This window comes from Chionomys nivalis, chromosome 1 (genome assembly GCF_950005125.1).
Source record: "Chionomys nivalis chromosome 1, mChiNiv1.1, whole genome shotgun sequence".
Taxonomy (NCBI): Eukaryota; Metazoa; Chordata; class Mammalia; order Rodentia; family Cricetidae; genus Chionomys; species Chionomys nivalis.
The window spans coordinates 190329185-190617542 of NC_080086.1; the positions used below are offsets into that span (position 1 = coordinate 190329185).

Consider the following 288358-nt stretch of genomic DNA (forward strand, 5'->3'; position numbering starts at 1 on the left):
GGCTTCTAATTTTAAGTTCATTGGTGTGAAGGTGTCAGATCCCATGGAACTAGAGTTACAGACAGTTGTGAGCTGTCATGTGGATTTTTGGAATTGAACCCAGGTTCTCTGGAAGAGCAGTCAGTGCTCTTAACTGCTGAGCCATCTCTCCCGCCCATGGTCAATATTTTACATCTCCACCAACAATATATGAAAGTTTTAATCTTATTTTTATATATGGCAAAGACTCATTTATAGACTTACAGTTACAGCTCAAGACCACTGTTCAGTAGTCCAGTACAATTCAGTCTGAAATTCAAATTTTCTAGGGATCACGGATTAAAAAGTGAAAATTTAAAATTTAAATGAATCTACTTAAGAAGTACTTCAACACATAATCAGAATGCCAGTTATTGAGATATTGCTATTATTTTTACTACAGTTCCAAAATTTGGTACATCTTAAATTGAAGTAGCTCTAGTTCAACTGTTCAATAGGTAGGAGTGACCAATTAGTGGCTACAGTGTTGAATAACACAGTCTCTCTCTCTCTCTCTCTCTCTCTCTCTCTCTCTCTCTCTCTCACACACACACACACACACACACTTCATGAATTTATAATTTTGACTTTTTAAATTAGCCTTTTCCTGATTATTAATGTTTCTTTTATGTGCTTTTGGCCATTTATGTTTCTATAATTTTATGTTTGTTCAAATATCTCTCAACAGACAGATGATCCAATTGTGGTATCTTTACATGAAGCCGTATTTATCAATTAATAGGAATAAATTAGATTGTTTAAAAAACGCTATGCTAAGTGAAGGAAGTTAAGCACAAAAGTTATGTATGTTGTGACTTTATTGTGTGAAACTTTAGACTGGGCAAAACTTCAAGAAAGAAGGTAAATCAGGGACAAGGCTGTGTGACTTCAAAACTACAAGAAAGGATATTCTGAGTGGTGGAAATGCTCTTTAGATTGGAGCTGAGGTTACATGGTGTAATGGCTAATTCCAGTGACATGACAGGTCTGGAATCGATCAGAAGACACATGTCTGGGTTCTTCTATGACGGCATTTCCAGAAGGGACTAACTAAATGGGTTAAAGTCTCCCACAGAGGTGGAACCTTCCAGTGGTAGGCTCATATGGGAAGACACATGGGGGCCGGGAAGCAGTGTTGCCTGTCTGCTTCTTTCTGAGTGATTCTACTGCTTCCATTGCTGTCCACTGCTGACCTCCAGTCTCTTTGGCTTTCCAAAGACTGAATAGCAGTGACTCCCTAGGGATCTTCCAGCTCCCACTATTGCTTTGGAACTGCTGACATTCAGCTTCGAGGTGAAGCAGCTTCTGGATCATCTTTTTCATTGTGCAGCCAGCCATTGCCCAGTGACCTAGTCCCTGTTGCATAGGTCAATCCATTACCATGAGTCCCCACATCTCCTGCTCCTGTGAGCACTCCCGTGTAATACACATGGACGTACATTTTGTCTAGAGTTACTGAGTTACACATCTGAAATGGGGGCATTTAATAAAAATGCATGGCACATAGGGGGGTTCACTAAAGTTTTCTTTAATGAATTTAAGAACATGTAGCTAGAAGTTTCCATTTAGCAGCCAGCTGTGTAACATCCATGTCTGCCTCTGCTCTTTGTATTCTAGACCTAAGCAAGGCATGTAAACTAAATAGTTGGGGGTCGGGGAGGGGCCGTTCCTGAGTGTGATAGAGACACACTAATAAAAGGGTGTTTTATTTTTAAATTCTTGGAAGTTGTGAAGAAATACAGCTCAAAATCTAGCATGAACACAATTCATTTCAATGGCTAGGTTTACACGCATAAGGTAAAAGGAAGCTGTGTTCTCCAGGCATTTCGCACTGTTCGTTTCAGGCTGTCTCAGTACAGTGCTGTTCATGTTTGGTACTGACCAGGAAATGAACTAAGGAACAGGGCTAAATGGATAATGAAAATAGGCAGGTTTCATTGCACAATGGACAATCTTTAGAAATCAACTTCTAGGTCATATGCCAATCATTAACCTTTATGAAGACTTTCTGTAAATAGAATCTGTATCGCCATAGAAACCTCATTGAGATACTGCTACAGTGTTCCTTAACACAACTAAGGGGAAGCCAGGGAGAGTGCTTCACTGGAAAGAAAACCTTACTGAACTTTGATCAGAAATTCTAGACATACCAAGCTAAAATAATTAATGTCTTGTGTTTTAACATATGCAACCTTCAGTATTTTGTTATGGCAGACTGATCTAATATGTATACAGTGTGAAAATAAATAACATGCAAATAAAGTTAATGACAGTCACATAATTGCCTGTGGCACTATGAGATTTACATTTGGGGCTGGAACAGGAGCTCAGAAGCCAAGAACTCATATTGCTCTTACAGAGAATCCAAGTTTGGTCCCCAGCACTCACGCTGGGCAGCTCATACCTGCCTTTGGGTCCAGACACCCTTTGGTCTCTGCATTCAATGCATACAATAGCACACACCTTCACACAGCACACACACACACACACACACACACAGAGAGAGAGAGAGAGAGAGAGAGAGAGAGAGAGAGAGAGAGAGACCATTTTAAAAATAGGTAAATCTTAAAAACAATACCATATATTTTAACACGGAGGATGCAAGTTTGGGCTTTAAGTTTTTGCCTCATCCACACACAACTTTTTCCTAAGAGAAATTTAAGGACTTTTACTTTACTATTCACTATCCTAAAGCAATTGACACATACTGTTTTAAAAAAACATTTTAAAACTTTATATTAGTGATATTAGTGTATGTGTATGTGTGGAAGTTGGAGGACAACTTGCCTGAGTTGGTTCTCCTCTCCCCATTACATGGATCCTAGGGATCAAACTCAGCTGCAGACTTGACAGCAAACACTCCTTTTCTTTTTTCTTTTATATTGATTTTTATTGAGCTCTACCTTTTTCTCTGCTCACCTCCCTGACTCTCCCCTCTCCCCTTTAATCCTCCCCCAAGGTTCCCATGATCCCAATTTATTCAGGAGATCTTGTCTTTTTCTACTTTCTACTTCCCATGTAGATTAGATCTCTATATGGGAAGTCTCTCTTAGTGTCCGCATTGTTGTCTAAATTCTTTGGGATTGTGGTTTGTAGGCTGGCTTTCTTTGCTTTATGTTTAAAAACCACTTATGAGTGAGTACATGTGATAACTGTCTTTCTGTGTCTGGGTTACCTCAGACACAGAAAGACAATTTCTAGCTAATGTTTTCTAGCTCCATCCATTTTCCTGCAAAATTCAAGATGTCGTCATTTTTATTTATTTATTTATTTATTTATTTATTTATTTATTTATTTTGCTCTGTAGTACTCCATTGCGTAAATGTACCACATTTTCCTTATCCATTCTTAGGTTGTTTCCAGGTTCTGGCTAAGACAAACAAAGCTGCTATGAACATAGTTGAGCACATGTTCTTGTGGCACGATTGAGCATCCTTGGGAGATATATATATGTGGTGTTGCTCGGTCTTGAGGAAGGTTGTTTCTAAATTTTCTGAGAAATCGCCACACTGACATCCAAAGGGGTTGTACCAGCTTGCATTTCTACCAGCAATGCAAAAGTCAAAAATCCCTTTTCATTGCAGTATCTTGCTGGCCCATGGAAAAACTTTTCTTAAAGAAACAGCATAAAGAATTTTGAATAAAGATATCACTTAAGTAGAAACACTTAATGTACTCACTGAATGGCTCTCCTTGTGTCTTTGACACTAACAGGCCACTTTATAAGCTCAAGCATCAGTAGAGCAGATGACAACATGCAAAAATTGAATCAACTTTCTTGATTTCTTGGAATGTCACAGAGAAACAACAGGTGTTTTCATAGCTGGTCCATTACACACAGGATTCTAATCTGGAGCATAAAGAATGGGGTTCTTGTCATTTCCTCTAATTCACTTAAATAAAAGTCATAAAATAAATAAAAGTTGCCCAAGAGAGATGGCTCTGAGGTTAAGAGCATGTAACGTTTTTTGTAAAAATAATTTGATTCCTAGCACCCAGTTGATCATTTCACAATTGTATGCAACTCTAGCTCCATGGGATCTGGCCTCTCTGGCACCAAAGGTTCTTGTTCTCACATGTACATATCCACACATAGACACAGTTAAAATAATAAAAACAGATCTAAAAATAATTAATAAAAATCCTAAGAAGTTGGTGCCAAGAGTTATAGGTGAACTAGAAGTAAGAGAAACACATGTGGATCTAAAGAAGTGCAGTATTTGTGGTGATTGTGCAAAGACTGTGAAATTTGGGGGTAAGCCTGCTTGAGTTTAAACTCTCGCTATTAAATGCAGAGTACATAGCTTTGGCTCCTTTATTTCCCTTAAGCCTCACCTTGAGCATTATTAAAATGGGAAAGCAGCAGCATCAATCTCACATTCCAGAGGACAGCTGCCTGCATAATCCCAAATCTTGCGAGAGTAAGAGGCACCTATCATTACTCCACTCAGAATGACAGCCAAACATGGTGGCATGACCTTTAATCCCCACACTCTAGAGAGACAGGAAGCTCTCTGTAAATTCAAGACTAGTCTGGGATACACTGTAAACTACAGGACAGGCAGGATTACAGAGAGACACTGTTTCAAAGCAAAAACAAACAATAAACCAGTGACAATATTGATAAAACATCAATGTGTCAATATGGGTATTCTGAAATAGATCCATGTAGAGAAAAAAAAATGTCTCAGTGATTTTGACATTGCTTACTTCAAACGCCCTGTGCAGACTCTTGGCACAGTCTAGAGTTCACCCAGGGAGTCTGCTTTCGAAGTTTTAGTTGCTTTCCTGATCTCCCGTCAGAGTAGAGGAACTTCTTGCCTTAACTCCTTGCAGTTTTTCTGCATTTCCGCTAACTCTATCACAGCTGCCAGCACATTCTACTGTCACACATTCACTGAGCTCGTCAGATGCAGGTGATAAAATGACTCTGGGGAAAAACACCCATTCCACTCTCACAGAGAAGACACTGTATGCTGCCATTCTCTTAGAAACCTCCCAAAGTTCTGCCCCTTAATTTAAGCAACTCTGCCTTCAATAAACAAGCAAAGACACCGGCCAGAAACAGTTGGTTCGGCAAACTGCTCCCTGATGGAAATGACAAATAACAGCTGGAATCAAGGAGGATAATACAGAAAACACTAATGGAAATACAGATCAGAGATAGTTTGGAAGACTGTTAAGCTAAAGGAACACAGAGATGGTTTTTGAAATACTTCAGAAGTTTGAATGGACAGATAAATAGGTCCTTATTAACTATTTTTTTAAAGATTATGTGTGTTTGAGTGTGTATAAGTACATGGACTGAGGTGCCTGTGGATGCGGAAGTGTTGGAGCCCCCTGGGGCTGACATTATATGCAGCTGTAAGCCTCTTGACTCAGGTGCTGGGGACCAAACTCCAGCATTCTTAACCATTGCCATCTCTCCAGTCCCCTTCTTATATATTTTATGAATTAGAAATCACGGCACTCTCTCTTCTACCAAGAACTGTTATACTACTTTTATCCTCTCTACAAATTAAGAATATCATGTGGGCTGGGCAGTGGTGGTACATGCCTTTAATCTCAGCACTCAGGAGGCAGAGACAGGCAGATCTCTGTGAGTTCGAGGCCAGCCTGGGCTACAGAACATGTTACAGGACAAGCTCCAAAGCTACAGAGAAACCCTGTCTAGAAAAACCAGAAAAAAACAAGAGTATCATGTGACAAGTTTACACATCAGTATTTCCTGTGACAGTGGCTGGTTCTCCATGTTCCCTAACAATTCCTATTCTCTTTTTAATTATGTTGTTTTCCTAGATAGTTTTGTTGTCTTTAACATACAGACTCAACCTGGGAAGAGGGAACCTCAACTAAGTAAGTACACAAATCATCCTGGCATTGGCCATATCTGTGAGAGCTGCCTTGAGTGATAGTGGAGGATTCAGCCCACTTTTGGGTGGCACCAGCCTAGGCAGTTGGGCCCAGGACGTGTAAGAAAGCAAGCTCAGAATAAGGTAGACAAGCAAGCTAGTAAGCCATGTTCTTCCATGGCTTCTCTTCAGTCAGTCCTGTCCTGGCTTCCCTCAATGATGGAGTAAGACCCGGAAGTGTAAGCTGAAGTGAACCCTTTCACCCAACCTCAAAGTTGGTATTAGTTATGGTGATTATCATAGGAACAGAAAAGCAAACCGGAACACTGGGTTTTCTTTATTGACAGCTGGAATTCTGGTAAGGCCCTTTCTAAAGATGACAACAAATGTAGTAAGAAGAGTAAACACTCAGACATTTCATTTTTGCTATCCAGATGTGTTATATTAGGTCAAAGGCAAAAGAAAATCCTGTTCTTGTATTTTGGACAATTTCTTCCTTTTAAAAGCATTTCAAAGGCTGTTATGGTGGCCCAACTATTTAGTCCCAACAATGGGGGGCAGATCTGGGCAGATGTCTGTGAATTTGAGAGCAGCCTGGTCTATATAGGGAGCTCCAGGCCCACAAGGGCACACAATAAGACCATGTCTTAAAAGAAAGAACAAAAACTGAAAAACAAAACCTACCATCACCAAGAAAACGACAAAAAAGTTCACACAAAAGGTATTTTGAAGGTTTGGCTTTTAAAACAAAGCTGAATTGTTTTAAAAAGAAGTATAAATTCTAAATACAAGCGCCTATTTCAAGGACTTTATTGAGAACAGTTGTGCAAATTAGATTTTACAATTAACATTTTATAAACTAGAAATGTTATTTGTCACAGCATGAGTTGTAAACTCTCCAGAACAACAGAAAGCCCTTATTTCTTTGCATTTTTCTGCTCCACGCTGAACTCTTGAGATGCATTTTTTCTTTCAGCTTCATTTTCATCTTCCTGCAAAAATAAATTTTAGCAAACATGAAATTCTAAATTTCATAGAACGTGTCAACCCAACAATACATTTAAAAACAATGTACTGTTCTGATTCCAAAAACCTTAAGGAAAAGATTATATATCTATAAAGTTACTAACATTTAATAATAGCACATGGTATTTTCTTCGAAATGTTGATTAAAACTTCCTATCTGCCTTTCAAAGCAACCAATTTTATCAAGGCTTTCAAAATTACTTTCTGAACACCTGCTATTGAACAGTGTTCTCTGTGGTAAGAGAACCAGATAGCTTTCCTTTGCTCTTTGATAAAAAACAATAAATTTAACTTCTAAGACACTTTATGTGCTCCAGCATGGCATTTTGGTCTCATCTAGCATACTTTCTTGACAGGTCTGTCAATTTTCCAATTACTTGTACCTCCATATGTTATCTGAAGATCAGTCAGTTCTAAAATAGGAAACACGGCATGTCATGCTGTAGACTGCTTACAATCTTCTACAGCTTCGACTCTAAGTGGTGGTCCCATAATTCACATCAGTTCCCATGGCACATGGAGGATAATGAAGTGACATCATAATGTCTGCTACCACAGGAATGAAATGTACCCTGTGGTTAATATTAAATGGCGACCTTCAAAGTATAAATAATGAGTCTGGAAAAATATTTCATCCTATAATTGGCTACCTCTCTTACACATATTCCTTCAACAATGTCCAAGTACCAAACAGTCTTGCTTTCCTGTTACTTAGGATTTATCACATATGATCTTTCATTTTTATTAACTGAAATAAAAGTACGGCCTAAGACATTACTGAGTTAATTAAAACAGAGGCAGAAATTCTCAAGTATCTTTAAATAAAGTTAATACCAAAAATACAATCCTGTATCTCCGTGTTTTAGAAAACTAAACTTAAGAAATCAAGTAACTTTTGAGTTCTTCTTAGTGTCAGTGCAAACCAAAGTATATGCAATTGTTTTCTATGGGCAAAACAAACAAACAAAACACTTTAAATCAGTAAAGTGAAGCAAGCATCCTCTATATTTTGTCTCTTGCCTCCACAGCATTAACGGTTTAGACTGTCAACAGGAGAAAAGTAGAGAAATAAATATTACCAACCATCCTGAAGCATTATAGATACACGAGACACCAGAGAAAAGATTTTAATATCATCTTTGTAACACAACTTTGTATATTTTTCATAACTACTACTATGTGTTATTTAACTTTCTCCCTAACTTATCTCTAATGAGTAGATACTTTCCATCAGGCAACACCTGAAGAGGTATTAGTAAATAGGAAGCTGCTTTCTTTAGATAAAAGTTCCCAGAAATTATATAATAGTTATATCCTATTCAAAATTAAATATTAGTTCTCTGCCTTCCATTGTCTTCTTGTAGTGAAACACTGACAGTGGATAAAATCACTTGGTAAAGAGTTTGTGGCGGTTTGGATGAGAATGCCCCCCACAGACTCTGTATGTTTGAATACTGTGTCCCAGTTGATGGAGTTCCTTGGGAAAGATTGGGAAGTATGGTACTGCAGGAAGTGTGTCACTGGGGTAGCTTTGTGGTTTCAAAAGAATAGCCCCATCTCCTATGTATCCTCTTTGCCTCCTGCTTGCGGACCAAGACGTGAACTCTCAGATGTTCCTGCCACCACACCATTGCTCTGCTATCACACACACTCTAACATGCTAAAACTGTAAGTCCAATTAAACGCTTCCTCTTCTAAGTGGACCTGATCATGCTGTTTTATCACAGGAATTGAAATGTAACTAAAGCAGTGGCAAAGCACTTTGTCAGGCAGCACCAAATCTGTCAAGACGCTCTCAAAGCAGGGCTTCTTCATTATATTATATTCTTACCATCTGAATAGGTACAGTTAACAAACAACTGGAATCTAATCAATGTTTTCTGAATTTTATGAAATATCTGAGTTTAAAAATAAGGTTGTATAAACTAATACATACTTTTAAAAGGCATGTTATTATTCCTTACTCTGGAGTAACACTTCCAGCAATCTTGATTTACAGTAACAGCACTGATTAAAAAAAATGAAAGCAAAAATGCATGAAGCAGTTTGTGTCAAAAATAGCCATATATTTTAGATTTATTTTATTTTTACATGTATGAGTGTCCTGCATATATGTATGTGTACCATACTCATTCCTGTGTGCACAGAAGACAGAAGAGAGTGCTAAGACTCCTAAGACTGTAATTTCAGATGGTTGTCAACCATAAGGTAAGTGCTAACAACAGAAGCCAGTTCCTTTGCAAGAGCAGTAAATGCTCTCAATCTCTGAGGCACCTCCCCAATCCCCAAAACAGGCATTTTAAACTCTAACCTTTAAGTTGAGAAACAAATGAAGACTTTATCATCTGAACAGTTGTACTAAGTTTGCAGACCAATATGTTGGCTAATAAACTGTATCTAACTTTAGCAACTTTGACACTACTCTTTAACTCAAAATACAAATTAAAGGGACTGTAGAGGTGGCTCAGCAGTTAAGAACATTGTAGTGTGTTACACTTGTAGTATGCCATGGGACAGTTAGCAAGTCGGGCAAAAGACTAGAGACTGAAACACACACACATGGGGGGGGCGGTCATCCTTGAAAGAAGAATGCCCCCTTTATTGTGTTCCAGGGTCACTTATATAGGACTCTCCCTGACTAATGGCCACACCCTAGCTCTCGGGATTTTTCAGCTGCAAGCCCACCAGAAACCACTCCCCTGCCATCAGGAACTCACGAGGGTCTTGTGCCCAGAGCAACTGCAAGAATAGGAAAACAAGTTGTTTACTCTGGCAGGCAAAAGGTCATAGAAAATTCAGTGTCTGAGGGTCTGCAGTTCTCAACAGCACACAGCATTTTCTTCCAGAATACCCAAGATCAGTTTTTCTACTCCCTTATGGAGGCTTACAACCATCTGTAAGTTCTTTCAGAGGTTCCATCTGTTGCCCTCTTCTGCTCTCTGTGACATATACATGGTCAGTCAGAAAAAGAAAAACCCATGCACATTAAAAAAATTAAATATACAGATGTGGAGATGTGGTAATAAGCCTGGGGAACCAGAAGTCTAGGAACTATCTATATATTTAATGATTAGAAACTATAGGAAAATGATGTTAAATAAATGTTTGCAATTTCCATTAAGTTACAAAGAGTTTAATATATATAACACATAACAGAAGTAAATTTTTAACTTAACATGTTAATACAACAGCAGTCTTCTTCGGTTGTCTTTTGTAATCAGGAAGCATGGTTACAGAGTCATGGCTCTTCTAGCAATGCTTCCTCTTAGGACAGATGCACAACTGTCTCCTCCCTTTCTCTAGTCTCAAATTTTGACTTTAAAATTTTGCTTTTATATTTTTTAAATACTTATATAACCATTACAAGCCTACCACTTTGTGATTTTATATCAATACAGCGTGACTTAGATATAGCAAAGTATCATGGAGGGGAGAAAAAGATAAATCTAACTGCTGGGATGTACCAATGAAACTGCTATATTATAATAGTATAAAAATAATAGTAATAGGTTTTATCTTAAATAAAACCATTCCAGCTTGATCCTGTAAAGCTCTAAAGGGACTGTTCTTTGGAAGTGTGTATGTTTAACATTGTAGGTCAATTTTATAAGAACTTTATATATAATTCAAGATTAACAAAATCATCCAGGCAACAGATCAAGTATCTTTAATGAGTAAGTGCAGAGCAAGAGAAACTGCGAAGGAAGGAAGGCTTCCCGCACAGCACTTCCTCACTACTTGATAGCAAATGCAAGCAGACATTGCCTGCCTCTCGTGCCAGGGCTTTCACTTTGCTGAGCTAAGACATCTGCTTGTTTCCCAATAAAAGACCCCTGCTACACGGATCGCTTTCTTAGTGACAGTCCTGACAAGTCTGACATTTGTTTTGTGAAGGATCTCTGAAGCAGCTGTCAAGAAAACATACCCTTTGGGGGTACTGGAAAGCAAAAGGCATGCTCTTAATGTTTAAGCTTGTTATTCAAACTCCAGAAAACATATTGATTCCAATGACCTTGTAGTTCGTTTAATCAGATGTGGAATTTTACAAGTGTACAGTCATTTGACAGTAACATCCATAATACCAAACAACTAAATATGTTTCAGTGGCCTCCTTATTTTTTGTTACTGTTTGTTTGTTTGTTGTTGTTTGTTTTTACTGACAGGATGAAAAGGAGGGAGCCATCACTTCCAGGTACACGAGGGACATGTAATAATGGTCTAATGTTCTAGGTGGCAGAGAATGAAGAGTTGTTGTGAAGGAGAAATATGTAAAAACATTTCTCATGTTTGTCAAAGGAAAATGCTTACTATTTACTGTATAGCACTTGCAAGATTTCCTTCAAATGCTATTTAACTTGTGTCAATGATTTGGAATGGAGACTCCTAGTTCCCCTTACCGACAAATGCATTGTTTTTTTGATAATAGTTCAAAGACATTATGTTAATTAATAAAACCTACCCACCTTCTTTTCTTTTCTCTTAACTCCAAGAAAAGGCCAATTATTTACTATCTGAAGATTTTTACTGCTCAAGAAGTTTGTGAAATCAAGTTATAGTTTACAAATAAAGACATTAGGTTTACCTTGTTAATGGCCATGTTTTAAAGGTTTTCTTTTAAAAGTAAAATTATAAAAAGACACAATTTCCTTGTTCTTTCTTTACATAAGTTTATAGCCAAAACCCCAGTAAATACCAACTTAGCCACACAATCAAGATCAATATCACCTACTTAGTACTACTACACCAATGTGATGCACTACCCTTGAGCTAAGCATGTTAAAACAACTCAACAGCAGTCTGCAAAAACGTCAAGGTCGGGGATGACAACACTTTGAAGCGTCACAATTGTAGAAGTTTAAGGTGGCAAGATTGCTTAATGCAGAGTGGAATACTGGACCATAAAAGTACCAGTGGGAAAATGAAAACACACCATAGGGTTGTCACTAAAATCATCGGTTGTGAACTTTCTAGTTCTGGTAATTGTACAATGGGTATACAAGATAGAAACAGTGCACTTAACTGGAAAAAGTGAGCTCAGAATTGTCTGTCCTGTTATCTGTAAACTAAAAATGTTGTGAAGTAAAAACACTAAATATTAAATAAATGGCTATTTGTTCTAAACTATAATATTAACTTAGTGTTTTAGATAAAAGTAGAGTATATAAAACATGGGAAAGATATTTGTAATGAGGAAAACAAAAAAACACAAACACCAAGACATCCACACCTCTATACTTAAAAAGCTAAAAATAACCTTTTCTTCCTATGGCTCTATAAAAAATTTCTTCACTAAGGACCCAAACTGCTACGTGATATTATTGTTTTATTTTATTATCTGTGGGATTCTGTGCTTTCTTATATCCACTGTGAGCAGAGGTTACTTTCCTAATTATAAAACATGTCTTTAATCAAGACATGTATCTTATATCTTTTACAGTTTGGCCATACACTTATTTCTACAGAAAGAGTAAAATCAGTTGCTTTTCCTTTCCCAACCGTGCTATTCACAGAAAGGACGCTTGATGCTTGAAAACATACACACAAACAAAAATAGACTCAGCAGGTTATATTAATACATATTTATACATACATATATATAGTGTGTTTGTGTGTGTTTGTGTGTGTGTAACAACGTAACAAAAACAAGGCTATCATCTTGAGAGTAGTGGGGTCTGGGAGGAATTAGAAAGAAGGTAGCTGGGAGGGGCTAGGAGAAGGACAGAAGGGGAGGAAATGATGCAATTCTATTTCAATTAAAAACATATTTTTAAAAAGTTTGTAGTCATAGGTGAAGAAAAGCAATACATCCACATTACTTCAAATTGCACTTAAACACCACTTTCTTTTATTAATTTCATGTAACTTATTATTATTGTGTTTATGTATGATGTAGTGGGGGCATCCATTAGTTTTAACTCTCAACAGTATAGAAGACCACAGTTTACCATAGCCAACATTCTAGTGCTGCACAATGAGGAAAAATTTATCTTAATAACTGGAAAAATACTGATGATAATGAAAATGTTTCAGGCAAAATGAACACACTGCATACTTCAGGCTAACATTAATTGGAGCTTTTAATGCTTTACAATTCCACCATAATTCTTTACATGGTGCATTTACCTCATAGTAATAAACACTTGGGTCATTAAGTAAAGTGTAAAACGTGTGTGTTGTGCTACATTAAACAACCTTTGGCCCCTTTTCTGTACATCTGCATTCAGTTTTCCAATGCACTGAATAAGTAATTGAGGACTCTAATTACATTTCCTGACTTTGCATATTTGAGATTCTTATTTCATTCCATACAAAAGGCAATTAATCTACCATTTTACAACTGAATTCCAACTTTAGTGGGCCATGGTAGACACTGAAATGAACTTACAAGAAATGCTTAATTAAATTTACTGTAAGAAGTATATGGATTTTTCTTACGACAGAACTGCATACTTAATTAAAAATTCTATGAACATACTATAAAATTAAAGCAACATTGGATGGTCTTAGTAAAAATCAGTTCAACTAAAACTATCATTAAGAGAATGAAGGACTAGGGTAAAGCACTTGCCTAGCACATTGAGCATCTCATAAACAGATGGAATATTTTACTTCTGTGTTGGGAGCTATAGGTCCCTGGCCCCTTGACTTTGCCAGTGGCTGCTCTGAGCACGAGACCCAGATGCCCGCTGATGAGTCTACAGCTGACAGATCCCGAGAGCTGGGCATGACTAAGGATTTCTATATAAGCTGCCCTGAGCATAACAAAGTTTAACATGGGGCATTTGGCATTCTTGTATCAAGAATGACCCCTGTCCCTGTGTCTCTCTCCATGTCCGTGTCTCCGACTCTCCGTGTTTCTCCGTGTTTTTAAGTCTCCAGCTTAGTTCCCGGATCGCATATGGTCTTGTAGTGAGTGACACGGGAGCTACAGGACCATCAAGATTTTACAGGACTGGTCAGGTTTTTACACTTCTGTTCTTTATTTTTTCAAGCAAAAGACAGTAGAAGCATCATTTTACTCAACCTCACAAAAGTATATCCTTTATTTTAGCTACAAGTTAAACAGAAAAAGAGATGTAGGGCATTTCTAATTTCTGACAACACACTGATTCCCTCTTTAAAGTACTTTCTGTCCTCCTCTCTAATTTGTGACTCTGGAGCAGACCTTGCAGAATAAGGTCCTCCTGTTATTTTTTTCTTAATGGTAATTTTTGATAGCATAAGCATGGGACAGTTAAAAAAAGACTTTGAACTTTTCCTATGTGATATGGTACCAACAAGGAATCTGATTTGCCAGGGGAGAAAAGCTCTGAGAATTGGAGCACCCATCTAAGGAGGTTCAATTTAAACGGAAGGAAATGAATTCAGTCAGCGGAAGCTACAGATCCAACATAAGTAGGAGAAAGAATGAAAATGGTATGAAACGATAACAATTAAGCTACAGAAGACTCTTCATGAGTATAAGCCTAATTTCTTAAAAATTAGACATAAAACCATCACAACTTTAAATGTAAGTATTTTAATATCTGATTTTTTGAGAATTTCATACATGAGTACCATATCTGTATCATATTTACCCCATCCTCTACCCTCTCTAAATCCTCCTATGTTCTCCCCTATTCCCTCTCAAATTCATACCATCTTCTATAATTATTTCTCTCTCTCTCTCTCTCTCTCTCTCTCTCTCTCTTTCTCTCTCTCTCTCTCTCACACACACACACAGACATACACTCTGAGTCCTTTAGCAGAATTACTCAGGTGTATGTGTGTTTAGAGCTAATCTACCTCAATATTTTAAATTCCTTAAATATTGTTATCTATGGAAGTCAGATAACTGTAAAATTTTATAAGATAATTCTGATGTTAAAGAACAACTTCATATCTAAGTAATTAAATAGTCAACTAAGAGGTTTTTTCTGTTTGAAAACTCATAAACAATCTCAATTCAGAATTTCTTCAGTATACAATGCCTTTATTAAAAATATTTAATTTATTCATTGCAAAAGCTACACATCACACTCAAACAAAGATAGTTTTCGGCTAATCTGATTGTAACTGTGATATGTATGGGAAATCTCTTTCACTTTTTACATTTCTCCTTAGTCACCAAGTCATTACAGCTAAAATGTTTCCAAGGCTGCTTCAGTGCATGATGATTACAGTGTCAAGAGTGTGAAATCAATTTCTTCACTAGACTTAAACTGTCCGGGGACTTAAAGGAAAACAACTCCTTCGATTGTCTCCCAAATATAAGGAATTTGAAACTCCTTTCTGAAAAGGAAATATGGTAACTTCCTAATGGAAAAACCTCACAAATACCAAGCCATCTGAGTGAGGATAGTCAGGTTAGCATCACGAGGAATGCACAGGCTATATCCCAATGACTCACCCTGAGAGTGACGGTAACACAGGCCACAGACTTCTCATTAACATACAACTTGCCTAATCAAGAGAACATACTTGAAAACTACAAATGGAAGCCACATAGTGGTGAGGCAGGCCTTTAGTCCTAGCACTCAGGAGGCAGAAGCAGGTGGATCTCTGTGAGTTTGAGGCCAGCCCGGTCATACAGTGTGAGTTCTAGGACAGCTAGAACTACACAGAAAAACCCTGCCTAGAAAAACAAACAAAAAAGATGTGCATGAAAAGACAATGTACAAAATAATTGAGTGTCAAAGCCACGAGGAAGGGTGGAATGCGGAACCATCACCAAATGGAAGAGATTAACAAGATCCAACTGATGATACACAGTGAGCCTTGACTGAATCTTATCTAGAGAAAAAAAAAAGACAAGCAGCAACACTGGAAAAATCTAATAAACACCAACATTTACTTCTGAGGACTGTGCTAAGGTGTCTGTATTATGGCTGGTAACTCTTCTCTAAGTTGTTCACGAGGAGCTGGGCAAAAACGTAAGAACTTTCCATACTACTTTTACAACTACAGGCAAATGAACAGCAAACACTGTGAAGTAAAGATAGTTTGACCTTAAGTTACTATCAAAATAACACCCAGGGCAAATCCTCCTAGAGATGCCCATGCCCACAGGGGTATGCCTTATTCTTTCTCTAACCCCTCTCTTTCTAATAACATCTGTATTTAAAATGTCCTCACAAAACTTAACTCTGCCTCAAAGACAACTTGGGAGTGGTCAGTTATGAACAATGAAGCTTAGCATCTTCACAGTATCAACAGCACAGCACTACAAATCAGTAGTTACTGCCTGCCAGAAATTAAAGTTACTGAGTAATTTTTCACCAGTGAAACACACTGTCATGTGTTTTATTTCTTAAAGTTTAGAACGTGATTCAACTATATTGTAAAAATTGTAACATGATCATGTTTTATTACCAACTATATTTTCTGTGGCTAGCAGATATTCACACTAATAATGATATTTTACTTTAATACCTTGAATGGGGTATTTCAAAATGCCTATTATACAGAGGAAAAGAGACACTTACTTAAACACAATAACGACCTTTACATTATTTGAAAATACTGGCAGCTAACTGCTAAAAACCCATCTTTCCTTTTTGTTGCTGCTAACTTACAGACAAGATTCATACTGATTAAATATGGTTCTCATTTTAGAAGAATTTGGAATATATTTTAACCCTATTGCATCATTTAGGGTGAGTTTGGTTTTTAATGATTGATATGGTACAAAGTTTGGCTACGATATAAAAAATATACAATTTCCTCTCTCCAAGGATCAGTTTCATGAATCTTCAAGCCATTTCTCAATCTAACATAAACTACTCCTTTATTAAGACAAACTCAACTTCAAAGGCTAAACCTTTAGAAATAAACATATTAGGAAGCAAATTATAAAAACTTTACTCTCAAATGATCTGACTAAATTGTCTCAAATATACTTATTTCACTTGAGTGATATTTTCCCCAGAGTGAGTCCATTAATCTTCATTGTTTTATTAGAAATTAATAGCTCATTAGATTTCCAAGTAACATATCTCCTATGGCACATTAACTTTTTATGGAATAAAAAGAGGATATTGTACTTCAAGAAAAAATCTGCTATAGTGGCACTTTATTATCGGGACAAATTTATCAATTGTATTTTTATCTCCTGGATTTACAGATTATCTCTTTGCTATTGAGTTGCTTTAAAATTACACTTTAAAATCATTTAAGTTGCTACTATAATGAACTCCTCTATGGTATGTATTTAATTGGCTCACAAATGTAGGCCAGTTGGCAAGATTCAAAGTACTTATAAAGCTTATATGACAACGCATCATTTAATCAATGGTTTCTATAAGTAGCTAATGATTCTATTGGTATAAAGTACTTCTCAATGTTTTATAATCTAGAATATAAGACAAAGAAAATATTATTTCATGCAATAAAACTTTCAAATATCTCATTTGAAAAGAAAGATATGTAAGCCATCTGTACAACCCCTGATCAAATAACTATGTGATGACACTGTATCAACAACAACAAGTCCCCATCTACACAGTCCTGTACAACAACCCCTGATCAAATAACTATGTGATGACACTGTATCAACAACAACAAGTCCCCATCTACACAGTCCCCATTCTTTGCTTTCTTAGTTTCAGCAACATGAGTATCATAACTGTAGCAATAGCTGCCGACTCTGAACCATAGGAGAAAACCACAAGAATCATATTAAAGTCACTTCTGATATACCTGGGTGGCTGATAAGTTATGATTTATATCTCTTATATTTACTCAAATGTTCTTTTAGCATAAAAATATGACTCCAGTCCTAAGCAACATATAAGAGACCTTTTATATTGGGTTTACAGCTTTCAGCTTGAGGAAAAAAAGAAATAGAGTCATGGCATTGATTTGAACAGAGTAAGCTGACTGCAATTACTGTAAGAACATATTTTAGCATCTCATTTTGGCTTTATAAAAACTCTTGTGATGTGAGCAATGACCACATGTGATGTGGGATTCCCCTCTGTATGCTGTATGTAGCCCGAATATTAATCAGTGTGAATAACACTGATTAATAAAGAAACTGTCTTAGGCCCGCACAAGGCAGAACTTAGGTAGGCAAGGAAAACTAAACTGAATGCTGGGAGAAAGAAGGCAGAGTCAGAGAGAAGCTATGTAGCCCCACTGGAGACAGACGCCAGAACTTTACAGCCACAGCCTCGTGGCAATACAGAAATTAATAGATATGGGTTAATTTAAGATATGAGTTAGACAGAAGTAAGCTAATAAGTAGTTAAGGTCTACTGTAGGGGTTCTCAAATATTCACTATAAAATGCTGTAAGCTGGCATAAACAAACTGTACTGTCATAAACACCTGCAGATACAATATTTTAATAACATAATGTACTAGGGAAAAATTAGGTTCAGGACTGAAGAGAAGGTTCTACAATTAACAGTACCATCTGTTCTCTCAGTGGACCCTGTGTTCAATTCCCAGCACCCACGTAAGCAGCTCACAACCTAACACTACAGTTTCAGGGGTTCTGATGCTCTCCTCTAGCCTCTCCCCTGATGCACTCATGTAGACACACAGGCAGAAAAAATGCCCACACATATGAGATCATAACTTTTAAAAAAGCAAAACAATTTCAACTCATTCAAGAGTGTTTCTGCTACTTTAAAAATTAATCTTGGTATACAATATGTACTCATGTCTAATGTACTCAACAGAAATAAAAAAGAGTAAAATGAAAAAATGCTTAATGTTATATGATGCAAATTTACTGAAAATAATTATTATAATATCCAGAATACCTATAAAGGAAGTTTCTTTTCATGTTCTTTTGTGTATTTCATTAAGGTACAAACAAATAAATGATTAGAAAAGTAATTGCTTAACTAGTTTGGTGAAATCAGGTGTATTTATGTACAGTGTTGTAAAATTGATATTAAAGCCGGGCAGTGGGGGCATATGCCTTTAATCCCAGCACTGGGAGGTAGAGGCAGGCGGAGCTCTGGTCTACAAGAGCTAGTTCCAGGACAGCCCCAAAGTAACACAGAGAAACCCTGTCTTAAAAAACCCAAAACAGGGGGCTGGAGAGATGGCTCAGAGGGTAAGAGCACTGGCTGCTCTTCCAGAGGTCCCGAGTTCAATTCCCAGCAACCACATGGTGGCTCACAACCATCTGTAATGAGACCTGGTGCCTTCCTTGCCAGCAGTACATTGGATGCTTAATAAATAAATAAATAAATCTTTAAAAAAAAAAAACCCAAAACAAAAAAATAATAAAATAAAATTTGCTAATAAAATGCATCAACTGCTTTAAGCAAGAGTAGGGCTAAAATGAGAGCTGCTATCTTTAAAAAGTTACATAGGAATGCATTTTAATTTACATACCACAGTTCAATAAAATTGTGTTTTATGCCCAGAGGAGCCAATATAAAGTCATAGTCAAGGAATGCAAACCTAAAACCTCAATACAAGGTGAATATTTCCAAAACAACTCAGACGTTATTCGTAACTCTTTAAGAAGCATGGGTTAAGTAATAATATAGTTATGCTCATATTCTGTACAGACATCTAGCTATCCAACAGAAACCTACCAGTAGTTAGGTGATCTGGAGTGAGGTAAAAGCATTGTAGATTTTCAAACTCACACACTTGATCAGCTTGGCATTAGGTCAGTAGGTAATATTATCACCATGGTAAACAAGGTAACAGTCTGTTCTGAGAACATATGAAGAAAACCATGAACCATTAACTATTTCAGTGCTTTCTTCCTTTAAAGATATTTTCTCAAGGAAGAACTGGTGATGCTACCTTGGTTATAAACCTGCAGGTGAGATGTTTATATGGTTTTCTTCTCCACACAGGATCAGTATTAGCGCTTTTTTTTCAAGCAATGAATTATAGCTGATACCTCAAACCTATCCTATCTGAATCTTCTAGCCCTGAAAACTGAGAAAACATAAATATTTATTCCATATAAGCAGAGCAGATGCCAGATGCAGATAAAAACGATCCATCATCGCGTACTGAATAGAGGGTAGTATACCACTCTAAGAACAGAGAAGGTCATTGAGTACTGCTACTGGCTGGAAAATCCAAGGCAGCTAAAGATGTCAAGAAAACTAAAAATTTGCAGTTTTATGTATTTGGGGCATTATGTATTTGTTTGCCAAGTTTTGTTAATAAACAATGTCTAAAGCGTTTATTGGAAAAATTCAGTAATAATGTAGTATGACGCCAGCACCTCTAAATGGAAAATTAATAGCCAGCAAACTATTTGCTTAATTATCTACTTTATCCTTGCCATTTCTGCTCTTTAAATATTACAACTATAACCCTTTAAAATTTAGTAAGTAAGTAATTCTCACAGTTGGTCACCTTAAGGAAAATACACTGGGACTTAGGATTTTTGCTTTTCCTTTCATGAAGCAGCATTTTTCAATTCTGGCAGGCCACAGAGAAAAAGAAAGTAGTGGTATTAAAAAAAAAGAAAACCGTATCAAATAAAGAGGTTAGAGATAAATATTTAAAACTTTAAGGGCTAAAAGCAAACAAGTACAAACTAGGTTTAAAAATCAAAACATGAAAATACTAATAATTAGGTAGATATTAGTATTGCTGCACTGATGCAACATGAAACTAATTTCAAATGATAAAATCTGTTCTTCCTGTGGCAACCATATAGCCAATCATGTTTTGGTGAACTACACAAGCAATATAACACAGTGCAAAGAAAATTTAATATCTTATTTCGTATCAAACCAATAAAAATGATTTACTATACTGACATATCCCAAACAATAAAATGAAAAATTACCTACACAAAATGTGCAACAAAAGAAGTTTTTCCCAGATCATGACTACTTCATTCTGTGTCTCTAATAACATGCACAGAAAACCATGAAAAACATGTAGACTATGATCAGCCAGTTTAGATTTACATGCACAGAAACCCATAAAAACATGTAGACCTATGATCAGTCAGTCTAAATTAAATACATGGAAACCCATGAAAAATATGTAAACTGTACTCAAATAGCCAGCATGTCCTAGTCTTGACAACTATGTGGATGTAGTAAGTCGTCAGTATTTGCTTAAAGGTGATACAGAACAGCTGAAGCTGAACACAGGAAGGCTGAGAAGGGTAAATTCCAGTGTGCCTATACCATGTATCGATGTATAAACAAGTAGGGTTTTGTGACTTCCTGTTCACGATGATACATTAATACCTTTCTAGGAACAATGAGCTAATCCATATTCTATGGAAAACTTATCAAGTCTCCCACATTCTGCAATCGTGTGCCTTAAGTTAGGCTCTTACATGATATCAAGTTATCTATTATACTTCTTATGCTTTGTCATTTAGTTTTCATTTATTTAAAGGCAATAACAAAATTCCTGGCATACTATATATCATATAACATTTTAAATTACCAATCCTTCAGGATTAGTGTGAAAATGATTCACTGTTCTTTTAAATACAACTCAACTCATCAAAAATCCTTTCAATCTAATTATAAACCAAATACTAATGATTTATATTTTTCTTTATTTCTCTTTCAATATGAAATCCACCAGGGTGTGACAATTAATTCACTTATTTATGGTAACTTGATCTTGTTCTTTCATATGTCCACATGGAGAGTTACTCAAGTCAAGAACAGAGCTGAAGAACTAACCCCTTAGAACAGGACACCAAGTCATGTGTCAACTCTCCTCTAAACAACACAAGAAAGAAATGAGTACATATTGAAATACAGTAACTCTGGAGGGCAAAACTGAAATGAAGATATAATTTTTAAAAACAATACCAAAATTATTTTAATATTTCTCTGTAGTTACTTAATCTGCTACTTATAAAAATAACTCATTTCAATGTTTGAGGGAATTTTAGAGTTACTCAAGCCAGTCAGTTTCTGTGGAAGTGAAAGAACGTATCTGAAAAGTTTTCTACAGTCTTTTCTCATGTATTATATATATGTTGCGTGTGTATTAGCATATACATAAAATCAGCAATGTTACCTTTTATATTCTTTTCCCTGAAAAAACCCAAAGAATATCTCTAGAAACTTCACTTTTATGAAACTTTTATGAAACTTTAAAAAATTCAGAGTGAAGGAAAAATACATCTTTGTTTTAGAAACATATTTCTTAAGAGGTTAAAATTACAAAGGGAAAATAACAATCATTTATTTGTGCATGGATGGGTGCTTTGATTCCAAGTTCACTCAAATCATGGGCTTTGAAATTTAGTTAAAAAGAAGTATAACTGAAAAAAAGAATCTCAAAAGCAGTATTAGTTTAAATTTTAGTGGCAATGAACCCAATGAAAATGAGGCTGAATGTAAAATTCAGGATTGAAGCCTGTAGATTGTCAAAGAAGATAAAAGCAATAAAAAATACGGCCAGGGTAGGCTGGAGCTGGTCACATCTGCCATCCCAGTACTGAAGCTGGCTTAGAAGGATCACAGAAAAGACCAGCCTGCACGTGGCAAGCTCAGGGTCAGTTTAGGCTTCAGGGTGAACTTAAAGTCAGCCTTGGATGTACAGGCCTTCATCAAACAAACAAAAGGAAAGCTATTTCTACTAAAACTCGATAGTACATATCTTTTTCTTGGCTACTATGCTGAAACTACAATGGAAATGCTTTAGCAATTAAATATTTAGCATAGAAACGAGCATGCAACGTATGTTATGAAATATTGCTGTTATATTTCATTCTGTTAAACATTTATTTGCTTTGATCACTATATAATTGGTTTACCTCTATATCTCTACAATATCATATAACTTGACGGAAAAGAAATAGTGTTAAGTCCTGCGTGTTTTGAACTGATTTTGTTTCTAATAAGATAAAGTTGCTCAAAAGGAAGGAATCTGCCTGACTCAGTTTTTGAAGCTTTACAAATCAATGCTGGATAAAATAAAGATGGTGAGGTATGTCTGTCATAGATTATACTCTGGAAATATGTGAAAGAGAAACATAACCTGGAAGGCTAGTGCCAAGTTCCTATTATTTCAAAGATCCCCAAAGTACACTGTAAAGAATGTTATAACGAGAATCCTGCCAAGGGTTGGTCTCCTTGTATGGATGACACAATGCTGAGTTTTCAATAATTACAAAGTAATCTGAAACCTTATTTGGCATTTGTGGATTGTTGTATAGTATAGTTTTTCCTCTAAGAACTTAATAAATTCACTGTAAAAAATGTACCAATACACCAAATCTACTTACTGAACACTGAAGTTCAGGAGCATGGCACACTGAAGACTATCTGTGGTTCATGTTAATGTGGCTGAGTGGAAGCTGCCAGCTGCTTGCCACCTCTGCCTAGCATCAGGACAGTGTTGTATAGACTGTCACTCCAGGAAGAGGTCAAATTTCACAGTTCTAAGTAAGGTTTATATTAAATGTATAACTATTTCACACTGCCATAATGTCAAAAAAATTGTAAACTGAAATCATCACCAGTGGGAATTACCTCTCCAAGCATGTATAGGTTATTATCCCAATAAAGAGCAGCAGACAACAGTAACAAATGAATCTATTATTCATTTCTCAATTATTCCTATGCCCACTCTGTACAGAACACAAAACTGGCTTAGGAGAAAAGAACCAGCTTAACACCTAAATATTAAGAAAATATTAATAAGGTATTATGAAGGAAAATATCAAGATCAAGGTTATTTATGCCTGTGTTTCTTACCTGTTTTTTCTTCTGTTATCACCTCAAATGTTTCTTAAAGAAACATTCTCCTCTGAAATTTTACAGCTATAGATTCTAATGATCCATTTGTGCATTTTTGTAAAACTGAACTTCATATATAAAAATATATAAACCTTAACTATTTCATTACAATGCTGTGTACAAGGTTAAACATGACTAAATACAATTTAAGGCAGGTTGAGACAACTTTTAATGCAGAAACCCAAGAATTTCTCCAACCCCATAATTAATACCTATACACACCGGTTTATCTACTATTTTCTTTAGTGTCAACACCCAACACACCTGTGACCTATAACACAAGCAGCTAAAAATGACAACTGTACCACGCCAGAGTTCTGGTGTTGCTTTGTTCATTTTCTTGAGCCAGGATCTCACTCTGTAGCCCCTGCTGAAGTGCAACTCATAGTAATCCTCTTGCTTTGGCCTCTGAGTTTTAGGATGACAGGTATGAGTCACTACATCCAGTTTACACTTTTTAGGATGTTACAAGGATAGGATACGGCAAAATGGTAAAAACAAAACAAGCAAACAAACAGGACCCTAACCGTGCCAATACCACGGTCTTTTTAAGAAGGTAAAACAGAGTTATCATGTAAATTATTTACACCATCTATTCTCCAGTCCTGAATGCTGACAACAATTCTGAAAACCTGGCCCCATTCATAATACAGAACACTTTACAAGGAGGATTTATTATTTGTCAGTAACCATGATTAAAAATAGTAGAATAAAGAGATGAAACAGTCCACACAGTTACAAAGCTGATATAAATAGGAAGAGCTCGAAATTCTTTCAGCCTGATCTGAGAAAGACACTCGTCGTGAAGACACTGGCCGACTGAACTACCTAGCAGCCTCGCCATTACCTACCATACTGTCTCGGCACTGTGCAAGTTAACAGCTGTTGGCTGTGTTCATCCTTATCAAACTGACCGTAATGTTATGAAAAATGAAGAATTTAAAAAACAAAAACCACAAAATAGAACAGACTGTACAAAGAAAAGACAGGAAGCTAGTTATGACAAAACATGTTGACAAATTCATGTTAGTGGTGCTACCCACATAAGAAAAAAAACCCTGCTCACTATTTCTGTCTCCCCCTCTCTGCCTGTTTTTAACACCATCTGACTTTAACAAGACACATCTGAATGTATCATAAGTTAATTCCTTATCAATTTTCATACATCATCCTTTACCTTGGTCAGCCAGCTGAAAATTATGTAAGCCATAAATTAGCTTTAAACAAGCTTGGAATCAGGTTGGAACTGGTTTTCAAATTAAAGAGGCTTCAGTATATTACAAGGTGCTGTCATTTTATTACCCCAATCAATTTTGTCTGGCCTGAGGTAGAAGGAAAATGAATGCTGTCTTCATTTGCAATGGGTTTATCTCCTACAGCAGGCTCTGGACATATAACTGCAGCAATGAATTGAAAGCTAAGGTTACATTTAACATTGCCAACACAGAAAATTGTTGTTCCTTAACAAAGTTTGAATTACAACGGAAAAAAAAGACAAAGAGCATTTCTAATAATAACAGTTAACGTAATATTTAAATAAATTTAAATTACCTTCAAATAAAAAAAAAACTGTAAAAACACAGGAAGTGCCACTCTCAGGGCTTCAGGAGTATTAAACAGCTTATCAGTATATATTTCAATCTTAATCTAAATGAAAAAAAAAATTTCATTTGTTTTCTTATGGACAAGGCAGTCAGACAGAACCTAGAGACTTATCAGCATAGCCCTCATTCTCTTTAGACTCTAAACATCCTCCATGTTAATGTGAGGAGACCGAGGCAGAGAGATGACCTCAGTTGCTCTCTTACACATATTTCTCAACAGTTTGGTTCTGATACTGTTACCACTGAACATACACACTGACTAGTGTAGGGGCACGAAGCATATCCAAGAGACAGACTGTTTAGAAATAATACATCACACAAAGATGGCATAGTGTTTACACACCTGTAATCTCAACACTTGGGAGGCACAGTCAGGGCAGATCAGCAATTCAAAACCTCTCTGGTTTCAGTTGGAGGTCGGCTTGGGCAGTATGAGACCCTATTTCAAAAATCCAAACTACAATAACAAAACCAAACTAAGTAATACAGAATAAAACCAAGGTGAGAGACCAGAGGGGTCACCAAGTGAATTTAGGGTGAGTTCCCTGTCAGTGCCAAACGCAGTTTTGTGCGGCTACTCACAGAACATGGAAAAGGTTTCTGTCTCTGTCAGGATCTACTTAGCTTTGGGCCACTCGACCAGACATTGGCATGTTTCCTTCTGTAGTGTGAGTTTAACAAAATGGTTCCACAGTCTATACTTTAGCACTGAACTTGCTGCTAATCATTAGATTTATCAAGTAACAATATCATTACTTCTGAAAATCTTGATAGACTCAACTAATAAATGTTGGCCAGAGTACTCACTGGCCACCGCTGACCTGGACATCATTCTGCCCTTAACGATTGTGTAAGTCGGTGGTTACCAGGAATTTGTAAGCTAATTGTTCTTACCAATAAAAAATTTAAAGCATTTGGACTAGATTATATTCTAATTCTTTAAGCATATAAGTGCCAATAAAATACATTCAGTAGTTTCTTTCCCTCTTTTTTATTCTAAAAAGAAAAAGCAAGTTTTATTATTCCAAACAATCAAGTCATAGCTAAGAAGATATATTAAACAAATATCATTTTAAAAGCCTGCAGGGCATGCAATCCCTGTCTGGGAGTGGAAACATGTAAGTGAACTAGCTGGGGCGGAGGGCAGTCTAGTTTGTTAGGCAAGCTCCAGGACAAATGAGAGATTGCCTCAAAAAAGAAGGTTCAAGACTCCCGAGGAATGGATACACGAGGCTGTCCTCTGGCGTTTACACATGTGCATATACATTTACACACATATACGTAGACACACACACACAAGCACCTGCATGAAAAGAATTATCATGAAAGTTCCTCAACAAATTAGACATTAGCTAGTTCACTGGTGGACTGCTCATCTTAAGTTTAGAAAAATTTTCCAAGAAATCTTTTTCATATGATTTAGCCCAACTATAGCGAAGATTTTAAATTCATGACTGGAATTTCCTAGGCACTGATAAAAATCACATGTGTGTATAACTATGATAGTAGATTTTAAAAGTTACATGGAATTAGAAGGTACAAATAAAGTACAGCAGGAAGTGAGGGACCAGAAGCATTGTGATCGGCTCCAAGAATTAAAAACAAATTATGGATAATAAACATTTGAAGGAAACTATGGCAGCTAGATAGTATTTCACAGAAACGCTATAAAATAAATTTACAGGGTCAAGATTTATGTATATAATAGTCTTATTATATTCCAACATAAAAGAAAAGGTTCTGCACAGTTAAGAATAATGTGTAGATTTTTAACCAACAAATTATGTGGCACATGTAAACATACAGCATGTCTATAAAGACAAGGAAATGGCGGAACACATAAATGGACTACAGCTTCCTGTACAATTTTCTGCAGAAAACATTTTCCTCCCAGGTTAATTATGTGCTTTAGACAAATTTGGTATTCTTCACCTCAGGAGTAAAAAACTTAAATTTCCATCTTAAAAGTATTTGCTATAATCAAGTACTATATTAACAGAAATGCTGAGAAAACTAGGTAGAAACAGAAATGATCCTAAAGACATGATTTTTAAATTTGCTGAATATTTTCTTCTCTTTTATCTTTTCTGCATATCTGGGTCATGGCTGGCACAGATTTATGCCCCAGACATCTTCTGTGCACCAATAAATAGCCGCAGGCCCCTAAAGCACAATCCAGTACCCGTATTACTTACATACTCCCTTTTGGCAAAAGTAAGCATTAAAAGTAATTTAAAGAATAGCTAAGCTGGAAGCAGGGCTGTGGAGAAGCAGACAGTTAAAATATTATAAAAGGTATATTTAACACCTGGCTCTTTGTCTTTGAGGGAGTAGAGAAAAACCCTGCCGTAGGAGTTTCCAGTCTAGCTTGTAAAGACAACCTGGGCACAAATGATGGCAGGGTCAAGAAACCCCTGGTAAATGCCAAAAACGAACAGTCTTACAGAAAAAGCATACAAGAAATTCAGTCTAGTCCTGAGGATTATAAACTAGGATTTAAGGTGGCTACTATGGTTTAGACATGATTTTTTTTTTCATCTAAGGGTCCCTATGCTGCATGCTTGGCAATGTTAAAGAGTATTCCAACAATTAAGGTTTAAGGTCTTTAGGCCATTAAGTGCACAGCTCCCAGAGGTAGGTTATGCTGTTCTCTCATCCTTGCTAGTTCTCATGAGAAAATTGCTACAAAAGAGCAAGTCTCACTCTAGAGTCTCCAGCTTCTGATCTTTTCACAGATCTCTCTCTAGTAAGTTCCTGCTTCTGTGATGCCATCTACCACAAGATTCCTCCACCACAGCAAAACAATGCCACTGTTATGACCCTGAACCTCTTTTATTTTTTAACAAATAAACTTATTTATTTATTATTTTACACCACCTCCCTCTTTTCCTCCCAGTCCCTCCCACCCTGTTCCCACCCCCCAATCCACTCCTCTTACATTTCTGTTTAGAAAAGGGCAGGTCTCCCAGAGTATCAACAAAACAAGGCATATCAAGTTGTAATAAGACTAAGCACTTCCCCACATATTAACTGACTTATCAAGGAGCATTTTGTTGTAGTGGGCTTTTGCAGCTGCCTAATTACATTAACAAAATAAAATAAAACCTAATACGTTATACTCACAACTTGCTACATGCTACCCAAACATACTGAGAACAGATTTATAAACACAACTAATAACCTGAATTTATAATTCTAACTTAAAAATATAACGAAAATATTATTTGATTTTAAAAGTTGAAAGAATAGTAAACTTTTTAAGGACTCAGAACTGGCTCAGAAATGGTTGCACATGACAGGTAAGTGTCTATAAACTCAGCTTTCTGAAGGCAGAGAAGGAAGGAGCAGATGGTAAAAGGTCAGCTTCAACTACATGCAAGTTTAAGATCACCAAGAGCTATATAAGGCCATCTCTCAAAGGAAACAACAAACAATACTCTCCCACAAAGAAAATGAAAAAAAGAAAGGAAGTGAGAAAAGAACATACTGCTGACAAAAATGCCTTGATGCAGCTTGACGTTTTCAAAATGTTTCTAAGAAAAAAGAAAGAAAATCACCTCTATAAGCATACTGTAAGAGTTCTCAAACCAACGAAGCAGATAATCATGTGTAGCTATTATATAAGGTACATTTAATAAAGCCATAATTCCAATGAAGGTGCAACTCTAACATAAACCTTTAAAAGAATCATTAGAGAAAACACTGAGGTTGCATCTTCAGTGATCAGAGATTAGGTTGAGCATACAAAAAAGTCCTAAGGAAATAAAGGAACAACACATCTAACCTTTAATTTACGGATATCTGATATCAGAAAAATGTCATTGAGCTAGGACACAGATGTGAACAGGATAGAAACATTATAAATATGGTTTTAGCTGACAAAAGATGGGGCCTATTATCTGACTTTTTATAGGTGGGATGAAAATTTCACGCTATGGCTCAGGAACAAATGATTTAAAACAATACCACAAGCTAACCCAATTGAGCCAGAATGGCATTATAGAAGTATTTAGTTCACTTACAAACAAGGTCTTATTTGAAAATAAGAAAAATTATGACTAACAAACTAAACAGTGAAGAAAATCCTACCAAAGACCTACAGACAATGGAACAGAGTGGCAAGCGAGAGAGATAATCCTCCCCAGGCAAAAATCACACCAACTGGTTGTCCAGTGCCAGATGGTCAGCCCTGAAAACATACACGGAAGATAAATATATCCAGAAATGTATACATGAAAACAATAACAACTGATGAAAAAAGGGGCCATGAATTTGAAAGAGATGACGTGAAGGTTAATAGGAAGGCTTGGAGGGGAAAAAAGAGAAGGGAGAAACGTAATTAAAATAAAATTTCAAAAATAAACAAAAAATAGAAATGTTATTGCAAAGATAAATTAATAGTAAAAATAAGAAAGAAACTATAAAATTATTTCAGTATGCACAAAAAGCAGTCAATCCTGCAAAATCAGAATGTCTTTGCAGAGACTGAATATAATATAACCAGCCTTGGTTTGATTCCAACCTCAAAACTAGGAAAAACTATAAACTTGACTCAGCTAAAATACAGGATTATTTTTCCCACTGGAAATTATTTTAGATCTGTTACTTTCCTCCAAGTTTGACAGTTAATAATCCTACCATATTGTCAGTCAGCAACTGCCTCAGTGCAGGTGCTATGTCGCTAAAGAAGGGGCCTTCCAGGCCATCTTTGATTTATCTGTGATGATAGGTTTATTGCCCTATGTTACAAAGACCAAAGCAAATCATACTTAGTGAAAAGGTATGTTTTATTTTATTACTAAACATGTTTATTTGCAATGAAACAATATTTGAGTTTTTACATTATTAGATCCTAAAAAGACTTTAGGATATTTTATCTGAAACATGCAATAAAAAGCTAAGGCCAAATTAATCTATGTAGAAAGCCTGAGAACAGCCATCCTGACTTTGCCCAACAAGTGTTGAGACTGAAGTTACGGGCCACGATGCTGCTTGGTGTACAGTTTTTATTAAAAAGCTTCCCAAACCTAGCAGCGAAACTTAGACAATGAGCCTATATCAACAGCATATCCTTGCATTGCATGTGTTTCACGTATTTCTAAGTACAGGAATGGGGGAAATTCTGTTCTAGTTGATTAGTCTAGAAATAGGATAGTTTAACTACAAACTAGGAAGTAATGGCCCCCCCTGTCACACGCTCCTGTCAGGGTTTGAGGGTAGAAATCAGAGGGTAACTTTCAGGAGTAGACTCTCTCCTTCTACCTTGCTGAGGGAGTTGTCTTGCTATTCTTGACTCACTGCATACCACTAACTAACTGGCCTCTGAGCTTCCAGGCAATGTTCCTTTTCCTACCTCCCATCTCACTGTAGGAATATTGGAATTACAGATCCATTATCAAGTGTCTGTTTTTTCCCCATGGATTCTAAGACAGAACCTAAGGATATGTTGTCTGGCTTGCACACCCAGTACCTTTACCCCCCCCAGGGGGCAATCTCACTGCCCCTGATAAACCCATCTTTGGTTGGTACTATTTTTTAATTTAATGAATTTTATCTTTTCATTTCAGTTTCTCACTAAAGATTAAAGAAATGTAAAAGAACTAATATACTTTCATGGTCTTGAAATGTTCATCACCTGTTACAGCAGCATGTTTTCAGTTAAATAATAAATAGATTCTGAGTTTCCTCTTACATTCACATCACTTAGATTTTTTTCCTACGATTCCTATTAAGATCTGACAAAACCACTGCTTAAATCATGACCTGTTAAGTAATTTGGAGGATCACCATTCTATGTTTAATATAAAATATAAATTACTGACGTAAAAAAGTCAACCTTTCAGAAAAATATACATTTTGAAAAATACATGATAGGATAGTATGTAATTTTAGTAGTTAAGAGAAACATCAATGTCCTAGTTTTAAAATGTGTTAGTTATAAGGATAGCTACCACTACCTCTGAACTCTAGAAAGAAATTGATGTTTTTCTGTGTTGTAAGGAGGCTGCTTGTTTGTTCTTGGCTGCAAAGAACCGAAATAATCACACAGAAACTATATTAATTACAACATCGCTTGGCCTATTAGCTTATGCATAGTTCTAGATCACTCTTATTTATTAAATTAACCCATTACTATTATTTTATATTTTACCATGAGGATCGTGGCTTACCAGCAAGGTTCCAGCTGGCAGCTGGTGTCTTTCTCCTCTGATGGCTCCATGGCGTCTCTCTGATTCTGCCTTCTTTCTCCCAGTATTCAGTTTAGTTTTCCTACCTAGCTCTACTCTGCTAAGCCACTTGCCAAAACAGATTTATTCATTAAGCAATAAAAGCAGCACATATACAGAAGGACTTCCCACACTATTTCTGTATGTAAAGTTACACATACCTTCATACTACTTAATGTGAAATTCTGAAAGAAACTAGAATACTCTACTTGGCATGTAAAAAGGCAAAGTAGGAAGCAGGAAATAGTATTTCACATTGCTTTATTAGAAAATAATCTTTTTTTCTCTTCTTTCTCTCTAACAGATTTTTACATATCTTGAATGGTGAGGAGGTAAATCAAAACTCAGTAAATATTAGTGAAGAGCAATGAGTAAGGTCTAATCACTGTGTCCAAATGCCAGAACCACATCAGGATGGTGAAATAGTGTTTTATTTCTCTTTCAGCCATGTTAAAGTTAGAAAGTTAAAATCCAACCTGCATCCATTTGCAATTCTAGAGGTCAAATGAATAGTTAAAAGTATTAGAAAATCCTTTTTATGGGTCTGTTACACGCTTCAAATTTAAAAGATCTTTTAAGGATATATCATTTTAATTTTATATTTTTCATAAATCTTCACAATACATAAAATTCAGACATTAAATTTCCAATATACTAAGTTCAATTAAATGTGCTTGTTTAATGTATTGTGGCAAGATACTCCTTGGGGAGACTGTTCTATTAAGTTCCCAAAGAGGCACAAATGTCAAAACTATTTCACTTGAAAATGAATACATTGATATTTTATTTTTATATATCAGTTATAGAATTTTAATTGCTCATTGCAAAAAAATGTATAAAATAAAACATCTGAACAACTGTACTTCTCCTACTTTGACATTTCTTCTCCAAATGACCATCAAGAAATGCCAACTGTATCAGGTATGTAATGATATTGGTTCTAGAAGCTCTAACATAAGAAATTTAGAAGAAATTTCTATGCATGAAAATTCAGAATTTAGTACTGTTATACACATTTAAACTGTGTGTAAGTGTAGCACACCAGGAAGACAAACTAAGAGTGAATGAAGGAGAAGTTGTCATGCTTAGACAGCTCATCTTATGGTAAACAGATAGTGACCTGTCAAGTAAATTCTACAGCTGCTTCTAAAAAAAGAATTGGAACAAGGATGAAAAGGTGAACCCAAAGAAAAACATATAGTTATCCTCCTGGATACTGGAAGTAGACAAGATTGCCGGGCAAAAATTGGGAACTTGGGGGTGGGGTGGGATGGGGGTAAGGGGAAATGGGGAGAGAAAAGTGAGAAGGGGAGGATGGGGGGAGCTTGGGGGAATGGGATGGTTGGGATAAAGGAAGGGTGGATATGGGAGCAGGGAAGTATATATCCTAATTAAGGGAGCCATCCTAGGGTTGGCAAGAGACTTGACTCTAGAGGGGCTCCCAGGTGTCCAGGGAGATGTCCCCAGTTAGTTCCTTGGGCAACTGAGGAGATGGAACCTGAAATGGCCCTATCCTATAGCCATACTGATGAATATCTTGCATATCACCATAGAACCTTCATCTGGCGATGGATGGAAATAGAGACCGAGACCCACATTGGAGCACCAGACTGAGCTCCCAAGGTCCAAATGAGGAGCAGAAGGAGGGAGAACATGAGCAAGGAAGGCAGGACCGCGAGGGGTGCACCCACCCACTGAGACAGTGGGGTTGATCTACTGGGAGCTCACCAAGGCCAGCTGGACTGGGACTGAATAAGCATGGGATAAAACTGGACTCTCTGAACATGGTGGACAATGAGGGCTGATGAGAAGCCAAGGACAATGGCACTGGGTTTTGATCCTACTGCATGTACTGGCTTTGTAGGAGCCTAGCCTGTTTGGATGCTCACCTTCCTAGACCCGTGGGAAGACCTTGGACTTCCCACAGGGCAGGGAACCCTGACTGCTCTTTGGACTGGAGAGGGAGGGGGAAAGGAGTGGGGGAAGGGAGAGAGGAGTAGGGGAAGGGGAGGGGAAGGGAAATGAGAGGCAGGGAGGAGGCGGAAATTTTTTCAATAATAATAATAATAATTATAATAGGAAAGTAACAGACACAGTCACTGTACTTGTACCTCAATCTGCAGTGGGACCAGTGAACAATAAGACCCGGAAAAATTACTATATAATAAATATTTCTAAGAGAGACATACATGGATCTAATCTATATGGGAACTAGAAAAAGACAAGTTCTGAGTAAATTGGGAGCATGGGCACCATGGGAGAGGGCTGGAGGAAAGTGGAGAGGATGGGAGGGGAGCAGAGAAAAATGGAGAGCTCAACAAAATCAATAAAAGTTAAAAAACCATGTCAGATCCATTCACTTCATTTTGGGTAGGTAATAGACAAAGTTGTTGAGATCTCTATCAAGGATGGCCTGGGAAGGACTAAGCAATACTGTTAAGAACACAATACTAAGCCTAGTAAAAACCATACATGTAAGTGCATGTACTTACCTATGTGTGTACTTGTCGAGCCCAGAGTTTGATGTCATCAATCTTTCCCTACCACTCAGACTTTCTCATGAACTCCAGAACTCACTATTTTGGTTAGAATGTCGGCCAGTCTCTCGTTCTGCCAGTGCTAGGCTTTCTACAGATTCCGGTTGTCTGAGGTTGTGTCCCTGTGCTTACCTGCACAGCAATGCACTCTCCCCACCCTGGGGTCTGAGCCTGTGTCCCTGTGCTTTCCTGCACAGCAATGCACTCTCCCTACCCTGGGGTCTGAGCTTGTGTCCCTGTGCTTACCTGCACAGCAATGCACTCTCCCTACCCTGGGGTCTGAGCTTGTGTCCCTGTGCTTAACTGCACAACAATGCACTCTACCTATTGAGCCACCTCCCCAGCCCTGTATCTGTGATATTCTTAGTGAAGAGGCATAATACAAAGAAAACATTAGAGCCCAGCGGTGGTGGCACATGCCTTTAATCCCAGCACTCGGAGGCAGAGGCAGGCGGATCTCTGTGAGTTCGAAACCAGCCTGGTCTACAAGAGCTAGTTCCAGGACAGGCTCCAAAACCACAGAGAAACCCTGTCTCGAAAAACCAAAAAAAAAAAAAAAAAAAAAAAAAAAAAATATTAGTAAGCTTCATGATATAAAATAAATGCTCCATGTTTAATAAAAATGGGTAAGTATGAGAGTTAAGGAAAATTTAGGAAGAATCCATAACGAGTGACAAGATAATATGAAAACAAAATTCAATATATGTACAATATATTGAATTTATTACAAATTCAAGACAATTTGTAATAAAGAGCATTACTGAGATGGAAAGTTTGTAAAACTAAGGATTAGATGAGAATGCATCAATATAAGCGTTCTTATTTTTGATGGTTATATTTCTAAATACAGGACAATATTTAAACACTACAAGATTTAAGACAGGGATGTGATTGTATCTTTAAAAAGACTACTTTGCTACAGGACGTTTACTATTTAAGCATATTCATGAAATAATTTATTCACCAATTTTAAAAACATTAAGTATATTTGTCAATTAATTTTATGCACCTATTCTTTAGTACTAAATCCCACATACATAAACTCTCACTACTGTACAATAAGGCAAGTAAACCTACCAAAACTAAGTCAGTTGTGATAATATTGGTATAAAAGTTAATTGTATTTTTATAAACGTAATTTTAGAGTCTAGAAATATTTCAAGCTTTTTATGCACATTATAAAACATATTCAGACATGGACATTAAAATAGAATGCCATACAGAATTAAGTTAAATGTCACTTTGTTTCACACCTCATTTGGAGGCCCCTAGTGAAAGGAACAATAAAAGAGCAGTACGTCTGGGCAGCTCTCCAGATGCTGTCTACAGCACAAGGGACTGGAACAGAACGAGATACGAACGGCACTAGATCCAGGCACCAGCAGGGAAGGCAGCACTTATAAGACTCGGAGGTGATTCACTACGTCAAATAAGGATGAGGAGGCTTCTGAATGATGCTGGGCATTTGGTTTGGGTAAGTAGATGGAAGTAGAAATGCAGGGGAAACACAAATCATAGGTCAGAAGAAAATACATAGCTTTTCTAGGTACACAGCATTAACTAATGATAATACTATCCATAAGTTACCAAAAATGTGAACCTTACGTCAAAAGTTTCAGAAAGCCTCTGTGTCAAGCTAGAAGAAATCTTGACTACCCAAGAATATCTGGTTTGATAACATGAGAATTTAACCTGTATTGATTCAATTTTTTAAAAAGTATCGCTGTCATACTACAATAAACATTTACTTTCATTATCTTTGCATGAAATAATAATATTGGTAACACACAGCTGATCAGAATGTCCTCATTCAAATACAGTCAGGACTTTTGTAAAATTTGTACAAGGACCAAGAATCTGGTTATTCTTTCTCTCACAGTAAAGAAGCAAATAAAAAATAAAACTATAAACTGCCATAATTTAAGGTAATATTGATATTTTGAAGAAGAAATTCAGAGTTTATTTTAGAAGATACACTACTGAACTTGTTTGAATTTTATCTTTTATATTTAGCTAAAATAAATCTATGTTAAATTGGATTTTTTTATAGGAGTCTACAAAATAACCCTAATAAATTTATTTTATCTGAAGGTCAATCATCTCCAAATTAAATAGGAATCTACTCTTAAGTCCTTTGCCTAATAATAATTTTTCCTGCTATACCCTTAAAATAATCAATTAGCAGAGACATTAATCTACTATAAATTATTTAATACACTACAGTAATACAAAGAACATACAGCTAAATACTCTATAGAGGAAATTTGTATCATTGAATATAGTTTTCTTTTTCATTTTTAAAATTAGAAAGTTGATGTTGTGATACAGAAAAGTTGTCAAGAGAAAGTACCCAGCCTTTTTTCTTCAAGACTTTCGGCCTTACCTTCGAAGATGAAGAATCACATTCCTGACATATCCATCCATAGCCTGTTTGTTTAGGAGATTTTTTCAAAGGAGGATCTAAACAGCCAAAATGGTAGCACAGTCTGCATTCATCACATCTGTGGGGCAAGCAGATTCACAGTGTATATAAATATTGAAAACATCTCTTTCAAAGACAAATGGCAAAGTGTTATACATTACTACTTTAACACTTAACTCAGGAGATTCTAAAATTAATGTTTATAATAAAGGTGATCTAAATCTGAAGTAAATATCGTAGAGGAACATGAAACAATCATAAACTTTTCAAGGCAACTGTCACTCAGAACATTCTGATAGCAAAATGTTGAAAGTATATGAGAGGTAAAATATGAATAAATATATATGTGTAATCAAATGTGCAAAATAGTAGCAATCAAAGATTCAAATTTGAACTAATAGAATTAACCATTTATCCAGCAAACTGTTTACAGAAGTCTAAGCTATAATTATTGTCATATAAATTATAATTCATTTCTGTATTTTTCCAAGTTAAAGTATACTGTAAATGAACTTTCTGACATTTATAGCATGCTAACACAACGTACATCAAATACAATCTTTGTAAGTTAAGTAACAGAATATTTAAATGTACAGGAAGAAACCACTTCAAGAACTGAATATTACTAGTTTTTGCCAACTTCTCAGTGTACTTTGTGTCTCGAGTACTTCCAAGGATATTTTAAACCTGGTATGTGTTTTTATAGTGTCTCGCCTTATATGATGTACATAATCTAAGAAAACTACCATACCTATTCTTCGTTTCAGACACTCTCTTCCTGCTGACAATGAAGAAAAATCTGTATTATTTCAGTGTTTTTAAAAAGAATTTTTCATCAACTGGAATAACAAGACTAAAATTTAACAACCAATACCAAGTTGTATATATCTTACAGAAGGGGTATATTCCTGACTTTCTTTGTGCTTTAGATTAAAAAGAAATACTATTGTTAACCAATTGAAATTCCCTTTATCACTCATTTTTCACTAGTGTGTCAAAAGTCAATTAATTTACAAGCAAAACACCAAGAAAGAATTTAATAAGCACACTTCTTGAATACAATATAAAATTCCTATTTAATAATCATTGGGAAAATACAGAAAGGAATTAATCTTATGCATATGCCACAGAAAGAAAAAAACTAACTTTAAGAAATGATCACAATAAAGTAAATGATAATCTGTATTTTTAGTAAAAATGTCTTACCATGTTACAAAAACCTAGCCTCTCACGGACCCATTTCAGGATTCAAGAGCAAAGCTTTCGAGGCACAAGCAGTGTGAGACAGTTACTTGCCACTGCTTACGCATTATCTCTCCATAACTCATTACTTAGCAATGAAGCAAATGAAGGAACTTTTCTCAAACCTTTGAGACTCAAGGAATTAACTAACATTTACTGTTATTTCACTTACAGGAGCGAATAAAATGAAATAGAACTAATAAATGCTATATATTATACCATTGTCTGAAATTAAAAAAAAAAAGTAAATCACAAATTTTAAATGTTCAAATACCGTTGCTCTGGCATTTAAAAAATAAGATTATATACCTAATTTCAAATGTAAAATAAGAATACCATATAGTAAGCATGGAGAATTTAGGGTCTTCCTTTCTCAATAGAACTAATTTACATTCCAGTAGCTAAAATGTCCATTGCACTAAATACTGGGGTACAGAAACCTTTAAAGTATGCTTTTTCTAAGCTGAAGAGAAGGTCCAGAGCTGTAGTTAGGGAGGGAACACTGTTCAAGTACAGGGACTGATATGCCACTAACCCTTGATTGATGGGAAGTTTATAAAGAATACCATTATTAGGTTCATATCATTATTTGGAATACATAAAATATTTTCTCCTCGTTTGATACACTGGGATCACCAGTCGGAATTACAGTTGGTACTGCATTTCTCTGTCAAATTTCTGTAGTTAAAGTATCATTCAGCTGCTGTTTTGCCTGATCCCTTACATTCAAATTTTCAGAATTCTTACTTGCTTAAAAACTACCAGCCATTGTCTCCTAATATTATCAGCATATTTTTTACAACAATTTTCTTAAAGAAACATCTTGTGTAGAATTCAGACCACCGAAAGTATTAAGACTGTAAAACTGACAATGTTTGAGATGAGGCATCTAAAAATACATTTAAAAATTTAAATGATCCAATACCTGTTCTGGTATTGGTAGCTCTTTCAGAAGATGCTGTGAAGCATTTGCTCTTTTGAGATGACCTAATTCTTCCTGATACCTTCATCAGGGTCCATTTCAGGACGTCTTTCTCATGATGGTGGACAACTGGGAGTGTTAGGATAGTTCTCTAAGGTCCTTGCTTACTCACCAGGAAGTAAAAGCTGCAACTCCAAGTTTAAATAGCATAAAGCAGTGGTCTCTACCCTTAGCAACCACCAAAATCCAAGAGACAGAAAGAAAAAGACAGAGAGAAACACCCCATTTGAAATTAACAGGTTTGCCAAGTAAATAATAAATATAAAAAGGAATTTTACAAGTTATTCACATATAGAAAAATACATTAATTCTGTTAAACTGAAAATAAAATCATAATTTTAGGTTACTAGTAACAACTATAACCTAAACATCAGAGGCTACATCTAGCAGAATTTGCATTAACTAAAAGGCCATTGATAAATTTCAGAGATATCATTAAAATTCTCAAAACACAGAATATAGAAGACTAAAATAATAAGCTATACATCACATGCACACACGTCACTATGAAATCTTTATCAAAATTTAGAAACTAGCAAATTTTGGCTACATAGAAAATTCAAATATATTTAAGTCTATAATGGTTATACCCTGAAAACTATAATAGGGTAAAAACAGTTACTTGTCAATTTTACTTGGTTTCTACGTCTATTAAGTACTTGAAAACATTTCAATTGTAGCAATACACATACTTAATTTGTCAAGATAAATGAATAAAAATAAGTTTTCAAAGGAAGTTAATGACCCACAAAAGTATTGAGATATAACACAGCATACTTTATTAAACAAAACAAATGTGTATGTAATAAAACATTATTATACCAATAGCACATTCTAATAAAAAAGGCAGTACCTTAAACATGAAAAGAGAATATAAAACTAGCATATGAAGAATGTATCTTTAAATAAAATATAAACCCAACATTTAAAGTATGTTTAAAGCATCTAATAAATATTGTGAACATTAGACTACAGAGTATCCTAAAATTTACAGCTTAATGAAATGAAACAAAGCCAATTTATAATGTAAAACAAAAACTAATTACTTACGTACCTATGAAATACAATTTCCTACATACTACATTCATATTTGATATACAGATACTGGTGACAGAGAAACTCTATATGGTCTTTTACAAACTGATTTAGCAAAACATAGAGATTAAAGAAACACAGCTCTATTTGTATTAAAATACTTACTTAGCATTATGATTAACTATAGCACCCTAGACAAAGCAGAGAAAATGATTGATCTTTATAAGTGCTAAGATCCACATAAGCATTAGGTTGGGTGTTGAGTGACTATTGACAATGCAGAAACAAACAAAAATATGTAACTGATTTATTTTCTCTTGTACCTAAAGGCAAGTCAGTCAAAGCGCTAAAGCAGTGGTTCTCAACCTGTGGGTCATGACCCCTTTAGTAATCAAATGACCCTCTCACAGGGGTCTTCTAAGACCACTGGAAAACACAGATATTTACATTATGACTCCTAACAGTAGGAAAATACAGTTATGAAGTAGCAACAAAAATAATTTTATGACTGGAGGTCACCGCAACATGAAGAACTATATTAAATGGTCACAGCATTAGGAAGGTTGAGGACTACTGTCCTAAAGGATTTATTTACCTTTCTTAATTTCCAATTAATAAGTTCATTTGGGGCACACACTAAGTAACTACTTAAAAATAACTAGAGGAAATAAGTGAGTACATCTCCTAAGCAAACAGTCTAAGACTACATGATAAACTGGCCTTGGAAAGAACAAAATCTGTGGCTCGGACTTTAAAAGAAATGTACTGTTGTAGGATGACACTGGTGTTGATCATTGTAGATATTTTTTACCTTAATAACCACAGTACTCAGTGGTGCGGGAAGTTCTTCTGTATGAATGTTGCTTTTGTTGGTTAATGAATAAAAAAGCAGCTTTTGGCCAATGGCTTGGAAGAGTGGAGCTAGGCGGGGAAAACTAAACTGAATGCTGGGAGAAAGACCTCGAAGTCAGGAGACACCATGCAGCCTCCAGAGGGGAAAGATGTGAGCTGCCAGTTGGAACCTTGCCAGTAGGCCACGACCCTCGTGGTAAAAGACAAAATAATAGAAAGGGGTTAACCAAAGATATAAGAGCTAGCTAGCAATATGCTTAAGTGATTGGCCAAGCAGTGATTCAAATAATAAAGTTTCTGTGATTATTTTGGGAGTCTGGGTGGCTGGGAAATGAACAAGCAGCCTCCCCCAACAAGTCAGCATTCCTTCCTAGTCTATACAATGCTGGATAAAGAACTGTCTGTAAAACTACATAACATTACATTTTTCACTTAGAAATAAGAGTATAAAGAGAACAGATGGGTGAGGAGTTCTGACTTTCCTATCATTAGTTTTGATTATTAACACTGCTTAAATAAAACCTTACTAGCAATTCAAACTCAAATTTAGCAACTACAATGATAGGTTATTTCAGTGAACAGTAACTAATCCTTTCAATTAAATGTCTTAATAGCTTGAATATATACTGAGGCCCCTTAAAAATTTTAAATAACATGAACTGTCACAAAACTCTTACATTCCATCAATGGTATAAGACTTATAACTACAATATTTTATCCTTTATAACATTTAACAATTTTAGTGTAAGTCATTACACAAGCATTTTCTATACAAATTGACTAGAAAATGTATTTTAAATAATATTTCACAAATTTCAAACCAATGTGGAACACGTGAATCTATTTCATTAATGCTACTGGGGATTTCTCTCACAGACAACAGTCAAAGAGGGGGTGGGAGGATAGACTAAAATTTTTCATTACAGGTGACTATAGACAAATTGAAACTATTTAGGAAAAGCCTAATTCAAGACCACTTAAAGAGTGGATTCAGTTCATTATCTGTATCTGCTAGCAGCCAGCTTGTAATTTTAAAAGTGAAATAAAAAACCAACAATAAAACCTAAAAACAGAACATGAAACAAGGCAATTCCTATGAAAATACACAATAAGGCCAAGTATCTCTTCACAGCATGAGAGAATGATTCAACATTTCCATACCTGAAACATGTCTGCTTTGTTCTTTAATAAACTGATCTACATCTGCTAATGCCCTTGAAAATATTTTAGCATTATAACCTGCTGTGTTCAAGCGCCATATAACTGTGTATTTCCCTGTTCATAATTAACTAATTATATTCCAATCAATAGTGTAGATCCTGAGTCTACAATGTAAATCAGGTAAATGAGATCATGGCTAGGGGTTGGCCTCATTTTGGTTACCCAGCCCAGCATGAATATTCAATTTCATTACATTTTATGTACCTGAACAGCAGTCAATCTCACTGGCAGGTCTACATAACACCTTAGGATGATCACTACAGGAAAGCAACCTAGATTTTTTTAATTAAAAAAAAAATCACTTGTAAAACCAGTCTGATTTTTTTTTTATAATCCTTACTGTTATCTAAATTTACAAAGCAATGGTTCAGCCGATATAGATAAATTCTGCCTTCATATATCTTGTCAATATCAGTCCATATGTTTTCACTAGTCAAAAATAATTTCAGAAGCTAAAAATATTTTGAAAACTGTTAACGTTCTAATATATTACAGAGTCCTGAATTCTTAAACAGATTTTGGTGAAATATTTCCATACTGTGAGTTAAGTAAAACATATCAATGATGTGTGTGTTTATTTAACTTTGAGACCTTAAAAAGTGTTTCACTAAGAAATAGGATGTACAAACAGGGAAGTAGGGCAACAAAATAAATATTATCTGTCAGACATCTATTTTTATGTCACATATTATATTGGGTAAACATTCAGGAAACACAACTACAATGATACATAAGTGATGCATAAATATCTAAATTTATAACTCATATTATTTTCATATCCTACATAATCCTAACTCTTAAGAAAAAACAAAAAGCAAAAAGTCGATGATATTTGGGGCATGCAGTATTGCTCTATTTGTGAAATAAATATTCAAATGAATTTTTAAAAATGAAGGAAGTTGCATCTTATGTGTTTGGGAAGAAATTACTTTTCTACAAACCTTCTGTCTAGAAACAAATATTTTGAGAAATCTGAGCCCCTTAAAGACATCCACACTCATTATTAATCAATACTGAATATATGATTTTAAACAAATAACTACATTAATTGTTCTCAAAGTAATGTCCCTGACTAGTTGAATCAACATTATTTTGAACCTGTTACAAATTTATATTTTTGCATCTTATCAGAAAACTACAGGATTAAAAACTTCAGAGAGGCAGAGAGAACAGAAGTTCTGGTGGAACAGGAGGGCAAGGAGAAGATGATAGCCAACAAAGTCTCAACAAATGATTTCTGTGATTCTGATTCATCACTACCATATCATCCATTGTGTATTTAGAGGCATTTAATTTCTTTCCCAATACTGTATAGGTAGCATGGTATGTCCGTGTGTGTGTGTGTGTGTGTGTGTGTGTGTGTGTGTGTGTGTACCCACAGTGTGTGCTGGTCCGCATTCCTGCTTCAGAATTGTCAATTATGTGTTTTGAGCTAAGGTCTCTCATTTGCCTGGTACTTGCCCAGTCTGCACAGTGGCTGACCAGTAAGCCACAGAGAATCTCCTGCCTCAGCACTCTCTAAGATTAGGAGAGTGAGCCAGTATACCTGGCTGTTCACTGAGTACTGGTCCTCATGCTTATACACATTTTACCAAGTAAGTATTCTCCCAGAGCCTTCCTGCTATTACAATGCTTCTTCCAGTTCCCATCCTGTGGCAAATAACTGTCGAATACCTGAGCTGTCATCCTTTTATTCATATTTATAAGATATAAATCATTTTGAAATATTTTCTTAGATAAATAATAATTTTAACTTTAATAGCAATGGGCAAAAGTTAACTTTCTACTGTTTACTAAGGGAAACATTTCATTCTATTCTCTTCAGAAGATGGAGACTCTTAAGAATCTATCATGTTGGAACTGTGCAACTTCTGTCTGTAACATGTGAAAAACATGTAACATGGGTTGTTTACCAAACTTGGAAGAGCAAAATCTACCACTGAAAACTAAAATATGAAGACGGTAATTAGACATTTTACAGTTTAACCAATGTGAAAGGGCTTGTGGTTAACACTGTCTTTGCAACTACACTACCTATGATTTCTCAGGAAAATAAAAAAAACAGAAACCTGTAAGAGGGGGGAAAAATGCTAAGTTAAAAATATCCATTAATGTTTTCCTGCCTTATACTAAAAGACAGTTGGGCTAAAGCACAGTTCATTTGAAAAATGCTAATCTGCCACTGTCATTTTTTTTTTATAAAATTTGCTGGAGTTATCAACTTTTCCATAAATTAAGTAATGACAGTTGGTTCTTCCTTATACTTAAAGAAAGCATAATGCTTTTCCTAAGGATTATGGATATTTTCTCCAGTGCCATAAGATCTACCAATAAATTAATGGCATATTTATATATTATTTCCTACATGTGCAATAAACATTTTATCCAATGCTATGGTTCCTATTACTACAGATTAGTAGAGACACCGACTTTCCATTACACACACATTGGCTAGCTACAGCATTGTCTATTCTATTCCTACAGTTTAAACTATTCCAAATGCCCCGAAACCTGGAAAGAGCCAAACCCACAATGATAAACAATGGAATTCCGAGAGACAATTTGACAATTTACATGTGTATGTACATTTCAATTTCAGCAGTCTCTTCTAAATCAGTTCAAGATTTAGTGGTACAATATTCAAAGTATTTCTGCCGTTGACTGAGAACTGGGCCAGTGAAGTGTGAAGATCAAAGGTAAGCTCAGTACACCTCTGAGGAGACACAGGTGCTGTGAAGATCTCTCAGCAGGCGGGTTGTATAGTCAACAAGCTCTGTATCTCCCTCATTTCACAGCTTCACATTTGAGTTCAAAAAAGTAAAATTATATGGAGCACACAGAGTTCGTATCAAATAAAACAATAAGGAATGAATGTGGTAACTTCTGAGAAGAGCACCTATAGACTAACACAGATAGTACGTTTACTTGCGCTTAAGTTCTAGTTGTAAAACGTCCATGCTAATAGCAAGTGCTTTCGTACTACTCAACAGCAGAAAGTCGTACTCTTCACCAGTCTTTCACTTTTGCTGAATATCACAAATAGGAATAATATTAAATTTGAATCTAGAGTTGTTCTCATTGCAGAATTTCTTTCATGTGTGCATACATGAAGAAAATAAGTTGATACAGACTTGCAGATGAGTGGCAAGCATTGTCCTTTTACAAACAAATAACGGAGATAATTGTTCAAGCACAGGGAAGCACAGAGCATGTAAGTCCCACTGGCTTCCTTCAGTCTTCATTGAGTCCAAATACTGTATCGTCATGTGCCAAAGAAGCAAGAGGGAAAGACATTTACCCACTAAAACAATTTTGACAAGACATTACCCACTGTAGTTTTTAATAATGCGTACACCAACTGTTTCTGAGTATTGTTACTAAAAAAAAGAAAACAGGAAAGAAAAGAAAAGGAGAAGGGGAGAAAGAAAAAGAAAATAGAAAAAAAGGAAAAGAAAAAAAAATCCGCAGGCAAATTAACTGCCTTGTCTACCCATATAACAGACCAATCAATTACATTCTATCCAAACCTGACAAGCAAAAGCACTTTTTTGCAGTGATAAGCTTATGGGAAGGACAAGATAGCTGTTCTCCTTTAGTTATATGCTCTATTGAGAGTTTTATCCACATTTTTTAAATCACACTTATAAAAGAGGTTTCCGGGATTGCCTCCGAGGATGAGCTGTGGCAGAGTTGGGTCTCATGAAGGGTATCTACACAGTAAAGTGATAAGAAAACAGCATTAACATTTAAAGATCACAGCAGCTCTGCACTATGTCCTATGAAACATGCTAATAACACCACAGTAGATTCAAATAACAAAGAGACAGAAATCCTCACTCTAAATACCATGATCTTGGGCAGGTTCTCACTGATTGCAAGTGAATATTTTATCTTTTGAACACTGAGTTGCCTCTTCTTGTGCTATTGGTAATAGTTATGATTATCAAAATAAATCTACTGTATAAAAGAATGGCTTAAACATAAAGGAAAATGTATTTAATCAATTACTATCTTTAAAAACAGCAGTGTGCTGCTTACATCCCTGAGAATGGCAATTTTATAATGCCATAGGAAACATGCAACTACATCTCATCCCTCCACTGGCTTCCTTGGAAAAAGACTATTAAAAATGCATGGCTAACATTATTTGCAAACTTTCTGTCTTGATTTTGAGGGGAGAAATCTTAAGGGCTTAGAGGTTAGAGGTGATGTTATTTTTTAACAATGGTGGAAACAGAAGTTTACCATTTCTTCACATATTTAGAGCTGTATAGATGACACAAAATTGCTAAATAGTTACACATCATAAAAGGTTCGTTTTCACTTAACCACTAGAAGGATGTGTTTAATGCTTCTAAGTTCCACTGAGAAACAAGAAAGGGAAAAGAGGCACATGGAGAAATAAAGCAGTGCTGAGGAGAGCTACCAAGCCAAACTCACCAGAGACAAAGAAAGTGAAAACAAAACTCCTTCTACTAGGAAAGGAATACAATGGGAAACAATGCTAAGAGAAATTCCGTACTTATCAACATATGGGAAGCGACAGCAAGAGCTGGAATCTGGCCAAAGAGAAAACCCTGTCCTAAATTTTTCAGTACTTTGGTCTCCATGTGAAGGGCACACTGGGAATCTGGTGGCTACTTTGTTGGAGCATTAAGCAGTACTGGGAAAATACATTCTAGTGGAAGTAACCATTCATAATGTTAATATGTATAACTCTCAACTATGCGCAAAATAATGGCGACTAACAGTTAACTGAAAAGAAATCGATAACTACTTGTGATAGTGCTTTGAATATGGATAATCCAGTTAAAACTCTAATTCAATCCGAGTTTAATATTAGTTGTGGGAAAACCAAATGTTAATCCAAATATTCCCTTTAATACTAAATTTCATCTAATATTTTAAGTCTAAATGTCAGAATAAGTAGTGTAACTTGTCTTCAGCGCTAATATGTCAAGATAAAAGACTGTAATGTTTTATATCAAAGATCATGTTTTACCCAGAAGCTACTTTACTTGTAATTAGTAAGTTTCCTTTGAAATTAACATAGCAATTTTGTTGTTGTTGTTCTTGTTTTTCGAGACAGGTTTTCTCTGTAGCTTTGGAGACTGCCCTGGAACTAGCTCTTGTAGACCAAGCTGGCCTCAAACTCAAAGAGTTTGAGTGCTGGGATTAAAGGCACGCACCACACTCAGCAGAAAAAATACTTTTAAAGAATTTCACTGGTGGATGAACCGCAAACTATAAACGTGTTCTGCAGTTTGTATTAGCTCTGGCAGCATGAGAAGTATCTACCATGCTTGGCTAAATCACATATGATAATTAAGATGGCTTATATTCAATATGCACTTCAGTCATACTCCAAGTATGTGATTGTAGGTAAATTCTTCATTTCCTCACTCACAGAATAGGAATGAAATTAGTTTCTATCTCCTATCTGTATCATATATATGGTTGCTGTGGAGATTCAAAGACATATGGAAAGTACTAGCAACATGACAGGAACATAATGAGTTCGGGAACTGGCATAAAAACCAGCAGACCTGTCAAACACTACAAACCTGCTTCTGGAAAAGAAGTTTTAATATATAACAATTCATACATTGTACTTTTACTATATACTTGGATTAATCCAATTTCATACTGTTTGTTCCTTCTATGACACAAATCACTTATATCTAAAAGAAGGTATGCCCATCCCAAAAGTCTTACAAGATCTGATGGGCACAGTCCATGCAGAGAACAGAGTCATGGACAGAGAATCTATATGGAATTATTATAATTTCCAGGTCAAAGATATTTGGAAGGAACATTCCTTTGTACCTGTTACATCATTTTCTCGAAAGCACAGTTCTCCCTCAACCCCACCGAGCGCCTTCTCCTTAGTTCACATTGCTTTCGCCTCTTGCATGATTAATATGATGTACTTTATGCAGCAAAACACAAAACCAATAGAAATTAAAACTCATGCTATATGAATAACATAAAATAGATTATTAAATTTTTATAAATGAAATAAATAAAACCAAGAAAACTATGTAGTTGGGTTCTAATACTACAGGGTAGACAATACTTATTTCGGGGTTCTGATGACTGATAGTTTTAAGACCTGTTGGCTCACTCGGAAAGAAACTGTCCACTTCTGACTAAGCTGTTTCACACAGAGGTTTGAATACCCTTCTCTAACAGTTTGTTTTCTCATGCTTAGTCAATGCTGGGAGACAATGCAAGTCCTAAATGAATGGTGAGACCATACACTTCCAGATTCTTTGCTGACCTGGATATTATTTCGTTTTTGAATCTCTAAATTATAAATGTTTCAAAGTTTGAAAATAAGAAGGTTGAAACTTTCATTTTACAGATGAGAAAATGACTAGAAGTAACTGAATTCAAGGTCATGAACCTTGTCAGTAACAGAACTGATTAGAGATTCCATTCTGCATGTTTGAATATGTCTTGAGACGGAGTTTCTCATTAAACCTGTTGTCCACTTATTCATACAAGCCGGCTGGCCAGGAAGCACCTGGCCGGCCCTGTTTCTTCTGGCTTCTGGGGCTCAGATTACAGGCACATCCCACCACACTAGTTTGTGTACGGGTGCTGAGGACTGGAACTCAGGTTCTGATCCTAACATAAGAAGCATTTTACTGAGATCTCTTCAGCCCTAAGGAGAACCACATTTGCTATATGATTCATATAGTCATTGATATATGTAATATATAATAGTCTTGTGTAAGTTAACAATATAAATATACCACAAATAAAAATAAATTTAGAATTCAAAATCAATCTCATTGAATAGATGAATAAATGAATAAAACAAATATTTCACTGTTAAATGTGCCTGAAAACAATATTTTTTCCTATTTACAATTTAATATCCCAGGAATAACATAATTCACTAGTAAAGCGATTATATGTATGTAAGCCATATACAAGCTTCTGTGATTTTCATATGTGCCTGCTTTACCATCACTTCATACAATCATGAAAAATTAAATATAAATATTGATAAATTAAAAATATGGGCCACACAAATTTACCTAAAGGTTTAGATTTCGTGTATAATTTAAATTTATACTGGTATCGTTAAAATGATAAAAGAGTATATAACAAAATTAAGTAATACTGCAAATATTACATACATAACGAAGTAGGTTAACCCTGTATGTGTCTAACAATATTCAAATTCAAACCAAATTCAAGTCAATTAGGAGCATTAGAAGGGAAAGACATGGTAAGTGAACATTTTGCTTTTAGCCCAAATTTTTTTAGAAGCCTTAAAAGAACAATGCAGTGGCAGCTTTCATATCCAACTGTGAATGTCTGGAACTGGAATAGCCCTTTCCCAATCTTACTAACAGAAACATATCCTTTAAAAATTATTTTTAAGTGTAAGGATTCCTTTAGGAAATTCCGCTGACTTCCTAACTCCTTCTTCAGAATCTAGTCTTTTCATGATGCACCACTAAACATAACTTTAATTCTAAAGATGTTGACTTTAAATCACAAAGCATTACTTTCTACAAAGCAAGGCAAATTAAAAGCAACAAAGAAAAATTCCTAGTGGAAGGGATGTTGAAAAACTGAGCAATGAAAAGAATCCACTACTAAACTTTGCACTCTTCTGTGCTATAAGCTTTCTTTTGCTCTAAATTGTCCAATAAACATTCAAGGAGCTTAGGAATAAAGACATTTAGAGAGTACAGTGAAGAACTGCTGGTCTGGTGAGGGATGGCAAAGGAGACCACATGACCTGCACAGCAGCTAAGACACTTGGGAAATTTCCTCAATAATTCCAATACACAGAACTCAAATCCTGAATATTTTATTGGGCAAAAGGAAGGCCCAGAGGTTATAGGAAATGGTATCACAGATTCACTGAACTCGGGCAAAGACTAGCAGTCAGAATGGAAGTGTTCTCCATACTGACAGCCAAAACTGACCAACAGTGAATGACAGTCCCCTCCCCAACATCTCAGTCAGCATTGCTGTCAGCTGTTTGCTACTCTTGGCTATTTTCACTGGAATAAAAGGAAATATCAAAGTATTTTTAATTTGCTTTTTCCCTAATTACTAAGTATGTCCAACATTTTCTGAAATGTTTTAGCCATATTTATTTATTTTTAGAGAACTGTCCGTTCAAATCCAGAAACCACTTTTTAGTTGGGTCACTGGATTCCTTGACTCCTTGTTTTTGTTTCTCTTTTTTTCCTCCCTTCCTTCCTTCCCTCCCTTCTTTCTTCCATCCCTCCCTCCCTTCCTCCCATTTGTTTCTCTTATTTTTTTAGTACTTTGTGTATTCTGAATATAGGTCCTCTATCAGATGTGCAGCTGGCAAAAACTCTTGCCCACTCTGTGGACTTCGTCTTCACTTGCTGTACAGAAACTCTTCAGTTTTCTGAGGTGCCATTTGTGAACTATCTTAATTCTGGGGTGAATGGAATTCTATTCAAAAGTCCTTTCTCCACATCTATATTTTGTAGGGTACTGCTTATGTTTTCTTCTACCGATTTCAGCACTTCGGGTTTCACCTAACGTCTTTGATCTATTTGGAGTTTATTATTATACATGATACTAGATACAGGTCTAACTTTGTTCGTCTATACATGGACATCCAGCACCATTTGGTCAAGATGTTCTTTTCTCCAGTGTTCAGTCACTATGAAAATCAGTGTGCAGAATTCTCAGATAAAGTAGATATGATCTTTCATGTGAGTCCCATACATCACTCCTTGACATATGTCCAAATAACTTGCCATCCTACTTCACAGATAACTGCTGTAGCCATATGTTCATTCCTATTTTATTTAAAATATTAAAGAAATGAAAAAAAATAAATATCTTTCAATAAATGAATAATGAAAATATGGTACGTATATACAACAGAATTGCACTTACCTGTAAAGAAAATGAAATCATGAAAATAGCAGATAAGCAAATGGAGCTAGAAAAAGTTATACTACATAACACAGACCTTGAAAGACAAATGCCATATATTCTCTCTTATTTGTGGATCCTTGATGTAAATCTTTAGATAAACATATATAACCTGTAACAACTGCAGAATCCAGGAAAATATGAAGGACCTTTGAGGTGGATAGAATAACACTACAAAGGCACACATTGGCCACAGTGCTATGAGAGGAATGGCAAAAACTCGAGGAGCAGACTTTAATTAAGGGAGGACAGCATGAATAGACAGAGGAGGAGGAGACATAACACCAAGGAAGGTTTAAAAAGGAAATATATAATTTTATATTATTATATTACTATATTTATATTATTTTGTATTTATTTAAAATACATAATATATATTAATACAGACAAGATTGAGTGTAAACACATATATAGCTTAAAAGAATTTATAATACATGCAGTAAATATTAAAAACAAATTCTTCAAATACTAGTAACACACAGATGTATGTACATATATTATATATATTGTGTAAATTTATGTATACATATATGTGTATGTACACACACACACACAAATATTCATTGCATTTTTGATAGTTTGAACAAAACTTTAAAACATGTTTCTACTCATAGCTTTTAAATAATTTATCAGTTTTAGGAATTTCTAGGTAGAAGTTTTAAGATCAGCTTAACAGAATAAAGACAATTTATACCAAGGCTGTAGGCAACAAGTTAAATGGAGAGAAGCTCAAAGCATTCACCAAAATTGGGAACAACACAAGGTTGTGCACTCTCGCCATATCTACTCAACATAGTACTTGAAGTATTAGCTACAGCAACAAGATAACTAAAAGAGATCAAGGGCTACCAACTGAAAGAAGGAAGTCAAAGATTGATATTTGCAGATGACATGCAGCATATATCAGTAACCCTAAACCTTCCATCTGGAAACTCCTACGGCTGAAAAACACTTTTAGCAAAGTTTCTGAATATAAAATTTACTCACAAAACTCAGTAGCCCTCCTGTATACACATGACAAATGGACTGAAAAAAATTGGGGAAATAACACTTTTCACAATAGCGTCAGATAATATAAAATAACATCTGGTAACTCTAATCAAACAAGTCAAATACTTAGAACGTAAAAAGAGTAAGAGAGTAAAGAAAGAATATGAAGAAGAGATCAAAAGATAGAAAGATCTCCCATGGACATGCATCAGTAAGATTGGTATAGTAAAACTGGCCAGCCTAACAAAAACAATCTACAGGTTTAATACAATCCCCATCAAAATTCCAACACAATTTTTATATATCTTGAAGAGAAAATCTTCAGTTTTATATGGAGACACACACCACACATATATACACACACAAAACAGATAGCTAAAACAATTTCAAATAATAAAAGAACTGCTGGCGGTCTCACCATCCCAAATGGAGTAATAGTAATAAAAACATAATAGTATTGGTACAAAACAAACACATTGTTCAATAAAGTTGAAATAAAGACCTAGACATAAACCCACATACCTGTAGACAGCCGATTTTTGCCAGAAATAACACAAGAAAAAGGATAGCATCTTTAAAATTGGTGCTTGTCAAACTAGATGGCTTGCATGTAGGAGAATTCAAATAGATCCATATTTATCAACCTGCACAAAACTAAACTCCAAATGGATCAAGGACCTCTACATAAAACAGATACATTGAACCAGATAGAAAAGAAAGTGGGGAACAACCCTTAACTCACTGGCACAGGAAAAGATTTTTTGAACAGTACACTGCTACCACAGGTACTAAGAACAATTAATAAACAGACTTCCAAAAGCTGGAAAGCTTAAGCACGCCAAAGGACACCTTCATTTGTACAAAGAAGCAGCCTATAGAATAAGAAAAGATTTTTACGAACTATACATGCAATAGAGAGCTAATATCCAAAATATATAAAGAACTAAGAAAAACCAACAGAAACTAACAAATTCAAGAAGCGTCCATACCTTCTTCATTGATATTGACCACCATGGCCTTTATCATCAGTGACTACTACCAAATGTATTTTCGCCTACCTTCCAAAGTCCTTTTAAAGGTAATGGGTGTCTGATGTTTCTACTTTGAGGAAAAATGGAACTGATTTTTGTTGTTGTTTTTTTCTGGTGTGCAAAGGCATTTAATGAGGTACACTGCTCCAAGCTTTGGACAGAGAGTACAGCAAATCTGCCGTGTTCTAGGAGCACTAGTGGGTTGCTGCAGTACTTCTATTAACATATGGTAGACCTGATAAGTAAACCTTTATCTATTAATATTTTAGATACATGGAGTTTTATACAGCCACTTAAAAATGATTTAATATAAGTTTTTATAGAAAATATGCTGACCAATTGGCAACCCTGTCTGTAATGGTTTCAGAAAATTAAACCATGATTTTTAGAATTTATTATCTCTTCTTCAGACAGTACCTTGTTTTAGTTATACAAATTCATTATTATATTTAAATTTATCCTTGACAACTGTATCCTAATATTTAACCAAAGTTTGTTATATTTTACCCATACTTTAGTTCTTTGATAAAAGAAAGAAAAAAGGTTTATGAAAATATTTAAAGTTTAATGACCTAGTTTTTTCCATCTTTTTTAAATACTATATTTTTATATTTCCATATTTCTAAAATACTTGAGACATTTCATCTTAAAAACTATGGTAAATTGAAGAGAGGTAAGTTAAAGATGCTGGTGTGGGAATTCCTTCTGTCTATGTGTTGATTTTATTGGTTAATGAATAAAGAAAACTGGCTTGGCCTATAGCATGGGAGGAAAAAGGTGGAGTAGGAAGAAGCCATGGGGCCGCTGGAGACAGACACTGAGAATTTTACCTGGTAAGCCACAGCCACGTAGCGATATACAGATTAATAGAAATGGGTTAAATTAATATAAAGTTAGCCAATAAGAAGCTAAAGCGAATGGGCCAAGCAGTGATATAATTAATATAGTTTCTGTGTGATTATTTTGGATCTAAGCTAACCGGGCGGCTGGGAACCAACAAGTGGTCTCTCTTCCCCAACAAGAGGCTCACAACTACACTACTGAAATTATAACCTTAAGATTTTAGTGTGCAGTCGTTCAGTTACTCATTGTGTGTGTTAATCATTTTAAGTGCTAAGTTAATGCACAATGTCAAGGATAATAAGTGTGACATAGTCTGTAAGTCACAACCAGTTGAGCTCTATGATAACTGACTGTTAAACTACATGGAAGCAATTCTTTAAATATATTCTCTACAAAGAACACAGGGAAGAGGTTTGCTTCAAATGAAATTGTCAGGGTATCCCTATAATGGCTCAGTGAAACAGATCAACACATCTGAAGACAAAAGACAGGCCTAGGCAGGATGGAATCAATAGGATTCAGTCACTTTCTACCAATTACATAAATCAATCCCTCTCCTTCACTTACTGAAATCTTTATTTCACTGCTCTCTTTTCTTGCTATTTTGTCTTGCTGATTACTAAAGAGTCACAAAGTTGCCTGGCTTTATCAAGGGCCTTGTTGTATCATGGTCTGCATGTATTCATCTTTAAAAGGTGAGTAAAATTTGATGTATAGCACTGAGTACACAGAGTAAAGATTTTTAATCATTCTTTTCAAGATCTTATTTGTTAAAAAAAAAGGTATTTTCACTAGCCTTCGAACATTTTATGTCTTCACTAGATTTAAATTTAATTTATATTCTAATTTGTGTCCTACTCTTTAAAGACACTGAAAAATGTTCAGGTATTCAATCATCAAAATAAGTATAGTGTATATAAAAGTTTTGAGAATTCACTAGATCATGGAGTCATTCTGAGAGAAAAAGTTTTCATATCACCAAAGAAAGCAGCACTTGAACTGAATCTTGAAGAAGCTACATATGTTTCAGAGGTATGAGAAGGAATACAAGCTACTTCAAGAAGAAAATGTGAGTAAAGACACAGGAGAGAACCTGCTGGCTTCATGCGTCTGTAGGTTTGAGGGGGTATATTCACATAAAGAACATAATATAAAGTCAAGTCAAGATGGCATACAAACACCTAGGCGGATTTAGGAAGATCCAAACACAGGTCACCCAAGGCTATGCAAACAAAAGACAGATTGCTGCCAGGTCTGGAGGGTCCTGAAGGCTAAATTGTAAAGTTTCAATTACCTTACAAGAAGTGGGTAGTCCACTGACAAGTTTAAGTACAATAAAAACAACATCATGTTTTAGGAAGACAGCTGTCTTAAAAAAACAGGAGTCTGCCTATAGGCTATTGCAACAGTCCAGGAAAGCTATGGAATGTACCATATATTTCCTCACTATCATCTTAGAGGTGAAACCTACAATCTTCCATTTACAAATAAAAACCAAAGAGCATAGATTATGTAGGCAGCTCAAAGTCACACCCAGTAAGTGTGGGACAAAGACCTGAAGGTAAACACTTTGGAATTTAAGCATTTAGCCACTACTGTTTATATTTTATTCTTTTCCAGCTGCCTCCATCCCCATGTTTGGCTACTAATACACTGAGTTAAAACAAACAAAAACTACATTGTGAAGATTTTAAGAAAAGATGAGGTATTAAGGAGGAAGACTGTTCACTGTTAATAAATGATGAAATAAAGACAATTAGATAAGTACTTAAAAAATAAAAGGCAAAAATACACTTTGCAATTTGGATTTCTACGATGGAGACAATCTTGCCACTTAGAATCAAGCACAGAACACATATTCAACACTCTCAAAAGCCAAAATGCTATACAAAAGGTGACATTTCAGCAAATGGTTTGGCCATATTTTGAAATTAGTACCCATACACTCAAGTTAACAAACGGCTAAAGAAAAACAGTAAGCTGTTTTAAATCAACAGAACATGATTTATATTCTCGTAAGGGAAAAAAGTGGCACAATAATGTGATAAAAATTATTTTAAATGACAGTGCCTTAGCAGATCTTTAAAAACATGCCACACAAAATTAGGCATAGCCATTTCACAGGAAGAGATAAAAATGCTCATTACCTAAGTAATATATATTAGCTAGCTACTTTATAATAACACATTACTTTTCCCCTTTTCAAACATAAAGATTTAAATTTCAATTTGTAAAAAGTAACATAAGAAAACAAACAGAAAAAAATTTGCCAACCTAAAAAAGTGTTTGCAATGTCTACAAAGCTATACAGTAAAAGTCATTTAAAAGAATTCCCTTGGAGAAAGGATTGTAGGAGTCGGAGAGGTCAAGGACACAAGAAAACCCACAGAATCAACTAACCGAGGCTCAGGGGGGCTCAAAGAGCCTGAACAGATAACCAGGGAGCCTGCATGAGACTGACCTAAGCCCTCTGCATATATGTTATAGTTGTACAGCTTTATCTTCTTGTGGGACTTCTAACACTGGAGCAGGCAACATCTCTGACTCTTTTGACAACTTCTGGGATCCAACTCCTCAAACGGGGTTGCCCTGTCCAGCCTTAATTAGAGGGGTGGTGCCTACCTCGTCCTCCTGCAATTTGTTTAGCTGATATCCATAGGATGCCTGACCTTTTCTAAAGAGAAACTGAAGGGGGGTTGGGAGGAAGGAACTGGGAGGAGATGAGGGAGGGGAAATTGTGATAAGTATGTAAATTAGTAATAATTAGAATAATATCATTAAATTTCCCCTTAAAAAGAAACATTGATACAGAAATAAAATCCAAATGGCATCAGTAAGGAACTGTCAATTTCATAATTACAAATCACAATCAAAATGCCAATTTATATTCATTAGCTTGGCAAAAAATCTTTGCCATGCCATTAACACATATTCATGTCTAAAAGAAAATGAAATATTTTTCATTGAAGTAGACTATTTAATACATTTTCATCTGATTTCTTCAATTTGAGATAAAAGTAGACAGAAAAAATGAATTTTCACTAGCAGGGAACTATCACAATCAGTTATGCTTATATTGACGTTAGGGTACATTTTATTTTATTTTATTTTATTTTCACTTAAACAATATCAGACAAGTAACTACGGGCAACTGCGGCTAAGGGAGACTAAAAATTAACGCGAAGAAGACTTAGTGCAATCAACAACTAATTGTTTAAATTCAATCCTAGAAGTTAATGTATGTTTTAACACACTGTGCCAACCCTTAACCTTTAAAATAAACTTACCCAAACAAACAAACAAAACAGAACAAAAAACCCAGCAATATCAAAACCTAACAATGGTTTAGGAAACAGCTTGGTAGGCAAAATACTTGATGAGTAAACACGAAAACCTGAGTTTAGATCCCCAGCACCCATGTAAAAGTCAGATAAAGTATGTGTCTACAACCCAGTGCTAGATGGAGATAGGAAGATCTCCAAAGCTCACTGCAACAGTTAATTCCAGGTTCAGTGTGAGATACTGTCTCCGAAATGAGGTGGGCTTTAAATTCCAGCCAAAAATGGTGGATTACTGCTCCAATTCTTGGCAGTTGCATCATCAGTAGACAAATCTTTCCAGACCATTTAGGACTGTAGCTCACTTTCTACCTTGTAGCAGGGATAGGGCCCTATGCTCCCCATGCTCCAACACAGTGTTCTATACATATACATGCATACAGGCAGCACCAAGTGGACTCTGCAGATTTACCACATGAAGTTGGGAAGTAAAAGGTTACACAGAAAGGAGAGGGGAGAAGCTGGAGGGATGGACGGGGTGGACTTTATCAAAACAAGTATGCATGAATGAAATTATCAACAATTAAAAAATTTGGTTTACTCAAGGCAAAATAAATTATAAAAGCAAACAAACATGGAGAATGACATATTACACTGGCAAGTGCATGTGAATATACACATACATACATGCATAAACCATGAACACAAAACAAATTGCATCAATCAAACACCTAATTAGCTTCTTTTATTCAGAACACTCTTGACTTATGATAACTTTCCATCTTCCTGGAAATGCTTACTGAGTTCTACTCTTCTGAAACACCTTGCTCCATTTTTTCCTCATAACTTACAATTATCTATTCCTTTTACAACCCCTCTCATTTGCATTGGTCATCAATTACTTTTGTAATTAATTTACTAGGTAACTCTATATCATTCACACACACATACACACATACTCATATATTTGAGGAAACAGAATTTATTTCTCTAAATTCATTTAGCTTTCTGACTTTCATACAGTGGACTGAGAGAATTCAAGAAACTCTGGCAGCTTGGAAGGAGGACAGAGGAGAGAGTACACATGAGGGAGCTTGAAGGGAAAGCGGAACATGACAGAGTAACAATGAAAACTGGAGCTTTCTCTTTGTAAACTAGCAGGTAAGGCTATTAAATCAGGATTGGAGTTTCTTTTTGTTTGTTTGCTTGTTTTTGATTTAGAGTCTGCTGTAGCCCAGGCCAGCCCCAATTTTGCAATATAATCAGCATTACTATAAGGTCCCAATTCTCCTTCTTTCACCACTTAAATGCTGAGATTATGGGCATGCAGCACCATGCCTGGATTATGTAGTGCTAGTGACAAAACCTATGGCCTAGGGCATACTACACAAACAGCTACTGCTACCGGTCTCTAGCAAGGTACTTTTGAACAAAGTATATTCTAAGAGGTTCTCTTGTCACTTCTGTGAGGCTCTTTTATTACTGTTTCATGACACACGTGTCCTTTTGCTACCACTGTCCTTCCTCATAACTTCCTTATTACCTTCTCTTGGCCTTCTTTTAGTTACTTAGGCTTTACCCACATTTACACATGCATGTGCACACGCATACACACACACACTTTAGAGACTAGAATCCACATGTAAGAGAAATGAAAAACTGTCTTGAGTTTAGGTTGTCTCACTTAATTTTTGAAATGCCGAATACTCCAGAGATGAAGGGGTGAAATGGCTAAGTCCAAAGAGGGGATCCTAACAGTTTGGCGAAACTGAGAGAGATCTAGAAAGAAACCCAAGACTACATATTCAGGTAGGGATGGCTGAGTATACTGCTGTCCGAAACTGTCTTTTTGAACTCCAGTTACTCCTGGTATTTGTGGCAAAGAAGAATGACTTAAACATCAAAAAGGTTCAGGAATGCTCTGATGAATGAAAAAAGGAAAATACATCTTAGAATGCATATTACGTATAAAAAATTCAAGGTGAACAGAGAAAATATGAAAAGGAAATCCAGGAATTCACTGTGCTAAATTAGGGCACACAAAATAGAATGGAATTCATTCTACTTCGTGCCTTTCCTTTTTGTTTAATTAAATTTATTTCGTCAGTGTGCTGGCTAGTTTTAAGACCACTTGACATAAGCTAGTCTTCAGAGATGAGAGCCTCAACTGAGAAATACCTCCATGAGACTGGGCCGCAGGCATGCCTATAGGGCATTTTCTTAGTGAGTGATTGTGGGACCAGCGTTGGTGGTCCTGAGCTATTTAAGAAAGGACCTGGAACAAGCCAGGGGGAGCAAACCAGAGAGTCCCCCAAGATTCCTGCCCTGCTTGAGTTCCTGCCCTCACTGCTTTTAATGAACTAAGTGAAACAAACCCTTTCCTCCCCACGTTGCTTTTGTTCACGGTGTTTCATCACAACAGTAACAATTCTAAGATAAACTGGTACCAGGATTATGGGACACTATTTTGACAGACCTGACCATGTTGTTTTGGGGAGGATTGTGGAAGGACTTTGGAACTCTGGACTAGAAAAGCCATAGAGTGTTCTGAGCTCAGTGGGCTGTTCTGTAGGAGTTTAGAAGATAAGACTGTTGAGAGCACCTTAAAGATCCTACCAGGGATGTTTGCTCTTCTGAGCTGAGAATCTGTGGTTTGCTTAGTTGGGAAGAATCTTATGACTCTATGGGACACCAGAACTACTGAAGTGAAACTTTGCCTTTGCTGGGAAAACTGATCTTGCTCAGCTGGAGCGAAGAAATCAGCACTGATGAAGAAAAAAGTACTAGGGATTTCCTTGGGAAGGAGAAATAGAAAAGATCTCCTGGGTTAAATGGGGGCAGGGTGGGCATGGAGGTGGGTTGGGAGCTGGATGGCAGCGCAAGAGTAAGGAAAGAGGCATCTTGATGCTGAGACTATATTGGGATTAGGGAGGAACCTGGTGCCAGGGAAACTCCCAGGAACTAACAAGAATGACCCCAGTTAAGAGTCTTAGCAATAGTGGAAAGGGTGCCTGAAATAGCCATCTCCTGTAATCAGATTGGTGACCACCCTAATTGTTACCAGAGAGCCTTTATCCAGTAATTGAAAGAAGCAGATGCAGAGATCCACAGCCAAGCACAGGGCCAATCCTCATGGAGACCTCCTGTAGAAGGGGAGGCAGGATTGTGTAAGTGGGCCGTGGGGGGATGGGGAGCACAGGGACTCTGGACCAACAGATTTATTTTTCTACAACTATGACACTTGGTACCATTAATTTCCATGTGCTTGTCTGGGTTTTCACACCAGAGTGATAAACCTTAGCCCAGATGACCATCAGTTCTCTACAGTTTCCAAGGCAATGATTTCTGTCACAGCATCACTCCTACGAGAAACAGTTAAAAATAACTAGTCTTTTAATGAAGAGACTGAATAAATGTAGATTGTAAGGCTGCTTAGGAATTTTCTCTGCTTTTTTCTTCACAGCACTCCAGTGTGCCTGCTCAGCACTGAGGGCACAATGAATTCACAGCACTAACAGGTGCTTATGTAATCTGTAGTTGAAGCTGTAGAGTTTCATAGAGCTACACTACATAATATCTTAGTTTTATATAGACAACAGTTTGAATGAAATTAAAGAAGATGATGAGTTTCTAAACAAAACCTAAGTCCTTCCGTTAAGACATTTGGGAGAAAAAGCAATAGTTAATGTTCATCAGCAAACAGAATCTAATTCCACCAGAGTTCTTAGGGAATAAAAATGAAGTTTCCTGCTGAAATCTTTGTTAGAGGAAAAGAAAGAATGGGTAGCATTGTAGCTAAGACACTCCAACTTTCACAAAGTACTATTTTTATAACATTCTTTGGGCAAAAAGATAAAAGAATGTTCAGTTAATCTGATGCACTGTTTTCATAAAAGGAGACACTAAAATTATGCACATACGACAAACTCTCTCTTTTTTTAAGTAGCTATGTGACGGGGCACACAATGAGGTTTTCCATATCAACAACAAAACAAAAATGTGAGTGTAAGTGCCTTACAGACTGCAGTCTTTCGAGTTAATTCATCCAGTTATATCTGCTCTGCTTCCATAGGTATAAGTTAGCTCTGTCCTGCATTACATATAACAGGATAGGATAATGGCATTTATTCCCAACACAAATGTGAATCTCAATGTTATCAGGTATTCATCATTAGACAAAGGAGTCCACGCAAACAATCTCACTGTTTAAGTCACAGGTAGCAAAATAAGAAACAAAGGCACGTGAAGCAGGTTAAGTCTGTGCAATAATTTTAATAATTTAAATAAAGCTATAAAGCTTTTCTGATTTGTTGAAATGCCATTTATGATCACAGTTACTTGACAAAAATGTGAGTCTATTTCTACCTTGTCTGAAGGTCAGAGAGTTTCAGCTAGCTCAAAGTTGTCATTCTACCCTTACCAAAGGTCAGAGAGTTAGAATTTACTTCTGTTCCTTCAAGGTTATTGTCTGTTTCTATCTCAAACGAAGGTCACACCTAGATTTAGATTAGAGAGTTCTGCTCTCTCTGTCAACAGGTATGGCTAATATCCAGACCTTGTATTTCAGGTATAGAGAAGAACAGCTGTTTCTACCTCAAACAAAAGTCTAAGGACTCAACTAAATTCCTATTCCCTTAGGGAGATAACAATGGATTCCACCCAGGAAGCGGTTTGCCTACAGAAAGTTTTGGTCTAGAGTGTGAGCATTACTTGTCTTGTTACAGCAATAAAATGTCTAAGAATGTAGCCCGCAGCCTTCAACTGGTGTGTCCATTTCGTTGTATCATGCTAATGCAGTTTTTTTCTCACTCCTACCTTTTGGAGTTGGAGTATTTTAAGCAAATGGAAACTAAACACAGGCGACTTGAATATTCACTGGAACTCCCTCCCACTACTATCACATGTTTCTGTTTGTTTTTTACACTGGCATCTTCCTTCTCTTTACTTATTTTTCTAATCCCCATGCCCCTACCCTAGTAAGTGATATTTTTGTAGAAGCTGGTCTCTGACAAAAAAAAAAAAAAAAAAAAAAAAAAAAAGAAAGAAAGAAGGAAGGAAGGAAGGAAGGAAGGAAGGAAGGAAGGAAGGAAGAAAGAAAGAAAGAAAGAAAGAAAGAAAGAAAGAAAGAAAGAAAGAAGAGAAAAACAACGGTAGAAAAGGCAACCTGGACAATACAACTGAGGTAATGATTCTGAGGTAATATAAAAGGGGGAAAAATAACCCCCAATTTGTGAGTCTAACAATGCCAACTGCAGAATGACAATGTGTGAATAAACAGCTTTAAATCCTTTGAAACCTAGATAATAGAGCTCGTGATAGAGAACACTGCAATTTTAATAAAAAACTCTGAAATGCAAAAAAAAAAGGGGGGGGGAATGCACATTTCTAAATATTTTTATTAACTGACGTTGAAAACAGATTCTTATAGAATTCAGTGCTTGGTTACTCTTCCCCTACATTTCTAACCTAACTTTGGTTTCTTTTTAATGAAAAAAAGGAAAGTCAGCAAAACAAAATGCCACCATTAAATCATTTTGCAACATTTTGTGTCAAAAATGTAATGGGAAACGCACACATCCAGGAAAGGTTACTGCTCTTCCAGAACATCTCACTCAGTTCATGCTCATCCTTTTACATAACTGTGCAGGCACTGATGGTTCTCTCTCTCAATTTAATGTGGCATTTGAAGGATTATGGCATTTTCAGGAAAGCACAGAGCAGTGACTTTGGGTGGTTATCTGGCTGAAAGTAAGGCTGTGATTGAGAATAACTGCTGTTTACAAGCAGTGGTGAACGCCAGCTACTGAGCTGCCTTACAACACCCGCCCAGATCTGTGAAGAATTTTGATGGGATTTTGATGGGGATTGCGTTGAATCTATAGATTGCTTTTGGTAGAATTGCCATTTTTACTATGTTGATCCTCCCAATCCAAGAGCAAGGGAGGTCCTTCCATTTTCTGGTATCCTCTTCAATTTCTTTCTTCAAAGACTTAAAGTTCTTGCCAAATAGATCTTTCACTTCCTTGGTCAGAGTTACCCCAAGGTATTTTATGCTATTTGTGGCTATCGTGAAAGGTGATGCTTCTCTGATTTCCCTCTCTGCTTCCTTATCCTTAGTGTATAGGAAGGCAACTGATTTTTTGGAGTTGATTTTGTATCCTGCCACATTACCAAAGGTGTTTATCAGCTGTAGGAGTTCTTTGGTAGAGTTTTTGGGGTCGCTTATGTATACTATCATATCATCTGCAAATAATGAAAGCTTAACTTCTTCCTTTCCAATATGGATCCCCTTGATCCCCTTATGTTGTCTTATTGCTATTGCTAGAACTTCAAGCACTATATTGAAGAGGTATGGAGAGAGTGGACATCCTTGTCGTGTTCCTGATTTTAGTGGGATGGCTTTGAGTTTTTCTCCATTTAATTTAATGTTAGCTGTCGGCTTGCTGTAAATAGCTTTTATTATATTTAGGTATGCCCCTTGTATCCCTAATCTCTCCAAGACCTTTATCATAAAGGAGTGTTGAATTTTGTCGAATGCTTTTTCAGCATCTAATGAAATGATCATATGGTTTTTTTCTTTCAGTTTATTTATATGGTTGATTACATTGATAGATTTGCGTATGTTGAACCAGCCCTGCATCTCTGGAATGAAGCCTACCTGATCATAATGGATAACTTTTCTAATGTGTTCTTGGATTCGGTTTGCCAGTATTTTATTGAGAATTTTTGCGTCGATGTTCATGAGTGAGATAGGCCTGAAGTCTCACGATCCAAAGGAGGAGCAGAAGGAGAGTGAGCACGAGCAAGGAAATCAGGACGGCGAGGGGTGCACCCACACACTGAGGCAATGGGGATGATCTATCGGGAACTCACCAAGGCCAGCTGGCCGGGGACTGAAAAAGCATGGGACAAAACCGGTCTCGCTGAACATAATGGACAATGAGGACTACTGAGAACTGAAGAACAATGGCAATGGGTTCTTGATCCTATTGCATGTAATGGCTTTGTGGGAGCCCAGGTAGTTTGGATGCTCACCTTAATAGACCTGGATGGAGGTGGGTGGTCCTTGGACCTCCCACAGGGCAGAGAAACCTGCTTACTCTTTGGGCTGAGGAGGAAGGAAGACTTGATTGGGGGAGGGGGAGGGAATGGGAGGTGGTGGCGGGGAAGAGGCAGAAATCTTTAATAATTAAATTAATTAATTAATAAAAAAAAAATAAAATAAAAAAAAAAAAAAAAAAAACAACACCCGCCCAATACTGGATTATGCATTTTCTTAATAAAACGTGAGGTCACTCTAGAAAACGAGAACAAAATACGAGGGAGCTCTTTTCACAAAGGTAACTGCTGTATACAGGGGCCGCCTATATTTATCTTTAAATTACATTAGATGCACTATAGTATGAAAAGCTAATTCTGTAATTGCTTCTGGAAACTGTTTCATCGTTAAGAACTAAAATGAAGAGCAATCTCATATCACCCAGTAAAGTCGTAGCAATACAGGCAATAAAAGATATGCGACACCTAACCAGATAACATAAGTCATGTTTATCTATAAACATTTCATTGTGTTTTTTAAAATCAGCTTATTTTGTTTTCAACAAAGATGATAGCTTGTCAAATTAACTACAAACCTTTTTATAAACAATAAATGAGAAGTAAATGTCTTATAATTAACTCAGACTTTTGACAAAATATAGTCTGTAAAATATATAAGATCAAAATGAGAAAAAATATGAGTTGATAATATTAAAAATAGTAATTACCAAAATTTTTTGTATTCAGAATTTCTTACAGCTGAGTAACATTTCATATCTCCAAATTTCTCTTCCTTACACACAATATTACAAAATTATGGAATGTGAGACTTAAAGGATATTTTCAAATCAATTTTTGGGGTAGGGCAGATAACTCACTCGGTAAAGTACTTGCTGTTCAAAAATGAAGAGCTTAATTTGACTCCAGAGCCCACTCAAAATATCTCTTTCCTTGCTCTCAACTCTGTCCTTCCTCCAACTCACTATCCTGTTCCCTCAATTTCTCCTCCACCTTCCCTTCTCCCCTCGCAAGACCAACTTTTGTGAGGTACATCTGATCTGCAAAGTTCACTTATAAAATGAAAGTAGTGACATTAAACTCTTGTTTTTAAAGTAGCAACTAATTATTTCCCTCTCTAAAGCTCAGTATTATATTCAAGTTTCTTTAACCTACTGCAATGATGCATTATTCCTAAGACAAAAGAACCACAGAATATTTTTAAATGTGAACATAATTCACATTTATAAAAATTTAAAAAGTGAAAAATTTCCCAAACAGCAATTTTAATAAATTAGATGCCATTAAATGTGTATGTTATATATGCGAGCTAAGGATGTACGCATGTGACATTTAATTGTATATAATACAAGTACAATGTAATTATATTAGTTGACTTTGGAAATGACGATGTACCTTAAAGTTTTCTAATATGTAACTAGCTTCTCAAATATCAAGTTCCCAGAGAAGCATGGAAAAAGCCCGATTCCCATCATTAGTGCTGTGTTCCCTATTCAATATAAAACACAGGTAAAGAATAACACAATGACATATAAAGTTAAAAGAATAGTTAGATTGTTTTAATAAATCTGCTTAACAACAATGCTTAAAAGCATAAGGTTCTAGCACTCACTTAACTGAAAAAACATGAAGATAGTCTACTAAGCAAGCAAATAAAAAAATCAAAATCAGCATGAAATGAGTACCATCACCTAGCCTGTAACAAATATATTTATCAAAGCCAAGTTTTTTTGTTTGTTTGGAGACAGAGAATCACTGTGTGGCTATGTAACTTAGACTATTGATCCTCTCGCCTCTGACTCTCACATGCTAGGATTAAGAGTTCTGCTACATGCTTGGACAAGTTTTAAGCAACAATGAACTGAAATGTAAAGTACCCAGCATTTTGGAATTTGGAGCCAGATGGTGCAAATTCGAATTCATTACTTTTTAGTTATACAACTTCTGGGAAGTAACCTGACTTTGGGCCTTAGTTTCTCACCAAGACCAAGTCAGTGGCAATAACTGCCTACCTTACTGGGTAGCTAAGATGAACATGTAGAATGTGAACTCATGCAAAAAGTACATGTTTTATTATAGTAATTCTTTGTATATGTGGAACATTTGCCATTTCCTAATCATGTGTTATATCATCACATTTATTGTTCCAGACAACCTACATACAGGCATTATTATCTATTAGTTTTAACAGAAAATTAAATCAAGAGGAGATGAAGGCAAAGTTTACAAGTTACAAACAAACATAGGGTTGAAGCCAACAGAGTGACTGATTATAAATCATTCAATTCACAATACTGCCTCCCAAAATGTAGAAAGAACCTTCAATTTTTAATAAAAGTCAGGCACAGCTACATAGCAAAAGATCTTGTTTTAAAAAGAAAAATAAATTAATATGGATATTTGAAGGGGTGAAAACTTAAGGGGTAAAAATCAGAACCCAAAAGAGGTGTTTAAACAAAACAGCTGCTTACTCATCAAAAGTCTAACTGACTTTTATGATTTGTTTCTATTGTCATAGAAGAATGAGACACAGAGAGGCTAGAAAACTGCCTTCCATTTGAAGAGGCTTAATCCATCAATTATAAAGCAACATAAAGGGAAGCTACTCAAAATATAGTCTAAAGTTGTTTTAAAGATAATGACAACATAAAAATCAAGTATTGTTGGGCACAGTTGCACACACCTATCAATTTCACCAAATAGGAACTAGAGGCAAAACAAGAAGCACTGCCTATTAAGGCCCATCTGGTCGATATTCCCAGGCCGGCCGAGGCCACCCTGTCTCAAACTCACCCTACCACGTTCCACAGTCAAACCTTAAAAATACAAGAAAATAAAATTACAATGTGGCCATAATTATAAACCTTTGCTTAAATGCAAACAATTCCTTATGATTCAGCCTAGATTTGGACTATGGGATTTTTCTTCCCCTCTGATATGAACTCTGTTAAAAGAGTTAAACAAATGACGGTTTTAGGCTATGAGTTATAAGAGGGATCTTGCTATGAAACTTGTGCCTTTTATGTTCAATCTACCATGAGAATTAGGAATATTTAATATGTTGTCAAATTTGTTAACATAATTTGTTAAAATATGCAAGAAGGCAGTTTAGTGAGACTTTCAAAATAAACAACAACAACAAAGAAAGATGGGAGTCTGGGGCTGAGTTCTGAGTTCACAGGGCGTCTGCCAGCACAAGCAAGCCCATGCTTCCTCACCAGCACATTATACATACAATACACAGTCATTCAGATAAATAATAATTTCTGTATTAGAAGTTTCCAATAAGTCAGTAATGGAGCACGTCTACAATCAAAACAAAGTAAAATTCGAGACCAGCCTGGTCTACAAGAGCTAGTTCCAGGACAGGCTCCAAAACCACAGAGAAACCCTGTCTCGAAAAACCAAAACCAAAACCAAAAAAAAAAAAAAAAAAAAAAACACAAAGTAAAATTAAGAATTCTACGAAATGTAATTCTACCTTTCCTTAAAGGAAAAAAAAGCAAATTATATTTTTAAAGTAACTTGAGTAATCCAGCTTTAATGGTATTAAGTGACATGAAAATACCAAGCATGGTATGGGGCTGAGGCTGTAACTCAGATGTAGGCAGAGGCCTAGTATGTACTAGGAGGGAACAGGGAAAAATACCTTTGAAAATAATAACTAAATGACAGCCAAAGTTAGCTTCACTATCAGTCAAAACAAATCTCTGAGAGAAAAACTCAATTATGATACAGGGAATTTACAGTCCTCCACACTGGTTAGGACAAAAAACTTAATTAAAAATTTAAAAACTTAAGACTCATTAGAGATTAATATTTGAAATAAAAACGTATTATACATAAATTCTGGTGTCCCTAATAGTATATGATACAATCAAATTTAGTTTAGGAAAAAGCATCTAGAAGCAACACATTTAAAATCTGAAAGAAATAAAAGTGCTCATAGCATTATTTAGGCATCAGGCTAACATTCTAAGTTTGTAGCCAAAATGGTCAATATCAATATAAGCTGTCACTTACTCAAATGAAATTCCAGCATACATTTAAGAGTAGAGAATTAGCTGTAAAACTGAAATAGTGTCAGGTTGTTTTCTATCCTTATGCTTCTGATTAACAACTATATGAAAAATAAAATAAAAAGTACCAGCTTAAGAGAACTCACAGATAAGAAACTTTTTTTTTTGTAGAAACTTTTGTGGTCTCTCTCTCTCACTAGGTGTCATATTGTGTTTACCTAATTAATGCTAATTATGAGGTGTATAGTTCATCTTGCTCTCAATTTAATAGAAGAGTAAAAAGTTCATGGAGAAGACAGACTTTCTTGACTCTAAAATTTATCTTTTGAAGAATCAAATACTTTGAAATACAAAGATTATAACATGTCTATTCTTGTATGGCTGCATCAGGTTCCTTTCCTAATCTCATACACATACAAGTGTTCACTGTACTTCATGTGCTGAAGAGCATTTCTCCACTAGCAAGCCTTAGGACCGTATCACTAGATATGTATGTTTATATCGTGACCCAATCTGTGTTCAGATTTATTTATGATCATAGAGATTTTATTTAAAAGAGCCAATACTTATATGAAGCTTATTAAGTATCTATGATTCATTTATCAAGTATTTCTGAGCATAATAGATGGAAATAGCAAATTAATTACTGGGAAGTGGGCAAGGTAAATAAAGAACATCAAGGCAGATATATGCTTAGAGAGATACCACAATTTTAACAAGCCTCATGTAGGCCTTTAGCATTTAAACTGCGCATTTTTGAGAACATAAAGGAATATAGTTTTAATGAGCAAGTTCTCAGGTAATTTTTAAGTTTAAAGGCCAGCCTGGTCTACAAGAGCTAGTTCCAGGACAGGCTCCAAAGCCACAGAGAAATCATGCCACAAAAAAAAAAAAAAAAAAAAAAAAAAGCAGATGGTAAAATGGAAGCATTGTTTAAAAAATTCCAATTCCATAAGATTGCTTTATAGATAAGTTAAATATTTTAAAGAACTTGATAATTCTCATATTTCTCTCATCTGGTGAAATTATTTTAATCTAATCATTTTATAAAAATACATAATGACAAATTCTAAACTTCTTTTTGTCCCCCATATTCTATAAATGTTTTTGAACAAAACTAGAGTACGTATAATTTCTGATATTTATGCATATTTTCAGAAATACTTACCACTGAAAACACATCTGCCAATCAACAACACTCACTTACATAAACATCCGTTGCAATGCTATACAAGATTACTGTCTTAATAGCTACATAGAATTTTACAACCATTTTGCACTTATTCACAAGATACCTAAAGCAAAGTACAATTCTGTTCAACTACAATAGAGGGGAAAAACTAAAGCACAAAAATGCTAAGTAATTTGTCCAACACCTGAAAAAAATTTAGAGACAAAGCAGGAAATAACAGGTGGGATCAACTAATTATAGCTGACTGATAAACTGCAAATATGAAATAACCTGAAAAATTATACATAAAAACTCAACATTAAAACATTTACACTGAGAACAGAAAATAAACGTCAAGGACTTTAGTGCACAGCCTGAATTACAAAGAGGTATCATTTCAAATTCAAAGCAACCGACCCTACAGAGTTATGGATGTCAGTTCAAAGTACTTGAGAAAATAACAAACTACCTTCAGTAAAATAATATTAAGATCCCAAGGAACTTAAGCTTTACAGGAAAATCTAAAACAAACACAATGAAAAATATCATGTCTAATGAGGCACTGAGAGATGTTTTGTATATGTATGTTGGAGTGATGCACAATATGTTTGCGTGTGGATGTTTGGATGTGTATATGCAGGTAAGCCAAGTGTGAGTGCTGTTCGTCAGGAGATCTGTTGTCTACTTTGGTTTACACTTGTTTGTCTGTTTATTTATTTGAGACAATGTTTTACACTGAGATCTGAAGTCCCGTGGTAAAGTTATAGCAACAGCAGGTCAGTGAGTCCCCAGACCTGCCTGTTTCTTCTTCCCTGTCAAAGGATTATATGCAAAATCCTGCACAATCCCACACCCAGCTTTTTTGAATATCACAAATCCAACTGAATTTTGCTGTGTTAGTATGGCATGTACTCTACTGATTTAGCTCCCTGCTCTTGAGTATATTTTTATAAAAAATAAAGACATATTTAAAAGATCATTAATGAAGCCATGGGTTCAATACCAATGATTAATATGTATTCAAATAATAAATTGAATATGCTAAAATTAGAGTTGAAAATAGAAAGTATGCATGATAAAGGTACAGTATGATCACAAAAATGATTTTGCAGGCCTTTTCAAACAATAATGGTGACAATTATAAAATAAATGAGACGCCAGGCAAACTAACAAATATTAGTATAAAATTAATTTATGAAGCAGATGGAATTCTACATAAAAATTTCAATCCAAGAACAGTAGTGCCTAATCTGAACATATTTTGTACAATAAAGATAACATTACAACTAAAAGCATTTGTGATATTACATCATACCCACCTTAATCTCAAAATATTAATGAAAACATCTTAACTGCTTCTTTATCAATTTCTGTTCCATAATTACAGGTAATTTATGCTCTCTTCTCTTAATAAGGTAAACCCAAAAAGCTACTTTTTCATCAATTCTACAATAACATAAATATTTTTGCCTTCCAAGAGACTGACAAAATTCAGATACTACATATTATAATAATGTGATTAGGAATAAAAAGTTTATAATAGAAAGTCATGGAATAAACAAGGCATATAGCTCAAAAATCTTATCAACTCTAGAAAAATATGAAATCTATTTTTTAAAAGACAACGTTTGAAACTGCACTAGAATAAAGTCGTTTTTGAAATAAAAATTGTTTTCATTTCTAATGGTAAATATATCCAAAAATAACACATCCCTGTAAAAATCTAGTGACCCTAAAGTAAATGCATCGGACTCAATGGAGTATCTCCAAGAGAAGAACAGTCTTGTGTACGGAGCAAACAGCTGCGGGACAGTCACGAGCACTAAATCTCACACAATCTCAAGCTCATCCATCTCTTCAACCTTACCTCCAGCCCCCAGGAAGTTACCTTTGCTTAAATTCTGTTAATTATATGAGGCTGTCATTTGAAAAAATGTTCATAGTAATATGGACACACTATGTTGTATTTATGCTTAGGAGATCACTTTTGATAGTCTTCAAAAATTATAATGGGAAGACAAATATTCCTGTGTATTTCTTAAACTTGGGAGAACTTAGCCATAAACGGAGTTAATCTTTACAAGTTCCTACAAGGAAATTGTTCCTACAAGGTAATGAATTGCTTCAAAGAAATATTAGCTAGTAACAGTTTCCTAATGTTTTACTTTTTCAGTGGCATTTTTACTTTCTTCTATTCTTCACCAGTAAAAAGCAAAAAACAAAAAGCCTGATATCTTTCTATTTTATATTCAATTACTTATAATTTTGAATTAACACGAACAGAAATTATATTCTTAGTGACTGAAACACATGACAGCATTTTAAAAGTAAATACTAACTCATACAATACAAATATGTGTTTTATCAAATTTAAGTTCATTCTGAAATTTTACTTTCTTTTTCCCCAGTTAACTGAATATAGACTTGCTAAACACAATTTCTGAAGGAACTCAAAAAACTCTCCTGTCCATACTGTGTGACCCTTTGCATCGCTGTCCTCTGAAGAACTAATAACTCTGAGCACCTTTTGCTTTCTACCCCCCCACCACCACCACACTCAGCACTTTGGTAGTTCATTCTTTTAGCCAAGGATGCAAATGGCTAACACGGGAAGTCTCTGAACCCTGAGTGGCCACTGAGCAGCACCAGCCGGGTTTCCTGGGAGGCATCATGTTCTACTTAAAAATTTTCAAAAGTATAAAACAAAATAAACAAAGAAGAAAATCAAACAAAAAAATCAAGTCTATCTGGGCCATCTTTTCACCTTTCTTTATTTCATAACAGAGAAGCATTTAACACATTTATTTTGGAAAGCAATAAGGAACTGCTAATTAAGTTGTTGCCAATCAAAGTCTGTAATAACCAATGTGAGAAAACTTCAACTTTTATGACACACTAAGAGACTTTAGAAACTCTCCGATCTGATGCGATAAAAATAATCATCTTAGTCAGAACAAACATTTTTGCAGCTTCTTTATATAAAGCATTACCAACTTATTCTCAAGAGAAAAAGAATTCTCTTGCTCAAAATTCATATTGTCAATCTGATTTATATCTAAGTCTGGAGCATAAGCATGTATAGCAGATAAATAACGTGTATACAATCTATTTCTGAAGCACCACTGTCACTAGGCAATATTTTATAAAGGACTTGTTTGGTAATTATTTTGTACTGTATCTGGTATTTTTAAAAAATGATGGACATTTGACGTTAGCCCCATAAAGACAAAATCTCAGTGTTGGATTTACCTGACGAGATTCTCATTATCTCCAGTCCCTTTGCAGGTTGCACATTCAGTTCTTAGGTCTTCAGCCTTAGGCTTCTTTTGCAACACAGACTGCCTCTGCCTTCTTTCTCTAGGAACTCTTTCCTGCCATTGAGAAAACCAAAAAAACTCTTGAGTAGGATGAAAACGGAAAACACCCAAAGCAAGACAGTCTCCCTATGTTCAGAAAAGTAAAGAGAACTAACTCATTCGAACCTCATGTTTTTCTTCCTCTGGAACAAAGCTTCGCTTTCGTCCTCTGGTTCTCTGGAAAGAAAACCCATAAAGATACTTAAGGTTTAAATCATGATAAACATAAATATTCTCTGTTAAGTTTTATGGCTTAAGTTATAGTTGGAAAACTGGTGTTTCTAATTGTTAGGTTACTCAACTGCTTGTTGGTAAAATTGTGTCATTAATTATAACTTTTTAAAAAAATACTCAAATATTTCATAGGAAAAGAAACTAATTTTCCAAAACTATTCTAAAGGGTTTTCTTCAACATTTCATACTTATATCTATGATTTACTTGGAGCATTTAATTTTTCATAACTTGTCACAAATCACTTCTACAACTAAAACACTGAAACTGGAATAATATCATATCTATTATTTTCCCACATACGTGTCTACACATATATGTCTACGCATACATGTTTGTACAATAAAAAAATTCCCCAAGTAGTCATAAAAAAGGTGGAAAGCAAAAACTTTATAGTTCCCAACTCTCAGTTAAAATAAGACTAAAATGATTTAGCAAAACACTTATATTCATTATTTTGGACTGTATTCATCATTTGAAAGAAAGCATCCCCATGTTTAAAAGTAATAGAAGCCTATCTGCAGCCAGTATGGTTAGATTCTCCATCCTACACAGCACTGCCTCTGAAGACTGAAAATGCCCACCTGCAGACTACTAGAGGAGACAGGGGTGCCACCTAGATTTTACTATACAGTTGAGATTTAAAAAACATTTATTTCAATGTTAGATAGGTACCAAATAATTCTGAATATAACTCTCTTCTAATATGCATCAGTGCATATTCCAATATGCATCAATTTTCTAAATGCATCAGTGCTGTCTTAACCTTCAGTTTTCAGAATATCTAGTCCCTTGCTAATTAGCACCAATGTACAATCTCATATTGTCTAACTTCCCACCAGTAACCAAAAGCCAATTGAAGTCATTCATGACAAGTTATGGAGCCATTTGTGTTGCCTGTTGGTCTCTTTCAAATACATTATTGGATAATTTAGGAAAAGATAATATTCTATCCAGTAAAGAGCTTCAAATGCAGGCCCTATTAAATAAGTTTTTCCTTCTTAAATAGGCAGCGTCTGGCTCCTCAAACGATCACCCACTGACCATACATACTAATGTCCCACGGGCACCTGATTAAAATGCAGAATTTGTAGGCTCATTTCAGCACATTGAATTAGAGTCTTCCTTTTACCAGCTATATGAAGTTATACATGTTAACTTTAAGGCCATTGTTACAAAAAACTCTAAGTGTTGACAGTGACGTCGCCAGCCTTTAGTTTATGATTACATCTTTGCATTCTTTCCCAGTGTTGACAGTGACGTCGCTGGCCTTTACAGTTTATGATTACCTCTTTGCATGCTTTCCCTTTCTTTCTACAACAGTTACTACTCAACTTCAAACTTGAAAGGACAATGTTCTGTTCACCTCTCTATACCCAACTAAACACAATACAATGTTTATTCCATCCAAAGACTCAGAAATTTTGTTTGAATAAAATAAATAATAAATGGGTCATTTAAAACTAATAAATGATTGCACTATAATATATGTAATACAAACACAACATTTTGCAAAAAGTTTCAACTATTTTTCACTTTTATGGTACTCATTTAATTATCACAACTTTCATATATAGGCCATTTCAGTAAGGTTTCAGAATGGTAAAGTCTATTAAAGAGAAAATATTTAAATTACTCATCTAAATTCCACAAACTTCTGTACACAATGCTCAAAAGTTTTCATAACACTTATTGTGGTGGGAGGGGTAGCCAAGTAACTAAAATTCATCTAGATTTGAATGATTTTCTCAGCCAGTTAGATCACCTGGCTCTTGGTCCTGTCCACAGTATATTTACTTAGTAAAATGAGAAAAACAGACTATTTGAATGGTCCTGAATACCATAATCTAGTTTTCATTTTTAATCATTTTAGTAGACTGTTTTCCTAAACTAATGTTTAAAGATATTCACCAAAAACATTACTCAAATTCTCAACACTGCAGTCTTAACATTATTAAGAGGCTAATTTGTACTTGTGTAAAACTAGCAAAGACATCAGTAGACTCTGGGATATGTCATTCTTTCTCAACTAAAGACTACCACTGGCAGGGCAAATATAACAATCATACATATAAAATGCAATAAATCCATTACTTTTTATGTTAGTTTAAATTTTTTTAACTAATAAAACAAATGAATACTATGTACCACCCCTTTGTTTAATAAATCACATGTGAAGAAGAATAAACACATTAAATTTGCTAATTCTCCTCACCAAAATAATGACGTAATGAAGCAGTGTTCTCTGGAAAACACTAGGATCAGTCAAGACTGTGAAAGTGTACTGTGACTGCTGTATTCACTGTGTTTAAAAATACATTATTTAAATGCAAACTTTTACGAGTCATGGGAAATGAAAATCACAGGACTTCAAAGGAAGTAAAGCTGAAGCATGTGTGAAGTAAGACTAGGAAAGGACAGGTCTCAACGCCCTAGGGCACCAGATGCACAGAGCATAAAGAAATGAAAAACAAAATCAGAAAGCTTTCAAGCTACATTAAAGTTATTAGAAAACATGCCCAAAAGTACAAATATCATTTTTAAAGTAACTTCAAAAGGCATGCGAACACTCTCATTTATTTGTTTCAAAAGCAATTTCTTTGCCTAAAAGGAAGAAGATACTTTCCATACAAAAACAATGCAAAGAAAACATCTGTGTAATATAGGTCTTGGAAGGAAGTGCTACTAGGCTGCCTTTACAGTAAATCCACAGCATCATCCACGAAATAGAAACAGTAGGAAGGAGAATAGGACCATTCCCAGCATTTGAGTCCATGAGTCTATAAGTATCAAACTAGAAACTACAACAATAATTATGGGAAAAAATTAAGGGCAAATATGAAAATAGATTCACACATAATATACAGATCTTCTAAAGTTTCAACTAAAGTTTAATTAACAAGACTCTTCTCTCAAATATGTCATATTTTAATACCTTTTCTATGATCAAACTAGCATTTAAAAACTGGTATAAGAAAAACGTTAAAACAATTTTCAAAAACAGATTTTTGTGACATTTCAACAAGCATGAAACCCACAAGTCCAACTCTGGTAAGGAAGGGATGTAATGAAGCATGTGAGCAAAGCTGAGTTAAGGTTAGTTAGTTAGTTAGTTAGTTAGTTAGTTAGTTGAATAGCTTAACTTGGTTGAGTTACTGTGCTGACTGACTAGTTTTATATCAACTGGACACAAACCAGTCATTTGGGAAAAAGGACTTTCCATTGAAAAATAATCTCAACAGATATGGGCAAGAACGTGGTGCATTTTCTTTGTTGATGTTTGAGGTGAAGACTTGAACATGCTAGGCAAGTACTTGACCAATAATCAAGATATGTAAGAAAAACTCTTATTTTCAATGAAAGGGAAAAAGGAATATGAATAGAAATGTCATTTTAGAACTATGTCACACAGTAAAAACAACAGAGATAAAATATTTTCTCTTAAAATATCAATAAGCAATAGGAACACAAATCAACACTGGTAAGGAAGGGGTAAGATATTACGATATACTTAATGGCTATATTAAAAGACAGATAATAACAAAGGCTAGACTATGAAATGAGACCTCATCCCTGTGAGTTCGAGGCCAGCCTGGTCTACAGAAGGAGTTCCAGAACAGGCACAAAGCTACAGAGAAATCCTGTCTCAAAAAACGAAAACAAACAAACAAAGAAACCAAAAAAAAAAAAAAAAAAAAAAACCACCTTGTAGATAATATCTAAAAATGGGTCCTTGGTCCATCCAAAATCTATGAATATTCATGGTAACCTGACTTATAGCAGCCAAAAAGCAAACGTACCAAAATTTCCATCAACAGTTAAGTGAAACCTATAAATGATTACAGAGGGAGAATTGTGTAATAATAGAAGGTAAAGTATAGATATATGCCAAAATATGAATAAATCTTGAAGGTGAAGACACACTAATTTGAAGAAAGTAATCTGTGGTTTACATACAATTCCCAAATAGACAAGTCTATCTCAATTAGACCAGTAGCTGCACAGTTTGGGAGATTGCAAGAGAGAAAAGGCAGTCACTATTAAAACATACAGAATTCTGAAGAGTAAGATGATAAACATGAGCCTGAAATTGTGGTAACAGATACATAACTCCACAAACGTACTAGAAAACACTGAATTACATATATTTTAAATACTTGAATTAATGGCATTTGAATATTTCATTTGGTCCATTATTTTTTAAATCAGTCAAAACTAAACAGTAAACTGTTGTAAACATTAAAATATAATAAATTAATCTCCCATTAACTGCTTAATGGCTAAATTTTATACTTGAGTCATATATATAAAAGCTAAAAGACCAGTTGCAAATCTGGTTCTATTTTCCATCAATTATAAAATAAACTAATTAAGGACTATAAAATCCATCTAATATCTCCTATCTCTTAACAGGAGGAAAGCATTTCATAAGTATGAACTAACTACAACCCTATTAGAATTGCCTCCAATATATGTATATGGCTTCAAGTAAAAATCATCAAGTGGTATCATAATTTCCCATTTGTTTCAAATGTTAAAACAAATATAAAGATATTCAGATATACTAGTTCCTATCACTGCTTAAAGTAAAACAAATCCAGTATCTCAGATTTCTACATAATTTTCTTGGGCTAAAATCTAAGCTTTGGAGAGTTTACAATCTATTATAGAGATGCTGGAGGAACAATGTAGGTTCTTTTTTTCAACTCTTAGAGGTCATCCATATTCCTTAGTTCATAATCCTCTTCCTCTACCATCAGGGGCAACACTGCTTCCCTTCTGAATCCTTGCCTGTCACCACATTTCTTAGATTGATGGCAAAAGTCCTATCTTTTTAGGTACTTGTTTAGATTAGAGCAACATAATATTCCAAGTTAATCCCCACACCCCAAGGTCTACTAACAAAACCATATCTGTAAAATCCCATTTCCCAAGGGAATGTTTTCACAAGTTCTAACAACTATGTCTTGAGTATCTTGAGGCAGGTGTGTCATTTCTCTACCTAATAGACTACAGGACTCAAATGCAAAACTAAACACATGGTTAAAGGTATCATACCATATACAGAATGGGCATTTAGAATATAATTGAGTAGGCAGAGTGCTTGCCTAATATAATAGAAAGTTCTTGGTTTAGTTCTCCACACCATATAAAACTAGGTATAGTGGTATGTCTGAACATGGTCCAAGAATAGAATCATGTGAGGAAATTCTGAGTGCTTGTGAGAAGACGCCAAGAAAACAAGACAAGAATTTTGTGACCCCAGTTTCTTCAATAACACCAAATGTTCTTAGAATGTATTTTCATGCTTTTTCCAGGTGTAGCAGATAGGAGTGAGTTGACTTTAGATTACTCATTACAACGGGCTACTGTTATTTTATATGCCTCTATGGGAAACATGTTTTTGCCACGTTCAGTTTGTCCTTGAGATTTTGTACAGCTTGAACTTGTGAGAACTTTATTAACAAGATTATTCTTAACCCTTGAAGTATAAATTGTTTATTGCTCTGAATAAAGTTGACTGCTGCGTGAGCCTTTTTTCTACCTCATTGTTAGGCTCCATTTTCTAGTAGTAAGCAGTGGTGCACACGTGAGAGTTAAAAGCAGGAGGTTCAAAAGTTCAAGGTCAGCCTTTTGAGATAGGAAACCCTGTTCTCAAAAATATTTGTAAATGGTGCAGTTAAAAGTGACTATCTATTAACAAAATATTGTTTATATTTAAAAATAATATTTATATTATTCACATGAAGATTCTATTTTTTTAATATTTTGTTGTTGTTGTTTCTCAAGACAGAGTTCCTCTTAATTCCTTAATCCCAGCACTAGGGAGGCAGAGGCAGGTGGATCTCTGTGAGTTCGAGGCCAGCCTGGTCTACAAGAGCTAGTTCCAGGACAGGCTCCAAAGACACAGAGAAACCCTGTCTCAAAAAAAAAAAAAAAAAAAAAAAAAAGACAGGGTTTCTCTGTGTAACTACTCTGGCTGTCCTGGAACTCACAGAGATCTGCCTGCCTCTGCTTTCCAAGTGTTGGAACTAAAGATGTGGGCTACCAACACCCAGGAGAACAAGATTCTTAAATATGGAAAAACATTACACAAATTAATATAGGCAAGAATCCTACAGAAGTCATAGTGAAGTGCTACTTCTGGTTTAAATTTAGTAATAAAAAGTTATAATAAATTTCATTACACATTACAAATTAGAAATATCTTTTGTCAATACTCATTTAAAGCTAACTAGAATTACCATCTAGAGAAACATATGTCTGGCTTTCACATTAACACTACTCAGAAGGACACCAAAGAAAATACCATCTTGGTATCAGAATATAGCATAAAAGGAAAAAGATCTCAGATCTCACACCTCCAATGCAAGTATTTGGGAAGCAGAGGCAGGCAGAGTTCCAGGACATAGTCAGCTCCAGGACAGCCAACGCTACTTAGAGAGAGCCTGTATCAAAGAAAAGGAAAAAGAACAAAACAAAAACAAAAAAAACTGCAAAATGAAAAAGAGAGAGCAGTATCTCACTTATTAAGTAAGTGACACAATAACCAAATGTATAAGAACAGTATCATTTGTATTTCCAGTGAATGTACATGCAGAACACAAAGGAGGACATGAGAAATTAATTCAGACTGCCTAAACTCAATTCCTCCTGTGCTTCTCACGTTTGTATTTGTGCTAGAATGGATAGTGTTCCCATGCTTTCATAGTTGTGCCCACTGTTTTACTACTCTCCAAACAGATGCATGAAAAAATATGCACAATCATGTGAATCAGTGCTAATGACTTTGGGCATCTGTTTATATGGCTTTAGTCTATAATATTTAATTTCAAGGAATGAATATATAACTCTTTGCCAATTCTTCCAGCTCACTGAAAATACTCTGAGGTCAAAATTTAAAGAATTTATTTATAAAGCATTTCTGTTTATTATTACTAGGTACATGAGGATCTCTTTCAACATGCAACTGTTTTAAGTAAGAATTCTGTGTGTGTTTTATATTTACATCAGTGGTATACATTTTCTCTACAGACCCATAAGGGCTGACCTGCACTTATGACTTCTAGGGGAGATATCTTTTACTTTTTTCTCTTGTGCCAAGACATACCTTTTTTCAAAAAATAAAAAACTTTATCCTTGAGGGAGATATATACTTTCAGATTTAGTGTTCTGATTTGTATTGTTATATTTTAAGGATTGTTTTATTTTTGTTTCAATTAAAATTTGTTTCAAAGAGCCTTTACTATTTTAAAGTTAAGTTGCCTCAAAAATTCCACTAAAAAAAGCCACATAACAAGACTTATTTTATTATTATTTGAAAAGTTATTTATTTGTTTGTTTGTTTATTGGTTGGCTGGCTGGTTTTTTGAAAGAGTTTCTGTGTAGCCTTGGATATCCTGGAACTCATTCTGTAGACCAGGTTGGCCTCCAACCTCCTGGAAGACCTACATTTTTGCTTTGTCTTTATATTTTGTGTGTTTGTGGTTGTGTGTGTGTGTTGTGGTTCAGTCCTTTCCTTTCTTTCTATCTCATGAGTGCCAGGAAAGAAATTTAGCGAATTTCAAACAGTCTGCAACTCAGCAAATCTATACCTTCTTTAAATGCTCAATACCATACTGCAAGGGACATTTACAGAATTAGCTAAAACAAACATAATGCTATAGAAGGAAAAAGTTTGATTTCTCCATTCACACAAAACCCCCAACTTGACAGACTAAATTAAGTACTGTTCATGACTACACAGGTTTGAAATATAATGGCAAAGATTAGGGATGAGAGCTCCAAAGCTGAGAAGAAAGGTTATCTGTTATACCTATGAGCTTGCTGAGGAAGGCATAGGAGTCTAAGGCTTCAGTAACGTCCTACTTTTAAGTGGAGTGTTAGATACACTGGTACTCACTAGTAAGCTTTTACCTGAACCCACAAACTAGATTCTCAGCTAAATACAATATGCTACTGAATACTGAATTCTTAGAAACAAACAAGCACAATATGGACACCTGTTTGACTTCTGAGAGTATGTTTATGCTATAAATCCTTTATCTTTGTAAATTTTGCATCAGAATGTCACTACGACCAATAAAGGAAGAATAAATACCGTGTTTCTTATAGGAATCTTCTTGGGTTCTGGTGGCACGTCCTGTGGAACAAATTTCACTGGCTCCTTAATCTGTCTCCTTGATCGTTTGGTTCCGTCTGGCAAGGTTTCCATGGCCATGTCTGCTTCCATGTCACTGCTTCCTGCCTGGTCACACTCTGAGCACTGCCTGAACAAATTTTTGTTAAAATGAGGTCATATATTTATTATATTGATTTTAGCAACAAATTCTATAAATACAAAAAGAATTCGTACACAAATACACACAGGTAGTATGATAATGACAACACACAGAAACACACCTCTACCCCTGCGAAAATGACTACCAGGACTATATTATAGAAAACAATTCAATGTATCCATATATTACAAAAACAAATGGAACAATGCTATTGTGTACCAAATAACTCATAGATCACTGACTAAGAAGGCATCTTCTCTTTGGAAATGATGACCCTTTTTTAATGTGGCATATACTAAAAAATCTTTTATAGACTTTTATTCTTATATTCCTTTACCATTCCTTTTCATTCTATTTACTGACACAGTATGCTGAATATATCATTTTGGAAAAAAAAAAGAGATTTGTTGAGTTTGGGGAAGTAGGCATTTTACTTGGTAGATCAAGTAAAAACTGCATTGTCACTGAAGACCTTGAAGTATTTTTTTCTGCCACATATATGTGCCCATTAAAACATTACAACCAAGCTGAGCATAGTGGTGCACGCCTTTGATCCCAGCACTTGAGAAACAGAGGCAGGAGGATCTCTGAATGTTCGAAGCCACCCTGATCTACAGAGCTCTGGGACAGTCAGGGCTATAACAGACAAACCCTGCCTTGAAAAAACAAACAAAACAAACAAACAAAATACAATACCACCATCTATTAAAAGTAAAAGAATAAAAAAGTATATTTCCAAAAGTTTGATTTGTGATATATGATATATTTATGTGTTGGTGTTTGTACCTTTGAATGTAACTTAAAATTTCAAACATCTCTAAACATTTCTTATCACTTAATTCGCTCTCCATCAAAATTTGTATTTTTGATATACCAATACTACAGATTTACTATAAAGCTTGTATTTACTTTCAAAACAGATATTTAAATTCTCGGCTCTACAACATAAATACAAAGTACCATTTGTTTTGCTGACACGATCATATTAACTGCTACAATGCAAAATAACCAGTGAGAAAAACAAAGCGTTATTCTGTAATGCATTACTTAGAAAATTCTTATGTGTATGTTGCTAGGCAACTAAAGATGTTTTATAGACTAACAAATCAATAATAAACTAAAGTGCTTTTATACTTCTCTAAATAAAAACATCAGTAACTGATAATGGTACTATATAAATACTTTACATGACTCCAGAATTTAAATAGTGGATATATTCTAAGAGGAAAATAAAATTATGAAAAACTCTGAAATGCTAAGGTTTTGTTTTTGTTTTTAATAATAATATACCACAGCCATTTAAGTAAATAAGTCTACAAACAACATCAAATAATGTCTCAAATGGATCATTTTTTCTACTTTATATCTCTAAATTATACAAACTAATAACAAATTGATCATTTTCATCGGATCACTGAAATGTCAAAGTTTCTCAAGCATTCCAACCCTGTGTGTGTGTGTGTGTGCGTGTGCACACACATGTGCTAGCACTCACGAGTACACACACAGGCAGTGACCTGTACTCGTGGAGAGCAAAGGACAACCTGAGGGTTGATCCTTAGGTCTCCTATTGGCTTTCAGCTTACTGATTAGGATACACAGTGTGACTAGCAAGCCCTGAAGATTTACAGTCTCTGCCTGAGCAGTATTGAGATTTCAATCATGCACCAACATCAAATCTGGCTCATATGGCTTAGGAATATCAAACTCAGGTCATCAGACTTGCACAGTAAGCACTGTAGAAATTGAGCCTTTCCCCTGTCACCCATATTAACTGTAAAATACATACGTCCCTATAATATGAAAACAGGTACAAAAGTGTGTAATCAGGTTTGTAAATGAAAACATGTCATTTTATTTCTGTTTCTGTAATGACTACTCATCACAACATTCTGTTATGCTCATTCTCAAACCCACTAAAAACTGTGACAAATTAATTTGTTCTAGAAGATTCAGACAAAAAAATGTCATGCTATGAAACCCCAAAACATCAAAAATCTCAAAATGTCATGAAAATTTTGTAGCTGACAATACAGAACATATATTCCAATTCTAAGGCAGTTGCCATGAGTCATGCCATATACACCTAACACAGATGGACAGCTTTTCCTTGCGACAATAGATTAAACACTGCATTCTACACCCTCAAACACCCTTTACGATATCTACGTAACAGTCTAGTATAAAAGTCACAGCACATCCAATTCAATGAGATCACAGAACATTTGGAATGTCATGGTTATCCTGGAATGTCAAAGGCATGTACCCGAATTCATTTAGTAATCTATGGCACTACTATGATATACAAGCATATTAATCAAACTCATCTTATCATCTATATATTTGCTTAATACATACATTCTATCAGAGATAGGTCCTACAGTTTGTAATTTCTGTGCGAAAAAAAAAAATCTTAAAATAATTGAAGTAATCAAAACTATTAGCTGACACTGCCCCCTCAAAGATCCAAAACCACTTAGGAAAAACCCCAACACCAGGAATGGGAAGCCCTCTTTTGATTTGTAGTCCAAGGTTGTCCAAACATATGGGTTATTGTTATTGCCCTCAGTTGCCCTGGAGGTGGAAGGTAAATCCCTATTGCTGAAGACACTAAGCACTGCAGACATAAGGGCTCAGAGGCTCCCAAGCTGGAGCTGACCTGAAAGCCGCCTCACCCGAGAAGCAAAAGTCTTGTTTGGAAGAAGAAAAAAGGAAGAGATGATGTAATTATATTATACTTTCAAAAATAAAAGAAAAATATTTTTTAAAACTATTAAATAACATGGAGTTTGAACACTAAACAACAAAACATCATGTGAGGAATTATGCAAAAGAACAACATTCACTTTCATGTTTAAATACCAATATAGCCTATTCAATTTGCTACACCTTCTGTCCAGCACCACTATCAAATCATCTTTTTAAAAAAATATTCTTCAAGTTTGGCATGGTAGCACACATCTTTAATCCCAGCACTCAGGAGGCAGAGACAGGCCTGAGTTCAAAGCCAGCCTGGTCTACAGAGTGAGTTCCAAGACAGCCAGGTCTATACAGAGAAACCCTGCTTGGAAAAAAAAAAATCCTCAGATAATCACCAAAGGTTATTTCTGGGTAAGATACAAGACAAAAAGATGCATGCCTATGCCAGTTAAGAGGAAGGGTCATATACCCTGAAAAGAAGAGAGAAGTTCATCAAAGTTGTGACCAGATCTCTGAAAAATGCAGAATAAAAGACTAGAATGCACAGAAGAGAAGTAAAATATACAACTCACAAAAGCTACATGTTTTCCCATATATGCGTATGTCTAAACTGTATATGCTTATGTGCATATTGTTTGTGTGTAGGTGAAGGCCAGAGGAAGGCAGATACCTTGTGTTGTCCTCCATCATTTTCCATTTTATTTTTTTGTTGCTGTTGTAAAAGATTTTTTCATACAATATATTCTGCTCATGTGCTCCCCTCCCCCAGCTCCTCCCAGATCCACTTTATTTGTTGAGACAGGTTCTCATCCGACCTGGAACTCCTAAGTCCAGATAGACGGGATGTCTTCCAGGAGTCTCATGTTTTTGCCTCCAAGGGCTAACATTACGCACACTGAAACCACACAGTGCTTCTTATTCTGACCGTAGGGATCCAAACACAGGTTCCCAAACGAGTACAACAAGCACTGTAGGCCACTGAGTCATCTCTCTGGCTCCTAAAGCCAGAGTCTTTTAATAGACTGCAATGCCAGGATTCAGGTCCTTTTCTTTTCTAAAACTAGAAATGATGTGGGATTCCCCTCTGTATATGCTGTGAATTTGTTTTATTGCCATTGGTTAATAAACTGCTTTTAGCCAATAACTTAACAGGATAAAGCCAGGCAGAAAATCCAAACCGAGATGTACAGAGAGAATAGGCAGAGTCAAGGAGATGCTATGTAACTGCCTGAAGAAATAGATGCCCCAGAACCTTACCGGTAAACCATGAGCCTCATAGTAAGGAATGGGTTAACTTAAGATGTAAGAGTTAGTTAAAAGAAGCCTGAGCTAATAGGCCAACCAATGTTTTAATTAATATAGCTTCTGTGTGATTATTTGGGGTCTGGGTGGCCGGGAACAAAAAAGCAGCCTGCCTACACAGAACAATTACTTTTGCGTAAAAATAATGTTCATATTCACTTTATAGTTTTTTCTTGCCTGCATTCCCCTTCCTGAAATACTGCAACAATCAGTCTATTAAAATCTGAACATCTGTCTCCTCCTTACAATAAACCCAGGATAAAATTCATTATCTACATCTGGGATGGTTACTGTTACCAGTCACCTTGACGAAGTCTATAATCACCTGGGAAATTCTAAAGATACGCCTGTGGGGCACCATCTTATGTTAAGTGACATAGAAAACCCCATCTTACTGCATGACCACTACCTAGGCATGAGACAAAGCTCTTTCTGCCTTGATATCACAGCCATGAGGGCCTGTACCTCGAACTGTGAGCAAATATGACCTCTCTCAATCTTAAGTTGTTTTCATCAGGGTGTTACATCACAGAAACAAAAAAAGAAAAGTCAATAAAATATCTGTAGTGATTCAACATGACTAAGTCAGTGAAAAGATAATTAAGAAATGGTTGTCATGGTGGGATGTAGTTGAGTTGGCAGAGTGCTAAGCACACAAGAGCCCTGGGTTCAATCTCTTATACCACACAAACAGCATGTTGACCCAGGTCTACAATCCCAGCACTCAGGAGGGAAAAGCAGGAGGCTAGGAAATCAATGGCTATCTTTAGCTATATATGACTTCAATATTGGACTGGAAAATGAGATTCTGTCTTTAAAAAAAAAGTTTTCAAAGTTTCTGGAATTTCAAAGAATGGCTGATGAAACTTAAAACTTGTTTAACTTCAAAATAAAATTAATGAATTTGAGAAATACCAAATCATAAAAAGAAAGAAATATCCCTGGTGTCTTATGGGAAGTAGACAAGATTGCTGGGCAAAAATTGGGAACTTGGGGGTGGGGTGGGATGGGGGTAAGGGGAAATGGGGAGAGAAAAGTGAGTAGGGGAGGATGGGGGGAGCTTGGGGGAACGGGATGGTTGGGATAAAGGAAGGGTGGATATGGGAGCAGGGAAGTATATATCCTAATTAAGGGAGCCATCTTAGGGTTGGCAAGAGACTTGACTCTAGAGGGGCTCCCAGGTGTCCAGGGAGATGTCCCCAGTTAGTTCCTTGGGCAACTGAGGAGAGGGAACCTGAAATGGCCCTATCCTATAGCCATACTGATGAATATCTTGCATATCACCATAGAACCTTCATCTGGCGATGGATGGAGATAGAGACAGAGACCCACATTGGAGCACCAGACTGAGCTCCCAAGGTCCAAATGAGGAGCAGAAGGAGGGAGAACATGAGCAAGGAAGTCAGGACCATGAGGGGTGCACCCACCCACTGAGACAGTGGGGCTGATCTATTGGGAGCTCACCAAGGCCAGCTGGACTGGGACTGAATAAGCATGGGATAAAACTGGATGGACTCTCTGAACATGGTGGACAATGAGGGCTGACGAGAAGCCAAGGACAATGGCACTGGGTTTTGATCCTACTGCATGTACTGGCTTTGGGGGAGCCTAGCCAGTTTGGATGCTCACCTTCCTGGACCTAGATAGAAGTGGGAGGACCTTGGACTTCCCGCAGGGCAGAGAATTTGGACTGCTCTTCAGTCTAGAGAGGGAGGCTGAATGGAGTGGGGGGAGGGGGAAAGGAGTGGGGGAGGGGGAGAGGAGTGGGAGAGGAGGGGGAGGGAAATGGGAGGCGGGGAGGAGGTGGAAATTTTTTCAATAAAAAAAAATAAAGAAAAAGAGAAAAAAGAAAGAACACATCGCTAAGATTAAAAATTTAATTGCTATAAAAATTATTCATGTAATAGAAAGACTTATTAATATTCAATTCAAAAGTATGAAAAATACTTTACTATGAATCAGTGATATAGAAAACCAATTCCAACCACATGCAGTCTGTTTCACTCACCAGTAACTGTTTTTGGTCTTTCTTGGCATCCGTGTAAGGGGAGGATCAAGGCACCCAAGATGGTAATGCAGCTTACAGGTGTCACACAGTAAAAGAAGGTGCTGATCATGGTTCTTCTTACAAATTCCACAACTTCAATAAAAGCAGCAAATAAGAATTACACTGATATCCATAGGGAAACAGTTTCATTATAGCAGCTCTGAGTTCAACCGTCTTCTGTTAATGTCATTTCTGATCCTTAGAGACTGAATTTTGCTATATGGACTAGGCTGGCCCTGACCTCATGTAGGAACAATAGGTATATGCTGCAAGGACCCAGCAATCAACTTATGTTTTTCATAGCACCCACTGTTTTAACAACACTAGTAACTGTTAGAGCTAAATACAGTATGTTAAAAATAGCTTAGTTCTAATATACACTTAAAGTTTTCTAGTGCTAAACTCATTAAAGAATGGGAATACTTAAAGATTCTCAACATAGCTTTTTAATTATTATTTAAAATTTATGTTATTAGTTCAATTTTTCTTTAGAAACATAAACTACGAGAGAAACAAAAATTTGAAAAACAATATTCTAATTTTGAAAACTACCCTGAAGGTCAAAATAATTATTTCACAAACAATTTTTTATTATTAACTGCAAACCATTCATACAGCATTAAACATATAAATAAGCTACATTTCTATGTCTCTTTCCACAAACGCCAGACCTTGAATTAAAAGAAAAATACTAGTTGATATTAGTGATAATATCAAAAGTGATATGAATTTTAGTTAACATTTCTTGTGGGAAAACAAAATTTTACTTCTAAGAAAATGAACACCATGGCTTGAAAATTGACCATATATTTAAATTGGGGACACACAGAATGTTGGAAAAGTTGTCTGAGAACATAAAAAAAACAGGAATGCACAGCAAATTGAAGAATAATAATGTCAGATGTTTTCAATATTCCAAGAAAACACATATGTAAAGCTGTAATAATAAAACAAATGAACAGCAGTAATCAAAAAATAAAACACCTGATCTTAAGCAAAAATCAGTTTAAACATATTCTGAAGCAAAAAGTAACTGTAGTCATAAAACCCAGAAGTCTAGTGCTATGCCTAATATTTTCAAAAGAACCTACCACACTTGGGAAAACAGTTCTGGGGATACACTAACGTTCACACTAAAAATTAGGACAATAATGTGCTTTTACATATTTCACATATATACACACATATATATGTGCATATATAGGCGTATTATTAATATATGTATTTAGAGCACATAAATAGATATATATACAACATTTTCTAAACTCTCACTTATTGTGATTAATACATTATAGGAAAAAGTGATCTATTATTTAAATATAGAAAAAAATGAGGACTTTATTTAGATATAGAAAATGGAATTGTCATGAAAAAGCACAATGATCAATACTGTTAAAATACTGAGTAAAAAAAATAAAGGAGAAAAGTTTGTCTGGAAAAGAAACTATTATAACTGATAAGGGAGAGAAAAAGTACAAACAGATTAAAATATAAAAGTCATCAGTTTTATCCACTATCATTCATCCCTACCTAAATCAAAAGCAAAATTTTACAACATATTCAAGTAAAATATAAATGTTCACTTTTTTATTATGTTCATTAACATAATAATTACATAATTATTGATTATAAGTAAATTTAAAAGATTAAATTTAATCAGGTACAACACCTCACCTGAACTATTTCATCTGGGTATTTTCTAATTTCTTAAAAAGAATTCTGTTTCCATGGGACATACAAAAATTTATTCTCAGTTCCTAAGTACATCATTTATCTTTCTGAAGAACAACAAATATCTCTTGTATTACCCACTTTACAAAGCATTTTTGATCAAATGAACCCGAAACACACTTAGCTGAGATTCTGAAATGGACCATAATTTGCTCTCAGATATGTAAAGCACCTTCTGACTAGTACATATTAACTGAAAAATAAGCAATATTATCTTTTATGATTTTATTACTTGCCTATAAAGTACTGTGGGAAGAGCAGATGTCTTGTGTGTGCCTCCTTCTTTCTTACTTGGTTTTCTCTCCTTGGGTGCTCGTAAGATTGCTGGTACATTCAACTTCTATTGACATGAACAAAGGCAGTAGATGCTGCTTTAAAGATGAAGTAAAAGAAGCACTGTCTCCTATTTGCTACTAAATGTAACAAAATAAGCTCGGGTTCAGAGAGGCAAATTTGCTTTACCAGCTACATTAGCAAAGAGAAAAAAATCTCAACTGCTTCTATTAGAAAACTCCCGCGAGGGGTGCACCCACCCACTGAGACAGTGGGGCTGAGCTCACCAAGGCCAGCTGGACTGGGACTGAAAAAAGCACGGGATAAAACCAGACTCTCTGAACATGGGCAGACAATGAGGGCTGATGAGAAGCCAAGAACAATGGGACTGGGTTTTGATCCTACTGCATGAACTGGCTCTGTGGGAACCTAGCCTGTTTGGATGCTCACCTTCCTAGACCTGGATAGAGGGGGGAGGACCTTGGACTTCCCACAGGGCAGGGAACCCTGACTGCTCTTTGGACTGGAGAGGGGGAGGGAGGGGAGTGGGGGTGGGGAAGGGGGGGGAAAGGGAGGCGGAGAGCAGGCAGAAATTTTTAATAAAAATAAAGAATAAATATTAACATACTAAAAAAAAAAGAAAACTCTAACTGCACAATCTCATCAGTTCTTAGAAACAAACTTGATAGTATGAGAAGTATACTACTTCAGCTCGAAAACCCTAAAAGAGGGGCACAGCAGAGAAGGATTAACAGTCTAACACAGTATACTTGGGCAAAAACATCAGTGTTGTATCTTTGTAACTTCCCAGCTATATTGCTGTTCTATAGGTTAATTAGAAAAATTATCTTATTAGACCAAACCCTGTAAAAAAGCAGATGAGATTCTCTTTGGCTCCCTACTAATCTGTAGTATGCTGGCTTCAGAGACAGCAACCATCTATCAAAGTCATTTCTTAGTGGCCCGGTGAGCCCACATCTGTTCGGCCAACTGGAAAAGCATCACAAAATGATAAACGTGAATTTTATGTCTGTGCATGCCACCGTCACACAATGCAGTTTGCAATCTTCTATGAAGTTATTTAATAAATAAAAATGTCTTTTATAGTAGATAATATTTTAAGCTGTAGAGGAGGTTTTTATGGAAAAAATATAAACCAAGCCAAAACAAATGCTAGATTGGCAAGTAACCTCTTACACTCGCCAAATACCATAACCTTCCTAAAATCTATTAACTACCTATTAACATAAACAAGAGTTAATATGTCCAAAGGCAAATCTTCCTTTTTGCCTTTTAAAATGAATTATTCTTTTTAGTTTAACTGACATGCAATCTGTTCACAAAAGAAGTTTCTTCAAAGTCAACAGGGTACTATACAATTCAACATGCATTACTTTAGATCTACATAGACTATCTCCGGAAGTTGATTTTTACAGGTGTCTGTGATGTATACAATTAAAAGTCTTACAAACTACTTTTACAGAAAAAGAACCACAAACAGGGAGTCTCTATCACCTATCTTTATAACTAAAATTATCTGAAACAAAAATCTTATTTATTGCACAATATATAAAAAAATTCAAAAACCTCCATTTTATTATGTTTTTCATTTTAATATGAAGCACATTAACAAGCTACAATTGCTCAAGGAGAAAGGGCCTTCCTTTTGCTTGTCCTATAACTACAACTAATAGTTACCAACGGATAAAAAAAAAAAAGCAAACTTTAACATCTAAGTTTCAAAAACTGTATCTCTTGTTCAGATGAAAATCAAATTAACATGAAAATCATGGCTGTGGTTTGAGTTTTTAATTTTAAATACAAATAAACTGAAGAAATAAGTAGGGTATAAGAATGGAAAAGAAAAAATTATGGCCAAGAATCTAAAACCACTGAATAAAGAATATACTAGAGAAAACTCTTGCTTCATATCTTAGCTCATCAGAAATGACAGGTCAATCAATTTGAGCAAGTGGGAAAAAAAATGTCATCAAGATAGTTGATGAAAGAACCAAATTAAGCTACAGGTTCTCAGCAGGTAGTGGTTGCCAGTAGTCTGGAAGTATTTCAGAAGGAAATCATTACCCCAGGGAATTAGGCTCTCTGATCGAACAGAATCATTTAGTCAGGAAAGTGGCTGTTGTGTAAGAAATACGTACTCTGGACAATTACATAGAAGGCATGAATTGAAGTAAGCTACTAAAAAGAAACTAACCTGCCCTGTAATTCGGCCAAGTAAGGCCCATATTCCTTGCCCTTCACTTCGAAGTTTCCCATTCAGATTTTGCAGTTCTTCTAAGGATTCACAGAGCTACAAAAAGAGTAAGTAAAATTAGTAAGTTTTTATATGTACAAATAAGTAAACAAGAATATTCACATTTATTTTCCATACAGAATGTATTCTGGTCAGATAACTACTGAAAGACAGATATATTATTATTATTATTTAGCATGATGATATGCTCAAGAGAGGGCAAACATTTTCTGTTATTCTAGTATTTTTATGAAGATAATTACATATCAATATATTTCTTTATAGTTTGGCACATAATAATTTGACAGATACTTTGCTTTATCATTCATATTTCCATCACTTTTCTCATGAGAAAACTAAGACTCAGAGGTTCATTTGGCTAAGATCAAAATAACTACCAAAAATCTCCAGATCTTCTAGCTTTACTCCCCACAATCTTTCGCGATTACTAGATGTTACTTCCTACTAGTTTTAACTCTTTAAGTGTTTTTTTGAACAATAACTAGATACCAGTTTAAATATTCATGCAACTTAGAACCTAATAATTCAGTAATATCTTGCTTTATATATTACTAAACAAAGAGATACAATAAAAATTTAATCCCAGCACTCGGGAGGCAGAGGCAGGCGGATCTCTGTGAGTTCCAGGCCAGCCTGGTCTATAAGAGCTAGTTCCAGGACAGGAACCAAAAAGCTACGGAGAAACCCTGTCTCGAAAAATTTAAAAAAAAAAAAAATTTAAATTAGAAAATATTTATAGCAAAAATACCATCTAATTTAGAAAAGACTTCTAGCCAGGTGGTGGTGATACATGCCTTTAATCCCAGCACTCTGGAGGCAGAGGCAGGCAAATCTTTGTGAGTTAAAGGGTTGGTCTACAGAGTGAGTTTCAGGATAGCCACGGCTACACAGAGAAATCCTATCTCGCAAAAAGGTAAAAAGAAAACAAAATTTAAAAAAGAAAGACTACTAATTTAAGAGTGGGTTTTACAACTTTAGTCCTATTTTTAAAAAGGTCTATAATGCTTTGTACACTTAAGAATTAAAGAAACAAACACGACCTCTGAGACCAGATGACTATAAGGCCATGTGCAACTCATGTCACCTCCTCAGACCTCAGTTCCGACCCCTAAAAGCAGGAACAGTAATGATGATGACTCACACTAAGGACAAGGAGAGAACTAAATGGCTTACTATGTGTAAAGAGATCAGAACTGTGCCTGGCATAAGAAAGTGCTCAGTAAGAGAATGACAATAATGAAAATGATGATGAAGGTCGGAAAAGAGCCTAAGAGCTATAGAATTTTACACTGAAACACAGAATAGCAATAAAATAACAAAAGAACTATAAAGACAATCTACTAAATACTGTGTATTTGTAGCCAACGTACCTTATTATATTCTACATGAAGCTTTTCTTGCTCATTTTCTAATTTATCCTTTATATTCTTTTGTTCAGCCATATTTTCCTGAATTTGAATCATGCGCATATTTCTCTCTATTTAAATTAAATATCCAGTTTTACTTCAGTATATAGTAAAGGCTAATATAAAACATACACAAAGAATCAAACTAGCCACAGAGATGGTCAATTGGATAAACCAACATTTTTCAAACAATTTTATGTATATTTAAGAAAACAAAACATGAGCCTGGAATTTACAAAATGCTACAACTTAAGAAAATAAACATGGCTCTGACATATACAACATAAGAATGATTTTCTAAAACATTATTAGTATATCAAATTCTGTCATTAATAAATTATTCTCAGGGAGACTGTGCATGCATCAGTGTCTATACTGACCAAAATAGTAATTCACAAAATCAGCAGTGAGAGCTGGCTGCTTGTGTTTCCTCCTTCCGTCCACACTAGAACTAGTATCTGAATTGTCCACTGGGAAGATATCTGTACTGATCCCCATTAGCTCTGCTTTGCGCATCAGTTTACGAATGGCCGAAGCACTACTTGTGAGTGGCCTGGGTAACTTTTCCCTTGGAACCCAGGCTTGTGGTCTGGTAGATCGAGCCAACTCTGCCTTGGCACGATACTGCTGTAGTCGGGCATTGATCCTTGCCTATAAATAAATGTAGAAAGTTTGACAGAAAAAATGGAATATATTCCTTATAACTTTAACATTTATGCTTAGAGAAGATAACAATACTAAAATCTTACTAAATCTTAAAATTAAGGCAAATGAGATTCATCAGTGGTCTTGAAGCTATATCATGTAAGTCCAGAGTTGTACTAAATGGATCCACACCTCGTAACAGCTGCCTTCAGATGGGGTCCTAGGGCTGAAGGAGAAGTGGACAGGAGCCTGCATCCCTAACCCAGAAGCAATCTCTAATTGATAACCTAGTTTCCTCCAAGACAATCTCACTGAGGAAACAAACCACTTATAAGGATAGGCTGTACGCCCAATAGCATATGGACAAGGTCAAACAAATTCAAAGGATTCTTGTTTTATAGTACCATGTCAGATCTTTCCCTTTATTGAAAGGAAGTTTTGTGTTATGCTTTAATTTCAATTATATATATATATATTTATATATATGCATATATAAAAAACCAATTATATGACCATACACATACACACACACACACACACGTGTGCACACAAGGGTTTTTCTTTTTCATCTCCCTTTTTACCCTACAGGTCCTTTACATATACAGTGTGGCTTGTGGCTTCCAATTTAGCTTTTTTGAGATTCCTGTGTGTGATAACAAATGGATCTGTTTTTTAAGCCTTCTTTTGGGTTTTTTTTCCTTCTGTTTGTTTTGTCCTATTCCATTGTGCTAGTTTTTATTTTATCTTGTTATATTATAATCTCCTAGAAGCTTGTATTCTTTTGAAAAAAAAAGACTGTTTTCTTTTATAAAAACAGATTCTTTTCCTATAAAATATACCCTGATAATAGTTTCCCCTCTCTCCACTCCTCTCAGTTCCATCCCACCTACCTTCCCTTCCAGATCAACTCACTTTTTGCCTCTCATTAGAAAAGAACAGGCTTTCAGGAGATAATAACCAAACATAGCAAAATGAAATATAGTAAGATGAAGCAAAAACTTTCATATCACAGTTGGACATGACATCCCAACAAGGGGAAAGGAGTCCCAAGAGCAAGTAAAAAAGTGGAAATGCACTCATTCTCAGAGTCAGGAGTCCCATAAAAATACTAAGCTAATAGCTATACTATATATGCAGGCCCTTTGCTTGCTGCTTCAGGATTGTGAGCTCATATGCACCTAGTTTTGTTGATTCAAAGGGCCTTGTTCTCCTGGTGTCCTCCATCCCCTCTGACTCTTACAATCTTCTTGCCTCCTCTTTTGCAGGATTTCCTGGACTCTGAAGGGAGGGATTTGATGGAGATCTCTACTTTAGACCCTCTGCATAATGCCTTCAACCAAATTTTTCAACATAGAAATAATACTTTACAAATGACTACACCATAGATATGATGAAACATAACTTCAGAAAGAAACTCTACTGACGTTTATTCACAAACCACTGCTTAAGTAAAACTTTAAAACTACGTTTAAATGATAGATTTCAGTGTCAATCACATGTCAATAGAAAACACACATGAGATCTGAAAAGAAAACAGTAAGATTCGGTGTGATTTCCATACCTGTGCTTCAGGGGACAGTTGTTTTTCTCTCTCTTGCAAAGACATTTTACAATAGGATTGTAGAGCCAAGTAGTTTTTTCTTTTCCACTTTCTGTCTAACCTATCTGCATGTTGCTTACAATAAGCAAAAAATGGATCTGCTATATCCTAAAAAAAAAAAAGAGTTAAAAATTTTTACTCCAATGGGTCATTTCAAAATCAAACTATCACCAAATAATATTTTTTTACAAATCTGCTAGTGATAGTTATATCAATAAAATATTGAGGAAGTAATTTTCATACATCATGATAAAATTACTTACTGCATTTGAAATGCTCTCTATCAGCCTCAAATTACCAATATTTGTTTTTCTCTAAAGGCCTTTGTTGTGCTTGGAAGTATAGGTTATCCATACAACATTTGCCTACCATGAGCAAGACCTGGATTTGATTCCAGCAATGCAAAATAATAAAGGGCCATATATATTACAAAATACTGATTAAAAAAACCTTTTGTTATTTGGGTATGTTTGTGTACTTCTTTAAAAATTTGTTGTGTGATACACGAAATTTCAATAACCTTAGGGAGAAATCATGAGCAAATATTAAAGTTACATAAATGTAATAAAAGCAACAGTGCATACATATATGCATGTGTGTGTGTGAGTGTGTGTGTGTGTGTGTGTAAAAAACAAGCCAATACAAGTATGTGAAACCTTCCTAACCCACTGGAAATGTACACATATATTTTATCTACTAGGTCAACCAATTTATAATTAATGTAGACCTCTGTGTAGTTCTTCGGGACTGAATAACTGCAGGACTGGGCATGACAGAAAACTCTGTCAACAAATGGCGCCAATGTGGACAACTGCATCCATATGAAACCTGAGAGAGCTTGGGAAGTAATTCTACTCACAAAAGAAGAGTTAAGCATGGCTTCTTAGTAGCAGGTTTTACTTGGGTGGGCTCTGTTTGCTTGAGGCAAGCATGTCTCATTTAAGAGAGATTTACTGACTCAGTATTAGCTGCTAAAACCTTGTAGCTGTTTTAAGAGGATCCACTAGAAAAAAAATTAAATGATTTTTATGAATAGTCGACAGTATGCTTCTTGGTGGTGGCAGGGACCTTGAAACGCCATAGAGTTGTGGCAATAAACATGGCTCCAGCTGGTACCTCCACCATGAGGCTAGAAAGCTAAGGAAAGGGCTGGATCCAGCCCTCAAAGCCACGGCTTTAATCCTAGCCATATGGTTTAGCAAATTAAAGACTCTTGTGGTCAGAAAGGGAGAGATATACAGTAAAGATAAATTCAAAAACGAAGAAAACATCTAAATGGTTTACAGTGTGTCTAAAAAACATATGTAGGCTTGGGAGAGAAAAGAAAAAGGATAAAGTCTTTAAAAAAGAAAGAAGGAGAGCAATTGAGTGTGGTGACACACACCTTTAATCCCAGCACTTGGGAGGCAGAGGCAGGAGGATCTCTGTAAATTCAAGGACAACCTTATATAGAGTGAGTACCAGGACAGTCAAAGATAAACAGAGAAACCTAGTCTCAAAAAAAAAACAAAAAATAAAAATAAAAGAAATAGAGTTTAAAATAAAACCATGTAAAGATGGAAAATACACAGAGAATCTGGATACTGTATGTTATTTTGGTATCTTTGAATTGTATGACTGTTGAGAAAGGAGCAACAGCTGCTAAAAGACATTAGATTATAAATGTTGCTGGATTAATCCAACATACATATTTTGAAAATGCTTTGACTTCAAAATTTAAGTCAAAGGATATGTTACTTTGGAGAAGGGGTTTTGTTTTTGTTTTCCACAGGAAATGAGAGGCTGTAGACTCATTCTGGGCTAACAAAAATCAGGTTGATCAAGGAATACCCCCTGAGAAATCTCCGATAAGAGTGGATAGCCCAGATGATCCAACGTTTCAGAACCCAGTTTCCTCTGATTTCTACATCCAGAACAGTTTCAAGAGTGAAAACTGATAAAATTAAGCCTCACAAAATTTTCTCCTCAGGACTTGACCATAATTCTAAATTTTCTTTAGGGCCCAATCAGCAGGAAGTAGCCTGGAAAACTATGCCCGCATTCCCCCAAAATTGATTATGGATGTTTTTCTTTGTTTAGAGTGTTGATTACAAGTTGTATGGATAATAGTCAGGAAGAAAGCTAAACAAGGGAGATTCAATTTAGAGTTCTTGTTTTGAAAAAATAAAGGGGGGGGGGAGTGCTGTGAGACAATAGTTTTACCCTGTAAAGATTTGTTTCTTGTACTTGTTTAATAAAATGCTGATTGGCCAGTAGCCAGGCAGGAAGCATAGGCAGGGCAACTAGGCAGGAAGTAGAGATGGGGCAAGAAGAAGAGGAGAATTCTGGGAAGAGGAAAGATTCAGTCTGCAATTGTCACCCAGATGCAGAGGAAGCTAGATGAGAATGCCTCACTGATGAAGGTACCAAGCCACGTGGCTAAAATAGATAAGAATAATGGGCTAATATAAGATGTAAGAATTAATTAATAAGGAGTCTGAGCTACTAGGCCAACCAGTTTATAATTAATGTAGACCTCTGTGTATTTCTTTGGGACAGAATGACTGTAGGACTGGGTATGACAGAAAACCTCTGTCAATATTTATCCTGTACAATACAGATGAGGAAGGCCAGACACTGTCAATAACAAAATTCAGGTACTCCCCTTTTATCCTTTTATAACTAATATCTCACAAAGGAATATGGTATTAGCCAAAGCGTACATTTTAATGCACTGGTCATGGTAATCCAAGAGACTCTGAAAACACAGGCTATTTTAATTGCCCTCGCTTGTCTCCTAGAGGTTGAAGCTATGTCTTTATTGCTGAAGAGACAGTATCTTGTACTTCAGACACAGAACCCAAACAATTTAAGCTGGTTCTGACCGGATATCCTCCTTCCTGAGGACTAGCTTTCATGATACAAGATAATACCATGCAAGCTTCCAAAGGAGAGAAGCAACCAAAAGACCTACCCAGTTGTAACACCTATAAACTAAAACAAGGACAGCAGGGTATGCTATCCCAAAGGGTGCAATGATGGTATGTATACCTTAGTGATAGCTAGCAGTGCTCTAATTGATTGTAACGTCTACTCAACAAGAGGAGAACCATGCCTGGTATTAGAAACCTAGACAACTACCAGGGGCAGTGAAGTCATGGATCTTGGAAGAGAACCTAAAAGCACCAGTTTACTAAACCTGTATAATCCCAACTACATTATAAATATTTATACCTATAGCCAAGTTGAGATCTTGCCCCTCATCAAAGATACATCTCCCTGCAACAAACAACAGGTCACTGCAGAAAACTACAACCCATAAAAATATAGAGAACAATTGACCATAGAGTACCCAGCCCCAACTGATACATACACAACACAACTCCTGTACCTAAGGTTCAGGGATCAGAGTTTAAGAGGGACAGGAAACACAGCAAAAAAGAAAGGAACAGGATAATTTGAGAGTTTAAGATGGACAGGAAACACAGCAAGAAACAGAGGAACAGGATAATTTGCTGTAAGATTTCATTTCCTAGAAATGATACCTGTGAAGTCTCATCAATACAGCTGCCTAATTAAGACCTAAACAAAGAAAACACAAACAGACATACTAAAGAGAACAGGAGTAAACCTCATGGGGCCTCAACCCTAGACCAAAAAAACAACAACAACAAAAAAAAACACATTAGGAAATGTTGAGAGCAGGAGAATTAGTGAATTAGTCTTCCCTGGGCAAGTGCCCCAAAACTGGTTAGACAATACCACGTAATCAGCTCTGAAATCATATACATACAATAAACCATGTTGGAGCAGGCTATATTTATATATTTAGTAACACACACAAATACACACACGCACACATTAAAGAAATAATAGCTGTTTTTTGAGAGAAAAGAAGTGGAAGAAAGTAGGAAGGGTCAATGGGAGAAAAACAACTTTAAGAACAGTACTATAAAAAAACAACCATAATCCTAGTCAAGACACAAATCATTTCTTTAAATGTAACAAAAAAAATCAAAGTATTTGCATATGATAGTTATTAAGAAACAGGAAATTTTTACAATGGCAATTCATTCCATATGTCTGTCCCTATAAAGGTAAGGTATCTATATAGTTTTTAATCTAAGTTACACTAGAAGGGACTTTCATTAAGATAGGGGTTTATAATCCAAAGAGAAATGAAATTTTCAGGCAGGTACATTTGAGACAGAATAGAAAGATAAATAATAATCTTGAAATTCTAATCTATACTTAAGATGCTTGAAAGCACATAAAGCAATTCTGTATTATGATACTCACAGATACTAAAGTATATAGCACTGTGTAAGATAAAAATTTGAATAAGTAGACACCGATTTGGACACTAATACAACACCTAACAGAATTATTTCAAAATAACAATATAATCACTATTTTAAAAAATCAGAATTGACATGTGTTTATCCTAGCCACACTTAACCTAAAGAAGCTATTTATGTTTTATGTCATACCATTTGGATTTAAATCATCCAAAACCAGGCTATTTATGATTTATGTCAAATCATTTGGATGATTTAAATCATCCAAAACCAGGCTGTATGTTCTATGCATGTGCATATGTCTATGTTTGTGTGTGGACGCTTCCGCTGCTTTGTTGTTGCTGTTGTTGTTATTAAAGGGTTCTTCTTGGGTTCTAAAGATCAACAATTCAACAAGACTAGCTGGCAACACAGGGTTAGGATTACAGGCATGTGCTACCACATCCAGCTTCTTCCAAAAGTCTGGAGATTTGACTCAAGTTCTCCCACTTTCATGGCAAACACCTTAAAAACTGAGCCATCAGTCTAGCACTAAGATAATTTAATTAATGCTTACCTACTAATTTCAAATTTTAGTAAGAAATGTAACTACTCTGTATCCTGGGAAATTTAAAAAAAAATAGCATGAGGGGGAAAAGATATATATCAAATCAGATAGATAAGATACGTGTACGTGTGTTTTTTTTTCCTTGAGGGTCTGTGTAGCATTATATAACCATTTAGAAGCTGATTCTAAAAATATGACATTGTTGTAAGTCACAATGAATTTTTTTTCAATCAAGAGCATTGTTTACTTATACAGAAAGTTAAAGTCCTACTAGTGTTTAGGTGATCCATTGTAACATAATTATTAATTATCAAGAATAATAAATAAGTAATGCTGTGATTTCTTAAATTCAACACCTAAAAAGTGAAGCCCAGGTATATAATGTCCAAGAAGTGAAGAGGTCTATCCTGAAGCATCCAAAAGAAAACTGGGAAATATGACATTCCAACTTTTTCTTTTCTTTATTCTTAATACCTATCTATTTCTTCATTTTTTTTCTCTTAATACCCACTATAAACACTTGTCATTTGACATAAGCACATGGCTATGACAAAATGAACTGAAGTCAACTGACAGGTTCTTAGGTTAGTTGTGTCGAACTGTGTTAGCTACTGACCTTGGTTGGGTTCTTTGTACTATTTCCAGTGACAAAAACTGGAAGTATCAGATTTTACTTTCCCATCTTTCTCGTAGCAACAGAGCCTACATTCTGGTATACAACATGATCAAAAGCTATTCATCCTGGACTGTGGAAGAGAAACTTTCATTCCTAGTGAGAGAATCTCTGTGTCTCCTTGCTTGCTTGCTTTCTTGATTTAAATGCTACCAAGTAAGAATAAAATACTTAGAGCTACTTCAGTCATATTGAGAACATGAAACAAGAAGGTTAAAAACAACAAAACAATAAAAAATACATAAAAGAGAAAAGAGGAAAGGAGAGAATGGGGGGATAGATGTAAGAATGAAAGAAAGAGAGAAAAGTATTTGTAGAAAAAAATTGTGGATAAGTCAATCTATGAACTGCTTAGACTTCATATCTTCTGAAATAGTTAATTTAATATTTAGGCCATAGTAATTACGATTCTATTATGTGACTGAAAACTTAGGAGGCATACAACATCTGGAAAAAGATGAATAAGAAAGGCATATGTCGTAAAGCCACATACATTAATCCTATCCCACTGTGAATCCTATGAGCCAAGTAAAATATTCCTGTGCTGCAATTGTGGAATGAAATCCAAGAAAATAACCATTTCTACTTTCACCCCACAAGATGGAACCCATACCTCACCAAGAATCTATAGTTAGATAGGTTGTAGGCTGTAAGGAAAAACCTACTACTATTAACTCTGCTCAAGGGACATAATATTAAACCTACTCCTAATGACTTATCCTCATATCCATAGCTTAGTGCATCCTCTCAAAACTCATCAGAGAAGTTTTTTTTTCCCCCAATAGCTAGGAATTAACAATGAGCTCACAACTGGCTAAGGCGCAGAGAATAAGAACCTGCAAATTATTCATGACTTAATTAGACATCTGAAGCATACTCCGCCCTCCCAAGACTCAGAAACCATATAGAAGAGGGGGCAGGAAGACTGAAAGAGGCAGAATAATCAGTCGATGCATTTCCCAGGCAGAACAGAGTAGCTATTCTTGGGAACTCATAGCAATAACAGAATGCACAAGCCTCTGCAAACTTAAAACAAGCCAGGAAAATGCCAGCATGGATAGGCAGTGGACCTCAACTGATGAGAAGGCAGTGGCAGCTGAGAGCAAACGGGAGAAGAGTTAGCTTTCTTTATACACATGGCCTTTGGGAGGTGGAAGGCGCTCCAGTGCACAGCCGCACATCAAGGGTATATAACCATTGGTATTGGGCTAGATGGGCTTTCAAAAGGAAAAAAAAAAAACACAAAATGGGGTGGGTATGGAATTAAGGGTGTATATTGGAGGAGCTGCAGAAGAAGGGAGACAAATATAATCAAAATACAATGTGTGAAACTCTCAGAATAAAAATGTGTATTAAAAATCAATAGAATCTATAAACAATTTATACTGCTTTAGAGACTGTTTTCAAAAATAGTATAACTGTTTAGCACTAGCAAAACCGTATTTTAACCAAAGAAGAAATTACTATGTTTAGTTAGACAACAAGTAACTTTAAGACATAGTATGAAACATAAATTTCTGTGCTGTAGGTGTCTATTTTAACATCTATGAACAATGCAAGCTGTGTTTAAAACACAATTTGACTATTATTGTAATTTGGAATATTTAACCAAGTAGATTAAAAAAAAGTATGCAAACTTCTAATGGATCTTCACCAATGCGGAAAATAATACATCCAAAGGCTCTCAAAACTTTGACAGTATGATAAATATCACTGGATGAAACTGAGGTGCTTAATTTGACTTTCAGGCTTTCTTTTACTATGTCCATAAAATAGCTCTGGAAAAGTGTGATATCCAACTTGATAAACAAATATAAATGAGAAAATAAAAGCTTTCTAGGAAACTTAAAGAGAACATAAAACTAAAGCAGAAGACAAAATGTCCTTATAAACAATAGATCCACTTTAATTTAAAAGATGCTAAAGTGGATGTGGTCACACGTGCCTATAATCTTAGCACTCAGAGGCCTAAACAGAAGAATCACGGAGACTACCATGGACTACACAATGAGACCCAGTCTCGGAGAGGGGATCTTATATGTATCCAACGTATAAATTTACAACTTTTACAAATAACTCCTCCATTTTAACAGAATAAATATTGTCAAAAGCAAATCTTATTGACATATTAACAATTCAAGGAGTTTTGAAACTCTATAAGGAATCTTTTATAAATTTCCAGTTCTCACTGGCTACAATGGCACACACTTGTAATCACAGCACTGAGAAGGCTGAGGCAGAAGGACTGCAAATTTGAGACTAGCCGGGGCTGTGCAGTGCATTTCACATCAGTTGCAATACATAGTAAGTTCCTGTAGCAAAGAACAAAAGAAGTTCAACTCTCTTAAGTGTTTACAACAACAAACTAGAAACTTATAAAAATGTGCTTTCTTAACAATGCCAACCTCCCCCCAAAAAATCAAAACAAAACAAAAACATCACAAAAGCAAAACCTCTGCACTGAGCAAGGCAGCATCCAGAACATTTACCAAATAGATAAAAGAAAGCAACAGGGCAGGAAGAGGCCTCTGGTCCCAGTTTACCAGCTTTATTATTGCAGGGTACCCTGTACATTTCCCCAAATTAGCTCTTAGGTACAGTGACTAGAGACTTGATTTTGGTTTTGTATTAATCTGCATGCCTTCTGATAGGGAGACACAATCTCCAAGCCATGCACATCCCAATGTTTTGCACATTTACACACAAACGATGTTAACATAAGAGTCAAATCTCTCAAAAATAAAACTGAAAGTGTCTACAAAGGAACATCCTGACTATAAAGTTCAGTTACCCAGAAGTAGACAAGTAGGCTGAACTTACAGATTCCCTCATTTTCACCTGCGACCTATGCAGCCCTCTAAATCCTACTGCTCTGGACCACTGCCCATCGTCCAGAGCATCAGTCATGATTAGTCCACATAACCCTACGCTGCCATTACACTTCTGTGTCTGCTCCACAGCTGTGAAAACTCTCAAGATTCATCCAGTACTCCATCAAAGCACAATCCTTCAGAATCAGAACTCAAAACAAAACAGGCACATATCAAAATGTAGCCTTCATAATTAAGATCTATTTAAGTGAAAATAAAATACATCCTACAAGTGTTTTTCAAAAGTTTTCTTCATTAGATTACTTATTTCGTAGCTAAAAGTATATTGAATGTTTTATGAGAAAATAAAATTTTATATATCAAATAAATGAAATGGCTTATATAGTATCATAAAGCATCATGAATACAAAGTAAAAGTTTACTAAATTATCTCTCCAGAAAAACTGCTTAAGGAATTAATTACACCTGTTCTTGGGATTCCTTAGAATTCTTTAAAATTATTGTGAATGCTGCCAAGTAGTGGTGGTGCACACCTTTAATCCCAGCACTCAGGAGGCAGAGGCAGGCAGATCTCTGGGAGTTCGAGGCCAGCCTGGTCTACAAGAGCTAGTTCTAGGACAGGCTCCAAAGCTACAGAGAAACTCTGTCTTGAAAAATCAATACATAGCCGGGCGGTGGTGGCGCACGCCTTTAATCCCAGCACTTGGGAGGCAGAGGCAGGCGGATCTCTGTGAGTTCGAGACCAGCCTGGTCTACAAGAGCTAGTTCCAGGACAGGCTCCAAAACCACAGAGAAACCCTGTCTCAAAAAACCAAAAAAAAAAAAAAAAAAAAAAAAAAAAGAAAAATCAATACATATACATATGGGTGTATGTATGTATGTATGTATGTATGTATATTTGTGAATACCAAACAATTTATGAGTTATGTTTTTAGAAATTTATCACATGAATTAAAACTTTCAGTACTCTTAAATACTAGTTAACTTATCTTAAACCTATTAAGTAAATATGTATTTTTAATTAAGATAGCTACTATGGCATTATGCAAGAAATTTTAGTGGGAAGGGCTGTAGTTTTTTTGCAACTCTAATATCATAACATAAAAGCAGGATTCTCAAAACAATTTCAATACAAGGTTACATTGTTATGTTGTGTGTAATCTCTAGAAACCTCCAAAGCTTAGAACATAGAAATACATATTTTATATTGTTATAAAAACAATTTGATGTATAGGGTCCTAATCTAAAGTCAGTAAGTCTGGAAAAAATATTAGGGAGCTAAAACTAAACTCAGAGAATGAGCTACCTTAAAAAAAAAAAAAGCCATATTCCTGTATAAAATATGGCGCATATAGTGGTCTGGTCAAATACTTAAGAAAAGATTATGAAGTTTCCCTTATACTTTCCAGTTTTTACAGGGCACAGCAGGCATAAGAAGTCTTTGAACACAGCAACTGTGGGGTAGATAAACATACCTCTTCTGCTGCCGCCTCGGAGAGCAGGCCTTCTTTCTGCGCACAGGTGACATGAAAATAGGCTCTGCACATCCCTGCATCACAGCTAATGCAAACTCCAGTTCTAGCAAAGCGAGTGTCTTCACAAAAGCTACACTCCTATGAAAGCAACAGGAAAACTCGCACAGCAAAAGTATTTCTGAAGCAAAATTATCCTCTCATGAAGCACCCACTAAATATTACCAATGCAAAAACAAAAAAAAAAAACAAAAAAAAAAAAACAACAAAACTGTAGGCAAGCAAGTTCTGATGAAAAAGAGAATTCTTTACACAGCTGTAATCAGCCTGAACTAAACTGATAGAGTAGTAATAAGAAGAGATAACATTATAAGAGTACTTAGGCGCTAGGCACTTAGTCTTCTTAGTGCTTTACATATGCTAAGAGATAAAATCAATTTGGTAATTTTTCTTGTTACATTAAAAATGTTGAAGTAATAATGGGCTGACACCTGTTCTAAATAAAGTGTGGTTTTTATATTCTTTTTCTTAATTTTAATAAAATTCATTTCAAAGTTAAAGTAAAATTTATTTAATCCAACTGTGTAACAAGGTATTCTCTGGATCCCAGAGAATAGAAACAGTATCAATTAATACGCATTTTTACAACTTAGGTTATCTGAATTATACCATATGGAAAAATCAATAAATTAGTCCTCTGAGGAAACATCTATCAACTAATGATTCAAACATGATTACCATACCTGATCCTTGAACTAAGAAGGAAGAGGCAGGCTGGCTACTCTAAGTTTGAGGCTGACCTAAGCTACAGTTAGATATTACCTCAAAAATACAAAAGCCAAAACAAAATAACTGAATAATATAAATGACTTAGTGCTAAGAGTTCCTCAAGGAACGTGCTTGTTATTAAACACCTCTGTAATAATTCGCAATTATTTAAAAAAGCTATGTAAAGAAACAAAATTTTCAATTTTAGCTAATCATAAAGTTGAACCTACCTTGGCACCATATTTAGAATAGTTCATTTCTGTTAGTGTTACTGGTCGTAACTTATCAATATCTCCAAAGGCTACTCCAGGAACATATAGGGCACAAACAATGTGAACCCATCTGTAAGAGAGAAGATGCAATTCTGCTATCAAATGCTTTCCTGAAATTCTCACATAGAAGATGAACATAAAATATGCTCCACCTCAAAATACTATAGAAAGCTCAACAATCAGATGGTTTAAAAAAAAATTCATCTCAGACTCTTAACTGGAAAACACAGAAGACCTACAGAGTGATGCTCCATCGTGGAAAACAAGCGTGCCATGAGCACTGCTCTTCCGGAAGTCCGTCTAGTCAAAATGCTGGTCCAGCAACCATAGCTGCTCTGCTCTTACAACTCACTGCACTTTGGTCTTACCTGGTATTCTTTAATATTTGCATAAGACTGCTATTCAAGGATAACAAAACATCGCTCTCATATTCCAGGAAAGATATTCACATTCATTACTGTGAGCACTTTTAGAATTAAAGACTCTAATTTAAGGACCACAAAGTTATTTTGCAATAATTAGATTAATTGTTCTTTACTGCTACCTTTCTCACAAAGTCGTTGAATATCCCCATGGATATATTTTTAGACAGTTTTGGTGGCAAGTTTAACTTTCATCTCAGGATAAAATGGTGGCTGGGAAGAGATACAAAGCACAGTGATAGTAATGGAGGACTGCCATGTTTTCACTTTTCTCATCTGTTCCCTTTATAACCTAAGACCTGAAGTTTACAGACGTCACCTACAACTACATAGTATAAATTCTCCACAAAGCTGTTAGCACTTTTAAAAAATGTTCAACTTTAGCACACTGAAAAACAAAAATAAGTTAGTTTTGATTTCTTTAAACTGCCCTGAGCTATTATTACATGATTACATATCTATGTTTTCTTGCAGTCAAACAAAATTTTGAATAGCTGCCTAAAATTTAAATAGCAGATATGCATAGTTTGTGTAAGAAAAAGAGTAAAAGTTAGATGGCAAGTCTCTATAAACTTTGTGAATATATTAACAAATTTTGCTTTATCTCATCTTTAAAAGTTCTGATTTTAAACAACTAAGATTAGTTTTAAACAACTAAGAAATCACTCTATAGAGATATTAAGGAAAAGTTATAAATCTTTAACATTTTTATCATTTTTTGCAAAAAAAGAATCTATAGTTCTGAGATATTTTTTCGATAGAACATTTTAATCCAATCTCCCAAATTCATTATGCGGAGTTCAATATAAAGATAGCATCTCAACAAGCAGCCGCTTTCTCAATTTAATCTGTGAGGTTTCTTCACGCTCTAGTGATGTATCAAATGTGGCTGTTCTCTACAGGAGTTTATCTCTGATAAACCCAACAGCTGGCTGCTTGCTTTATACCGACCTTCTTAGCATACATCGGAACAAGCCACAGGAGTGGAGATTTCTGTGTGACTGGCACCCAAATGTATCATTCTGCCCAGGCATGCACATGAGGACACCAACATGAGTCCTTATTAAAACATGCAGCAAAGTCACTGAAAATCACTAAGACAATTTAGCCCTTCAAGCACTTTTTTGTTCACATATTTTACAACTTATGTAATGAAGTTGGGAAATCAAAACAACAAGAAAATCTTTCTTATTACTTTATCATCCATTTTGCTTAGAGTTTATGATGACAGATGTTGATTGGGAAAAGGAGCAGAAAACAAGTATCACAAAACCATCAAAAGAGAGAGGCAGACTGTCATTCTAGAGCGGCAATGCATTCAATTACATTCATATATTGTTTATAGGCAGGCAACTCTAAGTAGCCATATACTTCCTTGAAGAAACCCTTATCTCACAGTAGTACATTTTCTGTGTAGTACCACATATTTAAAAAATATTTTAAAAATATCTACAGCATGTTACTTCTGTTCCTTCATCCCAAAGCCAATGACTAAGTTTCTCCTAGGTACAGAGCATTACATAGGCAATCTGGAACTCAGATGTCTGAGAAGTGCTTAGGGCAGCGTGTAGCTTACTACAAGAAAAATAAAAATGTCTGTTTCCTATAGGTAGCAAATTGTTCTTCTCATTTTGCAAATCATGCTTTCAGAAGATTGATGTCTTTAAATACAGCAAGTCTAGTAGAGGAAAACAATGAGGCTGAAGAAATCCAGTGCTCTCTTACTTCTACTGTATGGTAATGCTTACTGCACAGAGAAAAGGCCAATGACTCAGAGTCATCCTGCATTCCAAATAGGAGGACAACCTACAGAGGCTGCAAGGAGCACAGACACAGGTTGTTCTTTCTTCCACAATAGCCACTCAGTCTCACTTTGGAGTGTATATATTTTGCTTGCTTTGTTAAATAAACTTCTGTTTAAAGTGGAAGCAGGAAAATAAATATATTTTATATATGATTATATTGATTATATATTTTATATGATTATATTGATTATGTATTTTATATATGATTATATTGATCATATATGATTGAATGAATGAATGAATGAATGAATGAATGAATGAATGAATGAAATTTATATCCTGGCACTGCTGAAGAATGAATGCATGGGCAGTCGCTACATTGTGGTTCTGTTGAACTTGTCCCTATTGGGTTTCATGCTTTTAAGTTGATGAGGATGACTGACCAGGTCTCTTCCTCAAGAGGGCACCAGATCTCATTAAAGATGATTGTGAGCCACCATGTGGTTCTGAACTCAGGTCTTTGGAAGAGCAGGCAGTGCTCTTTACCACTGACCTGCTAAATCTTCTATTTAAGAAATGTAAAAATTCAGCCAGGCACACGTCTTTAATCCTAGCAGTCAGGAGGCAGAGGCAAGTGGATCTCTGTGAGTTTGAGACTAGCCTGTCTACAGAACAAGTGCCAGGGCAGGCACCAAAGCTACACAAAGAAACCCTGTCTCGAAAAACTACAAAAAAAGTAAAAACTTAATTTTTATTTCAAGAATTCCACAGCTATTTTCTCACATTAAATCATTTTCCACATAGATATTATGAATCACATCAGTAGAGGAGAATGTATAGTTAAATCCATACAATAAATCAATTTCAAAACTCTTTTAGCCTGTCCATGAAGATAAAGGATGTGTCCAATTTTTATGTTTTTTTTTTTCTCTTTTTTGGTCTTAAATCAAACTGGCATTACATGCTGCAAAATACATAAATACATAAATGCCCAAAATTTCTATCCTGGCCTTTGGCCTCCGTGGGACTTTGAATATATATATATATATATTTTAAAAAAAAAGCAAAACAAAACACACAAGCATTTAAATAGTCTGCCACAGAGCTGTACCTCTCTGCCCATGGAGTACCTAATCTCTATATATAATATGCACAGTCGTTAATATGAATATTTTTACTTTAATATCAATGCTTAAAGTGCTTCCTTTGTCTTCTTTTGGAAAACATTACACATTACTTTGCAGAGCATGACAGCACAGAAAGACACTTTGTCAATACAGCTTTTAAATTAACAGGAAAAACAAGTAAAATGAATTCTCTTCCTCAAAAGGAAGCTGGGTTGGTTTTTGTTTGTCTTGTTTTTCTTTTTTCAATATGGTTCACCACAACTGAGTATTCAAAGTTTCAATATTCAAGATAGAAATTACCAAATGGCATGTATACTGCAGCACCTACTCAGAAGAAAGCAGTAGTAGCAGCAGCATTGACAGTCAATAAGGGGACAGTTACTGTCCACCAACTACATCAGGAACTGTCTTACATGAGTTGTACCACTTAAGCTTCTCGAAGGTACTACAAAACTAAGGCATAGTAACAATGCTAACGAACTCGCCTAAAGTTATGGTAGAATAAAAACAAACAAAAAAATAAGTCTAAATAAGACCAAACTACTTGGAAAGCACATATTTCTTAATGCTTTACTAAATCCACAGTTATAGGTCATAGTCCAAAAATTCCATGTATAAGAACGAACAAGTTCTAGTCTATATGTAAAAAGTACTTGCTACTATTTTAGTTCATTTCTTTTCTTAGGAGATGAGGGGTAGTCTGGATCCTGAGCACACAGGGTCCCCTAAGATCTCATTGTAGATTCTATGTTATCTTAGCAATCTACCAAGGCTATATTTCTCAAGAGTCTGGTTACTAATTGAAACAAAATGAGAAAGATATTTTTCTTAATTTTACTAAAGTAAACTTATTACATCTAAGTCTAAATTTTATTTGTAGACTACATATATGTTTTCAGTGTTAAAAATTGATGAATATTATGTTGTTTGGTAATTCTTGCTGTTATTATTAAAATATTAAACATTCTTATATAAAACATCCTAGGTCACAGAGAACTGGCTCAGCACTTAAGCACATACTGCTCTTGAAAAAGAGCCATGTCTGGTTTCTAACACCCAAATCAGGCAGCTTACAAACATCTATAACTCCAGCACCAAGGAATCAAAAATCCTTTTCTAGACTCTGCAAGCACCTGTATTCATGTGCACATACCTACACAGACACTTAATATACATAATTTTCAAATTATAAAAAAGTGAATTTTTAAAGCTCTTATGCCTTATCAAAATAAAAACATAAAAACATGAGTGTCTCTTCTCTTATTGACAGCATTGAAGTAGATAAACTTCAAAACACACAAGACTGGGAATAACTTATATACTGTAGTCAATCACCCCTAGTCTCATAGGGAAAACCAATATAAATGATGTCGACACTTTTATGGTAACTGTTCAAATGTGGCAGTGACCGTGAGTGTGATCACAGTGAAAAGACCACAGGTCTTTGTGCCAACTGTCAGTACATTTGTCGCTTGGCTTCACAGGCATGCTTTAATATTTACTCTGCAATGATGGTCAGAATTCCCTCAGCACTTGTCATTCAGAGAGTGTGATTTTGTTATCACTATAGTTGGGCACTGGAACGCAGTACAGAGCACAGCAGAAGGGATAAGTTTCTCAACAGGACAGACAGGGTACATCTGCTACAGTATAGCCACGAGTTCAGACCTCATGACCTCACAAGCCTGGCCCAGCCTTGAGATCACTTTTCACTGTCCTCTCAATAAACACAGCATATGTAACAGGCTTCAAAACAAAGTTGCAGCTCCCCCTGCAGATACCTACTTTTAAGAACTGAAGACTGGCAGATAAAGCAGAAAAGTTTTCTGGCAACCAGTAGGCTACAACTAGTCCTTGGGACAAAGTCCAAACTCCAACCAATGTCATTTTGGCATTCCTTGATCTATGTCATCCCTAAAATTTCCTTCAGGGGCTAATTTATAACTTCCATATTCTTTTAGGGCATAATTTTAATAATACTTAATATTAAATTTCTCCATTTTTAATCATTGTATGTTATATTCCTGAAGTGAGACAGATCTGGGTTCAAATTTCTCTATTTACCAGATTGTAGACTTGTGCTTATACAGAATTTAAATGATGTAAGTCTTGGGCACTATCCTTATAATCTGAGAAAGAACCACTGCTTCTTCACAGGCTCATTAAAAATAATTGGGATGATGAATAAAAAGAACGAATTCAAGTACTTGAGAGGTCATCTTTCTTATTCCCCTCATCAATCTATATATAATCTATTGGTCAATTCACAAGATGGGACAAAAAGCGTGTGACTCAAAAGTCATAAAGGGAAGAAAAGGGAGCTCCAAACCAGGCATGTTATAAAGAAGGCATATGAACACAACATAATGGGACATCAACCTTCCAGCATCAGTTTCCTTGAAAATTCCATCCTGATTAGGACATAGCTCACAGCTAGGAGAAACACCACATTTACAGGCATCACAAAACCAAGGCTCAGTGGAGTTTTCAGAAGCCGAACTCATAATAGAGTCACTCTCCCCATCAACTCCGTAACATCCTAAAAGAGAAAAGAAACAGTTATGATTCAATAGGGATTGTTTTTTAAACTCACTTTTGTAAAAATCAAAAGAAAAGAAAAAAAAAGGGGGGAAATACAAAAAAATTCTGGAAAAAGCAATGGTTTATAACTGACATAAAAATAGAAATAAAATAGTTTTGCAAAAATACTATTTCACCTTACAATTATGACTTACATAATCCAGCTCAAATAAAAATTGTTATCCCTATGCTATCCCAAAGTATTATAATAACACATTTCAATATACTCAAAGTCTTATAAGAGAGTGCCAAAGAAACAGTTTTAAAGGAATTAAATTAGCACACAAGCAAAAGGATCAAAACTTATTCCTTTCTTTAATATTAAATTTTAGTCAGCAACCACCATCTTCATTGCTTATGTGTAAGCACAATTTTGCAACACAAAATCATAAACTGAAGACTTAGGATTTTCTTGTTGCTGCAGTTACTGTTATCTATAAAAGAGCAGTAACTAAAATCTATTCAAAAAAAATCATAAAAGAAACAATAAAAATAAAACTATTTCTCAACAAGCATTCTAATACTACAGGGAGAAAAATCTACTTTCTTTACAAAATTATGTTCCTTTAAAGCAAATTATTTCAAACCAGAAGAAATCTGTATTCAAAGTAGACAATTAGCAAGTAAGAATGGCTGCCAGAGGCTATCAAATTTACTAACTTTATTGAGTAAAATCAGGACACCGCACAGTAAACCATGTGTTTAACGCAGTTTCAATTCTTTCTAAAGATGCATGCTGCACGTGGCAAACATCTGCGGAGTTCTCAAACGCCTACAACACTCATGCTGATGGCTCTGCACTCATTCGCAGACAGTCTTCCTTTGTGGCCCAGAACACTGGCACTCTCCCTGTCCGAGGACATCCGGTACATGAGAAGACCTTCCATCAGCCTCACTGTCCCAGAAATCTAACGCATAGTGTCTTCAGAGTTCAGCATTTACCATCTGACCTGCTATACCGCCATATTTTCTGTCATACTCTTAGTATTTACTGAGCTCTAAACCAAAATTCTGGCACTTTATACCAAGACAATCTAATTCAATCCAACTAATGACTAGATACATGACTACAAAGATTTAAAATATATGTGTTTCTTTTATTCAAAACATAAGCTTATAAAACTATTCTTTCATCTGGTAAAACGTTAAATTTCAAAAATTTATAAGCAAAAACTCATATCATGTATGTTAACTAATTTCAAGTGCAAAAACACATTTAATAAAAGTAATCTATGTAAACCACATTTAAGGAAAACATTATATAAAATGTCTAATTGTCTTGAATTTTACAGAGATCATAACCCCAATTAGTAGAATTCAGATTTCTAAAGAGACCAAATACTCTTCTGCCTTCTAGTCATGTAGCTCTGCACAGACTGAATCTCTGAGGGTTGGCAATCTTATTGGTAACGTGTATTATTTACCAACATTTATCGTATCTCTTGATATTAAAAAGAAAAAAAACACCAAAGTTGCCACAATAATTTGTATTTAAAAACCTGCATTTAACAAAAAAATCCATATTCCTCCAAAATGTTTTAAATAAATAACATTGTTCAAATAACATGGGTTAGTTCCATGAAGACTTAAGTCCCAATCTGTATCATGCAAAAAGCTGGGTCTTTCAGCACATGTCTATGATCCCAGCACTGAGGAGGCGGGCACAGGAAGATCCCTTGAGCTCACTGGCCAGTTAATCTAGCTGAATTAATAGCTCATGACTAAGAAACCTGTCTGGAAAATAAGGTGGAAAGCAATTAAGAAAAACACCCAGCTAGCATTGACCCCTGGCCTCTATGCAAATATATTGTATGCACGTGCACACACACATATCCCGCCCACATACACCAAAAACCACATATAGGAGTAATTTACTATTATTATTGTGTTAGATGAACATGCAGTAAAATGACTCCATATCTCACTATACTCACAGATCACCTCATCACACAAGCTTCTTTTTGCAGTAGATAGTAATTACCAGAATATAGAATTCTGAATGCTTAGTGCTAAATAAATGTCTATATCACACACACACAAACACACATCCCTTAAGGCTCAGAAGTCTAAAGGGAAGAAGGAAGTAGGAGACTGTAAGAGTTAGCTGTGGTGGATGACTTCAAGGAAAAATCCCAGCAGGAAGAAAGTGAAATAAATAGGACAAAGTCCCATCCCGATGCAAAAAACAAAAACAAAACAAATAAAAACCTACTTGCAATTAATAGCTGCTGGGAGAGAAAAGTCAGTTTTCTCCAATCAATGGGTATATTAATCACACCCTATGACAGGTTCTATGTTCAGGAGTAGTCAACAAACACAAACTTGACTCCATTGTTTTATTGTTTTGTTTTTTTTTAAGTTTTTTTTTTTTTAGATTTATTTATTTATTATGTATACAACATTCCTTCCATGTATGCTTGCATGCCAGAAGAGGGCACCAGATCTCATTCTAGATGGCTGTGAGCCACCATGTGGTTGCTGGGAATTGAACTCAGGACCTCTGGAAGAGCAGTCAGTGCTCTTAACCTCTGAGCCATCTCTCCAGCCCTGTTTTGTTATTTTTTTAAGAGAAAGAACTAACATGAAGTTAAGTAAACAGGGGGGTTGGAGAGACACCGAAGAGCTGGAAGAGGGGAAAGAGTATGTTCAGGTTATATTATATGAAATTCTCAAAACAGAAAAAAAAAATTTTAAAATATTAAAAGAAAAAAAGAAAAACATTAATAGCTTCAATACCTTGTTCTGAGCAACAAAATGTTAGAAGAAAAAATGAGAAATATTCTTTAATACAGCAAGTCAGTAGTTTATGCTGCTGAAAAATATTTTTGAAAACTTGAAATAAAAATTTAAACTGTGAAAAAAATTGACAAAAATTTAAAGCCCAATCAACAACTAGAAATCCCAAGAAGGAGAATGCAGGAAAGACAAGGAAAATCAAACACTTCAGAATTCTCTTTCCAGAATATGAAGAAAAACGAGTGGAACACTTAAGTTTCCAATATCATATGTGATGTGATAGCTATTCTTGGTTGTCAACCTGACTAAAGCTGGACTTAACTAAAACCCAAGCAGTTTGTAGATCTTTGAGGGATTTTTCTTGATTGAATCAATTGAGGTGGGAAGTTCCCATGCTAAATCCAAATCTTCTGAGGTAGGAAGATCCACCTTAACTCTGGGCCACACCTTCTGATGGCAGGCAATATAAAAACATGAAAGAAAAAACTTCTCTTTGTCTGTTTGCTCTTGCTCTAACTGACAAATATATTACTTCCCTGGTATTAGAGGTTATGTCTTTAGGACTCAGCATTATACTGAAGACTAGCTGAGATATCCAGCTTCATGTACTGAGCAACTACTATGGTTTAGACATTTGGTATGGAGACAGCCATTGCTGCACTAACAGGACCACAACTTGTAAGCCTCTCTGGTAAATCCTGCTTATTTTATACACACACACACACACACACACACACACACACACACATTCTGCGGTGGTCTGAATGAGAATGACCCCCACAGGCCTATATTTGCATGCTTAGTTCCCCATTGTTGAACCATTTGGAAGAATTAGGTGTGGCCTTGTTAGAAATGTGTTTTGGGGGGTGGGCTTTCAAGTTACAAAAGCCCAGGCCAGGCCCAGTGACTCTCTTCCTGCTGCCTGTGGATGAGTACAGCTCTCAGCGACTTCTCCAGGACCATGCATGGCACCACATTCCCACAATGATGATAATGGTCTAGCCCTCCGAAACTGAAAGCAAGCCCCTAATTAAATGCTTTCTCTTAGCAGAGTTGCCTTGGTGATGGTGTCTCTTCTCAGCACTACAAATGTAACTAAGACAGATTCATTTTATGAATTCTGTTTCTCTAGAGAACCCTAACAAAGACATCTACAAACCATTAACAGAAAGACAGCAGGAAATATAAAAACTAGTTGGAGATTAAGCAGCATGCTTTAAAAGATGTGGATCTTTTGTAAAAAAGGAATCTCAAGGAAGCTTAAAATACTGTGAAGTAAATGAAAGCAAACATTTAACTTATCAAAATGTACCAGACGGCATTGCAGGTAAAACGGAGAATTAGGCAATATCTTCTTAGATACTCAGGAAATAAGAAAAAGAGTAGCAAGGCTAGAGAGCACTACACACAGAAATGCTGGAGGAGCAGCAGAAATCACAAAGGAAGCAACAGGACAGTGAAGAGTGTGGGAAGAAGGACAGCTCAGAAAAATAAGCAAGGACTTACTGAAAAATACACCAAAAAACATGGAAAGGAACTCTAAGACTTGGCAAATGGGATTGAATGAAATTAAAAAGCTTCTGCAAGCAAAGGAAACAACTGACAAAGCAAAGAAACAGCTTACAGATTGGGAAAAAGCCACTACAATCAAATGACGTTATCAACGATTTAGAATATACTCTCCAACAACTGAAGAATGTATATTTTGTTCATCAGTATTTAGAACTTTCTCTAGAATAAACCAAATATTAATTACATCAAAGAGTATATTTTGAAAAATTCAAACACTGAAATCATGTATCTTTTCTATCTAATTACAATGTAATGAAACTAAAAATCAGCAAGAACAGGAAATTACAAATATAGAGGAGTCTGAACAACACACTGAAAATGTTAATCAAATTTATTTATTGAATATGAGTGTGTGTGTGTGTAATGTATAGAAGCATAAATGTGTCATAATAAGTATATGGAGGTAAGAGGACAACCCAAGGAGTAAGTTCTCTTCCACTAACATATTGTGTGATGTTTTGTTTATGTTGTGACAAATAAAGTTTGCATGGCGTCAGAGGGCAGGGCTAGCCACTAGTTAACCATAGAAGTCTGAGGTCTGTACAGAGACAGAAAGTTTCGATAAGGTGGGACAGAGAAAGGATCTCAGCCTTTTTGGACAAAGGAACTGAAGACCTAGGAAGGGACTGTGGTTCTCTCTCTGCTTCTCTGGTCGTTCAGATTTTTATTCCAATATCTGACTCCTGGTTTTTACTGATAAGGCTAATTAGATGTATGCTTCAAACATATGGATCCCAGAGATCAATCTCAGTTTGTCAGGGTTTACAGAAGGCATCCATACCAACTGTGCAGCCTTGCTGGCCCTGTACAACATATTAAAACAAAACAGAACAGTGGACTACTGAGGAAATCAGAACACAAAATTAGAAGTCCTTGAAATAAAGGGAAACACAGCAAACCAAGACAAAAAAAAAAGCAAATGGTCATCTTCAGTTCTTAGAAAAGAAACCAAACCATGCCAAACATTGAATTAGCAGAAACAAACAATAAAAAACAAAACAAAAATAAATCAGGTCTAAAAGAACAAAGGAAATGAAATGGCAAGTAGAGTTTCATTGAATATGAGTTAAATTTATAGTGTACACTCACAAGAAGGGGGGCAAATTAATCTGATAAAATAGAAATTCATAGCAGTATTAGGGACTATTTTGAAAAAATATATAGTAAGAAATAAAATTCAGGAGAAACTGAAAGATTTCTGGAAACATGTGAATGCCAAAGTTGAATCCAGAAGATACAAAAGTTCTGAGCAGACAAAGAAAGAAATTAAATCAATAATACGAAGTCTCATAATGCTGGGGAGATAGTCCAGCCAATAAAGTGCATGCATTGCAAGCATGAGAACCTGATCTCAGGCTCTAGCACCCACGCAGAGCAGATCAGTTCTGCTATCCCCATGTTGGAACAGCACAGATAGGGGGATCTTGGGGCTTGCTGGTGAGTTCCCGGGTTCAGTGCGAAAGAGATCCGGATTTAAAATAATTGGAAAGGACTAGAGAAAGATATTCAGTGTAGCTCTCTGGCCTACACACACACACACACAAAAAAAATACCTATGTGCACCTGATATAAGTGCATGTGCACATACACCAGCATGTACAGACAAACTCACATGCATACATACTCTACACATACATGCATGAACATACAACAGCAACAATAGTCTCCCAAAAAAGAAAAGATTAGGACTAGATGGTATCACTGAAGAATTTTACCATACTTTGAAATAACACTGATGTTTTCTCAAACTATTCCATAAAACTGATAGAAAGGGAGAGAACTCTTCCAAATTGGTTCTATTTTTTCAATACTTTATGTGTAAATTTTGCTTTATTATACTGAACTCATGAATAAAATTACCATGTAGCTGAATTAATGTAGCCACCAATAAGCACTTTCCTAGACTCAAATGCTATACATCTCAACGGAATTCTATGTAGTTAGAATAATCATTTTAAAGTCACAGAAATTCCCTTGTATTTTCATATTTCCATTATCAATTAAATTGTTATGCACTTTTAGCTACATTCTGTCCTTCCTCATCATCTAATACTAACTTTTCTTGTTCTTTCTAAATGTCATACTATACACACACTTACATATGTTTTCATATATGCATGCTATAATCAACATATGAATAAGAACATGTAAGTTTTTTTCTCTGAAATGGAGTTGATGGAGGTGGGTCTTGTATAAATCTGTTGCTTTGATTTCATTATATGGGCTGCCAAGCTAAACCATAATGGATACAAGGGTATTATGATTTCAGAATATGGGTCTAAGGATATGATGCTTTGGAGAGGGTCTTCTTTTGTTTTCACAGAGGATGAGACTCTGTGGATTGCGTTTATCCCAATATGGTATGATAGACCACGCCCTCCTGAAAGGTTGCTGTGAACACCTTCAGAAAATTACTTCACTCAACTGCCGACTGAGATGACCCTGACACACAGGTTATACCATGAAAGACCTAATTAATGACGCCCCCATTCAGCAGGAAGTAGTTTGGAGAGAAAAAACTGTGCCCATGTTCCCAAATATGGTTTATAAATGTTCTTTTACATTTAAAGGGGGATATGATATAGATATGAATAATTTGCATTGGTATGGATTAAAAGGTCAATTTTGTTATGTATATATGTATTTCTGATCCTGATTAAGGTATTGTGATTGTGTAGTTCATTTAAAAATGTAATGTATAATTAAGAAATATAGGTTAATGGATAATCATCAATAGTCAAGCTTGTAGACATGTTAGTTAGATTTTCTAGATATATAGATATATTTCAGTTAGATAGACATTCTTCATATCTTTCAAAGACTGCAGAATATGACATTTAAAATATTTTAATAACTTAGGGCTTTTCATGATAATGAGACACGTCTGCTCCTGGCAGCACCAATCTACTTCAAGAGGAAGATGGGCACCGAAGAGGCTCCTTAAGGAGTTTGATAGCCATTTGGACAAGAAACTGCTCTTACCTGGACTGTTGCATAAACTGGACACAGAGAACCCGCAGAAAGAGGACTGCTGAACTTGCCTAAAGGTGAGATGGTTTTTCGGGGTTCCTGACTCATAAAAGAGTCTGCGAGACATTCTGCAGGACACAGCAAAAAGTGACTAAACTGTCTTTGGAATTTCCTGCTTGATGAAAATGTCTGCTGGATACTATGGGCCTGAAGGCTGAAGATGGATGCCCCAACAGTACAAAAGAACTTTGGGTGACTGTCCAGGCAGTGAGATGTCTCTGTCATTTCTAGAGTTTTGGATCTCTTGTTTGCTTAGGTAATATTATATCCTTCTGGAGTCTTTGATGGAGTTGAAGAATGGTTAGTTATAGTTATAGTTTTCCTTAGTTATGATAAAAGATAAAATAGATATAAATATTGTAACTGTAATTCTTGCTTGATAACTGTTTTGCTATGTAATCTTACTATGTTAAAGTAAAAGCCTTTCTTTTTTGTTTAAACAGAAAAAGGGGAAATGATGGAGGTGGGTCTTGTATTAATCTGTTGCTTTCATTGGTTAATTAATAAAGAAACTGCCTAGGCCCATTTGATAGGCCAACCCTTAGGTGGGCGGAGTAGACAGAACAGAATGCTGGGAGAAAGAAGCCGAGTCAGGCAGTCGCCATGATTCTCCCACTCCAGACAGACGCAGGTTAAGATCTTTCCTGGTAAGCCAGCTCGTGGTGCTACACAGAATATTAGAAATGGGTTAGATCAATATGTAAGAGCTAGCCAATAAGAGGCTGGAACTAATGGGCCAGGCAGTGTTCAAAAGAATACAGTTTCCGTGTAATTATTTTGGGGCATAAGCCATGCGGGCGGCCGGGTGCCAGGGACGCAGCCCTGCCGCTCCATATTACAACATGGAGTGATCTTGCTTACTATTATACATTCTAAGTCTATCCATTCACCTTCAAATTTTGTGACTTAGCTGGATAATACTCCATTTTATGTATGTACCAGATTCTCATCATCTATTCATCTGTTAAAAGACATCTATTGCATTTAATGAGAACTGTGAATAAATAAACAGTAAGGAACTATGACATATCTGTATAATGGAGTACTATTCAGCTATGAAAAAAACTGTCACAAAAGTCTTTTGATGTGATAGAAATAAAAGATACTATATTTAATAAAATAAGCCAAAAACAGAAAGACCATGTTCTCTTAACCATTTGTGGAAACTTAAGAGAAGTTGGAATGAATGTAGAAAAGGAATTTACAGGAATTGAGCTGGGTACCAGAGGACAGAAATCAGAAGAAATGGGCATAATCAATTAGTATTTCTGCATACTTGGAAAAACACAGTGAATATTCTTAATTTGTACAAGTCATAAGTGTTAATAATAAAAAATATAATGATAAAAAGATTACACTGAATTTCAAATTGTTCAATTAGGACGCTCAAATATAGTATCAATTAATTAATTATGCAACATGAAGATTTACTCAAGAGTGGAAAACTACAGTCCTCCTTTTACAAGTCAAATAGTAGCTAACTCTCAGAAACACTTACAAGCACCAGTTCAGGAGCACTGAATGCTTTCTTGTGCCCCTCTTCCATCTGTGGAAACAGGACTGTGACTAGGAAGCATGTACTTGAAGAATAGGGGTTACACTGATACCAACCACACAGGATCTCAACCACCTTTAGTACCTATAGTAACTAAGTGAGGCAGGAAGACATAAGGTACCCTAACAGTGGAAAGCAACATTTCATGGGCTGGGATCGGGACTAAATAAAAATGAGAAAATAAGATGGTTACAAGCATTCCTCATTGTCTGCCCCCTGACTGTTGATAAAACATAGCTCCTGTAGCAATTGACTTCCTCACTATAGGTATGGCATTGCTACTTATTTTGATCATCTAATTTATCTGCCTTGATGTAGACTGCCATTTTAGTTGTTTCTAAAATTCAAGGCTACCTTAGAAAGGTACATTTGTCTTTAATGAGGTTACTCAACTGAGTCTGAAAAAGCACGGGATAAAACCGGACTCTCTGAATATGGCGGACAATGAGGGCTGATGAGAAGCCAAGGACAATGGCACTGGGTTTTGATCCTACTGCATGTACTGGCTTTGTGGGAGCCTAGCCTGTTTGAATGCTCACCTTCCCAGACCTGTATGGAGGAGGGAGGACCTTGGACTGCCCACAGGGAAGGTAACCCTGACTGCTCTTTGGACTGGAGAGGGAGGATGAGAGGAGTGGGGGGAGGGTGAGAGGAGTGGGGGGAGGGTGAATGGGAGGCGGGGAGGAGGCAGAAATTTTTTTCGATAAAAATAAAAAAAAAATAAAATAAAAAAAGGTGCTGGTAAAACTAGATACTTAGATGAAAAAAAATAAAACATAGATCATATTATGAACCTTTAATTAACCTTAAAGATGTCAGCAGGACTAACATCGTATTTGTACAGAATTCTGTGTTCATCAAGGCTAGTCTCAACTACAGGGAGTTCAAAACCAACCTGGGTTACACTACTTGAGACCCTGAAAACAGAAAAACCAAAATTTGTGTTAGAATTACAGAGGTAAAATACTGAAACCTCAAGGCATCTTCACCCTCAAGTACAGAGTAACTGAGAAGCTGTGTATTCTCTCACCTCCACAGACTAGGTAGCTGACCAAGCTGATTAAGTAAGTCAGGGTAAATTAAAGACTGTAGAATACACTCAGCTGCAACTGATTTTTGACATAAGAAAATGAAGACCAAGTAATGCCAGAACTTCTTTCAAAGAGTTTCCAAATATAAAATGGGTACAAGAGAATCTAGAATTATCCCTCATGCCTATAATTCTAGCACCCAGAAAACTGAGGCAGGAGAAAGGCTATAAGTTTGATGAACAGCTAGACTACCAAGATTCTGTCTCAAAAAAGCCAACGATAATGGTAACAATAAAATGTTTTAAAAATTACACAGTAAAATGACCTAGCATCAGAATGTCAGAAATCAATTAAATTTCTTAAACTATTATCATGGCCTTAAAAAACTATATCCACAGTCAAATGACCTAACTGAAAATATGGCTCAAGAGTAATTTAAGAAATAAAAATTACCCTCTCTTGCCCATTAGGCAATGTGTGGGGTACCAAGTCTGTAGTTCTAGTATTTAGGAGGCAAAGGCAGGAATCTCAGCTCAAGGTCATCCTCTCTATTATTTAGCAAGCCCACTGCCAGACTGGGCTACATAAGATCCTGATTCAAACACACACACAAACACAAAATAAAATAAAATAAAATAAAATAAAATAAAGATGGGTGATGACTCTGTGTACCAAATGTTTGCTGGGCTCTGTGGTGCATGCCTGTATTGCCACCACGGATGTGCAAAGATAGACAGGTCCCTGGGGCTCAACTGCCAGACAGTTAGTGGAATAAGCAAATATCAGATTCTATAAGAGACCCTGTCTCAAAACCTAAGATATTCAGCATCAACTTCTGTCTTCTACACACACATGAACAGGCAAATGTGCATGAGAGTACATATGTACATACACACATATGCATATATGACATATACACACAAAAATAAACATATTTCAGGACTCAAATTATTTTCATTTGAACCATCACATCATTTAATAGTATAGTAAAGCCTTACATAAGCATAAATGAAAAAAGTTCAAACTTCCTTTAAACAAGATGTCAACCAGCCATTTCTAACAGAAGAAAAACAGCAAGATTACCTTCATGAACGGTAATGCCACAATTGTCACACTGAATTATTTCATCTGCGTCTTCACTGTTATCTCCGAGACAAACACAGCAAATCAGGATGTGGTCCATTTTTTGGGAACTCCAGTTCTGACTCTTCTCAAGAATCAGCGAGTCCTAATATAAAATACATCAGAAAAATCACATTTTAATTAAAAAAGTAATTTAATACTCACAATTCTCATTTTTCTTTAATTCTATTTCTCATAGTTCAAATTTCTGTGGCATTCTATTGGGAGCCTCGAAGCACGCTCCACCACCTTTATACATCCTGTCTGTCACTTCTCTCTATGTGCCATGGGTTCTTCCCTCTACAAAGTGAGAAGGAGGCTTTGGCACTTGACTTCCCCCTTATATTAGGGGAAAAGGAACAACAGATCCTCTAGGAATCATAGATCTTACATAGACATTTTCAAAGTAACAAGATATAGCTCTTGTTACTTTGTAGCTACATTTGGTAAAGTTACTACCAGAAAAGACAGGACACACATATACAAAACAGGAGGGAGTAAATTAAGGATAATGTATAAGCAAGTATAAATATGATGTCTGAGAGACTCTAGAATCCAAAGTCCAGAGTTACCCAACTACTCTGAAAAAGCCTGAATACATAATCTGCATATCTGGCTATTTAAAAAAAAAAAAGTAGTTGCTTGGAAAATAAGAGTGTTCCTTACATTTATGTCAAGAAAGATCTAGTGCAAAGTGGTAATAAAGATAGCCAGCTACTAACAACATAAAAGAGGAAAGCTTTAATAGAAGACAAATATAAAGATAAAATTTCAAGAAAAGGAAGCCTATCTATTTTAATGTAAACCTTGTGCATTATGGATGTAAACTTTAATTTAAAAAAATGATTCATTCTGGCACAGTGGCACACTCCTATAGCTCCAGCTACAGGAGTGGATGGGGCAAAATGACAACTTGAGCCTAGGAAGTGGGCACCAGTCTGAGTTAAACAGAAAGGCCCTACCTCAAAGAACAAAACAAAAAGTTTTGCTATTTTCATAAATAACAATTAACATTACAGGGTAGCATTCTGGTATATTTTCATTTATAAACCTAACCATAGTAAAAACAAAACTGTTGTTAGTTCTATGCCATAGTCACTAAATATATTTAATTTCATATTAATATTTTACTGTTTTCTATCCCTTTAGATTCTATTTATATTCTTAAAGGTAACATTTGGAACCATCATTTCAATGCAAATTGTAAATGACATTTCAAACTTTTGGGGGGGAGAGGAACTTTTTGAGACAAGATCTCAAGATGCCCTTGAATTTGCTACGTACCCAAGGATGGCCTTGAACTTCTAATCCTCCTGCCTCTAGTTCCCAAAGGCTCTGCTTAAAGGCATATGCCACTACACCCACTGAAAATCCTTGCAGGTTGCAAAAAACTAATTATTTCAATACATTTTATGGATAACATCTAAAATTACAGCTGTAAAGTTAGAAAAAAAATGGCTACCAAGCAAGGTGAGACTCTCCTATAAAGAAAACTCAAGTTTTATAGTATCTTAATAGTTAATGAAATTCATGGGGTTCATTCTCAGCTTTCACTTAACAGCTGTTGAACATACAATGTTCCTATTTGTAAAATGAGAATGACAGAAATAAAATGCAACAGAAAGGTTGTTGTAAGAATTAATGAAATAATAAAGGTAATCAGTGTTGCACTGTTCATAGCTTCCTCCTCTCCTCTACACTCCCTGCAGATGATTCAAAAGAGAAACATAGACTGGCATCTAACAATGAAACAAGGGATGGGCTGTCTTCTGGTGAACCAAATTACAGGCATGAATGGGCACTGGTAATCCCACCCCATCTCATAGACTATCACTCCTAAATTAATTTTGGTTTTTGTTTTTTTGATATCACAGACTAGAAAGTTACCGAGTAAAGCAGAGTTTGCCAACTAATAGGCTACCTGGGTTAATGGAGTGTCAACTTTTCTTCAAAAGATTTACTTCTAAGCCTCAGAAAATGGCTTTTTAATACAGAAAATAAGTGAATTTCTATGGGTCAAACTGTGAATAGATAAAAAGAGAATTTCTTGAAGTAGAAATGGATCAATGGGGGGATCTAATTCCTCTATGTTCTGATTGTATTCTATCTAAGCTGTCTCTAAGCCAATTTCTCTCCACATGGACTCTTCTCTAATGCATGAGAATGAGAAAACAGCAGGGACTACTAATCCCAGTGAGACGATTGTTCAAACTGTAATGCAGAGGAGAGCAGAATAACCCTACAGTGTCCACCTAAACAAACAGCTGGCCACGATGGTTCAGCAGGAACATCTAAACCAAATTTTGAAAACATTATGAGCTAACTTTTTGTTAGTAGAGCAAACATACATTAATGTTTAAGTATGATTTATGATCATTTATGATCAAAATAATAGAGACCAGTTTTCTATGAACTTGTTACCATGTTTCTGAAGATATGTATGCTCTTTCAAAGAACAGGCTAAAATGCTCAACAATAAATTTAATGCAGCTTTATTCAAAAATAGAAATCAGGAAAGTTAAGTTATAGAAGACAAAAGAAAACTCACCTAGAAATTAGGGAAAAGGGGTACTACAACAGTAATTCAATGATTATTTCATTTTTCCCCTTGGAATGTAAAGTTAATCCTAAAGAAAAGAACTTAAGGGAGGTGAGAATTCAGAGCAATGGTTTTACATGTAAAAGCTAAGCTGAAGAATTGAAGTGCGGGACACAGGTAGAGAGAAGAGAGGAACCAGGCAGAATAGAGAGGGAAGCAACTGAGAACTAAGTATAATGGCATGTATGTTTGAAGATATTAGGTCAAATCCCAATGCTTAGTATTACCAATGTGAAAAAAAAAAACAAACATTAGCCTGAAAATGAAGCATCGCCTAACATTCTTACATTCCGAAACATACTCAGTGTTCACTTGCCATGGATTCTCTGATTATAAAACATACGCAAATGCACTAAATTCACCTGTTGTATTAAGATTTAATAGAAAAAATCCGATATACTTTACATGAAAGCAGCATTAAAAGATGAGAAAAAATATTATACCAAAAGTGTGATCAACAACTCTTCACCAATGCTCTCCTTCAAAGACTCTCAAATGAGTCTGAGGCCAGCCTGGCCTACAAGAGCTAGTTTCAGGATAGGCTCCAAGGCTACAGAGAAAGCCCATGTCAAAAACATGAAAAAAAAAAATAAGACTCTCAAATGTTTATAAAACATTACAACACTTGCTTTTAACAGGACTTAGAGCCGGGCGGTGGTGGCGCACGCCTTTAATCCCAGCACTTGGGAGGCAGAGGCAGGAGGATCTCTGTGAGTTCGAGACCAGCCTGGTACTACAAGAGCTAGTTCCAGGACAGGCTCCAAAATCACAGAGAAACCCTGTCTTGAAAAAACAAAAAACAACAACAACAAAAAAAAAAAAACAAAAAAAAACAACAGGACTTAAAGCAATTTTTTTCTTGAAAATGTGCAGAGATAACTAATTAGTAAGTCAGACATCCCAAACAGATAAATATCTTCAGAAGTATGCTAAAAAGAATTGATAATAAACTTAAGTTTTTATATTTATTTCATCCTAAGTGTGATTGAATTACTTACTGTATGTAATTACTTGTAATTCTTTGAATTATACTTACTCTATTAAAACACAAATCATGTTTTCAAAGAAAGGGTTAATATTTTCCCATTTAAAGTATTTATAAATTTTGCCAAACATTAGGTGACATTTGTCATTAAAGAGCCTTGTATGACCAAAAAAAAAAAAAATTCTTTTGTTGTTGAGTCAAAAATACAAGGCTATATTTATCAAAACAGTAGTCCAAAAACCAAACTGTTCTAGAGATCCTCAATGAGAAAGCAGCTTTGGGTCCTTAATAAAATAAGACTGCCATTTCTATTGACAGAATTTCTGCATTACATAAATTCTCATCTACTCTAGGTTCAAAGTCTTCAAAATGAGAACCAGAACCATTTTCTGAAAATGTTACACTACCCTTCTTTTGCTTTTTCTTTCTTTTCTTTTCTTTTTTTTCTTCTTTGAGACAGGGTTTTTTTTGTGTAGCTTTGGAGCCTGTCCTGGCACTTACTATATAGACCAGGCTGGCCTTGAACTCAGAGATCCACCTGCCTCTGCATCCCAAGTGCTGGGATTAAAGGTGTGCACCACCACTGTCTAGCCACTACCCTTCTTTTAAAAACTTAGGTAAGAAGATCAATGGGTGGGCAAAATGCTGTTAGTGACACTTAAAAGTTTCAAAATAAAGGACTGAAAAGGACAGAGCTATACCGCAGGGGCGTTATCCAAACCGTACTGATTTAAAACATGCAAATGTGAAAGCCCACAGAAAAAGATAGGTGCCAATTTGCAGAAAATGCAACTCCAAGTACCTGTGCTCAAGCAGCAAAGGTGTGTTCCAGGAAGCTCTTTTGCAGGAAGTGCACAGGTAAAGACTATTCTCATGATGCTATTAATATACTACCTGCTTTTTTTCCTCTTCTCTTGTGACTGAGTGAAGTGGTCAAGAAGCTACCTAAAGTCAGTGTTACCAACTTAACAACTTGTCTGCTTCTCTACTATGTTTTTGTTTTTACAGTTTCTAAGATTAAATTTGAAATTGCAAATATCAATAGACACAGTCAACCTAAATAATACTGCAAGTCTTCAATAACATCTAAGATAAAAGAATCCAAAAACCTAAATGTTTTAAAAGCATTCCTCTACGTGCATGAGGCATGTTGAAGCCAAAAAGTGAGTTATAAAAAGGCCCTGGTTAAAAAATGTAAATCCCCCTATGAAAACTGAAAATTGTTAAGGTTTCAGAGCACCATTTAACTATAGACAACCCACATCATTTCTCTGCAAATCTACTTGACATTGCAACCAAGAAAAGGTTTCCAGTTAAAAACTAAATATGATATTCTTGTTTGTATTTCTAAAGCCATACTTGCTGCGGCTTCTACTAGAAAGGGAAATCTGACACTTAAAGGGAAAATGGGAAAAAATGAAACCTCAAATACGTAATTGTTAGCTATAAGGACTAGTAAGATTGACCCATAAGGCAGCAAGAATAAACTTCAAACATCTTTCTATAAATACAAGATCATATAAATAGAAAATTTAGACTTGTAAGAATCTAAACACTAATTTATTAACTAAAATTGAATGTCTAGCTTAACATGATTTAAATATAATTAAAATCATCAAAAAATTTTAAAGAATTAAAATAGTTGGCGGGACAAAAACTATAATCAAGCATATAAGCAGGAGGCTATTCTCACAGAGATTAGCTTTCTGAAAGTTATTCTATATGGACATTTACCTAAGAATACTTTGGAATCTCATCCCAGAAATATCTTGGGACACTTAAATATAGGCCCCATTACTTACCAGAATTTTTAATTTTATCACCAGAAGGGGAAAAAACTAATCCACATATATGATCTTGAAATGTATTATAAAACTTAAGTCTATCAAAACACTGTTGTCAAGTAGAGGTAATTAAAAGATAAATACCTTATGCAAGTGTCCCTACAGATTACTATGAATCTCCTCCATATGCCCTCTATCTTAAATTACTTTTGTGGATATTAACCTAAAAAGCATGGAACACGAAGAGATGCTACCAAAAGTAAGTTCAATCAATAGACCTAAAATAAGTGCTAAATGCTATAAAAATAAACTAAACAGATAAATGTGCAATCTAAATATTAACAGATAACCATAAATAAGCCAAAATGGCATTAGCAATATGAAACAGTTTATGTTACAACCTTAAAAAGTACCACACTATCTCCTCAAATGAGTTTTCCTTTACCTAAAGATAAAAATCAGCATAGCATTGGAAGCAGGCAATGTTCTTCATAGGAATGAGGGCAACCTGAAATTAATCGGTGTTTATAATGCAAATAATAAGATGTTATTTCACCTCTGCTGACATGGAATCCCTGAGTTTGCTATATATTACTTAAGAGGAAAAGAAACCCACAAAATTGATAAGCCTGGTTAAAATAGACAAACACTACTCTGTAAATCTGTAAGCAGAAAAATATGAAAGAATAAATAAAGCATAAAGAAAATCTACCAGTTTAAGCTACTTCAATGATATGAAAAACAAAAAGAAAAAAATGGTGAAGAAAATTTTGTTGACATAAACACAGTAACGGAAATGACAGAATTAATACAGTTCTCCATGTGATGTAACAGATACATCTACATGGAAGACAGCAACTCAGTCTTTCTTTTGGAAGGAAAACATATAGGCACACAGACAGAGACACAGATATATTTAACTGAAGTCTTGAACGTTGCATCTGGACCAATGGGTAAACCTAACGTGCAGTAGAACTTCAATGGCAGGACTGAAGTCATTACTGTTGCTTCAGGATAGAAACGTCTGTTCTATGGGGGAAATATTTGCTTTCACTTTTACTTCTTTGCAGAGAATTTGTTCAATAAATATGTTTTTTAAAGTACATTTTACCTTCACACACATAAAGCAAAGCATTGGTGACTATGCTGATGACTGTTACAGTTGATGACTTAACCCTTTAAAACAACTCTACAAATCTGAGAAAAAAATGAGCTATTTGCTGTTCTCTTCTAAAGTATTCAAAAGCTTTTATTTTTATGTGGCTATGGACAAAATTATGCTGAAAGAAGTCTCTCCTACCATAGCCCACTCAGTGCCAGTTAGCATCTATGAACAGGAAGATGAGAAAAATGGGAATAGAGAACTATCGTTTCCCAAGTCTAGAGATATAAAAATGTTTCTCTACGTATTCTTCTCCTTGGAGATGGAAACTACAAACTCCTGGAGAATGTTGACAAATGGTGGGTAATTAAAAGTTTGTTGACCAAACAAATAAATGTTACATTTAGGGTGTTCATTCACACCTACAACTAAATAAAAATTCAAGGAAGCCACTTACTATATATAAGTAGTGAGTTAGAGAGTTCCCTTTTCCCCAGACAGACAGATACCATAAAAATTGGGTTGCTCTACCTCATTACTCTTGCTCTGAGATAGGGTCAGGCTATCATTGGTCAGTTCCTCATCATCAGCACTGTTTCTGCTAAGAACTTTACTCTTCTTCTTCTTGCAGCCCACTTCACTAGCAGGGCTGCTATGGTCTTCATCATTGCCCTCGTCATTCTCATCGTCATCGCTCCCACTGCCCTCATCTTCATCATCCTCATTGTCTCCGTCACTGCCCTCCTTCTGAGATGCCGACCTCCCCTTTCTCTTTACTACAGTGGGTCTCCAGTCATTGTCGTCCTCGCTGTCATAATCGTCCATATCGTTCAGCTCTTCCATGGATACAAAGTCCAAAAGGGGTCGGTTTCGACGAAGATTCCATTTCTTGGGCTCACTGACTTGTTCCTCGGTGGTGGTGGCGGCAGGGACAGAAGGGGAGGTGACAGCAGGACTTGTGGCTGTGGTGGCGGCAGCAGAAGCAGCTGCACTATCAGATACTGCTGCCTTTTCTCTTTCCTTTTCTTTCTCTTTTTCCTTTTCTTTCTCCTTTTTCTTTCTAGGTCTTTCTCCATTTTCTTCTTCTTCCTTCTTTTCCATTTTAATTAACTGTTTATCTGATGGCACTATTTCTTCCTCTGTAGAATTTTTAAGCTGTTCTTCTTTTACTTTAATATCTTCACTCAGTTCTTCTTCTAAATTGTTTTCCTCAGAATCACTACAGGAGCCTTCTCCACTGTCCTTTGAAGGGTCTTCACTTCCATTACCACTCCCTTCAGAATCTGTCGAAAATATGAGAAAAAAAAACCACACATATGTATATACATACACACACACACACAACACTGACACAAATGAAACCACCAAAACTCGTGAATAACTTGCAAAACAATATAAACAAATCTACGGCAAAGGATGATAGACATTCCCAACCTCATTAAATAATAAGTCAACAAAGTTGATATATGATTTAATCCAATATGAATTAATGAAGATGACATATGAAATGTAAGTTAGAATATACTGTAAGAATAGTACTACCATTTTATATCAAATAGCTAATAAAAGTATAATGTCCTAGAGATTGTTGTCTAAAAGTATGTTTTAACGAGCACTTGATTATAACTTTATCATAATGTAATTTAACTAATCTTTGTTTATATCCTTCTTTCATAAAATATGTATACTTAAACTAATAAATCACAAATCAAGGAAGAAAAATTTAGCCCTCTAAAATTGTCTGATTTATTAAACCTTTTTCTATCAAAACAAGCATAGACATTTGATAGTGAACTTGTAGCAGACAATGTTACATCAAGTACAAAGGTGAAAATGGACAAAACCAATGGCACATAAGAAAACGGAAGATGAAAGAAAATTTCAGTCTTCCTGCTTAGTAGAATACTGCCCATATCAATAAATGTGTCATGCAAACTTTCATAAGTTCTAACTATTAAGTGTCCTACAATGGAAGATGCTCATGAAGAAATGAATCTATCCTAAAATGCCCAGCTCCCTGCTACTGAACAAGTAAACTATGATTACTGGGTAGATCACGCAAGCTTACAATTAGCAAGCGGCTTCCATGCCCACCAAGGGCGGCCGAGTCCATCTCAACCCAGCACTTACTCTAATCTTGTCTGCACACAAGCCAAAAGTAAAAATTTTAAATATTTGAACAGGAGGATAAAGGGAAATGGAGAAAGAAGAAGAAACGGTTTTTATACCAATTGTAAAATCTATAGGAAAATAAATTGTCTGCATCTATAGTCAAGAAAATGAAAATGATAAAATAGTTCAAAGCATTACTTTACTGTTTTAATGTTTTACTGTTAGAAAATTACTGTTCCTATATAATTTTAATTTCAATGAATTTAACTTTCCTTCACCTTTAAAATTAACTGGGAATTGAAGGTGCAAAGGTTAGTACAGCTCAATCATCTCAGAAGCCCCACATACATGGTTAATAACAAAACTATCCTGTGTGCTAGTTAACTCATGCAAGAAATGAAAACAACAGATGCTGAATGACCCAATGAATGCACTATCAACTTCAAGACTATCCGTTTATTCAGTAGTGTTCTAAAGAAAAAAACAAAAACAAAAACAAACAAACAAAAAAAAAAAAAAAAAACTGCCCTTATTCTAAATAATCTTACACAGGGCAAACACGCACTATCATCCAAGCTAACAATTCTCTAGGTTTCAGACCTTTGGAGCTAGAAATTTAGGAATGATCACATTTTACAAAGGTAATTTGAAATATAAATAATATATTATATTGATACCACATTAATACCTAAGCTGCTATCAAATATAAGAAACAACGTAAAGTACAAATATTCACAATGTGTGCGAAATGACACAAATCAACTGTCTGTTTTAGACCGGTTCTACTGTAAAACAAGTTTCTGCCAAACTGAAGAAATTCTTAAAGATGTTTCAGCTTTTTAGATTTAAAGAGCATGGACTCAATATCATTCCCAACGAGTGACTTGATTTCAGTTGAACAGTTCTATAAATCATTAAGAAAATTTGGATTTTTACACCACTCACAATAACTGAACCTAACCTACAAAGAAAAATCAATCCTAGCTAAAATCAACAATGATTTCTACAAATTTCTAAATAATGGTCTTCTAAGAAATAAGCAGAATTTACTAAATACTTCAGAGGCAGAAAAGGATCCCTTGTGCACATTAGCTAAAGAAAAGTATGACACCTCATAAGTAACACTGCAATCAAGAAGCAAAAAGGGAGAGACAAAAGGGGAAGAGCCTAGTCTTCTACAAGGTATTTTAACAACAAGAATGTAATAGAAGATACATAAATTCCCCTAGTAGCTCCTAGTACAGAGTATGGGTTCCTGATGAGAATAAACTTTGTAATACCTGGTAAACTTTACATATGTCATAGAGTTTGTAATTTTATTTTTAATGCCAATACTAATGTCAATTATTTTCAAATATAGGGGTAAGCTAATGTTCTTTGATCTTGCTTTGTTTTATAACCATGTTTGAGCACAGTGCAATTTTAAAATTCAATTGTTTTGTATTTTTCTTCAAATTCAAATACTAGGTGCTTGCCAAACTTTTTCATCACCAAATGTAACATCTTAGTTATAGTCTAACAACAGGGTCAGGATCGTTGGAAAAATAACTTTTTCATCTGATTAGCCATTACTTCTATTTGGTACATATTCATTTGATGAACAGATATATTTATTCATAAGCACAGATGAAAAAAAAAAATAATGAGAAATGAGGTCCACACCTGGCTACATATTTAAAGGCTGCAAAGAAAAGCACTGCTATTACTACAACATCAAAGAACAACTATCCCCCATGTTGCCTTCCAAATCTATCATTTCGCATAGGAGAAAGGAAATAATAATAGAGGAAGGAGGCAAAGAAGAGAGGAAAATAAAAAGTGTGAAGAAATTAGCCAGATATTGCAAATAAAGCTTTCATATGCATAAGGACAGAGTTAATTAATCCCCACATCTACAATGAATTTTTTTACATTTAAAGTGAGTTTAAAATTAAAATTCAGTTCTTCATTTAGTTACAGAATTAAGAAAAATAACCCTTCAAAACACACAGTATATCAGGATCACTCAAAGAAAGTCATTTCAACTGTTAGTTAAGGAAATTTTTTTTAGTTACAGAATTAAAAACAAAACTTCAAATTCCTTGACAATATTCACTTGATAATATGAATTTAATAATCAACAATAAGTATCATTACAACAACACTCATTTTCTTAATCATAAATATCAAATAATAAAATCAGTACAATTTAGAGATTTCCTGCTATAAAATATAGCCTTTGTCCAATAATTCTATAACCTTAGTTATTCTTTTCATTGGCAAGAATTAACAGCATAAACTAACATAGTAACTAACAGAGCCTAGAATCATCTTTCAATAATTCAGTTTCTTTTCATAGAAGCCCATCACAACACAACTCATTCTCTCCTGACTCTCGTTACAGGCTGTGCCATCTTGCATTTTCTGGGTAAATCCAAAGCAGGGCTTCTCTGAGATGGGTAACTCTTTCTCCAAGGACATGCACTAGCTCCTGGAAACTGGCAGTCACACAGTAGGTACAAGTAGGGAAGACACTGGCATCAAACACAAGACAACGGTACTCTAAACATCAACACTATACTACACAGGACAAACCTCCACAACAAAGAAATAGTCAACACAAAATGCCAAGAGTGCCAAGGCTTTCTGAGAAACCCACATCTAAAATAAGATCTCACTAGTCTCACTGTCCTCTACACATTTCTTCCTAACCCCAAACAGAAATAACATGTCCATGTCTCTGCATCTTTAACATTTATTGTTTCTCTCACCAAGACTGTTTTTCTCTTTACTATTCTTAGTTCACAGCTCCTTCCCTAGCTCCTCAATGAAGATGACCTATATCAACCTGGTCAAAAACAATCCTTTCTCCTCCAGAAGACTTGAACCACATACACAATCAACTACTCCCTGTATTACCCATCACTTAGTAAGTGCAATCTATTTATCTGCGATTTCCCTACAACATTCAGGAATGTGTTAAAATTAAATGCTAATGAATACAACTTGATCAACAAACACAGAGTAAGCAAAAAAAGCGCTACCAAAAGAAACTATACTGAAGTCTCAACCTGCCTCTCCTAGTTAGATTACTTCCAGGCAAAATGGCCTCACTGTATTAACTAAATAACCCATCAAGATCTAAAGGTAACCCATGTTGCTTTGCATAGCAAAGAAAATAGGAAAGGTCAGGACACCATTAGTTTATATTGTTAGTAAAATGAACGAATGCACACATCTTCAAAAAGCTTTCAATGCAGATAACAGAAAATTATCCCTAATCCCAGGCACAAATCAGATCAAATGTTTTACTTAAGCTAAAGGAAGTGTTTGTGTACAATATTGGGCTGGTTTAGAACTACAAAATCAGTCACTTGTATGCGGTTCCATCTAGCATTTCCACATACGGTTCTTCTGGTGGCTAGTACCATAATTTTACCTGTGCCCTGTCTTAGAGCATGTTTATTTAATCACCCACAATCAACAGTGAGAGGAAGTAATGCTGATCTAGATAAGTCAACATCTCAGCTGCGAGGAGCACCAACATTCCTGAGGCAAAAATGGGGAAGGAGACTCGCATGCCACTGACTATTATTTTAAATAAAATCAGTGACCACTAGCTCTTTTTCACAGTAACATTTCCAAAACTGCAAAAACAAATGTGTGACGTGAAATCTTAAGATCATGTATATAAAGTCACCAGGAGTCAGGGCAGTAAAAAACTGGGAATTATACAACAAGGGACAGGAATGTATGAAATTTGAGTGCCTTTAGGGGATATACATTAGCCAAATACAACATCCGTTCAACAATTATTATTACTTATCAAGGTCGGGAATCTTGACTTGGCTTGATACCATACATTATTTTTAAAGGATCTTATAAACGTATCTGGATTATTCCATGCCTTGTAAAGAGAATGCTTGTGAATGACTCCACCTCAATAAATGAGAAAATAAACCTATCAAGTCAGAATTTATCGAAACAAAACCATTTTTGAACATTTAAAGAAAGCTTTAGAGTTTGTGTCATAAATTCCTGCCTTCTAAGTGGTAACAATTTTTGACGGTTTGGAGTCTCACTGACACACCAATACTACCTTTTAGCAAAGCATATTCCTGTTAGTCTTCTCTAGGAAGAAGACTTTTGCATTTCACCTCCCTTCCCTTTCCTTCCTTGAAAGTACCAAACACCAGTGAATCAACTCAATGGGAGGTAAAGAGCTGCAAAGGAAAGGTCAGAGAACAGTTAATCAAGACAAGCTTACCAAATGTTGATTGCTGGACTGAAATCATCAGTTACCACAATCTCCAAGCCATTGTGACTTGAGATTACATCAACCCACTCTTAGGTTCTCAACAGGGAAAAGATGAAATGTTACAGTCAGACCCATTGGGTCCATCAGTTTATGAAAAACTTCCTGAGCAGTCGTTTAAACTCAGTACCATACCCCGTACAGAACCTCGTGACTCTAAAGAACTATCTCCATGAAGAGCTATTATAAAATCTAAATGAGATTCTGCGTTAAACCATAATGCAAACTGTTTGCTGATGCCATTAACAGTAACACAACTCAAACTAATTCCATGCCTTCTCACTACCTTTAGAAGCAGAGGAGAGCCAGAGAAATGGAGCTAGACGTTTCAAAATGCCAAACTGCATGTTAGAGGGCTTGGAGTACTGCTCAGCCGGAGCAAGAGCAAGGCCCTGAGTGTGAGCCCACTACTTCAAGAGAAAGGGATGAAAACAGAAAGGTTCTCACTTTATCTAAATGTTCATCAAAACTTTCCAATGCTCACGTGTTGCTGATCTTTTTTCAGATATAATTTTATGTTTCTCAGTTTCCTTTAACTAAACCCTAATATAGTAAGTACACAGAAGAAAACGCATACAGGAAAACCATAATGTTCTGCTTCTATACATGTGTACATACAACTTTCATCACCTTTTAAACCACTAACTAGAAAGAGCAAGCATGTCTGCTTTCCTCAAGGCATTGCACCTGCTATTTTTAAGCAGGAGGTTTGCTTGGACTAAATTTATTCTGTAAGTGAGCTAAGGCACAAAACAGAACTCCTCTAAGTGTGCCATGTGAGCTGAAAAGAGAATGACCCTGTGCAAGGCTAATTATGGTCCATAGTATTCGTCTATACTCTTCTATATCTGGGGTACCTCAACTCTTCACTAAAATATATAAGCATAAATGCATTTTAGGGTATAGGATAGAAAAAAACTGCTTTTGCATCGTTGAAAAGGGTTCTTCTGTACCAGATAACCATAACAGGATCTAGTGAAAGGGTCTTGGGAAAATGCAGGAAATCAAATGAACAAATTAAATGGTATGTGTGCTTTTACTGTAAATGAGCATTTTAATCAAAACTGGTTCAAAAATTAAAGTTAAAAATACACGGAACCGGAGAAAGCTGCGAAGGGGAAGGAGGAAGGAAACGTTTACCTGAAGCATCTCCAACTTTAAAATCACTGTCATCTGAACTATCATAATCGAGAGCTTCCAGAAGAGAAGCTGCCAAAGGCTTCACCTGCCTCCTCTTGGAGCTGCGATCCACTGTTAAGAGAAAATATTACAGTCATTTTACCTCACCGAACAGGGAGAGCTGGGATGCTTAAGAAGGTAGGGGTGACATCGTGCAAGGACTCTGAGTTCTCAACACAGTGCTTGGGGGAGAAGTTGGGTTTGTGGACGCTGACTGCAGAAGGCCAGGTTGCCCCTGTGGTGCGGCCACGACCAAGCTAAACCAGCCAGCCCTCGCAGACCCCCGCCAAACACACCTTCGAGGGACATGCTTCTGTAACTCCTCGGCAATCCCTCTTAGACCCCGCAAACGTACAAAAACGTACACCCACTGCAACCCAGAAGCCAGGGCTCACTGCCGGGGACCAGCGAGCAGCATCTACCAGGGGTCCGTTTGTCAGGCAGGACCCACCCAGTCCTCCCTGCTCCTCAAGTCCTGACTTCTGGAAGGGTCGGGAGGGGCCGACCGAGGCCTCGGATACACTTACTAAGGAATCCGTGAGGTGGTCGTTTGGAGGAGACCTAGGGAGAGGCTGCAGGAGGCGAGGCAGCGGGGACGCGCGGAGGGCCGCGGAGACCAGTCCGAGAGCAGCTAGTGAAGCGGGGCGGTGCGCCGGCCGAGCAGGGGCGACCCCGGGGGCGGGCCACCGTCCCTCCCCACCCCCACCCCGCCCCTTCCCCCGCGCTCGCCGGTCAGCAGCGCCAGGCCCGACCGGCCGCCCTGCGAGGGGAGCTGCCCCCGTAAAAGCCAGAAATAAAAAGAACAGAAAACTTTATTATCCTGCACCAGAAGCAACAAAAGACCCAGAATCTCCACAGTCTGAGGCCGACGGGCTGAAACAATAGGGAGAGCAACGACCCGGATACGGCTCTGACGAGAAGGAAGTGAAAACCACGAGCTAAAGAGCCGGGCAAGCGGCAGAAACGGAGGGCGCGTGCGCAGACGCGCTCCCTCCCGGGAGAGAGCCCGAGGTAGCCGAGTGAAGCCGAGTGTAGCCGAGGAACTTAAGACAGAGTTCGCGCACAGCCCCAAAACTCCGCCCATAGCCCCTGAGAGACTAGACCTCTCTGAAACTGTCCTCCCATCTCCTTCCAGTCATGTAAGACCAACGCTGAATCTGGTTTGTTTTTTTTAAGATTTTAAATTTTTCATTAAAAGACTACTAAAAACCATAACTGATATCTACACCCCCATCACCTCCTTCTGCTTCCTTAAATTGGAATGCGCAAAAATGTTTTTTCTGCCAAAGGTTTGCGAATGACAATTTTATGTCAGATACAAAGGAGTTTTGGTTTTGCTTGTTTGTTTGTTATTGTTTTATAAGTAAGATCCTGATCATGACTAATTCTTTTGCTGGGTCCTCAGAGTTTGTTTCTTAATGTGGTTACCAGCTATTCCTCTCTCCTGAAGATAAATTGTCCTGCCTAGCCCTCAGCCTCTTCTCTGTCAGATCCTATAACTAAGCCTTCCAAGCTACGAGGGGCATTATAATATTTTATAAATGAGTTATGCCCCCACACACATATGTACAAAATGTTATGCCTAGTCAATTAGGGTAAACCCTGAACAAGAATTCCTAGAAAAAAGCTGTGACTGCTTCAGATAATTTTATTAAAACTGATTAAAATCGGGAGAGATTGGGAAGTTTTAATTCCAGAGCTTTATTACCAACTAACCCAGTCTATGTTTGGGCTATAGCCATTCCTTTCGCACCTTCATGTCAGATCTAACAATGTATGACTAACAGATAAAAGTTATTTTGGTGTGGGCTAACTGAACAAAACACTAGTTTTCCACCAATCAAGGGGATAAGAATGTTGATAGATAGCATCCAAGGCATGTTACAGAGTTCCCTTCATCTTGACATGCCTGATACACCCACCAAAGTATGTGAAAAATGTCTTGGTATATGGCTTTCTTCTGTTGCTAAAAGCAGTTCATGCAATCACTACCTCTTTGGAACATGATAACATGGTGTTCAGAGGGACCTAAATCTATGTACCATTTCCATTAATAATATTAATATTGAACATCCCCATTGTCTCAGTGTGTGGGTGCACCCCTCGCGGTCCTGAGTTCCTTGCTCGTGCTCTCTCTCCTTCTGCTCCTGATTTGGACCTTGAGATTTCAGTCCGGTGCTCCAATGTGGATCTCTGCCTCCTTTCATCGCCTGATGAAGGTTAATATTCAGGAGGATGCTTATATGTTTTTCTTTGGGTTCACCTTCTTATTTAGCTTCTCTAGGATCACGAATTATAGGCTCAATGTCCTTTATTTATGGCTAGAAAGACCGGGTCTGAAAAAGCATGGGATAAAACCGGACTCGCTGAACATAGTGGACAATGAGGACTACTGAGAACTCAAGAACAATGGCAATGGGGTTTTTTTTATTAATTAATTAATTTAATTATTAATGATTTCTGCCTCTTCCCCGCCACCACCTCCCAATCCCTCCCCCTCCTCCAATGGGTTTTTGATCCTACTGAACGTACTGGCTTTGTGGGAGCCTAGGCAGTTTGGATGCTCACCTTACTAGACCTGGATGGAGGTGGGTGGTCCTTGGACTTCCCACAGGGCAGGGAACCCTGATTGCTCTTTGGGCTGATGAGGGAGGGGGACTTGATGGGGGAAGGGGGAAAGAAATGGGAGGCAGTGACGGGGAAGAGGCAGAAATCTTTAAGAAATAAATAAATAAATAAATAAATAATATTAATATTGATAATAATGGTAATAATGATAATAGTCAGTCACATTTAGTCCCAGAGTAAACTATCTCTTGATCTCTTTGAGGTGAAAGCTGTGTTTTTGCATGACCACTATATGTAAAATTTACATTACTCTTGAATTAATTGCTGTTTTAAGAAGTATTAGTCTCAGAGAGAAAATTTACCCATTTAACTATTAACTCTTATGTAAATTAAAACTGCTTGGAGATTTCATCTTACCCCTCAGCATGGCTAAGATATAAAACAAATGGCAACATATGCTGGTAAGGATGTGGGGAAAGGAAACACTTAGTCCTTGCTGGTGGAAGTGAAAATTGGTACAGCTATTGTGAAAATCAGCATGGAGGTTCCTCGAGAATCTCAAAATCCATCTACCTCAAGATCCATTCCTGGACATATACCCAAAGTACTCTACAGCCTACGACAGAGATATTTGCTCATCCATGATCATTGCTGTTCTATTCATAATAACCTGAAATTAAAAACATAGATGCCCATAAGATAATGAAGAGATAATGAATATGTGGTACATTTACACAATGGGATATTATTCAGCTGGTAAGAAAAATGAAATTGAGGGCTGTGTAAGTTAAAAACTCCATTTTATATGACTTGAAATAGTAATGATACCTGAACTTGCCACCAGGCAGATCTGCCTAGGCCTCAGAAGCAAACCCCTGGCTCAGACAGAATGCAAACCGAAAACAGGACTTGATATGCTAATGAACTAATCTGGAGGTGGTCTTGAAGAGCTAGTGAACCAGCCCTGAGCTGTGAGCATGTTGAAATGTTACAAAAATTTGAACTTTGCACGCTGTGTGTGGCCCTGGCTTTGGTCACAGCTGAACTCCTTGTTACCATTGTTGGGCCCACATCTAGTTTCTGGCCATCAGTCTTAGGGCTTCCTGGACCTTCATCAGGGCTATCTTTCCATCCTGCCAAAGTTGAAGTATTTCAAAAAGGATCAAATGTGTGAGTTTCTAAAGCTTTCTTAACTGAGAGAATTTCTGCCTAAACAGTTCTTGCCTGCTTGGTGAGATGTCTGTTTAACCCTTATATTAGCATATTAATTGGAATATTTGTGTGACTAAACCACATACATTTGAAAGACAAATCTTGTGTGGACATCCTAATTGCCCAGTACCTTACAGCTCATAGGCCATGTTTTCTGCAACGTAGAAGTCAGCTTTTAAGCTTTTGAAATGTATGCTACAACCCAAATAACCACAGAGGTTCTATGCCTAGTAAGGGATTGGGGATGTGGGGGGGGGGGGGGGGCCTCCCAAGGAAGGGCAAATAGAATATGGTGTTATAGAAAGATAAAGGGGAAATTAAAATAGGAAGATTAAATGATGAGGGGATGGGAGAGATAGATAAAGGGGGCAGTATGGAAAGGACAACTAACACTAAAGGCCTTTTGGAAAAAGCATATGGAAACCTGTTTACTGCTCTGGAAGCGGTGGGACCTGGGAGAACGGAACCTGAAGATGAGCTGGACTAAAGTCTCTTGCCATTGCCAACTTTCTTCTGAGCATTAGATAATTTATATTCTGAGGTTTAAGGAGCAATCACATGAGTAGTGTACAATCCCAAGGACCAACCACATATGACAAAAACATATTTTTCCATGGAGACATAAAAACAACAGCCAGTTGTAATGCATACTTTGAAGTTAACTCACTCCTATCCACTACACCTGGAGGAAGAACACACACAAAAATAAATTCAAAAACAATTCCATGTTAGTGAAGAAACGGAGGTCACAAGATTCTCATCTTTTTTTTTTTTTTTAAGAGTATTCTCGCAGGGACTCAGAATTCTCCTCATACTATTCTTGGGCTGTGTTATGATAGAACACTACCACTGTAGAAGCACCCTAATATATGCTCAATATGAGAAGAGTTTAAATGGAGTCATCATAAACTGAGGGAGACAGTGCCCCAACTAGTGTCTTATCCCACCAAGTAAAAACTTTAGTACTAGCAATGGGCTACATCTTATTGAGTTATGGCCAAATAGGTCCCAAAATAACCTTAAAATATCACAGACTATTACTTGACCTCTACAACCTGATGGGAAGTCCCTATTGTTAAAGACACCGTTTACTTATATCATTGAACGCAGAGACTTCAAGCTGGTGCTTGACTAGAAGCTTCACCCCAATGGCTAGGGTTCAAGGTCCTAGAGTGCTCTGTACATTACCAGGGAGAATGGCAATCATCAATATCACAGAGCTACAAACACTGTGATCTACAAAAGCAAGCTGTCTGCAAGATATACTGGAGCAACAGTGGCATGAAGGGAATGGGAGTAAACAACCACTTTTTGATTGGAAGACATTCCATAAAATAAACCACAACACTCAGTATTATTAAAAGAAAAAACAAAGAAACCATAAAGAACACAACCAAAGCAAAATTCTTCTTCTCACAAGTATATCATGAGTTTGTCTGTTTTTTGAGGGCCAGTCTTGCCAATAAGTAGTCCAACTTGACCTTGAAGTCACAGGAATTATCCTGCCATAACCTCTCAAGTACTGGGATTACAAGAGTGTGCCATCATGTCCAGTTTGAGAAATTTTTCAGGCTGTGTGTCTACGCTGATAGGAAATAGAATCAGGCATCTATTTATGGAAATTGTTTAAGATTATTTTTAAGTCCATTAAAAATTAGGGAAATATGTACTAGATGCAGCAGCCATTTATCAATTTCAGAAGCCACATTCTATTCCAAAGAAGCTATTAAAATATTAGGATCTGAAGTAGTATCAGTATAAGAGTTTTTAACCTGCTCTTTATTGAGATTAGACAAAGGTTTGAATTAAATCTACTACATTCATTCATTTATTCTACAAATATATGTTGAATGGTGGCATACATAATATGGGAAATAAAGTGTTTTGAAAAATTGAAAATGAGCCGGGTGGTGGTGGTACATGCCTTAAACCCCAGCACTCGGGAGACAGAGACAGGCAGATCTCTGTGAGTTTGAGGCCAGCCTGGTCTACAAAAGCTAGTTTCAGGATAGGCTCTAAAGTTACAGTAAAACCCTGTCTCAAAAAGTTTTTTTTAAAAAATGAGGGAATATGTACCTTATGAAAAAATTATTATTGTCTTTTCCCTGCCAGAACTTAAGCTACAGTTGAATGTATAATCAGGTAAATTACTGTTTGTTATTCTGGGCAACCAGAGAAAGAATACACATACTAAGAAAGAAGGAAACACATACAGTGAAAGCATTCTAGAGGAATTTATATTTATATTCAGACACAACAGGTTTAAGTATGTATCTAAACTGGGTGGGGTTGGGAGTAAAGCTGACAGAGATGTTTAAAAGCAGAAATGCCCAGGTCTCAGAGCATGTTGAGACTGAAAACCTGATGGGCACATTAAAATATTTAAAAATAAAAGGTCTTAAACAGTTCTATTCATTTCCTTTACCTGTTTTGTTTCTCTTGTCTTTCTTTCAGGTGTTTATTCATTTCCTCCCATTGTGTTTTTCTGAATTTCTTTAAGGGATTTATTCATTTTCTCTTTAAAGATTTCTATCATCTTCATAAAGTTGGTCTTAATGTCGTTTTCTTCTGCTTGGTCTGTCTTAAAATATCCAGGGGTTGCTGTAGAATAGCTGGGCTCTGGTGGTGCCATATTGCCATGGATGTTCTTACACTGGCGTCTAGGCATCTAGGTTTGGGTAATTACAAGTTTAGATGCCAATTTCTGACACACAGGTTGAACACTGGAATTGAATCAAAGACCAGACATTAATCCACACACCTATGAGACCCTGATTTTTTAATAAGAAGCCAAAGCTATACAATGGGAAAAAGAAAACATCTTCAAAAAATGGTGCTGGTCTAACTAAATGTTGGCATTTAAAAGAATGCAAATAGATCCACACCTACCATCCTGTGCATAACTCAAGTCCAAGTAAATCAAAGACCTCAACATAAAACCAGACACACTGAACATGATGAAAGAGAAAATGTGGAGTAACCTTAAATGCATTGGCACAGGACACAATTTCCTAAACTGAACATCAATAGTGCAGGCTCTAAAATCAGCAATAAAAAAATAGGACCACATGAAACTAAAAAGTTCCTGTAAGGCAAAGGACACTGTCAATAGGACAAAACAGTAGTCTACAGAACGGAAAAAGTGTTAGTATATAGGAATCCATACTGGCCTGCCCTTAGAGTCCTGACTGAGTATTCCTCAGCTACACTCACTAAGAACACCTTCTGTGCATATCTGTTACATTTCCTTTTAAAAGGTGGGCCTGTCCACCTCCCATCTCTTCCTCTGTTTCTTTTCTCTCTCTCTCTCTCCTGCTATCTTTCTCTTTTTTTCTTTCTCCCTCTCTCTGTTTTTCTTCTGCCACACTTGTCCCCAGGGACTGGTCTCTGTTTCCCTGTCTGTCTCCTTCTTTGCCCCCTTCTTTCTCTTTTTCCAATAAACTTCTTATGTGAACCTTGTTCATGATATGACTTCTCTTTGTGCCATTTTTTTTTTAAAAATATCAGCGAAAATATTTTCATCAACCCCATATCTGACAAAGGGCTAGTTTCCAAAATATATGAAGAACTCAAGAAACTAGATATCAACAAACCACATAATATGATTAAAGATAGAGTACAGATATAAACAGAGAATCCTCAACAGAGGAGTCTCAAATGATTGAGAAACTCTTAAGGAAATGTTCAGCATCCTTAGCCATCAGAGAAATGCAACTCAAAATGATTCTGATATTCCATCTTACACCTGCCAGAATGGCTAGGATAAAAAACACAAGTGACAGCTCTTGCTGGCAAGGATGTGGAGAAAGGCGAACACATTCCTCCTTTGCTGATGGGAGTGCAAACTTGTACAGTCCCTTTGGAAATCATTATGGCAGTTTCTCAGAAAATTGGGAACCCATCTACCTCAAGACCCAGGTATACCACTCCTGGGTGTATGCCCAAAGGATGCTTCATCCTGTCACTAGGACACTTACTCAACTATGTTCATAGCAGCTTTATTTGTAATAACCAGAAACTGGAGACAGCCTAGAGGTTGCTCAACCAAAGAATGGATTAAAGAAAATGTAGTACATTAACACAATAGAGTATTACTCAGCTGCTAAAAAAAAAATAATAACATCATGAAATTTCCAAGAAAATAAATAGAACTAGAAAAAAAATTATCCTGAGTGAGACAACCCCAACCCCAACCCAGAAAGACAAACATGGTATGTACTCACTTATAAGCAGATATTAGCTATAAAGTAAAGGAGAACCATGCTACCGTCCACAGAGAAGCTAAGCAGCAAGGAGGGCTCAAAGTGGGGAACACATGAATGTCTCTGAGAAGGGGAAATAGAGTAAAAATCAAAGGGAGCCTGAAGGTGGGTAGGGGTGGGAACAGGAGAGAACAAATTGAGAACAGAGGGAGAGACAACTGGAGCTGAGGGGAGCATCTTAGGAGCAAACTAGAACCTAGTATAATGGAAACCCCCAGGAATCTATGAGAGTGACTACTGTGGGATAATGGTCTTGTACCCTGTAAAGATTTGTCACTTTTATAGGTTGAATAAAATGCTAATTGGTCAGTAGCCAGGCAAGAAGTATAGGCACGGAAACTAAAATAAGAGAATTCTGGGAAGAGAAAAGGCTCAGTCTATAGTCGTCACTCAAATGCAGAGGAAGCATCTGATGAAAGGTACCAAACCACGTGGCGAACACAGGCAAAAATTACGGGTTAATTAAAGATACAAGAGTTAGTTAATAAGAAGCTTGAGCTAATAGACCAACCAGTTTATATAGACCTCTGTGGGTTTCTTTGGGACTGAATGGCTGCAGGACCAGGCTGGACAGAAACCTCTGTCAACAGGTAACCCTAGTGAAGACTTCAACTAATGGATATGGAACCTGAACCAGTCATTTCCTGTCCCCAGGCAGGACTTCCAGTGGAGGGATTGGGGCACAAGCCCCAAAACAAAACCTTTGTCCTACAATTTGTCCTGCCTCCAAGATATGCTGGAGTAAAGGTGGTGCAGAAATTAGAGGAGTGGGAAACCAATGGGTGATCCAGCTTGAGACTCAGGCCATGAGAGGGAGTCCATTCCTAACACTACCTGGAGGACCAGGAACCAGAGGTTGGATGGCCCAGAGATCCAGGAGACAACCAAACACCAAGGTGGGGAGTGGGGGATAGGGTCAATGAAATGATTTCTAATGATACTCTGCTATATGTGTTTACAGGAGCCCAGCACAATCATCATCAGGGGCATCATCAAGCAACTGGAAAAGAGACCAAAGCCAGAGAATCTTGTAGGAGGGGGTGGGGGGCAGAGAGCAAGGATTGTAGCATTCAGAAGGGTCAAGAACATCACAAGAAAACCCACAGAATCAAGTATGCTGGGATCATAGAGGCACTCAGAGACTGAATTGAAAATCGCAGAGCCTGCATGGGTCTAGGCTCTGCATATATGTTATGATTGTGTGCCTTGGTCTCTGTGGGATTCCTAACAATGGGAGCTGTGGCTGTCTCTGATTCTTTTGGGATACTATTCCTCATACTGAATAGCTTTGTCTAGCCTTAATAATAAGGGTTGTGTCTACTTAGTCTTACTGCAACATGATATGCCATGTTTGGTTGGTATCCATGGGAGGCCTGCCCTTTTCTGAAGAGAAACTGAACAGGAGTGAATAGGGGTGGGGTATGTGGCAGAGGGGTTGGGAGGGGAAACTGAGGTTGGGATGTAATACATTAGAGAAGAGTAAATAAAAATTTTAAAAAGAAATAAAAAGGAAATAAAAATCCCACCACTTTGAAATTAAGATTCATTTGACATGGTTTGTCTTGAAACAAAGTAAAAATCTTATTACCAACAGAAAGAAAATATTATAGTGAGAAATAATTATTTAAATATTACATGTGATCACCTGGAATAAAATGCCTGTTGATCCTAGTCAATAGGGCAACAATTACTTCTGATAATAGAACATCAAGATGGAGCAACAAGCAAAAAAAAAAAGTGTTCTGAACTGGACTGAAAAGCAACTCTAAGAACTTTATATACATTTAAATATATATTTAAATATATTTATGAATTCAAATATGTAGTTATTGAATGAACATATATTCAAATATAATAAATATTAGATCTATATTTAAATAATAAATATTAAATATATCTGTACGTTTATATGATGAGCAAAAAGCCCAGTTTTAAATTCTTATCTCAAAACTTGTTTCAAGAAGTACAGGGCTGGAGAGATGGCTCAGTAATGAAGAGCACTAGCTGTTCTTCCCAAGGACCCAGGTTCAATTCCAACTCCAGTTCCAGGGGATTCAACTCTCTCTCTCTCTCTCTTGGATTTCTCAGTGTGGGCACTTATGGATATTTTGGGCTAGATAGTGTGCTGTAGAAGGTGACCCTGTTTGTAAGATGTTCCAACTCCTTCCCTCTACCCACTGCATGCCAATAACAGCTCAGCTTCACTCAAGCTGTGACAACTCAAAATGTATCCACACTTTGCCAAATGTCCCTTGGAAAGAAAATTCAACAGCAGTATCCACACTTGTGTCTTTGAGAATTATTGCTCTAAAAGAATCTCATCTCATAAAATCAATGAAGAAAGCCAACAGCCAGTGAACTGGAACCACAGATTGAGACTGTAGACACTTTGTGAGCATTGAGTATATTGATTGATAAGGATACCTGAAGAATTGAAAATGGGTTGCAACATCAGAGAACCTCTCTTTGTCAATGTAATTAGACCTTCCTTTCTAGTTGAAATTAGACTCATCTCTTTCCTCTTCATCTGTATGACAGGTCTCAGAGTCTCTTAGAAATGGGAGTGCAGATGTGTGAAAAAAGAAGTAGTAGCCAACTTCCTGTAGTGTGGCAGCAAACTGTACCAGGCAAGACAGCAAGCATGAAGCTTCCGAAGAATTTATTCCTGTGCCAAGATAGGAGTGTCCTGGCTGATACATGGCTATGATATGGGCAGCTACAAAAGCAGTAACTGAACCAATTTCCTGACAGGTGGATTACAAAGGCACTTCTGTAAACTTCAAGGAGTATACAGAACTTTTCTGTTTAATTAAACTTTTTTACAGTTTAATTCTGTAAAATTAAGGCGTTCCCAACTTTCCTGAGGGAACTCCTTAATTTGTCCTTGTGACATCATTGATATATATTTTAAGTATCTACTTCCAAACTATTAAATCCTTTTTCTTAAACATTAAGTGTTAATCTGTATAGAGCACTGTATCTTGTCTGATAGGTAATCTTTTATGATTAAACTTTTTCAGATGAATATGGTGACCCATTCCTTCAATGCCAGCACTTAGGGCAGAAGCAGACAGACCGGTGTTAAGTTTAAGACTATCCTGATCTACATACTAAATTCCTAGGGCAAGCCAGGACTACATCGTGAGAACCTTTGTTAAAAAAAAATAGATTCATTCATCACTAAGAATAATTCTCTTCCCCTAACCTCGCAGTGCTAAGCTAATTTAACAACCCAAAAGTGCAGCAGGCAGCCAAACAACTATCATTTCAAACCCCTTTAAAGACAAATTCTTTCCAGCAAATCTCGAGCTGATTTAATCATGCTGTAGTTAGTATTTCAGGGATATTCAAGAGGAACAATAACAAATAACTAGGCAGTGATGGCACACACCTTTAATCCCAGCACTGGGGAGGCAGAGGTGTGCAGATTTGTGGTTTCAAGGCCAACCTCATTTAAACAGTGAGTTCTAGGACAGCCAGGACTACACAGAGAAACCCTCTCTCAAAAAAAGGGAACTAGCCGAGTGTGCTGGAATTTCTGAACTTCAAGAAAATCCTAAGTGCTTTCAGAAAGAAATGACAGGAAATTTACAATGATAGAGAAATTAGGGTCAAGTAAAAGATTCAAGTCTCAACTCGGAGAGATTGGGAACATATTTAACAAAGGAACAATACTGAAAAATATTTTATAGAACTCAATTTTTCATGCATAGGATAGATAAAACTTCAAATGCTAAAACAAGTGTCATAAAAACTACATTTTCATTTTACCTCCATGCCATAGCCAGCTAGTCATCTCTTTAGAAAAATAAGATTCATTTTTGAGGGTGCTCAACTTAGGGCTGAGATTTTATTATAACCTTATTGTGATATAGTTCACATACCATAAAATTAATTCTTTTCTGGTATACAGTGAAGTGGCTTTAAATATACCAAAAGAGTGGTGCATGCCTTAAATCCAGGACTCAGGAGGCAGAGGCAAACAGATCTCTGTGAGTTAGAGGCCAGCCTGGGCTACAGAGTGAATCCAGGACAACCAGGATTATTACACAGAAGAACCCTGTCTTCAAAAACAGAAACAGAGACAAAATAAAACAAAAATGCTAAAAGAATTGTTCAAGAGTACCATCACCACTATTCTAGGACATTTACATCACCCCAAAGAAACTCTGTCATCTTTATCAGTTAATTCACATTTCTCTTTTTTATTAAATTTAACTTTATTTTGTGTGCATTGGTATGAAGGTGTCAGATCACCTGAAATCAGAGTTATAGACAGTTGTAAAACATCTAGGCTCATGTGCGTGTGCACTTCTGTGTGTGTGTGTGTGTGTGAAATGTTCCTGCACACCTTTAATCTCAGCACTTAGGAGGTAGAGGCAGGCAAATCTCTGAGTTCTAGCTCTCGCTGATCTCAGAATGAGTTTCAGGACAGTCAGGACAATTACAAAGAGAAAAAATAAAGTTTCAAAATCGACAAAGAATGTGAAAATGTTTGTTTTAAATGAATGTTCATCAAGGAGTTAGAAGAAAAAGGAAGAATGAATGGTCTTTAAAAAAGCACTGCTTTGTTATCAATGCCTCAACACTGTAGTCATGGATTTGACTTGCTTATCCGCTTGGCATAGTATTGCGTCTGTCCAATAAACTCACTTTACAAAAATAAAATGTGAAAATTGAATCAAACTCGTGGAATTTGATAGATTTAACATATGATTTGTCCCCATAAACAGCTCACTTAATATAAATAGGTGGGATTATGTTTTGAAGACACAGTTACAGTGCCAATTGGAAGCAATACCTTGGTGAGGTGGAGCCAGTTTTCTAGATAATGTACATTCTAAGTTAGCAAATAGTGCCTAGAAACAAGGGACTTATATATGAAAGCAGTTCTTGTTTCTATAACCCTAGTCACTCACTGTGAAGTCATCACTTTTTAACAAAGCTCTGCTGGCATAGACATTTTAGTTTCAATGGAGGGATGCTTCTATCAGCATGTACAACGATTTTATTAAACTAAAATCTTAGACTGCTACTTGTTCACTTTGAGCCATTCATGCCAGTCAATAAACAGGAAAATAGGGTGTTGTGCTCTTAGTTAATGTGGCTTAACCTGTTTGCAAAGGAGACATTGGGACACATAACTCAATGGGGTTAAGGAGGGGCACATCCGGAATGCTGAGATCACCTAGGACAATTGTTAGTACTTTCACCCTGCCAGATTCCTTTCTTACATATCCTTCTAGTTGGAATTTTATTTAGTTTTATTAGAAAGAGCTGTGGATTCTTCTGTGGGAATCCCATAATATTAGAATTAGATATTGATATCGGAAATTTGGAGGCAACAGGAGCCACCAGTGTTGTAGCTTCTATTCTTGTGGTCATGCTTATCATGTGTCTAATGTGATTTTGTTTGGAAGGTCTCTTCTTTCCCTACTGACTCCTCTGCTGACCTCAGGTAGAACAGGAAATGCTAGTTTCCACAGACTGTATCATAGCAATTTACTATGATAAATATTTTACTATGTGGCTTAGAAGTTCTGCTTCTCTGGTTGACTCCTGACTGATGTATTAAACTTCAGTTCTGATTGTTTTACTGTATCATTATTGGCCTGGTCTTCATTTGCTCGTAGTCTTGAGAGTCTTAGACAGAGTGTCTTCTCTTTCTACACATTCCTTTTATACATTGGTTGTGAACAAGTTCATCAGTTTGTGTTGTAGGAGGCCACTTGTTTGTTCCTAGCTTCCCAGACCCAAAATAATCACACAGAAACTGTATTAATTAAATCACTGCTTGGCCTATTAGCTCTAGTTTCTTATTGGTTAGCTCTTACATCTACAATTAACCTATTTCCATTATTTTATATTTTACCATGAGGCTCAAAGCCTACTGGCAAAGTTCTGGATGACAGCTTGTGTCTTTTTCCTCTGGTGGCTCCATGGCATCTCTCTGACTCCACCTACTCTCTTTATATATCTCTTCCAGACTGCTATATTCTCTTAAGCCATTGGCCAAAAGCAGCTTCTTTATTCATTAACCAGTAAAAGCAACACATATACAGAAGGACTTACCACACCAAATTTTCACTGTATTAACTCTCATCTGTAGACTCTTCATTTTCAAATTCTATTGATCTCATGAATGATACACATCTTACCTGGCTAAACATGTCTCTAATTGAAGTTACTTCACAGATATCATGGATTCAGTGATTTCAAAAATGATTTCATGATCTGAAGATATAATTCATTGGCAAAGTGCTTGCTGCACACACATGGGGACCTGATTCAATCTCTAGCAGCCATGTAAAAGCAGGGGGCTGTAGTATACACCTATCAATTCCAGAGGAAGGGAAGGAAAGGTCAGGAGGACTCTTGGAGCTTACTGGCAAGCTAGTCTAGTCAGATCCACAAGCTCCAGTCTAGTGAGAGACTACCTCAAAAACTAAAGTGGTCAGTGACTGAGGAAGACACTAGACACTAACCTCTGATACCCCTGCACACACAAATCCATACACACAGCAGGCAGATAATTATTTCATTTTCTGTAAATTAAGTAAACATCATAAAAGAAAGTTAAATTATATACTAATTCTTGTTGTGATATTTGTCATAAACCTTTGTTACTGTATATCGGCCACCCCCACTCAGTACAACAAGTAGTACCTAGCAAGCATTCAATATACGTTCATGAGCAAATGACTGACTGAACTAAAGAATCCATAGAGGAAATAAAAACTGAAGATAAGTGTAGGAGGCCACTATGTTTTTTTTTTTGTTGTTGTTCTCGACCTTTCAGACCCTAAATAATCACTCAGAAACTATATTATTTAAATCACTGCTTGGCCTATTAGTTCTAGATTCTTATTGGCTAGCTCTTACATCTTAATTGAACTCATTATTTTATAGTTTATCATGAGACTCATGGCCTACCGGCAAGGTTCCAGTTAGTAGCTCATGTTTTACTCCTCTGGTGGCTTTATGGCAACTCCTGCTTCTTTCTCTCTGTGTCTTTTCCAGCCTGGCTCTATTCTGCTAAGTCATTGGCCAAGAGCAGATACTTTACTCATTAACCAATAAAAGCAACACATGTACAGAAGGACTTCCCACACCAGGTAGATAATAAATAGCATCAAAGAAGAGAGATGAAAAATGAGATAATCTAAAGTCTATCATATAAAGATTAGATATCTGATGTCTTATTCCAAATAAGACAAACACACATCTTTTTCTCTAAAATATTATGTAGTCATAAGGTTTCACTGAAAAGAAGTACTTGCTAAATTACTGTGGCTCAACTTTTTAATATTCATTGAATTTTACACATAAAGTATTTCAAGTATTTAATTTAAACTATAGCAGTGAAGCTTTGAGATTTATACACTCAGAGTAAACTTTCAGACAAAAATGCTTTCATTTTTCTAATAGAAATTTTATAATTAGTGGTAGTTTATGTTAAATTGTCTTACTAGTAGATGAACATATTTGTTTTTAGATTAAGGATAGCTGCAGAATCTTTATTAACAAGTGAAGGTATTTGCATTTGTGTTATCAGAAAAATAACTCCAATTGTCAATTTATCTACTAGAAAAATAATTAAAATTCTAAATGCAAACTGAACAAAAATATGATTCTGTCTTCAATTTACATTAATATAATTGTATTCTATGGCTCATTTATTAAATTATTTTTCTCAAAAGAAGTTATTTCTTTGCTGTCATGCATTAATAACAACACATAATCACCATAACTTCCAGAATTTTCTAGGCTTGCATCTTCAAGGACTAATATAAGAGCATTAATTTATCTTGGGTGCTATTGATGGGGATTTAGAGGTATTTACTATATAATAACTATTTGTTTGATGTTTAGTTTGGAGACACAGTCTTTTATAGCTTAGATTTGCCTCAGATTCACTACATAGCTAAGACTAGCCTTGAGGCTGACCTCTTGGCCTTTTCCTCTCCAATGCTGAGATTATAGAGATATGCCACAAAGTCTGGCTACAGTTTCATTTAATTTGAACAACTATTATTTATATATTTTTTAGATCAATCAAAAAATTAAAATGAAAGAAAAAGAAATAAGCATGGTACAAAACTCAAAGTGAAATGGTTGAAAGGCACCCAATCCATTATTAAGATCTTATGCCATGTAGTTACTTTATTCTGTGGTTAGAAATACTGTTTGAGTCTTCACCACTTAAAGGATAAAATTTCAAATCTTAACCTCACCCAAATTTGAGTTAACTTTCATCTTCGTTTCCCTTGTCTCCTCTCTATGAAAACCAAGTTCCACTGCACCAAACTCAGCCCCTTCTACACACTTTGAACTCACGGTATAAGCTTTCATTTCTCTTTGCTTTGTTAAGAATATTTTATATGTATGAACTACAAGTTCCCTTTTCCCCGATAATACCATGTGATATGATACTTTGCTACAATTTTAATGTTTTCTATATTATTTGCTCTTTTTATATTTCCGAGTATGCGCAGGTTCATGTGTGTGAATGTATGAATCCTGGCTGTCATGTGGAGGTTGTAGGACATCCTCGAGGATTGATCCTTGTCTTCTACCTTGTTTTAAACAGGATATCTTTACTTTTTATTTCTTTTTTTTTTTGTAGTTTTTTTTAAGGCAGGGTTTCTCTTTGTAACAGCCCCAGTTGTCCTGAAACTCACTCTGTAGACCAGCCTGATCTTGAACTCACAGAGATCTGCCTGCCCTCACCTCCCAATTGCACCAGGATTACTTATTGTGTGCTATTATATATCCAGACAAGCTGTGTGGTTAGCTTCTAGGGTTTTTCTGTTCTCTGTAGTAGTACTAGAGATGCATGTTACCACATGTGACTTCCCATGAGTTCTGGGGAGTCAAACTCAGACCCCCTTACTTGAAAGGTAAGCTTTTTCACTATGTCACCTCACCAGTCATCTTTTTATATTATTTTTATTTTCTGTATGCCTCATTTTCCAAGTCAAGTAACTTATCTGAGATTGGGACTAGCAGAATTAAATATAATTTTTCTAGAAAAAGCATATATTTATATGAACAAATGGCTACTATAACAGAGTCTGTCTTTTTCATTACAAACATTTAGGACTCTTCATTCAAGATATTCAGGTCTTGATTCTTTTTGCTCCAAATCCACTCACCTCTGAGACCCTAACACTCACTCATTATTTCCTACTCAGAGTCTATGATCCACAAATGATGTTGTGGAATCTTATTATCTTTTCTCTTCCTGTCCTCCCTGACCTACTTTTTCTTTCCTTCCTTGTTTTGCCCCATATTTTATCTTCTTGTTGTTTCTGTTATAGTGCTAAGTATGGCAGCCCTCACATAAAGTTTGAGGAATGTAGGACCGAGTTTCATTCCCGGTCCAATTCTGTGATTTCTAGGTTGTTGCTTTCTACAGTTGTATTTGATTGGTCTGAAGATCTCTGAATTCACAACCACTTTAATTGTCCGAAACAATCAAACAAACAAAAAAAACCAAATTTCTACAGTGGAACAGAGACTGGAGACTGGATAACTATAGTGAAGCAAAAGAATGAGAACTGTACACGGGTGCTGAAACGTCACCGGGTGTAAGCTGCTACAGAGCTAAGGTAGGAAATGGTCTTTGATTAATGCTGATTTTGTCAGCACACTTCCTCGATTCTTGGCTTGAATCCATGCAAGGAGTTCATAAGCACAAGCATATCTTTCTATCTGATTCTTTTCTCCAGAAAATTGGGGAAATGAAATATCAATTCACATCTCAGTTTTTGAAACCCAAAGCTATGAGGGTTTTTGTTTTTGTTTTACTATTTTAGCAATATACAATTGACTTCTCTTCTATTTAAATCTAGTCAAGTCTCTGCATCATTGACCAAACCTGTAATTCTTTTTGAGATAGACTATGCTGCTAATCACAAGTACTATGACTTGAAACAATAAAACTCTCTTCCCTACTTTCAAAACGTGCCCATCATAGGCAAGCAATGGCTCTTCTCCAAATAGCTTTCAATTTCACACCCGAGCTGGTAAAGCAACCACTGTCTAGATCAAAACTTGATCTTGTCATGGAGGGAAAAGAGAAGAGAGAACAGCACACAAGGGGGCCAATAATTCTGCATGACAAGTGCGATTTCTCAGATTTTCTTTTCTACTAAAGGATGTCATCTAATCAAACCTGATACTAATGAGGCAATTAAATGACTGCTTTTCCTAAGGACAAGTCAGAGGAATTTGGAAATGATATAATCTGCCACACAGAAAATCCCTATTCTGAAACTCACATTGAATTTTTTAATGCTTCCTCTGTCATGGTTTTTCTAAACTGTCACCTCTACTCTCTAACCCTACTTAATATACAGGCCACATCCTCTTTACTCTAAATTTAATATGCAAAATTTAAATTTTGACAATTTGACCTGTTGGTTACAGTTTAGTCAAATTTACATAGTGTAAGTCTGCTTTATTAACTTTCCAATATAAACCTGGCTGCCCATATTATTCTTATGTCTGGAACTAGGTCAATGGTCCAAAGCAAAAAACAAAAAACAAAACAAAAAAAGAGCAAACACCTGCACTTTACTTTCTTTTGAATTATGCCATTTCTGTAAATCTACTTACTTTTTATTACCAGTATTTTTCATTCCAAATGAAATATTCAGTAAAAGGTTTCCCCATCTTGTAATCTTTTTCAGCCAGTCTGGCTGTACTAACTACTGTAGTTCCCTTGTTTACACTTGAATACTTTCTGTACTGATTTTTAAAATGATCATACTCCTTACCATAGTACATAAAACTTTAGCAAGATTGCTATCTCTAAGTGACATCATTTTTTCCTTTGTTATGCATGGACCAGTTACTTTTGCATACTTTCTTCTGTTGCTGTTTTTGTCTTTTTTTCTTTCTTTTTTTTTTTGTTTTTTTTTGTTTTTTTTGAGACAGGGTTTCTCTACATAACAGCTCTAGATGTCCTGGAACTAGCTCTTGTAGACCAGGTTGGCCTTGAACTCACAGAGATCTGCTTACTTCTGCCTCCCAAGTGCTGGGATTAAAGGAATGCACCACCACTACCTGGTTCTGTTGCTCTTTTTTTTATAGCCTCTGGGCAGTTTCATTTAACTATACTGTTCTTCCTAGATCTTTAACTGGTTGCCTCTTCTTTTCATTTAGGTTTCAAAAGGCTCTTTCCTCGCCCACTCTAGCTAACATAACCTTCTTCCCTTCTCATCCATGTCATTTCTAGCTCTTGGTCTAGGTTATTGGCATGCCTATAACTCTCTAAAGTTACTTTATCTGTTCATTACTTGCCTTTCTTAGTCCACATGGTAGTTCTGTTAGGTCACAGTATTTTTTTTCTCCAATTCTAAATGTCTAGAATCTAAGTGATGTTCATGTAGGCATATGTCTGTGATGCCAGCTCTTGGAACGCCAAGGCAAGAGTCAGAGGCCAGTCAAAAAAAGCAAAAGCAACAGTATTTGGTATAGAGTAGTCACTTAGCAAAAGTTTTCTGAATTAATGACAAAAAAAGTAAGAAAGAAAACCACACCAGTCTTTACATAACCTTCACCACATATCATCCACGTTCCCCTCCATGTTTGTAGCAAGAAGGGGGCCACTTGTTTGTCCCAGCTGCTCAGAACCAAAATAACCACACAGAAACTGTATTATCTAAAACAGTGCTTGGCCCATTAGCTCTACCTTCTTATGGGCTAACTCTTACATCTTAATTTAACCCATTGCTAGTAATCTGTGTATTGCCACCTGGCTGTGGCTTTCCAGCAAGATTCCAACCAGCTTCTGTCTCTGGTGGGACTACACAGCTTCTCTCTGACTCTGCCCTTTTTCCTCCCAGCATTCAGTTTAGTTTTCCCCGCCTAGCTAAACTCTGCCCTGCTATAGGTTCAAAGCTAGTGCGCAAAACAATCCCCGACCAGTTAGTATTTAAAGGGGCATTTATTTTGGGGTTAAAACTCACAAAGCACAAACTGTCAGGAAGGAGCCTAGTCGCCGGAGTAGGAGCAGGAACCAAGTGTGGGAACCAAGAGAGCAGGCTGAGGCTTGCCGCTCTTTTTTAAAGATAAATAGACCATGCCCCAGTGGGCTGGTATCTTAGCAGCTATTGGCTGAAGGAGCGGAAGGCGCTCCTGCAGCACAGTGGGCTCGTACTTCAGCGGCTATTGGCTGAAGGAACAGAAGGTCCTCCCACAGCACAAAGCAGTTTCTTTATTCATTAATGGTAATTACAACATACAGAGGGAAATCCCACATCACTTGTTGGTTTTATCCAAACAAGCATTACATGCTGGAGTTTCTCAGTTTGATGCTCTTTGAGTCTTTCCTCAATCCATCTCCAGTGACAAATTGATCCCCATTAATAAAACAACTCCTACATCTGTTTTCCATTTTTTTTTCTTTTCCAAGAGAGGGCTTCTCCGCATGTAGCCCTGGTGGTTCTGGAACTTGCACACTAGGCAAGGCTGACCTCAAACTCACAGAGATCTGCCTACCTCTGCCTCCCTGAGTGCTGGGATCAAAAGAATGGATGACCAAACCTGGCTCTGATATTATTTTTAACTTTTCTCCTTACTCACTTGTATCCATCAAACCATCAGGTCTTGTCAGTATTATAGTTTTCTCTGGGATTTTCCGCTCCCCACCCAATCATATCTCTCTCTCTCACACACACACAAACACACCATACATCACTACCTGCAAACATATATAGGCAAAAAGAAGAATGATAAGTTTAAAAATAAAAAAATCATTCATTTTGTGTTGTATACTTATGTAATTTTGGATTCAGTTTTTAATTCGGATTAAAATTGTATACCCATATTTCAGTTTAATAACAATGCCCACCTGAGTCACCAGTGGGTCAAGGAAAAAATAGAGGAAGAAATGAAAGACTTCCTAAAATTCAATGAAAATGACCACACAGCGTACCCAATTTTATGGGAAACAATGAAAGCAATGCTAAGAGGAAAGTTCAAAGCACTAAGTGCCTTCATGAAAAAGCTGGGAAAATCCCACACTGGTGAGTTAACAACATACATGAAAATTCTAGAACAAAAAGAAGCAAACTCACCCAGGAGAATTAGATGGCAGGAAATAATCAAATTGAGTGCTAAATAAAAAAATACAAAGAAAAAATACAAAAATACAAATAATCAATGAAACAAAGAGTTGGTTCTTTGAGAAAATCAACAAAATAGACAAACCTTTATCCAAACTAAGCAAAAGGCAGAAAGAGAGAGAGAGAGAGAGAGAGAGAGAGAGAGAGAGAGAGAGAGAGAATATCCAAATTAACAAAATCAGAAATGAAAAGAGGGACGTAACAACAGACATGGAGGAAATCCAGAGAATCATCAGGTCAAATCTTGAAAAACTGTACTCCACACAATTGGAAAACTTAAAAGAAATGGACAACTTTCTTTTTTAATTTTAATTTGGTAAATATCATTTACCAATATTAAATCAAGACCAGATAAGCATTAAGTAGACCTATAACTGCTAAAGAATTAGAAATAGTCCTCAAAGGTCTCCCCTAGGAAAAAAAAAAAAAAAGCCCAGGATCAGATGGTTTCAGCGCAGAATTCTACAGGATTTTTTTTTTTTTTTGAATTTTCGAGACAGGGTTTCTCTGTAGCTTTTGGTTCCTGTCTTGGAACTAGCTCTTGTCGACCAGGCTGGCCTTGAACTCACAGAGATCCGGCTGCCTCTACCTCCGGAGTGCTGGGATTAAAGGCATGCACCACCACGGCCCGGTCCTACAGGATTTTTGAAGAAGAACTAATACCAATACTCCTCAAGTTGTTCCTTTTATACAACAGAAACAGAAGGAACATTGTCAAACTCTTTTTATGAGGCTACAATTACCCTGATACCCAAACCACATAAATACATTACTAAGAAAAGGAATTACAGACCAATGTCACTCATGAACATTGATGCAAAAATATTCAACAAAATACTGGCAAACCAAATACAAGAACACATCAGAAAAATCATCCATCATGAGCAAGTAAGCTTCATTCGAGAGATGCAAGAACGGTTCAACATATGTAAAATCTGTCAATGCAATCCACCATACAAAGAAACTGCAAAAAAAAAAAAAAAAAACAAAAAACAAAAAACCCACACATGATCCTTTCATTAGATGCTGAAAAAGCCTTTGACAAAATACAATATCCTTTCATAATAAAGGTCTTGGAGAGAGCAAGGATACAAAGAAACATACCTAAACATAATAATAAAGGCCATATACAGCAAGCCAACAGCCAATATTGAACTAAATGGAGAGAAAAAGCAAACCCACTAAAATCAGGAACAAGACAAAGTTGTCCACTCTCTCCATTTCTATATGCTGGGAATTAAACTCAGGACCTCTGAAAAAAAAGCAGTAAGTGTTAAGAGTCATCTCTCCAGTCCCTGATTTTGGTCTTGAGTTCCAGCTATAACAGACTTCAGCATGTTAGCAGTTGTGAGCTTCAGAACTTCTTCACTTGAATTGTTTTCCTTATACACTTCCACTGGTAGCATTCTCTTGGCTAACACTGCTTCTTCAGTTTAGCAATTCCAGTGAACACGTCTCCTCTTTTTAGTCTTATTATTTGAAAACTGTAATATATGTAGGGAGTTGGAAAGGGTTCAGATTGTTCATTGTGATTGTATGTGTTCCATTAAACCCTGTCTTTTGGGGGTGAAAGCAAATTTAGAAAGAAATAAATGAAAATTGAAATAGGGTAGTAGAAACTCTTAAGTTTAGGAACACGACCTATATGCAATAGCTGAACCCAGAAGGGATGGTGGCATGTTGCAGAAGTTTTTTTGAGGCTAGTGTCATGACCTGGGAGTGTAGCGATCACACTGAAGAAACGAAGGTCACTCACTAGTTTTTTTTAACTTCTGTCCCTCAGCGCAGTGGGGGACAGGAAGCAGCTGCAAGCGGTCTCAAACCACAGCCCTTGACCTTGGCGGCTGCAGACAGGACCTGTGTCCTGTGGGAGCCACTGAGGCGCCTTTTAGCTCCCTCCGGGGCCTCCAGGCGGCCCTGCGCGAGCACGGCACGCGCGCCTCTAAGCGCGTTCGTGTGCGGCCCGGGCCCGGAGGCTCCGCTAGGGAAGGCGCGCCCGCCCGCTGACCCTGATCACACGCGTGTCGTCCTAAAACGTGCCTGTCTCATCAGTCTAGAAGTTCAGGTTTCTACGCCGAAATATACCCATCAGAGAGGATGCATGGCGAAGCACTGAAGGATCCTGTGCTTCTCGGTGGAATGCAGAAGTCGGGCTAGGTGAGCACGACCGCTCAAAGGCTGAGCCATTCTGGCACTGCGGAGGACAGCCGCATCCGGGCTTTCGTGCCGCAGCCTGCCCTCCGAGCCAGGGGTCCTTCAGGTAGGAGGTCCTGGGTGACTTTGGACGTCCGCTCAGCCGGGTTGCAGAAGACGCTTGGTGTGCGTCCCACGCTGGTTCTCCTGTCTCCGTGGAGGTAGGCCTCTGCCGCAAACATGCTCCGTCAGATCATCGGGCAAGCCAAGAAGCATCCCAGCGTAAGTTCATGGTCTTTTCCAGGGTGGCTTCTGTGTTTGGTGCACCTGCCTCAGTCCCCTGGGCACGCTCCGGTTTCACTGTTCTTGGGGTTTACCCTGTTTGTGGTTGGCCTGACCCGGTTGCTCGAAGCCTTTTATTTGTTACTGTTTTCCGTTGCGGAGTTTTGCCAGAAGCAGAAGGTGGCAGACATCAGGGAGGAAGGTAAACATTCTGAGTGTTGGAACGCTGGCCACGCTCTCGCAGATTGGTTGCTCCAAAAAAGGGTTGAATGGTACACGGAGTGGGTTAGAATCCATGAAAGGTCAGGTTTGTTATCTTGGCTTTTGAGGCTTTTATATTCCCTGCATTGCATCCCCAAGCCTTCTGAAATGTAAGGGATCGTCATCCTGGAATCCTTACTTTTCTTGGATACCTTGCATTTGCAACATTTACTTAAGTTTTCTTGACATCTCATTTTTGTTCAGTAAACTCCCCCTATGACAGTCCCTAAGATAACTAATCTTTGACTTAAGCCTGATTTTCTAAATACTTAGCAAGTTTAATAGAAATCTGGTTTCAGAGTTATTTCCTAAAACCAGTGCTTGTGACAGACATGTCTGCCAGCTGACTATGCTCTTTATTTCACAGAGATTGTGTGTTTATCACTACCATTAATGTTATCTTTATTATTTTTAGTTTTTTCTAGACAGGCTTTCTCTGTGTAGCCCTTGCTGTCCTGGAACTCGCTCTGAAGATCAGTCTGGTCTCAAACTCAATAGAGATCCACCTGCCTCTGCCTCACGGGTGCTGGGATTTAAAAGCATGTGACAGCACCACCCAGCAAGAAGTCAGTCTCTTAAAACCAAAATAATCCTAATGCCTTTAGAATACAATTGAAAAGAAACATTGCTTCCATTTAAGATCAACCTTTGTTCACATTTTAGGACAAGTTAGCGAAATGGATTTGGATGTTACCGTGTAGGAGCCATTGTAGTCTTATTTTGGACAAGATCAAGGAATGTGATGATGGGTACTATGTTTTGTCTATTCTTTGTTCTAGTTGATTCCTCTCTTCGTATTTATTGGAGCAGGAGGTACTGGAGCAGCACTGTATGTGATGCGCCTGGCATTGTTCAATCCAGATGTCAGGTGAGTCTCCCGATGCTTCAAGCTTGAATGGCTGAGGAAGCTGCCCTGGGGACCACAGCCCTGGGAGAGGTAGCACAGTACAAACAACTACAATTTCACATCCATGCAGCCTCCAGGACTTTCTGCTGCTGACATTTACCTTTCCTGTCTCATCAGTTTACCCAATTTCACTGAGTTTTAGTTTTCTGTTGGCAAAGTAGAATTGCTAAGTCTTTCATTTCATTTCAGATTGGGATAATAATTGTTATGTTTGTTTATTATTGTTTGGAGACAGGGCCTCATTATATATTTCTGGCTGTCCTGGAACTCACTGTGCAAACCAGGCTGTCATTGAACTCACAGAGATCTGTCCGCCTCTACCTCCTGAGTGCCAGGATTAAAGGCGTGTGCCACCATGCCTGGGAATCATTGCTTTTTATAAAATACGTAATCGTGATTCTTGTTCTGTGTGAATGTTTTATCTTTTAAACAATAAAATGATCCTTTTTGCAGTTGGAGATGATTAATGGGGAGTCTATAAACTTTTATTTATTACCTCAATGATAAAAATAGAAGATTTTATAAAATCCAAATACAAGCATTCCTGCTATAAAGACAGGGATGAGGACAGATATTCTAAATGGCTGTTACTGTGATTTCTACCAGTTGCATGCTTGTTTAACTATGAATTCTACTTCTGTTTCGCTTCATAGTGAAAGTAATACTATCCTATACCTACTAGAAAATGAATGAGTTTGATCTCTTCAAAATATTAGCTTCTAAGGAAGTATTTCAAAACATGATTTAAGTAGTGTTTTATTACTATAATAATTATACTGTTTTATTCATTTTAGCTGGGACAGGAAAAATAATCCAGAGCCTTGGAACAAACTGGGTCCCAATGAACAATATAAGGTAAGGGTACAACATTGTTCAACGTGGCTGGAAAGCATATTGTAACAGATCTGTGGCTCTGTGGTAGTTTCTCTTGAAATGAGATGTGCAGGCAAAACTCCATTATCATGATGAACCTGAAGAGTTACTGCCATTGCGTTTGAAGTATGGACAGCCTGGTCTCTTGGGTGGTTTGGTTGCCTTTTTCTTCTTGGTATGGTTCAAATACTTTTGGTGAGGTTTAGTAGGAAGAAATGAAAGTCAGTTAAAAATAAAATTTTGCCATGAGCCTCATAGATAAACTATAACACCTTCCCAGAAGAGTGGTCTATTTAGCTACTCTTTGAAAGATTGTATTCATGTCCCATGACTATTGATTTCTCAAACATAACCTTTCTTATGTGTTGTATTTGTGAATGTAAACCTTCTGTTGCCAAGAGTTCGGGTATAATTTTCATGCCAAACTATCTATTTAACGTGCCTACTTCTCCCTTAGGTTTTCTGCTGCATCCAATTGTTCCTCAGTACCTAGCAGTTTGCCTTAGCCCCCCAGAAGAGTCACGCTGAGCCGAGTTTGACTAAGACCTGGGGAAAGTGTCTGTGGTAGAGACAGGTGTTCTCATTACTATTTGTAGCAACTTTAAAGATTATTCTTTACTCACTTTATTTTTTCTTTTTATTCCTTTTGTTTGTTCATTTTTTTTGAGACAGGGTTTCCCTGTGTAACAGCCCTGGCTGTCCTTTACCTAGCTCTTGTAGACCAGGCTGGCCTCAGAGGTCCACCTGCTTCTGCCTTCTGAGTGCGGGGATTAAGGATGTGTGCCACCATCAGCCATCACCGCCTGGCTTTTTACTCGCTTAATCCAACTCTAATTTGGCTTCTAAGTACACAAGCTGCTGTCCTCTAATGGTAGAACTAGAAATACACTAGCCAAGCTGTACCAAACCATCTTCTCTGTGCTCAAGAAATAATAAACAGGCATTCTCATTCATTATTTTATTTTAGGAATTTAAGCACCAGTTATTCTGGGGGGAAATGTATGTTTAAAAAAAAAGAGAGAGAACAAAGAACTAGAATTTGGTTGTTTGACCAAAGGGATATTCTCTATAGGTATTTCAGGAAATGTTCCAGATGATTCCAACAGTTGTGCCAATTACTGGTGCCTTGGAATATGATGACGGGCTGATGTGAGGCCCTGTTAACTGAAAGTGGAACGTTGCTGCGTTAAAACCCTGGTGTTTGTGGCATAGCGTGAGCCTTGAGTGCTTGTGCCTCATAGAGGGTGGAAACTGAAAAATGTTGTTATATTGTAGTAAGAGTGAAGTGAACGCAATCTAGATGTTCATTAAGCCTGGAATGAACGAAGTCTACTTATTTTTGCTTTTAAACCCAAGCAGTGAGGTTATCATCTCCATAGTGATTTTTCTGTTATCTAAAGAGAACTTTTTTGAGGATGGACTGGTTTCTCTGTGTAGCCTTGGCTGTCCAGGAACTCAATCTGTAGACCAGGCTGGCCTTGCACTCAGAGATCTACCTGCCTCTACATCCTAAGTGCTGGGATTAAAAGCATGTGCGAAACTCTTGGCTTCATGTAAAAGAATTTTATTTATTTGGCCAATAGAGCTCAGTTGTACCATACGCCTTATTTATTTGTTTGTTTGTTTGTTTTTGTGGCAAGCAATCAGGTAGGAAGATGATATTTACTACTTTTAAACTGTTTTGTTTTTGACCCCCTGTTCTTTCCATTTCCCTTGGGAACCACAGTGGCAAATAAGGGCTTCTCATCAAACTGAAGACTGGAATAAAATGAGTGTGGAGCACTTGACTTAGAAACAGCAATGTGAATAAAAAACTAAACATTAATAGTGTTAAGATACTAAGATTTGGGATGGCTATGATAAAAAGTACCATGGATAGGGAACCTTGGCAGCAGAAATGTGTCACCATTGTGGGAAATGTGAGACCAAAGAGCCAGTCAGTCTCTTCCTCCCGAAGATCCTGGATCTTTCACAAGATTACTGGATGCTTTCACAAGAGGAAAAGGAGGTAGACACTTGGCCCTGTTTTTCTCTTTAAACAAAATAGCCTAGTTGTGAAGGCTCTACCCTTAAGTCCTGATTACCTTCCATATTCTCAGTTTCTAAATGTCATTTCTTACTAGGGGCTAGAACTTCACCAGACATTTTAGGAGGACATGAATATTCAGTTCATAAAGGGAGGTTATTGGCTCCCCAAAGCAAAAACTCATAAAACTACAAGAGATTAGGAAAAGATGAGGTTTAAGGATTAAAGGCCCAGCAGTACATCAATGAAAGAAATGCTTCAAAGCCATTATCAGATATTGCCATCTAGGGTGCTTTCAAGGTGACCACTGTTGAGAAAAGCAGCAGAGGCATGGACGTGAAAAAAGCAAAGCAGATTTCAAAATTACTTCCAGAGAAAATTTTAAGTACAAAGCAAATAAATCAAAAGCCTACTAGTTTTGAGGGAAAAAAAAATTGTTGAGTCAAGGTCTCTCTACATAGTCCTGACCTGGAACTCACTGTGTTGATGAAGCTGACTTTGAATTCAGATACCTGCCTGCCATTTTGCCTTCAGAATGCCGAGGGATTAAAGGCATGCATCACTACTTTGGCAGAATAGTTGGTTTAAGGATGTAGCCATGGTTGTCTTGAAACTTGATATGTAGATCAAGTTGTTCTTCAACCTGATCAAGGTTGATCCTTCTGCCTCTGCCTCAAAATTCTGGATTAAAAGGTGTGTAACAACCACCACACCTAGCAGTGGCTTTGTTTTTGAATATTTGTTTTTATTGCTTTGAATTCCATTTATGAGTACAGGAGCCTGCTGAGATTACAGATGTCAGAGCTCTGGAGCTGGAGTTACCAAGGTGGTTTGTGAGCCACCCCACATGGGTGCTGGGACCTGAACTCTGAGCCTTTAGATTAACAGTACTTGCTTTCAGCCACTAAGTCATCTCTCCAGCCTTTTAGTTTAGTCAGTTTTAAGTAATTTATAATTTGATCCTCAATTAGATTTTTATAAAGCAATTAGAATGCAGAAGATGGTGATGATTAAGATAAACCGCAGCTAGACATTGTTGGCATCTATTAGATGTTTATTTTCTGTTTAACACATATTATACTTGTATATCTATCTCAATATAACCTAATATTATGCAAACGTGTTAGAGACTAGTATAACTTGTTCTGTTGTCTAGGTGAATTGATTCTTAACAAGACAGAGCAAAGAATATTGCTCATTTATTTACATTTTTCTGTCCAAGTAACCCTAGACCAGTGTGTATAAACCTAAGGATAGCATGGTGATATGCTTTACAACTTGGAGAGTTTTCTTTTTTAAAAAATCAAGTAAGGAATTGGGGATGAGGTTCAGCTGGCAAAGTGTTTGTTTGCCTGGAATGTGCAAAGCTCTGTGTGCAGTCCTCAGTATCCTTAAAAGAGTGTGGTGACATGTGCCTGTCACTCCAGTGCTGGAGAGAGGAGGCAGGAGAGCATAAACTCTTAAGATCATCCTCACATACACACCATGGAGGCTGTGTGAGATCCTGCCTCTTACAGTAAAGAAGTATATATTTGAAGAAAAGGGGGTTTGAAGAAATCTCTGTGGGAACAGATTTGTGAACCATTTGTTTGTATGTTTTTTACAGTGGAAAGGAATGAGTCTGGGTCCTCACATAGGCAACTGCTGTGACTTTGAGCTAGATACCAGCCCTGAAGTCTCCTTTAATGCAGTCTGTCTTCCATTGCTGTGAAGAGACTCCATGATCAAAACAGTTCATATAAAAGAGGACACTTAATTGGGGGCTTGCTTACAGTTTAGAGAGGCTTAGTTCATTATTATCTTGGCAGAGAGCATGGCAACAACCAGGCATGATGCTAGAGAATGTATCTGGGAGCTATGTCCCGATCCACAAACAGAGAAAGAGGACTGGGCCTGGCATGGGATTTGAAACCTCAAAGCCCACTACCCCAGTGACTCACTCCTCCCACAAGGCCACAACTAATCCTTTAATCAGTATCGGGGAGTTCCACTCCTGGGTGACTAAACATTAATAATATATGAGCCTATGGGGGCCATTCTTATTCAAACCAGTACACAGACTCTGGAGAAAATGCTTATAATTCTTTTATAGATAAATAACTCATTTTCAAGGAATTATAGCATTATCTTCTTAGTTTTCTTTAGCCCAAGAATAAGTAAAACTAAGATTATAATTTTTGTTTCTTCCAGTAGAAATTCTAAACCCATTTCAAATATATCACCTAAAAACAAAACAGCAACAAACTCACTAGGAGTTAGACATTGTTTAGCACTCGAGTAAAATTTATTTCTAAAATGATCTTAATTGAAATATTTGAAAATCTTAGACATGTTTTAGTGCCGTATTACTTTAAATCTATCACCAAAAGTGACTGGCAGTGTTCAGCATTCAGAAAACCCACGAGAAAAGGACAGTTGGAGCTGAAGAGTTGCATAAGCAACAAAACACTATATTACTAGCCTCCTTCCTGTTGACTCGGGGTCCCACATATCATACATAGGGTGTTTATTTATATATGCACACAGAGATATATATGAACTAAAAATTTAGAGATAGAAGTGTACATCAGAAAGAATAATTATTAATTTTGCAATGGATAATCCTTATAGATCTAACTAGTATAGAGTATACTTAAACTATAGATTGAATGCTTTATTTACTTTGCCAAAATCATCTCCTTGAATAACCACTAAAATTTTAGATAATGTATTTTTGTGTGTATATTACATTTACATAATTAAGTATTCTTAAAATTTTCTTTTCTGAGTTCTTATTTGAAAAAGATGAAACAAATTCTAAAACTTGTGAGCTATGTTTGTCTTTGGTAATCTAAAATATATTTTTTCCCCAAGTTCTACTCAGTGAATGTGGACTACAGCAAACTGAAGAAAGAAGGCCCTGACTTCTAAACCATGAAGCTCACCATAAAGCTGCTTATAATGAAGGTCTTTCAGAAGCATCCGCACAATTTTCCACTTGACCAGGAAATACTCCTCTGAATGCATGAAATCATGTTGATTTTTTGGAGTTTATTAAACTGATGAATAAATCTTTGAAACTTGATAACGTGTCAGTAATTAATGCTGAAAATCCATATGGGACTTTATGGCTAGGGTATATGAAATAAAATACTAAAATTCAAACCATCTCTTGGATTTCTCTATGCATTTGAGCATTTAACTTTATACTGCTTTAGTAAGTGTGTGTGTGTGTGTGTGTGTGTGTGTGTGTAGACCCACACATGGTAACTTCTGAATGGAAATTAAATAAAGGGATATTGGGAAGTATATTCAAGCCATTGTTAAACTGTGGAGTTCACTGCATGTCGGTCAACACTACTGAACATGAGGCCTACTGTGGAGTGGTTGATATATCCTGTGTCACTCCATTGGAGAAAACTGATTTTCCCACTCCCAACAAGTACAATTGAGTTGTTAACCTTTACCTTAAGTTTATCTTTAAATATAACAAAATAAAATATAAGAGAAAAACTATCATACCTTTGTGGACAAGACAAACTAAGAAGGAAAAGAGCCCAAGAGTAAGAGAGACCCACTTGTCTGCATGCAGGAATTTCATAAAAATACTAAACTGGAAGTCGTACATGTGCACACACACACAGAAACGTGGTGCAGACCTGTGAGGGTCCTATGAATGCTGCTTCACGCTCTGAGTTATTTTCCTGGTGTACTCCATACTCTCTGGCTCTTACGTTCTTTCTCCAGGTTCCCTTAGCTCAGGGGAGGATTTGATAGAGACATCCCATTTAGGGATGAGTGTTCCCTTATCTCCCACTTCAAAATGTCTGGTTGTGGGTCTCTATTTGTTCCCATCTGCTGCAGAAGGAAGCATTGCTGATGGTGGTTGAATAAGACACTTATCTCCAAGTATAACAGAATATCATTAGGAGACATTTTATCAATATTTTAGGCTGTTATTTGGTTTTGCCTTAGGTCCCTGTGCTGTCTAGCCTCAGGTCACCCAGCTTTTCAGTTTCACGAGGTCCCATTTATTAATTGTCAGCCTTAGTGTTTGTGCTACTGGTGTTCTATTCAAGAAGTGGTCTCCTGGGCCAGTGTGTTGAAGGCTATTTCCCACTTTTCTGTCAGGTTCAGGGTAACTGGGTTTATGTTGAAGTCTTTGATCCACTTGGATTTGAATTTTGTACTGGGTGCTAGATATGGATCTATTTGCATTCTTCTACATGCTGACGTCCAGTTATGCCAGCACCATTTGTCGAAGATGCTCTCTCTTTTCCATTGTATACTTTTGGATTCTTGCCAAGGACAATGGCACTGGGTTTTGATCCTACTGCATGTACTGGCTTTGTGGGAGCCTAGTCTGTTTGGATGCTCACCTTGCTAGACCTGGATGGAGGGGGGAGGACCTTGGACTTCCCACAGGGCAGGGAACCCTGACTGCTCTTCAGGCTGCTGAGGGAGGGGGAGGACGATGTGGTGAGGGGGAGGGAAATGGCAGGAAGGGAGGAGGTGGAAATTTTTAAGTAAAAATAAACTGCAAAAAAATTTTTGGCTTCTTTGTAAAAAATCAGGTGTTCATAGGTGTGTGGATTTAAAGACTTACGTTGGGGTCTTCTATTCGATTCCATTGATCTGTCTTTTTATGCCAGTAACATGCTGTCTTTATTACTATATCTCTGTAGCAGAGCTTAAAGTCAGGCATGATATCTCCAGAAGTTCTTTTACTGACCCCACGTAAGACTCATAGCAAAAGTGGATAGGTAGCCTGAAGTAGCCATCTCTTGGAATCCGATTGGTAACTAACCAAATTGTCATCAGAGTCTTCACCCGGTGACTGATGGAAAACAGATGCAGAGATCCACAGCCAAGCACTGGGCCAACCTCAGCAAATACTGTTGAAAAGAGGGAGGAAGGATTGTAGGAGCCAGAGAGGTCAAGGTCATCACAAGGAAACTCATAGAATCAACTAACCCAGGTCATAGAAGCCACAGCCTCTAGACCCATAGCTAGGGAGCCTTTATGGGACCGACCTAGGCCTTCTACATATGTGTAACAGTTGTATAGCTTGCTCTACTTGGATTCCTTACTGTGGGAGCAGGGATTGTCTTTGGCTGGCTTTGAAGAACCTGTTCATTATATGGGGTTGCCTTGCCCAGTCTTAATACAAGGAGAGGCACTTAATCTTACCTCAACTTTATATGCCATGCTTTATTGCCACCTTTTCTGAACAGAAACAGGAGGAGTGGAGTGGTGGGGGCATAGAGGAAAGGTTGGGGGAGAAAATAGGAGAAGAGGAGGGAGGGGGGAAATTCTTTCTTTTTCTATATGTTCGGTGTTTTGATTATTATGTGCCAAGTGGTTTTTCTTTGCTGGTTTGATCTATTTGGTGTTCTGTAAGCTTCTTGTGCCTTTATAGGTATCTCATTCTTTATGTTCAGAAATATTTCTGATTTTATTGAAAATAATTTGTGGGTTTTTGAGCTGGGATTCTTACACTTCTATTCCTTGGACTTTCCATAGTGTCCCAGATTTCCTGGATGTTCTGTGTCCTTTAGATTTAACATTTTCTTTGACGGAGGCATCATATCTGCCTGAGATTCTCTCTCCCATCTTTTGTATTCTTTTGTTGATGCTTCTGTCTATAGTTCCTGTTCCCTTACCTAGGTTTTCCATTTCCAGAATTCCCTGTTTGTGTGTGTGATTTGTTTGTTTGTTTGTTTTATTTTTTATATTTCCATTTTCAGGTCTTGAACAGTTTTATTCATTTCCTGTAACTGTTTTCTCTTTACTTTCTTTAAGGGATTTATTAATTTCCTCTAATTCTTTGTCTTTATCCTCAATTTCTTTAAGAGATTTATTCATTCCCTATTTAAGGACTTCTATCATCTTCATAAATTAAGTTTGTCTTAAATTTTTTTCCGTGTGCTTCAATTGTGTTGGACTATTCAGGCTTGCTGTAGTGGGATAGCTGGGCTCTGGTGGGGCTATATTACCTTGACTGTTGTTGTCTTCTTACACTGGTGTCTAGGTTAGAAGTGATTATAGGTCTAGAAGCTGATTTGAGTTTATCTTTGTTGGATGACTGCTTTGTTCCTTGGTTTCTGCTTCCTTTCTCGTGTTCTGGTAAAAGTTTACCCACTGGCGTCAGTTAAATTTAATAATATATTACGGGTTTTGGCATACAGACAAGGAGAGACTGCTTTTTACACCACAGCTATTACTAAAAAGTGTGATTTGTATTTCTCCCTATGTTTGCTACCTAAGTGTCTACACACATAGCATTCATAACAATGTCCCAACCCCTTTGATTTACATTATGACTCAGTGACTGAAAATCTTGACATGCTGGTCATCTATGTTGAAACCAGTACTGAATTAGCCTGGGCCTGATGCTGAAAAAAATGGTGCTATATGAAAGACAAATAGCTGGAAAAATTTATTTTGAATCCCACCCCATGTTGTGTTTTTCGTTCTTCAAAGTCAAGCATCTGTAATCTAATAACCAAGACAGGACAGAAAGAAAAAATTATGGAGATGTAAGAAGAGAAAGAAGCCCCTCATCCAGGAGCTCAGTTTGAGTCTCATGCTAAATAAAAACAAGAATTTCAACATGGTTGACATTTGCTGTGAAGGCTATTTGACATAGAAATAATATTATTTCATAGATATTTATGGCTAAAGTAACAATGAGCCAGGTTTAAGACCTGTACGTATATGACCTTGGGCAGGGCCTATTCCTTTGCCTCCGCGTTATCTCAGAAGCTCAAACAGGATTGTCAACTTCATTTACAAAAAGGAAATCCCAACTTCCTGCATCTAGGTGACTTGTACTTTCCCTAACCAATTTTAATCCTGTCAGGTGCTTTCCAAAACCACCCAGTGATAATTTAGCTTCCATAGTTAGAATACTATTGTAAAAACAAAAGCCTGTGCCCATAGAGTAGGAAGCATGTCAGGCTTGTTTTCTGTCTCACTCCTTTCTTAATCAACGTCCTTAAGTCCACACTAAAACATCTTTGTTAAATCTCAGCTCTGTTTCCTACAGCCAAGTCCTGATTTTTTTTTTTTTGTTGTTGTTGTTTGTTTGTTTGAAAACAAAACTCCTGGTTTGGCTTGGGTTGAGGTCCCTAAACATTCAGGGGAACCCCTCAAATCACTGCAAGTGAGAGAAAAGAGCTCTGCTTCTTGCCTATCCACACCAGTGAAAATAACCTTTTGTTTTCTTTGTTCATTTAATCAGGAAAAGAACTAAGTTAATACAATGATGTATTTAGACTCATATACTTAGTAATGATATATTGCAAACTTACCTGCTTTAAACTATCCAATGGGTCACTTATTTTTCCCTCTGGCATATTCAAACATTTTAAATAATGAAAGAAAATATTCTATTTAATATGGATGTGTGCGCATGTGTGTACACATGTATGCAAAGACTTGAAATTCATATTGGGTGTCTTCCTGAATCATTCTTCATTTTTTTATTGAGGTGAGGTCTGGAACCCATATCTTGCTCAACCTAGATTTAGTGGGGAGTGTTATCATTGTTATCATTTATAATTCTGATCACCGGAGGCTGGTCCCACAAAAAGCAGCGCCAGGTCACCCGAGACCTTGGCGGGTCCCCTTGACATGTGGGAGATTACGGTGGGTGAGAGACAGACAGACAGATACATCATGCAGAGAGAGAGTTTGGGTATAGAGTTTATTTAGTGGGTTATGGAGGGGGAAGAAAAGGGGAGAAGTGGGAAAAAAGGGAGAAGGGGAAAAGAGAGAACAGAGAGGCAGAGGCTGCCTCTCCAGAAGAAGGGCAAAAGGGCAAACAGAGAGAGAGAAGGAGAGAGAGAGAGAGAGAGAGAGAGAGAGAGAGAACAGGTTGGAGAGGAGGCAGGAGATCAGCTTGCCTAGGTGGAAGGGAGGAGGGGAGGGAGGTTGGGAGTTGGTGGAGCTTATTTCTTAAAGGGACAGGGTATCTAGGTGACAGACCAGGCCAACAGATTACAACAGAGAGGGCCTTGGTCCTGACTCAAAGTAATATGCTAAATTTTGTTGACTCCCCATGGGAAACCTATCCTCTCTGAGGAGTGGATGGGAGGTGGAATGGAGGGGTGGGGAGGAAGGTAGAGGGAGCAGGAGGAGGGAAGGGAGTGGGTACTGGATTTGGTATGCTAAATGAGAGAAGATAGTTTTGTATTTTTAAAAATAAATTTTAAAAAAGGAAAAAAGGTAGCAGATGGAAAAGTAAAAATAAAAAAGGAAGTACAGTCCATCGAGACCAAGAATTCTAACCCATAGAACTATAAGAGAATAAACCTGTATGTCTTAAGCAACAGTTTTGCGTTAATTTGTTAATTGGAAGTACAGAGAAACCACAAACCAGAGGTGATAAGGTGCATTGTTATCACCTCGGCATTACTGACCATAGGTTGTCTAGAAATGAGAACATGACTGTCAAGAGCTGATGGGAGGTAAATCCAACATACCCCAAGGTCTACTCAATAAGAAAGTTTTGATCCCCTTTAAAACTTGTATTTTAGTGGCTGGAGAGATGACTCAGTGTTTAAGAGCTCTAGCTGTCCTTCCAGAGGTCCTGAGTTGAATTTCCAGCAACCAAATGGTTGGCTCACAGCCATCTATAGGGGGATCTGATGCCCTCTTCTGGTATAAAGTACATGAAGATAGAACACTCATACATAAATAAAACATAAAGAAAACAACTTGTAATTTTTTTTTTGTAGAATATACGTAAGGCAGACTAAAAAAGAAAAGAGACTAATAATATTTGATAGCCTAATTAAGCTTTTTTTCCCCCCGTGGAATTTGGTTTTCACCTTATCTTAGGAAGGTCAAGGCAGGGAGCGAGAAATAGTGAGGGGAAAAGCAGTCAGACAGAAAGGCGAGTCTCCTGGTCATCAGCTGAACAGCTGAGAGGCCTTTCCATGAAGACAATCAGACAGAGCTTCCAGAAATTGAGAAAAGCATTTCTTCAGCAGGAGTTTAGATAGTGCAGAAGTAACAAGCTTCTGAAAATTTTAAATAATTGATGAGAACTAATTTTTTTCTATTAGGAGTCAAAATCTAGGAGGAAAAAGCATGGGGCTTAGAACTGAATAGGTTTTATGTTGAGTTTCCTGTTGAGTAGGTATTTTTCTTTTGTAGCTCTGTAGTAAACAGAGTCTGGGACAAGATTTGTGGGCAAGGTAGTTATTTAGGAGCAGAAATGGCAAAGAAGGGTAATGAAATGGGGAAGAAAGACAAGTCAATGAAAAAAATGAGTTGTGTGTGTGTGTGCGCGCGCGTGTGTGTTTGTTTTCTTTTTCTGACTGTTTCTAATGTTACAAGTAGCCTTTGGGGGGAAGCCTTAGAAGTGCTTCACATAACTTTTGGTCATAGAATGAAAGGAATAGAAATCTCTCTCCCCTGGCTTCTCTGCAGACGAGGATGTAAAGACCATTCCTTCTGCTCTGTTGAGTTGTGCATGTGTGAGAACTAAGTACCCTTTTTAAACCTCTCATATAGGTGAGTAATGCCTCTTGTCTCTGTTTGAGCTATAATGTCCCATAGGTTCATTGATTTGAGGCTCACTTTCTCCCCATTTGGTGATGTTTGTGAAGGTTTTGGAGATGAGACTATGGGGGAAGTAAACTATTAGAGGTGGGCTTTGAGATGTCAAACGCTTTGCTATTCACTTTTTGTTTCTTATCTGTGGTTTAATCTGGGAGCTCTAAGCTTGTGTTCCAGATGTCATGGCAAGCACTTAACCCACAGGCTTTCCCTTCATGATGGACTCCTATCCCAATTGAACTATAAGCCAAATAAACCCTTCTTTCTATATGTTGTCTTAGTCATGGTGTTTTATCACATAAACAGAAAAGTAGTTAATGTATTTTACGATGTCCAAGGTAATATATATATATATATATATATATATATATATATATATATATATATATATATATATATATATAATGTTCAGATTGGGCTTCTGCCAAACTGATTGAAGACTGGAATTGAATGCTACACCAGTGGCTGAGGAAGAGAAAGGTGAAAGAATATTAAGTGAATCCAAGGGGAATCTGGTTTGGGAATTATAATTGAGCCAAAAACTCATCTGCACCTGTACGCTTCAGTGGTACCCACCAGAGCAGTGTCAATACAGTATTTTCGGTAGCAATATTAACAGTTAATATGGGCAGGATTTGAGAGAGTTGACTGTGTCATTTTTTCATTTTCTCATTACACATTTATTCTTCAGGTTATATGGTTTATATTCTACTGCCCTGATGATCATATTTCTTCTGAGGTCTATATTAACCTTATTGCAAATTGGTCATCATTCCATTTACTCTTGTGGTTTTGTTTCTTGCCTTAATATCTGTGTGATATTTGGTTCTGTCGTGCTCATTTTCTTGCTATATATATATATATATATATATATATATATATATATATATAGTGGGAAACATGGAAAGATAGGCAAAGGCTCAGATCCTGTGCATTCTTTTTCTTTCTCAAAACTTCTATTTTCAGAGTTATAACATATGTTAGTTCTCATTTTCTTACTGGTCGGTGTATATACTTCTTTACAATTTTTATTTTGCCTTATGTGGATATTCAGTAATTGTTTACTGTTAGAAGTAATAAAGGATGGAAGCACTGAAATGAGTATTCAGGCACTCTGTCACCCCAGACCCAATCCCCTATTCTCATCCTAATGCTTCAACAGAACACCAGCTGCAGCCTCTGACCCCCTGCCCACAACTCCTGTGGATCCCACAGACCACAAACATTGAAAAGTCAAGATGCTTCCTACATAGAATACTCATCCCTATGTTCTATCCTCTTTGTTTTGGGAAGGTACTCTGCAGGATACAGCCAAAAGAAATGTGGATACCAATTCAGCCACAAAAATGTTTGACCTATAATGTATCCTTTCTGCAAATATGATAGCTTAAAGGCAGTACTTGTGGAAATAGCCAACCAATGTCTGATTTGATTTAAGGCCTATTCCACTAGACAGAGTTCACACCTGATACGTCTTGTGTTACCAATGACCTAGAACAAAGCCAAACACTAGGCCTGTGGCCTGGAACCCATGCCTTACCTTGCCTAGAATGCCAAAAACCAGAGATTGGATGGTCCAAGGATGTATGGTAGAACCGAACACAATTGGCAAAGAAAAATAAAAGTCAATGTAATGATTCCTAATGATATTCTGCTATACTCATAGTTCAGTGCCTTTTCCTGTTGCCATCAGAGAGACTTCCTCTGGAAGCAGTGTGAGCAGGTCCAGAGACCCATGACCAGAATTTGTGCAGAGAGAGAGAGTCTAAATCAGAGGTCTCCATCAGATCTCTCTCCCTGGAGATCAGGAAACCCCATGGAAGAGGGGGAGGAAAAGTTGTCAAAGTCAAAGGGGATGGAGAACACCAGGAAAACATGACCCATTGAATCAACTAAGTAGAGATCACAGAGACTGAAGCAGCAAGCACAAAGCCTGCATAGGTCTGCACTAGCTCCTCTGCATATATGTTATGGATGTTCATTTGGTGTTTTTGTGGTACTTCTAACAGTTGGAGAGGATGTATCTCTGATTCTTTGGCATGTTCTCGAGACTCTTCCTCTGATTGGGCTGCCTGTTCAGTCTGGACATGAGGGCTTTTGTTTTGTTTTACTGTATCTTGTTTTGTCTTATTTGGCTATCATCTCTTGGAGGCCTGCTAGTTTCTGAAGAGAAATTATAGGTGGAGTATGTTTGGGGGCAATGGGGATGGTGGGGTATCTAAGAGGACTGGAGTGAGGGGAAACTGTGGTTGAGATATATTATATAATAGAAGATTCTACCTTCAATAAAAAAATTAAAAATCCCCCAAACCAAAAACAACCAACAAACCAACCAAACAAAATCAAATACTACTTGTCTAAAAAATTTAGTAAATGATTCCTAAAGATATTCTGCTATAGTCATATATAAGTACCTTATGCAGCCATCATCGGAGAGTCTTCCTCTGTGAGCAGATGGGAAGAAATGCAGAAACCTTCAGCCAGAAATTATGTGAGAAAGAACCTAAATTAGAGGTCTCCATCAAATCTCTTCCTTCAGGGCTCAGGTAATGCAGTGGAAGAGGAGGTGTCAAGATTGTAAAGCCCGATGGGGGACACCAGGAGAATTATGCTCTCTGAAACAAGCTCATATGAGTTCACAGAAACTGAAACAGCAAGTACAGGCCTTGTGGGTCTACGTTAGATCCGCTGAAACAACCTCATATGAGTTCACAGAGACTGAAGCAGCAAGTACAGGTCCTACGTGGGTCTACATTAGTTCCTCTGTGTATATATTATATATTGTATGTATTATAGCAATTAGTTTGGTATTTTTATGGGATTCCTGAGTGAGAACAAGTGAGTCTCTCACTCTTGTGCCTGCTCTTGGGACTCTTCTCCTCCTGTTGGATTGCTATGTTTAACTTCAATATGACAGTTTTTGCTTCCTTTTACTATATTTTATTTTGTTATGTTTGGTTGCCTTATCTTAGAGCCTATTTGTTTCTAATAAGAGACAGAAAGGAATGATTACAGAAGGGAGAGGAGGTGAAGTAGAATTGAGAGGATTAGAGGGAGGGGAAACTATAATAGGGTATGCTATATGAGAAAAGAATCGATTTTCAATATTATTAAAAAAGAAAATGAGTACCCAGTCAATGATAATTTCCATCATTGCCTTTTAATTCCTATGACCTATATCTCACAGCATATATGAATGTTTTCATCTAAGTGATTACTAGGATATAAGAATCTCTCTGCTTAGCCACACTGGTGGTCTGGTTTATTTTGAAATAATACCTAACTGTTTTATTGGGAAAAACCAATAGTTTCCCATGATTTCATCCTTTAACAATCTCTAATTTTTAATGGTCTTTTGTGAATTTATCACTTTGAAAAATATTTATATCATTTGAAATGAGTTAATATTATGCTGTTCTGGTACATCTGCTGTATATCTAGTCCCAACAATACTGCCATCCTTCTTTAGAGACACTATATATATATATATATATATATATATATATATATATATATATATGTATATATATATATTTCATTTATAAAATTTCCATCATAGATAATGTACATGCTGGCAACCCCAGCACTTGGGGTACAAAAGCAGAATTCTGGGTTTGCTGACAGTCTAGGTTATATAGAAAGATGCTATCTTAGAAATATATAAATGAATGAATAAATAAATGAATAAATATATACTATAATGTTAGGAATGTCAGCTAAGGTATCAAGTAACTTGAGTTGGAAGCAAGACTTTAGTAGGCAGACAAGTGTCTTGGGGCATTTGACTAGGAGAGAGAGAGAGAAAAATTCACTTTCAATTCAGAAATTCCACATGTGCTGTGAAAATGTACTTAGAGGGTTGGGGAGAGGAGAATTTATGAACTGGATATTGTTGTAATAAGAGCGACAGGGCTGCGTCCCCAGTACCCGGCCGCCCGCATGGCTAGCTTATGCCCCAAAATAATTACACGGAAACTGTATTCTTTTAATCACTGCCTGGCCCATTAGCTACAGCCTCTTATTGGCTAGCTCTTACATATTGATCTAACCCATTTCTAATATTCTGTGTAGTACCACGAGCTGGCTTACCAGGAAAAATCTTAACCATCCTTCTGTCTGCAGTGAGAGAATCATGGCGACTCCTGACTCGGCTTCTTTCTCCCAGCATTCTGTTCTGTTTACTCCGCCTACCTAATTTTTGTCCTATTAAAGGGGCCAAGGCAGTTTCTTTATTAAATGAAAGTAATTCCTCCATCATTTCCCCTTTTTCTGTTTAAACAAAAAAGAAAGGCTTTCATTTTAACATAGTAAGATTACATATAGCAAAAACAGTTATCAAGCAAGAATTACAGTTATAATATTTATATCTATTTTATCTTTTATCATTACTAAGGAAAACTATAACTATAACTAACCATTCTTCAACTCCATCAAAGACTCCAGAAGGATATAATACTACCTAAGTAAACAAGAAATAAGAAACTTCAAACTCTAGAAATGACAGAGACATCTCACTGCCTGGACAGTCACTCAAAGTTCCTCTGTACCGTTGGGGCATCCATCTTCAGCCTACAGGCCCATAGTTTTCAGCAGACATTTTCATCAAGCAGGAAATTCCAAAGACAGTTCAGTCACTTTTTGCTGTGTCCTGCAGAATGTCTCGCAGACTCTTTTAGGAGTCAGGAACCCCGAAAAGCCATCTCACCTTTAGGCAAGTTCAGTAGTCCTCTCTCTGTGGGTTCTCTGTGTCCAGTTTATGCAACAGTCCAGGTAAGAGCAGTTTCTTGCCCAAATGACTATCAAACTCCATAAGGAGCCTCTTCGATGCCCATCTTCCTCTCGAAGTAGACTGGTGCTGCCAGGAGCAGACGTGTCTCATTGTCATGAAAAACCCTAAGTTATTAAAATGTTTAAAATGCCATATTCTGTAGTCTTTGAAAGATATGAAGAATGCCTACTTAATTGAAATATATCTCTATATATCTAGAAAATCTAACTAACGTGACTACAAGCTTGACTATTATTGATGATTATCCACTAACAACCTACATTTTTAAATGAACTACATAATCACAATACCTTAATCAAGAGCAGAAATACATATACATATAACAAAATTGACCTTAAAATCTATACCAATGCAAATTATTCATATCTATATCTTATCCCCCTTTAAATGTAAAAAAACATTTATAAACAATATTTGGGAATATGGGCGCAGTTTTTTCTCTCCAAACTGCTTCCTGCTGAATGGGGGCGTCGTTAATTAGGTCTTTCATGGTATAACCTGTGTGCCAGGGTCATCTCAGTCGGCAGTTGAGTGAAGTAATTTTCTGAAGGTGTTCACAGCAACCTTTCAGGAGGGCGTGGTCTATCATACCATATTGGTATAGACGCAATCCACAGAGTCTCATCCTCTGTGAAAACAAAAGAAGACCCTCTCCAAAGGATCATATCCTTAGACCCATATTCTGAAATCATAATACCCTTGTATCCATTCTGGTTTAGCTTGGCAGCCCATATAATGAAATGTCTCTCTGCACTTAGCTCCTTCACAGTCAAAAATTTTAAAGAAAACACAATAATACAAAGAATCCAGACTCTCTGTGAATTTTCCATTTTTACGTGGCTTATTTTTCTTTATTTCTTTTAATCTATAACTGTCTGTACTCTGTCTCTTTAAAGACTTTACCCTTTTTTTAAGACATTAACTTTATTCTTTATATATATTTTTTTCTCTCTCTCAAGCCTACGTACATTCATCCAACAGTGTCTGAATCAGTTCTATTGTGAATCTAATTTTTTTACTATCCAGGAGCACTTTGTTTTGTGCTTTTAAATCGCTAAGCACTTAAGAATCTAAGCTGTGACATTCCTAGGTCAAAAACAGGTACTGCTTGCTTGCCCCGCCCAGTCCAACATGGCGGAGCCGCTCGTGCCTCTGATCCTTGCACATTGCACCAGTAGCATGGTGGAGCTGCTTGTGCCTCTGAGCCGCAGCATAAAATGACTTCCATTTAGGCACACAGTGAGTCTAGTTGCTATCAAACAAATCGTAGCACTTTACTCCAAATGCTCCATTCAAAAGGTCTGTCTCCCGCAGGAGCCAGACAGAGATCGCAATGGCGGCACAGCCCAGAAAGCCGGCATTTTAAAACAGCCAGTTTTTTCCTGTTGCTGAGTCAGGACAATTTCTTTGCGGCACGCAACCCACAAACAGCAAAAAGCTTTCTTAAATTCTCTCTCTCTCCTTTTTAAGCCCTCTCAGGTTTTATGTGGAGTTCATTAGCACGCTGGGCGCCACTCTGTTGTAATAAGAGCGACAGGGCTGCTTCCCCAGTACCCGGCCGCCCGCATGGCTAGCTTATGCCCCAAAATAATTACACGGAAACTGTATTCTTTTAATCACTGCCTGGCCCATTAGCTACAGCCTCTTATTGGCTAGCTCTTACATATTGATCTAACCCATTTCTAATATTCTGTGTAGTACCACGAGCTGGCTTACCAGGAAAGATCTTAACCTGCGTCTGTCTGGAGTGAGAGAATCATGGCGACTCCTGACTCGGCTTCTTTCTCCCAGCATTCTGTTCTGTTTACTCCGCCTACCTAATTTTTGTCCTATTAAAGGGGCCAAGGCAGTTTCTTTATTAAATGAAAGTAATTCCTCCATCAGGATATTACATTCTATTTCTTTTTTAGAACGCAGAATTTTATTTTCAACCAATATGGAATATGTTTCTCCTTGCACTTCCCAAAACACATAGCCATAGATTTCCTCTGAAGAGTTGATATATGAGTCCTGCTTTCACACTGCACACACCTGAGCATAGCATTTAGGTTTGCTATATATCCATATTACAAGGTGTAACCTTCTTCATTCCCCAGCGTATTCTCCAATCCTGACAGTGTCTGGTATGGAACAGGGAACACAATGGTACTGCAGAGACCTTTGATGTGAGGCATTTTCTCAGTGGTGGCATAATTTAATGCATAGATGACAACTGAATTTTGAACAAACATTTAGAAGAAAAAAATCAAGTACTTATAGGTTATTAAATGAAAATAAAATTCAGTGAAATGCTTTTCTTCGGCATCTAAGGGATCATGTAGAAGACACTAATGAAGTAGCTGTTACAGAAGCCGAATTCCTGACAGTTGTTTACCACATAAACACTTTATATGATGCATGCAGATGGAAGCTATTAATTTGAATTACTTTAGAAAAATAATGTATATAGGCATTTATAGTTCATCATTATAATGTAGCAATAGTCCCCCTTTGTTTTACTAGATCCCCACAGTGCCTACCAATCATGAATAAATGTAAGTACTTGTTTTTCATATTGAAGCAAAAATGGTTATGAGAATAAAAGTCTTCTTTCATTATTTCACTGCAAGCAAATGAAATAAAGGACATATGGATAAGGAGAATAAGTAATATCATGGAGAAGTTAGAACTGGATGCCCATTAATAATTTTTAGACTCAGAAACATAAAAACATTTATTATTGGCTAATCCAAAAGTAATTTTGATATGTTTTTGAAATATTGTTTCAAATAGATATGGTTTTAAGTTCAAGTGGATGCTTCAAGAATAAGAAATTACTGTGCATTTACTGGACCATCAATATATATACACATGATCATAGATCATCAACAAACACAAATAATGCAGTATAATATACTTATTAGAATACAGTGAGAATTAATTCACTGGTAAGAAAATAGAAAGACACTCCAACCAATTTATATGACTTCTCAAAAGCACAAATCTTATGAAATACTGTATCAGGAAAAGATGTGTAGAAAGCAAGCAAGGAAAAAATGTTGAAAAACCAGGCAATGAATAATAACAAATAAAGCTTAAGGAAACAGTGAAATTAATTCTGCGCTTGTTTCCAGAACGTATAGAATAAGAGAAATAGCTTGTGTTAAAATGCACAATGCTATTTACAAGGGTTGTGCCAATTTTTATTCCTACATCAGAGCTATTGGGTGGTTGTTTTTTCAATGTAGAAAAATAATATTTAAAGTGGTTAACTGAAGAAATGTTTTCAAATCATACTATCAGCCTAAGTGCAGTTATTTGTGCCCAAATGCATCAAGCTATCAAATCCATTCAGTTCTTGCCACATGATGACCATTCTCTAATAAGATGGAGCCTCTGCACTTGTGGCTGTGTTTGGTGGAGTAACCCAACATTATCCCTTATGAGTCCTGAAAACATTAGTGAAACAACTTGTTATGGTCACTCCTGAATACACACTTTTTTTTTTTTAAGGGACACCTTTTCTTCTTTATTGTCTATTTTTTTTTTCAATTGCGTAAGTATCCTTCTTCAATATGTAATCTTGAGTGCATCCTGAGACACTGGTGCTCCTTTGACTCTCAGATGTTGATGGAAAATGTCTAGTGTTTTCCTGTACCACAGTTCAGTCTGACTATAAGTCAGCAAAAGAGAAAGCCTGGTCTTGTGGGACGAGACATTAGGTCTCCCACTTTTTAGACATTCCTTTAACTTCATGCTACCGATACACATAAGTCTGAGCCAAACACACTCTGCAAACTAGGTGAAGGAGACTCAATTTCTTTTACAACATGGTGCTCATATTATGACATAGGGTTGTAGAAACCTGATTGCTTAATGATAATCTACCGTCTAACATCACTCTCCAACTAGATCTGTTCTTCAGAAGGTCAGGCACATGGGGAGATATTCCCTGTGCCCAGACTTAACTCTTAAGGTGCAATTGCAACTATAGGAATGCTATAAAGTGGACCCTAATTCAGATGATTTCTTTCTGTGAACCAAGATTTTTTTAGTTCTTACATAACTTGACAAAATTCTGTGGGGAATGAAGTTAAGAATGACGTTGTTTTACTTTTTTTTTTCTAAATTGATTTTATTGAGCTTTACATTTTTCTCTGCTCCCCTTTCTCTCCCCTCCCTTTCAACCCTCTCCCATGGTCCCCATGCTCCCAATTTACTCAGATCTTGACTTTTCTACTACCCGTGTCGATTAGATCCATGTATCTCTCTCTTAGGGTCCTCATTGTTGTCTAGTTCTCTGGGATTATAAATTATAAGATGGTTTTCTTTGCTTTATGTCTAAAAGTCACTTATGAGTGAGTACATATGATATTTGTCTTTCTGGGTCTGGGTTACCTCATTCAATATAATGTTTTCTAGATCCATCCATGTGCCTGCAAATTTCAAGATGTCATTTTTTTCTGCTGTATAGTACTCCATTGTATAAATGTGCCACAATTTCCCTACCCATTTTTCTGTCGATAGGCATTTAGATTGTTTCCAGGTTCTGGTTATGACAAACAATGCTGCTATGAACATAGTTGAGCACATGTCCTTATGGTGTGATTGAGCATCCTTTGGGTATATACCAAAAAGTGCTATTGCTGGGTCGTGAGGAAGATTGTTTTCGAATTTTCTGAGAAAACTCCATACTGACATCCAAAGTGGCTGTACCAATTTGCACTCCCATCAGAAATTCAGGAGTATTCCTTTTATGCCATGTCCTCTCTAGCATAAATCATCATCGGTGTTTTTGATCTTGGTCATTCTTACAGGTGTAAGATGGAATCTCAGAGTTGTTTTGATTTGCATTTCTCTGATGCCTAAGGATATTGAACACTTCCTTAAGTGTCTTTCAGCCATTTTAGACACATTTGTTGAGAGTTCTCTGTTTTGGTCTATACCACATTTTTTTTTGATTATTTATTCTTGTGATGACCAATTTATTGATTTCTTAATATATTTTGGAGATCAGTCCTCTGTATGATATGGGTTGGTGAAGATTTTTTTTTCATTCTGTAGGCTGCCATTTCATCTTGTTAACCATGTCCTTTGTCTTACAGAAGCTTCTCAGTTTCAGGAGGTCCCATTTAATTTTTTCTTTCAGTGTCTGTGCTACTGGGGTTATATTTAGGAAGTGGTCTCCTGTGCCAATGCATTCAAGTGTATTTCCCACTTTCTCTTCTATGAGGTTCAGTGTGGTTGACTTTATGTTGAGGTCTTTGATCCATTTGGACTTGAGTTTTGTGCATGGTGATAGACATGGATCTATCTTCATTCTTCTACATGTTGATATACAGTTATGCCGGCACTATTTGTTAAATATGCTTTCTTTTTTCCAGTGTATATTTTTTGCTTCTTTGTCAAAAATCAGGTATTTATAGGTGTGTGGATTAATATCTGGGTCTTCAATTTGGTTCCATTGGTCCTCCTGTCTGCTTTTATGCTAATATTAGGCTGTTTTCAGTACTGTAGTTTAGAGTAGAGTTTGAAGTCAGGGATTGTGATGCCTCCAGAAGTTCCTTTATTGTACAAGATTGCTTTGGCTATCCTGGGTTTTTTGCTTTTACATATGAAGCTAAGTACTTTTCCTTCAAGGTCTGCAAAGAATTTTGCTAGAATTTTGATGGGCATTGAATTTGTAGATTGCTTTTGGTAATATTGACATCTTTACTATATTCATTCTACCTACCCGAGAGCATGGGAGATCTTTACATTTCTGGTGTCTTCTTCAGTTTTTTTCTTCAGAGATTTAAAGTTCTTGTTATACAGGTCTTCCACTTGTTTGGTTAGATATTTCCAAGATATTTTGTGCTGTTTGTGGCTATTGTGAAGGGTGATGTTTCTCTGATTTCTTTCTCAGCCCATTCATCATCTGTAGTACACACTCTTAACCACTGTGTTAAAGTAGTACACATTTTGCATGTAGTGGAAAAATGTTACCTTCTTTATTGCAAATTTTCTTTCCCCTAGTAATGTATGTGTGTGCCATTCAGAAAGGCATCTAGGGCGGTGTGTATATATTAGCTGTAAGGAAAGGAATCTCATATTTAATTATTTTAATTCATTATCTTGATTGTTTCATGACACATATGTGATGGGGAAGTAGACTTCTATTTCTTAAAACCAAAGATGTTTTTAATCAGTAATAAATAGTATATAAAATATATAAAGTGCATGGTTTAAAGCATAAGATATATTAACTTGTAGTGGAAGGATGTATGTTTAGGACAAATCAAGAAAGAAAAAAAGAAAAGACAAGATTGGATTTGTGGTAGTTGAAGACTATCAGTGATGGACTGAATAAAATTGGAGTCTTGGTTTTAGAGGATTAACATGACATAATTTGATGTAGTACACTAGAGCAAAGAAATATTGGAGGAAGAATTTCTAGTTGAAGGGCCTCTTGAAAAATACTTTACCCTTCATATGTATTTAGGGGTTTTCATTGCTGAAGAGAATACATTCTTCTGCGTTATCTTGGGCTGTCATAAAATATAATACAGAAGGCAACTTAAATAATAAAAATTTACTGTCACACTTTTGGGTGACTGGAAGTTCAAGACCAAAGTAACTGCATGGTTGGTTTTTGGTCATGATCCTTTTCCTGGTTTAAACATGTCTTCCTTCTTCCAGTGTCAGTTCATAGGAGAGAAAGAGAGAACAGACATGGTAGGCTAGAGAGAAACAGAAATATGTAGAGAGAACTTTAATGTCTCCCTTCTTTGTTGTTTGTTTGCTTTGAGACAAGGTATTTCTACATAGGCCTGGCTGTCCTGGAACTCACCAAGACCCACTTGACTCTCTCCTGAGTGCTGGGATTAAAGTGTGTGCCACCATGTCCTCCTAATGTCCCTTCTTATAAGAACAACAGTTCTAGTCATCTTGCCCTAATTACTTTCCAAATGTTTTATCTCCAATACTTTTACACTAAGTTTAGGGTTTCAACATGTGAGTCTGTAAAGGACACAAGCATTAATCTGTAAAACCTCAAATCTCCATGGTTAAGACAAAAGATTTAGTGGAGTATAAAACAGGCACTTTTAAATGACAGGAAGTTTTTAAAAAAATGACTCATTTGGGGACCTGCCTGTATTATGCTTCTTTCCACTCTGTAATAGGACCTTAAAGTTCTTCATATTTATTTGATAACCAGGTAAGGAGAATGGAGGAAAAGCATGCATGGGAGATTTTATAGGCCATTCCTGAAAACGGTTCAAGTACATTACTTCTGTCACACTCCTTAGATAGTAACTCATTCATGCATCCAAAGCTAATTGTAAGAGAGACTGGAATATGCACTTTAGCTGCATCAGCTAAAGCACAATACCAAACTTCATAGGCTTCTCTAACTGATGTTTGTGTTTACTATAGAACATTTTCTGAATAGGTCACTGAGGTAGCACTGCCTATTATGAAGTCATTCTGCTCCCCATTCTGAACGTACTTTGAAGGCTGGCTTACTTTCCTTTCAAGTACAGCCAGCATTGTCTATCTCATGACTAGATATGGAATTAATCTTAAAGTTGAATCTTGGCTCTGAGTGAATGAATAACAATTTCTGAACTGGTCCTGGAACATCTCACCCCTACTCCAATATTAGATATGCTTTATGACAGAACACAGAGACCATAGTAATTTGAACACGAATGGCCCCTATAGGCTGGGTAGGGGGTTGGGAAAAGTGGAATTATTTGATAGGATTAGAAGGATTAGAAGGTGTGACCTTGTTGGATGGAGTGTGTCAATGGGAGTCATGTGACATCTCACATAGATCCCAGACACTGGCTCAGAGGTCTAATCTGACCTCCTTTGTGTCCTAAACAGAAGGCACATGAACTAGACTTAACTCTAGACATGACAGACCGGGTGTCATCTTATTAGGGATTTCAAAACAGGTCTAAATGTAACTTCTTTTTATTTAAAGTACTAACCACATTAACCATAAGGCAATCAATTTCACATACTGAATGTATCATTGTAGAAGATGGAAAAACTAGTCATAATAAGTAACCATACAGAAAGTAAGATTTATGGCAATATCTATATCATGAAATTTCTTCATGTTGCAAGTATTCTCTACCTTAGAGTAGGGACATTCTTGGATTAGGTTGGATACATACTCTGGGATGGATAGCCCTGTATTCTGCCTGCTGTAGCTCTCTGGTCTTCCTTCTGAATAACTAGCTTTCCTTTGCTGTCCTCTTCTTGATTTCACCTGCACTGGTCACAGAAGAGTGTGCTATCCTTGGAGGCTGAGTAAATTTATTTCCATTTACTTCCTACAGGAAGAAGACTTAAAAGTCAAGGATTGTTTTAAACTTCAAGCAGTTATGGATATGTCTAGGCTAGGATCAGGTTTCTTTGACATAAAAATGTTCCTGAAAACTTAACAATGTTTAACTCTGAGTCCAGTTACTCCATGAGTCAACAATGGACCCACTCTCTCTTTCAGACCTACTTAGATTTTACCGGTTTAAAAAATCATCACTACCTGTTTTGCTTCCCTCTCTATCTTCCCCCATTTCCTCTCCTTCCTTTTCTCTCTTCCTCTCACTTTTATCATTTTCTTTCTGTACCTCATCTTAATTGACATATCTTGGACTTTCCAGATTCCAGTAACTAAACTGCACCCCCACATTTATTTTCTCTGGGCCATTTTGACCAACTGAAAACAGATGTGGGGCCAGTTCATTTTAGTTATGAACTTTGGGTTTGTTCTTCACGGGAGAGCTCTTTTTGTCAGTCCTACTTTGCCATCAGTCTTCTCTGTTTCATCCTTTACTACTTGAATTTGAGGAGTGTTACTCCTTACAGCTGAATCTATATATTCTTTCTAAATCTCTACTCTTGCTTGTTACAGGGTAATTATTTTCATGAGTTTATTTACTTATCACAAATCAATGAATGATGACAAAGTAACCAAATTATGGTAAACTCATCTTTACAACCCCTTTCTTCAGGTTTTCTTATACATTAGTATGTCATCTTCACTCTAAGATTACCCAGGTAAGAAAAAACAGATTATTTTTTTTATCATAGTATGGTTCTGTGGAACCATTTCTTCAGTCTCAGAAAAAAGTTTCCTTGTGTCTTGTTGCCTTAATCCAATGCCACACTGTTAGGTTTTGTTCTTGTGGAAGCACCTGTCTGGCAAGTACCAATTTCTCTATTTCTCACAAGATGCTAGTTTTGATATATCCTAACATAATCAAATCCCAGCAGAATCACAATGACTTGCTTTTCCCCTCATCATATTCATGCCTTAATTAAAGCCATTACTGATCTTGTCTTAGTCACTGTTTTATTGCTGTGGAAAAACACTGTGACCAAGGCAATTCTTTTTTTAATATAATATTTTTATTGATTATTTGCAAATTTTATACAATGTACCTTGATCATACTACTTTCCCATTCTTCCCAAGTTCACCCTTCCACCCTTGTGCCCTCCACTAACAGTGGGGAAAAAAGAAAAAGGAAAAATACACCAAATCCAATTTGTATTGCCTGCATATATTCTCTGGAGCATGGCCAAACTCCCGTGGCCTGCCTTTTAAAGATACCTGTCACCACCACCTCTCCCACAGCCACTAAAAATCAACAAGGGTGAAGAGCTATGCTTCAGCATCATTATTATAATTTTAAGGACTCTCTTTAATGTCTTTCTGTCTATACTGTTTCTTTGGTGTGTGTGTGGGGAGGAGAGCTAGGTTGTCACAGAAACCTTCAATACCTCTAATTTCAATTATGAGTCTTCAGTCATTGATACCTTTGCAAAAGAATCTTCCTTGCCATAATAGCCACTGTAGCACAGATTATGTGCTTCTACATGGTTTCCACTGGCAGCATGAACCACGGACATCCACATGGCCTCCTGTGGAGCTCAGATCACGGGCATCAGCATAACCTCAGATAGCAACACAAAAAAGTACATGATGTATCTATAGACATTCACTTTGAACACCAACCGCTAGTACCAGGGCTTCACCAAGACAGTGCTTCTCTCAGGACTGCAGCCTGTGCCCTGCCCTAAGGCATCTGTTATAAAAGGAAGAATTTAATTGGGGCCTTACTTATAGTTTCAGAGGTTTAGTCCATTATGAAGGGAAGCATGGTGGTATGGTCCTGGAGCAGTAGCTGAAATCATTGCATCCTGATCTTCAGGCAGAAAAAGAAAGAAAGAAAGAAAGAAAGAAAGAAAGAAAGAAAGAAAGAAAGAAAGAAAGAAAGAAAGAAAGGGACAAAGAGACAGAGACAGAGGGAGCACCTGGACTTGATTGATATGGGCTCTTGAAACCTCAAAGCCCACCTACATTGACATGCTTCTCCAACAAGGTCACATCTTCTAATCCTTTCAAATAGTGTCACTGACTGGTGACTAAGCTTTCAAATATATGAGCCTATGGGGGGGCATTCTTATTCAAACCACCACAGTTTATTTAAATACATTTTTCTGAATTCAGAGGGTGATCAGCTCATTTTAGCTTGCCAAGGTATTTTCTAGGTTTGTCACTGAAAATCCTACATCTTAATAGTCCCAGTCCAAACAAGGAGATTTGCAGGGCCTGTTGTGAGTTAAAAAAAAAAAAAAACTTGTATCCTAGGAATTCCTCAAGTGAGATTATTGCTCATTCTACATAATCACTACAGGAGTGGGAGGGAATTGTGCCTCTTATGGTTTCTGTCCAATGATGAGATCTTCCATGTCTCCTTTCTCTCATTGGCTAATTCAAGTCATGTGGCTACCCTTAATATCAAAGCAGAAGGAAATGTAACCAACCCTTTGTATACAAGAGAGAAGTTGACAAAGATAGCAACACCATAAATATAGCTAATGATAGCATACTAGTATTATGATCAGGAACACATGGAATAGTTTGTATAAGCCGAAAGTCATACTATAGTAGTTATGATAGAATATACTTGTTAGACATTTAAGTTGGTATGGCAAATAAACAATTGCTATGCAGACTTGTCACTCTATAGACGAGTGCTTAGAGGTGTACATTTATGACATCAACATGTTGGTGGCATTTATGAGTTGGTTATTGGTTGATAGCACAGAGAGATGAAGAGAGAAAGAAACAGAGAGACAGAGAAATAGAGAGACAGAGAGAAACAAAGAGACACAGAGAGAAGGACAGAATGACAGAGACAGAGAACAAGAGAGATATATGACAAGAGAAGAAAAGACCCTGGACAGATACAGAAGTGCTCTAATATTTAGAGATGTGGTTGAAAAGCAATGTGGAAAGATACTGAGAAGTGCCACCAGGGTGACATCTTGTAATTTAGTGAACTTGGAGTGGGAATATTGTTCAAGAAAGTTTAGTGTTGGTGGCTGTTTATTGCTGCAAAAATATTTAATCAGAAAGTACAAAGATTAGCTGCGAAGTCTTGCAAACTGTCAATCATGGCAACGATTTCTGTGGAGTTGGCTGAGGAATGAGTGGACAATGAAAAAAGAGACAGTGAATTCAGATAAGAGTCTCCAGGCATAGCATAATCATATTATAAAGCAAACAGTTGTAACATAATTAAATTTAAACTTCATATACTAGAGTAAATGGAATATTTACCAGTTTATAATTACATTACTTATCTCTAGATGGAAATTAATTAGCAGGAAATGATAGTCAACGTCGGATCCAGAGAAGTGAGGCCAAGTCCAGGAATTCAGTGAGGTAAGTGCAGTTGGCTCGGAGGGAGAGTGTGGATGGGTCTGGTGGGAAAGACTGTTTTCTTCATTACAGAACCCACTGTTGAAGGGCAAAAATTGTTCAGATTTATTATTGTCCCAAATCATTTAAATATTACCATATTGATTTCTTGCTAGTCAAACAACCTTTTCTCCAACAAGCTAGGGTCCTAAATTGGCTTAATTCCAGAGGGAAGGTAGCTAGGAGCAACAGAAAGGACTTATGATAGAAAGTAGTGTCAGAAAGGCAATTAATAGGGATTATTTTGAAAGTGAGGGTTTTCCTTTTTCAGTTTTTTTCTTTTTATAAGAAGCAAGAGAACAAGACAAGATGTAACTGACTCAAAAATATATAACTGAGTGTGAATTCTGACTTAATTCTTTTAAGATGATTTATTGGTAAGCCTTATGCCACAACAGAATGCCATACACAAAATGGTTTATACATTGCTTTCTTCCCTTTCAGGCTTGGAAACTACAGGTTCAAGTTCAAGGTGCTGGTACATTGGACTTTCTTTCTTTCTTTCTTTCTTTCTTTCTTTCTTTCTTTCTTTCTTTCTTTCTTTCTCTCTCTCTCTCTCTCTCTCTCTCTCTCTCTCTCTCTCTCTCTCTCTCTCTCCCTCCCTCCCTCCCTCCCTCCCTCCTTTCCTCTCTCCCTCTCTCCTTCCCTCCTTCCTCCCTCTCTTCCTTCCTTTCTCTTAATCTACAGCCTGTATGTGTCCAATGTACCTACTCTTTCTCACTTCTTCTTTTTGCTGTCCTCTCCTTTTGACCCTGTTCTTTCTTTGCTTTTATTTCCTGTTTATTTTTAATTTATAAAATCATTTTGCATTCCAGCTGCAGTTTTCCCTCCCACTCCTCCTCCTGCCCCCCTCACCTCCCCCAAGTTCACTCCAGTCACTCCTCCTAATGGATAAGGGCTCCTATGGGGAGTCAACAAAGTCTGGCACTCTGCATTATGGCTGAACATGGCATTCCACCATAGGGAGTGGGCTTCATCAAGATAGCTCATGCACCAGGGATAGACCCTAATCCTACTGCCAGGGGTCCTTCAGATAGTCCAAGCTTCATCACTGTCTCCCACATACAGAGGGCCTAGTTGGGTCCTATGGAAACTCCACAGCTATCGGTCTAGGGTTCATGAGTTTCCACGAGCTTGCTTCAGCTGTCTCTGTAGATTTTTCCATTATGATCTTGACCTCCCTTGCTCATATGTCCCCCCCTTCCCCCGCGACAGGATTTTCAGAGCTCGGTCTATTGCTTGATTGTGGATCTCTGCATCTGACTCCATCAGTTACTAGATGAAGGTTCTATGATAATAGTTGGGGTATTCACCAATCTGATTACAGGGAAGTCCAGTTCGAGCACTCTCTCCACTATTGTTAGGAGTCTTAGCTGGTATCGTCCTTGTAGAACCTTGGGATTTTCCCTAGCATCAGGTTTCTTCCTAACCCCACAGTGGCTCTCTCTATCAAGGCCTCTCTTTCAATACTCTTCCACTCAGTCCCTCTCCCCACCTCCACCATCTCATTCCCTCATGTCATCATCTCCCCTCCCTTCCCTTTCACCTCCCCACCTTGCCCCCAGCTTACCCAAGAGATCTCATCTAATTCCCCTTCCCAGGGTGACTCATGTGTCTCTGTTAGGGTCTTCTAGTTTCTCTGGAGCTGTGGATTGCAGTCTGATTATCCTTTGCTTTACACCTAGTACTTACTTACCAGTGAGTACATGTGTTTGTCTTTCTGCTTCTGGATTACCTCACTCAGGATGGTTTTTCTTAGTTCCTTCCATTTGCCTTCAAATTTCATGATATCACTGTTTTTTAACAGCTGAGTAATACTTCATTGTGTACACTGGATTTTTTGTGAGTCTTCTTTTCTGCCTTATAGACTGTCGGTGCCTTTCTGTTGTCTCACATGACATTTTTCTTGTTACAGACAGAAAGAGAGGGGGTGGCAATCTCACTAGTCTCTTTTTCTTCTTGGAGATACCAATCCTATTAGATTTTTTCATCTTGTAATGACATGTAACCTTAACCACCTTAACTTAAATAAAGGATTTATTTGCAAATATAGTCATAGGATATGGAACAGAGATTCAACATATGAACATCTTTTGGAGACAGAATGTATATAGTCTTAGGTAGTCTGGACTCACTATGTAGATCAGGCTAGAGACCGTCTGGCCTGTGCCTTATGAGTGCTGGAATTCAACGTTTTCACCACCATGCCTGTCTCAATAAATGAAAATTTGCAGAACACAATTCATTTCACAATAAGTGGTTTTGCTTTTCTTATAACTGGAAGTCAGACCCTTTGCTGATGGAATGTGGTAAGAAACAAGATTGTATATTCACTTATGGAAGTTTGATTACGTTCTCAATTAGGACATGGTACTTTGGGAATTTGTATAAATGACAGAGCATACATAATTGAGAATTGGGAGTGGTAGACAAATAATTTTAGAGATAGTAAGGATAGGGTTGGGAATGTGCAATATTATCCATGGAATGGTTGATCACTGGACTTGAGCTTAGTTTACTAATGCTTTCATTATGCCATTGTAGTACAACAATGATATAAAACAATTTTATGTTGAACTAGATTGAGAAATATTTTTATTAATTTATTTTTTAAGTAACACACACACACTTTAAGGAGCTTACAGAATAGCAGCTATCATATTATTTTAGAAACTATGAATTTAGAAACAATTCTTGGATTAGTGGTTTTTATTTTACTGTGACAAAATTAACCAACAAAAGCAACTTAAAGAAAGATAGGTTTGTTGCAGAGATTTCAATCTGTAGTGATGGGCAAAGCAAGGTAGAGTTCAGAGGGAGCAAATGGCAGAGTCATCTTATGGCAGTGAGCCAGGAAGCAGGAAGCAGTTTTACTGATTGGTCTTGGAATCTTTGTTGAGAATCATATAGTCCAAGAATGCATGAGTTTATTTATAAATTCTCATTTTTACTACAGTAGTCTGGATTTCTGTCGCTTTTGGAGACAAGGAGTGTGACCTTTCTTTGTTTCCCATTTTTAAGATTGTTTTGAGTAAGCAGCCAGTACTGTTTTGGGGTCACAGAATCTTATAGATATAGATAGCACCTTGTAAAAGACAAGATAAGGTTGGCTTCCATCTTACAGATCTTCTTCTTCAGGAGCATAGTTCTAAAGACAGGCTGCATAGAACGATACAGAGACTCTGTCTATAAGACACTTAGTCCTGGGTAATGATTGTGGAGAACTGAATGTCCAAAAAGAGGGAGCCCTTAAATACCTATCTCTCAAGACTTTTTTAACAGTTGAAAGAGTAATTAATTTTTTCTTTTAATGGAATATTCTTATTTATAGGTAAGATTCCACTTTCTTGTACCTCGAAGTAATTTGTATTGAATAATAATATGAAATTACTCATTTCAAGGTAGAAGGTTGAAGATCCAGGGCATATTTTAGCTTTCTTTCCTAATTTGGAAGGTGGAAAAGTGCAAATAGACTTCTGTTAGCAACAATCCTCGAGTGAGGAGGACCCAGAAAGAGTCCACTGCCCATCTCCCACTCAAGCTCCCTCACGGTGATGCAGCTGCCTGACAGAGGATCATATCACTTCTCTTCCAAGCCACTGAATACTTGACACAATTTAGAAATATATCTCATTTCATGACCAAATTTTTTATTAAAACAGAAGCTAGTTCTAACCTATAGAAAAATTGGTACCAAAGCAAAACTGTTACAACATAAAAATCTAAAGAATATGGTACTGGCTTAGGAATTGGAGGACAACCATCTATAATAATCTATGTATTGCAATGGGAACATTCTTGGTAAAACTGGCCATCAAAGTCGGATTTAGTTATGTAGTAAATTGAAGGCCAGCCTGAGCTACAGACTTAGTGTTTTCTTTCACTGTCCCTCACTACCAAATAAAGCACTTGGAATTGAAATGAAACTTTCAAGTAACAATGTAGAAAGGAAACCACAAATGCAATAACTTTTTTTTTTTTTTTGGAATTTTCGAAACAGGGTTTCTCCGTAGCGTTTGGTTCCTGTCCTGGAACTAGCTCTTGTAGTCCAGGCTGGCCTCAAATTCACAGAGATCCGCCTGCCTCTGCATCCCGAGTGCTGGGATTAAATAACTTTATAACTCCCAGGGAGAAAGTTTTTTTTTTTTTAAGTATTAGACATATAAGATAGTACCTACTTGTAGCAAGGCATTTTTTCTTTCTCTTTATTTATTACTTTTACTAAGGTTTCAAACACGATGATGAATAAAAGAGGGATGAGGGGATGTGTTTGTTTCCTTCTTAATTTTAAGAGGTGATGTCATTCAGTAAGTTGCTGGCTGTAATATATCACCTTTACCACATAAGGGTATCATGCTCCTAATTTAAGTTTCATAGCAAAGTATTAGAAGTTCAGAAAGGAATCAGTCTGTTTATAAGTGAGGAATAAAGGGAACAGAATTAAACCTAGGAATCAGGAACTTGAAGGGCTGTACAGAAAAACTGCATCACAGTCTAAACCACTAAGTACAAATAACACAGCCATTAAAATCCAACCACGTGATCAGTGTCAATCCAAGTATTTACTCATTATAGCCATTGATATAGTTTAAGAATGCCTGAAGGGAGAATTCAGCAAATCCTTTACATTGAACATTGCTCAGATTAAAAGAGAACCACGTGGTTTACTAGAGAGTCTTTACAGCCTAGCTCTCAATATTCAATTGCAGCATAGCAGTAAGGAAATGAAGTCAAAAACACAGGACAAACAAATCAAAGGATGTCTAGAAGTAAACTGTGGAATGGCTATTGTCTCCTGGAAACTACAGCTAAACAAATAAAATCTGCAGTGTTTTAAATGTAAAACATTAGCCTATAGTAAAATAGTTTCTGACTTAATAGAATTGTCATCTAACATCAGGATTAAAGTAACTCAGACTTTAAGGGGTCTTGGTGCTGATTGCGTGTGTACTGAAGGTATGACTGTGTGTATATGTGAAACATCCCAGAAGGTGAAGCTAAGAATGAAAAATGAGAAGCATGTTATTTTCAAGAAGTCAATCATCACAGAAGATTTTTAGTTCTGTCCGGGGACATTGAATACCAGTGTCTTTTCTAGTAGGTCTCTGTTGTGCTTTGAAAGAAAATGGCCCTCAAAGGAGGTGTGGCCTTGTTGGAGTAGCTGTGGTGTTGTAGGAACTGTGTCACTGTGGAGGTAAGCTTTAAGATTTCATATGTGCTCAAGCCGTGCCCAGTGAGACAGACCACTTCCTTTTGCCTGAAAAATGTAGGACTCTCAGCTTCTTCTTCAGCACCATGCCTACATGCTTGGTGATAAGGTCCTATCATGGTGATAATGGACTTAACCTCTGAAACTGTAAGCAACCACCTCAATTAAATGTTTTCCTTTATACAAGTTGGTCATGGTGTCTCTTCACAGCAATAGAAATCCTAAGTAAGACAGTTTCCCAGTTGTACCCTCTGGAAGGGAGTTCTTGCTTAGGAAAACCTGTCTTACTACACAATTGAATCTTGGAATTGTGGGACAAATAGCTTTGCCTCTTTAGTTCTTACATCCTTTGATCAATAGAATCCACATCCTTGATCCAGTCATATATGTCAAACATACTGAACTGTGAGCTTCAAGCCATGTCTTTTGGATTGTGTCTGCGGAAGGTGTAGAATATTTTTCTTGTGGAAGAACTGTGTTAGTTAGGTGAAATAGAGGGCATAATGAGACAGTCGTCATTGTTGTTACAAAACTTTCTACTTCATCCTTTCTGTGGTGCCCATGGTATGACTGCATTTTCTTACACATTTAAAGATAAATGGGTCTTTGATCAATGTAATGTGTGCAGCGATGCAATATTTCTGATTAAAATTTGGGAACTACCTCTGTCAGACTCATTCATATCTTTGAATGCTTAGTTCCCAGTTGGTGGAAATGTTTAGGAAGAATTAGGGGGTGGTACCTTGGAGGAGGTATATCAGTGGGGATGGGCTCTGAGGTTTCAAAAGGCCCAGTCTTTACCTGAAATTTATGGTTATGAGATATAAGCTCATAGTTACCGCTCCACTGTCGTGCTTGCCTGCTTGTTACCATACTCTTCATCATGATCCTCATGGACTTAACTCTCTGAAAGCATAAACAGGCTCCAGTTAACAACTTCCTTTTATAAGGTTCCTTGGTCATGGTGTTTCTTCATAGAATGTTGGAGAATATTATTTTAAGCTGCATTGCTTTTGTGTATGCTGCATTCATTTAACTCTGTGAAGCTGTGATTCTTTGCCTGTCTAAAATACCTGATAGTCTAATAAAAGACCTGAACAGTCAATGGCAAGGCAGAAGCAAGGATAGACAGGGCTGTCACACGGAGAATATAAATAGAAGGAGAAATGAAGAAGGAGAAGAGGATGCCAGTCACCCAGCTACACAGCAAGCCATGAAGAAAGAAGTGAAGAAAGGTATATAGAAATAGAGAAAGATAAAAGCCCAGAGGCAAAAGGTAGTTAGAATAATTTAAGTTCAAAAAAAGAGGCAAGAAACAAGCCAAGCAGAGGTCGGGCATTCATAACTAAGAATAAGCCTCTGTGTGTGATTTATTTGGAACCTGGTTCGTGGGCCCCCCAAAAAGTCAAAAGAGTAAGACATCACACAACAGAAAACTGTAATCAGGGTATATTGTAGGAGAAATAATATATTTTCAATAAAAGAGTAAAAAGTTTAAATACAAGTGTATATGTAATTCCCAATCAACTTACATTGCTAAGTTCTTTAAAATTTTAGATGGCTATATTTGATACTTTATATAGGATAAAATTATTTACACTTAATATGTAAATTAATTTAAAGCAATTTGGTGGTTATCCTCAGCTATGAGCAGGGCTGAAAAATCCAAGCTGATTTTACCCAAGCTAAATTATATAATCAATGTGCACAAAATGTGCACAAGCAAAATGAAATGTCATATGATACAAATCAATTTCAGACTGAAATAATGTCATTTCTTTATACAGTCCATGCTTCCTATAAACATTAACAATGCCAAGTCAAACCCAGATCTTTACATTGACATTATACTATAATATCTTTTCTTTCAAAGTAAACTAATACAAAATAGAAAAATGAGATTCTATGTGTAAGACTTCACCAAAATACAAGTTGGAAGAAAAACTACAAACATATATTCTTCTTCAATTAAGTTTACTTCATATTGAGTTTACATTTGAATTACCTGTAAAAATAAGGACTAAAATTTCTATGTGTTTCTTGATGTGTTGGCCTATATGCCTTTATAAAATTGTTAGTTTCTGAGTTAGACTATTTCATTGCTCAGGATGGCTTTGAAATCACTGTGTAGCTATGGATGAACTTGAACTCCTGACTCTCCTGTCTCTATCTCCCAAGTGCTGGGGCCATAGTTATGCTCCAACAACCTTGGCTAACAATTTCCTGCATTCTTTTCCTTTTTCTTTCTTTTTAGTGCTGTACTAGGGTTTGACCCTGGCCCTTGCACATGGTAGTCAAACATTCTACTGCTGAACTACATCCACAGCACCTTTCTCTCTTTCTACAAATATTTGTAAGCATTTCATTAAGTATACCAGTTTTAGGATAAGGAAATGGAAAATCAAAAAGGTTAAAAAACACTTGCCCAAGATTACAATGCTGATAATGGGTAAAGCTGTCTGTGAGATTCATGTTTTTCTGATGCTTGTTATTGCCCCATTCATTCAACTCTACTCTAGAGAAATGTATTAATAAAGAAAACATGAAAAGTAAGAAGTTTGTTTGTACTAGTTCTTTTTCAAATCGAAAATTTATTAATTTTTTCCAGGTGTACATTTTAAACATAAGTAGATAATTCAATAGGATCATGGCCTAAATTTAATTTCAGAACATGGCAATCTTCAATGAAATTGACAAAAGTTATAATATTTGTCCAAATTTACACAGAAGGACTTGCTTTTAAACTTGGTTTGAGAAAGAGTTAACTTGAGTTGATACAGAGCAACATTTCTTTGTTCTGGAAAACCTGCTGAGTACCATCTTGTGATGTATAGTTGTCAAAGAAATCAGAGGACCTGGGGAATCTGAAACTCGAAGAGGGTTGACTGTCCTTTTGGGGGAACACAGTGGTTGCCTAAGAGTGGGAGGGTTGTTTTTTTATTCTCAAAAGTGTTTTCACTGGAGAGGTGATTTTTCTCTCTGTAGGTCAGTAAGTGGAACTGTGCCTATGAACTGCCTTCCTGACAGTGCACACATGCTTGATCAGTGACTGACACACACTCTATACCTAAAGGCAGAAAACATCAAATCTCTGGGAAAACACAGATTGAACAAACATCTTTGGACCAGATACCACACACCTTGGTTGGATGATACAGGGAAATCAAGCTAAGTTAGAAGCTTCTTCCCTGAGCAGCCAAGCAATGTTTTGAGTCTAGTCGTCACAAACTTAAAGCATCAGAACAAGATATGTATACACTTGTGCAAGTGTGTGTGTGTGTGTTCATGTCCAACAAAGTGGATATAGAAACAGAACAGAAAAAAGACATCAAGAGAACTGATAGAACATTTAAAAGACAGATGCAGTGGGATGGTTAGCATTGATTTTTAACTTGCTAGTTTCTGAAATACCCAAATAGACAAGACTCCAAGTGCACCTGTGAGAGATTATTTAGGTGAAGTCACTTCTGGGCATGCCACGTGGTTATTATATTGATTAGGCTGATTGAACTTGGAAGATCCAAAATAAAGAAGGGCAACATTATTCCGTAGGCTGTGGTTGTGGACTTTATTAAAAGGAGAAGCTGGCTAAGCAAGGGACAACTTTGGTTTGTCACAATGATGGACTCTTCAGCAGTGAGCCAACACAAAAACCTCTCCTCTTTAAGCTGATTTTTCTTAGGGTATTCTTATCACAGCAACAGGAAAAATAACCAAAAAACATACAAAATGATGCAATTTAATTTGGGCACACATGAAGGTAAAGATTTGCGTTGAGAAAGTAGGAGTGAGGAGGTCCAGATTGACTGACTTCTGTCTCCATGGGATAAAGAGTCAGGAAATTGGCAAGAGAAGGCTGAAGAGAAAAAGGAAGTCTTGGTTAGAGAATGGAATGCCTAAGCCAAAACTATGAGGGGAGTTTCATTTAAAAATATTTCAATTTTGATTATGTGTATGTGTATGAATCGGTGTATAGGTATGCACATGTGAGTTCAAGTACCACAGAAGGCCAGAGGGGTCATATCTCCTTGGATCTGGAGTTTCAGGCAGTTGGAATAGGTGGCAGTGATTTTTAGTGATGCTTATATATGACTATGGTAAAAATCCTGGCATGGCGGTGGATGTCTTTAATCACTGCACTTCACAAGGCAGAGGTAGGCAGATCTCTTTTGAGATCACTGGGTTCTGAGACAGCCAATGAGACACAGTACCCTATCTCATCAAAACAAAACAAAGCAAAAAACCCCAAATTAAAATATATTCTTTCAGAAAGCACATTCAGAGGAGGAATAAGATTACTGAAGAGGAGACATCAAAAAACTAAGACTCCAGAATTATAGGGGACCATCTTTGTGGACATTGGAATCGTCAATAGTATGGTATGGGTAGTGTTGCAGACAGTCTGTAGGATCTCCAAGTTTCCAAGACATTAAAAGGAATAGCCTAAAGGCCAGTAGATATAAGAAGGCAACACGCCTGATAAAGATGAGGGGAGGTTATAGTTGTATTAAATCAAACCAACCTATCCAGTAACTGAGATCCGAAAAAATATCGTTTCATGTCCTGCCATGCTATTTCTGACTGCTAGAGGGCAGCAGAAGCCAGGGACAGGCAAGAAAAGCCTTAACTTGAACAAGAGAAATGCTTTGTCTTTGCCTAGAGAACCATATAGTCAGCACAGAAACAGAAGTCTAAGTTCAAGGGGTCTGGAATTAAGGTTCTATTTAGTAACTGGAGAGTCCAACAAAATAAACAAGAGTGCTTTAAAGGTTTAAGTAAATAACACTCACTCTCTTTGAACCATTTTGGGAACTAAAACAAAGGGAAGACTGGCAAATCAAAAGCCGGGACTTGGCACCCACATGAAGGAGACGGAAGAGTTAAGTGGCAGTAAAGTATAAAGTCAACACATTATTGAATACAGGCATGTTTAGAAGAATTTGAGCTGTCTGAGGATATGTCATTTGTCCTCTGACAAAATCTGAACAGACCTTCCACTGAAACAGGCCACATACAATGGCAGCAATGGGAAACAAACGTTAAAGGCAGGAAGATGGGCAGCTTGGGAGCTACAAGAGACAACTTGTTTGCTCCTCTGAAGCAGGCTTTCTTGTATCATTACATTATTAAAAGCATTTTATTTGTTTTCAGTTATTTTAAATTTACCTGTAAATTTACATTCAAATGGAATTTATTGCTATTTGAATTTTATATTTTATAGAAGAGTGTAAAGAATGGGTCAATTTGATGAAATTGCTTATGGTTATTATACCAAAAATATTTTGGCAACCTATTCAAGTATACATGAGGGAATGTAAAATGGGAGCATTTTAAAGTACCAAACAACTTAGAAACTGTTTGGAAACAAAATCTAATTCTTTTTTATCTAGTTTAACGGAAAAAAAAAACTATGCTGGAAAATAACTCAGTCAAGCTTATGTTTTGGTTTGGTTAGTATAGCTGGGTGCTCCTGCATGTGTGTCTATGTGTGTGTGTGTACACATGTATGTTGTATATTTGAAGGTCAGATGTCAATGTCAGGTTACTTGCCCCTTATCATCATCATTTTTAAAGACAGTTTCTCTCGCTGGTAGGCAGCTAGCCCTGCCACACCACTTCTAGGTGGGTGCTGAGGATCGAACTTAGATTTTCATGCCTGCATGGGTACCACTTTGTAGACTGAGCCAGGTCCTCAGTTCTCTGCCAAACTGAATTTTAAAGGTACAATATACCATAGACATCATCTAGGACAAGTGGATCTTGGTCTTTTACTGCCAAAGGCTCTTTTAATTACCTTTCTCTTAATTCAACATTTATAAAATTTTGTGTGTATATTTTCACAAAAGGCACTTGGTCAATGATAACTGGGGTCCTTATTTTTATTCCATTGGAAGCACATGCAACTGTTGATCACTGAGCATGGTCTGAGCAATATCACTGCTTTGAATTTCAACCAAATATAAACATCCTGGTATTAATACAGACTCATTGTGAACAAATGCATGATGCTATGATTCAGAAAAATTGGAAATAACTGCGGGTTTCTTACAGACCGACCCCAGGGAAACTACAAATGGCCCCCACCTTGCAGTGATTTCAGCTATGGTTCCCCCTTTCGACGACCTATTGATTTCTCTTAACACACAAAGTACTAGGCTTTATCATGGCATTTTCACTCAAAACTCCTTTCTTCTTGTTCTTCCCTCTTTCTCCTCCAGTTTTCATCCTACTGTGCACCCTGTCACCCCCAGTAGCCTCTTTTTTCATGTAACATGGATTGTCTTGCCTCCTGATTCCTCAAAATCTTTTGTTCTCCTATTATAGATATGCTTTTTTCAATTTTATGATGATGTACAAATAATATACATTGAGCAAAAATTGTACCTGCACTTCAGATTCTGAAATTTGATCTCTTGGGCTAGTGGCACGCAGTGTGATAGTGACATGGATCATGGAAACCCAGCTGCGGCTCTCAGTCAGTCAAGTGATAACAAGAAGAAACAACTGTCATTTTACAGGGACCGTGTAGTGGAACTCTGATACTTCATAGGTTAGGGGTACTAAAAATCCACGAATATGTCATATAGAGTGTACATGGAGCTATAGATGGATATACACAAATATATATGGAATTGTACATAAAAATGTTTTGTTTTCTTCAAAAATTTCCTTAAGTTCGTTCTAGTACCTTTAATATTCTAAAGACAGTAAAGCCTATAAGAGGGGCACATACTTGAAAGCGATGCAACCCTTTATGTAAGACTTCCACATTACAGTCACAGCTACAAAACTGGTCCTTCATGGAAAGGCTCATTCTGATTTTATTTTATGTTTTATTTAAAGACTATCTGGAAGGGTTTTTCAAAGATAGAATCAGATCACTTTCACTGATGGTATTTAATCCTGTTTAGAAGATGGAACATGGCAGGGTTATGTAAAAATCTGTACCTCATGCTTATGTAGATAGTGAGTGCAAAACGGAGAACAGAAATTAAGTTTGAAATGCCAGAGTTTTTTTCTAGTTAATGAGAATAGGAACACATCCCAATCTTCTTTGGGTTACTATCTTTTCATGGTCCCCGTGTCTGTACATCAACTGCAATCTTTTACAAGCATCCCATTGGGTGAAGAAAACTGTCATCAGCAGGTCAGATAGCTTGGAGGTTAGCAGTACTAGTCAGGATCACAAAAAATTGTACCTGATACCTAGCAAGACTCAGAACCAATGCTTCCTGATTATTGATGGAGTGGGTGTTTTGTTTTCCATCCGTGTGTTTTAGATACAATCAGAGATTAGAACTTGAGTTGGTAGGGTAGAGGAAATGTTGGCCACTGGGAATAACATTCAGGAATACTTCAAACTCTGCATTGTGCAAAGTAATTGCAATTAATATCAGTGTACTATATTGAAACTACCCAAAGATTATATTTTATACCATCTTACTTTGAAATAGTTTATGAGATAAGATACCTGATTTAGCTGCTGTATTGTATAATGGATGCATATTTTAAAATATGCTGTTATGTAAGTATGCCATGCTTTTGTTCACTAAAATAAAGGATCTAGATGAATAGTAACAACCTAATAGGGCTATGACATGTAGGAATGATCTTACCCTATGAACTGGACCATGATGTTGCTGGAAACTGGCCTCATTCCAGTGTCTGAGTTGTCAGATTTTGTCTACAGAACACGACAAAGCCATAAACTATCAATGTCAGCCAAATCCACTGCGTAATCTTGAGGTATCAAGTCAAATTAAAACCCCTTTAAAATCATTCTGAGCACATACTTAAGCCACAAAATGACTAGAACTCTCCTATCTTGACTAAATGATTGACTAAAACTTTTTTGTATTGATATACTAAAGTTTATCTTTGAACACCTTGTCTTCCAAATAAAAGTTACTGGGGTCCTGGTTATAGAATTACCTCCTCTCTCTCTCTCTCTCTCTCTCTCTCTCTCTCTCTCTCTCCCTCTCTCTCCCTCTCTCTCCTTCCTATCTAACACAACCTTTTCTCCTTTCACACAGCCATCCCCACTCCTCCCCCCACCTTTCTTACCTCCCCACCACCCCAACCACTTCCCAGAAAGGACAGGACCCCCCATGGGGAGTCAACAAAGATTGACACATCACATCACTTTGAGGCAGGACCAAGGCCCTCCCTCCCATATTTAGACTGAGCAAAGTATCTTTCCAAAATTACCTCCATTTTCTTACTGTTTTAGATTTAGAACAATATTCTTCTTCCATGAACTACTGTCCACTACTTAAACACAAGCCTGAGTTTCAGTCTTTCTGATACCCACTGCTGAGAGGCCCCATTGTTCTCCATCATGCACGGTGTTTCATGTTGCAACACATAAGTAAAAAAAAAAAAAAAAGAAACCTTGTTTGTCTATATGTGTATTATTGGTGACACTGGAATAACAGGCATGGACATAGAAATGAGTATTACTAAGTGTAAGATAACGAAAAATAATGACTGCTTCCTCGTTAGCACTCAATGACTGGTATGAATATTATCTACATGGTGTCTTGGAATTTTGTTAATGGAGATATGGAAATTCTGAGATGCCTACAGCTGGGAGGTGGTATTACTGAAAGCTTCATTACTTTGAATTTTGCTTCAGTTCATGTTTTCTTGATACCTCATTGCTCCACCTTGATTCATAATTTTCTTCTGTATCCTATTGATAGGAGCTACCTTTATTGGTCCCTGGGATTTGATTTGTTTTGATCTATAGGAGAACCCACTCCTAGCTAAAGATATACTGTATACTGTCAGCTTCTGGGGCAGAGACTGTCACTTCCCTTAAGGGACATGGCTGTTGGTAGGTTGACTGTGCCCTAGAAGATGGCTAGCACTGATTGGCCTTGGGATTATTAACAATAATAGCAACAACAACAACAAAACCTAGACCACATGAAATTGGGGGACAGGCAGGGCAAGGGTACTAAAGGAAATTGGAAGGAGGTAATGGTGGATGGGTACAATCAAAATATACTGTATAAGGAACAAGTAGGAAATACTGAAAATGGAAGAGATATTCTTCCCTAGGATAGAGCTCCCCAGTTGGTTATCCATTGACTAGTTGTCAGCTTTAAGTTTATATAACACATGTAGCATGATTTGGACAGAGCAAGTTGTATTTTGAATTTAGGTGATATTTATGTATATATATAGATATATATATATATATATTACCTATATATATGTGTGTGTGTGTGTGTGTGTGTGTGTGTGTATAACCATGAATTTGACAGAGAGCAAGGGAGATTCATGGCAATGATTAGTGAGAGGAAAAGGAAGAGGTTAATAATGTAAATATAATAAAAATAAAAAATAAAAATAAAAAATTCTTATAAATGTGAAAATTTCAAAGAATAAATATTTAAAGAATAAATATTTAAAGAAAAAAGGATTAATGGATGCCTGTCATTTCCACTCAGTTTTACTCACAGGAAGTTGTGAGTTCTGGGAGTTTAGTGGAGTTTGGTCTTTGTATGTACTTTAGGAAAGAATTCTAGTTGAGTTTTTCTTCCCAAAGTGTGTTTCAGGAAATGCTGGTATTCTAAGAAATAGTAATATGTATTCTTTGAAAGACAGTCTGGGGATTGTTTTGCAACTCTCCCAACTATGTCTCTGTTCAGATTCACAGAGGTATATTAATAGCACAGAGGTTTATTAAAGCCTCTGAAAATACAGTAAAATGCATTTAAATTTGTAAGGTATTTATCACATCAGAAGTCAGTTATTTATCCCTACAGCACTTTATTGTTCATGCTAAGCCTTCTGGTATACTTATCATATAGGATATGTTTTAAGTTAATTATCTTAACAACTTCAGTCTTCCTAAGGACAGTGAAGTACAGAATAGTTAAGTGATTTTTTTGATTTCATAGCTAGTAAATTAGAACATAGTATCCCCTTTATAACTAAGGTTACCAGAGACTACTGTGGGACAATGGTCTTGTACCCTGTAAAGATTTATCACTTTTATTGGTTTAACACTGGCTGGCCAGTAGCTAGGCAAGAAGTATAGATTGGGGGCAACCAGAATAGAAGAATTTTGGGAAGCGAAAAGGCTCAGTCTATAGTTGTAACCTAGACCTAGAGGAAGCAAGATGAGAATGCCTCACTGATAAAAGGTACCAAGTCACTTGGCTAACACAGATAAGAATTATGGATTAATATGTAAGAGTTAGTTAATAAAAAGCCTGAGCTAACAGGCCAATGAGTTTATAATGAATGTAAACCTATGTGTGTCTCTTTGGGAATGAATGGCTGCAGGACCAGGTAGGAGAGAAACCTCTGTCAATAAGAGACAGTATAGGATATACTCTTTTTACTTTGGTAGCAAAGAGAAAAGAATTAGATTTGTGCAAATAATCTGCTAACATTAAATGAGAAACTAGTATGCATCTAAAATAGAAATTTGTTCTTAAAAATAATTTGTCTTCCTCTTACATCTATCATCTATCAATCATCTATCTATCTATCTATCTATCTATCTATCTATCTATCTATCTATCACCTATCTGTGTTTGTATCTGTGTATACATATTCATACATGACATGACATGTGTGTGGAGGTAAAATAATAACTTCCAGGTGTTTGCTTCTCCTTCTATCATCTAGATTCTGGGGACTGAACTCAGATTTTTGGGCTTGGCAACATGCGTTTTTCTTCTCTGAGCCATCTCTCTGGCCCCTAAATGCTACTTTAATTATATTTACATTGCCAGAGATGAAATATTGCACAATATGGATGAGATACTGCTATGAGGCTTACCTTGGAGTGTTTGGGGGTGGGTGATAACAAGAATTTTTTTTTTTTTTTTTTTTTTTTGGTTTTTCGAGACAGGGTTTCTCTGTGGTTTTGGAGCCTGTCTTGGAACTAGCTCTTGTAGACCAGGCTGGTCTCGAACTCACAGAGATCCGCCTGCCTCTGCCTCCCAAGTGCTGGGATTAAAGGGGTGCACCACCACCGCCCGGCCCAAGAATTTTTTTTTTGAGACAAGACCTTACTGTGCAGCCTTGGGCAACCTTGAGTTTGCAGTGAAGATCAGGCTGATTTTGAATGCACAGAGATCTTCGCTCTCTCCTTCCTGAGTGCTGGGATTAAAGGTGTACTTCCACAGTTCTTATATCTAAGCATATAATATTGTCACCCATGTAATGATGAGAAGTATGAGGAAAGCAGATCAGGGTGGTGTGACATAGTATGGATCAAAACTAGTCTACTAATTCTTGGAAGTTAATTGCAGTATCTTATCAAATAGCATAATATGACCAATTAGAGCAGCCTGTTTTCACCATAATTTCCAAATACTGCTTATTGATTCATTGATAAAGTGTATTTTTCCCTATTGTGTTTCCAATTTGGCTTTTAGACTTTTGTATAAAAGTATATTTCTATCACAAAATGGGTATAGTGAAGTACTAATTTCTGTGAATTTCAGTAGTTGTGTGTAAAAATAATTTTGTGTTTCAAGTGAAACATAGTTTTTTATCATTCCATTTATCTGGAGCCTTCAGTATATACCAACATTAAGATATGTAGTGTATAAAATAACCATAACTTGCTTGACCATGGGGATACATTTTATTTTGCCTGTATGAGAGCATTTCAAAGAGAGTAGTGTTTTGTGAAATGTATTTTGTTAGATCTCTTTCTCTCTGTTTGTCTGCCTCTGTCCCTCCCTAATGTGATATGTGGCTCTGTAGTATATAAGTTACTAGTTTTGATCTCTTTCATTGACTTGGATATGAATTCTTTAAGTTTCCTTTGCTACTAGCAATCTGAAAGACAGATTTCAGACATAAGAAAAATAATATTTTGTAGGAATATACTATACTTAAGAGTTTGATATTAATTCTGCTTGCTAGGATTGAATTAGTAGTCAGAAGATTGGACTGTTAATCACATAATCTAATTTCCCCACTTAGTTACTGATTACAAGTCAGTCTTTCTCAAACAACACATGAAACTCTTGGCATTTAGTGAGTACCAGGAATTATGGTATCTCACTATCTTAATAAGTAAAAGCACTGAAAGCCTTTCTGTTCCTGTCAACACACCAGAACTGAACGAAAAGAATCCCCACATATTATTAAGATTGTTTAACTGGATGTGTAGTGAAAAAAGTAAGTCTCTTGTCCATTTACATCTTTCAGTATCAAAAGGCAAAAATTGTTGTCAGTTTACTATGTATTTTCATTTAAATATGCATTGTATATATGAAGTATGTATTACATGTCTAATACCAAACACACACATGTAAAATTTCCCTCTAAAACAGAAATGTTTCATACACCCGGCTCCACTCTCTGCTTTTCTTCACTCCATTTTACAATCCATTTTGGGAATGTATCCAGGTCAGAATATAGAGAGAACCACATTTATGACAAAAAAGGAAAAAAAAAAAGCAGCAAAAACCACAACAGAGTGTTCTTGTATAAGTTGTTATAATTGTTTATCTATATTGCATTATATGCAGTACTATAATTTACATGGGTGGTTGCCATTTCACAGGCATTTGTGTGATTTTAAATCAATGTATGACATAAAATAACCCTTTGAATATTATTTTTGTAACCAGGATAAATTTTCCTTGATTTTATTACTTTTCAAAACTGTGTTTTATAAATTGACTTTTAATAATTTTATTTAGTATAAAATATTTTTAGATTTCTAGAACACTGAACATTTAAAGTTTGTTCTAAAAGGGTTTCTAAGACAACTTTCTTTTACTAAAATTATAATTTTAATAAAATTATTCTTGCAAATAGTCTGACTTTTCATATTCATTATCTCCCAATACTAACCTCATATTCTCAACCAAGGATTATATTTTAAAAGCTCTGCAGTTCTTCAAATTTGATTTTTAGATCTACCACCTGTCAGTATAAATTACTATTTCGAAGCACAATACCGATGTGTGTATCGTTGCCTTCATTCTATACAAACAAATCATGATAATATAAATGAGCTTGGATTAGATCAGATACAATGAGGATTGAAGAGTGATGGCTGATGCAAACGAGAAGAGTAGTTAGTGTTGTCCTTGCTGTATGATGAATTACCCTATACCATGCATTAGAACAATGGATTGTGCTTCAGAAATTCACAGACTCTTTAGTAAAACAATGACAGGAAATACACAGTTCTCTATTGTTTAGCAAAACATAAGACATAAAAAATGTTGAAAATTTTCTTCAAGTCTCAAAGAACATAGTGGCATTTGTACGGATGCGAAAGCACACACCATGTCCTTGGAAAAGGGCTTAGTGTATTTTACTCATTTTCTCTGCAGTCCTGCTCTGTGATAGTAACTGTTTTGATCTCTGAGGTCTTACCTTAAAGTGGACCAGGAACTGCTCTACCCTTGGGGTACTGGTAGGATTCTGGTGATTCTGTTTGATGTACCTTGTTAAACACAAATGAAATAAGTGAAGAGAAATACACACAGCGAGTATATCAAAGAGATACGTCTACTCCTAGGCATACAGTTGTTGCTTAGCAACCTGTGTTACACTTTATGGTCATCTGTTAGTAAAGACATGAAGTCAATGCTCACTCAGGACATAAGATTGTAAACAAACAAACAAAAAAGTCTATAATCTGTTGAGTTCTATAAAAAAAAAACTGTTTCAGTGAACATATAATGAGTGAAAGATATGAGGCATCTATTTGAAGGTCTTCAGAGCATCAGTGAAACTGCCCAAACAAACAAATGAGAACTACATTCAAGTCCAGTAGGGTGGAATGGCACAGACAATACTTTGAAATTTGCATGAACTGTTTCCACATGCCAGGATCTCCCTTCAAAACACTGACTCTCTGTAAGCTGGACTAATTTAAGTAGGGTGCACTACAAACCTTCCCACAGGCTATAGTATTTCCCCACCTTTTGAATTGGGAGTTTTATTGGTAATAGTAATACCACTTACTATCTTCTTTTATCTCCTTATTCGATATCACATTTTAATATGCAAAGTCTGTGACATAGAATAATTTTTACAAGGTGAGAGTATGAAATGGATTTCAGGGTAAGAGGGCCACAAAGGCATTGTTTTAGTCTCGTAAACTCTGTCTATTGTACATATAAATGACTGATAGTTTCCATTCTTTTTTTTTTTTTCTGGGTAAAGAGTTTCCTTCTGATATTGAATGTTTCTTCGCTAATACTTTCTTTGTCCTACAGAGCAGTACTTCACCGAAGGGTTCATGCAGTAGTCTCTTGACATTAGAAAAAGTATTTAATATGAGCTTCAGTTTTCCTAAGTGTAAAAGAGGACCATTAAATCATCCTTTCAAAGAGCTATTGTGAAACTCTAATAAAATAATATTTACAAAATATGTGGTACATGACATGTGCTAGTTATATGATAATTATCATATTATATGGTGTAGACCAACAGGATAGTGGTGTAAGTAGAAGTATTGTATTTTATTTACTAAAGTTATAAAAAATGAGAACATATACTAACTTTTGGTTTCTATTAATTATAATTCTCTGAGAAATTAAATTAATCACACTTTGGTCTATTATCACATTCAAATACTGAATATTTAATTTTATTTGTGCTAGAGAAGGTAACTGAACTATGTGGACTCTCAAGAGAAATAGAAACACTAAAATATCATTTCTCTGTCTGTCTGTCTACCTAGTCATTCATCTTGACCCCCTGTGAAGGGGATAAGGGCAGTTGATGACAAAAGCTGACAGTGTGGCAATGTACAAAGGTAGGAAAAGATAAGTATTTATGGTGATTTGAATAAAAATGGCCCTAATGGGCTCACAAGGGGTGGCACTATTAAGAGGTGTTTCCTTGTTGGAGTAGATAAGGCTCTTTTTGGAGGAAGTGCATCACTGGGGCTGGGCTTTGAGGTCTCAAATGCTCAAGTCAGATCTAATGTGACATTCGCTTCCTGCTTCTTGGTGATCTGGATGTAGAGCTATAACTCCTCTTCAGCACCATGTTTGCCTGCACATCATCCTGCCATGATGATGGTGGACTAAACCTCTGAACTGTAAACCAGCCCAATTAAATGTTTTCCTTAGTCAGGTGGTGGTGGTACATGCCTTTAATCCCAGCACTTGGGAGGCAGAGGCAGAGGCAAGAGGCAGATGGATCTCTGAGAGTTTGAGGCCAGCCTTGTTTACAGAGTGAATTACAGGACAACCAAAGCTACAGAGAGAAACCCTGTCTCAAAAAAAGCAAAGCAAAGCAAACAACGAAATGTTCTCCTTTATAAGAGGTGACGTAGTAATGTTTTTTTCACAGCAATGGAAAGTCCTAACTGAGGCAGTATTCCACTTGAAATATAAAGCGATTGTGACTTTCATCACCTTTTGTCTGCTCAGATCCCCAACAGATCAAATGATGCCCACGTTGCTTAGAGGTGATGGACTTCTTTACTCAGCTAACCAAATTTAAACTTACCTCTTCCAGAAATACACTCATAGACACACCCAGAAGTATTAAATGCTTTATCAGATAGTAGGGCATGTTTCTGTGTCTTGAGACTGATCTCAAGTGAACCATCTCTTAGACTTTTTCTGTTGTTCTGCAGGAATACTGCAATAAGCACATAGTTCTCAAAGTCTGTCAGGAGATGAAAAATGAATGCTTCTTTCCTAATGGAACTATAATGTCTTTAGCATAAAGATGCTGTGAACACCCCACCATCTGTAGATTTGCCCTATCTCTCAGACTTACAAATTTACCTCCGAAGCAGAACACAGTCTCCCCGCTCTCCTCCTTTTCTTTTTAATCTCTTGGTTTAATTTTGAGAGAGTTTTCAAAATCTGTTAACATATTTCATGATGTTGAATTTAGTAATCCAACCAAGTCAACTGGGAAGAATACTGCCCTAATGAGAAGAAAGTTCCAGAATCTACATTTATTGTATGTTAGCCCGTTTTCCTGGGATTGGCTGCTTCTAGCTATTCTCCCAGTGAGAGTGAAACCCTTGTTTATCTGGTCTGTTCACATACTTAGTTCATATACTCAGCACAATGCTAGGTTCTGGGAAGTCAGCGACGAAGAGATCAGAAGTAGGCTTTGTGTCTGGAGCAGCGAGAGAGACAGCAGAAAGGACCATGGAGAAAGATGGCATCACTATGAGTTGGATGAGTGAGATGGAAGCGTGACTAGAAGGATCTGAGCAGGTTTCACAAAGACTGAGATTCTTCAGGACAATGCAGGAAGCCTGGGTCTCAATTGTGGCCCAGGAATCGTGGGTGATGCCTCCTTAGACTCTGCACCTGGGGCTGACCTTTCTTTGTCTGCAGGAATTCTGAGTTTGAATAACACAACGTATTTCTCCATTTCCCTTTTCCTTTATGAAGGCATTTGGCGTTTATCTTTGTTTTCTGAGACAGCCGTTTCATTTCACTAATAGATGTAGTGTCATCCTACGGCAGGCTGGTGGGCTTTTATTTCATGAGGACTGTTTTCTTCTACCAGTTTTCATTTCCACCTGTGCTTTTCTGTACAAATGATGAACTCTTCCACAATCGCCTAAAGTTGTTTGATTTTAGTAGTGATAAGGCAGGAGCTGCTAAGCACAAATTAGAGCAGGCCACTCCATTTAGCAGGCTGTTTTTTTCTATATATTAATCACTAGTTTCTCATAAATGGTCAAGCACTCCCTGAAAAGAAATTTGTAAGGTTTTTATTTAGCGCTAATTACTCTATTTTCATCAAATTTTAACCGTTTCAAATTACGTTAATACGTGTTTAGAGACAAATTTCTCTTTTAACTGCAAAGTGAAGGCATCATTGCATTGGTACAAGTGGTCTCTTCACATGTTACCTTTCAAAATACACCAGTACACAATTTAAACAGCACTGGGTTAGATGTCATGTTACACATTTATATCATTAAAGCCTAAATGAAAGAATTTCTATTTTGCTACAATTCACAATCTACATAATTATTTGGGTAATTAGGAGATATCAAAAATTATAATTAGCACCGAACAAAAGATGTTGTCAGAAAAGAACCCAAACCATATGAAAACATCGAACATAATGTTATGTTAACACACTAACACCTGTAAGCCAAGTTTTATATGTACTGTTTTAAATGCACTCTCTACAAACTGCTTCTAACTCTCATCTGGGAGGTACAAGGGTAAAGCAGTTGTTTACATAAACAAGCTAATTAGAATTTATTTTTCCTAAGCTGTTTTTTATTGCTTACCTTTAATTAAAAAACAATAGAAAACTAAGTTGCTTCATAAATTTTTTATTTGTAAAGATTAGAAATAACCATAATTATAAAGCACAAAGTAAGTTATCTCCTCAAATAGCAGTACACCTTTTTTAGAGATTCCTTTGACTCTTTCTCTGATAAAAAGGCATTTGGGAACAAACATGAAAAGAATTCCATTTAATTTATGGAATGATATTTTGAAGGAAATTTGAAAATACAAAGAATTATTTTCTGTGGTTCAGCTGACATTTTGGATATGGTTATTAAGTTTTAGACTTATAGTTGTAATTTAATTACATTTGCTTAAAGAACTATATTATCTTTGAGTGATTTATAGGGACATGAAATACTTGTGGATTCAATTTGATCTTCTTAGTGATCTACATAAATTATTCCATCTGTATGTCTTGGTAGTCATCTCAGTAATGGCCTTGTCGAGCACCTAGTTTCTGAGGGTAGATCTAACTTCTACCCAAATGATTCACTCTGTTTCTTCTTAAGGAATTCATTAAAAAACCCAGTACCATTTACAGAATATTTAGACAGAGGAAGAAGCTGTTCCCAACCATTACTCAGTTCACCTTTCTTTGCAGGACACCGCAGTTCTACTTTATGATGAATTAAAACTTTATGAGAGGAAATCTGACCTGGCATTTATTATTTCATAATTCTTTTGAGTCTGAACTTTGTTTGGAACATTAGTCTAAAATTTAATTAAGAAAATTTTTCAATTGTTTTTATTGAGCTGTATATTTGTCTCCGCTTCCCCTTCTATCCTCTCTCATGATCCCCACACTCTCAATTTACTTAGGAGATCTTGTCTTTTCCTACTTTCCATGTAGATTAGATCCATACATCTCTCTCTTAGGGTCCTCTTTGTTGTCTAGGTTCTCTGGGGTTGTGAACTGTAGGCTGGTTTCTCTTTGCTTTATGTCTAAAAGCCACTTACGAGTAAGTACATATTATATTTGTCTTTCTTTCTGGGTCTGGGTTACCTCAGTCAATATGATGTTTTGCCTGCAAATTTCAAGATGTCAAAAGTCACCCTCTGAGTTGGCCACCAACAATATTTTTTTTAGATACAGAAAATTTGATATTTTGCCTGACCACAGCCACCATTAGAACTCTCTTGGTGGCTTTCTGTGACCCCCTTGATATAGTCTCAGTACCTCCACTTGGTCCCAGGAAAATGCACCACATCTTTCCTGTCTAGTACTGTCGTATACCTCCCTCTGCCAAAGCCCTGGGGATGCACTGGTCCATAGCTGTGTGTCCCATCAGAGGCCTGCTGAAATTCACACACACACACACACACACACACACACACACACACACACACACTGTGGTATGTTTGTATACTGTGTGAATATGTATTGCTGTGATTGCTATAATAAAAAGCTTAAAGGCCAATAGCTAGGCAGGAGGTATAGGTGGAACTTTTGAGTAGAGAGAGAAAAACTGGAAAAAAGAATCTAGGCATGAGACACACACACACATAGACATGGAGGAAACAGGATGGGCAGTATGTGACAGAATGTAGATGGATAGAAATGGGCTAATTTAAGTTATAAGAGCTAGCTGGAAACAAGCTTAAACTAAGGCCAAGCTTTCATAATTAAAAAAATTAATTTTAAATCTAAAGTGAAAGAAAACAATTTCAGTTTGTTTCTCTACCCATTCTTTTCCATTTTCAAGCTAATTAACATATTTCAAACTAACTACAGTACCATGTGCATTTCCTTGAAGTCAAAGAAAGAAATGTCTATAGTTACTCAATGATTTAAACATTTCTTTCCTTTTGTTAAATTCTGTCTCTACTTTCTGGACTCCATGGAAAAGTATAATTCTATATATTTACTTATACACAAAATTTTGCTACTTAAATTCATAGAAATTTGAGTAATAATACATTGCTTTGAGAAATTCAGATATTAAGCAAGGGTCTAGAAAGACTATGGAATGTTAACGGAAATATAGATGAGTAAAAATTTAAAGTTAGCATATTATGAATATTTTCAATCTATATTTCTTCAGATTCTTATGAATAATATAAAACAAATATAATGCCATTATTCTCAAACTATCATCATATAACTTGACCATTATCCTATTATCTTTCTATTAATGTATGGAAATGGAGATAAGAGTGAGCATTGAAGTACATTTTTTAAAGAAAATATGATATTGAATACATGATTAAAAAACTTTGTTTTGTTTTAATTAACATCAACAAATGAAAATAAGGTAAATCAGAGGATGAATTGTGGAAACTTACTATTTCTTTAGTTCCACTGCAGTGCCTGTTTCCTGAAGTTTTCTTTAAAATTAAAGAAAAGAGAGAGGGCTGGAGAGATGGATCAGTTGGCAAATATATATACAGTGCTGTGAAAGCAAAAAAGCAAAAGCAGAGATAGGATCATCCTTGGGGCTTTGTGGCCAATCAGCCTAACTGAATTGGAGAGTGCCAGGCTTAGTAGAATAGTATATCTCATAAATTATGTGGAGAGCTGGCAAGATAGCTGAGTGGTTAAAAGTATTTGCCATGCAAGCCTGACAAATCAAGTCTGTCTCTAAGACCCACAGTGAAAGAGAAGAACCAACATCCAATCTGTTCTCTGCGCACACATGAATGTGCCTGCTCACACCCCCTCTTACACATATCACACACACACATACACACACACACACACTCTAATAAAGAATAAAATGGAGAGTGATAGAGGGAGATATTTGAGGCTGACCTCTGAACCCATACACATGTACACACACATGCATAAACACTGTAAGGTACTCTTTACAGACACTGATCAACAAAAACAATTATGCAAAATATTAAAAGGCAGAGTTAAAAAGCCCTATCTTCAAATGTTGGTGCTTATTTTGTGCAATGGGAATCCAGTTCTTTTCACTTGCTTTTACTTAACTAAACTCATTTTGGCGAAACCCTGTCTGTCTAGCACAGTGTTTCCCTCACTTCTATTGCTTTAATATATTTGTGTTTTAATCACATCATTCTTATTTAGTCAAACATTTTCTCTCTGTCCCTATATATTAGCTGGAAGTTTCTTATAGTTCAGACTTAGTTGTTATCTTTATTATATGCTTTGATTCATAATGTGTTTCCTTAAACTTGTTTTTTGTCTTTGTCTGTCTCTCCTAATTTTATGTTTCTAGTTGGGTAAGTAAAATTATTCCAGGATTTAATAAAACACAGATCTAGATATTGATGGAAAGGTATTTTGGGATAGAAATGATGTACATCAGAAACCTGGGAAAAACAGATTAATCCAATTTGATTGGATCTTATCTAACAACTGATTTAACAGGGAAGACATTCTCAGAAGTGGAAGGAGGCCAACTTCCATGTTGCCTTTATATTCAAGACAGTATCAGTTCCTTCCAGAGATTCAGCCTTATCTTCAGATTTCAGACTTGGTTCTCCCCACAACTGTATGAGCCAAAAATTATTCACCTGTGTGTGTGTGTGGGGGGGGGGTGTGAGCACATGTTTTTCATTGTGCATGCATTTATGAAGTTTTGTTCCAAACTTCACTTTGTAGAGTATCTCTTGATTCTATGAGCTACTTGTTCTTTATTTTTTCTCAATCTTATTACAGTTGGTGGCTATTTATTTCTAATAGTCTCCCCAGCAGAGTTGGGAGGACACAACTCCATTTGGTGCCTTTTTTGTTAGGAAATTTAGGTTCTGTTTTTATTCCCGATTTCTGAGTTTTATGAAGCATCCTACACCCTGAAACTATTTGGGATACATGCCCTCTCCTTATGTAGGGAATGGAGAATGGATCGCCCACGCCAGAGAATGGGTAACAGAGATGCCTTTCTTCCATCAGATTGATCTGGTTTCACAGCTTCATTGTTCATTTCCCAAACTTTACCTATTTCTTTTCTGCAGTGTTCCCCATTTCCTTTACTAATGTATGGATCTCAGATTCCAAGACTCACTATTTGCCCCATGGTGGGAATGATAGTTAGAGTCCAATGTCTCCCTGTAAAGCATTTCCCACACTGTTTCAGAATTTCACTGCTGTTTTCTCTCTCAGCTACTACTTTTTGAACTTCATGGATGGCACTGTTTAGTTGCTGTTGTTGAATTTTTCCTTATTTTGTTTCATGGCATTGGACGTTGGGAGAGAAAATCCTATGCAGCAACTTTATCCCATTGTTTTAGCTAAGAAATCCCCAAAGCCCTTTGTTAGCTAGAAAATATGTCCAGTCATTGTATGGAAAGGAAAATTTGCAAACAGAAGATTAGGTAGGGCATATTATTGTGTGAACAAGTGCTTAATTACATTAGTGATGCAAATGTTTTTTGAGATTATACTTTTGTAAACAAGATGATCTTGTAATGGAGGATTTGTGGTAACTGCAATGTAAAGGAGCCTCAAAGGAAAAATTAAGAAAGCTAAGTATGCAAACTATTTATTTCCAGAGCTAGTATAGTGTGATAAAATGTGATGAATACCAAAGAGGGTGTGCAAAATCATAACACACTGCCTCTATCTATAACAGCCTCATCCTGTTCGTTTAAATGTCTAGATTACTTCTCATTTCTCATAACTGAACTGAAGAAATGTCTCAGACTGACACACTTCCGAACATTTTAAATCTCTAGCAATCAAAAACACACTTGGCAGAGAACTAATTTCACACCTCAGGCATTAAAAGCCAGAGTTTGTATTCATTGTTTATTTTACATAATGTAAAACAGCATGAAGCATGATATATTGCACAATGGATGAATGGGGATTTTAGAATAGGGAATCATTTTGCATTTACACCTGGTAGATGACATTTTATATATTGGAAACTATCCTGCTATATCAAATATGGTGAAATTTTTCAATAAATTGAATTCTTGTCAGGGTATATTAAATAATGAAGTATCTATATTGTTTGATTTTATTTCCTTATACCATAAACATGGTTTTATGAGTTATTGTGATATCAATGCTGATGCCTAATGATTCAGGTTAAGTTTTAAGTATGGAATATGTAAAAGTTAAATATTATCATAAAATGTAGTCTAATAAAATTAAGTATGTTGACTAATAAAGAGTTGTCCTTATTAAAAACAAGCCTTTGGCAATGTAATAATTCATTTGTTGTAAAACTTTTCAAGTTTTGAAGAATATATTAATAACTGATGGTTCAATTTCTGGATATATGTGTGTGTATATATCTGTATATATGTGTATATATCCATTTTTATTAATTGTTGTAGCTATAATATATTGTGTAGCTTTGTCCAAAGCTTTAATTTGTGTGGTGGTGAAGAAAGCTGATTATCCCTCTCTTAGCAGTCTTCAGCTGCCAATAACTCCTCAGCTAAGGATTACACTCTGTGAACTCCCTTCTATGCTGGAATTTTGTGTGGCTTCATCTTGCAAGGACTTTGCAGATTTAGTCACAGCTGTTGTGAGTTTATGCGAGCAGCATCCTTGCCATGACCAGATAGTACTGTCTCACATAAGTCCTCTACCTCTGGCTTTTACAACCTTTCTTCCCTCTCTTTGGTGATGGTTACTGAGCCTTGGTGGAAAGGAGTGTGATATGAATGTCACATTTAGGACTGAGCACCCCAGAATCTCTTATTCTCTGAACATGTATGAATTGTAAATCTCTGTATTAATCACTGTCTACAGCATGAAGAAGCTTCTTTAGCGAAGAGTGAACATCGCACTAGTCTATAGGCATAAAGGTAACTGTTTAGGGTGGGGCTTATTAATTTGCCCATTTAACTAACTAGTATTATTACCAACTGTTTAGGATAATGTGGAAATGCAGGTTAGTAATTAGTCAGCTATTACAATGGAACTTGTACTTATATTAGGTATGTTTGCAAGGTCAAACAGATATATTTTAATAAACAGGTCATCTTCAAAAACTTCAGAGATCTACAGAATATGGCATTTAAAATGTTTTAATAATTTAGTTTCCTTTTTTTTTGTGACAATGAAACATGTTTGTTTCTGGCATCACCAATCTACTTCAGAGAAGACAATGGGCATTAAAGAAACTCCACATGGATTTTACTTTCTTTGTTGGAAAAGTAAGTCACTGGGAAAGAAAGTGCTCTTGCCTCAATTGCTGACAATATACTATCCTCACTGGACAAGCAGTATACAAAAGAGAGTGACTACAAAACCTTGACAATACAAGGCAGGACAGTCCTTCAAAATCCTGCTTCATAGAAAAGTCTGTTGAATACTCTAGGCCTGTAGGCTGAAAATGGTTGCACCAACATTGCAGAGGAATTTTGGGTTACTGTCCAGGAAGCCAGTTGTTTTTGTCATTTTTCACATAATTTAGGAGTTGCTTACTCTCACTTCCTGCTTACTCAGTTAATATTATTTCCTTCTCTGGTCTCTGAGAAAGTTGAAGACTAGATAGTTATAGTTAGAATGTACCTTGTTTAAGGGATTTAAAAAAGAAATTCACTAAAGAAATGTAAAGTATGTAAGTTTGAGAGACAAAATTATTGAATTGGTAACACTAGTTAGAATAGAAAAGAAATTAAGTACAACACTTTGGACTCATCAAGATAGGGTAGATAATGGATTATTTTCTCTGAATTTGTCAAATGCAAATAGTCTAGACATTGTTGATGTTTTTACTGCCTGCGTATATTGTATGTAGCTATTGTACTTATTGTATGTAGTTTTTAACTTAGTTATAACATTCTTTTTTTTATTTCAGCCAGAAAAAAGAATTGTAGTAGCATTTTGTTTGTTTTTTTAAAATTTTTTAAAAAATATTTATTTATTTATTATGTATACAATATTCTTTCTGTGTGTATGCCTGAAGGCCAGAAGAGCGCACTAGACCTCATTACAGATGGTTGTAAGCCACCATGTGATTGCCGGGAACTGAACTCAGGACCTTTGGAAGAGCAGGCAATGCTCTTAACCACTGAGCCATCTCTCCAGCCCTTGTTTATATTTTAACAAATAAAGTTTTCCTAAAGATCAGAGTGCAGAGCTAAGCCACTAGAGGCCAGGGGTTGGTGACACACAACCTTAATCCCGGGACTTTGTAGACAGAGTCAGAGGGATCTTTGTTAGTTCAAGGCCACCCTGGGCTACACAAGATTGAATCGGTCTAAAAGAGAAACAGAACTCACAGAGAGGTGATCCCAGCACTTGGGATCACACACCTATAAGCCCCGTACTAGGGAGGTGGAGACAGGAATAATATGGCTGGGTGGAGAGAGGAATATAAGACTGAAGAAGATAGGAACTATGTGCAGTCTGATGTTTGGTGGAGACAGTTACAGTCTTAGGTTGAAGTCTGAGGAGATATTCTGAGGGCAGGATCGCTTTTTCAACTCTCTAGTGGTTCGCTGTTTTGCTTCTCTGATCTTTAGCATTAACTCCTATATCTGACTCTGGGTTTTTATTATTAACATCAGTTAAAATTCACACAACAGACTAGTAGTTAAGCTCTCCCTTAGGACCCTGACCTTATCCCAGTTAACAGTACTAGTTACAAATTCTGTCCTATAGAGTGGACTTTAAATACAACCAAAAAGAAGTTGGTTACTCCCTGTAACAATTTTTTTTGCCATTATTGGGCTTATCTTAGCAGGCCAGTCATAATTGTAGCTCACAGAGTTCACATATGGGTAAGACTGTTATATTTCTCACCCTGAAGAATTCATAGAACCTTCTGGCACTATTAAACTAGCCAATGTCTTGCTCAGATGTTATAGGCTATCAAATAAACAAACAACGAACCCCAGTGCCAAATGTGGTTTTTTTTCTCTATGACTTGTCAGTTAGTGCGGTCTGATAGGGTAAGTCCCTATTGCTAAAATAGCATATACTTGACTTATAGGACACAAAGAAATCAAACTGGTGCTGAGCTGGAGGCTTCATTCCTTTTACTTTCTTAAGGTCAGAAATAAGTTGTATGTGTCTTTTTATGCCATCACAATCTCATATATTAGGATGCTTGATACTCTAGTCTATTGCAGTTATTCTTGCTATCCCCTCCATGGTTAGAAAGAAAGTTTAGTTGGTTCTTGAGGCTTCTGTATCTGTTTTGAGTGATCCTTGATGAATTTTGCATCTTTGCCTTGACAAAAAGTTCCAGAATCATATGATCATATTGTTCATTTTCTGCTTTGTTCCTTGATGTCTCTATTTCTCAAAATATTCTGTTTTTTTTTTTCTGGAGAAAACTGAATTGAAATGGCATTAGCTATCTATTTAGATGCAGTTTTCAATGTGCAAATCATGCATTTGACAAAATATAAATTTTTAAATTTTTAAGCTGAATATTCAACACAATATAATTTTAACTCAAATTCAAGAATGTAGAAACTATACTTGACTCTTTTATCTTATATTTGGTTTTCTTTATATTCCTGGAAATATTTTGGTTCTCACAAATACATCTATGGCTAATTCTTCTGCTTTATTTCACAATACAATTAAAGTAACAATATCAGCAATGCTTCCAGAAGAGTAACTGCTGAGGATAATTGAGTATTTTGTTTTACTTGTAGCTCCTTTTGTATATTTGCAGCTCTTAGTATATAGTATATTAGGCAGGTGGAATTAAATGTCTGTGTTCTCAGACTTCTTGGCACAATGCTGTTGTGATGCTAAATTGTATCCTTTTGTTTATTATTATTATTTTTGTTTTGTTTTGTTTTTTTTGTTTATTATTTTTAACATTTAATTCATTATTGCTGTTGCTATTATTATTAATTATACGTCACAGTGCAGTTGTGAAGGTGAGATGAAACTTTCAGGAGCTGATTGTCTCATCTAGTTATGGCAGTAATCTTCGAGTAATCAATCTCAGACCACTGGACTTATACAGCAAGAGCTGTTCCAAACTGAACAGATCAGATCAGTGGTGCTGCCTATTCTTTTCTAGGGGTCACTTTTAAAATCTTTATTTTGTAATTATTTACTATTTCTATAGTCTCAGCATTATGTACACAAAGCAAGATACATTCTGAAACAGCTTACCTAATGTTGTCTCATGCTGCTTTTTTTTCTCCTGTTGATATACTTAGCCTTTTTTGGCTTTAATGTCTTGTTTTCCTTTCATTTCATAAGCATTTTATGCAGATATATGTTTTCATTTTTGTTATAATACATATGTTGACATGCACATTTCTTTCTTTATCTTATTTTATTCTTTATTAGCTTGGGTATTATTCCACACTAGTATCTAGATTATTAATATGTAATTAATTTTTTATTAGTATTATGTTAATTGAGGCAATTTATTTTAGCTTATTCAATTAATTCCATATTAGTGAAAATTTGGTTGCCTTCATTCTAAAATATCACAAATAGTTCTGTAAGATATCACATTGTGGGCTGAGGAGATAGCTCAGTCATTAAGAGCTAAGCTCACAAGTGAAACTCAAGAAATAGTTTTATGCTCATTTTTTCTTTTTTCTTTGTACATTCACTAGTTTATATTTGTAATAGATTCTTAGAAGTGGGTTTGTGCATAAACAATTGTTTTTTTAGATATTGACAAATATTTATAAGGATTTTATTTTTTGTCTTCTGTTCCCCATTCCTGAGGTTTATCCAGTAGTACATGTTATCAGAGTTTCCAGTTTTTATTCTTATTAAGGTGAGAAATATTTAAATCTAAATTTATGTTCTATTTTACTAACAAATTAACCAACTAACAAATAAAACCACATTAGTAGGCTTTTATGATGGGTCAGTAGGTAAAGGGACTTACACTAAGCCTGATTATCTTGGGACACATGAGGTAGAATGGAAAAAAATGAACTGACTGTTTCAAGTTGTACTATGATACCTGCTTGCATGCTGTTGGCATACATGCACAAAAAACAACAAATAAAATGTATATAAAATAATAAAAGATCTAGTTTGTCAATTTAAAATCTAAAATGATAAAATACATATAACTCACAATTCAGTAAGCTCAGACTAATGTGTACCACCATCCTAGCTGAGAGCCTGAGCATTCCCATCATTTTTTTCTTGCTAGCTCCTTACTCTGTAAGCCTCCGCTTATTTAATAAGAATGGCTTGATTGTTTGATCCCACAAAATATCTTGGATATTCTAACATTTTCTGTGTCTGTTCTGTAATCAGCCTCTTTCTCCCAGGATGTTTTTGCATAGAGAATAATATTTAGAAGCCAAGATTTAGGTGTTGGTTGTTGTTATTGCTCCTGGAGCTTAATAGATACTGGGTATGTGTATTGGTCAGGGTTTTGTAGAGTAACAGGGTTTATAGAAGGAATTTATCTCTATATATCAAAAGAAGATTTATTAGAATGACTTATGGGCTGTGGTCCATCTAATCCAACAATGGCTGGCTTTTGGTGTGGGAGAATTGTCTGTATTCTGTCAATCATGTTATAAATAAAGGCTGATTGGCCAGGCAGGAAATATAGGCAGGAAAACCAGACAGGAAGTAGAAATGATGTAAGGAGAACAGGAGAATTCTGGGAAGGAAGAAGTTGATTCCTTCTACTCCTGTCCAGATCACTGAAGCAGCAGGATGTGATCTACCCCACTGAATAAAGGTACTGAGCCACATAGCTAACATAGATCAGAAAAATGGGTTACTCAAGATGTGAGAGTTAGCCAGTGAGAGACTAGAGCTAATGGGCCAATCAGCTTATAATTTATGGAGACCTATGAGTGATTTTCTTTGGGGCTAAACAGCTGGGGGTACCAGGTGGGACAGAAACCAACAACAAGCAAGCACCTCCATGTTACAGGCTTTGAATGGCAAAACCAAGAACTCAGAAATTGTTCATTTCACAAGGTTGGATGTCTCAGGTAGAAATCTCAGTATATGCCTGAATCCTGAAAAAGTGGCCCTATAATGCCAGTGAAGGAATGGACTTACTTGTGAGGACAAGAGTAAGCAGGGAGAGAGAGAGAGAGAGAGAGAGAGAGAGAGAGAGAGAGAGAGAGAGAGAGAGATTTGTTCTTCCATGACACTAATGTAGACTGCCAGAAGAAGGTGTCATCCAGATTAAAGATGGATCTTCCCACCTCAAAAATACAGATTAGAAATGGGTCTTTCCACTTCTAATGATTTAATTAAGTAAAGTTCCTTACAGGTATGCCCAGTAGTTTGGGTTTTAGTTAATTCCTAATGTAGTCAAGTTAACAGCCAAGATGAGCTATAAAACTTGTGTTGCAAAAACAAAAATTCACTTAAATTGATTTTAATTTATCAAAGAATAATATTTTTATAAATAGAATTTTTCTCTGAGGTGCAAATTTAGCTGTATATTTAATAGTTTTTCTTGTTAAATCTGACAGTTTTCTAACTCTGATAACTCTACGTCTAGGCTGTCTTAGTAGAAAGAGTTAGCACATATGTAAGCACATGATTTATTATCTATATATCTTTCTCTCTGTCTAAAATATTATCAACTCATCCTTATATTTTCTTACAGTCATCTCCCTAACAATTATTGTAGCCTCTTTTCTTTATCTACCATCTCTTTTCCCCAAACTGAGAAAATTTCCCTATATATAATATTAAAATATTGGTCCAATTCTAAGACGCATTTAGTTTCACAATGGGTAAATCATATTCTGGTTAAAAAAAAAACCTTTTCTATCTAGATTTTAGCACTAGTGTAAAGTCTTATTTGTCTTTGGTCATATAATTCTCTTTGAAAATATTTTGGATTTCATTAATTGACTATATTTTTCTCACCCCATTCAAGGTAGTTATGGCATTCATTCATAGCAGAATCATAGGCTAATATTTGTGTTCTCCTCTGGATTTAATCTTTTCTACACCAACATATTTGACTGGTCTTATATATTAGCTTACTTGAGTCTTCAGAGCATTATGTGTTCTAAGAGTTCATAAAACACAAAAAAGAACAGTCAGGGAGACCTCTGTAGGACTGGGCCTAAACTACGGACCTCTGCTGGAGCAGGCACAAATCAGTGACCTCTGTAAGAGCTGGTACGAGGGAATGACTATCAAGGGAAAAAGCCTGAGTCAGAGACCTCTACTGTAGCAGGCCAGATCAAGTGACCCCCACTGGAGCAGATATGAGGAAGTGACCACCAAGGGAGCAAGCCCAACCCAGAGAGCTCTGTGAAACAAGGACAAAGCCAGGGGCACAAACTGAGAGAACTCTAGGAATGGAAAATATGGAAAAGCGATCAGGAACCACATTAGCAAGCATAAACAGTATAATACAAGAGATGGAAGAGAGAATCTCAAGTACTGAAGATACAATAGAGGAAATATACTCATTGGTCAAAGAAAACATCAAACTTAGCAAAAGTTTAACACAAAATATCACATGGTCTTCATGTGATCTTCACATGGTTTTCACATGGCCTTCACATGACAGTCACATAACTCTCATATAATCTTCATACGGTCTTCACATGACCATCACATAGCTCTCACATAATCCTTGCATGGCCTTCACATGGTCTTCACATGACCATCACATAGCAGTCACATAATCTTCACATGTCCTTCACAGGGTATTCACATGTCTTCATTTGGTCTTCACATGGTTCTCGCATGGCCCTCACATGGCTGTCACATGATCTTCACAACTAAAATCAATCAAAAGAGACAAAGAAGGACATTTCATATTAGGCACAGGGAAAATACATTAAGATGAAGTCTCAATCCTGAACATCTGTGCCCCAAATACAAGGGCACCCTCATATGTAAAAGAAACATTACTAAAACTGAAATTATACATTAAACCCCACACACTAATAATGGAAGACTTCAACGCCCCACTCTCACCACTGGACAGGTCTATCAGAGAGAAAATGAACAGAGAAATAAGGTAACTAACAGATGTCATGACTCAAATGGACTTAACAGACATCTATAGAACATTCCATCCAAACATAAAAGAATATACCTCCTTCTCAGCACCTCATGGAACCTTCTCAAAAATTGACCACATACTAGGTAACAAAGCAAATCTCAACAGATTAAAAAAAATGGAATAAACATATGTATCTTACTGGATCACCATGGCTTAAAATTAGAATTCAATGGTAACACTAATTCCAGAAAACCCACAAACACATGGAAATTAAACAATGCACACCTGAGTCACCAGTGGATTAAGAGGTGAGAAAGCTTTATGGGACCAAACTAGGCCCTCTGAATGTGAGTGACAGTTCTGTGACTTGGCCTATGGAGGGAAGGCAGTGGCACCAGGACCTATTCCAGGTTCATGAACTGGCTTTTTGGAGCCATTTCCTATGGTAAAATACCTTGCTCAGCCTTGACATGAGTGAGAAGGGCTTGGTCCTAGAACTTGTTGGCTCCTCAAGAAAGGCCTTATCCCCTCTGAGCTAGGAAGGGAGGAAGTGGGAGGAAGGGGTAGGGGAGGGAGAGGGAAGTAAGATTTGTATAGAAAATGAAAAGTATTTTTTTTAAAAAAAACACACTTGAAAGAAAAGAAAATGACAAGTAGCTAAATGATAAGATCTGATAACATAAGAAAAGACTATCTTGTCAACAGTGATTTGGAAAGAAGCTAAAATGTATGTCCCTCAGAATGTTACTCTTACAATAGTGCACCAAGTGACTGTGGAAGACTAGACTGGGAAGGTGATGATAATGATCCTGGAGCATGGGTTGAAACCGGACTCTCTGAACATGGCGGACAATGAAGGCTGATGAGAAGCCAAGGACAATGGCACTAGGTTTCGATCCTAATACATGAACTGGCTTTGTGGGAGCTTAGCCTGTTTGGATGCTCACCTTCCTGGACCTAGATAGAAGTGGGAGGATCTTGGACTTCCCGCAGGGCAGGGAATTTGGACTGCTCTTCAGTACCTAGAGGGAGGGGGAATGGAGTGGGAGGAGGGGAAGAGGAGTTGGCAGAGGGGGAGGGGAGTGGGGTGAGGGGGCTATGTGTGGGAGGAGGGGGAGGGAAATGGGAAATGGGGAGGAGGCAGAAATTTTAATTAAAAAAGAATAAAATAAAGAAGAAAAAAAAACAGAATCTCAGCTAAAAAACATTAGAAATCTTCTCTCATCCCAAACCAATTTCTTCTTACATGCTGGAAAATGATCAAAATACAAATAAACCAAATTAACAAAAGTCAAAAGAAAAAAAAAAAACCAGAGAAGTAGATCAATGGAATCGAGTAGAAGACCCGGATTTTAACCCACAAACCTATGAACACCTCATTTTTGATAAAGGAGCTAAAAGTATACAATGGAAGAAAGAGAGCATCTTCAACAAATGGTAGGGAATTTGGACTGCTCTTCAGTATCGAGAGGGAGGGGGAATGGACTGGGGGGAGGAGAAGAGGAGTGGGGATAGGGGGAGGGGAGTGGCGGGAGGGGGCAATATGTGGGAGGAGGGGGAGGGAAATGGGAAACGGGGAGCAGTTGGAAATTTTAATTAAAAAAGAATAAAAAAAATGAGAAAAAAAATGATCCTGGAGAGGAGTCAGTGTTGGCAACGATATTTGGGAGGCAAGATTGATAGTCCTTAGGGATATATTGACTATTGTGTGAAAGGAAGTAGGTAGCTTCAAGACTGTTCTATTAATTCTTGTTCTAAACAATTGGAAGGGTGGTGCCCTTCACAGAGAAAACTGACTGAAGACTCAGCTTTCAACATTCTGGAGTTTCACTGCTTCTGAGATCTCACAAAAATAAGGATTGATTGTGTGTGTGTGTGTGTGTGTGTGTGTGTGTTCACCATTACCTATGCTTTTATGTGATGATGTTAATTCTTGATTATTCAAGTTCGTACGAAACATAGATCACCCAAAGTTTTCTTTAAGGAATCAAATACTTAATAAAAGACATTGGGTATCTCCAAGGCTGAAGTGCAGTTATATGCATTATATATTTTCTATGCATCTGTGTTAGGGAAATTATGTTAAGGTGTGTTGTTGTTTATGCTGCATTTGTTTAACTTTGTGAAGTTGTGACTCGTTGCCTGTTTAAAACAATTCATGGTTTAATAAAGAGCTGAACGGCCAGTAGCAAGGCAGGAGCAAGGGTAGGTGGGGCTGGCAGGCAGAGAGGATAAGTAGGAGAACTGAGGAAGAAAAAGAGTAAGAGAACAAGAAGAGGCGGACATCAGGTTCCAGCCACCCAGCCACACAGCAAGCCATGGAGAAAGAAGAAAGGTATACAGAAGTAAGACAAAGATAAAAGCCCAGAGGCAAAAGGTAGATGGGTTAATTTAAGAAAAGCTGGCAAGAAACAAGGCAAGTTAAGGCTGACATTTATAGCTAAGAATAAGCCTCCAAGTGTTCATTTGGCAACTGGGTTGCACATCCCGAAAAGAGTAAAGAGTGAAATATCAAACTACACATATATGCAGGAGAAACAATTTCAAGGACCAAATCCAAATCCTATGTTGAACTGGTCTAATGAGGAAACGGTGGCAGATTAGCACATGTTAGTTTTGTCAGCTGCCCCCTTAGTACCAATACCCAACTCTGCTACAACCTCAGCCTTCTGTTATTTGTATTTTCCCTGACACTGCACTCACCATTCACCTTTGGGTCTGCAGATAGTGTGAGAGTCTGGTGTGCTGTATTGCCTGCCTGAAATTACGGCTGTCTCTAGGTCCCAGAATGATTGGATGTCTGAGTGTCTAACATTCTCATCTTTTTACCAAGGGAAGAACTTATTGCCTTTTCACCATGACAATAACCTCTATGCCCATCCCTCCTCACACAAAGTGAAAGATAAGACACAGAAGTGGTAACACAGGTGACAGATTGCTACATACGTGCCTGCTGGCGGAGGTTTCCATCCTGCTCAGTCCCGAAATAAACACACAGGAATTATATTATTTGCAATACTGTTTGACCAATAGCTTAAGCATATTTCTGACTAACTCTTATATCTTAAATTAATCCATTTCTATTATTTTATATTTTACCATGAGGCTCATGACCTTCCAGCAAGGTTCCAGCTGGTGGTTCTCATCTTTCTCCTCTGGCTGCAACATGGCATCTCACTGACACCGCCTACTCTCTCCTCTTCTATCGGCTTGGAATCCCTGCCTTGCCCTACTCTGGTAAGCCAGTGGCCGAAACAAGCTTATTCATTAACCAATAAAAACGGCACATAGATAGAAGGGTTTCCCACACCACGTGCCACATAGGCCATATTCATCATTGTGTACTTAGCACCTAATACAGTGGGGATACCTAAGAAAGACACAGTTGGTTTTCAGTTGGGTTTTTATTTAATGAATTAGAGGGACTCAGGTAAAATTTTCTTTGTTTTGGTCATATATATTTAATTGCTGGATTATTGCATATATTTCAAATTTAATTTTTAAAGTAAACCTCATTGTGAAATTTTCTAATTGCCATGATGATATTATCCTTAAAATCACATGCATTTTTCTTTCAGAACAGCCACAATGGCCTTAGAGTTCTTTTTTGGGATGTAGGACACATTTCAGTGCTAGAAATGCTTTATTTTATTTAAAAGGCATGTTTTTCCTATTTCTGCTTTCCTACCTGTGCCTTCTAATGCTAAACAAATAAATAATATTTGACATTTCCTGATGTTCCATGATGCTTTTTGTCCTAGCACTTATTTCACATTCCATCAGTCCCGTTCAAGTTGATGGAGTGCGATCATTTGGCATTTCTCTGCTTTCTTCCTTTTTAATGTTTTAGACCTTTTCAGTTTTATCTTTCCTTTACAAAATTGGAAAAAAATATATTGCAAAGACTTTGCATTGTTTTCATAGGCCGAAAATAAGGAGTCTGGCTGTTTAATGATGGTGATGATATCAATGAGTAATAATTTCTTATCAGATTATTTCTTTCCAGATATACATATTAGGCAGTCTGATTTACATATTTCCATTTCAGCTCCCACGTTTTTGTATGATAGATGCCTCTGGTTTGCTTTCTCACAGACACATCACTGAACTACACCCCCAGCCAGCACCTGCTGGAAACAACAAAAAGTAGTTTTAGAAGACACAGGACAGCTGTGATGCTCATGAATTTCTCATTTAATATAAAATTTCATGGTGGCTTTTAATGTCTCTATCACATAGAAAGCCATTTGTATTAGATCATTCTTCCTTTTCCTTGAGGTACAGTCTTACTTATAAAGCCCTAGCTGGCTGAGAACTTGGTGTTTAAACAAGGCTGGTCTTGAATTCTCAGATATCTACATGCCTCTGCCTCAATATTGGGACTAAAGGCCATACTAAAGAAAGGCTTGATCTATTTTCTTCATCTTTTCAACTAGCATTGGCCCAAAGGGTGTAGGGATATAGCCCCACCCATTGGGGGCGTGTTCGCCTCGGGCTAATGTTTACTGATAAATCTGCCAGGCGTGATCCCAGCAGCCCCTTTTTTCTCTGCTTTTCCTGTTCTCCGCGGGAACCTGTGGTCCTGTAAGTCTATTTCCCTATTAAAGCTGTATATATTTTTATAATCTGTCTGCATTCGTTTACTTCGTCACAAAAGGGGTATGGGGCCGCTTTGGAAAGTAGAACTGTGGCAGTACCCATCACTCTAGAAGGCTGCCATGGTTAGATACAGTGATAGACTGGGGCAGAGATGCCAATAGCTTCCAGCTGGTTGTCCTTTCCTTCAATATGGAAGGATGACTTCTTTAATAAATTTGTGAGCCATAACTCGTGGGCTCAGCTTCCCATTTGAACCCTGACTGATTCAATTCTTTACACCAAAATATATTTTGTACTTGGTCTTTGTTACCTGTACTTTTCCACTAATTACTATTTATTTTTCAAACTTTAGATGTCTCTCTTAAGAAAAAGAAAAAAGATGTCTCTCTTGACCTACATGTTTGGTTTCTATTATTAACAAGGACTCTAATTTTTCTAGAATTATTCAGTGTTCCCATTCTAGTTCATTCTAAGTATAAACCAATTTGTAATCAGACCATAACTAATATTTTTAAAGTCCACTGTGCTAAATACCTTAAACAAAGCCAACTAAGATGAGCAATGGGCTAGGTAATAGATGATATCATTAGAATTATATAAAACATATTTTTTATGTTATACACTCTTTTGCTTGCTTGTTTGGTTTTTTTTTTTTTTTGAGGCTCTAGGGATCAAACTCAGGTATCTGATTATGCTAGGTGATCACTTTGCCTCTGAACAACATCCCTCCTGCATCTTTCTGTATACTTCTTGTAAGAGTTATAAGTAATCAACTCACCTGAATCATGAACTATTTTTGAGTAGTCAAGGTGTATAATTTGAATTTTGGTTTTTAAGATCATAAACTGCAGTATAACTTTTTATTGCATTTACTTGTAAAAGAAGGCAAAATATATATTGTCTACCCAAGAGTGGGAAAATAGAATTCTGTCCGATTAAGATTTTTATATATTTGGTATATGGAAATCTAAAGCTATTGGCAAACTAATAACTACTACATGTATTTGTTGTCCTGAACCAGTTTTAAAACTTAAGTATTGCCGTGCGGTGGTGGCGCACGCCTTTAATCCCAGCACTCGGGAGGCAGAGGTAGGCGGATCTCTGTGAGTTCGAGGCCAGCCTGGACTACAAGAGCTAGTGCCAGGACAGGAACCAAAAGCTACGGAGAAACCCTGTCTCAAAAATCCAAAAAAAAAAAAAAAAAAAAAAAAAACAAAAAACCAAACAAAAACAAAACAAAACAAAACCAAAAAAAACTTAAGTATTGGGATGAGGATTAACTCAGTAGAGTGCTTGTCTAGCATGACAAAAAGCCTTGGGTTTCATCCCCAGCACAGCACAATTCAGAGAAAATAAACAGTAGCAAGTCCTTGATGAAGGCTGTAGATAGAAGTACTTACACTGGGAACAACTTGACGGTTGTCTCTTTGCTCCCTGTCCATCATAATGTGATGAGAGGAAGGACTCTGCTGTTAAAGCTCAGGAGGCAAACGTCAGCCATAGGACTTACTGTCTGAACTTAAACTCATCCAAATATGCTTTATTAATTTTAAAGGTAAAATAACAGTTACACATACCCCAGGATAGTTGTTGCTACATTGCAAAAAATTTTGAGTTAGCAGTCTGTCTTTCTATATAAAGCTGTTACATAGTGCAATTATTAATAGAAAAATTTAACAAGACCATTTGGATGCACCAACCACCATTTCTAAGTAGAGTAAATAATGTTTAATTTAGAAATTTAAAATATTTTGGGTAATCAAAAATTGGAAAAACATGTATAAACAATAACATAAAATACTTACATTTATAAGTAAAATAATATCACATATTTTGCATATCTGATGATGGACAATTATTGAATAAATTTTGTAGATATTTTTCATGGGATCTGTGTCACCAATAAAATGTTTATGAAAAGCTTATATAACATGGAAATGTTTAAATATTAGTGAGAAAGTAAGATACAAAATATTAGATAAAATATTAAAAATGTGAAATTTGTAGGATGCACTTTAAAATATCAATGTTATTGAGCTTTTCCCAGTCTCCAATTAAAGCCTACCCCACCCCATTTTCTACTTTCCCCTTAAGGTTGCTCATATCCCACTAGTCTCTTCTCTAGCACCACACCCCACCCATTGTCCCTTTTCATTTTCCTGGTTTTTATGGTAACTCCATATTATATATTCATACCTGAAGATTTCAAATACACTGATGAGAGATATGTGGAATTTGTCTTTCTAGTTTGTGCTATGTCACACAAAGGAGGAGTCTCCTAATTAGCTATCCAATACCAACTGGTCAGCCCTGAATTCATGTTTATGCAGGCAGCAGTGAATATTTTATTTATTGCTCAGCAGGTTGTATTTATACATTTATGCATATACATGTTAACAATAACAAAAAAGAGAGGGCCAGGAATTTGAAAAGTGAGGGGGTTGAGGGTATGGGAGGAGCTGGAGGAAGGAAAAGAAGTAAAGAGAATTGATACAATTATATTTAAATAAAAAAATCAATGCTAACAAAACAAGTGATTTTACTCCTTTATTTTCATGTGTTTTCTAAATTTTCATCTACTTTAAAGACACAGTGCAAGCTTCATTGAAGAAACTGTGAACTGCTATTGAGACTACCGATCTGCTGCTTATTCATGAGTGCGAATCCCACAATAAAAGGACAGGGAAATGAGTAAGTCACATTTTATTTCAATGGGAAAACTGAAGGGGTACATAAGCAAACTTCTTTTCAACAATTGTTGGCATAGATCCTGCTCCTTCTTCCCCTCCCCCACAATTATCGCTAGGTGTAAAGATGTTGGCACCCACACAGCATTTCATTTTCTGCAGAAGACTGCATGCAATATTTATATATTATATATCATTACTTTTAAATCAGCTTATGATGAAGGGAGCCAGAATTCTTCTACAGGGCCACTTCTTTCTGTTTTAAGAGGCATCCTTTCACTCGAGTATAGTAATGGCCATAGTACTTTAGCAAATAGCTATAAAACATGAAAACGTCCTCCTTTCTTGTATTAATCCATCAGGAAGCTTTCGGGGATTCTTCTTGTCTAAAATATTCATAGGCAGCAAAATGTCCTGAATGCCCTACAGAATTTGTGCAGAGCCAGGCGGATGATTGATAGTGAAGTTCTGTTCTGAGTCACTCACAGTATGTAATTCTATTTGTCTTGCCAAATACAGGCGGGCAGGCAACTCATAAAAGGTAAAGGTAGCAGACACCGTATTTTCTTGCATTTAAAAAGGAACTTGCTGTCTCCACTTCACTGAACTCCATTGAACATAACAAAATTTTATTAAATAAAATAAAAGGAGGGGAGCTATTCTCTGTGAAGTGGTATAATGTTTTATCAGGCAGATGGCATTTATGATAATGTGCATTTCTCCCTGGCGCATGTCTGTGTGAGCCTCTCCTAAACAAATAGTATACAAATGTTTTCTAATTAGAGAGAATCTAGCTTGGGTGCTTAAGAGAGGAGAGATATAGTAGAAAGTCAAAATATACCTTAATTAACAGAAGTCCATTTTTATTTTCTAGTACATTGACATTATATCTTAAAGACTTTATTTGGTTTTCCATTAAAGTGAGGGTAAAGCTGACAATCTTCAGTTTTCTCTCAAAGGAAGGTAATGTGAAAGATGGACAGTTGTTGATATAGCAGCCGGTAGCTGGACTTAGCACTTTGAACTCCCTGATTTCCCGAGGGCACGATTCTGTCCTGTGCACTTGTGTACATGTCCCTGAGTGCTGGCTGAGTCAGGAACTTGGAACTGAGTGTGGAGGATTTGCTTGTTGTCTATATGCTTCAGTATGTAAAATGTAACTGTGTATGACAGATATTATGCTGCTGTATGTCTAGGAGGAATTTCAGTGGACAGATGAAAGAGAATAATTGTAACAGTTATAGTTACCTTTATGTAGTGAAAGTGTCCCAGAAATACACAAATCTAACACCATTGTGAGGAAATGGGCACAGTGCTTATGCTTGAGCAGTTGGAGACTGTGCCCGATGAGAATATAGTTGAATGAATAGTTTATCATGCATTTTAATTTGGTAAGTTATAATCAGTTAAGGAGCAGGCATCATATCTCAATATTACTGCTCCTTCTGTTAGAAGTATTGGTGATTGAACTCAAGGCCTTAACTGTGCTAGAGCATCATTCTTGGAGAGAGATGCACCTTTTTATTTACTTCTGAGATGGAATTTTTCTAAGTCGCCCAGACTGGCTTTGATCTCTGTAGGCAGGACGAGTGATGTTCCTGTCACAGTCTTCTGAGTTAATGGGAATACAGATGTGAAAACCATATTTAGCTGTTATCCAATTTATAATCACTTATATTGCTTTGCACATAGGAATCTAATTAATGTCACTTTAGAGTAAACCCCAGGAAAGTCTATGATGGCAGAAAAGTTATTGGGCAGAGATTCTTGAACCATGGTAGTCGAGTGTCACGTTGACCAGTTAGCTGTATGCTTTTCCTGGGTTCTTACAATATTTTCATGATTTATCATATTTCCTAAGTGACATTATTTACATGATAGAAATATTGTAACCTTCCAAATTGTGAGACAGTCAATAAATTTCCCTAGAAATGTGCCCACTAGGCAAAGGAAAAACTTGCTGATTCAGATTACCAAAGATGTATACACAGGTCCAACATATCAGCGAACATTTTCATGTTGAATGTTATTTGTTGAGAAAACATATACTGTTTCAAATGAGGTTCTAAAAAGTTGTTTTTCAAGTGACACAGAAGCAAAATGGAATTTGTGGTGTTCTAGTCTCTTAGTTAAGAAAATAGAAGCAAATAGCAGAACAGGAATGGATTGGGATGCTATAAACGTTGTCCTGCTCTCTTAATTTTGAATTACTTAGAAGCCATGCTATTAGACTAAATGCAAAACTTTTAGAATACATTATAGAAGCCTACATTTTTGTTATTTTCAAATAGATTTATGTTTATGCCTGATAGATATGTGGAAGTTTTTGGGCATAGTGACTTTGAACTGAGGTCCAGTAATGATCTGGAACCAATGATACATGCAGAAGACTAGAAAGACAAACTACTCCCAAGAAGAGCAACAGCAAAGGCTTTGAGGAGGCACAGAATTTCCTGAGAAACAGCAAAAAGCAGAAGCAGCTAAGCCCAGTGAGCAAGCTGGAAGGCAGTGTGAAGGAAGGCCGAAGGTAGCAGCCAGTTTAAACTCTTCTAATTTTACTCCAAGAGCAGCATGAAGGTCTTTAAGCCTAGAAGGAATATGTTCTGATTCAATGTATAATAAAAACATCTTTCTTTAATATGCAGAATATATATTTAAAGAGTTTTAGGGATATACAAATGGGAGAGAGACAAATTAGGAGAAGAATGCAGCCATCCCGAAAGGGGACGGCATCCGCTGAGAACAAAGAAGTGGCTGAGGAGCTACAGCATGGTTCAGGACACTTTTTGAGGAAGGATGGACATTTCTTTTATGATGGATCCTGGAGTGAGGGGAATTGTGAGATAAGGCGCTGTAAAATAGCACGGCATTGAAATATGTGCTGCTATATGTAGATTTAATTTGGCAATGTGGAAGGAGATTGCCTTGAAACGTTTGACCTTCTTCTCCTAAGTAGACATGAATTGATTGGACGATCTTTATTTAATCATAAAAAATAAGGAAAAAAACCAAGGCAGTAAATTTATTTAGTGGTTAGAAGAGCAAGTTTAGGGCTGATCTCAGCTGTCACTCTGTGACCTTGGGAAGCTGACTTTTTCCATCTTAATTTCCTTATTTGAAAATTGGGGTGACAACTATAAGTTAGAGGGAGTGCTGTGACAAAGCCATCAAATATTCACCGGAAGCACTGTGTAAACAGCAGTATCTGGTAAAAATCAATTCTACTATTATTTTTAAATAAAATATGTGTTTAAAGTGTTACTATGGTTATTTGAGAATGTAAAAGATCATTTCATGACTGAATATTTTATTTTATTTGTAATTAATTACTTTTATTTTCTCCTTTTCTGTTCATGTTCAAAACTTTTAGTTTGGTCACTTGTTTTGCAGAGATGAGAACATCTTTAAAATATTTTACTTGCACATAAAACCCAAATAATGACATGTTTTAGCTTATAGCTGTTAATTTATCATTGATTATTTATCTTTAGCCTTGAATAAAACATTTACTTGTTATCAGTCTTTCCTAATAGTACACATTGGCTTTACACTAAGAGAACTATCATAGAGCTAGAATTGCCTTCTCCTTAGTTATTCCATTGACTATTATTACTTAAGTTTGGCATCAGCTCACAACATAGACTTAAAGACAGGAGGTTCAGGCAACTCTCTTTTACTGATGTTGCCACATGGAGATTCTGGCAACAGAGTAGGTGATTTCTGTATGCCTCCTTGGCCATCCCTTTGAGGGGTACTTTGGAACAGGAGCCATAACCACAGGAGGCAGCCTCATTAGTACTACAGCCATCATCAATTAAAACTCGGCTTTGGCAATGATCATCACTCTCCCCTCCTGTTTGTTTATAGAGCGAGCGCCTGTTTTTAAAGGATAACTTGATTTGACTCCCTGTTTTAATGATTGACAGAGCAACAAATAAAAGGAATATTACAATAACTAAAAACCCCAGTTAAATATAGTATTTATGGAGACAAAACAACACCTTGGCTATCTATATTATATATTCAACTTTATAGATTGAGAAAGCAGGGAAAATTTGCTTATGTAGACTACTATATTCCTCTTTAGTTTACTTGTTCAATTTTTATTCCTCATGATTCTGCACCTATAAGCTCAAAAAGTGAGCTGGGTAGTTGTGTTTGGGTCTCATATAGAGAAAAGGGAGTGACCGGGGGAACTGATGTACTTAGACAGTTGGACTTGCCTAGACAGAGGGTTCTACAGAAATATATGGGTCTGCGAGCAAGCAACACCACATATGTATGAGGGATGAGAGGGATTTCAATCTTGATGTCCACATTAGACTTCTGCTTTGAAGCCAGTTTGAGGCTGAGTAACAAAGCAGAACCAGGCATGGATTGTTCTGTGCAGTCATGAATCCAGTTGTGACACTTTTTTTCTAAACTGCAAATTGTTGGTCATTGGTACATTTACTTCAGTAAATGACATAGTTAACGACAAAATGCGTCATCGATTTAGTGGACAAGGTTCAAATGAAAAGAAATGTGTGTATTCAGCTGTATCAATCAATCTATATCATATACTGATACAAATACAAATTTATATAAATGTAAGTTGAAGGCATTTAGGGACATGGAAACACCTCTTAGGGATTAGCTGACATGTAGGACTTAGTTGATAGGGAATATTTGTAATATCTTGTTTTTCTGAGTATGGTTTCTGAATATCTGATTGGGAAGAGGAAATGGAACAGGGTTTACTGGGATCCTGAGTCAATTCCTTCTCTTCATTGAAATATAAATTCCTGATTGTCTTCTTACATAAATAAAATTAAAATCTCAGTTCTGCAGTTGAATGTATGCTGAACTTGGGCACACAATGTGCTAAGGCAGGAGCACAGAAAGTAAGCAGGGCCAGTGAAGCTGTCCTCACCTGACAGAACTGCAGCAATAAAAAAGGAGCTCAGGCCGGGCGGTGGTGGCACATGCCTTTAATCCCAGCACTCGGGAGGTGGAGGCAGGCGGATCTCCGTGAGTTCGAGGCCAGCCTGGTCTACAAGAGCTAGTTCCAGGACAGGAACCAAAAACTACGGAGAAACCTTGTCTCAAAAAATCCAAAAAAAGAAAAAAAAAAAAAAGGAGCTCAAGGAGTGCCCATACTTCCACTGAGAACAGCAAGGACCAAACTCACCAATGTTCTCGGTAGTCTTCCTCAACAAGGTGTGATCAACACTAAGAAAAGATTTATTAGAAGATGTTTGCATTTTTAGAATGAATGAGAACATGGTAGTGGAAGACTGAATAGCATCGGTCAGAACTTAGCAATAGAAAATATGTTCATATTTACTCTCTGAGTAAGTGAACTATGACAGAGATGGAGGGAGGAGAGAGAGAGAGAGAGAGGAGGGGGGGAGGGAAGGAGGGAGGGAGGGAGGGAGAGAGAGAGACATACAGAGGATTTTGAGTTAAAAAAACAAATGAACTGTATACAAAAATTCCATTTTTTGTTTTTAATGAGCTATGTATTTTTCTTCATTACTCTCCTTTCCTCATCACATCCCTTTTACTCAGGAGATGTTGTCTTTTTCTACTTCCCATGTAAGATTATATCCATGTATGTCTCTCTTAGGGTCCTCTTTGATGTCTAGGTTCTCTGGGGTTGTGAATTGTAGGCTAGGTTTTCTTTGCGTTATGTCTAAAAGTCACTTATGAGTGAGTAAATATTATATATCACAGCAGGAAAAATAAAGACATCTTGAAGTTTGCAGGCAAATGGATGGATCTAGAAAACATGTTGAGTGCAGTAACACAGACCTAGAAAATTTCAAAATTTTAAGGGAGAAATCAGCCAGCCTTTACAATTGTAACATACAGCCTTCTACAGTTACTCCCATCTGCTCCGTAAATATACTTTTTTCTTTCCTGCTGAATGTTTTGGTGGTGGGCTGAGTGATCATTGGTTAATAAGGGAGTTTGGATGGGGATTGAAGGAATAATCCTTGACTTAGCTAGGGAAAGAATAGTAACCTTGTGTGTTTGTACCTCTATTACTAGCTTTCTTGGAGAAAACCGTGCAACAAATAGTGCCTCTCTGCTGTTCTTTTTCTTTACAAAGTGAACTCCTAGTATATTCCTTACAGGGGAAAATAAAGAGGAATGAGACCAAGACTATATTTTATTTTTCTTAATTTTCCATTCATACTCCTTTTGGCTATATTGATGAAATAAATAGATTGGAACCTAGTTTATTTATGAGTTTGACCCAAATCAATGTGGACTGCTTCGGGACTGGTTAAGTTGATGAGGAAAATGACCAAATGAATGGATTTTGAGTGGCTAAGTCACATAATCTGCTCCAGCACAAACTTTTCTGTTCTGAACTATCAATTTGGCAATGAAGCACAGAATCTTAAAGGGCAAACCCCTTTTTCTTAGTCTCCAAGATTTCACAGTTTTAATTCTAGTTGTCTTTTCATAACTCAAACAAGATAGATTGCTATTTGAAATTGTTCATCTTCTGAAATAAGACTAGAAATACCATGGCTGATATAATCATGAGGGAAATTCAGCAAACTTTTAGTATACCAATAGATCTTGAAATTTTTAGTTTTTTTCAGACAGAAAATATACAATATAGAGTTAAGTGAGAATACTTGTCTACATAATCTAAGCACCAGTGTTTGTTTTAAAGAGAGATAAGGGATGCTTGCTGATGTGCACAGCTCACATCTATATGTATGTGTGCATTAGTCTATAAAACAGTTGGACACAGCATTGATTTGAAAGCAGTAATACATTAAAGAAAGCTGCTTATCTGATGCCTTTCATATAGCACAATTCACTTTGAAATTGTAGAAAACAGAAGTGAAAGTTCATTCATCCTCTGGATGCTTTCTAATTTGAGATGTAGCACCCAACAGTATTCTATTCTGATAACTATCCTTTGATGGTTTTTATTTTACAAATTGTTTGTTACCATTTGGTAGGATTCGCAATAAGAATTTAGAGATACATTTTCATCTTCTGCCCAGGGAGCACATCTATCTTTTAGCAATTCTTTTGTTGGGTAGAGCAGAAGGAAGCTTGCCACATTTATCTTTTGAGGTGTTTCTTTTTACAAAGCAGTCTGCTAGCATTTTGTAGCTGAAAGAAATCTAATAGAAGGAGCACAGTTATAGAAGAATTTCTTCCTCTCTCTAAGAAAGGAATTCCATATTCTGATAGTGTATAACTCTCTCAGGAATCATGGTACAATATCAATTTGTATAGACATATGGGTGTTCTGTTTCTCTTGTTAAGTATACATTTATGCAGTTCAATGAAAGCAGGGAATGAATTATACAGGAACTTGTAGTGATCCTGATATTTGCAGAATGTTAAGATCTTTACAGTGAAATTGAAGAAATACTTTTATTAGTCATCTCACAAAATAACAAGATACAAAACAGATTGCCCTGTGTTGCAAGGCATTAACAAGAGCACCCTGAAAGAGAACTGATGAAGGAGACTTGATTTCCATCCCACTGGGAAATTCAGCACAAACTTAGATGGAGAAAAGGATATTAAGACATGATGAAGTGGGTAGTATTTGTTCAGGGCTGAATGGACATGTGTCGAAGAAGAGGGGAGCTAAGGAAGGACAGTCTGTGTAGAGTTTAGAAGAACTTGATTGCTCCAAGCTTCATTGAGCTTTTGTCAGACTGTCACTAGAAATTAACTTCCTTGAGAGGCAAAGGCCTAAGTACAAAATTAACTGATGAAAGCGTCCTTTCTCCATTATAAATTGGCCACCTTTATCTCTAGCAATATTCTTAAAAGCTGTTTTATCTGATAATACCGTGGGACTTGGATCTCCTAATGCTTTCTATTTGCGTGTATATCTTTCCCATCTGTTTACTTTCAATCTAAGATATTTAAAGACAGAGAATCCTGTTTCTTGCGTTTACATCCAACTTGACAAACTGCTTTTTAATAAGAATATCTAGGTCTCTAAATACCACCAAACTCTATTTAATCAGGTGGAGGACTACTTTTTGTTATATGTTTTCAGCTACATCCTTATATTTTTTATGTTAGATTTTGTTTTAAACATCTGTAATTTCATATAGTTAAAATTTTGCAACACATGTAAAATTAGGTTATTATAATACACATAAAAAGTCAAATACAGGTCTAAAAACTTTCATTTTCTATAAACTTAGTACTAAAATATATAATATAATTATGTGGACTTTAGTAGTGTGATCTGCTAAGCAGGAAATGCAGTCCCTGTCCTGGGTGGTTAAAGGCAGGTAAACTATTAGAGGATAACATACGATAAGAATTGGACAACAGCTAAGAAGTTTCTCTTTTATTCCATTTGTTTTATCCAAATATATACCCTAATGCCAGAGTAAACTTTTCCAAACTTAAGGTCTCTGTTCAAGTCTTCCAAAGTTCCTTGGCAGTCCCTGAGACTGAATATGCTATGGCTCCTAGCTGTCTATCTAAGATCATCATTTATGCCTCTCTCAAGTTACTGCTTTCTAGTAGTCTACTTTGCCATTTCCTATTTAATCGAAGCACTTGGTACTTTTTGGTCATTGAGCTGCTGTTTGACCTGCCTGGAATACTTGTTGCCTGTATTTTCACACATACCTCTTATTGGTTTAGTGGTGGTGTTCCAACAACCACATCGAAGTAGACCCCTGAAATGTGACCTTGTTTCTAAGTAAAGTCTTTTCAGTCACCTTAAGGATCTCAAGATAAAATTGTCCCGGGTTTGGAGGGGGCTCTAACTCCTCTTACTGGTATTCCTATGAGAATAGCTGATACAGAAAGATCCAGCATGAAGTTTGTGAGAAGGACAGGAAGGCAGAGATTGCTGTGGTGCTATCAGGAGCTAAAGAACACCAAGTACCTTCTGAAACTGGAAGAGTGAATGTAGGCAATTTCAGGCTTCTCGGTTCTAGAACTGTAGAAGAAGTTGATGTGGTTGTGGTAATAGACAGAATGTCAGGCTCTTTCTGTACTCCTATCAGATTACAGCTCAAATAAGCCCAGCCCAGATGATTATAAACAACCATCCCATTTATTCTCTCTACTGCCTTGACCTAATTTATTTTCCACCATAACAATCAGTACAACCTCACATATATTTTTCTTAATTTATTCTGTTTCCTCTGAAGTGGGATATTGACCCTATGAGGATTTTGCTTATTTGTTTTCTGATGTATTCCTGTGCCTAGAAGAGTGTGGGCATATACTAGGCACTCAATAATGTCATAGTGGATCAAATCAACATGGATAATGTTCCATAAATAATTATTGTATTTAGGATTTAGAATGGAGAATAGGAATGTTATGTTGATTTTCTTCATTCCAGTTTGAGGGTAAAAACATTTCTTACTGTCAGGAACTACTATAGATTTCTTAGTAAGCAGTTTGGGTTGGCTTTGGTATCAGGTATTTTCATTTGAAAATCAAGAGTATCCCCAGAGAGTATAGAGCACATTCAGCATGATTTTTACTTGGAGAAATTTATTTTGTGACAATAGCTTGAGATTGTCTACGTCAACTCCAATAAAGTCAGAAACTTCCTCTGACATGTCTGAACCTGAGAGAACATTTTGATTTGCCTGTAAGATAGCAGTCATGCCTCACCCCCAAGTTACTGAGTGACTGGCCTTACTTCATGATGTTGCTAAATATCTAACAGTTAAATTTTTGGAGAGTTGAAAACTCAAGTTAATTATTTTGGCTTTTTACTCTATCAGTCATAGTTTTATGTTTGCAGGGATCAGAGACCAGCATCAAATGTTTTGCTTTGTGTGCAGTGGAACACAATTGAAGGTTTTTGAAGAGAATCATAGCACTTTGTAAAATGTATTTCATCAGATTGAGAAAAACATTGGAAAAATATCAAGGGATGACTTCAAGTTTAGATGAGAGTTGATGACAAATTCACGTGGTATGAAGAAGGAGGGAGGGAGGGTGTGGAGACAGTAGCAGCAGTCCAAGGTGCAGCAGAATGTCAGCTGTGACAAATCAAAGAGGTAAAACAAAGGTGTGTTTCTCGTAATTGATAGGTTAATAAGCAAGCAAACAAAACATGACTCTTCAAAAGGAGAAAAGGGATAGGAAGACGAAAGGTCAAGCTTCTTTTAGAATCTTTATTGGCTTGAAGTCCTACGAGAATAACTTGGAGCTTTTCAAGAGCTCAGATGTTACTGCGTGGGTTATTCATATTGAGACTAAGCTAGAGGAAAGAAGAGTGTTCAAGACACACAGTTTTATGAATCTCCAGTTCTTTAGTGAAGGTACCCATACTTAAAGCATTATGTTTTATTGAAGCACTAGGCAAAGGCACGCCGGTTGCTATTTTTGATACCAGGAAACTAGATCCGGGCTGCTTTTCCTTGTCATTATTTTTTGTTTTAAAAGACTATCATTTTTCTTTGCCCAGGCTCTCTGTATTTATAAAGGAAGAATGAATTGACTGTGGTAACCGTGGCTGAGTTTCATGTGACCTAAAAGTTACATTACAGCATTGCCCACAGTTGGCGCAATTGTTCAGGAGGGCCTTTTATAGAAAAGGCCAAAATTAACATAGGAATGAATGGAGAAGGTAGCACACTCTTTTTGGTACTTAAACAGTAATCCTTCTACATACCCATGTTGGCAAAGTGATGCTTACATTTAGGCCTATTTTGAAAATCAAAGTAGAAAGCTTTGCTATGGAGGAAGAAAAGTATATCTTAAAGTTATATTTCCCACAGATACCCTCTTTCCAGGAATGTAAATGAATCTCATGTACATGTTTTACTGATAGAATGGTGTAGCTGTAGAATGAAATAGAAAGCCTGGTACACATCAGAGTTCTTTTTTGATGTTTTACTCTTAAATTGCTAATTTTTAAAAGCAATTTTATATAAAAAAGGGAGCAGGTAATTTTAGGATCTTTATAATTTTTTTCATTGCCCAGTAGAAGCATCAAACAAGGCAAATTAATTTGTGACACAGGATACACAGTCTCAGAGACTGAATATATTATATTCTCACATTTAAAATTCATCTCTTTATCATTATGAAGGATGGAACTCACAGGACAAGCTTCTAACTCCTCAGAACCTTTTATTGTTTAATTTGGCTCCATTATAAGCCAGCTTTAATTGCATGGGCAAATAGTAAGAACACAGGTGGTTGCACAGATATTTTCAAAGCACCATAAGGGATTGCAAAATTCCACAAACTGCCATCACTCTAGTTGCCTTAGGATCTTGGAGACATCTGTTGGTTGTGTTATTGGGAATCAAAATCTGCTCTTTTATGACAATGGGAACATTTCCTTTCATGAAGTCACTGGAGCATTAAGGAAGGCACTGTCCCCAAGAGACTGGCAATAGGTCATTTAATCAACTGTATTTGGAAGCTGCCTTCTTGCGAAGCTTTGCTTCATGCTCTGGGGATGGTATGGGGACAGATTCACAGAAGCATGAAGAGGCAAACTTCCTTTGCTAAGTACTATTTCCCAGAATTTGCAGGTGGTTCGAATTAGAGTAAAGCTATGCTTAATTTGTTTACTTATAAATTATATAAATTATAACAAATTTCTTTAAAAAGAAAAATATAAAATGACAAATTTGTTTTTAGGATCTGGTCCATGTGTGCCTTTGCAGAGGCTGGGTTCCCTATATCTCCACTTTTCCCAATCATTTCTCTTCTGATACAAGATTGTCAGTTACACCAGATTTGCTATCTATGTGTAAACCCCAAGACTCTTGAGAAAAGGTGACTTAAGACAGATGAGGAAAAGAAATATCTAAAATGTAATTTGACAATAGTACAACACATTCCAAGAATGTAAGCATTTCAGTTTCCCTGTGTGTCAACAAAATGTAGGTTTAAAAAGCAATGAATGATGAAAAGAGGAAAATTATGGAAGCATATAAAAGTCACATACATCTGGAGGATGTGTCAAGAAGAATACACCTATGGTTAAGAAATAAAGAGACAATAAGAGAAGGCTTTTGAGCTATCGTCGGAAGTGGGAGACCAGTGGTGATCAAGTTCAATGCTAGCAGGAGAGAAGGCAACAGGGGGAATGGGGACATGGCCTTCCTGGCTAGGGGTTGGTTACCTGACTAGGAAAAGTAGAAGAGTCCTATATTTATCCTGGAAAAGTAGCTTCTTGGCTGTGGTTGGGAGGGTCTCTGGGGAAACAGGAGCTTTCAGGGCTCTGGTTAAATGAGTGCCAAGCTTACCTTGGACAGAAGCATGGCAGAATAATTCTTTCTATGCATCTCAAATGTCCTGTGCTTTGTGTAAATTGATTATTTTGTCCAACATTCATATATTTTCTTTAAAATACAAAGAAATATGATATATACAATAATTATCACATAGATCTCATATATATGAAACTTTGTTTTCAAATATTTGAACAAAAAGTGATGACGTCACTAGAAAGCTCACATTCTCTAAAACAAATGTAAAATAAAAAGCATCTCTAACTAGGATTATTATGAAGAACTATTTCTCTTTTAAAATGTTGTGTATTTTCTACATTAAGTACCTATGAGACATACCTCAACATTAACAACATATTCAATGGATCTAGGAGCTCCTGTGAGTCTGTTTTTCTGTTTGGTTTTTCATTCCTTATATTTCAGTCTTAGCTGGAAAATCCTAAGCTCTAGAGTTATAATTTACTTCAAATTCTAATTCCTCTCATTTGGGGAATGTGTTTTTGAACAATTTAAATATATTTTCTGTATTTGATTTTCTATTTTCTGCATATTTAGTATAATTATTATTCTATCTAAAAGAACAGAAAGGCAGGCATGGTGGCATATACCTTTATTGCCAGCAGAGACAGGCAGATATGTGAGTGCAAGGCTATTCATACGACATATAAGACTCTTCTTGCATTTGATTTTAGGTAAGTCATTTAGTGTCTTAATGTTAATGTATGGGATAATGTTGGCTGTCAATCTTAAAAAAAAAACTTGGGAAAAGTGATTGTAAGTTGAGGAATTGCTTTTCTCGGGTTGACCTGTGTGAAATTTTCTTGACTGCTGATTAATGTCGGAGAGCCCAGCCCACGGTGGCTGCTGGCATTCCTGTGTAGATGGACTTAGACAGGCTTAGACTGTATAAGAGAGGAAGCTGGGCAAGCCAGAGGACCCAGCCACTAAACATCATCCCTCCATTTCTCTCCCTCAGTTATTGCCTCTAGATTCTTACATTGAACTTCTGCCCTGAATTCAGTTGATTATGGACTTTGATCAGGATATATAAGCAAAAAAATCCCATCCCTCTCTGAAGTTGGTTTTGATCAGTGTTTTATCACAGAAATGGATAATCAAATTAGGACAATGTCCCTTATTGTTTCTTTAAAAAAGGAGGAAAAAGTAAATTAGCCTGTTTTGCACTATACAGCAGATCAATCACACACACGTGCACTTACACACATATACACATGGCAAAGTTATGGAAGAATATATTGTTTTGAATATCTGGGTAGGTTTTGAGAGGCAGCAGAGGCCATCTGTCCCAACAGAATAACAAGAAGTCTTGTGCATGTTACAGGATGATGTGATGTCATAGGTGAAACATGAAGTCCCCTGAGCACTCAGTAAATGCAAGCAAGGCGCTCCGACAGCTAAAGTGAGAAACATGATATACCACAGCAAACTGCAAAATGCTACCTGTAATATCATCCTTTAGTTCATCCTTTCTTAAGTCACACAGTGCATATATCCAAGAACTCTGCCCACTGTGTCATCTACTTTTATTCTCTACAGCGGTTTGTCTGGAGAACCTTTCTTGACGTCTTCTTATTTGTAGAAAATTATCTCAGAAATAGACTAGGTGAAATCAGCTCTATGTGCTTTTGAAATAAACAATTGAGCACAGAGAAAATAATAGTTGTTCTAAGCAGAAGAAAGTACAAACTTTTTAGGAGACAGGACACTTGAATTCTTAAGAGTTTTATTTAAAAATATTTGGACCATTTAGGTGAGAATTTCAGTTTGTGGATTGAGGTTTGTTTAACTCTTGGCCATTTCCTATCCTACTTTTATTTTCGTGTGAAATAAAGTGTCTTTGCCCTAAGGATGGGCGATCTGTTTTCTTCTTAATCTATAGCACTATCTGTTTTAAAACTAAGGTTTTAAAATATCCTTTTAAACGACTATACTTATTGAAAAAATGTAAACAAAAGCTAGGATCCTTTAGAAAAAAATGTAGCCTGTGTGTCTTCACTAGATCAGAAAGGGGGAAAAATGGAGCTATATTTTCAGAACAGCAGAGAGCTTTCTGTGAGAGTTGGCAAAAGCATCAAGGCATTGTTTGTAGATATTATTTTTGATAGGTTTGATATACAGCATAGTTTCCTGAGCCAATGGAATATCGTCTTCTAACAAATCTCATCAGGCCAGCAGTGCTGCTGCTACGGGCTGGCTTATCAGCTCCAACCAGAGTGTGCTACTCTTGCACGCACCTCCTAGCCTGAGAGGAAAATAAATTGTACAGTTAATAAGAAAGAATTATTGTGAGTGAGATGCATGACATTATGAGCAGGCGGCATGTTTTACAGACTAAACGGTGATTTGCCAAAGGTGGTGGTGCTTCTTATACATGAAATGAAATTTTGACTTCAAAATTGTCATTTAAAATGTATTTGCTGGTTTTGTGGTTCAAAAAGTGAACATTATCAGTTTTCAATGTGTTTTGGGGAAAGCGCCGAAGAGATAATTCCCATTGGGGGGTATTTGCTAGTGGATATTTTTATCCAGTCCAGATATTTAACAAAGCACCCGGTTTTGTTTTTTGAAGTAAATCCAGGCACAGAGAACGCACATTTTTAAAGCATGAAGCATGTGAATGTGAGCTCTAGCAGTGTGTCTGAATTGCTTATGCGAATTTATGGTCCTTACTGCATTTTGCAATCGTCTGACTCAAAAGCTCCAGTGCCAGTGTTGGCACTTGACAAGTGTGATTAGGTGATTTAATAGGCTGTAACTACGTGGTATCATCTGTTCCAAAGTGGGAGATTAGGTTTCAGTCTTTCTATTTTAACTAATAAGACCTTAGAAAATTTCTTAATACTTAATAATAAAAGGGTATAATAACCTTTATAAGACAAGAAAGCTATTATGTGAAGGGCCAAGAACTTAAGAGGAAGACCACATTTTGAATTAAATTTGCCTTCTATATATTTAGGAAGAGAAGAAACCAGATAGATGATCAGATGATATATTACTTGCTATGGAAAGTCAGCCTAAGTTTATTTTTTATTATCTTAGCTTAATAAAATACACGTTTTTGTCTACTAAGAATCCAGTGTGAACTTCTTCATTCATGAATATATTTTTCAAACTGTTAATTCAGAGACTGATCTTTTTTTCTTTTTTTTATTCTTTTTTAATTAAACTTTCCAACTGCTCCCCGTTTCCCATTTCCCTCCCCCTCCTCCCACACATTGCCCCCTCCCCCCACTCCCTTCCCCCATCCCCACTCCTCTTCTCCTCCCCCCAGTCCATTCCCCCTCCCTCTCAATACTGAAGAGCAGTCCAAATTCCCTGCCCTACAGGAAGACCAAGGTCCTCCCACTTCCATCCAGGCCCAGGAAGGTGAGCATCCAAACAGGCTAAGCTCCCACAAAGCCAGTTCATGTATTAGGATCGAAACCTAGTGCCATTGTCCTTGGCTTCTCATCAGCCTTCATTGTCCGCCATGTTCAGAGAGTCCAGTTTCAACCAATGCTTATTAAGTCCCAGTCCAGCTGGCCTTGGAGAGCTCCCAATAGGTCAGTTCCACTGTCAAAGTGGGTGGGTGCACGCCTCGTGGTCCTGATTTCCTTGCTCATGTTCTCCCTCCTTCTGCTCCTCATTTGGACCTTAAGAGCTCAGACCGTTGCTCCAAATTGGGTCTCTGTCTCTCTCTCGATCTATCGCCAGATGAAAGTTCCTGTGCCATTCTCCTTGGCCTCTCGTCAGCTCTCATTGTCCGCCACATTCAGAGAGTCCGGTTTTATCCCATGTTTTTTCAGTAGCAGTCCAGCTGGCCTTGGTGAGCTCCCAATAGATCGGCCCCACTGTCTCAGTGGTTGGGTGCACCCCTCATGGTCCTGACTTCCTTGTTCATGTTCTCTCTCCTTCTGCTCCTCATTATAACCTTGGGAACTCAGTCCGGTGCTCCAGTGTGGGTCTCTGGCTCTATCTCCATCCATCGCTAGATGAAGGTTCTATGGCGATATGCAAGATATTCATCAGTATGATTATAGGATAGGTTCATTTCAGGTTCCCTATCCTCAGGTGCCCCAATGAACTAACTGGGGACATTGCCCTGGGCATCTGGTAGCCATTCCAAGTTCAAGTCTCTTGCCAACCCTTAGGTGGCTCCCTTACCTATGGTATGAGTTTCCCTGCTCCCCTATCCAATCTTCCTTTATCCCCAATCACCCCGATTCCCCCAGTTCCCCTCATCTTCTCCTTCACACTTTTTTCTCCCCATCACCCCTCATCCCCATCCCACCCCACCCCCAAGATTCCAATTTTTTGCCCATCAGTCATGTCTATTTCCCATAGCTGGGAGGATATCTATATGTTTTTCCTTGGGTTTACCCTCTTGTTTAGCTTCTTTAGGATCACAAATTATAGACTCAGTGGCCCCTATCCATGGCTAGAAACCAATTATGAGTGAGTACATCCCATGTTCTTCTTTTTGGGTCTGGGTTACCTCACTCAGGATCGTATTTTCTATTTCCATCCATTTGCATGCAAAATTCGAGAAGTCATTGTTTTTTACCGCAGAGTAGTACTCTAATGTGTATATATTCCACACTTTCTTCATCCATTCTTCCATTGAAGGGCATCTAGGTTGCTTCCAGGTTCTGGCTATTACAAATAATGCTGCTATGAACATAGTTGGACAAATGCTTTTGTCATATGATAGGGCATCTCTTGGGTATATTCCCAAGAGTGGTATTGCTGGGTCCAGGGGTAGGTTGATCCCAATTTTTCTGAGAAACCGCCACACTGATTTCCAAAGTGGTTGCACAAGTTTGCAGTCCCACCAGCAATGGATGAGGGTACCCCTTTCTCCACAACCTCTCCAGCAAAGGCTATCCTTGGTGTTTTTGATTTTAGCCATTCTGACAGGTGTAAGACGATATCTCAAAGTTGTTTTGATTTGCATTTCTCTGATCGCTAAGGAGGTTGAGCATGACCTTAAGTATCTTTTGGCCATTTTAACTTCTTCTGTTGAGAATTCTCTGTTCAGTTCAGTGCCCCATTTATTAATTGGGTTAATTATCCTTTTAAAGTCTAGTTTCTTGAGTTCTTTATATATTTTGGAGATCAGACCTTTGTCTGTTGCGGGGTTGGTGAAGATCTTCTCCCAGTCAGTAGGCTGCCTTTTTGTCTTAATGACAGTGTCCTTTGCTTTACAGAAGCTTCTCAGTTTCAGGAGGTCCCATTTATTCAATGTTGCCCTTAATGTCTGTGCTGCTGGGGTTATACATAGGAAGCGATCTCCTGTGCCCACATGTTGTAGGGTACTTCCCATTTTCTCTTCTATCAGGTTCAGTGTGTTCAGATTGATATTGAGGTCTTTGATCCATTTGGACTTGAGTTCGTGCATGGTGATAGATATGGGTCTATTTTCATTCTTCTACAGGTTGACATCCAATTGTGCCAGCACCATTTGTTGAAGATGCTTTCTTTCTTCCATTGTATACTTTTAGCTCCTTTATCGAAAATCAGTTGTTCATAGGTTTGTGGGTTAAAATCCAGGTCTTCTATACGATTCCATTGGTCGACTTCTCTGTTTTTATGCCAGTACCACGCTGTTTTCATTACTGGAGCTCTGTAATAGAGTTTGAAGTCAGGGATGGTAATGCCTCCAGAAGTTCCTTTATTGTATAAGATTGTTTTGGCTATCCTGGGTTTTTTGTTTCTCCATATAAAGTTGATTATTGTCCTTTCAAGATCTGTGAAGAATTTTGATGGGATTTTAATGGGGATTGCATTGAATCTATAAATTGCCCTTGGTAGAATTGCCATTTTTACTATGTTGATTCTCCCAATCCAAGAGCAGGGGAGATCCTTCCATTTTCTGGTATCCTCTTCAATTTCTTTCTTCAATGCATTCATGAATATATTTTTCAAACTGTTAATTCAGAGACTGATCTTTTTTTTTTTTTTTTTGGTTTTTTCAAGACAGGGTTTCTCTGTGGCTTTGGAGCCTGTCCTGGAACTAGCTCTGTAGACCAGGCTGGTCTCGAACTCACAGAGATCCGCCTGCCTCTGCCTCCCAAGTGCTGGGATTAAAGGCATGCGCCACCACCGCCCGGCTTCAGAGACTGATCTTTATACTTGTAGAATTATCACCTCTCTAGAGATTAATGCCCTTAGAATTAATTTGGAAGATTGGGGAAAAGAATGTGTGTGTGGGTAGGCAAATAAGTGAATTTTAAAATTGCCATTCTGAAATACACACACACACACACACACAACCAATTTCTGTTTTTATTCCTCTGGTAGAACTGGCTAGCAACCAAAATATAAAGGAATCTGAGTGTGGTCAGCAGAACTTATCCTGGCCTGACAATTCCAAGATCTAGCTCACTGATGACTGCCTACAAACTCATTTCCTCATGGTTGAAGAAAGGTTTGTCACACAGAAAATGGCCAGACGTTTGTCTACCAGTGCAGAACTATTCCAGATTTCCTGGGTTGTCCTGCAGAACCTCAAGGTCATGTGAAAACAAGATGAAGAGATTTCTTTCTCTTATTAATAATTTAATAACCAATACATAAAAGCAAGCACTTTAGTAATAAATCAACAATGGAGTAGAAAACAGAAAAGTAGATAAGAACATATTTTTGGCTGAAGTCTCTTATGCAATGGGTCTCAAATTTTAACAGGAATAGGATATATCTGGAATTCTTGGTAAAAAAGTGGAGCTTCTTACTGGAATCTAATCTCTCAGAGAATTAGAATCAATTGACTTAAAATAAGGATTTTCATTTTCTGCCTTTTCTTTAGGTGTTATTGTTACCCACATGCTGTGGAAGCTCTTCAGCTCTTTCAGTCTATAGCCTTTAAGATAGCAGCCCACTTGGGTGTGGTCTCTTACACTATAATTGCAGATGTAAAGCATGCACTCTCTCTCTTGCTTCTGGTTTTCACTTGCAGCTGCTCTATTCGGTTCCTGTTTCCTGTTCGTGCATCTCTCTGACCCCGCTTTCTTTCTCCCAGCATTCAATTTAGTTTTCCCACCTAGCTCTACTCTACCTTATCAGGCCAAGCCAGTGTCTTTATTAACCAATGATATTCACAGCATACAGAGAGGATTCTCACAACACACACACACATACACACACACAAACACACACACACATGTAACATATGCATATATGCATCAATTTATATAAACACAACCTGCCTTTTCAGTTCATTTTGATTACTTGTATGTATATACTTTTGGGGCTTACCACTAAATATTGGACAATAAACTATGGATTCATCCCTAGGAAAACCTATTTCTTATGTTCTCAGCATTTTTCAGTTGCTTATAGATTTTTGTCTAGAGTGGCTATCCATGACATTTCCTCATTCCATATTAATGTGTCTATTGATATTGTCCTTGTTTAGGTCTTGTTTGGCCAGACATACTGTTGATATGTGAGGGGTGAGGAGATATAATCTTACTGTAGACTTCCTCGTCTTTTGGTTCATACAATCTTTATGCCTCCTTTTCTGTGATGTTCCAAGAGCCTTAGGTGCAGGTGTTGGGTTGTAGATGGATCAGTTGGGTCTGAAAACCCCAAGGTCAATTGTTATGTGCATTTTGACTAGTTGTGATTTTTTTTGTAATGTTCTCCATATGTTCTAAAGAGAAGTTTACTTGATGAGACATTGACTGCTACACATAAGTAGCAGATATCTGTGGTTCTACATATATGGAATGAAGTTAGGGATTATGCTGATTTAGGAAAGCAGCCGTAGTAGGTTCTCCTTGAATATCTATGATCCCACTTGCCATGTATGTAGTACTAGTATGATTTTTCTCTTGGTGAGCAGGACTGAAGTCCAATTAGACTGCTGTTGGCTACTACCAAGATGTGATTACCCTTAGGGATATTGGATATTGTGTTATTATGGTTGATGTTGTGGTTTTTAGGTCTCACTGTCAGGTAGGACTGTTGGTTGCTTGCCCACTTTGAAGCTTACAAAGAACCTTCCACCATTATGAAAGTTCTTACAAATGTAAAAGTGATTTTGCCTGAAGGCAGACATGACGCCTAATCTGAATCTGAAACTCAAACCACTTTTAGAGCATGGCATTTTGGATAATAAATATTTAATCTGGGGAAATGGAGAAAAAGGGTATCTATCTATCTATCTATCTATCTATCTATCTATCTATCTATCTATCTGTCTATCTATTATCTATCTATCAATTATCTATCTATATCTATCTATCTATCTATCTATCTATCTATCTATCTATCTATCTATCTATTATCTATCTATCATCTATTATCTATCTATCTATCATTATCTATCTATCTATCTATTATCTATCTATCTATCTATCTATCTATTATCTATATATTATCTATCTATCTATCTACCTTCATCATCATCATCAATGTATATATCTATTATTATTTATCTATTATCTATCTATCTTGCATCTATCATCTGTCTAATATCATTTATTAATTATCTATCTATCTTGCATCTATCTATTTTTTATCTACCATCTGTCTGTCTGTCTGCCTTAGTTAAGGTTACTATTGCTGTGAAGAGACACCATGACCATGGCAGTTCTTGTACAGGAAAACATTTAATTGAGGCGGTGGCTTACCTCCATTATCATCATTGTGGGGAGCATGGTGACACGCAGGCAGACATAGTACTAGATGCATCTTGATTAGAAGGCAACAGGAAGTTGACTGAGTGTCATACTGAACAAAGCTCGAGACAAAGAGAGCTAAGAGTGCATCCCCACAGTGACACACTTTCTCCAGCAAGGCCACACCTACTTCAACAAGGCCACACCTCCTAATAGTGCCATTTCTTTCTAGGCCATTTTCATTCAAACCACCATTCTATCTATCTATCTATCTATCTATCTATCTATCTATCTATCTATCTCTATAGTTCTTCTAGTATCATCTATTTATGAATACAGATGCATGTCTGTATATATACTATTCTATATTATACAGAGTTAATACCAGAACCTATACTTGAAAGATTTAAAGTTTTCCCAACTATACAGTTTAGAGGCTTATTTCCAGTGTCTACATAAGACTGTTACATGTTTGCTTTTAGAGACTGACACTGAGCCACTATGAAGTACTTTATTTTCAGAAGCCAGTACCCAGAGGTATAATACTGTTTTGTGAGACCAGGCTAGACACTCTCAAATTCCAAAATTTAAAAGGTCTAGCTACTAAAAATAAGTTTCAAACCGTGTCACCTGGAAGTTCATTTCTTTTCTGTTCAATGCTAGAACAGCATGGCTTTTCATAATTTGTGAAGATAATAAGAGATTCTATTTTGTTTTTTTGAAAAGTTAATCCCCCGCCCCAGAACCTTCCTAAAAGCATTAATGCACACCATGGAATGAAATATGCTTTTATTTGAAGACAGAAAATGAAAGAAAGAAACAAACAATAATTAAATCTCTTAAATAATGTGTGCTTTGTGGTTAAATCTCCATGCAACTCCTTGAAAATTTAATAAGGGAATAAAGGCTTTTTCCATTTGGGTAATGCAGAGCCACAATTCTCTTCTCTATGAAATTGTCTTTGGCTAAATTGTGCCCCACAATTCAGGTTGCTGAGTATCTTGCTTGAGAGAATTTTATGCATCTATTTTTTAACTCAAGTCAGTCATGTACAACCATATTATCGCACATCAAAGTAGGATATAAAACCAGGAGACTAGGTGAGGTGGAAAAAAGTCAGGGATGAATGTCATATTATATGATCCAATTACATACAGTCCCTGACTTCCATATGCCTGACTTATGAATGTCCTTGCATTTACAAATGGGTTCTCCAGGGAGGGTCAGCAAAAGTCGCCCTCTGTTGCACCCCTCCTTCTCTGTCTGATTCGCAGATCAGCCATTTGCCAGGCTGTAGCAGACTTTATTTGGCTTTCTCTCGCTGCTGTCTCATCTTCATACTGGACAAGTTTTTAACACATGAGACGCACCAAGAAATTGAAAAGGAGACAGAAACTTCAAGGATATAGAGAATATAAACTTCATGTAACTTTCTTACAGTTCTCTACTTCTCAACACCTTTCATTTGTTTTGCCAGGGACAAAATGAAACGAAAAGAGAAAGTTTTTCACTTTTGTCAGTTGCCTGTTTCTCAAGTCTGTGCACCTTTTTAGATCCTTTCTTGCCGCGGAGGGTGCTGCCTCAAGTATGATCATTTGATTTATGAGGGAAAATGCCAGAAGAAGAAGGAGGAGATGTAGTCATTGCTCCTGCTGGGGAAAACGTGGTATTAGTTGCTCATTTTGGAATGTAAAATCTGTTTTTCCAAAGAAACAATGATTTGGATGATGGCAATCACACATGCTGTTTTAGATGATAGCAACACATATTTGATTTTAATTATCATTTTGAGCATAACGATAATGCATATCCCATTGTACTAGAATTTTTTTTTTTAGAGGATTGAAGGAACTGAGATTAGAGAATGAATTTAACCTTGTTTTTTTGAAAAATTGATTTTTTGCTGATTTCGCATCATATGTCCTGATCCCATTCATCTTTCTGTCCTTCATGTATGTCATCTGCTTTTGGAACTACCCCACCAAAATAAGACAAAATTTAAGAGAAAAACCAAAAAACCAAAACAAACATACTAAGACACACACCCCAACACACACACACACACACACACACACACACACACACACACACACACGGGGAGAGAGAGAGAGAGAGTCTCTGCATGAAATCTGTACTGTGATGCAGTGAGTCACACAGTATATCCTTTAGTCTATTCATCTTTACTTGTAAGTGCTCATAGCAGAGTCATTGGTCTGATTTGAGACCTCTGACTGGCTTCTATTACACCCTTGATACTGGGCTCTCACTGGGACTCCCCTTGGGTATCCTGTCGTTGCCTTGTATCATTGAGATCCTTCAGTTTTGAATCTGCAGGCCTGGTCCCTTCCAGTGGTTCATGGATGAGGATGATTTTGGGGTAGGTTCATAGCCCTGGTTCTGGGCCTGGCAGGTAGATGAATTGGTCGCTCTGCCAGCTTTTCCTCATAGACACCATCAGGATGAGCTCTCCAGCCTTGTCCAGGTGAGCGCACACACTTCAGCAGGCAGTAAAGAGAGGGGTCAGTTCTCTTGCTCTCATGCCCTCAGGGCCAGATCACCTTAACACCCATCAACAGGTTCAGCTCCGTTTCTCTGCCCAGTGAGATCAGGGCTGCTCTCCTGAGTGCTGCAGCTGGTGAGGGGCTGTTTTCACTATCCCATTCTGGTGACCTCAGTACGTGTTGAACAGCAAGAGGACAATCTCTCCATTATCCACCCCACCACATGATACATAGTGGGTCCAGCTCTCCCGCTCTCACACCTCGGGGACCTGCTCACCGGTACCCGGTCAATGGGGACAGCTCCCCTGTGCTTCCCAGGCAAGGTGCGGTGCCTGCTCTTCCGTGTGCTGCAGTTAATGGTGGTGGGCAAGGCCAGTTCTTCCGAGTGCTCCAGTCATTGAGGGTGGGGCCAACTCTGTGCTCTATCCTCACTGTCTTTGATGGTAACAGGAAACAGGGAGATCAACACAGATTGAGGCTCCAGCAGGGCCATGGACACAGACAAGGCCCTTGGCAGCAACCAAGCCCCAGACAACACAATGGCCCTGACTGGCAGTGTTTTGTATGATCTCAGTAACAGCATGGCCCTTTGACATAAACATGGTACTAGGTGGTGGTCCAGATCCTGGTTCTCTGCATGGCTAATGGTGGCAACATGAACATGGATATCAACACAGACGCTGGCTTTAGTTGGACCCTTGACCCAGACATGGTCCTTGTTAGTAGCCTTGGCCAGGATGTCACCATGGTCCCCGTTTGCAGTTCAGGTCCCCCATATCAGAATGGACCCAGTAACTGTATGGCCCTCAAGTACCAATATAGCCTCAGGTGGCATTCCAGATCCCTGGTATCTGCAAGTCCCCAGATGGCAGGCTAGATATCATCTCATACCCTAGCTCACAGACTCAAACATGGCTCTGGCCACATCTTGGCCCATAGGATGCCCTGGCAGCACATGCCACTCTGGTCTGTATGGCCTCATCAGTGGCATGGCCCTCAGACACCATCCCTGCCACAGGTAGTGGCCCAGATCCCAGGCATCTGTGTGGTCCTTGGTGGCAACATGGGCCAAGGACATCAACTCAGATCCAGTCTTCAGTAGGACCTAGACCTGGTACCTGGTATCCGTCTAGTAGGCCTGGATGTTGATATCAGCCTAACTGGTACCAGAGGTCACCCAGGTGGTCATAGTCCCAATGGCAGTGTGGCACTAGAGCGCCAACATGTCCCTTGGTGGATGACCTGCTTCTGGGTATCTACCCTGCATTCGATGATAACAGGAGCTACAGACATTAATGCAGACACTGGTTGTGGTAGGGCCATAGATCCAGACATGGCCCTTGGCCACATTTTGGGGCTGAACATAATCATGGCCCAGTGTGGCAGCACAGGTCACCCAATTCTGTATGGTATCGGCGGCAGCTTGACCCTCAAACACCAATATGTCCTTAAGTGTCAGCTCATACAATACATGGCCCTCTGTGGTAACAGTAGCCACTGACATCAACACAGGGCCCAGTTGCCGCAGGGCCATGAACCCAGACATAGGACTTGGCAGCAATCTGGGCCTGGATATCACCCAGGTGGCAGAACAGGTCTCCGAGAGTGGCATGGCCCCTGTAGGAGCATATACCTTGGACACCAACATGGTTACAGGTCACCACCTCCAGGTGTCTTCAGGGCCCTTGGTAACAGGAGCCATGGACACCAAGGCAGACCACCACAGCAGTGTCAGGGGCCATGGAATTTAACATTCTTATCACTATAAGCACAATCCAAATCAATGCTTTTATTGTCTTCTCTATGGCTTTTTTCATATGGATAAAAGTTCTATAAATGCCAAATTATTTACAAGTAAACCTTGTGTACTGGCTAGCTTTAATTGTTCAATTGACATAGCCTAGAGTCAGCCAAGAGAAAGCATGCAGTGAAAATTCCCTAAGATTACATTGGCTTGTAGCCATGTCTGTGACTGATTGTTTTAATTTCTAATTGATGCAGGAAGGCCTAGCTCATTGTGGTCAGTACCATCTTTAGGAAATTGGTCTTGGACTGTATAAGAAAGGTAGCTAAGGCTGAGCAGGTGAATGAGCCAGCAAGCAAGCGGTAAGCTGCGTGGTCCATAGTTCCTGCCTCCAGGTTCCTTATTTACCTCAATGATGAATTGTGACCTGACAATATAAACCAAGAAAACCCTTTTGTCCCTAGCTTGAACTGGGGTTTTAAATCACACTACTACTATAGTGAAAAGTGCTTTTATTAAGCCAGTTGGGATAAGTCAATCATATCATTTTCTATCAAATTTTGAACCAAGAAACTACTTAGTGGAGATTGCTGGACCCAAGGTCGATGACACAGGACTTGGGCCTTTGGATTTCTCGAGGGCAGAGGGTGGTATAAGCTCAACCCTGAAGAGCAGGATGCCCACAAAGGAGTCTAGGAGCTGCTGAGAGTAGAAGAGCTGAAGACTTTCAGGGCCCTACTTACAATGTGTGCAGACCTGGATGCACTTTGTTCCTATTCTTAGGTCAAGAGATGTGAGTGAATCTCTTATTATCTGTATGGTTCTTCCCTTAATCCAAGCTTTTCTTTTAAAAAATAGTTTTATTTTTGCAAACTTACATATGATGTATTTGATCATAAAACCCTCCCATTCCTTCCCCTAACTTGTTCCAGACCCACACTCACTTCCCAACAGTCCTGCATTTTAACATGAAAGCTCTGCTCTTTGGCTCGATCTGTAATGCTTTGTGTTCTGTATTCTATTTAGTCTACCAAGTTTCTTCAAGTATATTGATGAAATAAATTTTATACTCATGCCGGGCGGTGGTGGCGCACGTCTTTAATCCCAGCACTTGGGAGGCAGAGGCAGGCGGATCTCTGTGAGTTCGAGGCCAGCCTGGTCTACAAAGGGAGTTCCAGGACAGGCTCCAAAGCTACAGAGAAACCCTGTCTCAAAAAAAAAAAAAAAAATTTTATACTCATAGAAAATGCATGGTCTGTTGGACCTTGGATATGGATCAGTTGGAAAAATACTCATAAGCAAGAGAACCTGAGTTTGGATCCCCAGAATGCACAATACAGCCAATATCTAGAACCCAGTGTCAGGGTGTAGAAAGGGCAGAGACTTGAAGAGTCTTGGTTTGCTGAACAGCTAATCTATCTGAATTATCAAGATCTGTTTGGTAAGAGGCTCTATCTCAAAAAGTCAGGTGGGGAATACTGATGAATTCACCTTAAATCAGCCTGATACACATTTACCTGCATATACATGTATACGAACACACAAGAATGCACACATACACAAAGAAAGTGTGTAGTCTGTCAATCCATGTTAATTGTATGATTATCATAATGCATAGTGTTAAAATATCTAAACTTCAAATATATATACATATATACACATACATACATACATATATACCTTTATAGATCGTAAAAAATGGTCCCTTGATTGTCCTCATTCACTTAAGAAGGATTTCTCTTCCAACGCCATATCGATTTTACTAATCCAGGGAAACCATGTATATTTGCCATTTCCTAGGCTGCTAAGTTACTAAACTATGTTGTAGAATATCTTTTAGCTAGCATTTAAAATTAGAAAAATAAGACCATAGTTGGCAAAATGATAAAAGAACCTCAAACTTTCAGTGTGGTTGAGTGAACAAAACATTTCTAAGAGCATATGGCATTGGATGTCAGCTTTTATATTGTTATTGCTGAAGTGGAAAGGTTAACTCACTTCATATCTCTTTCCATTTGCTTCTAGGTCTGTTTTATCTTGAACGACCTGCTGAATCACTGAGCAATAAATTGGTTTTAAGGCAACAGCTTCTTCTGGAGAGCTAGTACTTCAGATTTAGGTATGGCTATGAACACACGTATACCAACATAGTACCAGGAATAATATGTTAGAATATATTGAAAATTTAATGTCTTTGTTGAATGAATAAGATTAAATAAATCATATATATAAATATATGAATATATATAAGCCTCCCTTTAAATAACAGTGAAAATATGTAATATTTTACATGTGCCTTTATTCACATGCTGATTGGTTGACTCTTTTGTCTTACAATGCTGCCACAGATTTCCTTGCTCAAACATCAAATGCCCTGTAGAAGATATCATCAATGTAAGATTGCTTGGTCAGAAGGCAGACCCTTTCAACTTTTGAGTAGATACTATAGATCACTTTATACAAACACATTCCCTACCAATGCATGAACTTGGCACTTACTGAAATGAGTGTGCCAATATCTTTGTTAAGAAAAGCCAGTGGATCATTAACTCTCCCCCTTTCTCTCTCTATAGTCAGCATACCCAGCATATAGCTGTACCAGCAGGCTTATTTCCATTTTTGGTGCTCTGTGTTTCCTTGTATTGGATGTCTGTCATGAGAACTCTGATGCTTTACTGCCGTTCTCAGTTGACTGTTAAAAGAAATGTGACATTTGTAATAAAAATAGAATCAAGTCCTGTATACAAGTTACTCTTTAGAGTCACTTAGTAAACAATCTCCTGTTCATCACAAACAAGCCCTAAGGCTCATTAACAATCTCTGTCGGTCTAGAAGTTCATTTTCCTTTCTGTTTGATGCCCGTTACATTTGCAAGAGCATCCACTTTAACTGGTTACCTTTCCTAAAGCTAATAATGGTCTAATAAGAAAAGAGATGAATATAACTTACAAGGGAACTTTAGGGTAAAACAACAGTTAAAGACTTAGCTGAAAAGGGACATACTCACCCAATAGGCAACAAGCCTTGCAAAGCCTAAAACATTAAAGAAGAAGAAAATGGAAATGATCAATTAAACTTTTCTTCTTTTGCTCGGATGAGTGAGAATGAAAGCTTCCAGTTGACTATGTCTGAGAGATTATCCTAGCTAACGTTAGGATGGAGATTTATGTAGTCTGCACATTATTGCTTTGCCTTGGGAACCAGGAATGTGGAGTGTTTATTAAGTAGGTTTCTGTTTTTGTTGAACAGGTATTTTTCTCTTACGACTTGGTTCCACAGTATAATCACACTTCTTTGCATAATTTGTATTTGATATATGTCTGAGTCCTTGCTTGGAAGAGACCATATGGAAAGCTCGACGAGTGCCCTGGGATCTAGGGGTATGCGGTGATTATCCATGGGTTCTGCTATGTGTGCAGCAGATGAGCAGAGCCAGGAAATCAAAGGCTCCACACAATTGTTCTGTTGCCCTTATTTTGTCCTTTATTTGGTGATGCTTTACTAAGTGTGAGAAAGTGAAGCAAAGTGAGACGCCCCAGACAAGCAAAGAAGAGAAACGACCAAGTGTGTTTCAGAGGAAAATTGAAGAAGACAGCCCATTTGTTGTACAGCGTTGATAGATGGAAGATCAACTATTTTGTAAAAATGAAAATAAAAATAAAGTTGCAGGTTTCTCAGAATCTCCACAGAACTTTTTTAGCATGTATGAGACAATATAACTGACAGAAACTGGCTTTGTAATTATATCTAAGAACATTTATTGAGCAAGCATTTTATGCACATAGTTGCTGAAGGGACTTCAGTAGGACACTGGCAGAAAAAGAAGCTGCTTATCTTTGTAATTTTTAAACCCTGTGGAAACCACTGGGATCAGGAAGGAAATAGCTAGGTGAGACAAGATGTCAAAAATAAGTTGCTACAAACATTTTGCTGATATATCAATTAAAAATTCAATATTAGAAGTTCAATTTTCTATCAATGTATAGCCAAATTATTTAGGAAGCACTGAAGACAGATGAAATATATTTCTTGGACTTTGTAAGACATGCTTTAGCTTGTTAGTCCTGGTTTACAAAACTTGGCTCGCATTCTCTACAACCGTGCTTATTAAACTTGGCTAAAATTCAAAATTACCTGTACAGCTTGTTAGCACAGTAGTTTTCTGGGTCCTTGTCTTACGAATCTGTGCTACTGCTCTGGGATCCCAGGCCAACCAAAGATGACAGAGAGGAGCGTGCCTGAGGGGAAACAAATGGAAACCCAAGTTAATCATGATGTGTATTACCTGCATTGAACTTCCTTTATGAACATGATTTTTATAAACTCACCTGATTTCAAATTTCTGGTGCCTTATTTCGTGTTCCTCAGTATATCTTACATCTGATGAGACACCAATCAGAAAATGAAGGGCTGGGCTACTAATAATGCAGAAGACTTTAATACCCTTCCTCTCTCCCTCTCCTTTCTTTCTTTTCTTCCACCTCCATTCCTTCCTTGCCCTTCCCCTGTTTCTCTCTCTGTGTATGGGAACGTTTGTAAGTGTGCAGGTGTATATATCTACACGTGGAGGCCAGAGAGTAACTTCTGGTGTCATTCCAGAGGAGCAATCATCCTTTCATTTTATTTTTAAGTTTTACTTATAAAAATATTTTTACTAATTATTTGATAACTTCATGCAATGTGTTTTGATCACATTTACACTATAAACATTCCCAACTCTTACCATAACTACCACAGTTCCCTATACTCCCCAACTTTGTATTTTCTTTTTACAATAAGCCTTTAGCTCCAGTTTGAGCTGCCCACCCACTGGAACATGGTTGATTATTAGGATCACTCCTGTAAAGGAAACTCATTCTCCCCTGTCCTCTAAAAAAACCCAACTGCCCACAGCTTCTCACTTATGAGTGGAGTTTCATGACTCCCTTTCCATTCCACGCTAGAATGTTGACTGGATTAATCTTGTACATGTCTTTTAAAGGCTTGCTGGTTAGTTCTCACATCACTTGAACTACTATCCAGTTTGCGGGGGGTGGGGGCTGCAAAACATCATTAATAATCTTAGCCATTTGTGAATCATGTAAGCTGCAATAATGATAAGACAGATCAATGGGTGTAATAGTGGCATGAATGTTATGGGAGAAACCAACTGTTCTTTGATTGGATTTAGGGTCTACTCCACAGCCTAATACTATAAGTTTGGCAAAGAACATATTGATAGGGAGTTCATAGGACCCAGAGGTGAACCTACTGTTACCATCCTTGATTTTTAAGACAGAGTCTCTTACTGGTCTAGAGATCACTGCTTTGAACAGACTAGCTGACTAGTGAGTCTCAGGGACTTATCTATTTACATCTCAGCGCAAAGATTACAAATTCAAGCCAGCATGGCAGGCTTTTATTATGAGTTTTGGTGTTCAAACTTAGGATCTCAAGTACCAACTTAATCATCTTTCCAGTACTAACTTTCCTCTTAATGGATCTAGTATGTTTCTATTTTCAATCATATTTTAATTACTTTTCGAGGTTTCTGTACATGTTTGCAGTGTATTTTAATGTCAATCCCTCTCATTCTTTTTCCCAACTCTTTTCAGAGCCACTCCCAATACTAACCTTTCACAAACTTCCTATTCTCTCTTTTTTTTTATTTAACCCACTGATTGCAGTTTGTACTGCCCACATATTTATGAGGACATTTACTGCACTGTGATTGACCTGCCAAAGGCAACACTTTTAATAAAAACTTATTTTCCTTCCCTTCTGAAATCATCAATTTTTAATAATCTCTCAGCTAGAAGTGAGGAGTTTGTGAACCCTTCCTTGTTCCATCCAATCAGAGTTACTGTGAGTTCATAAAGACAGTGGTCTTGTCAAGTCTATAAGATGACTTTTGGACTGATCTCCCCTGGTTTCTGACTCTTAGTGTCTTCTGCCCTCATCTACTATGGTCTCTTAGCATTGAGGTGAGGGTGCAATGTCCCATGTGTGGTTGAGCATGCGACAGTCTTTTGTTCTCTGTGTGTTTACTAGTTATGAATGTCTGTGTTAATGATTGCCCACTGCACAACAAAATAATAATCCTTTTCTGATGATATCTAAGAGATGGTCTGTTTGTTATTTAATGTATCATTCAAATTGTATATAGTACCCAGAATACAGTATGTACACATTAATATTTGTAGGGTTGAATAAAATAGAATTATATCAAATGGGCATCAGCATTTGAAATGGCCACCTACTTTACCCTTAGAGAATGTGAAGATTTTCCCATATTGTTATCCAGTCATGTCCAGAGTAAAGCACGTAAAAATAGGCTGGAAAGTAGCTCAGTGGTCAAGCTCCTGTCTAGACTGTTGAAGGCCCTGATTTGATCCTCAGTACTCCAAAAACAAAAGCAAAAGACCTGATATATGTAACCAGGAATAGATGCACCTAAGAGTGAAATATGATGTCATACTAGCATCACTGAAAATCTGAAGGGCTCTCATTCTGTTTACTGGAATATGTAGAATGAAGTAGAACGTTTCACTGAAATGTTAAGTGGGTTTTTATTTGTTTGTTTGAATAAGTGAACCACTAAGAGCCATTCTAGCATTTTGATCATCTGACACAGGGCTTTATAAATTATAGCAAGCTAGCAAGGCAGTTTCAGTTCGATAAGAATTATCCCCATATCTAATTTTGAAGGAAACAGAGAAATTAAGAAGTAAACTTCAAGGAGAAGGAAGGAGAAAAATCACTCTAGAATAGTCTTGCTGATCACATGACTTAGATTGAAAGACAAATGCACAATTAGAAATCAAGTATATAGAGAGAATGAACAATGAGGACAAAGAAAACAAGCAAAGCAGAGAGGAAAGGTGAGTGGTGTAGAAGGTCTCTCTGGGATGGAATCTTAACCCAGAATGAAATACTATGCTGTGGGAGCAAGCATTTCCTCCCCTACTTTGCGTAAACAGAGACATATATTTGACTGAACTGTGTAGAAGACTCTTATGCATGATAGGTACACAGAGAATCAACAGTTGCTAACTCTTTGCGGGGAAATAAGTTACAATGTAAGCAATACAATTGCCTATTTAGCCCCTGTTAAAAGATCTGATTTAAAATAATTGCCTGTACCTAAGGTTGAAATTTAATTTGGTTACATCACAGAATTACCTCAATAACCTCTGAATAAAGGTCATTTGCAACATCGAGAAGGTATAAATTGCTAATTAATACTTTATGTTGAAATTGAGTTACTTAAGATTTTAAAGAAATGTTCAGTAAAATAGTAATGGGTACTAAGATTTCAAATTACTTTGATTTCAAATGGTAATAAAATGCAAGGAAGAAATTTTATCTGCTAACTTTAAAAGTCTGTTTTAGAAAGAATAGTGACTTTTAATTAGATAAAAATTTCCTATTACCCCTAGAAGCACATTCTTTGATTAAATACAAAGATCTTAAAGTCTGGTGTTAGCATGCTTAGTTTTCCTACTGGGAATTCTGAGAAAATGAAAGTAGAGAGATTTGAAGTCTTTGGTTTTGATTATCTAAAAGGCCTCCAATTTCCTTTGCTGTTGTAATTATGGTGACGGATGCTTCTATGGGGAGCGGTTTGTTCATGGTGCTTGGTTGCCACTCAGGCTGAAGAACCCAGTTCTTGTGCTCTTGGTTGTAGGGCAAGTGTAGCCATTTTGTCAGTACCAGATCCAAGTGAAGACAAAGAAGCAGAGGATTGTACACAGAAAGGAAGAACATGCCATACTTGCTGAAGCTTACTAACCATAAAGCTCTGTGATACGAAGATTGATATAAATCACTGATGTGAACTTTGGAAATTTATAACATTCATATTATTTCCCAGCATTTTATTATGCCTTTCCTTGGAGTGTCTGTCTGAAGAATGATAGAAAACTCTAAGACAATGTTTGCACAGAAGTAAATTTGAAAATGACTAATCTAAGGTTGCCAGCTATTAACATTGGTGAAAAATGATTTTCAGGCACTAATTATTGAATTTCTCATCCATTCAAAAACAATCCATAGTTATTGAATATTTACTTTCTGCCGAACAGGGTTCTACCTCTGTGACAACAAAAGAGCTATATTCCTTATTTTAATCAGTGACAGTACCTAGAGGACGAAGATAGGACGTAGGTTGAAACTCAAGCATCAAGGGTGGACATAAGAAAGTAGGTGCTAACTGTTGGGTCTAAGGGAATAGTAATTTATTATAAGTACAATCACTAGATACAAATTCAAGAATTTCTTTTATCATTTGTATATAGGACGGTTACTGAATTTTTAAGTTGATCTTGTATCCTGCCACATTACTGAAGGTATTTATTAGCTGTAGGAATTTCCTGGTAGGGTTTGTGGGGTCACTTATGTATACTAGCATATCATCTGCAAATAGCAAAAGTTTGACTTCTTCCTTTCCAATTTGTATTCCCTTGATCTCTTTTTGTTGCTTTATTACTCTAGCTAGAACTTCAAGAACTATGTTGAATAGATATGGACAGAGGGGACAGCCTTGTTTTGTTTCTGATTTTAGTGGAATTGCTTTGAGTTTCTTCCCATTTAATTTGATGGTAGCTTTCTGCTTGCTATATATTGCTTTTATTATGTTTAGATCCCAGCTAAAAAACAACACAATAGAGGAAAGGGTGCCTGTAGTCATACTGATGAATATCTTAAATATCACCATAGAACCTTTATCCAGCAACTGATGGAAACAGAGGCAGAGACCAACATAGGAGCACTGGACTGAGCTCCCAAAGTCAAGTTGAAGAATGGGAGGAGTGAGAAGGTCAAGACCATGATGGGAACAACCATTGAAACAGCTTACCTGAACTAATGTGAGCTCACCAAATTTAGTCAGACAGGGAAGGAACCAGCACAGGACCAAGCTAACCCTCTGAATATGGGTGACAGTTGTATGGCTGAGGCAGACTGTGGGGCCACTGGCAGTGACACCAGGATTTGTCCTTGCTGCTTGTACTGGTTTTTTGGAACCCATTCTTTTTGGTTGGATACCTTGCTCAGCCTGGATATAGTGGGGAGAGACTTGGTCTTTCCTCAGAGCAATGTGCCTTGCCTTCTATGGGGAGTAGATGAGGGTAGAGTGGGGTGGGAGAGAAGGTGGAGGGAATGGGAGGAGGGGAGGGTGTGGGAATTGGGATTGATATGTAAAATGAAAAAAGGTTGTTTTCTTTTTTAAAAAATAAAATATAAAGTGAGAAAAAAGTATTCAGAATTCCACAGATGGTAATCTATGATTTATTTTAATATAAACAAACTGAGATGTAGTTACTAAATTATGCTGAAGCCTGATTTTAATTTCCTTCATTAAGCAAGTCTATGAATTAAATATAAAAATCTATATTGTGTATATAACTAAAGTACAACAGTCAGGGGCTTTTAGACCGGAGAAAAGAAAAGTGCATTGATATGCTACCTTACAGAAAAACTCACATTTTCACATTTAAAGGCAACTAAAGAGTAGTACAGACTTTCCTAAGAACTATGATGTAGATTTTGTGGGCTTGTTGCTGTTGCCTGTTTGAGGTCCCCGTTTCCTAGGGGACTGAGGGTGAGAAGATGCAGAGGCAATGGCACAGACTCCAGGAGATTCCAATACAGAAACTCTTTATTGTAAACAGGTTGGGTTTTTTTTTTTTTTATGGGATTAGGGAAATTAAGCTGTTGCAGGAATGTTTCTGTTTGGTTGTTTTGAAACTGGTGGTCACTACTGGCAAGTTATGATTGGCTAGGAACATGTGTCTTTAGTCACTGTGCTTTCAGTCAGGTGACAGGTTGTCTTGGCCAATTTTGCTTACTCATTGTGAGTTTCTATGTGCTTGCTTGTGTTTGGGTGATTGCCCTGCCTTATCTCATCCTTTTACTTTTTTAAAATTTTATTGGGTGACCTAGTCAGTGTTATAGATTTTCATAACCCCACCGCAGGGATGCCCCAGCATTTTGGGTGACAGGCTACACTGAGGGGTCCTGATCATAGCCCAGTAATTTAAATATTTTAGTAGATAATCATTTTTTTTTGTAGTTTTCTGAATTCTTTTATTTTCTTTCTTTCTTTTTTTTTTTTTGGTTTTTCGAGACAGGGTTTCTCTGTGGTTTTGGAGCCTGCCCTGGAACTAGCTCTTGTAGACCAGGCTGGTCTTGAACTCACAGAGATCCGCCTGCCTCTGCCTCTCAAGTGCTGGGATTAAAGGCGTGCGCTACCACCACCCGGCAGTTTTCTGAATTCTTAAAGCAGGTACGAAATTAGTGGCACTCAGAACTGAATTTTGGAAACACTGTAATCTGCTTATATTTACCTGACAACTTCATTCTGAATTGTTCCTCCACACTTGTGAACTGAACACATTCTCACACTGGACTATGTCCAATGGGGAGGAACAGTATTCTTCCATATGCCGCTTAAGGAATACAAATTGCAAAAAGATAATTCTGAGACAGATTTTCTTTTAGAAAGTCAGTTGTTGTTTTTTTCATATGCGAAGGAAAGACCCTCTGCATCTATGGTCCGCTGAGGCTTCATGTTGCTATTTTCTATTATCATTATCTTCCAGTCCTGCTCCTTATGTTCTCAACCATACCAGAAGAATCGGGTCAGACTTCACAATGAATTAGGGCCTAGTTTCCTTGCATGGAGCTTCACACGCTGCTAAGAATGACTTTAGTATCAGCTTTTGTTTCCTTAGACAATACTTTTTGTACCCAAATATTTTGTAAGCTTGTGTTCCAGACTGGTTCTTGCCAAACATGGTTTCTTTCTTTATTTTATATTTCTACACATTTTTCTTTTCCATACATTCCCTATTTCTCCTGGTATACTAATGGAAAGGCACTAGCTCAGCCAGTTCATACTAAGTCATGAAACTGTGGATAGTGCCTTAACCATAACCGGAGTGTGTATGCTTTTTAATAAATATTCTAATAGATTTAAGAGAATTAGGGAGAAGCATCATGAGTGTTCCCTTTATAAATCCCTAAGTTACAACTCGTTCTGTTAATGCCTGTCTCACCATTCTGGTAATACATCAAAACTGAGTATTGGTATATATGCCTCTGCCACTCTATTCCTCGTACCTCATTACTGTTTGATGCCAGTCTCTCCCAGTCTACTCATTTTTCATATCTCTTTTGGAATGACATTATAAAAAAACAAAGATTAAAAAAAACCCCACAATTCTCAAAATCCAGTCCTATTGTTGGGGGTGAGGGGAACTCCTTGTTTGTTCCAGCCACCCATCTAGCTTAGCCCCTAAATAACCACACAGAAACTGTATTAATTAAACCACTGCTTGGCTCATTAGCTCTAGCTTCTTATTGGCTAACTATTACATCATAATTTAACAAATTTCTACTAATCTGTTTATTGCCATGTGGTTGTGGCTTACTGGTAAGGTTCTGTGTCTGTCCCTGGTGGCTCCATGGTGCCTCTATGACGCTGCCCTTTTTCTTCCCAGAATACAGTCCAGTTTTTCCCGCCTACCTAAGTTCTGCCCTATTAACAGGTCAAGGCAGTTTCTTTATTCATTAACCAATAAGAGCAACACATAGTTAGAAGGACCTTCCACACCATCCTATACTACAATCTCAGAAAAAAATTAAATACAGAGACAGAACATCTTGCAGAAGATGGGTGAATTTGTTATCAAAAATAAATCTTCACTGATACATAATTGTCAGCCAACTTCATAGTTTATATTAGTTTTCATTCAGTTTGGAAAGATGACTCAGTGGCAAAGATTAGTATTGCTCTTGCAGAAGAGCCAAGTTCTGTTTTCAGCTCACATCCAACTCTAACTCCAGCTTCAGAGAATCTGATACTCTCTTCTGGACACTTGCACTCATGGACACATAACCTATAGGCAGATGTGTGTGCACTTGCACATAGACAAACACATATATACACAAATAAGACAAAACAAAACAAATTAAGAATCTTGGGGGCTTGATAGATGGCTCAATGGTTAAGAGTACCTGTTGCTTTCATTGAGGACCTGGGTTAAGTTCCAAGAACTCAAATCATTACTTAGAATCCAATATATTTTTTGACCTTTCTAGGCACTAAAGTATGCTTGCAAATACACAAAACCACATGCACACAAAATAAATAAATCTAAAAACCAAAAAATATGAATCTTAACAGAAATTATCCATTTTATTAGGTTTCTCCATGAATTCTATGCATGCTGGTCTGAACAAATTATAATGACATATGTTTACCCTCATAGCAGATATAGAATAGTTTCACCACACTAAACATACTCTGTGAACTTCCTCTACTGCTATGCATCCTTTCTCTCAAGCCCACTATATTTTTCTGACTAATTCTGACTAATCAATTTTGTTTTTTTCAGAATGTGTTATAGTTGGAACAATATGGCATGTAGCTTTCCCAAACTGGTTTCTTTTATTTATGCACTTAAGTCACCCCTGTGTCTTTTTATAGCTTGACAGCTTACTTCTTTATAGAACTGAATGATATTATACCATCTGGACTCTTGTAGGAATGTTAAATTTCTAAGTCCTTTGGGTAAAGACTAAGGAGCATGATTGCTGGATCATGTGAGCATATTCAATTTCATAATTGACTGAGAAGCTTTCAACACAACTGTATTATTTTGCATTTCTATCTGTAAAGAACAGAAGTCAGATATCTTTCTAAAAACTGCATGATTGGTACATTTTTTACATCGAGATTTGTGATTTCTTTTTGGTTTTGTTTTATACTTATCTCTTTAAGGACCAACCTGGTTTTATTTGGTTTTGTTATTCCATTAGGTAGGCCTTTATCCTGTGGTAACCTTTATTCTTGTTGTTGATGTGTGTTTCTTGGATGCAGGAGAAGAATCAGTTCTGTTTTTACATTAATTATGTTAGTCCTTGTGTCTTTTTTTGGGGGAGGTTGAGTCTATTGATATTGAAAGATATAAATGACCTATGATTGTTAATTATTGTTATTTTGTTGTTGGTTTTAGTGGTGATGGTAGTGGTCATGGTTGTGCATGCATGTGTGTGTGTGTGTGTGTGCATGTACTTCTCTTCTTTTGATTTTAATGATATGAGATTATTTATGTCTAGGTGTAGTTAACCTTTTTAGGTTGCAGCTTTCCTTCTAACACTTGTACATTTATATTTGTAGATAAATATTGTTTAAATTTGAGTTTTATCATTGAGTATCATATTTTCTCCATGTATGGTGATTGAAAGTTTGCTGGGTATAGTAATATGGGCTGACATCTGTGGTCTCAACAATCTGCCCAGGCCCTTCTGACTTTTAGAGTTTTCATTAAGATGGCAGGTGCCACAAGGACATGTGCTCAACTACATTCATAGCAGCATTGTTTGTCATAGCCAGAACCTGGAAAAAACCTAAATGCCCCTCGACCAAAGAATGAATAAAGACTACATTGTACATTTACACAATGGAGTACTACACAGCAGAAAAAGTAACAACATCTTGAATTTTGCAGGAAAATAGATGGAGCTAGAAAACATCATTTTGAGTGAGGTAACCCCGACCCAGAAAGACAAATATCACATGTCCTCACTCATAAGAGGTCTTTAAACATAAAGCAAAAAAAACCAACCCACAAATCACAATCCCAGAGATCTTAGACAACAATGAAGACCCTAAGAGAGACATACATAGATCTAATCTACAGGGAAGTAGAAAAAGACAAGATCTCCTGAGTAAATTGAGAGCATGGGGACCTTGGGAGAGGGTTGAAGGGGAGGGGAGAAGTGGAAAGGGAAGCAGATAAAAATGTAGAACTCAACAAAAATCAATAAAAAAGGGGAAAAAAATTAAAATGTCAGGTGTAATTCTAATAGCTCATCCTTTATTTGCTACTTGGTTTTTTCTCCTTGCAACTTTTAATATTTTTCTTTGTTCTGTATGTTTAGTGTTTTGATTATTATGTGGCAAGTTGATTTTCTTTTCTGGTTTAATCTATTTGTCGTTCTGTATGCTTATTGTGCCCATATAGGCATCTCTTTCTTTAGGTTAGGAAAATTTTTTTATATGATTTTGTCAAAAATATTTTCTGGGTCTTTGAGCTGGAATTCTTCTTGTTACATCATTTCTACTATTCTTAGAATTGGTTTTTTCATAATGTCCTAGATTTTCTGGATGTTTTGTGTTAAGAGTTTTTATTTTATTTTTTTTTATTATTTTTATTCTTTTTTAATTAAAATTTCCACCTGTCCCCGTTTCCCATTTCCCTCCCCCTCCTCCCACATATTGCCCCTCCCCCCACTCCCCTTTCCCTATCCCCACTCCTCTTCTCCTCCCCCCACTCCATTCCCCCTCCCTCTCGATACTGAAGCGCAGTACAAATTCCCTGCCCTGCGGGAAGACCAAGGTCCTCCCACTTCTATCTAGGTCCAGGAAGGTGAGCATCCAAACAGGCTAAGCTCCCACAAAGCCAGTTCATGTATTAGGATCGAAACCTAGTGCCATTGTCCTTGGCTTCTCATCAGCCTTCATTGTCCGCCATGCTCAGAGAGTCCAGTTTCAACCCATGCTTATTCAGTCCCAGTCCGGCTGGCCTTGGTGGGCTCCCAATAAATCAGTTCCACTGTCACAGTGGGTGGGTGCACCCCTCGTGGTCCTGACTTCCTTGCTCTTGTTCTCCCTCCTTCTGTTCCTCATTTGGACCTTAAGAGCTCAGACCGTTGCTCCAAATTGAGTCTCTGTCTCTATCTCGATCCATCGCCAGATGAAGGTTCTAAGGTGATATGTAAGATATTCATCAGTATAGGATAGGATCATTTCAGGTTCCCTCTCCTCAGTTACCCAAGGTACCAGCTGGGGACATCTCCCTGGACACCTGCAAGCCCCAGAGAAGCATCACCCTTCACGATAGCCACAAATAGCATAAAATATCTTGGGGTAACCGTGAAGGATCTATTTGACAAGAACTTTAAGCCTTTGAAGAAAGAAATTGAGGAGGATACCAGAAAATGGAAGGATCTCCCTTGCTCTTGGATTGGGAGGATCAACACAGTAAAAATGGCAATTCTACCAAGGACAATTTATAGATTCAATGCAATCCCCATTAAAATCCCATCAAAATTCTTCACAGATCTTGAGAGGACATTAATCAACTTTATATCGAAAAACAAAAAACCCAGGATAGCCAAAACAATCTTATATAATAAAGGATCGTCTGGAGGCATTACCATCTCTGACTTCAAACTCTATTACAGAGCTTCAGTATTGAAAACAGCTTGATATTGGCATAAAAACAGAGAAGTCGATCAATGGAACCGAGTAGAAGACCCTGATTTTAACCCACAAACATATGACCACCTGATTTTTGATAAAGGAGCTAAAAGTATTCAATGGAAAAAAGAGAGCATCTTCAACAAATGGTGCTGGCAGAACTGGTTGTCAACGTGTAGAAGAATGAAAATAGATCCATATCTATCGCCATGCACAAAACTCAAGTCCAAATGGATTAAAGACCTCAATATCAGTCTGAACACACTGAACCTGATAGAAGAGTTTTTAGAATTAATATTTTTGATTGATATATACATTTCTGTTATTATATATTCAACATCCAAGACTTTCTCTTTCATCCCTCTTATTCTGTTGATGAAGTTTCCCCTGTGGTTCCTGTTTGAATTCCTGAACATCCCATTTCCAGCATTCTTTCTGATTGTATTTTCTTTATTGTTTCTATATCTATTTTTCAGTCTTGAAAAGTTTTATTCATTTCCTTCAACTCTTTGTGTTTTCTTGAATTTCTTTAAGGGACTTACTAATTTCCTCCAATGTTTTGTTTGTGTTTCCTGGTTTTCTTAAAGAATTATTAATTTTCTTACACTGTTGTGTTTTCTTGGGTTTCTTTAAGTGTTTTCTTAATTTTCTCTTTAAAGACCTCTATTATCTTCATATGGTTGGTTTTAAGGTCTTTTTCTTGTGTTTCAGCTATGTTGAATAGTTAAGACCTTCTGTGGTAGGATAGCTGTGATCTAGTGATTCTTTGGATTTTATTGATTCTATTTTTATGATGGTGCCTAGGCATCTGGCTTTGTCATGATTATAGGTCTAGGTGCTGATTTCTGGGTTTGTCTTCTTCGGTTGTATTTTGTTCTTTGCTTTCTGTTTCCTCACTGGATTTTAGGAGAATGTAATTACTGTGTGTTGCCTGTTTTCCTGGTTTCCTCAGCTGATGTTCTCACTGGGAATGCTTGGTGATGTTGGAAGCTAAAAATACTGGAAGAAAGAGTGGAGGAAGTGATCTTTGTGATCCATTGGGGTTAGGGTTAGAGAGGAAAGGTCAGGGAGACCACAGCAGACTTTCTGTTACCAATCTGTCTAGGAAACTTGTGGACTGTCTCTTTGGAATGGTATGATTGGTGAGTGTCCACCTTCAGCCTACTTGTTGCCCTGGAAGTTAGTAAGCAGTGCTTGCTGGAGTTGAGGTCTGGAACAAAGCAACACATTGGGGGAGGAAGATCAGATGGGAGAAGATCTGTGTGATCTACTGGAGATTGGATCAGGGTGAGGGACTGTCTCCAGTGTTCTGCAACAGAGCTGGAGATGAGACTGGGGAATTTGGGCCTGGGGGAACACAGGGAGAGGAGAAATCTGAAGGCAGTCTACCTGATTTTCTGGCAGCCTGTTAGTTAGAAGGGGAGCCTGCTGGATTTGGGGACACCAAGGAGCAAGCAAGATGGGGAAGGTTTTGTTTCTCCTTCGATTTATACTCGCTGCCTGCCAGGTCCACCTGTCCTTGGCTCACTATTGACCTTTCTCATCTCCTTATTAGAACCATCAGGTGTTTTAGACAGGCACAATAACATAGCTTCAAAGAGTTAAACAAATGCAGCTTAAACTAAAGTCACACACCTGAATATAATATTCTCCAACAGGCCATTTCCTTTCAAAATTGGCTATAAGCCTTTAACATTTAATGCATATAGTTTGTTATAAAATTTTATGCCATTTTCATGATGTTTTATCTTTATTTTTAGAGAAAGATGAAAATACTTTGCCAAAGTCACATTAATCAGCTGTCATGCATATTTGTTAACACCATGGCAAGGGTTTTTTAGAAGCTTGGCTTCCTGGAACGAGAGCCTCCAAAGATTCAGAGTCTTAAGAGATGGCTGCCTCTCAATCTTTGTTTGTACAGGATCTTGTCCTACTGATTTGTGTAAATATGGTGATAATCTTCTTGCCCTGGGGAGCCTCAGGCCTGGAAATGTAAGGAAAAGCTAACAAAAACCATAATGAAGAGAGCCAGCATCAAAGAACCCTGTAGCTCATGGATATGCTGCAAACAGGTGCATTGCTTCTTTGGTCTTTCTCAAGAATGGAATCAAAAAACTATTTTGCTCCATTTTTTAGGATAAAAATACCATATAAAAGTCATATTAAAATACAAATAGGAATAAAAATTATAAATAGGAAAGTTGTTAAAATACACTACAGCTGATTAAAGAAGCAAAATCGAATTCTTTCCCATTTGAAATATATTTCTGTGGACCCTGTTATAGTCCCACGAGTAAGTACTTACTGTGCATTTGCCTCTTCTTTTCTGTGTAGACTTCCTGTAGCCCTCAAATAGAGGTGTTTCATTTCAGTGTTAGCAACAATTGAGAATAGACAAAGTCTGGGTACCTCTCTCAAAATGATGTTTTCTAGCTCCCTCCATTTGCCTGCAAAATTCAAAATGTCATCATTTTTTTCTGCTGTGTAGTACTCCATTGTGTAAATGTACCACATTTTCCTTAAACATTATTTGGTCGAGGGGAATTTAGGTTGTTTCCAGGTTCTGGCTATGACAAACAATGCTGCTATGAACATAGTTGAGCACATGTCCTTGTGACATGATTGAACATCCTTTGGGTATATATATATATATACCCAAAAGTGGTGTTGCTCGGTCTTGAGGAAGGTTGTTACCTAATTTTCTGAGACATCACCACACTGACATCCAAAGGGGCTGTACCAGCTTGCATTCCCACCAGCAATGCAGAAGTGTTCCCTTTACACCACAACCTCTCCAGCATAAGTTACCATCAGTGTTTTTTATCTTGGCCATGTGTAAGATGGGATCTCAGAGTGGTTTTGGATTTGCATTTCTCTGATGACTAAGGATGTTGAACATTTCCTTAAGTGTCTTTCAGCCATTTTATATTCTCTGTTGATAGTTCTCTGTTAAGGTCTGTACTACATTTTTTTTTTTATTGGATTATGTGTTCTTTGGTGACAAATTTCTTGAGTTCTTTGTATATTTTGGAGATCAGACCTCTGTCTGATGTGGGGTTAGTGAAGATCTTTTCCCATTCTGCAGGCTGTTGTTTTGTCTTGTTGACCATGTCTTTTGCTTTACAGAAGCTTTTCAGTTTCAGGAGGTCCCATTTATTAACTGTCTCTGTCAGTGTCTGTGCTGCTGGGGTTATATTTAGGAAGTGGTCTCCTGTGCCAATGCATTCAAGTGTACTTCCTACCTTCTCTTCTATAAGGTTCAGTGTGGCTGGTTTTATGTTGAGGTCTTTGATCCATTTGGACTTGAGTTTTGTGCATGGTGATATATATGTGTCTATTTCATTATTCTACATGTTGATATCCAGTTATTATGCCAACACCAATTGTTAAATATGCTTTCTTTTTCTTCATTTGATATTTTTTGCTTCTTTGTCAAAGATCAGGTGCAAAGGTGTGTGGATAAATGTCCCTGTCTTCTATTCAGTTCCATCGGTCCTCATGTCTGTTCTTATGCCAATACCAGGCTGTTTTCAGTACTGAAGCTCTGTAGTAGAGTTTGAAGTCAGGAATTGTGATGCCTCCAGAAGTTCTTTTATTGTACAGGATTGTTTTGGCTATCCTGGGCTTTTGCTTTTCCATATGAAATTGAGTACCATTCTTTCGAGGTTTGCGAAGAATTTTGCTGGGATTGTTATGGGTATTGCATTGAATCTGTAGATTGCTTTTTGGTAAGATTGCCATTTATACTATATTGATTCTGCCTACCCAAGAGCATGGGAGATCTCTTCACTTTCTGGTGTTTTCTTCAATTTCTTTCTTCAAGGATTTTAAAGTTCTTGTTATACAAGTCTTCCACTTGTTAGGTTAGAGTTACTCCAAGATATTTTATGCTATTTGTGGCTATTGTGAAAACTGTTGTTTCTCTTTCCCAGCTACAGGAGGGCTACTGATTTTTGTTTGAGTTAATCGTGTATCTTCTACATTACCTAAAGTGTTTATGAGTTTTAAAAGTTCCTTGGTATAATTTTTGAAATTGCTTATGTAAACTATCATATCATCAGCAAACAGTGAGAGTTTGACTTCTTTTCTGATTTGTATCCCCTTGATCTCCTTTTGGTGTCTTATTGATCTATGTAGGACTTCAAAAACTATATTGAATAGATACAGAGAGAGTGGACAAACTTATCTTATTCCTGATTTCAGTGGAATCACTGGGAGTTTCTCTCCATTTAGTTTGATGTTGGCTGTTGGCTTGCTGGACATTGCCTTTATTATGTTTAGGCATGTTCCTCGTACCCTTGCTATCTCCAAGACCTTTATCATGACGGGATGTTATATTATGTAGAAGGCTTTATCAGCATCTAATGAGATGATCATGTGGTTTTTATTTTTCCTTTGTTCATATAATGGATTATGTTGACAGATTTTTGTATGTTGAACCATCTCTGCATCTCTTGGATGAAGCCAACTTGATCATGGTGGATGATGGTTCTGATGTGTTCTTGGATTTGATTTGCCAGCATTTTATTTAATATTGTTACGTCAATGTTTATGAGTGAGATTGGTCTGTAATTCTCTTTCTTAGAAATGTCTTTTTGTGCTTTGGATATCAGGGTAATTGTAGCCTCATAAAAAGAATTTGGCAATATTCCTTCTGTTTCTATTGTGTGGAATAATTTGGGGAATATTGGCATTAGTTCTTCTTCAAAAGTCTTGTAGAATTCTGAGCTGAAACCATCTGGTCCTAGGCTTTTTTTGGTTGGGAGACTTTTGATGACTGTTTCTATTTCTTCAGCAGTTATAGATATGTTTAATTTGCTTATCTGGTCTTGATTTAATTTTGGTAAGTGATATTAATCTAGAAAATTGTCCATTTCCTTTAAGATTTCCAATTTTCTGGAGTACAGGTTTTCAAAATATGACCTCATGATTCTCTGTATTTCTTCTGTGTCTATTGTTAGTCCCCCCTTTTCATTTTTAATTTTATTAATTTGTATATTCTCTCTATACCCTTTGGTTAGGATGGATAAAGGTTTGTCTATTTTGTTGCTTTCCTCAAAGAATCAACTCTTTGTCTCATTAATTTTCTGTATTGTTTTCTTTGTTTCTATTTTGTTGATTTCAGCTCTCAATTTGATTATTTTTTGTCATCTAGTTCTCTTAGGTGAGTTTGCTACTTTTTGTTTTAAAGTTTTCAAATGTTCTGTTAATTCACTAGTGTGGGATTTTTCCAGCTTCTTTATGTAGGCATTTAGACTTTCCTCTTAACACTGCTTTTATTGTGTCCCATAAATTTGGGTATGTTGTGTGGTCATTTTCATTGAATTTTAGGAAGTCTTTAACTTCTTCCTTTATTTTTTTCATTGACCCACTGGTGACTCAGGTGAGCATTGTTTAGTGTCCATGTTTGTGGGCTTTCTGGAATTAGTGTTGCTGTTGAATTCTACTTTTAAGCCATGATTATCAGATAAGATACAGGGGTTATTCCAATTTTTTTTTTAATCTGTTAAGATTTGCTTTGTTACTTAGTATGTGGTCAATTTTTGAGAAGGTTCCAAAAGGTGCTGAGAAAAAGGTATATTCTTTTCTGTTTGGATGGAATATTCTATAGATGTCTGTTAACTCCATTTGAGTCATAACATGTGTTAGTTCTCTTATTTCTCTGTTCATTTTTTGTCTGATTGACTTGTCCAGTGCTGAAGCCTTCCACTATTAGTGTTTGGGGTTTAATGTATTATTTAAGCTTTAGAAGTGTTTCTTTTAAATATGAGGGTGCCATTGTATTTGGGACTTAGATGTTCAGTATTGAGATTTCCTCTTGATGGATTTTTCCTGTGACTAATATGAAATGCCCTTCTTATTTTCTTTTGATTGATTTTAGCTTGAAGTCTATATTTTAGATATTAGGATAGCTACACCTGCTTGTTTCTTAGGTACATTTGTTTGGAATATTTTTCTGGATATTTTGGGTTAAGCTTTTGTTAGATTTAATGTTTTCTTTAACTGATGAGTCTATTTCCTCTACTATGTCTTCAGCACTTAAGGTTCTTTCTTCCATCTCTTGTATTCTGCTGTTTATGCTTGCGTTTGTGGTTTCTGATTGTTTCCTCAGGATTTCTGTTTCTATAATTCCCTTGGCTTGTGTTTTCTTTATTGTCTCTATTTCAGTTTTGTATCTTTCATTTTGATTTTTTTGATTGTATTTTCTTCGTTTTCTTTAAGGGATTTGCTGATGTCTTCCAATTTTTTCTTTGCCTTTCCTCCATTTCTTTGAGGGAAATTCTCATTTCCTCTTTAAGAGTTTCCAACATTCTCCTGAAGTTATTTTTTTGGTCATTTTCTTCTTCTTCATCTATATTTGGTTGACCAAGTCTTGCTGTTGTAGGATCTTTAGGTTTTTTTGGTGTTGTGTTGCTCTTATTGGTTTTGCATTTGTTCTTACTTTTTCTACTCATCTTTTCCTCTAATAAGTGTGGTTGTGACGTCTGAGATTCTGTTGATTAATCTTCTACATGTAAATCCAAAGGTTAGGTTGTTGTTCTTCATGGTTCAGTGCTACAGTTCTAGTTACCCCATTGGTTACTCCATGTTCCTGGAGATATCTCAGTGCTCCCAGATTTTGTGCAGCTCCCTTGGAGTTTGTTGTCTCATACTTACTTTGGCCTAGGCTACCACCTTTACCTGTTTCCGTAAATCCTGGTCTGGATCCACTCCTGCAGAAGTCCTTGACTTGGAGTTGGTCCTGCAAAGGTCTCTGGTTCGGGTCTACTGCCTCAGAGTTCCCCGGCTCTGGTGCACCCAGAACTAGAGAGGACCTGGCTCAGGCTTACTCCCTCAGAGGTCCCAGACTCAAGCTTGGACCCACAGGGATTTAAAGTTTCTGCCTATTCCCTTTGATGTCCCGGACCAATGCCCAGACCCTCAGAGGTCCTGGCTCAGGTCTACTCCCTCTGAGGTCCCAGACTCATGCCTGGACCTGCAGAGATCTCTGGTTCCTTCCTGTTCCCTCAAAGGTCCTAGATTCATACCCAGGCTGGCAAAGGTCCTGGCTCAGGCCTAGTTCCTCAGAGTCCTAGACTCATGCCCAGAGCCACAGGTGTCCTGGCTTAGGTCTACTCCCAGATTCACATGAGGACCCTCAGTGGTCTCTGGCTCTTTCTCACTCACTCAGCGGTTACTCCCCTGCACCTGTTCAGGTGGAGTTTGCTGTCTCCCATTTACTCTGGACCAGCTTGCTGGTTCAGTCCTGGTCCTCCAGTGTCCTGGGACTGGATTGGCTCCAGCTCCTGTGGAGCTTGCTTCATCATGCCCACTCCTACCAAGTAGCTGGTTCAGTGCCACTCCTGTGGAATTTGTTGCCTCAATCCTGCTTCATCCCAAGGTGGAGTTTGTTGCCTCAGGCCTACTTTGGTCCAACATTTATAAAACAATATAGTGGAAGAGTTAGTAGTTCTTATCTTGTTTATGGTCAAATGAGTTTTCATTATTGATGATGTAAGGCATAATATTAAAAATGCTGTCCTGTTGTGTCCTTACACAACTACAGTTGTGAATATATATATATATATAATAAGATATATATAAAATATAGTGATCATTGAAATGCATATTTCAAAATAATAAAAAGAGAATTTTGAGTGCTTTTAGTAGAGATGACAAATTCATAAAGTGGCAGAGAGTCTAATAGATCTGGCTTATCATGCTATTATTTACAAATAAATCAAAATCTGCATTTATCCTAGAAGTCAGTGCAATCAGTATGTCACAATAAAAATAAATTGCTTATAAAATTTTTATTATTATTAATAACTTTGTCGTATCAGTTACTGATATAGAAATGCATGCAAATATAGAAAAATAAAATAAAAATTGCTGCATTTATTTGTAGTAGCTGTTAGTTTTCTTTGACCACTTGGTTTTTATTCATACACATATGGGATTTAATCAGAGTGAATTCTACTGTGTGTATGATTTGCAAGTTCTCTTTACTTTTTAAAACTATATACAGACTTTGCATTTTATTTTTATTTTCTCTCTTACTCTATTTTCAGGTGTTACACAGTGAAAATAAAGATGGCATGTGTTGCTAGTCTTTTTTATGTATGTAAAACCTCTTGGGAGTTTCTACAAGTCAGTGTAACCCAGTGATAGTTTTCCATTTTAATTATCACAAATAAAAATTGTTTCTCTGTCTGACTTTGTTTACTCCCATGGGAAGCCTTACCCTCTCTAATGAGTGGCCAGGGAAAGGGGAGAAGAGTGGGAGGAAGGGAGGAAATGGGACTGAGATAGGTATGTAAAATGAGAAAAGATTGCTTTAAAAAATAAATTTATTTATAAAAAATTGTTTTTCATTTCATTGTTTAGAATACTCATAGTATCTTTTGGATTTATTAGACAAGGGGTATTACTAATTTTCACCTTTAATTTGTAACCAGAGCCATTAAAGAATTTTCTTAGGACTTATTTTATATAGACTTGTGCTTATTTGTAGGAATATAGAGTTAAGACTGCAAGTCATAGCCGGGCGGTGGTGGCGCACGCCTTTAATCCCAGCACTTGGGAGGCAGAGGCAGGAGGATCTCTGTGAGTTCGAGGCCAGCCTGATCTACAAAAGCTAGTTCCAGGACAGGAACCAAAAAAGCTACGGAGAAACCCTGTCTCGAAAAATCAAAAAAAAAAAAAAAAAAAGACTGCAAGTCATAAAGTTTTGTCATTTCAATATCAGTATATATTTCTCACTTCTTTCATTATTAATACTTCCAGAGGAAATTTCAATAATTTGGGCATCATTTTTATGTGATGAATGGAATTTTCTTATTGTTTTGTTTGATGTATATTGGGATAGACATTTGATTTTCTCTTAGCCTATTGTGTGGTATAACATGTGAATGGATTTTCTGATACTGAATTAACTTTCAAACAAATGGATTTTCATGAAGCCAATTTAAAGGGCACGTAGCCAGTATTGTATCTTAGCAAATACAAAGTAAATGTTTAATTTAAAAGCACCACTCAGGGAGAAACACCAATGCTATTCTGACAGTTTAAAATTTAAGCATCTCTGAAGCCCCCACAGAGGGTCTTTATCAACTCTGTTGTTTTAAGAGTCATTATTCTCAATCCCTGCAATTAGCTATCTTTCTTCTACTATTCTTCAAAGGAACGTAAGAAATAATATTACATATTTTCTTATATAGTCAGTTTTCAAACTGAATAATTATTTTAATATCTTGTCATAGATTTGGGATACTGTAATTTAAATAAAATAGTACATCATCAAGATTTGCACATCATAAAGCATTATCAAAAGATTCCTGTCTGTAGCTTATTTACAGTGGAAAAAGATTCTACTTTACTGTGTCATTACCTTCTTTCTTTCAAGTGAGAAATCAAAAGAATTTTATACATATAAGACAAAATTTGGGTCAAATTTCACATAAAAGAGTAAAATAATGCCATATACTGTACTATTTAGGAGGAAAAAACTTTCAAAGGTCTGAATATCATGTTGGAGTAACCTATTTTCCATAATTGGCTCTCAGAGCTATAAACCTTATTATATTTTTGTTTTGGAGTAGAGAGTGAATAGAATTTAAACAATCAGGACTTTTAAATAGGAGGAAAGACAATGACAGAGGGATGTAGAATCCCTTGCTGCAAACTGCCATCATTGGATTTAGATAGTATGCTTGCCCTTTTCTCCTTAATGCTTATTTGGTCTTAATGATCATATGCAGTGATCAAAGAATGAGGTAAGAATGTCTACATATACACAACAGAATAGCATTCAGCTGTGAAAAATGAAATCATGAAATTCATAGGTAATGGACAGACATAGAAGAGATTATATTGACTGAAGTAAGCCAGACCCAGGAAAACGAATGCCACATGCTCACTCTCAAGTGTAGCAAGTAGTTCCAAATACTCATGATTGAATGTGCAACATCAAGAAACCACAGAAAACATGGACGTATGAAGAAATCATAGCTGGGGTGGGGGTTGGTCTTGGTAGGTGATAAATAGCAGGATACAGGTGAGAACCCTCCCCCCAATAGAATAAAATGACAGGGAGGGAGCGCCAAACTACTTCTTCCTAGTTAGTAAGGACAGGACACAACAGGGGCAAATGATACCAAGGTAGCTTGATAAAACATCTAGGAATCATATTATTTTACAATTGCATAAGTTTATATGCAATACACATTAAGTGTATGTATATAAACGTACAGACACAAAGACACACATACAATATTAATGGAAGTTAAATTACTTGGGCTGACAATGTCCCCCCCACCCCAAACAAAATCCCTGGTATCAGTCATGAGAAACCTCTGTTCAAATGGCTGATCATTCATGGTAGTCCAAGTGATATTTCAAAAAAATGTGTTATTGCTGTACATGTGTATTATAAATAATCTTTAGGACAGCAATGAAAAGGTGTTTGTGATACTCATCAGCCATTGGAAAGTTTTCTTAATTTGTATTTGTTATACATACTATATTTATAGATGTTCTTGGTATATATTTTCTCAAACATTCTTTCTTTGCAACATTAATATTTTTTAACATCTCCATCTATGTTTATATATAGCTTAGCTTTATTGCTACTGTTATTAACTTTCTATTTGGTTTGTATGATATGTACAGTCAAATCATTAAGGATAGTTTGTAGTTGAGTTAATATTTTAAATGGTCATATTAGTTTCTATTTATTAAGCCCTCTTGGTAAGAACAATTCATTGCGACTTCTTAGAGCTTTCTGAAATGCTAGAATTATGTGCACTGAAGTTTTTTGACTCATTTTTTATATTTAAAGTAGTCAGTAACTACAAATATGATCAGTAGGGTTTCCCATTCAATAAAAAAGTAGAATAAAAGACTTTCAGTGATTATTAATGCTTATATCTATCACATATCACATCATACATACAAAGTATCATATAAGTTTATATTACAAGGTGTTTTACATATCAAAATGGAAGAAGAGAAAGTTTTTGAATTAGACATATTTTATGCATTTAGAACAGGCTGAACTTTGTATGAGAAAGTTCTAGATAAACTAAAATCTTGTTTTGTCTAAAAGAGATGAAAATCTGTTGGAATAGCAGTAATGGTTTCAATCACACGGTGAACCCTTTGTTTGCATTTGCACTGATTAAATAAAATTAGTTTTGGGTCAAGAGACTAAGCTAGCAACTAGTTGACAGAAAGTAATCACAGAACATCAGAGGCCATCCAGGAGAGATAGAGAGACAGAGAAGCAGTTGGGCAGGATTTTGAGTGGAACAAGTTTTTCTGGTTTGGTAAGGAGATGTCAACTAGACATGGAGGGAGTCAGACATAAAGAATGAAATAAATGAAAAAAAAGTCACATCATAAAATGTAGGCTAATAAATCAGGTTATTTTAGGTTATAAGAGCTAATGAGACAAGCCTAGGCTAAGGGCTGGCATTCATAATTAACATTAAGACTCTATATTATTCTTTGCGAGGTGACAACCTAAAACGTCTGACTACAAATGGTTAATCTCCATTGTCAGCTTGACTAGGTTTAAAATCACCTGGATGGCACATCTCTGGGTATGCCTGTGAGGGAATTTCCAGAGAGCTTTAACTGAGAAAGAAAGGTCACCCAGAAAGTGGGTGGCACCATCCATAGGTTGGAGTCTAAAACTGAAAAGGAAACAAGAGGAAGCTAGTTGAAGACTAGGTTTCCTTACTCTGTTTCTTGACCAGATACAATATGAGCACATGTTCTGTTCGTCTATCTGGAAAGATTTTATTTTCTCAAGCTGTGAGCTCAAATAAGAATTCCCTGCCTTAAGATGCTTTTGTAAGGTATGTTGTTGCAGTAATTAGAAAAATGAAGAATACAAGTATAGAAATTATCTACTAGATCCCACAGTTTGGGGTTCTTTACTGTGCAGTTGAGTAAATGAAAAACGAAGGCTGAGCAAAACCAGTATAAATACTGAAAATAAGACAATCAAATTGGAGTAAAAATGTGGATTAATATTTCAATTTCACTGACTTCATAGTTCTCAGAAAGCTTGGCTGTTTACTCATCATTATGGTGTTCTGGGAAAGTAAGGATATGGATAAAATACAAAGGAATTTCTAAAATAATAGGACTATAAGCCTACACAGGGTCACTTTTAATGTTTTCAGTGAATATTAAGACACAAGAAAACCAATAATCTCTGTGAATTATCAATGCTTATACTTTAATTTGCTTTTCTTTAATTTGTTTTTCTTTAATTTGTTTTTCTTTGGGTTCACCTTCTCATTTAGCTTCTTTAGGATCACAAATTATAGACTCAATGACCTTTATTTATGGCTAGAAACCAATTATGAGTGAATACATCCCATGTTCAACTTTTTGGGTCTGGGTTACCTCACTCAGGATAGTGTTTTCTATTTCCATCCATTTGCATGCAAAATTTGAGAAGTCATTGTTTTTTACCACTGAGTAGTACTCTAATGTGTATCTATTCCACACTTTCTTCATCCATTCTTCCATTGATGGACATCTAGGTTGTTTCCAGGTATTGGGATGGTTGGGATAAAGAAAGGATGGTTATGGGAGCAGGGAAGCATATATCTTAATTAAGGGAGCCATCTTAGGGTTGGCAACAGACTGGAACCTCAAGGGGCTTCCAGGTGCCCAGGGGGATGAGCCCAGTTAGTTCCTTGGGCAGCTGAGGATAGGGAACCTGAAATGGCCCTATCTTATAGCCATACTGATGAATATCTTGCATATCACCATAGAATCTTCATCTGGCGATGGATGGAGATAGAGACAGAGTCCCACATTGGAGCACCCGAACGAACTCCCAAGGTCCCAATGAGGAGCAGAAGGAGGGAGAACATGAGCAAGGAAGTCAGGATCTTGAGGGGTGCACCCACCCACTGAGACAGTGGAGCTGATCTTTTGGGAGCTCACCAAGACCAGCTGGATTGTGACTGAAAAAGAATGGGATAAAACCGGACTCTCTAAACATGGCGGACAATGAGGGCTGATGAGAAGCCAAGGACAATGGCACTGGGTTTTAATCCTACTTCATATTCTGGCTTTGTGAGAGCCTAGTCAGTTTGGATGCTCACCTTCCTAGACCTGGATGGAGGGGGGAGGACCTTGGACTTTCCACAGGACAGGGAACCCTGACTGCTCTTTGGACTGGAGAGGGAGGGGGAGAGGAGTGGGAGGAGGGAGAGAGAAAAGGGAGGAGGGGGAGGGAAATGGGATGCTGGGAAGCGGCGAAATTTTTTTTTTCAATTAAAAAAAAAAAGAGTTAATAAGAAGCCTGAGCTAATGGACCAGTTTACAGTTAAAAAAAAAAAAGAAAACAAACAATTTTTTTTTTTACTACACATACCCGATCTAAGTTCCCACTCTGTCCCCTCCTCCCATTCCTTCCACTTACAATCTCCCACCTCACCCCCTTCCACTCCTCAGAGAGGGAAGGCACATTGCTTTGGGGGAAGGTCCCACTATATCTAGGCTGAGCAAGGTATCCATCCAAAGGAAGAGCCCAAAAAGCCAGTATAAGCAGTAGGGATATATCCTGGTACCAATTCAATTGGTCCCTCAGTCTGCCTCAGCCATGCAACTGTCAGCCACATTCAGAGGGACTAATTTCATACTATATTTGTTCCTTCCTGGTTCCACTAGTGTTGGTGAGCTCCCATTAGCTCAGGCAGACTGTTTCAGTGGTTGTCCCCATCATGGTCTTGATCATTTGGAAGTGGATACTAGCTATAAACAAAAGATACTGAGCTTATAATTCATGATCCTAGAGAAGCTAAGTAACAAGGTCAATCCTAAGAAAAACATATATAGATCCACCTGGAAAGTTGAAATAGACAAATATCACCTGACAAAATTGGGAGCATAAGAGTTGGGGGAGAAGGCAGGGTAGAAGGTGAAGAGGAGGGTAGAAAGGGAAGGGTGAGGAGAACTTGAAGGGAATGGGATAGTCAAGATGTAGGAAAGGTAGAGATGAAAGCAAGGAAAGAGATATCTTGATTGAGGGAATCATTATGGGGTTAGCAAGAAACCTGGCTCTAGAGAAATTGCCAGGAATCCACAAGGATGATCCCAGCTAAGACCCTAAGCAATAGAGGAGAGGGTGCCAGAACTGGCCTTGCCCTCTAGTCAGACTGATAAATATCTTAAATATCACCATAGAACCTTCATCCAGCAACTGATGGAAACAGAGGCAGAGACCTGCATCGGAGCACTGGGCTGAGCTCCCAAAGGAGGAATGAGAATATGAGCAAAGTGGTCAAGACCATGATGGGGACACCCACTGAATCAGTCTACCTGAACTAATGGAAATAATTCTTAACTCATTGTGTTTGTTAAGCATCACTGCCTAACTGATACACATGCCTCTATTACAACCATGTATAGGCAATTAATTCCAACATTTAACTAAATTTTGGTATTTGCTGTCACATTGTCAGGTAATGATAACTTTGAACAATGGAGATTCATCTTTGTTTCAGAACTCAACATTGCTCTTAGCACACACATGCATTTTTAGTGCAGTTATATGGTGATTTTGTTCAGGTCAACTCTTGGGGGCTTACAAGAAATGACTAAGACTCCACTATTTGTGACTGACTCACCTAGAATATAATTTCCCTCTTTATAGGCTCTAATTTTTATGTAGCTAATAATATTTTGGTTTTCTATAAATTTTACATTTCTCACTAAACTCTTAAGCTCTTGAGTGGATATGTGAATATTCCTTCATTATGTTGAAATGTGATCTTGTTGAGTGCATGTTTCTGGAGATTTGTCATACAGAATTTTGTGATATACTTAAATTAGGGCTCATTCTTGAATATCCTTTTATGGGTATGTGTCTCATTTCCTTTGTTGGGCCAGATGCTCTGCTATTTGGACATTTGTTTGTCTTCTGGCAGTTTCTTACATAGAAGGTTGTAGGATAGGCAGCCCGTATATGTGGTAGAACATTTTTTTGTGGAGCAGAAAATATCTTATTCTTTCCTTGCATATTGAGTATACTTCATTAAGATATATAATTCTTGATCTGGAACGGTTTT

At 36.8% G+C, this 288358-nt stretch overlaps 2 protein-coding genes across 6 annotated transcripts; one reads left to right on the forward strand and one right to left on the reverse strand.

The window, feature by feature from the left end:
• Positions 1-6538: 6538 nt before the first annotated feature.
• On the reverse strand, positions 6539-137619 carry Phf14 (PHD finger protein 14). Of its 5 annotated transcripts, none has more exons than XM_057763956.1 (19): positions 137231-137618; positions 136665-136775; positions 129650-130401; positions 122610-122754; positions 111402-111561; positions 105687-105798; positions 104692-104829; positions 94850-94996; positions 93024-93294; positions 92608-92714; positions 91178-91273; positions 88926-89029; positions 86920-87051; positions 80729-80897; positions 72522-72572; positions 72289-72410; positions 37128-37157; positions 36338-36455; positions 6539-6862 (listed from the first exon to the last, which is right to left on the reverse strand). In XM_057763956.1, coding segments are annotated over exons 1-19 (2841 nt in total). In that variant the 5' UTR covers positions 137232-137618; the 3' UTR covers positions 6539-6787. The 5 variants fall into 5 exon arrangements, with proteins under 5 accessions (XP_057619939.1, XP_057619955.1, XP_057619969.1 ...); XM_057763966.1 differs by lacking the exon at positions 6539-6862 and adding an exon at positions 35306-35411 and having other exon boundaries at positions 137231-137619; XM_057763972.1 differs by lacking the exon at positions 37128-37157 and having other exon boundaries at positions 6542-6862.
• Positions 137620-160123: 22504 nt separating this feature from the next.
• On the forward strand, positions 160124-167507 carry Ndufa4 (NDUFA4 mitochondrial complex associated). Its single transcript, XM_057790797.1, has 4 exons — positions 160124-160293; positions 161334-161422; positions 162256-162316; positions 167214-167507. The coding sequence occupies exons 1-4, from the start codon at positions 160252-160254 to the stop codon at positions 167268-167270; spliced, it is 249 nt and encodes an 82-aa protein (XP_057646780.1). The 5' UTR covers positions 160124-160251; the 3' UTR covers positions 167271-167507.
• The last annotated feature ends 120851 nt before the right edge of the window (positions 167508-288358 follow it).

What these genes read in the sequence shown, in the direction of transcription:
- Ndufa4 (XM_057790797.1), top strand. Translation starts at nt 160,252, where the DNA reads ATGCTCCGTCAGATCATCGGGCAAGCCAAGAAGCATCCCAGC. An exon ending in AAGCCAAGAAGCATCCCAGC is followed by an intron (nt 160,294 to 161,333) that starts GTAAGTTCATGG and finishes TCTTTGTTCTAG; the next exon opens with TTGATTCCTCTCTTCGTATT. An exon ending in GTCCCAATGAACAATATAAG is followed by an intron (nt 162,317 to 167,213) that starts GTAAGGGTACAA and finishes TTTTTCCCCAAG; the next exon opens with TTCTACTCAGTGAATGTGGA.
- Phf14 (XM_057763956.1), bottom strand. An exon ending in TGGCATTACCGTTCATGAAG is followed by an intron (nt 111,562 to 122,609) that starts GTAATCTTGCTG and finishes TTTCTCTTTTAG; the next exon opens with GATGTTACGGAGTTGATGGG. An exon ending in TTGGCCGAATTACAGGGCAG is followed by an intron (nt 89,030 to 91,177) that starts GTTAGTTTCTTT and finishes TCATGTCAATAG; the next exon opens with AAGTTGAATGTACCAGCAAT.